This window comes from Plectropomus leopardus, chromosome 2 (genome assembly GCF_026936395.1).
Source record: "Plectropomus leopardus strain MGB_pleo_1.0 chromosome 2, ASM2693639v1, whole genome shotgun sequence".
NCBI lineage: Eukaryota > Metazoa > Chordata > Actinopteri > Perciformes > Serranidae > Plectropomus > Plectropomus leopardus.
In genome coordinates, this window is record NC_142177.1 from 16,438,400 (window position 1) to 16,682,192 (window position 243,793).

At 39.8% G+C, this 243,793-nt stretch overlaps 3 protein-coding genes across 3 annotated transcripts; 2 read left to right on the forward strand and 1 right to left on the reverse strand.

Moving 5' to 3' along the window:
- The first annotated feature begins 39,632 nt into the window (after positions 1 to 39,632).
- Positions 39,633 to 47,487, forward strand: kbtbd8 (kelch repeat and BTB (POZ) domain containing 8). Its single transcript, XM_042496830.2, has 5 exons — positions 39,633 to 39,765; positions 42,132 to 42,339; positions 42,571 to 42,877; positions 43,298 to 44,117; positions 44,274 to 47,487. Exons 1-5 carry the CDS (start codon positions 39,750 to 39,752, stop codon positions 44,735 to 44,737), a joined length of 1,815 nt encoding a protein of 604 aa, XP_042352764.1. The 5' UTR covers positions 39,633 to 39,749; the 3' UTR covers positions 44,738 to 47,487.
- A 1,829-nt stretch (positions 47,488 to 49,316) lies between these two features.
- On the forward strand, positions 49,317 to 68,161 carry LOC121949727 (monocarboxylate transporter 2-like). Its single transcript, XM_042495467.2, has 5 exons — positions 49,317 to 49,421; positions 51,553 to 51,773; positions 57,486 to 57,629; positions 60,105 to 60,920; positions 65,343 to 68,161. The coding sequence occupies exons 2-5, from the start codon at positions 51,557 to 51,559 to the stop codon at positions 65,645 to 65,647; spliced, it is 1,482 nt and encodes a 493-aa protein (XP_042351401.2). The 5' UTR covers positions 49,317 to 49,421; positions 51,553 to 51,556; the 3' UTR covers positions 65,648 to 68,161.
- Positions 68,162 to 128,528: 60,367 nt separating this feature from the next.
- suclg2 (succinate-CoA ligase GDP-forming subunit beta) lies at positions 128,529 to 240,849 on the reverse strand. The gene is made up of 11 exons (XM_042495608.2): positions 240,692 to 240,849; positions 216,382 to 216,523; positions 194,625 to 194,724; positions 193,474 to 193,564; positions 191,650 to 191,802; positions 190,043 to 190,132; positions 188,494 to 188,590; positions 181,418 to 181,579; positions 179,412 to 179,554; positions 138,282 to 138,402; positions 128,529 to 129,582 (listed from the first exon to the last, which is right to left on the reverse strand). Exons 1-11 carry the CDS (start codon positions 240,839 to 240,841, stop codon positions 129,470 to 129,472), a joined length of 1,362 nt encoding a protein of 453 aa, XP_042351542.2. The 5' UTR covers positions 240,842 to 240,849; the 3' UTR covers positions 128,529 to 129,469.
- Between the last annotated feature and the right edge of the window lie 2,944 nt (positions 240,850 to 243,793).

The following is a 243,793-nucleotide window of genomic DNA, read 5'->3' on the forward strand; positions in this document are numbered from 1 at the left end:
ACAATGTCTAACTCCTGATAAATCAGTAATTTCTCTGTTCCAAAGGCCCTCTTAAGGTCTATTTCCTATCAGGATAGTCATGAGAATACCAGAGACTTGCAGTAGACGAATCCAAGGAACATACTTCATCTTGTATTTCCGTGGGAGGCTCTAAGAGAGAGAAACAGAGACTAGGAGAGAGAGAGAGAGTGAAAAGAGTTTGACGGCTATGATGGTGAACTTTTCCCCAGTTCCACCTGGCTGCAGTGGAGGGCTTTTCGGCCATGATGGGCCCCTGGGATCTGGTGCTCAGCGGAGCGGACCATGCATATGTGCTGTGATCCTGAGTGTGTGTGTTTGTATGTGTGTCTGGAGAGACAGCTGTCCAGCTCATCTTCCCCCCTTGCGGCCTACTACATTTATAATTAACCCAGATGACCAGGTGGCTATGTCCCTCTGTCCCTGCCAAGGCATGCTTCGTTCTGACCTCTGAACTTCTATCAGACATTCCTCGGCTCATGTTTACTGCTCATGTACTGCTTGGTTGACCAGACATCTCCAGCCTGGTTTTGGAACAGTACGCAGTGGATGCATAATGAAAAATTATATAAGATAGAGTAAGGGCATTAGTTTGCCTCAGCTTGTTGGGTTGTCAAACAGTGTCTGAAACCCTGTCCCTCCACAATAAGACAATCGCTGCCACTTAATGCAGCAAGCAACTTCTAGGGTACCCAAAGTCACGGAAGAACTGGAAAAGTTATGAAATTAGAAAAAAATGTCTTCCAGGCCTGAAAATGGTTTGGAATTAACGTAACGTGTTTTAACCTGTTTTGGCTGTTGTTTAATATTTTTATAAATATCTCCCAAAATGGCTAACATTACCCAAAATCTGATCTTTTTATTGCTAATTCAAAATCTAATGCTGGATTGTGTGACTGTTAAAGTGTCACCAGTATAATGTGAGATGAACAAACCAGACTGACATCACTTCGTTGCCACGGCCGTGCCCCCTTTTGGGGAAAATAAACGTGTTGTCACATCAGGAAAAAAACAAGAAAATGTCAAGAAGTTGTTGTTGATTTTTCATTGTCAGTGTGGTAAATCACTAAGCAATAGTGGTGACAGTTACTGCTGATGGATAGGTAATATTAGCTTGAGCGGGGGCTGTTGCAGTAATGTTACAGTCACACAGTAAAGCAGCATCAGACTGTTGTCTCCAACTAAATCTTCGCCCGGATCAAACAGTGGGCTATTAACAGGTTGGTTATTTACAGACAACACTTAGCCTATCATGATCAGAATATCTATAATATCCAGCCCGTATATTAGGTCATTAATCCATTTAGAAAAAGGAGAACTGATGGAACATGCCGGTGATCAACACGGTATGCTCAGGTTCAGGCAAGGTTGCAAAGCTATTATTAGACATGACCATAATGCAAATTAAATGCAAAATAGATGCATGCAAACATGCCAAATTTGTAAAACAAACACACGTCAATTTGCATTGACAGCTAACCCCCCAAGGAAGGGGTGCTTTTTTGATGTTTTGCAAAGTCCAGTCTGGTTGGTTGGTTTATGAAGCGGGAATGTCTAATAAGCAAATAAGCAAGTAAAGTTAGCAAATGATAGTCTGCTTACCCACAATTGCTAGGGAAGTGGGGGTTAAATAATGTATGGCTGTATTGCTAAGCTTAATTATTTTAAGCTCCTTAGATAAAGTCATGGAAACAGGGAAAATTATTATGGAAACGTTTTTTCATTTTTCGCAGTTACATCACTCACTTTGCATGAATGACTGCAATACAATGAACGCCTTTAAGAAATGACTGGCTGCCATCTCTCCCCTTTCTATGACAGCAGGCAGGTAAAAAAGAAGTTTTACTGGACAAGGAGGCTCCTTGAGATCCATGGTCAGGTCAAGGCAACAGGAAGTTATATTGCCACCTGCTACTCTCATTCCCCCCGTAATGACTGCCCTTCCAATGGTGATCAACCAGAGGAGAATGCTTTGTATTTTGCACTGTTGTGAATGGGTTATTTCCTCAGTCCATTTAGGGTTCAATGCCGAGATTTGGTTATTGTCAGGAGTCCAGATCAGACAAACAGAGTCTGTATAGGCACCCTATATTTGCCTGATCAAAATCACAGCTTGAAGGCTAACCTTTGGCTTCTCTTGTGCTCTTGCGCTCATCCATAACTCAACGCCATGTCCCTTTTTCATGTCATTGCCATGGTAATATAAAATACTTTTCCAGATGTGTCCAGGACTTTTGGCTAACAATGCTAACACTGCACAGCCTCCATGAAACCTTTCATCCATTTGTCCTCACAGTAAATGGAGCTGCCCACCAGTGTTCGGTCCAGAATAGGTTGAAGCTCACACATTCTCTGTGCCCTTCTTTCATCACCCTCATAATGGTACAAGGGGGGACTGAGGGCAGGACAGGGACCCAAGGTTAGCGAACAAGGCATATCCAGTTTCTGTTGTGTAACAGCAATACCTCCAGGCTTCCTGTGCACATGTTCTGTGTAATGCTCATGTCCTGGTGATTGGGTGGGCCATTAGAGGACATGAGGCAAGTGAAACTCTACCTGATTCATACTTCCTCCCACTGCTGCTGCTGCTGCAAGTTGGAGCTGGACTTCAAAGTTGTCTTAAAAGTGCAAGTGTATGAAGAGTTGATCGGCTTCCAAACACTGCCTCCTTGTTTGGCTGAGAAATGAACGCTGACTTGGACATTTCTCGTTTTCTGTCCTGCATTATTTCACCATGAACTCTATTCTGAGGTCATTCATTCAGCACCTTGCTTGAAAACACACAGGCATGATGCAGCAGAATGTGACCCTGTGTCCTGACACCTCTCTTTTTCACTGCCCACACCTCCCCTGCACACCTCCCCTCCTCCTCTCTCTAAAGGGCAGGGCCATGGCACACTAATCTCCTCATACCAGCTTTACCCTTCTGAGTGCCCCACCCTGACCCCACCTCGCCTCCCTGTGTTTGCTTTGGCACTTCACAGGACATCCGTCACAGCACCTGCCACTGCGGCCCGCGGCCTGCCTTCAGCCATACTCCCTCAAGCGTGCTAAAGGGTGAGCCACGTGTCCCTGGCACCCTCTAAATGGGTGACAATACCACTGTCCTCGCCTGTCTGGATTAAGCACCGGTACAATCCACGCTGCGTGCCCCTGTGGCTGCTCCAAGGGGAGGGAGTGGGGAAAGCGTTAAAAGGGGGGAAACAGGTGTGTGTTGTTTTTTTCTTAGCTATACCCCCCACACACACACACACACACACACACAGGCATAGACACGTACACAAAAATATTTCTCTCTATCCCAGCAAAGTAACACTGGTGTTACTGGGAAGGGGACAAACTAAGGCCACATTCACACTAACACATTTTTGTTATGCCTAGTGTCAGCACTACTCTGGCACTTTAAATGCCCCAGAATGGCAACTATTAAAAAATGACCCAGTTTCAGTCTGAAAACTAAAGAGATTGCATTTTACTTTGGACTGGTGGAAACTCACAAAAACAATGATGCAGACACCCAAGCCGTAGCTGTATTTACTTGGTAATGACTCCTAATTTATGTTTTCCACTGCCTTAACCAACACATTTTCACTCCCAACTACTCAAATATCGACTCTGGGTCAACCCTCAGTGTCAGTTTTGGACATTCAGGGACGGCATGTCAGTTTACACTTACATGCATTTTGCATCTTCAAAATAAACTTCCAGTTTCATGTACAGTTTCCGCTTGTTTAATACATACGGTATCGTTCCAAAACAAATTTAGGAAAAAAAAAATCAACAGCTTTTCTTCCGTACGAAAAAAAATCACATAACCTTGTGATTTAGAAAAAACATAATGGTTTGGCTTAAAATAAGTACATTTGTTACAAATTACAAAATAGACTGTGCTACACATACTAGAACACTATGTTCTTATTAAAACAATGTGTTTATCTATTGGTTTCACACAGGAAATGAACAGCACTGTCCTGTGTGTAAGTCCAGAGTTTTTTGGACCCACTCCCCTCAGCCCAGTGCATCTTATACCACCACTAAAGGATACATAAATGCGTTGATATCTGATGCCGATGGCCACTGACCAAGTGTCAATTTGACGAGTTGGGACTGAGCCCAGGCTGCCTTAACTGCCTTACACACATGTATTACTTTCAGTGACAGTTCCACCTTGTTGTGGGTCCAAGCAAAGAAATCCCTGATATAATCTTTCGCTTCTTGCTGTTCTTCCTCTGTAGTATTTTCTGCAACTAAGCAACCAACCACATAGTGGAAAATTTGCTGCCTTTTTAAACCAACAGGTGCATGCCCAGTGTATATAAACAGTCAGGTGATTCGTTTTTTTCAGGTGTTTAAGCGTGGAGGGAGATCATTTCTGAAATGGTGCCAAAAAGTTTGTGTGTATGGAAGTCATTTCCATTTTAAAATGCAGATTAACATATCTTTGTGGCTATTACACATGCCTTGCTGTGGCTTCAACAAATGCCTAATGTCACAAGATTTCAATCCAAACAATATCTAAATTCCATTACACCGTCCACCTTACATGCAGGGTGGTCTCCTTAAAAATGGTCTTTCTTTTGAATGGCCAATGTAAAAGAAGGCCTGGCCTTTTGGGGCCTCTGTTGCTTTGTCCCTTAGTAGAAAGTAACCAAAAACAAGGGTTGAACTCAGCACACAGACCAGTCAAAATGACTGGCACCTCTTGACACCTGCATCAAGGCCTCTTTGTGTAGGTACCCATATGTGGAGCGTAGTGGCCCTTGCATTGGCCACAACTAGGCCAAACTGAAAAGGAGAGAAGCTGCTTTTGTCCTCGGGGGTCTGTAATGGACTGATAGCATCGTGCTGACCTCCCTCCTTCCCCACCTGCTTCTTTCCCTCTCTTTAGTCTGCTGGCTGTTAAAGGCCCCATTTAGGGCTGCTGATACTCTCAACCTTTGGCTATCAGCAAGTGAGGGCCAGTGAGAGGTGCAGATTGTGTGCTGTGATAGATGAGGTAAGGGAATGAGGGAGAATACACAGTAAACTCTTGTTCACTGAACACTGTCTTTAACTAGTATTACACGTTCTGTAACATTATATGGTATGCATTCACCCTCACTGATACCAGCTCATAAATAAAGCTTTAAGGGGACATAGATGAAGTGACACTCTGGAGGTGGTATCTGAAGGCTAGGCTCAACTGAAGCTCCTTTTCAATTTGTTGATGCATATCAGCGCTGATGGATTTGCAATCCTTGTGGACTTTATAACATCACCACCTTCGAAGCTTCCACCTCTTAGCCCATCATTGAAGGGGATGACAGAGGCCAGGATCACCCTGATGTTACACCTCCCGTGGGGCTGATTACTGGTCAGGGGACCGACCAGTTCGACAGCCAACATCATATCGTGATTCTTTCAGTGTGTGAGAAGACCTCTGTTGTAGCAACCCAGAATGAAAGAGACCATTTTCTCTCCCCACACTGGGCCATCTGACAATCCAATCTACTAGGCCAGCAGTAACATAATATCCCTCTTCTGATAGGGGCTCTCTCCCACTCTCTTCGTCCTCACTTGCTTTTCTCTCTGCCCCTTTTCTTCTGTCTTTTTCTCCTTGTTGTTGTGGCAGTGATCTGCAGAGAGGGGCGAAGGTTGGCAGGGCAGGTGTCTGATTTTCATTAGAATTGCAAATAGGAGTGAGTGGATGCCCGATCAGATAAGAAGGAGAGGCGAGAACAATGAGGGGGAGAGAAGAGGAGATGGGAGGGAGAGGAGAGGATGATGTTTAGGTCTGACTGTGCTGCCTTTGATCCCTGTGGGGTTACAGCCAAGGCTCATCTAACTCCCCACCACACCCAAGGGACAGGGCTACTTACCCTCACTTATCCTTCCTCCTTCCCTCCATCTGTCCACTGGAGTCCCATAGATCAGTCTTCCAAATCTTACTGGGTAAATTAAATATTCATAGTTACATGTTCACTGATTTTTATATCTCCATCTCACTAATATTTCACACCTCATCACAGTTCTTTCCAGCATCTCTCAATCTTGCACATACGGCATAATTAATTGGTGAACATCATACTTTATTACATCAGCTATTAACAATTCAGCTAAATTAGTGTGAATGTGGTTCATGGATATGAGCCACTGCATAAGTAATGCACACTTGTATGTGCACATCAGTCACACACATACACACACACATACACACACACACACACACACACACACACACACACACACACGAACAGACCGAGACCAGCTGTGCCCTAAAGCTGTCAAACCCAACAGCTGGACTTTACAATTCTTCCCTCTCAGTGAAATATCACACCACATTTCTGGCACCAAAACCCAAATTAACAAAACAGATTTGCACAGCATGTCTAAATACTGAGTTTTAGAGGAACAAGCAATTGTCAGGGTTGTGTGAAAATCACAATCTTTGGGGGACATTTTGCCTGATTCAAGAAAATTCCATAATAACCCTGTTATTTTTGTGTATAAGAGTCTTTTCTCTGCGGTAGACACACCTTGCAGTCCCCATCGTCAGCTCTCCACACACTCATTGAGGTGAAGTGTTGAAAATCATCAATTCCTTTGAGCTTGTTGCTGTGGTGAAGGCTTGCAGCGACAAGGCTGGCTGGGTGTGTTTGTCAAAGGACAGGACAGGCCGGAACGAAGGAACAGCTATGTCAATACCGCCAAAATGGGTAAAACAAACATTTCTTGGTGAAGTATTGTTTCAGTTATGTTTTCCCTTGAACAGTTTTCCCTCTGTAAATTTCCCCCTATGCAGACAATGTAACCAGACAAAACCATTTTTCTGCAAATATTTCAGTATTTTTCATCTGCATGTTTCCTACATAAACTGTAAATACTTTTTTGCTTGCTTTGCAGCAACAGTGTTTGTTGTGAGTGTTATGCCCGGCCTACAAGGATATGAAGGAGTTGGAATAAGGTTGGCAAATAACCCATCTCGTATCCCTGCAGAGCCTTGTGAGGCAATGTTGGCCTGCGTGGGCGAGCTGGCCCTGTGTTAAACTCTGCTCTGTCCTGGATCAAGTTTACAGTTCTGCTTGGTTTAATAAAGCGGATTCCCCCCGCAGATGAACATGGCTCTGGAGCACCTGGCCTTGCCCCACTCCCAGCGGGCTCTGTGTTCTCACGACACTGTGCCGCTCTGCAGCACCTGTTGGTCGGACCTCGGGCAGCAGATGTTCCAGCTACATTCCAATCTGAAAAAGCGTGACTATTGATTTGGCGGAAATCCCTGTCAGAATTCATCATGTTGTTTGCTTTGAATTGTAAAAGTGCCCGCGCTCTGATTTGCTCTGCTGGCGGGAGCGGGAGCGGGTGTACTTTTTGCGAGGCGCTGGAAGTTGCTTCCAATTTGTCAATAGACATAAGGAGACAGGTTAACACAGACACCCAGAAAGTTGTGCATTTAAACACACACGCAGCCACAAACACCCTCTTTTTTTTTTGCCTGGCTCTATAATCTGTGTGTCTCTTTAATACAAATCAACAATTTACTGCCATCTGATATCTGTCTTAGGACATAAATCAAACTCTCTTGTCTCTAATGGTCACAATACCAGCATTTACCATGAAAAGGTGATGTTTTTCCTGCCATTGCGCTGACACAAAATGAGCTCAGCCTGGCGCAGGAGATATGGATCGCGGAGCTTGTTTGCTGACGGATAGGAGTGTCCAAACGAAGCAGAGCCGACAGCCTAACAAGTAGCTGACTTATGGAGTATATCAGCTATATGGTGCACAGTTATCTCATCACATGCGGCGGTACCTGACAGAGAGTGGGGGAGTGAGAGAAACACAAGGGGAGTGAATGACAGAATGAGTGAAAAGAGTAAAGAGGGCATGTGACAGAGCTGCTGACAACGTTGGGATGAGGTGGGAAAGTGAGTGAGTGGCAGAAACAAACTGTAGAAATGAGAGAGAGGGTGCAGAGAAATAAGACGCAAAGGAGGGAAAAGCTTGATACTTGTGAAAGACAGAAAAAGTGTGAGGCCCCAGTTTCACAATCCACCCCCCGCCCCCCAACTACCTTTCCTTGCCATTATCACCAATGGCAAAAACAGGCAAAGAGGAGCCCGTGCAGCTGCAAGATCTGAAGTACTAAGTGACAATTACAGGCTCTGGTTGCCTTGGCAATATTTTGCTTTCTTCTAAGCCATGCCACTTGACACAATGTTCAATAATGAGAACAAAGCCAAGGAAAGGCCAAACAATAGACCTTTGGCCATTGCCTTTCTCTCTCCCCCTTTTCCCCAAAATGATGCATTCTCCCTCAATGACTTCAAACGTCCCAGTTACAAAAACATTATTGAATGTTCTGTGCGTTCAGACCCGGGGATTCAGGGGTGCAAGGCCTCCTTTGCAGGGGCCGAGGGCTCCTCAAGATCCTTCTCTTGTTATTGTGCTGCTTTTTTTTATTAATGGAGCATGAGAAGGGTCTGGCATGGGTGTGTGACATGTCCCGTGGACCGACACACTGTGTGTGGATGTTTGTGGGCAGTGTGTGTGTGTGTCCTCTGCATACAGACCCCATCTGTTTGGTGGCCGGACACAGTCTGGGAAAGTGTGTGCTGGCGAAGAATTCACACACAGCACAAAGGTCCAATTATGAGCCCCCACTCAGGGAAGGAGAAGGGGGGGTGGACGAGGGGATAATAGGGGCTTGTCCATCTCGGAAGGGGGTATGATGGTTTCCTTGCCTCTCACCTCGCCCTTCTCTCTCCTCCCTGCCCCACCACAAACAAATATGTGTCAACAAGAGTTGAGCGCAGAGGAAATTCCTTTGGAGAAAAACAGGCCTGCTATTTTAACAGTTGTTAGAAAAGACACCTTTTGAGTTCAAAAACAAGGTTGTATAAGCACCAATGTAAAGCTGATCTGCCATCTGTACCTTGGTATTTAACTCATTAATTATGAAAGTAATGAAGGGTCACATATTCTGACAACTGCTACTCATCAGAAAATGTGACCTCTGAGGTACAGGCTCTGTGATGACCCTAAATAAGAGAAAAATGTGTCTAGATTAATGAGAAATGACAAAACCCCTGAAAAACAGTATTTGTTTCAGTCATTAATCAGTCCTGCAACACCCCCCACACACATGCACACAAATTTGGGGAACAATTGCTGACCCCCCCAAAAAAAACGTCACTATTTTTCTGACCTATTTTTTCCTCTGGATTGTGCAAATTCATAAATTTTCATAAATTCAGAGAATATCCAACTTTTTATCTCTAAAATTTATGACATTAATTTCTTGGAATACACCCCTCCTTTTTTTTTTTTTTTATCTACAGTGGTCCTAATATGCTGTTGTAGTTATGTACTACTACTGTAAGTCATGTAGGTTAGTTTCAGTAAAAGAAACATAGTTGGGCATTGTCCTGCTATGTTCTTAAAGTAATGTTTTTAGGTTAGGTTTAGGTAAATAAAGTTAAGTAGGTCAGGTTTAGGAAAAGAAACATAGTTAGGTGTTGTTCTACTGTGCACTTAAAGTAAAGTTACATACTTAATGTAAAGTGATGTAGGTTTAGGAAAATAAAGCTACGTAGGTTAGGTTTGGGCAAGTTATGTAGGTTTAGGAACAAAAACATGGTGAAGACACATTAAAATAACACCAAACTCACTTGGTTTCACATGCAACACAAACAACAATCTTGTGGGGGAAAGTCCTATGTTTGTTTGACCCTTCCACCACCCCAATCTGCATGCCTACATGGACTTTCACACTTTATACTACCTCCTTCTTTACACTGCCAGTGCATTTTTCAAATGATTGCAGTCTTCCCAGTTATTTGGATTATACATGAATTACTGGTAATGTAATGATCACATTGGTTATATATGAATACTTGTACATTACCTTTGGTAGGTGTAAGTATAAACAGTGCATGAGAACAGCCTGATCTTCTGTAAATAGTTTTAATCTCTCATGTGCGTGCAGTGAAAGTGCCACTTTCTCTTGATAGTCCTTCCTATAGACTGTCTCCAGTCTCGTCTGATGTGAGTTTAATCTCTGGAGTGTTGGGCTTCTGGCGTCTATACTGCTTCACCTCCAGTCTGTCTTTACTGTAATACAACTGATTAGATTAGTCTGTATTGGGAGAAAGTGATAGTAGCTCTGCTAGCGTCACCTTTCAAGCCCCAACAGTGGCTCAACTGGTGCCAGCTCAACTTTGATTCCTTATCTCCAACTTCAGCCACACACTTTTGGCAAATTGCTGTTTGATTCAGGATCATGACGCGCCTGTTTTATCTCGACAAAACGTCAGGCGACTCCACGCTTTACTTTGACAGCACGGCCCGGCTGTAGTTATGAGTCTAGACAGTCTTTGATCTTACATGTCTTGTTTGAAGCGGTCAGGACAATGTGTGAGGCCCTTGACGTGCTATCAGTGGAAAGCTGTGTGCATGGGTACAAACCTCAGCACTTGTGGCTTGGATCTTGGCGGGGACAAAGTAAACAGCCAGAGGAACATGACCAAGTTAAGAATTACGAGGGCTGAGCTGTGGATAATTCACAATGTCAAAGGCACTGTTAAAGTGTACCTACTGTTTACTGAGTCAGAGAATGAAATAATTCCACACTGGGCTTATTAATCGTTTACACCCTGAATTCATTTTTGGAGTCAAGAGGTGCTGTACATTTTCTGAGAGGGGATTAGTCCACAGAGCACATTAACATCTAATGAAAACATTTTTTAATTGAAATATAGGACGGACAGATCAGATCAGACTGGGATGCCTCCCAAATGGAAAGGCTTTTTGATTTGCATATTATCACTTCAATAAAATTGACACCACAAGGGATATTTGCAGAAAACCACATTTTGTTAGCAGTGGTTCAAGATTTTGGGAATATGTTTACTTGCTTCTTTGCTAAGAGTTAGATGAGAAGATCGACGCCACTTTCACATTTAAAAGTTCAGTGTGTAGGATTTAGGGGTATATATTGGCAGAAATTAAATATATTTTAATAAGTGTGTTTTCTTTAGTTTATAATCACTGGAAAATGAGCATTGTTGTGTTTTTGTTACCTCAGAATCAGCTGCTTATATCTACATAGGGAGCGAGTCCACATCCATGGAGTCCACCATGTTACAGTGCTATGTTTCTACAGTAGCCCAGAGGAGACAAACCAAACACAGACTCTAGACAGGGCCATTCAGATTTTTGTGTTTTCACATATGCCACTGTAGTTCATAACCCCTCCACAATGTGACAAACAGTATTGGAAAAACACAGCTTAATCTAACACTGATTTTTTTCAGTGTTTTTACCAGTTTAACTCACTGGGAATGTTGTTGTTGTTGTTTTTTTTGAGAGAAAGAGACATTTACGGATAATTTGGCTGCTGGCAAAAAACTCCTGAACAATGAATACCAAAGGAATCCTAACTATGCTTGGCATAAGAAAGAAGTTTCAGCTGGTTCAAATCTGCAATCCTCACCACTAGATACCACTAAATCCTACACACTGCTCCTTTAAGAGTGGTATCATTCTTCTCAGCCAACTCTCAGCAAGAAAGTGAGTAACAATAATAATACTATAATATTGTACCATTTCCCCCAAAAGTCAAACTGCTAATTCAAAGGTGATTATATTTTCAGTATTTCGGTTTTATCATAAAGTGTGGATACTGATGTGAGAAATACAATCAGTATTTGTGTGTATTTGTATACTGTACATTACAGCAAAGCATCTAACAAATTTTCCAATGAGTGAAGTTCTCCTTAAATAAAGACTGTATAGATAAAATGTTTTAAATGTGTTATAGAACAACCTGTCACAGGGTGCATTCTGGTTTATTGCATACCAGGAGGAACTGCATTCAATATATCATTGCAGTGCGTGTCATTCTTTGTTGCACTTGTGAACGTAGAAATATGCATTCATGCATTATATGCTATGCGTGACACGAAGGAGCATATGTGAATGCAAGCACACATGTGTAAGGAATGGAATGAACAAATATACAGTTGTGTGTATACAGTATGAGTGTGTGTGTGTGTGTGTGCGTGTGTGTGTGTGTGTGTGTGTGCATGTATGCATCTGACACTCAAGCATCAGCAGCTGGTGAACTGCTCTCACACACCAGGTGTGACTTGTAGCTCTAGGCGCTGTGTCAGCACATAGCGTGGCAATATGACACTCTAAAGCACAAACACACACACACACACACACACACACACACACACACACACGCACGCACAGACACACACAAATATTTACTGCAGGTACACACACAGCATATGTGCACGCGGATATAGACAGAAAAATACAGAAGAAATAATTCCACACAGATATTCACGCAGAATGCATCAGGTTTAAATATGAAGGGCATAAATCACTGATTGTATCACAGCAGTCATTTTGATCTGATAGGCTGACAGCCTGCGGAGCTTTGTAGATTGAGAGAGAGCTTCGTGTCATGTAGTCCCTGCAGTGTTCATGACTGATGTGATCGGGACACACAAGTGGTAAAGGCAGGCAATAAATGGCATTTGGTTGCCATCTGTCTCTGTGGCCTCAGTGTCAAACAGTTGGCTGTCAGGCTCATGCCATAGACACACAACTAGGATAACCATTAGTCCATAAACAGGCGCCCTTCTATAGACAAATGGTTAGGGATTTCTATGGTCATGTCTGTGGTGACATAATGGCCATAAAGCTATGACATACAGCTGTTCACGTAAAATACAGACTAAGTGGAACTGGAATCATGAAAAATATGCCTTTAAGGAGGGTTTGTTTATGTGTCAAAGAATAACTGGGTGACTTATTGAGGATCATGCAGGATAATGTGATGTGGCTTACTCTTTCAACACAAGGACAAGTCATGCAGAGACTTTTCTCTCATCAGAAATGACCCAAATATATTCTGACTGTCCTGTTTATCAGATCGTTACTTGCTTACTCTAATTTGTTCTCAACAGTCCTGCAATAGTCCTGAAGCAGGGTTGCCCTTCTCACCTTCTATCTTCCTTCTACCTTCTTCTACCTTCACAGTGGGGCCTCTGGGCCAAAGTTGGCTTGCCATATGGTTTGAGTTGGCCCCACAGATGTTTCTTCATAAAAACAATCTAATTAATTAATTAAAAAAAAATCAGTGTCTGTGATTTATTATTATTTTTTAAATAAAAATGCTCTTCAACTATGTAGGATTTGGGGTTTTTTTTGTCATTACCTGAACCTGGTGGGTAGAGTGGCACTTTGCACAGGAAGTCAGTTTGAGTGAGGACAGAAAAAAATGGAGAGGCACAGAAGTAGCACATAGGAAAGGCATTTCAAGGGAATATGTACCATTTTGCATTTGAACAATACAATACAATACAGTATGTGTTTATATAAGCATTTGTTTTTGGCCTGTAGTCCACCAATGAGTTTCAGTTTTGGTCCTTCAAGGGAAAAACTTTATTGGCAAAATGTTGCCGTTATATGTAGTATGGCATAGCAAAATATCAATATTATATTAATATCATGATATGAGACTTGATGTCATCGTACATTTTGGATACCCTATTATCCTAAGCATTGCCTTGTCCTGGCTTTAGGGGCTGTGTTACAGTAAATTGATGTAATGTTCTGAATTTACCAGACTGTTCTGGCTTATCCATAATCTCCCTTTACCCACTTAGTCATTCTATCCACACCACTGATGATTATTTTTAAATTAGACTCTACACTATAGCTGCAATATTTATATTGAGGTATATGGTCATAAATACCGTGACATTTCTCTCCTTCTTTCTTTTCTTTTTCATGTTAAAAGCAACTTTATGGCCAACAACATTCAAATATAAATAGGTATGGCATTTTACCAAGCACACAGGCAATAGTACTTGGTGCAATTCATTTCTATATATATATATATACATTTGTATATGCATCTTCACTTATTCATGTATTCGTATTTTAGAAAGAGTTTTCTTATCTTCAGAAAAATGCAACAAACTATAAATTACATGACTGCACTGAAGAAAAATATACTTATTTGGCCATGATCCCACATTGTGCCACTTGCAGCTATTTCAGAATTTTGCTGAACTTGAAATTTGGATGTTTTCCTTCCCTGGTTTGATGGTCATTTCATTTGCTTCATGGCTTTATACATAACATCTGTCTGTCTTTTTCCCTTCTCATTCTGAAAAACTTGATGTGGTTGTGTCCACAGGTGTAGCAGAGCACGTTGTGCGGGTTTATTAAAGGTGTATATGTGTCTACTGTGTCCTTTACCTCTGTTTGACCGCTCATTGTGCACGCCTGGACAAGGCATCAACTTCTCCCAACTACTTGGTTAACAGTAAGTACTTTATTGAAGCTTGATAATCTGCAGAATTAATCTTTTTCTTATGAGGAAAACAGAGTGGGCGATAGGAGCAGTGTTGACAGACACGCTGCGGACACAGACACCGCCGGCTCCCACATCTATCCCTCTCAACGGCAGACTTCCCAATCGTCTCCGGCTTCACATAAGCCAGTCATTGGGATTTAGAGGTTATTACTTTGTGTTCCCATCTTTGTCTGAGGGGTCATCTTTCTGAGTCGAGGTGAGATTGGGGTGAACACAAAAGAAACACAGTGTAACCGGGCAATGCAGTATAGATGCTAAACACACAATCTTGAACGCTTGTCGACTCTGATGGGAATAATCTTTGATGACAAACGTGGGAGTGTGGAGTTACCTAATATTTGTCAGTGAGAAAGAAAACAATAAGAGGTGAAATGGTAAAGTAGCTTGTGAGGAGACGTCATCACTCCACCCAACTTGGAGCGCCCCTGATTGTGAGGCCTGTAGTGTTTGAGCACTGAAGGTCATGGGTGACACCTGTTTCCCGTCTCATCCCCCAACATCAAGTTGAGCTGCTGGGAGGGGTGGGGGGTCTCAACTCCACCACGGCGCAGCACAAAACCTCCTGTGTTCGTTTCCTGCCTCAAGCAAGAAAAAAGATCACTGCAGAAGGGATGAAACGGCCAAGTTTGTATATCAGGGTGGGAAATTAATTTCCGAGGTGAAAGGAAAGGCATGCATGCCTTTGAAGAAAAAAAAAGGTTTCATTCTGCTTTTAAGCCTTGTTTGAACAACAGACTCAAACTGCAGGCCAGGCTCAAACTGGAATACTGGAGCCAAACATTTATGCCACTTTTGTCATACTTACAAGACAGATCTGTTATTTGAGTAACTGCAGCACACTGTATTCATGACTCCAGTTCACATGGGCCTACATGCAAATATTGGAGGGAGTTTGCCCTCTTGTGGAGGAAGATAGCACCTCTGTGTCTGTTGAGTGAGCCAAGCCAGAATGTCTGCAAAATCAGACAGAATAACAATCACTTGTGCAATGTAAAATCTATTTAATATGACATGAATTTCCTCAGATAATCTCCAAAAAGTCACAACAGGCAGGGTTTGCCAAAGGCTGTCTGGTTTTATTGGACCTCTCAGGTTGGGAGAGTCATACCTGTTTGTGCTTTGCTGCGGGACGACAGAGAGCCATCTGTTTTCTGTTGTCATGGTCAGGATCAAGCCCTTGTCTTTTACCATATGGTGTTGTAAAAAAAAGGAGAAAAGGAATAGAATATGCTCAGACACATCCACAGATTCATACAGTACATACAGATGGAGTTCAGCACCTTTAAAACAGAGTTGTGTTGAGGCTCTGAAAAAGCAGAAAATCATCTGCTCCCAGCCTCTTTATTAGCCCCCTGTTTCCCAGTTGACTTCTCTGCAGCTGAGGCATGAAACTGCTCCATGTTTAGGCCTGGCCTGGCCTAAGCCTCCATACATGCCACTGTGCTGTACTCTGACTCAAGGTACAACCCCAGCTGGTTCTCCTCTTCCTAACCCCCCTCCTCCTTTTTCTCCTCCTCCACTTTTTCCTCTTCTCCCCGTTTCTTCTTCGCCCCTCCCTCCATCCACATGCCAAACCACTTATATTTCAATTTAAAAGCCTTTCTCTCACTTGCCCTCTCCACCGCCAAACGATTATATGGTTTTCAGAATGCATCCATGTGAATGCAACGCTTACTGAGGAAACAATTTGATCAATGCTTCCAATGACTTAAAAGCATTGCTTATTACCTCCGCCAAGGAGGTTATGTTTTGAGTTCAGTTTGTTTGTTTGTCTGCAGGACTACAGAAAAACTACTGACACGATTTTTATGAAACTTAGTGGAAGGGTGTAGCATGGGCCAAGGAAGAACCCGTTCGGTTTTGGAGTGGTTCAGAATCACGGGTCAGATACAATAATTATTTTTTCACATTTGTTAACGTTGCAAGATAGGGCATTTGGCCTTTGTCTTACAGTTTTCATGAAAACAAAACTTTAAACTTTAAAGGAACAGTTCACCCCAAAATCAAAATTTTATATGTTTTCCCTCTTACCTGGAGTGCTATTTATCAATCCAGATCCTTTGATATTAGTTGCAGAGGGTTGGTGATATCAACCAAAGAGATGTCTGCTGTCTCTTGAATATAATGGAAATAGATGGCATTCTACTTGTGGTGCTCAAATCACCAAAAAAATACATTTGATAAACTCAACAGCTAGCTAATGTTAAAGCTCACCTGTGGAGAATGCCATTAATGTTTACATCTCACACCGTCAGGAGCACAAACCTCTCATCCATGAGTAGATGCACATTTTCTTTCTGCACTGTGTTGGCGGGTGCAGTGTGATCGAAAGAAAATAGTTCCTACATAAAACTGCTCACAACAAGGTCTGTCGATTATCTTGTGTTACCGGGTCATGATTTCTCAAACTGCTATTAATTTTTCAAATGTATTTTTTTGGTACTTTGACCATCACAAGCACAGTGCCATCTAATTACATGATGTTCAAGAGAAGGCAGAAATCTCTACAACCGATACCCCCAACACTCAGCAACTCACACTAAAGAAAGTTGGATTGATAAATAGCACTACAGGGAAGATGGAAACAGGTATTTATGATTTTGATTAGGAACTGACCCTTTGAAACTTATCCCATTATTTAGTGTGTTATATTTACATGCCGTTTATGACAACCGGTTATGATTATATTTAGGATATGGTGTTTACATTAGCACAGAGAAATCAGGTTATCATATTCCCTGTATACATGATAAATACTAGTATCCTGGGTACTGATTACTGCATTCTGTGCAATGATGTTTATAAAACAAACTGTCAGCTTTAAAAATTTGAATCATATGTAACTAACAAAAGGCAGTTTTAGCATGTTACATATATGTGGGCAAGCAACACTGTTAATCAACATGTTTAAAAAGATCCACCAAGGCCCTGAAACAGAAGAGGACTTTCTGGTCATATCTCATCAAAATCCAGTTTTGGGGGGAACAGACAGCAAATGGCATCAGTGTGCCAGACTTCTCATTGTGCTTTCTCTGACCAATTGATGCTTTGCTCAGGTTGCTGAGAGGAGGACATTAGGAGCTGAATGTATAACTAACACTGACCTCTGCCTGCCCCCTGGTGGATTCACACCTAATCGCTAACCATAATAATATGATAATTAGCATGAGACAAGTGAGTCAGAGCAGTGTCAGCGAAAAAATAATATTTTGGGGCTGACACTGCAATCTTACCTCCAGATAGTATGTATCCCATAGTGCTCTCCACAGAGGCAAACAGTCCTAAGGGAAGGGAGTCACATGCAGTTACTATTCTTACTCATACATTAACAACACTAATCAAAACTTATCACAGCACAAGCACCATAATCTGATTTATCTAATCTTGTCATGAGAGTGTCAGCTTCTTCACTTCTCCACCCACTTTATCCAGGTGTTGTTATGGGAACCTGCTATACATGGGTGCTGACAGCTGTTTGGTTCTAGTGAAATTATTCAGTCAGTCTGGCAACCCCCACCTCTTGGACAGATGGAGAGGTTGGCAAGGTAGTGATCACATTTAGCAATGTCACACATCACTCTGGATTTGATAGCAGCCAAACTCATTCCATCATTTTTCCCCCCACGAAAAGGTAGGACTGACATAGTTTTTTTTCTGTAATTCTAGAGAATAGGAAAGTGTAGAGATGATGAATGAATGAAGATTGGATTATGTTGAGGGCCACTGAGGGAACACAAATGGACAGACTACCGTGCTTTGCTTCCTTCTGGTTCAGAAAGTGGCAATCATAGATGTAGTTTGACATGTAGTTTTATAAGTGACTTTAAAGTCTATTGCCATGCTACTGGCTCTGTGAGGCCCGTAATGTTGTTGTTGTTGTTTTAACGATAGATTTCTTTATGTAATTTTCCATGTCAAAGGCAAACATGAAATAAATGAATTGAACAACAGACAGAACAACAGAATTTACTTCCCCCATCCTCAACCTCTGGCTGATAAACTAAAAAAAAAAGTTTTAAAAAAATTAATAAAGTAAGTTAACAGACCAACAAACAATTAAACAATATATGAAAAAAGAACCCCCCAAAAAAGGAGAAAAGGGGCAACCCAAACAGTTCAAAGGCATATTTACATTAAGAGGAAAATACAAAGAGATTATGAAGAGAAAAAAAAACCACCATTAGGTTATCTTCAGTTTCAAGCAACTTTATTAATCCCATGTGCGTAGTCAGCCATTGATCAGCCGTCTGTTGCACTATTTGCACTGAGTCCTGCTCCATGGGCACAGGTCGGCCCTTGTCAGCCATTGTTGTCCTTTTTTCTAGCCTTCTTTTGCCTTTGACACACAATGTGACGTGAGGTGAGCAATAGTCAAAATTAGGTGCAAAAGCACTTACAGTGGGTAGAAATTACTAAGAACTTCATCTTCACTAGTTCTTTGATGTCAGTTTACAGAAATTAGGGGTATTGAGGGAAGGTTGTAATGTTGACATGTTAATGTTTAGCTGGTATAATATTTACCCTAGCTTAATTTAGCGTGTAAGCATGCTAACATTTGTAATTAGTACAAGTGCATCTCAGGCTGATGGAAGGGGAAGTCATCGGTTTTGTAGGTATTTGGTCATACACCCAAGTATTAGACAAATTAAAGTATTGATCTGAAGATGGCACTAGATAAAAAGTCATGGAGTCATCAATGTTATTACAATTCATCCTGAGTGGGACATTAATATCTGCACCAAATTTCATAGCAATACAGACAAAGATTGTTGAGATACTCCTTCAAAACCACAAATGTAAACCTCATGGTGGTGCGGGAGTAAAAGTCAAGGGGTCACCAAAGCCATCAGTCATTGTCAATGCCAATATACCAAACAGATGCTGAGAGTAACTTTACAGTGGGCACTGATGTAAGTGAGCTCTCTCCAAATACCTCAATACAAATAAGTTATTTATCTTTCAAAAAACGCTACCCAGGAAGTTCTCTGGAAAAGTCTTACACTGTGTTGTTAGTAGATTACTTCAAAGCAGAAGCAGCACTCTCTAAATTTGGCTCATCAGAGGAACTTATCGATTTGGCCGCCAAAGACCTCGTTTGTCTCCCACTTGGTGAAGTCTCAGATGACAGAGTGCTTGCATTTTACCCCCTGCGAGTGGCAGCCAACCTCAGACAGAGAGACTGAGTATTAATCAGGGCCTCGCTCTCTCCTCCGCCAGCCCTCCTCCGCCACCCCTCCTCTCACCCTCACCTCTTTGGATGCTCCCACAGAATGGGCATCTGTGGCCAACACTGGAAATGAGCCTTGAAAGTGTAATTAATGAGTGCAATGGTGAGATAATTAGAGAGAACAAAATTATTGATCAGGCCAGCAAAACTCCTGAGTCTTGAAAATGTCTGACCTGAAAAGTCTTACCTCACAGTGGTGTCAGGAAATATGGCGAGTGAGGTAATGCAATACAGCGAACCATATTTGGGCTTTTTTCATCTCTCCTGGGAGATTATTAGCACTCATAGAAAATGTCTGGAAGTGAGAAAGGGTCTTGATCTCTGACCTGATATGATTCATCAGGAGTGCATATTGTCTTTGGTGGAATGATTGCTGACTTTCACTGAGATATTATTACATTATTACAGCAAGAAAATACCAAAGGTTATCTAGGAAGTATTTGTGGTGCCAGTGTAGCTCAGTAATAACTCATAAGTTAAGTGCTTGATACATTTTCCTTGAGTAAAGTATACATTAAGATTAAATCATTAAGCAGTGTCTAAAATATGTGCTGGGTGTTACTGATGATGAGCAATGAATTGCTATGAACTGTTAATATACAAACATAATGTCTGTATAACATATATTTAAAGGGATACTTCACCCGCATAACGACCATTTGTATATCAATTACTAACCATGTGCTATGTTGAATTTGTAAAGAAAACGTTGTTTTTCTTGTAAGCCTCAACGGTGAACGAAAAAATCCAAAAAAGGCGAACATTCTAAATGAATTGCAAAAAATGTGTTTGTGAAGTCCTGAGAATACAACCAGATAAATGAGACTTGGATTTTACTGCACAAGTTACGTGAGATTTTGTTAAGATGCTTTGATATAGTTTGGCTGTTGTTAAATGCAGACCTGATTACTTCCATTCATGAGAAATAATCACCTTTTTGGAATCTTTGTTCACCATGGAGGCATGCCAGACAAAGAAGATGGTCATTTTGTGAGTGAAATAGTGTAATCTCTGAGGGTCTTATCTTAAAAATACTTAAAGGAGGTATAAGGTGTGTATGTATGTTGTAATTTCACTTGCATCTACATAATTGAGAGTGAAATCTGTTGGTACAACATCAGAAAGTTATTTGTGGCATTGCTTCAAGGGACAATTAAACCTACTGATTGTGGCGATACCCTAATTCTTTCTCTAAAGCCGCCAAGGAGTTGATAGTTATGGTTTTGAGCGAAAAGTATCAACAAAAATTGGATGGATATGAATGTGGTGGGCTACAGGTATTAATTCTCCCCTCGGGATTAATTGTAATGACTTTGTCAAAATTTCATCAAGCGCTATCCTGTTTGTACAATAGTTAGTTTTTTGACAAAATACAAAACATTATACCTGCTGCACATCAGCATGTCAGCATTGTTATTGTGAACATGTTAGCATGCTGATGTTAGCATTTAGCTCAAAGAAATGCTGTGCCTTTACAGTTATTTTGTAATAAAATGTGCTAATGTTGTCTCATTGTTTCAAATTTTGGAGAAATGAAATAAAACAAAATGCATTACGATAGAGATTCTGTAGAAATGAGGATGAATGGGTAATTAAGTTATCGTACCTTTCTGAAGATAGTTTTAAGCTGTTTGGGTCTAGCAGATTCATTTTTCAGTGTGTTTTCTTCAAAGTGTTTTATTTCACTTCATCTTTCAGTAACCTTTATCACTTAATATCACTAAATATTGCTAATTATTTGTCTTAAATATCGCCACCTTATTTAATTAACCTGAGCACTTCACTCCAAAAATCATCCTTGAGGTGTAAAGCCGGGCTGAACTTTAACCTGTTAAGTTACCATAATGTAATCTGTGCAACGTTAGATATGAAAATATGAATGCTGTTAATTGGCAGAATATATTCATGCATCAGGAAAGCATGCATACTAAGTAGTTTGGCTCGTAGCCTGTACTTTTACAGACTTTAAATGCAGGTTAAGCTGTCTCAGTCTCACAGCACAATAACTTAAAAGACCTATTTGAGATTTTTATTTGACAAAGTGGGCTGTGATATCTCAGTGGCTTATGATCACACAGATAAAGGACTGCTAGCATTTTACAGTAATGACTGGGAGAACCTGTGACTCACTAATGACACACACTTCAAGAATGTACATCCAATTTGTCAAAGAGTAACCATCAAAAATTAACTGAACAAACCACTATCTTCACCATATTGCAAAACCCTTGGCAATGTATCACGACTGCACTTTGAAAGTGGGACCGAAAATGTAACTGAAATATTGATTACAGGACAGAGCAAAGATGATGATATTGCCTGAAATGAGATCAAATGATTGTCTGACATGGTGCTGCAGACCTGTTAAGTAGTGTGTGTGTGTGTGTGTGTGTGTGTGTGTGTGTGTGTGTGTGTGTGTGTGTGTGTGTGTGTGTGTGTGTGTGTGTATAAAAGCGCAAGCGAGTGAGATAGAAAGTATGTGCGTGTAAATGTGTGTTCTCGCCTCTCTCCTCCGTCCTTTCCTTCCTTGCCTCCCCTCACCTGTCCTGTGCAGGTAATGAGGCAACAAGCTGATGGGCAGATGAGAGATGGACAATGGGAGTGACAGGTTTATTTTTGGTCTTCCATAACAGCACCAAGCATGAAAAATGACATACCAGCTTGAATAATCAAAGGGCTTCAGAGCTCCGCTGATCCACCTATCCGCAGATCAATAAAAAACATTCAGATGGAGCGTGCCATATGTTCTAAAGTGGCCCACACCACCACAAACCTGAGAGAGGATGTCCATTTGATTTCTGGCAAGGAGCTGCTTGGCAGTTGTGAAACAGACAGTTTAACAAATTGGGGCATTAAATGAGCAGATTTTTCTTTCAGCAAGAGGCCTGCTATAATATCATCTTGTTTGACCAGCAGGGGTTGTGAATGTCTTGGTCTAAACACAATATCATATCTAATAATAATTCCATAATGCCCTTTCTTTCCTGTGCACTCATGGGCTAATACCTAATGAATACTCTTACTGTCATTGCTCTGTTCTCAGGGCTCAATTTTCTATTCTATTTCTGTGTATTGGACATCAAATGCTGTGCAGGGCCCTTGTGTGGGATTAGAGGGCTTGTTCCTTCCTAATAGGCCCTTGACCTTCGCAGCTCCCTGACAGGGCTCTGGCATTAGCCCTTTGCGGTTGCGTCCGCTGCCTGGGCTCCCATGATGCAAATTTCATGTCACAACATCAAACGGCGTGCTGATCAAAGGTCAGCCCTCCTTTGTGTAGGTGTTTGATATCAAAATTTCTATTTCATCTCCAGCTGTCAAGGGCTGTTAGAGCTGAAGAGCAAAGGATGGAGGGAGGGAAAGGAGAGCAGGAGAGGCAGTCTGATTAAAATATCTATTCTGCAGATTTATAGCACAGCAGAAATGATAGCGAGTAGCGAGTTGCACACAGTGGTGTAATCAAATGCTACATCTGAGATAGCCATAGTCTGTACTCTTTTTCTTGGGAGTTTCTCTGCTTTGATTGTGTTTCTGTTTCCTCATGCATTCCTCATAAGCCCTTGAAAATTGCGGAGGAAAGGGAAGAAGGAAGTTGGAATCGATGCATCATTCCGATTAATTAGGGGTATGATTCGCAGAGGCGTCTCCGAAATAAACCAATCTGAATGTGGAATTAGGATTCAGGGGAGAACAGTCGGGCTGCACCGCGTTCAGATCTGTGACATTATGCATGAAATTATGGTTAAGAAAGAAGCCATCTCTCTCAATCATAACGACACACTCTTGTGGCATCCGCTGAGCGTGTCTCTGTGCTTGCACTTTACATGTTTGCATGTGTGCTAATAAAAAAGAAAGGTCATGCATCACAGGCTGTGATGTCACCGCCTCCATCCTCAGCAACAGAGCATACACGCTGCCACATCAGCCACATGTTTAATCAGCCGCACCACCTTCACTTGTAATCTCTCACACAGACAGACGGGCCACTCAATAAACTACACTCTTCACTAAATTAGCCGGGAGAAATTAAATCACATCCACGCAAGGCACCGATGGGACTTTGGGGACCGGCAGCAAAGCAGAATTATCATTTGACAATGTGGCAGCATCACTGCATCCCATGCAAATACCATAGCTGAGCGCGAGCTTTAAGAATAAATCTCAGGCTGAAGGTGGAGAATTCCCATCTAAGGCCACACTGGCGGCATTATATGCATGAGGAATGTCAGTCAGTAGACCATCAGCATGTCAGTCAGGGCTGAGTGATAGGAGGGAGGGATTATGTTTGGCTTGCTTAGGATCTGTTTTTGTCTCTTCAAAACCAATTTTGGTGGGATTATGTATCACTTTTAACCTGCTTGGTTTTTCACTGCATCTTACACATGTGCTCCTGTTGACTATATTTTAATTTTAAACTTTTAAGCCTTTGTAGCAGAAAAACAAGACATCAGAGGTATGCTTTAAGCAGCATTGAAAGATTCTGTCAAAAAAGTGTGATGTGTTTTATGACTTATCTTCAGTAGACGTGTAAAACATTTGATTTCAGCAACTCAGTGTCAGTCTTTGCACCTGCATTTCTGCTTCTTACTGATAGATGGCAATGTTGCTCTTCCATAGAATACCGCTGAGCTCCCCTAGATGGTTTGGGTATTTTCAAATAGCTGCTTCTTGCAAACATTTTTACTCAGTAATTGTTCAATTTGAACCCATCAGAACACATTTTTGGCAAATATACTGTCACAGGGAAACACAAATGAAGGAAACAGTTGAAGTTATGAAGGTAGGGAACATGTATTATGAGGATTGTAGGATCCAATAACTCTCAGTTGCCACTATAACTCCAAATATGTTTTAATTTGATACTTGAGCAGCCACTTGTGAAACAAAAACAAAAATATTTAAAAGAATGCAAAACCTATTCAGTTGCATTTTGTGAAATGTTGCCGCAGGGTTCTTTCAGTTAAAATGTTTTTTCTTGTATCTTTGAATTACAATTTGCAACTTTTTGTCTTTAAAACATTTGATTTTTCTTCAGGCAACCACTTGTATTCATAATTTACTGTCATGTTAATCATGTTTTAGTGAAATATGAAATATTTATGGAACCTTTAACTACATGTATGAATGCATCCCTGCCCATACAGTTCACTAATAATAAGTGATGTGGCTACGAGTAGAGGCCCGGCTTCTGTTGCATAGAAATATGAATTAAAGAATGACAAAAATGGGGGGGGTGGGGGGTGGGCATCTCCTCGAAAAGGGTGCCACACAGAAGATGAATCAGTGGCAGCAGAGACAGATTAGTTGCATGGGGGGTAATTACTCTCCCCCTGATACAAATGACGGCACGGGGGTTATCTTCCAGCTCATGAATAGGCTTTGTTTATAATGGAGAGGCTCCTCATAGCCACTAGGAGCTACATTAATTGCCTGACAAGCTTAACCCCCACCATGTTAGGCATGAGACACAGAAAAGGGGGATCATTCCCTTACTTTTATTTCTTTCTGTTGTTTTTTTCTTCTTCTCTGGCCTCACCACCTGTGCAGAGATGGGGAGAGAGGGAGAGAGAGGGAGGTGGAACAGAATTGAAATGAAGTTGGAAAAGTTGGGAGAGTGAGAGACAATAGGCGGAGAAAATGGGAGATACGGGCTGACAGGAACATAATCAGCGGCAAAATGAAACAAAAACCAAGTGGGAAGAGGGCAGGTGAGGGGATAGATGAGCCGAGACGGAGTGAAGTGGAGAGAAAGAGAGACATTGCTTCCAGAGGTTGTTCAAAATCCTCCTTCTCCACCAATGCTCATTCCTGATGTGGAGGGGGTGGGGGGGGAGGGGGGGTCCTTTTGGCATTGAACACCTAATTATAGAGCGCTTACACGCACATATTTACACATAGTGGTGGAGTTGTGTCAGTGTGACATGTAATATGTCCCTTAGAAACTATATGTTTCTCAAGGAGTTAAAAATGTGTCCAGTAGGTGAGATATAATTGAAAACATTGCACTCTTACTATAGAGACTGTACTGTAACAAAACTTTGCTTCTATTCACTGTCCCCAAAAATCCCCATAATAGGACAAATGAGGCATGAGTGTAGTTTGCTCTCAGTCTCGACCGACTCAGGCCAAGTCAGGCCAGAGGTAATAAACTCTGACATTTCCAGTCTTATTGTGGCAGACGGTGTCTGGCTGCACTCAACCCCACCACTCCTTCGTCTGCGCTGTATCCCGACACCTCAGGTCAGTAACTTTGACTCGCTAACCACCCTCATTAGTATTCTAGAAAGCTCCGTGGCAGACATCCAGTTTCTGTGTGTTGGGGAAAACAAAGGCTGGTGGTGTAGTTGTACTGTAGGATTCTGCTTATTCCAAATTGCTGTGATATGACTGTGGTGGAGCCGAGAATGGAGTGAGAGGCCTGAGGAGAATGAAGAATTGTTTGTGAAATACAAGTTTTGGTCTACAGGAAAATCCTGTAGAAAAGTATATCAAAATCTTGTGATGTTTGTGCTTACATTGAAGGGTGATGGTTTAGGCCGGTGCCTCAGAGGGTGTTATAACCACTGGTGGAAGGCAACTATTTACTCAAGTTCTGTTGCTTATTTTCAAGTGCTTGTAGTTTATACTTGCTTCTCTTTTTACCCCCTTTTCCACCAAAATAGCATGTATATGCAGTTTTTAAATGCAGGAAAACCTGCTGAAAAAATAGGCAAAAGACTAATTTCCCATTGCCAGAAGACAACAGTGCCTTTAGTTTTTTTTTCCTAGTGGGTCATGTTGAACATCACAGATGTGCTGGAAAGCAGTCCTTTTGGAGGAAGTTTGCCTAGAGGGCTTTCTGCCAGAAAGGGATTTGGTCAAGATTGGGAAAGAGTTGTGGTTAGGGTTAAAATGAAGAGATTTCTGCCAGACAAAGCTAGCAAACTTCTCTGGCACAATACTCTTTTTTTAAAGTAGTGATTGCAAAGGGGGTTACAAAAACAACAAAAGCAGGGTATAAACAGGTAATGCACACATAGGGGTAGATGGACACGAGAATATAGACAAGACTACAAGACAGGACAAAACTAAAGAAAAAGAAGACAAACAAACAAACAACAACAACAAACATACTAAAGGTAAGCAGACATGATAGTATTCTTTCTGTTGTTGATATGCAGACCTGCAGTTTCGCTATGCTTTGGGTGTTTTTTTTAGGTGATTTGTGTATATGTGTTTAGATGCATCCCTGTTTACAGCTGAATGCATCAGTAACTTCTGCGATTCTTTATCATCTCTGCCACAAATTTAGCCCATCTCCATCCAAACATTGCTCAATCATCATTCTAAATTAACCAGCATCAAGTTTGAAAGAAAGGCCAAATAAGTGACAGATATATATACTTTTAAGATTTTATAAATAAAATACTGACCTTTGAATGTAGGACTTTTACTGCCCCTTTTCAATGTTTCTTGTTGTGAACAGGTTGGTGGTAAGAAGCATCTTTCATGCTCTTTAAACTATGTCTGTTGCTTTGACATCTAAGAATGACCAAATGGGTTTACATTAGAGTTATTGGAAAGCATGGTGCATCTCATATGGCTGCAGCGTCCCCACTGTGATGCTGAGAACAGAGTCCAAATGGCGTATTTTGATGCTCTTCGAGTGAGACCAGGCTGTGCAAACAGACACATAAACATATGCACAAGTCAACTCAATGGCATTTGGCAAAATTAATAAATCAAATAACAACAACACAGTCAGAATAATCAGTTTCTAGTTTCTAGTTTCTAGTCACAATAGACGCCAAAAACATCCCGCTTCTAAAGACTCTACAGTGTGGAGGTTTTTATAGACGTGAATAAAAGAAATTCAATAAATACAAATCACTGACAGAACTGTTGCTTGTGATTTACTCATTAGCATATTGCCATAGCATTTGTTTTGATGGTGCAGTTTCAAAATACAACCATCCAGTAGCTCTAATGCTTCTCTTTCATATTGTACATCAAATGCTGCTGGGAGAAGAAATTAATGAATGTGGATGTGTTTCCAGTAAATATACAGTGTACAGTCATTACTGCAATTCATCTTTAGCATAAATCCTACATGTGTTCCTTTTAAATATGTCCTAAAAACACTGTCGGCCAACATCGCCAGGCTTATTTATCAAACAAATAGCTTTTGGATAAATCTCCTGGTTAAACAACCTTGTCCCTGCAGTGTAAGCTGCACTGTTATGTGTTGCCCACTAATTCAGTAACTTGGCCTGCGGTCATAGGATTAAAAGAGATAAGCACTGGTGAATATTCTACTGCTTCTGGAATGGAGGTCTCCCATTTATCACCCAGTGAGACCAGTGAATAATACATGGGCTTGTCCAGTCCACACACAGTTAAGCAAGGGCACTTGTAGTAAAAAAAGGATCGCCCTTGTCTAACCAGTTAGGCCTCCCTGAGGCTGATTCTGACAGGTCTATTTGGAACAGTCTTGTTTGACCTCTCTCTATGTCTTCCCTTGGAGCCATACGTGCAGCCAATCAATCACTTGATAATACACACACCTCCCTGTTCATTTCTATGCATGTGCACACACACTCCTTCTTTTTTTCTGTGTCTTGCGTTCGTTGGACAACCACATTAGGGCTTTACTGTATCTGTTTCCTATCAAATGTGAACTCTGTGGCCTTGAAACATGAAACAATAATGTCTGGTATGCATGTAAGCCAATATCAATAAAGACCCACATCACTCTGCTCTGGCATGCATGGTCTTCCTCAGCGGCGCGGCATTGATCACACTAGAATGACTCTGATTGCCGTGCACTCCTCAGCGAGTTGATGGGATTCATGAATCCAAATGTTCAGCAGGTGTCGGCAGGTAACATCGCACCCAGCTGAGGTCTTTTTCCGCATGGGCTGAACGGACATATAAGCACAGGTCTGAGGCGGAGAATTTGCTGATCTTCAAATGGGAAGGGAGGATATGAAGCGCTGAAAGTCCCCGACCATGGGGGATGCACAACAGCATGCCCACCATGAGGGATCTGGTTTCATATTGTGTGGAAACCCTTCCCATATACTGGTGCAGCAGCTATGGGTGAGATGATTAAGTGCTAAAGTTGCATTTTATCCTCCGAGCAGGCAGCCCCGAGGCCAGAGAGGCTGCATGATTGCCTCTGTGTGCTACATTACATTGACATGATGGAGAATACTCTCCTGGGGGCTGAAATAATGTAAAAGGAAAGTGGGAGAAGGGGGAAAAAAGCCCATCCCAGGCTTTTCTGCCGGGACCTCAGAATTCTCTGCGTGCAATCGGATTTGCTGATAGATCTCCCCGCGCCACCGCCTCTATATTGATGACAGGCAGAGCATTCACACTCGGGTGCATGGCAGCACACACCAGGGGAGTCCCCTAATCCGATTCTGCTATTAGAGCCCCAGACCTCCCCGCTGGGTGTCTTGAGCCCCCCGGCCACTCTGGCTCACCCTGACACAGAGAGCTCAACCATGCTGTGGACGCACAAGTCTGTGAAGAAGACCACAGGAGGACGATTTAGAAGGATTGTCAAATTGGAAAAAAATGTGTGCATGGCGAGTTTTTTTTCCTCCCTTAACTAATTAGCGGGAAGCTAAAAAAAGCCAAATTTTATAAAACCAAATCCATCAGCCGGACAAGTGGAACAAATGAGCTGACCTCACAGTGGGAGGCAGCGCAGCCTTATTTGTTTGCTTTTACAACTTGAAGGGCAGACGATGCACGGTCACCCAGCAGCAGCCTACTGAAATTTTCCCCAAAGTTAGAGCCATTGTGCAGCTCGGCTTCCGACCAGTCACTGTGGTTTTTGGCAGATAGATCAAAACACATGAGCTTTGATCCAGCGTTATCAGTGCGGTTACATTTCCAGCACAGTTTCAACACAAGAAAAGAGAACATTTCCTTTATGGGCTCATCTCTGCTAACCCGAGAGTTTGCCTTCCATCTGATAGCTTTGAAAGCATGAATGGTTATTATCACCACATAATAGAGCCACCCACGATGATTGCAACAGACCGGATAATACTCAGGCAGCTTCCAACAGACTGATATTTGTACAGTCTTATCTTTCCAAAAATGAACTCAATCTAGAGGAATTCTTGGTAGTCTCTAGGTAGTTGTATTAAATTGTAGATAAAAGTGCTCATCTCACATCTTTCAATTAGGCTACTTGGTGCGATTGAGGTTGAATTGACACAATTTTGCCAAACCATTTAAAGGAATACTTTGACATTTTAGCAAATATCTTAGTTTTATTGTCAAGAGTGAAATAAAAGATTGACATCACTCTCATATTTGTCTGTTACATATGAAGCTGTAGCCAGCAGTCAGTTTGCTTAGTTTAAAAACAAAGAAACAACTACAGCTTGCCTGGGGTCTGTCCAAAGGTAAAAGTCCACCTATGAGCACCTCTATAGGCTGGAGTGTGGGACTTTTGTCTCCCTGCTCAGGCAGTGAGGGTAATTACATAAACACTGTTGATGTGTGCTCATGGCAGGTGCCTGCAGGTAAGATCACCACATCTCCCCCGTCCCCAGGAGCGCACTGTTTTGATCTTTATCTTTCCCCTGCAAGTTTTTTTCTTGAAATTTCTTGGATGCTTCTTGGGATTTCCTGCTGTAGCTTCAGCCAAACTCCTATGCTAGCTTTTGACAATGCCGGGCTAGCTGGGCCCAACATGCACCAGGCTTTGAAGACATAGTGGCCAGACTGTGGAATTACAACTTCTACATCCATCGCGTGATGCCATTGAGTGCCTCAGGGATGACCAACCCAGGAGCTAACGTTTCCCTGGTTCAGCCTATGGGATTTTAAATTGGATTTTGGATGATTGTGGAAAATAAACTAAGGTAAAAAAATGTTTATGATACTTACACATTTTGTTCAGACCTAAAATCTTCACCAATGAACACCCCTTGCAGGATTTTTGAAGCCTAAATGCAATTGCCAGAAGTAAAAAGCTATTTCTAGACTAAAACAAACTACACCACGGTTGCGTCGCTACTGCTGTGAGGCTGTAAAGCTGTGTTCAGCATGGTTGGACATGTTGATGTTCTGGAGTCTGATTTAGCTATTTGTTAACAACCACATATTTTAGGATGCATAAAAGTTTCAGGGTTCGCGAATGACGTATTTACTAACATATTTTATGTCCTAAAACAAGACATGAAGGTCTCTTCATCTTGTTAAAAAACACAAAACTTATTTAAGGCTCCTAACCAAACACCCATTCAAAAAACCCATTGACTTTGACACAAAGGAACTGGAGGTGCTGAAATACTAATTCATTTCCAGATTTTAGGACTCATTCCTGAGGTTCTTTTTCAAGCCCAAAAAGACTTTCCCATCCAGTTACATTGTGAAAGAGACGTCTGTAAATCAGAGGATACTTTTGTTTTAACAACCCAATACATGCAAAATGACTCATGTCACTGTCAGAATTGAATCCATGTGGTCAGAAAATATTTCGAAAGTCTAGAAGAGCTGCATGATTAATTCATTTAATCACCATCCAAAAAACCAGAAGTTAGCTGTTCAGCCAGTGAAAGTCTCTTGTGTGTGTGTTTTCTAGGGGCCAAACAATGTGGAGATCTTAGCAATTTCAGACCTGTGAAGTTTAAGTTTTTTGGCTTTATGCACCACTGAGCAACTTTCCAGCCCGTTCTCATTCCAAAGTCATCAAATACCGTCGCATTGACAGTGCTTTTGGCATACGATCCTGATGTTAAAAGCCACCTTTTGTGTCGATCCTGGGTGGCATCAGCCTTATAATGCGGCTAAACGGACTGCTGGATGGCCGGATGTGACGACCTGGGATGAGAACGAGTTGAACTTTCATGAGAATGAACGGGGCACTGTATCCAACACTGTATCTATTTGTCTTTATACATTAATGTTTTTTTCCTATTCTCAGTCTAAATGCTAAGCTAGGCTAACCTCTGATGGCTTTAGCCTTATATTTAGCATATAGACACAAAAGTAGTATACATTTTCTCAATTCTCAGTAAGACAGCAAGTATATTCCCCAAAATGACAAACTATTTCTTAAAGCTAAGTATTTAAGAAAAACTTACTTCATGGTTTATTGACAATTCAAGGCCCTCAACAAAACCAACATCCATATCTGGAGGAATGCAGCTAAACAACTACCATTAGCAAACAACTTTGTCAGCAATTTGAGTTGCTATAGGGTGGGATTGTGTGTGAAATGGGGCTTTTGGGGAGACTCAGACCATCTGCTCATCAGCTCCTCAGGTGGGGCCAGTGAGAAAGAAAGTCAGAGGAAAAGAACAAGAAATTGACTTTTTAAACATGGAGAAGGGCCTCCAGGTCTGTATTTACAACAGCCACCCATAGTGCTCCTATTTGTCTCCTCCTGGGTGGCAGGGTGGGGGAGCCCGTGGCTCTTCACATCATCTGCAGGCATTCTTATACAGGCCCCTGGAAGCATATAATAACCCATTACCTCCATCTCTGACAAAAACACACATTTAAACTACAATTACACCCCCTGCCTCCTCTTCCTCATGCATCCCATTTTGTCTGCTCTTCTTCGTCTGTTCTGCAATTCAAACGTTGCCAACCTGGGACTACATCATTTAACCCCCTGCGCTGCTTCTTTCTCATCTTCCCATGAGATTACAAGAGATGGGCTCACAACAAAGGGTTGGCCTTATAGAGGAAATGAGAGCACTTAGTACAATACAAACCCTTTCTTTGTGTATATACATATTATAGAGAGCACAAACACTCACATATTTTCAGCAGTGATGAAAATACACATTTACTTCACTTGCGTCCTCATAATGACAGTTATTCTCCGAAAAAGAGTTCCCTGATCTGAGTGTAAGCGGCAAAAGATGATGAAATCTATTCCTACATATTTTGTAGAGACACTTCTTATAATTTCATTGGTTACAGCCATTCTTGCAGTTTCTCAGGCATAACCAGCATTGTATTGTTAATCCAAACTATAATAATAAATCTCTTGTTTAGAGTGCTGTGACCAGAAAATTCTGTGCAAGATGGGGACACAGTGAAAAGTGCAGATATCAGGTGATCATTTTCAATGTATCTAAAAGGACATCTGTGGGGTAAACAGAAACCAGAGCTATCATCAAATAACAGTGAATCTAGGAAATCTTTTTCTCATTCAACAGTAGGTAGGCCCAATTTCACAGGCCGCACTGTGGCTGAATGGGGAGAAACTGGAAAAAAAAGTGAAATCGATTCCGTAGATTACAGTTGTACTTTTATTTGTCTCCCCTTCTGTCATTTTACAGTGTTATGCAGTGTTAAGAGTGCATTTCCAGCCTGAACAGCAATGATATTGGCACTGCAGAAAAGGTGCTGCCATCAGGTTTGCAACAGTCTCTTTGTGCATGCATCAAATAATCCCTCAAATAGCCTAAACCAGTTAGGCATGTAGGCCTAATGTTGGCTGCTAGTCTGGTCTCTGACTACATATTTATAAGCAATTTGTCAGCTTTATTGTATTTAAACATATTTAGTTAATCAGAAACAATTTCTTTAAAATGTCATCAAAATCATACAATTCTAATGGATTATGCTTATGATAATCACTATGGAGGGAGCTACTTTGCAAGCTACTGATTGGTTGGAAGAAGTTAAATAATGGTAGAGCTATAGAAAGAAACCTAGTTTGGTTAACAAAACTATGTAGAGAATGTGGTTGAAACTACCTTATACAAAAAAAAAACAACAAAACAAAAACAAAAAATCAAACATGATAATGTACAAAATATAATACAAAAAAGTTGTAGCAGGCAAAAACGCCACTCAGTTTATTCTGTTAGCCAGGTAACTCCGAAAATAGCATGCAACAACTTCTCTTAACATTTGTTAATAAATGGCAAAATGTAATACTTACTTAATATATTCAAAATTAGTTTTATAAATTCAGATTCACAACCTTAAAAACTGCAAATGCAAGTAGTTTGACTATAGTTTATTACATGTCCCCAACACTGATGAAATGGTAACTTTGTTGCTGCTGGTACTATTCTGTTGTTTCATTATTGGTACAAATTTCTACTATGTACTGAAGCACACTGGCTTTGAAATGTATTTGAAAAAAAAAAACCCCAACAACAAACGGTGTCTGAACTGCTGACTTTTTGCCTTTGAGTTTTCAGTTATCTTGTATGGTACATTTTTGAATACCCCAACCAGTGTCGTAGTTGATGAGGTGGATGTACTATTGGACTGATTAGTAGGTTACATAAAAGGAAGTGGTTATATTCTCCTATATTACCTTTTGGCTCACTGTGGATTCACTGTAAACAGCTAGAAAAAGAAAAGGGTATGCCCTGTACACCTGTGTATACCCTCCACTACAACACTTTTCCTGACTCATGCACAACTTGCAGACAGCCTGTAACTCGAGCACCTCTAGCCTTGAATATGTTTGTTTTTGGGCCTAAATAAAATGTAAACGGGGGAGTTATTAAAAAATTCAACCTCGTAGAATTAGCTATAGAGGCCAAAGCCATGCTTTGTGCCAGGCTGTAAATATGTTTATTTCTGCTGTAAAGTTGGGCATTTTGACGTAAGAGTTGAACAGGGATTAACTTGCTTTTGGAGCCAGCCTCAAGTGGCCAGTCAACGAACTGCAGTTTCAGCACTACCACATTTTGTGACCTCTGAGGTTGCCGCTTGAGGTGAAGGCACTGAAAGGAGCTGAAGTTGACAGTGTGTAAGTGATATAAGAAGAGATATATCAGGAAGTCCTGAAAAAAACTGGTGCCAGTTCAAGTGTATGGACTGAAAAACAATGTTATCTGAAGTGTAAACACTACAACAGTATTCTTACAAATCCACAAATAAATGAATTTTAATTAAAAGCAACAGACATTACATAACAGCATGATTTAAAACATAAAAATTACACACTAATCAGTTCAATAAACAGCAATTAGTGCATTTCTGCTGACAGCATGAGGTTGCAGGTGCTTCCACACGCTGGAAATGTCAGAAGAGCCACTTGAGCCAAACGCCCAACTCGACTTTGATAGAGTGCTCAAATTGCAATAAATTATCAACTGCCATCGCTACGAAGGGCATTGCCTCATTATTGTTGACAGTTTGTGTGAAGAGCCTGAAATATGCAATCAACATAATAATAGAGAATTTAAATGAAACATTCGAATTTGACTTAATTGGTGTATAAAAAATGCATGTTTCCCGCAGAAGCGATTAATATTTAATCTTAAATTTTCCCCTTGGATAGAGAGATTTAATAACACTCACATATTTCTATTAAAAACAAAACAATTCCTGTACATCTACCTAAGTGAGCAATGTTGTGGTATATTGTTGAACTGTTGACCACAATATGTAACAGCATGAACTTGACTCACATTATGCTGGCCTAAAACTTCATATGTCATTACCACTCTGGCTGGTAGAGTCACATATATGCTTAATGTCGTTATCATGGTGGCGGTCTGAGAATATATGAAGGTTTCTGTGCGGGCTGATATTTTGTCAGTTTCCTTATCTCCCATCATCAAGCCTCTTATTTTTAACTGCAAAAACAGAAGAAAAAAAAGGTCCAGTGCTTAACATTTAGGGGGTTATAAAGGCAGATACTGAATATAATAAGTATGTTTTCTTTTCACCTGAAATAAGAATCACTGTGTTTTAGTTACCTTAGATTAAGCTGTGTATATCTACATAGGGAGCATGTCTGTCCACCATGTTGCACTGCCATGTTTCTACAGTAGCCCAAAACAGAAAACCCAACACTGGCTCTAGATAGGGCCATATGATTAGCATAGGAAAAAACACATTTTTTATGTGGAACTGCTTTGTTCAGTGTTTTTTATTTATTTATTTATTATTAAGATGATTTAAAAAAACCAACTGGAAAAACAACAACAGGAAATGCATACATGGGGGTAGATGAAGACAGAAATATAGACAAGACAAGAGAAGACAAGACAAAAAAAAAACCTACAGTAGATAATCAGGCATAATAAAATTTGCTTTTACTGATATGCAAACTAGTTGTACGGGGGGGTGTACTTGTGTGCATACATAAGAATGTATATAATAATAATATTATAAAAATAATTAGATTAAAAAATAAATAAAATTAAAAAGTAAACTGAATAAATAATAAAAGAGAAAAGAAGAAGAACAATAAGAAAAAAGGTGTTTTTTACCAAGATATCTAAATGGATAATTCGGCTCCCTGTAAAAACCTCCTGAATGCAGGGATCTTAAGTTATCAGAGGAAAAAGTGAGCACGCATTGGTGGGTGCTGGGCTAATGTTAGTTCTCTGACGATCTGAACTGTGTCAGAGAAACCATAATTTATAACTAATTGCTGTTCTCAGTGTTTTATTGGTGTAAATCACAGGTCTGTTTGCTTTAGAGAGGAAGAGACCTCTGTGGATAATACATCTTCCAGTAAAAACCTCATGAACAGTGAACAGTAAAGGAATTCTAACCAGGAGAGGTTTTAGCTGGTTGTAGTCTATAATACTCCCCGCTAAATGCTACTAAATCTTACTACATCTCCCTAAATCGTACACAATACTCCTTTAAACTGAGATCCTGGATGTTTTTAGGGGAAATGAACTGAAATCAGCCTATGAATGTAACCTGTGACATGTGTGCAACAGTCAGATCTAACAAAGGCACAGCAGAATGGACACAAAATAAATGATAAAGAAAAACTAAGGAAATGAATTGGGTAATTTTCATCCACTGCCACTTTTCCTGCAACTCAAAAATCCAACAGCCTCTCTGAGATAAGGATAGGGATGCCAGGCTGAATAACCCACCGAAAGGCTATTTATTCAACTTTAAAAATATGAAATACAGTATTTTTTATTAAGCCAAGCAAACATAATCCCGTGTGATCTAAAATTCATGGCCTGCAATATGATGAGAGGTGTAATAAGAGATGTTTTATAAATTCCACAAAAATATGAAAACATGCCAGGGATATAACAAGTTCGCCAAAATTTTAATTTCATTTCAGTTTCTAGTTTTATTGCCTTGGGGTATGCCTTGAAAAACTGATTAATCAGGCATTTACCACTTTCATATCAATTTACAAAATTAACAAGACGAAGTTCTTCTGAAAATGTAGACACCTTTGAAAAATGCCTGTAAATCTATTCTTGGCAAAACAGCACTGTTCACTCAGGGAGAAATTAAATTCATTGACCTGTAGCGGATATTGAACTCTGAACTGTAGTGGCCACAATGTGCTTTTGCCAACTGTGCCACACAAACACATTGTGCTAACAAAAAGTTGTAGATTACAATCCCTAAAGCCAAAAAGCAGCAGGTAAGCCAAAAAGGGTTGAAAAAAAAAATCCAAACAGTTATTAACCTATTTTTCAGTATTTTACCTATTATCACTCTGCTTTGACATGCCAGCACACAGTTACTGTGTGGAAAATAAGATCAGATATTATCTTCTCTGAGTTTAAATTCAGACATAAATACTTAATATATTTGTATTGGATTATTTTCCAGATATCTTTAAGAAAAAAATATATATGTCACATCATTACAAATGAATGAGGAGGGACTCAGAGCACACAGGCTGAAACAGAAAGCATGGATTTCCACAACTATGTATGTTGCCTGACTGAGTGATCACAACATGTAAACAACAATTCAAAATCAATATGAAAAATCATCCATAGGAGCATCCCAACAAATGAACGAGTTTTGCCGACAACTTTTCCCAATGTGGTTTTAAAGTCTTAAACTTACTGCCAAGAATTGAGGAGAACATGTGACATATTTGTTACATGCATTCAGAGGATATGTATGTCCATTTAAAGGGGAAAAACACCTAAATTTAGAATTCCTATATCTCATTTCCATGGCCTAGAAGAGTTCAATTAACCTTCGTGAACATGAGCTCCCCTTCTTTAAAGCCAGAAATCAGAGGAGTAGCCTAATGCTGTGTTCACTACAAGCGACACAGCAGCAGTGTGACCTGCTACGTTAACGCCGAGTCACCATTGACATGTCCCTCAAGCCCTCGTTAACGTATAGTCAAGTTGTTTATGTCCACAACTTGCAACAATACACCTCAACTGAGCATCATCTTAAGTTTATATTTGGTCAAAAAAAACTATACTTTTGATCAATGTCTTAGTCCCATTTTAACATCACATTTCACTGCTCTATTATATCCCTGTATTTAAATGTAAAGTGTAATGTAAACCTATGTTATTTGTATGCCATTATGTGAGACTGGGTTTCCCTGTGTGCACCACAATATGCACAGAGAGCTAGTAATCTAAATAAGCTGAATAACACAATATCACAGCTAGAAACTAAAACTAAAAACTGGTTGATGCTCCACCACTTAATTTGAGGGCTGAAAAAAATTAAAGCCAGCTCAACTGTGATTTGTAGTGAATCCCACCTGTCTGCAGCGGGGTGCCCGTTTGTGGCTTCATGTCACTGGCCTCCACTGAAAATGACTTGTAGCCTGTTTCAGCATGATGACACCAAGTATAAAATCTGGAGCTGCTCCACAGACAATGAATGGGAGTTTGATTTTTGGGAACCATGAAATGTTTGTTTCCTTTTTCCCATGAGCTGTATTATACTGTGTTGTTCTCATTAAATATGTTAATATACTCAGACCATCCCCCTGGGAGCTCAAGTCATTTATGGTACATAAAGACTTCCCAAACAAAGAGATATTTGATAGAGTTATTGTCTATATGTTTTGTTTTGATTGTTTCTTTCATTTTTGATTTATACACCTAAAGAGAAAATTTACAAAACTATTAGTGTAAAACAAGGTAGGTACAATGAGCTTACAGCTTTTCGGTCAGCAAAACTTGCTTTTGTTTGTCACTGCTTCAAAAGTAATGGCTTATCACAGCTATTTTTCTCTTGTTTATATTTGAGTAGTATAAGTTGGAAAATGACTGAAATAAACTAAACTAAAAATATCTAGGTAACCAAAGGTGATGTAAAAATGCAGGCTATAGATCTTAATAATTACCAAATAACTAATAGTATAATAATTTTAAAAAGTATTCCTTTCAAGCAAAGTGTTTTCTTTTTTATAGGTATACACTTTCACAAGAAATGCGTGCTTGACTTTATGCTTTTAATTAAAAGTGGAAATGGCTTATTTCTGTCCCAGAGGCCAATTTAATTCACTGTATAACAAAGTTTTGTTTTTAAGACAGTCTGCATTTGATTTGATTTTGTTGCTGACTTTATTATTTAACTTATACTCTAATGTTAATGCTAGTGGTGTAATGTCACAAAGTAATAATACTGCATTACATTACTTAAGTATTTTTGGGAGTATCTGTACTTTAACTGAGTTTGTATATTTCTGTCAACTTTCACTTTTACTCCACTACATTTCCTAAATAAAATGTATTGTCTACTTTTTCTCAAACACATTTCCCTCAAGCATTTTAGTCACTTAATACAAAATATGGAAGGAGGAATGAATGTGAGGGAAGAAAAAAATAGATATTGCTCTTTAAATTGTGAAAAAAGTGCTTTTTTTTAAAAAAAAAAAAAAAGCAGAATTTACTTGTAATTTTACTTTGAATCTTTAAATACATTGAATATCATAAACTTACTTTTACTCAAGTAATTTTCTTATAGGCCAGGTGACTTAATCTTATACCAAAGTCATTTTCTAGTAAGAAATATGTACTTTTATTAAAGTATGGTTTTCAGGTACTTCATTTACCACTGATTAATGCCATTTTTATTTCCCATCTCGTACATATGACCAGGACAGACAGAACAATTATTCCTATATATACGTTTGCCTTCGATGCTCTAACATGTTTATGATAGGAAACAGTCACACAGAGTGCTCCCTCTCTGCTTTGGACCACATTGTATCCACCTGTTCAGATGGGCTGCATTGACTCTCTGGGTGATTATATTGAGTGCAGTGCGTGATTCCGTTGCTGTGTATAATTTGCTCATACGGCGATCAACTTTTTCCTTTTTCAGACGAAAGGAATATGATTGGCTGTGAGATCCGTGCTCCTCTTGTGATTGGTTGTTCCTTGTTTCCGGGGCCCCGCTGTGCCCTCACTGACGTTTCTCGGTCTGCCCCGAGATAGACTGGAGAGAATGGCTGCCAGTGGAGGTTAGCAAAATCTTCATTGTTTTGTGTGGTAATCAGATTGAAATAGCGCCTTTTAAAGTTATAATTCGTGTGTTTATATGTTCGTGGGGTGTAGTCTTAAAGACTACTAGAAAGAGTCGTGACATGCTGCATTGTCGTTAAAGGAGGTCAGGCTCTAAACGACTCCTCAAAAGTGTTGGTTATCGTTAGCCTCGCTGTGCGGCTAACGTTAGCTGTCTGGCTAACTTTCGGCCGGTTAGCTCCACAGCTGATTGTGTAAACACTTGTTTATGACAAGAGATAAAGGTTAGACAAACGGCGGTTATGGTTACTGTTATCAGTACAAATGTACCGAAAATTGCGACAGATGATGTTATGTTCCTCTAAGACAGAAACGTTGGAAGCATTTGAGTTTTCGTCGCCCTTTAAATCTTGCAATGTTATGTCAAAGAAAGCTTGCTAAGATTAGCTCGGTACCTAGCTGTCTGCTAAAAGTTAAGCTCGCTTGTCAACTAGCTAACGTAACCGCTGCACTGCTTTTTTCGTGATTACCAACTATACCGACGAACCGTTATAAACTATTAAAGTGTTTGTTTTCGCTCAGTTGCCTTTAAGTCCGGCTAGCCACCCACATAGTTAACTGCAGTCACCGGGCAATGATGTGAGATGTTAGCAAGCTAGCTACCACCTGGCGAGTCAGTAGTTTTCTATTCACTCATCGCGAGCCTTTGTCCTGTCAAGGATTTAGCGTCGTAAAACACGAGGTATTCGTTGGAGAAGTTTTTGTTCCTTAGCAGCAGATAATATAAGACGATAGTGAAGCAAAACAGAAGGCACAACGACAGGCTGCCAATTGTGTAACTTGCCATTAAGCGTTTGATAAGAAACGTGTTTACGTTGCTGACATCCACGAGTTTATAGGCCCATGTGTTTATCCGTGTGTTGACTCGGTCAGATAAAACATGAATAACTTAAGCCCAAAGTTAGAACGAATCAAATGTGGAAAAAACGAGTAAAGATGATAAGAAGTTTTTGCTATTGCTACAGTCATTAATATAACTTTGCCAAATATACTTTTGGCTAATGCACACGGTAAATCACAACACCTTAACGAACACTGATTTTGTAATCTATTTTAAGACTGGGACATGTTCTGTACCTTTCTCAGTTAAATCACTCTCAGTAATACTTGCAGTATTAATATACAACAAATCTTTTGGACAAACATGAATAACATTTTTGATTTATGTTAAAAATGATATACAGTACTGTGCAAAAGTCTTAGGCCACCATTGATTTGTTGTTTTAGCAAAGTTTCGAAGAAATTTACATTTATTTCTCAGTCTCTTTTTTAAGATACATAGAATATAAAGAATGCGTACAATGCATGAAAACAACAAAAAAGTCAGAACAAAATGGCTTCTTCAGACTGAAGACAATATTTAGTGTGTCCTTCCTATACACATAACACTTTTGGTTAGACTATCTTGAAGTTAAATAATAAATAATGATTAAACAACCTTCTGGTATACCTGAAGATTAGCAGTGTAAATCTCAAATTGTCTGCCCAAGAGAGTTCAAGATGTGCCATGTCTTAAAGGAGGTCATATGAAATACTTGTAACTTTAGCCTGTTGAAGTGGTTTTATTCTAAAATATTTGGGTTTTTAATACAGTATACATATTTTATTTATGTTCTGGTTTTATTTTAGTAAGAGACTGTTGAGAAATAATTATTTTTGATCATTATAACCTTGCTAAAATAACAATTTAAGATGGCTTTTATGGTTTAAGACTATTTTACAGTACTGAACATTTATAATCACTATTGTCAATATTTGGTCATCTTCAATTCTGTGATTTGTCTAATCTTATATTTTGTCATAATGTATACTGCAGTACAGGTGATATCAATCAAACTTTGTGTATTTTTCTGTTTTCATTAGACTGCACCACTATACGAAGGCGATTATATCAAGGGTCTAAAAAATGCTAACAAAAATTACTAAGTATGATGTGAATAATTTGATTTTGAGGCTTATCGCGATCATGATCATATTTGGGATATAGTGTTTACATGAGCACAGATAAACTGGGTTATGCATATTTCCATTATACATCCCAGTTTCTTTAAGAGTACTCCAGCTAGCCTGTTCTTGTTTCTCATAAATGGAATATGGTGTTTACATGCTCAAAAACATAAACTGAAGACTCCGTAACCAGATTATAAACAGGTTATTCATGTCCAGTTACAATTTTATGACTCTTATCATTTTCTTTTTAAAGGACTCTGGTAAATTATGTCAGTGTTTTGTGTGTTGTTCACATTGATTTTAAAGGTTCTGTACTGGTGATGTTTATGTTGTTTCTTTTCACTGTGTTGTTCAGAGGTAGGGAAGCTGTTACAAGTACAAAATGGGACACCTCCAAGCACCAACTACAACGGGGTAGATGCTGTACATGCCTGTAACATCCTTCAGCAGCTCAAAGCCTTGTATGATGAAGCACAGCTCACAGACATTGTCGTAGAAGTGGACCATGGCAAGACCTTTTCGTGTCACCGAAATGTCCTTGCAGCAATCAGCCCGTATTTTAGGTGGGAAACATTGCATGTATACAAATGTTTTTTTGTTTTTTTTTTAATTAAATGCCGAAAACCATTCATTTGTTCTATGGTCAGCTTAGCTGCATGCTAACTGATAAATGTTAGAATATTCAGATCAAACCTTCTTGTTGAGTTTTAGTGTGTTTGAATCATATGCAGTTTTTGTGTGAGAAGTGATTAATATATTCATAGCATTTGCGTTTTCTCCACCATCACCACCAGGTCCATGTTCACCAGTGGCCTTACAGAGAGCAGCCAGCGCGAGGTCAGAATTGTTGGGGTGGAATCTGAATCCATGCACCTTGTCCTAGACTATGCCTACACATCCAGGGTCACGCTCTCGGAGTCCAATGTCCAGGCCCTGTTCACTGCAGCCAGCATTTTTCAGATTCCTGCCCTGCAGGACCAGTGTGCCCAGTTCATGATCAGCAGACTTGACCCCCAGAACTGTATTGGGGTCTTCATGTTTGCTGATGCTTATGGACATCAGGAGCTGAGGGAACGCTCACAGGATTATATCCGCAAGAAGGTCAGTTTAACATGAGCACAGGATTCAGTTCTCAACAGACAGACAGGCAGACTTTATTATTCAAGTAGGAAATTTGTCTTGGACTTCATTGCCTGCAGTGAAAAAAAAAAGTAAAATCATCAATACATACACAGTAAAATACAGCAATAAAAAACAACATATGAATCCATCCATTAATTACACATGCCCGTCATGAAAAATGCAAACATATTAGAGCAATACTGTGCTGAGCATGGCAATAAGAACCACATACATTCAAGCCCAAGTTTTTTGCATTGTGATTCAATACTTACATGTGCTGCCACCATACTCTACTTTTCATTCAGTTTCCTTCATAAACATTGTTCTTGTAACAGTGCTTTCTTTGTGACCACTGTGTTTGGCGGCTCAAAACTGAAACATTTTATGTTTTTGTGGCAGTTCTTGTGTGTGTCGTGGGAGCAAGAGTTCCTCCAGATGACCAAGGAGCAGTTGGTCAGCATTTTGAACAATGATGACCTCAACGTGGAGAAAGAGGAGCACGTCTATGAGAGCATTGTGCGCTGGCTGGAGCATGATCTTTCTGGCCGTGAGGCACACCTACCTGAGGTTTTTTCCCAATGCATCCGTCTGCCCTTGCTGGATGAGGCCTTCCTCAGTCGGATACCTGCCCCCTTCGCTTGTGCCCTCTCCCTGTCTAAAGACCCTGCTGAGGCCAAAGCCCGGCTCACTGGCACCAATGGTTGCCCACAGCGCCTGGGTATGACTGCCTCTGAGATGGTCATCTGCTTTGACGCCGCTCACAAACACTCAGGGAAGAAGCAGACGGTGCCTTGCCTGGACACAGCCACAGGAAGGGTGTTCAAGCTTTGCAAACCACCGAATGATCTCCGGGAGGTCGGTATCTTGGTGTCCTCCGAGAATGACATCTACATTGCTGGAGGTTACAGGCCGAGCAACAGTGAAGTGTCCATAGACCATCGGGCAGAGAGCGACTTCTGGCAGTACGAACACGCAGGCAACAGGTGGCTTCCGCGTGCACCTCTGCTGAGAGCGAGGATAGGCTGCAGGCTTGTGCACTGCTGTGGGAAGCTTTATGCACTTGGAGGCCGAGTTTACGAAGGTGACGGGCGAAATGCATTGAAGTCGGTAGAGTGCTATGATGCCAGGGACAACTGTTGGACAGCAGTTAGTCCTATGCCTGTTGCCATGGAGTTTCACAGTGCTGTGGAGTACAGGGACCGTATCTATGTCCTCCAAGGTGAGTTAATGCTGCTAATGTCGAACTGTGCGATCTACAGTGGATGTCATATTTCTCATTCATTCAAAGTATTCTAAAAATATGTACAGTATTTGACATTTTTAATGACATATAAATGGCAAAGCTCTAAATAACTCTCCTTTTTGTTGTCTTCAGGTGAATATTTCTTCTGCTTTGATCCCCGTAAGGACTACTGGAGTCATCTTGCCCCGATGAGTGTCCCTCGGAGTCAGGGTCTGGCTGCCTTGCATAAAAACTGCATCTACTACATTGCCGGCATCTGCAGGAACCACCAGCGCACCTTCACTGTGGAGGTCTACGACATTGAGAAGAACACATGGAGCCGCAAGAGAGATCTGCCGTTTGACCAAGCCACAAGCCCGTATATAAAGGCCATGCTGCTGCAAGGCAGGCTACACCTGTTCGTACGAGCCACACAGGTCATGGTGGAGGAGCACGTGTTTCGCACCAGCCGTAAGAACTCCCTTTACCAGTACGACGACGAGGCAGACCTATGGACCAAAGTCTACGAGACACCTGACCGCCTCTGGGATTTGGGTCGCCATTTTGAATGTGTGGTGGCCAAACTTTACCCACAATGTCTCCAGAAAGTGCTTTGAGGTAGCTGGTTTTTGTAAACCCAATCTATGAGGCAGAGGGAGTAGTGTGGTCCTGCCTGCCTTGTGCCTGGTGTTACCTTGGGTTTGCACCACAAGGACCATTTTTGGTTAAGTCTTAAGTCGTTCAAACTTTGGTTTAACATGATCAAAATGGGGGTGCTTTTAAAGATTGCAGTATTTTTTTTCCAGACAGCACCAACTACCCACACTGATGCTTGTTTAACAAAACAGTACAATGAATCATAAGTGCAATTATCCTATTTTTTGCTTGTTGTTGAGACATGTTGTTCTATTTTTGTTTTAGATACATATAAGTAAGGATTTTTACAAATGGTAAGCATGCGAATGGGGGGTTATAAGCAAGATAAAAGTGCCCTCTGGAGATGTGGATGCTACGTGTCAGCGTTAAGTGAAAATCTATATATATATATCTATATATAAATAACTATATAAACTATATATTCATACGGGTAAGATGAGTACCATAGCTCATTAGTAGGTTGCTGGCTCTGAGGTTTGTGTGTGTGTGTGTGTGTGTGTGTGTGTGTGTGTGTGTGTGTGTGTGTGTGTGTGTGTGTGTGTGTGTGTGCGCGTGTGCGTGTTTTTTTTTCCTATTCTGTTCTCAAGTCTCTTATTTTATAGACAAGTTTTAATTTGAAGTGTGCTTGTGATTTACATTACTTTAGTGTTTTTGAAGCTTATGTGATACTTTTAAAGCCCCCTCTTCCTTCACATGCGTCAGTGTGTCAAACAAAGTATGGCTTCCGAGCTATTTTTAAGTTTTGTTTGAGATTCCAGTTGCATGGGGGCTCATACCTCCCACTCTTTGAGTTTGGCATCCATTTTGTGTCATTTTGTGTGCGAAAGACAACTTAAGTGAAATGTTCAAATACTCACTCTCCACATTGGAGAAATAAGGACGGAGTCAAATTTGTGGCAACACTAAGTGGAACGTTCAGACCAACTAACAGGCTTACCTCAGAAACTTCAGATGTATTTGATTAGGAGAAAAGGGACATTTCAGGCCATAGTGTTGATTAAGCAACTGTGTGAAAAGCTCAGTAAATCAGTGAGCTCTGTTGAGGTTGTTTTTCAACATCAGATTATAATCATATGAAAAAGGTTGAAAGAGCCTTCCTCTTAAATGCCAAAAAAAAAAAAAGCATTTGAGGTCTTGTTATAGTTGATCTGGACATTGAAAAGAATTTTGTTGTAGCAATAAGTCATGGAACTGTGATTAGGCTATTCCGTTATATTACCTTAGTAAAAGTGCATTTATTGTTTTGTGTGCTTGTCTCTGCTTATGAAAATCACGGTAGTTCCAATGATTGTGTGGCTGTTGCATGGGTGCAAGCTTGAAGTGATGCGTAATTTAGTGCAGATCATTTGGGATGCCAATGTGCCTGTGGCTTGATTAAAAAAAAAAAAGGGGCATCAGAATCAAAAACTCTTCCTCCTGATGAAGAATATCTGAAAAGTCTTACTCAGCGTTGCACTGAATCACTCTCCACTTCAGCAGTCCTTAACTGCAAACTTTACAGAGCACCCTCCCCAACAAGCAGACTATATGAACATGTGAGGGTTGCTCGAGTCGTGTGCTAATTCATCTTAACAGCCATGAATCCGTCTTTACACGCCATCACACAGAGGACACAAATTGTTGGTGCTGCTTTTCGTTTTTTTTTCTTTTTTTTTTTGGACAATCTTGTATAGAAGAATTAATACCACCACTGAGTGGCGTTCCCTGTGAAAGTGTGACATTTTCAGTGCCGTCAATTTCCTCATGCAGGTTCCTGTGTCATCTTTGCACTACACATTTCTCTTGTATTTTATCTTAACAGAAGTACCCCTCTATTACGAGAAAAGGTTTTAGTAACCACATAGCAATCATCTAAGAGATTTACATGGCAAATAATACCACAAGAGTCACATTCAGTGAGGACGTGAGGATATGATGTAACTTCTCTAAGAGAAGATCCACTGTTGACTGACTTGGAGCTGATTTGTAATCGACCTGGCTTGAACCGTGCCCTCAGAACAGCGCTCATTGAGTGCGAGGAAAGGTTTGAGCTTCATCCACATGTCTACAGACGGCCATTTGAGAACCAGGAACGGAGAACTCTCAGGATTTCTACTGATACACAGTACTGTATTTAAATGTTTTTGTTATGTGTAATATACTGTACTATAGGTTTGCTGTACTTGCACAGTTTTTTTAAACTTTATCTTCAGTTTCTTTTATAACTTGAAAAAAATAGATGTGATTTTCTTTTTCTTGTCTCCAGTGGCTGTTTTTGTTTTCTTTATGTAATTACCTATTTAGTTTTGGTAGAGTTATCCTGCTCTGTTGAGAGAAAAAAAAAAAAAAAAGATTACCCGCACGAGTGATACATTTGATTTATTTTTCTTCCCCTCAGTAGTACAGTAGTATTTCTTTGTAACATCTCACCGAAACTAAGCATTACAGATCGAGTAACTACACTGTTACGTCATATTTCAAACACCAGTCATGTAATACAACAAGCTAAAAAAAACTGCTTTCTATATGTTCAAGAGCTGGTGGCCTTGGGCTGCAATTACACAGCTCATTCTGGTCATACATGCATCACCTATGGGTGCTATTCCATCGTGTTCATGCTTTTCTTTCGCTGGTTTTGTCTGTTTTTGGGTTTTGGGTTATAGTGGTGGTTGAGCTCAACTGTGAAATTCACATTGCACATAATTTGGAAATAAAACAATTAAAATTAAAATGTGTGAATTTATTCTCTATCGTATGCCATTATAGCTTTTCACGATTGCTAGGACATGATAAATGAAACTGGGATCCCCTTGATCTTCGTCACCTTCTTAGCACAGCTTAATCTTCTCTTATAAAAATATTGACACTTTTTCACACGCTCTCACACCCTTTTACACAACAGTTACCACAGATGTACCCTACATCCATTATGTGATCTGCAAAAAAAGGGCAATAAGGATAGTTAATAATGTCTATGAACACACTAACTCTGTTTTTAAGAAATAATTTGCTGGCAATACACAAAAAATGTTCTTTGACAGGGTGGGTGGCTTTAATTTCAGAGGGAAGCTTCATTTAAAGAAACGTAATGCTTGTACAACCATGAAGAGTACGTGTATTTCGATCTGCGGGGTAAAATTGTGGAGTGAGTTGGATGAGGAACTCAAGCGATGCACAGACATTACTGGTTTTAAGAGGATGTACAAACACATCATTTTACAGAGGCAAAAGAATGACGAAAGCCTTTGATGACAGTCATGTCTGTCTATGACAGTATGACATACCTGTTGCATGCACAACTTGAATTACTGTTTGTACAGTGCACATTGTGTGTTTAGTTGTGTGTATATATATATATATATATATATATATATATATATATATATATATATATATATATATATATATATATATATATATATATATATGTATATTATGTTTCATATATGTGAATATGCCTGTATGTGTAGGCTGTACGGGTAGATTGGTGGGATGTATACATGCACACGTACACATATATGTGTATGCATACATGTAAGTATATGAATATGTGTGTTTGTATGTGAGTCTGTGTGTAAATATGTGAGTGTATGTTGGAGATGAAGAAATTCGTTCACTGATTGGCTGAGACGGGATAGGAAATAGGTTAATACTTCCTCCTACTCCTTTTTGAACATGTAAGATGCTGTTTATTTTTGCTACTGGGTACAGGTTATCAGTTTTTGTTATTGCCATTTTTTTGTTTTCTGTTTGTTTCACATGTTAGAACTATCCATCTATCTATCAGATCTCATAGAAAGACCCGATGAAAACATTTGTTGAAAGCTGATAGAAATCACTTGTATAATTGTAAATCTCTCAGGCATCCGTGTCAAACTTCTTTAAAATCAGCAATCAGTCCATGACCATCAATAAAAGATACCACTGCTGTGTTGCTAGCTGCAAGCACAGATCAAAGAGGTCAAAGGCACATACAAATGAATATGAATGAAATGCAGAAAAGGATTTTTTTTTTTTTTTTACAGTATTTCAACAGGGCATCTCAAAAAGAGCGTAAAGCGCAGGATTTATTATCTCTAGTAAATAATCTTTGGAGAAGAGAATACACTTCAAGAATAAACAAATGGCACAGACACAAAGCCCAAACAAGTGTTGAACCGGCTCATATTGATAGCTGTATTTTGCGGTCGATTATGTAATGAATGAAAGAATGTATTTATTTGAACACAAGTTGTGTTGTTTGATGAACGTATTTGCTTTTGTTGCGTGTACATGTGTTTTGGGAATGTGACAACATTTTGCAAACAGATTGTGTCATTTTGGCCGGAGACTTAAAGTTGAGGTCTGTGTGAACTGTTTTGAGTATGTAACTTCTGAATGGGCAAATGTGAATGGGCAATTAGATGAAAAAAAAAGTACTTTTGTGACAGGTAGTACTCTGTCAAAGTACAGTTAACCCACAGTAAACAGACTGGTAGTTTCATGGGATGTTGTCATACTGAGAGCAGCTCTTGCTTTAATGATCTCGTGAAACTAGTCAAAACTGCAGACACCCCTAGGCCGTGCGCGTGCGTATCACGTGACCAGACGTCAAATACAGCAGCAGGCTGAAACTTCAGTTAGTAACTGTAGAAACAAGCGGGCTGAAGAGGCGCTCAATGAAAGGTAGTGTACTCAGACTTCATACAATGTTTGCTAGCTCGCCTGTCTTCAGTGCTTTGAAAGTTACAGGTTTCAGACAGCAAAGACGTCGCATCATTGATTCCGGGCTTTGCCCACGTGTGGAGTTTCTCTTCCCGTTTGTGTTGTTAGAGTTAAGACAGCCACGAGCTTTTCCCCTCATTGAAAACGGTTTTAGTTATGTTTGACTTGAACGCATCTAACAGCTGAAGTTGTGACCGGGTGAGGCAGAAAGAGGAAAACGAGGAAACGTTGAGCAGAATCCCGTGGCGTTATTTGTTTCAAATGAACGCGTGAATGAAATTAAATTTATGACGGGATGCTAACGTTATCTGCCCCGGCACGCTGCTCAACAAACACAACCGAAACTAAAACCGAAGCTGTTTTTTTTTTTTTTTACCGCTTTTATGGGACACATGTTACACTTTTCTCCTAAACTACACACACATTGTCGCATGCTAGCTGTCGCTGTCGAGGCTAAACAATACTGAAGTATATAATTTAAAGGCGCAGGGAGTGCGTTGTTACCGTATGTATTAGTTTATTCAAATTTAGAAGCTTGGAGAAACCGAAGAGCTTGATTTAATGATGGGACAACAGCATTTTGTGTTTCTCATCTCCATCATGTACTTTCAGTTAAAGTCTACCCATGTGTTTACACACTATGTTAAAAAAAAACACCCAAACCCTCAAAGCATCACTTTTTCAGATAGCCTAGTATTAGTCCGCATAAATACCTACTATTTACATCGGAAGTGCTATGTTCAGTCCCTTATTTTGAAATGTGGCTGCTAATATCAACTCATTTTCATAAATGAAGGCCAGTATTACAAAAAACAATTTGCCTGATATGGCTTAACAACATAAGACATCCTTCTGTCCTCAGACCTTCCTCCGAAATTAACAAGAAATCAGTAAAACGTTACAGGAGAATTAACCTGAAAATAAGCACCAAAAATAACTACAAATATAGTATTCTGGATAATTTTCCTTTTTGAATAATATCTAATATTATACACAGCAAACTTTTAAGTCATTTTCTCATCACTGTTTACATTTTTAAATTTTTTTCTTTAGGACATTTCTTGCCAAGTTGCTCGTTGCATTTTTCTCATGTTTTCAAAAAAAAATCAAACAAATTTTCTCAGGTTTCAGAGGTTTAAATGTCAGTTAAAGCCTACCCATGTTTACACACTATGTTAAAAAAAAACCCAAACCCTCAAAGATCACTTTTTCAGATAGCCTAGTATTGTGAAAGGTGTCTGAATGCAGCAGAACAGAACAGATGTCCATCCAGGTTCTAAAGGTTTAAATATGACTGTCTGTGGGACATAATTAGGCTTTTTTTTGCTGGAACTGTCACTGACACATGAGACAGATCATCTGTGAAAACATCATGTCCCTCCTTCTTTTCCCACCGCTTCTAATGGCATTAGCTTAAGTCTGCCATGGTGCACAGAAAACACCCAATCAGAGCAGCAGAGTCTCAAACGCAGCTGTCACTCATGTCAATCACTTCATGAACTGCGGTCAAACTAGGCAGCACTGGCCAAATATGAGTCAAGATTCTGTCACTGCTTTGCCCTTTTCTTCACCTTAAACGTTTTCAGAAACATATTTTAGTGTACTGTTTAGCTCTAAAATGAGAACGGTTTTGACCCGGCCACCATGTTGGAAATGGTTGACCAAAGTATCAAGCATTGCTCACTAGCCAGACCAACTTTCTCATTTTACAGTTAAACATTACACTAAAATATGTTTCTGGAAACATTTGAGGTGAGAAATGGGCAATACAGCAACAGAATCGTGATTCATATTTGAACAGTGCTGCCTAGTTTTGTTCACAATGTGTTAAGGTCATTGGAAGTGCTACAAGACAATAGAGTAGGCAGGAGAGCATGAGTTGTTTTCACAGATTATCTGTCTCCTTCAGTGTTGTGCGAATATAACAGTTTCAACAAATACTGAATACGTTTTTCATGTATTTATCTTGATAAAAATGATCAAGTTCAGCTTTAATATGCACTAATAGGTCATCTCAGCTTTTCAAGTCACAACATATGTTTTGTTGTAGGTAAATAATAATACAGTGTTTGTTTTTCTACTCTCTGAACAGAAACATGTCCTCAGCTCCAGCAGATGAGTTGGGCTACAAACCCCTGGATGGTGGTTGGGGCTGGGTGGTGGTGGTTGGGGCCCACATTTCCATAGGATTTGCATACTCCACATCCAAAGCCCTCTCCATTTTCTTCAGAGACATCCAAGAGGATTTAGGGGCCAGCTACAGTCAAATAGCATGGATCTCCTCTATCATGCTAGCTGCCATGTATGCAGGCGGTGAGTTGATCAGTATTTTTTCATCCATATGGTAAAATTATCTGTTTTATGTGTAGCATGTGACCATATTAGCACCAACTCCTTGGGTCTCAGCCAGTGTGCTTATTTAGGATCCCTCTGACCCGAGGGTAGAAACTCCACGAGCCTCTTAGTGCTGGCAGGGCAAAAAAATGTATGCTGAACTGAACAGATGTGCTGGTGGCAACGCTTTATTAAGGGATTAAGGGGGACAGAGTCCTTCCCAGCCTCTTTCCAAAGTCCACTTCAGGAGTAGGTTGTTGTCCTGACACCACTGGGTCAGGTACTCTACGTCTTTCAGGCAGACCTTTTCATTGTTATCTGTCATCAGGCTCACCACATCTGTGTTGTTGGCAAACTTAATAATAGTGCCGGAGTCTGAAGTGGCTAAACAGTCTTTTATGTACAGTGAGTACAGCAGGAGGCTTAAAACACAGCTCTGGGGGGGTGCCTCCAGTGTTCAGGATGCGGGTGGAAGAGGTGTTGTCCACCCACTCTGAGCACCTGGGTCTGCCCACTGGGAAGTCGAAGAGTCACATGCTCAGGGAGTTGTTTAATCTCAAGTCCTTGTGCTTTGTGAAGAGCCTCGAGGGAACTATGGTGTTTAAACAATGAACTGTTGTCAATAAAAGGCTATCTTATTTTGTCCAGATGGGATAGGGTGGTGTGGAGGATGTTATGGCATCTCTGGGTCAGAGTCACGTTGTCTTTCATGCTACAGCATTTGTATTGATCAGTGATTGAACTTTTTCAAATTAGTGCACTGTAATATATCCCTAATTTGTCTTCTTACATTTTTGGCTGCTGCTTTATAATCTTCTAGGTTGTCCTGATGATTCTGGTAATCAATGATTTTCTGCTTGTGGAATGATTTAACTGTTGATACATCTGAAATCTGTTGCGTTCCCTGACACAGCAGTTCACTGTTCGCTTCATAGTGAAAGGGGCCCCCTTCTGTGAGGATCATAGTTCAAAATGTGCTTTACATAATGGAAAAAAATGTTGTTTTTAGGTTAAAGGTTGATATAGCACATGTATCAGGAGAATTGTTTCCTTCGCTGAGTATGTGCAATTCATAGAAATGTTATGACTTTCAGATTTTGGTTTTTTTTTTTTTTTAATTTTTGGTATGTTTATGTGATGATTGATGGTGATGATGATAATGATATTGACAGTGATGTTGATTATGAAAAGGTTGATGGTTGTTGCTGTTGACAACATTTTATAGATGATACCTAGGGTGTTATGTTGTTTCTTGTCTGTTATGTTTTATGGCTTTTATGTGCTTTTTCTTGTTATTCAAGCAATTTCCCTAGAGGGACAAAAAAAAAGTTGGGAAGCAAAGAGGAGAAAAAGTCACCAAAAATAATGGGAATTTGGAAACAATATATAATGTGCAACTTATATTCATAAAAAAATGTGATCAAGATATGTATTGAATGGGACATTTTTCAGCTTAAAACACTTACCTCTAGTAGGCAAACAATGAAGTGGTAACACTGTTTTTAAGTTACCTCAAACATATCTTTGGCATTGCTGTGATGTATATTTCTTGTTTTTCTTCAGGCCTCATATATGCTTATATATGCACCTGTGATCCGCTAATATCAGCAGATACAGTTTATGCTATAAACCACGTGGGTACTATGAATGCTGTCATTTCAAATTTAGGGTAGCAGAACTGTAACTCTAGATTTGAGTGTAGTGTGAGTGTGTTATACCTTCAAGCTATTAAACGTTTGGTGGTCAACACCTCTAAATCAATACCCTTTATATAACTAGAGAATGCCTTTGCATTAGCCTGCAAATAATTGCCTGCAGGCCAAGCTATTTCTTTTCTCTTGGTCTTTTTGTATTATATTGTGTTATGTTCCCTTAGGGCTCCCATACACCAAGTAAACCTTCAAGAACTAGCCCTGATAATGGTGTACTGATCAAACACAGCTTCAGTCACCTCACATCTTCTCTTGAAAGTTGTACTTTAACACATCACAAAGATTAAAGCTAATGGCCAGCTGACTGCAGACATGCCTCTCCACAAAGCACCCCACTGTTGTGCTACGTATATGGTTTTTTGGACCCCATAGATAACCGAGAAATTGACATCACATGAGTTACTGCAACGACCGTTAGGCTGCTGATTAAGAGTAATGATGTTAGCATGTGTTACTCATCTGACTTAAATTTAGACAGTGTCACAGTGACACAGTTTACTTTAAAGCGTTGGTGTCCAGCCATAGAAAAACCAGGAACAAGTCGCACGTGGGGCATTTTGAGTTATTTACAGATTCTGAAAGTGTAGTTTCTAAGCTATCTAACGATGTCTTAAACATGGAAATCTGAAAATATTTGAAGAAGATGTGGCCATTTGAATGTCGGCACTCTTCAGACTAGTTTTGTGAGAAATCCAGTCTCAAAGTTTCTGAAAGAGTATCACCTACCTAGGGAGCCAGGTAACAGCGGCTGCTCATTTGCATCACATTTACATAAATCCCTACCGGTCTAGCTATCAGTGACATCTGTTAAGGACAGTCGAAACTTTATGCATGTACCCATGGGTGTGTTATTCACACATTATCACTTTTCGTCGCAGGCTTCTTGGTGGATGTAGTCATCTCAGAAGTAACTACTGTACGCATGTTTGCCACGCTATCTAAAATCTGATACTGGAGAGGAATGATGCTGCTGTTGTTTGGTTCTGTGTAAAAATGCAAAGGTTGCATATAGAAGAGACGTCGTAGCGGCCCCATAGTGCAATCTCTGTGTAAAAGGGGCTTTTGTTTTAATCATGAAGTAGCATTAGTAGGTTAATGACAGAATTTCCTTTGACCGTGAAGGAGGCAGTAGAACTTAAAATGTCTACCAAAACAAGCACCACAGTAAAAGAACAACATGCAACAAAATTTTCAACTGCAAATTTAGCAAAATAAAAGGTTTGTGAGATCTGTAACCAAAAACAAACAAACAAAAATAAACCTGGATCCATGTCACAAAGGATGCACATGCACATCACTGCTTTTACAGGCAACACAGTTAGAGAAATCTAAAATTTCTTTTCCACAGTGGACTTTGGAAAACTCATTAGATGACACAAGTTATGAATAAAAGTGTTATAGGGGCTTTATGTGAATGTATCAGTGGGAGCTTTCAAGGTTGCAGGACATTAGGGTGTGTGACTCACCTGCGCTCAACTCAAGAGAGGCCTAACTGGTGAAATATTCCCCTCCACTGTGGCTCAGGCACAGGGCTTTATCATATTGTCCTTGGCAAGGCTTCAGCAATGTCACCCAGTGGAGGAGAGAGACAGGGGGAATATATCAGAGGAAGGTTCAGCACACTTGGGTCTGACACTAGGGCCCCATGGGAGAGACATGACAGCCTTTTCAGAGAACCTCTGACTCAAGGAGTCCGAATGATGAAGTTATAATGGAAGTAGAAATGGTGGTAGTGTGGGAGATGCCCTATTGTGACACAGCTACAGTGAGAGAGATGATCCATCTTTGACCCCTGCAGGCACCTGGTTAACTGTATAAACAGCAGGAAAGATATTTTTATTTCATGTACTGTAGTTAAAGTAGTACAGCGGGTATGGCTGAGGACCATTTTTTAAAGCTCAGCCTGAAGCCAGAAAGATAAAAAATGAAAAGAAAATTGATCGTCATGACTCAGTTAAAATTAATTTGCACACACGCCTATGAATATAAGCTTTAATATATATGTTAATAGCAAAAGAGCACACAGGAACATTTTATGGTGAAATTTCAGATCTTGCTTGTGATATTGTGAATGGACATCAGTGAGTACTTTACTTGGAGATCTCCCAGCAAGTTGGCAGCTTGTCAGTCAGAAGTAAAAGGCAGAAAAAAATAGTTGCCAAGGTGCCACTTTATCCTCCTCTCAGATCTTTTAATACTCTTAAGCTGAAACAATCAGTTAATTTATTGATTGGTGGACTTTAGAGTGGAGATGAATCACTGAACAATATAGTTTGATTGGTTTTTGCCTTAGGCAGGATATAACACTACAGTCCAAAATTGGGTTTTCACCTAGACTTGCCAGAAAATGAGGAAGTGTTTTACTTTTTTGCCAGTGCGGTGCGGTCTACTAAGCGAGTAGTTGTAGTTACAAGATTGGCTGTTTACCAGGAGGGCTGAGTACAACACTGTACTTCAGACTAGTTAAGTGTTGATACAATACGATCTGAGAGTTTTGATGAGATACAAATTCACAATCCAACAATGCTTTTTTAGCCAATAAGACTGAATGTACTGGTAAGAACTGTTCTCATGGAGCTGGACCCTAGGGATGACTGCCTACTGCCTACCTCTGCAACTTTTGCTGGCAAACATCAGAAAAGGAGACAAACCCTTCCTGTGACTTTGACAACTAGCCTGTCAAGATTCTGTTACTGAGTTGCATATTTACCGCATCATACATCTTCAGAAACATGTATCAAGTCACTGTTAAGTTGTAATGTCAAATCTTTTGTTACCAGCCATCCACCATTTTGTCAAACAATCAAGTTTACATTACGTCACCTACCAGTGGGAGCATTTTTTGGTCCATTGCAGCAGTGCAGTCTGGTAGTTGTAGGTTTTCTTCCTCTTGAGCAATAGCAAATGCCACAGTCCTACAAAGACCTGAGGGAAAAAACAATCGTAAGAAATGCTTTCACAATGTTATATTCTGTTGTTCGTGATCAAAAGTGTTTAATGTGGTGTAAAATGTTTGTTAGTTTGGAGTCGTCCTGCTTTTGTTTGACAAACTGCTGCCTGCGGGCTTGCTGCTAAATCCTTAATACATGGATTTATTTAAGTATGACAGCTTAGGTATTGTGCTGGAAAAGAACTATACTTTTATCAGCAGTGTGATCTACATTTAGAAATTCATATATGAGATAAAAAATGTAGTCATGCTAATCCGTAATGGCTGGTCATAATAATCTTGGATATATCCACTTTTGGTGGAATTCAGAATATGCTTTTGTCGACACAGATTCAGTTAAAGACAACACATTGTCCGTCTTAGTATAAATCTGTTTCCTCATGCACTGAGAAATTAATCATCAGCCATGGTAAACATGCTCTTGAAGACAGTAGGTGTTTGCCAAACGGGTAATCCTCTTACGGTTCACTGGACTGTTTTCAATTATCACCATCCATACAGAAGCACTTCCCAACATTTACTTGAAAAGCTGCTGCATGTTTAGGTTTTCAATAATCATGGCAACCCACATATTAATTTGATTGATGCTCATTCCATTTTCTATATGAACTGAGTAAAATAAATTGTGAAGCTTTTGGTCTTTCAAACAGGGAGAAGAAATAAGTTTTCATTATGTGGAAGGGCTGGTGGTGCAATGTCACTCTTCCAGGCAAGGTTATGAATGAAGGGAAGACTGACAGCATATAAAAGGCTGTTTAATTGCTGATTGATTACTGAGTGTAGCATTTTACATCATATGGAGAGAGTATAATGAGTCGCCAAGTTGTGTGGCTGTGGACACAAAGTGCGGAGGTGTTCCATCATCCGATGCGATGTCCTGTTGCCCTTGGTTTAGACCTAGAATCAGAACTGGTGCTGCTGTCTGAACCCTTGATCACTGACAATAGGTAAGTTCATTAGTAAGTAACTGTTTATTATGAGATACACCATGTGATAATTCTGAACTCTGTCTTTCTCTTTGTCTTGCAGGACCTGTGAGCAGTGTGTTGGTCAATCGCTTTGGAAGCCGGCCAATAGTCATACTGGGTGGACTAATGTGTGGGGTCTCTATGGCAATTTCTTCTTTTGGGAACTCCATCGTTTACCTCTACCTCTTCATTGGTGTCATTGGAGGTACAGTGCTTAGATCTTTTTTTATCATATATGGTGTAGGGTAGGGTATCAATTAAAAAATTACGAAACTAGTACCTCTAAAGTGATACCAGTAGACCACATTATTTGTTACCCATAATGTGTAATGACTTTCATGTAGTATACTCATACTGTCAAACATTTTGATAACATCTAGGCACACTGAACTCCCCACTCAAGTAATACAAAGCACTCGGCCTCACTGCACCAAATGTATGGGTCGCAGCAGCTGCTGCTGCTTGAGTGTGAGCACCGTGCCAGGAACGGTTGTGACAATCACACACACAGGGACATATAGCTGTTATTAGCGGGTATAAGGTCAGAGTTGAGCTGTTTTGGTGTCAGTGTGAGGTTGTTGGGACCGTTTAACGGCTTGGTGTTGAATATTAGCCATTGCTGTTGTGTTAGCTCATGCTAATCAGGCAAACATTGAACTGACAGTATGTTGAGCGGCTTCAGAGATAGTAACCGAAAGTATGCTGATTCAGCAAGGAGTCGGGATGAATTAGAATCCGCGTGTAAAAAGGATCAAATGCAGGTATCATTTGACTGAAGACGTTTCAAAACTACTTAGTACCGGGTTACTTCGATCGATACCTTAGAGGTACGGCGTACCAATACACAGCCTTTTTCTGATTACAGCTTTGTCCAAAAAGCTTTAGCCAGGTTGATAGATTTTACGACTTACATACTGGCCTTTATGGACAATAATCTGATCACAGCCTGATACTACAACAAAGTACCGATGTGTTTGCAAGTGAGTAAGCCAACTACTTTCATGATACAGATGCCAGAAGCATTTATCTCTTTACTAACCATTCTTGTCAGCCCTGGTTAAGACCCTCTGAGGTAGAGAGAGTCTGCATCTTTTCATATCCTTTGAAAATCTCTTGGTTGCCGGATCTGCTTCCCTTGATTGGGCTGCAGCACTGATTGTCGGGGCCCAAGGCGTCTGCCACGGCTCCTGGGGTGCTGTTAGAGCACCAACGGGACCAGGGCCAGGACGGTAATTAAGACAGAACCGTCCCTGATCCCAGAGAGCATGGTCTTCTGTGGCCCCCTGTACTCTCTCGTTGGCTCTGATCATGGTCCTCACATGGGAGCTCCCTGCCACCCTGCGAGGCTAATTTACCTTGCCAAGGACTGCTGTGAAGGATTAATATGCCCAGCAAGTGGCTGGGCCATGTGTGGTGCCCGGGGCTATATGTGTGCCCTGCTCTGCTCCCCCGTGCCCTTGCGCACCTAACATGCAGACATATGGTTACACACATGCATACACAAATACACGCACACAGGCAAAAAGATTTAGTTGAAAAACAGATTTAGTGCATGGCTTTAAGTAAGTACTTATCCTTGTATCCTTATACAGCTGCTCGCAGAGATTTCACATTTGACTGATTTTCTGTCTTTGTTGTTCTCCTGCACCTTTTGTTAGATGCTGTCATTTTGAAATAAACATGAACAATGCAGGTCAGCTTTTTTGCCATTGCACAAGGTTGTAGAAAAGCAGTTGTGGATTCATATGTGGCATTGAGGTCAGTGTACTGGATGTTCAAGATTTAAAAGGTTCACATTTTTGATGATGTGTGACAGGAAAGGACACCGAAGTGATGAATTGGTTAATGTATAGGCTATGTAGAGCAAAAAAGTTGGAATAGTGACAGTAGCCATTGAAATAGTGAAAACTTGTGCAGTGCAGAAACGACAGTGTGCAGGGATAGGGCATCGCTTTGTAAAGTCCTTGCATATGGTTCATGTGAGAGTTTTGTTTGTTACTGTAGAACGCAGGGGTTCAAATCCCAGGTGGCCGTATGTTAGACTTGGATAGTATTTGGTAGTAGGAAGCTGGTGAAGGATTATGTCCTTATCGCTGCACTAGTGAGTCCTACTGGCTGGTAAGGGCAGCTGTCTTGAGGAGGGTGGATTACGACTTAATGCACTTGTTTTCTATAAATCTTCATTTTTATAAATCTACTTATCAGACCCACTTTCCACTTTGAGATATTCTCACACACGCACACACACACATACACTTACACACACAAAACTTTTTCCTTGAGCTTCATCATGGAAGCAGAGAAGACGATTAAATTGACATTGGAAAGGGAGCATATAGCACCCTAACCACCTACCTGTAGCTGTTCATCTTCATGGAAAATAAGGTGCTATTAAATTGATTTTTTTTGGGTGAAAAGGCAAGCGAGTGAACATATTACCTTGGCCCTCTAATTTATTTCTACTTAAATGGAGAAATTATTTCTGAAATAATTCCAGCATTCTGTAATGAGATTTTAGCCAGCAGAAGTGAAATGAGATGAAACCTTAATGAGCACCAAGCAGAATCAGCCTTGATTTAATTTAGCGAGTACCCTTTGGAGTTTAGATTCAAGAAGGCTTTCTTACTGAGGGTTTTTGAAATGTGACTTTTTTTTAAAAAACAAATCTGTCTTCACACAGGTTGTGGACTCTCCTTAAACCTCAATGCATCTCTCACCATCATCAGCAAGTATTTCCTGGCCAGACGTCCTTTAGCTAACGGACTAGCCATGGCTGGGAGTCCAGTGTTTCTATGTATTCTGGCGCCTGTCAGCCAATATTTACAGCTCAAGTTTGGCTGGAGAGGAAGTCTCCTTATCCTTGGGGGTCTGATACTTAATTGTTGTGTAGCTGGGGCCCTGATGAGGCCTGTCATTCCATCTCGTAAGCCATCCTCATGCGCACCACAGAAGAAAGTGGAGGAACAGCCAATTATGCACAAAACCAAGCTAAAAGAAAGCTGTATGAACAATGCAAAGAAGTTCTTGGATTTGACCTTCTTCAGGGATAGAGGCTTCGTCATTTACCTCATTGGGAACGTGCTGTTCATCTTCGGTGCCTATGCGCCCATTGTGTTTCTGCCAGCCTATGCTGTTACCAAAGGCATAGAGGAATACAATGCAGCCTATCTGCTCTCTATTATGGGCTTTGTGGACATGTTTGTGCGACCTGGCACCGGCCTGATCGCCAACAGCAAGTGGATCAGGCCCAGGATCCAGTACTTCTTCAGCTTTGCCATAGTTTTCAACGGCACGTGCCACTTACTGTGCCCGCTGATCGAGAGCTACGCCTTCCTGGTGACCTATGCGGTGTTTTTTGGCATGAGTTTTGGTATGGTTTTCGCACTGATATTTGAATGTCTGATGGACCTGATGGGAAGTGAACGCTTCCCCAGTGCTGTTGGACTGGTCACCATCATCGAGTGCTTCCCCATGCTACTGGGACCACCTGTCGCAGGTAAGTGTGCACACTGACTACTGACTATCCCATTCACACACACGACAGAATCATTCTGATAGTCATCTGATAGTCCCTGAGTCCCTGATAAAACAAAACCTCTCAGAAAAACACTTTTCCGTGTTTGTCAAGATTTCTGAATTTGATCAGCCAGGCGCATGTATTTACTTTCTGCTCACTTTAGATTGCCTTACACTTCTCTGCAACGTAAGGGCCAAGAGGAAGTGAATAATGTACACACATATACAAACACACACTTGAACTTCATTGCTACAGCAGGAATAAATATCCTGGTTGGCATACAGTCCCTTGTAAACAATGCAGCACACTGAATAACAGCAAAGAGGATTTTTTTCTATTTCCCTTCGTGAGTTTATCTCAGTGTTACTCACAGGTTGCATTGTGTTGCAGTAGAGTATAGTTGCCTGCGAGGGTGTCTTTACAGTAAGACAGACCTGGATTATCACTGAGTGAGTAGAGCTGTTTTGGGATGTGGAAAATAATATCAGTTGGTCATTGTTATTTACTGCTATAAAGAAGATGAAAAGGTACTCATTGCTCAGGCTTGTATGAAGTCTTCGGCTGAATTTGGCCTGAAAACTTAAAAAATACAACTATGTTAAGAATGTTTTATGTTTTTGACAGTGAACCGAAGGACTTGAAAGGTATGTGCACCAGAGGTCACCTTACTTTGATGAAATCACTGGCTGTCACAGACATCTCTCATTAAATCTTTAGTATTTAATGGGCCACATGAATTGGAAATATTACGTTATAAATTAAGTGACTTCCTATAATGCATGTTGTTAGTGGGTATAATGGGTCAGACTTACTTATTTAAAGTGCTCAGCATCAGCCTACGAGCTGAAGTCTTTCGCTAACCAGCCGATGGAAAAACAGGAAAAGCCCCCTTATTTTTTTTTATCTGACGACTTATCCCCAGCCTTCTTCTGTTTTTGATGGGGCTTTAGATTGTTGGACAGCTACCTTCATGGTCTAAATAACTGTGTAATCAGAGGGATGTTGTTTACCCTCTCTGCTTTCTTGCCGTTTTCTAGATTAGTGCACTTTTGAGAAACACGCTATAAAGTATTTTCTTGTTTCAGTAAAAATGAAACAATGGAACTTAATGACAGAAAAAGGAGCCATCAGAGAAAATTGTTTTATAGTGACAATTTGTCATTAGTAGGACAAGACCACTTTGAACTGAGCTCATCAGAGTCTGTAACAGCTGCCAAAGTGGCAGGTAGGAAATCACTGCCTCTAGCATGTAAATGTATCAATTCTTTCTGCTGAGGTACATTGTTGACCATTGTTGTGGTCTTCTAAAAAAATAAAAATATTCACTGCACTGTATTGGCATTGTGTAACAAACTGCACAAAAAGCAGAGGTACCACACCTGCGGTGTCATTATGTCATGTTACATGTGTGTAGAGTAACTTTCTCAAGTGTGATGCTAGTAATGTAACTGATGTGTTTTTAAAACCATCAAACACATAAATAAACAAACTATTAAAATGGCCAAAGCTCTGCTTGTGCACTGACCAATATGCTAGGCCTGTTTATGTCCTATATAAATACACTGAGGACGTACTGCAGCTGCCCGTGACTTTGTCAGCTGTACATATTGGCCAGCTTATGAACGTTTCCTTTGCCTCCAACCTGAGTTTTAATGAGGTGAAAATGTATAAGCCCCCCAGTTTGTCTGGTGCGACCCCATTCTGAGGCGCTCATTTAGTAGTGTAAATATGTGCCTCCCTGCACGTCTACCATTCTCCTCCAGAGGGCACAATCGTCGTGTCTCCCCTAACTAGTCTGCTTGTTACTGCTCCCCCAAACCTTCGGGTCAATCCAATTAGGAGGAAGTGAGGTAAGTGGGTGTAATTAGCCTTTTGCTTTGGGTGTTTAATGACGCTCAGTTCAAACTCTCATTGAAGTCCTGTACCTGGGCCATAATTAAGCTGTGAATACATTAAAAAAGAAAGAGGTGACTATGCCAGATGGACTTAATTACCACTCAGCCAATCAAGGGCTGTCTTAATGAGGGTGATGGTCATTGTCGTACGCGCACCAGATGAGTGCTATCAATCAGATCATGCAGACAGCATCGAGATCCAAATACAAAGTGACCCTTCCTGGCGTAGCACGGCACAGCACATGCACGCACACAAACATTAGTATCATTGTCGTAAAGATGGTAATTGGCACACTTAAGGAGACCTACCAAGGACAATGAAGACCCATTGGGCCACCCAATCATAAAGCTGTAATTTTGATAAGATACTGCATATTGCTTCACAATAAATGTGCTTTCCAAGCTGTTAAGCAAAGTGGTTACGTCATGTCATAGGATTTGGACTCAAGTCAGACGCTAGTCACAAATTTGAATATTTTACCAGTGATTCGTAACTTCATTTGGACTTGAGTCTTGGAATGAAAAATACTTAGTAGGCCTACCTTCACCAAAGCCCGAAGATTAAAAATATGTCTTAAGTGTGCCACAATTAATTCATTTCCCTTCCCTTCCTGTTAATTCTTTTTATTTCCTTTAAACATAAAACATGTTAAAAAACAAAAAGAATCACTTAAAGGAAGAATAGTCTTCCAGAAAATGTCTTACAAATTGGGAGGAGAAAGTTGTGGACATTTTTTCCAATATGAGATGAGATAAATATGAGATGGGACAGGAACTCAAAAAGTTCATTCTGTTATTGTTTAAATTGCAATATGATATGAAAGTGCGCTGTCTACCTCTTTTTTTAATGATTAAATTCAGTCGCATTTATTTTAACAAATAAATACAAATCTTAAAAAGCATTCGTGATTTTGTATATTATAGATAAAATTGCATTACATTTGGTGAAGAGTGCATCATGACTTTTTAAGAACTCAAAAGTTTAGGACCAGAGACTTGACTCGGAACTGGCCTGTCTTGACTTAGGACTTGAGTGCAAGGACTTGAGACTTGTGACTTGCAAAATGATGACTTGGTCTGGACTCCTCTGTTAAGTAAGCGTTCATTTATGCTCAACGTTGGATATGCATACAGAAGTGGATGGAGCCTTTTATTGTTACTCTGTTCATTTTGTCGATTATTTGTGTATCATGTTTTCCTAAAGTTTCCAGAAAGAGACAAAACAAGTGTTTTATGGAACGGAGTGGTTCCACCAGAAATTGCGAAGGCAGTGTAGTATAATTCAATAGGAATATGACTGCTTGAGACGACGAAACGTTTGAAAAATGTGGAACAAAACGAATCTGTAATATAGTGAGAAGAATACTCTATCCACATGTCGCAATATATTTAATGGCCCAGCAGTCCTCCGCCGTTAAAGGTGCATTATTACGACATCCTCCACCATCGTCTATGAAAAACACTTTTGACTCTGCCTTCTATGGGCTGCATCTATGCAAACGTAAAAGATGCATGAAAGTGTGGGGATGTTTACAATGTCTAAAATTGACTTATCTTTTTTTGTACATAAAGTGAGCTTAAATGAGCCTCACTGGAACCTGCCAGTCATTAAAAGTTTATAAAAACTGAACCAGGTTTTAAGAAACACTCCTGATTTTGATGATATTGAACAAAAGGTTGAACCATTTCTACATAGTATGTCGTTTTTTTTTGTTAAGTGGATGATGCTGATGCTGAGAAAAAAAGAGAAAACAAATGCCTTCCCTTTACTGAATTTGTAATTTTTTTGATGATGCATGTGACTTTAAGCACCATTTAGAGAATATATTCTTTCTAAAAATGATTCAGATATTGTATTTCTTCTTAAAATGTTTTAGATATTGAATACTCTTCCATTGCTTTATTAAGGCTCTAAAACAGTGTAAAGAGTAGATTGTAATATAGTGACATGAACAGACCGTCATACATGCTGAGACAGAACTATAGCAACACTCTCCCATCGATCCATATCTGGAGTCAGGGGGGTCGGGATGCGGGTAAGACTCTGAAAACCTGGAGGCTTAAATCTGATCTAAACTGCATTTGTCACTTTTCTGCAGACTTGGGCTTGATATTTATGGCTCTGAGAATAGGCCTCTCTTCTGATTCGTTTTGGTAGCGGCTGTTCAAATTGCCTTCCCAGAGATGCAGGGAGAGCCAGGCAGGGTGTAATGGCCCTCTGTCATTTCCGACATGGCTCTTCTCAAATTGGCCTGCGCTCACCCTCACTCCCTCGCGCACACACACAGAAGCCAAATCTGAGTTTGGTCTCGCTCTTCAGCATCAAACTTGTAACGTGGTTGGATGAAGATGCTATTCAGTGATATATTGAGTTTTGCTTGTCATGGTGTACAACATTTACAAGTGTGTTTTTGTTTAGACAAAGTGTGGCATAAAATGGGTACAACTGACACTCGCTTTGTTCGTAATATAATTTCTTTGCACCCGTCTTCACTTGTCCACGCAGGGTTGCTGGTGGACATCTTTGGTGACTACAAGTATCTTTTCCTCATGTGTGGCTCAGTGATCACGACTGGTGGACTCTTTCTCTTCGTCATGAACATCTACAACTACCACGTGCTTGATAAAGCGAACTCGACAAAGGACAGAGAGAAGAACCAAAAAGCCATAGAGAAACAGGACCAGGTGAGTGTCTCAGAGATGAAACCGATCCCTGAGGCAGCCACAGCACAAACTGAACCTGAGTCAAAAGAGAACAGAGCCCAGAAAGATCCATGCCAGGTGAGTGCAGAAACACCAAATAAAATGTGAATTAAATGTTACTCTACAGTTAGTTGCTATTAATCACTGCAGAAGAAGAGGGTGCAACAAGATGGCACAATTAAAGGAGTGCATCCCATCTAAGTGGTGGAAAACTTTGTGAAAAATGTGGAAAAAAATAGGGCGTTTCTGTTTGTTTCATGTTGTTCGGGAAGGTTAATGTCTCCTTATCGCTGTGATGTTTTTATCTGCCTCTATTTTTAATGTCCTCAGTGGAAGTTTGAATGACATAAGTCCCATGTCTCATGTGTGCCCCTTATTTTCCATGTCTGCTTCCATTTCAATTTGTCGCATTTTGCTTCGATACGCCAACTTTTTCCACCTGAACCAAATGTTAATATCTTAATTTTGTCAAACAAAAATCATATTTGTTTAACTGTTCAAGCCAAATTTGCCAAGCAAAAAGACCAACAGCACAAAGTCACGCTAGGAGCTATGTAAGGCTGTAGGCTTAGGTCCGGCAGTGCACTGAGCCAAATACTCACGTTGGTATACTAACACTCTCACAGTGATGATGCTAAACATGCTAATAATAAGCAGGTATAATATTTACCATGCTCCCCATGTAGTGTGTTTACATGCATTAGCTAATTAGCACAAACTGCAAAGTATTGTTTAGAACCAAGGATATGTCACTAATTTTTCCAGTATTTTGTCAACAAAATACTTATAATAACAGAATAAGTGACGTCTTAACCATAATTGTACAAAATCAAGTCACAGGTTATGCTGAAATGCACACACACTCTATATACTAGAGCAAATGTTTACAGTAACGGTTAACTTCTTTCTCTCACAGGATCATGAACGAACACTTCGTTTTGTGATTCCTAGCTGTTCATTGTACCAGTTTTAATTGTTCTTGTTGTAATGTGCATAACCTCAGGAGATGTTTGCACTTGCAGTGTTAACATCATAAAAGTGGTTTTACACATGAAATACTGTAGCTGCCTATCCTCCAGACAAATTCAAATTAGGCTGGAGTCTCTCAATTCATTTTTATTTTCTAAGGGGTGTTAGACCAAAATGCCTCTGGACACGATTTTGTAGACCTATAACCAAACAGAGCATGAAAATATCATGTAGTGCTAAAAAACGTAAACGGACTACAGCGTGCAGAGATGAGCTATGATGGTGTTACGTTAATATGTCTGTGAACGGTTGATGCCATTTTTGAATTTACAAGTGGTACTTTAGCAGAAAGTTCCACATAAGCTGCAGCAATCTTGGTTATTTTTCAAAATGCCTCAGTAGCAGTCCTCTTTGTTCAGCAGGCTTTATGTCCGCTGGCATGTCCCCGGAATGACTTTTTCTGAGCCAGAAAGTACGTCATCACATATTTTGCTTTGAGCGCGAAGCCTCTGCAAGCTGTCAGTTATTGTGTCAAACCTCGCCCAAATTAAATAAACAGTTTTGATTGGCCTGAAGTGAGTAAGGTGGGCTGAAAATCTGTTTGCATTGAAGGCCAGTTTTTTTATTCTTAGGGTGACAAAGGCATGACCTGCTTTAGCTGGTACTCTTTACCTTTGTTGGTTTGATTGGTTAGATTTAAGCTTGCGGAGAAGATTTGTAAGGGTAAAAATATCAGGGTTAGCCAGTCAGATGCAGAGTAGGGTGGGTCATGCCCTCGACATCCTAGGAAGAAAAAAAAGGGAAGGGTATAAGGCACATCTGTCCAAAGAAATTTAAACATGGGCTTGCAAATTTGTCTGGGTCATGTTCAATCTGAAGAGGGGGGCACTATTTTTCTACGGTTTCCAGGCTGAAAGACTTGTTTCTTTGTAACGGATGCAATGAACTTTATCTTATGTGTGGTGGATGCATCAGAGGTTTTTATCCAATCAATGACATGTATATCATCCCTCCTGAATTAAAAAGGCAGTGCCCTTATGTAACACAACACATGCAATAAAGTGCTCAGCGCACCACCGTTTCTGTTTAAATAGGCTACATTTTATTGGGCTAAACGTGCCTCTGGTTTGCAGGCTAGCAGCGGCCGGCAAAGTCATTGAAGTATTAAAAGTGCAAAAACCTGTTACTGAAGTGTGATATTAACTTTTGATCAGGCACTAAAGCAAATACTGTCTTTTTAAATTGTTGTCAGTATTTATTTAATTTGAATTTTTATGCTGAAATACATTATAATCTCTGGTGTGTCCTTCACAATAATGTAAAAAATTTGTGTTGACATTTAGCAGTGACATTTGTTATTTGGGTGAGAATGGATTTGCATGCACTGCCAAATGATTTGATGCTGTGTGTATTTACGCATGTGAGTGAATGTGTTTGAGTGAGTGACAAAAGCAGAAAGTTCATTACAAATAATCCTGTATGTAGATATTATAGGGTTATGTTTTAAGGTGATGGCAGCTTCTTGGACTCTGAATTTAATCTATGCTGTATTTTCCTAGTTAGATTATTAGAGCTGTATTTCAACTGGCATTCGCACATGTGGTATACAATGTACCATTGACTTTGGATAAAATTGTAAGCCTTTTTAAAATCCCCATGTTTTTCTGTCTTCTATTTAATTATATTCCGATTTTTGTCATATAGTAAATCAGAAATTTGATCTGCACCAGTAAAGTCAGACCTATTTGGTACGGGTGATGATTTTGTTCAGCAAATGAGGAGAATGAATAGTCCACTCTCATTTCCTTCATCACTTACTGTAGAGTTTTTGCATTCCACATCCAAGCAATGAGGTAAATGACACTCCGACACAAGAGAAATGCCATCAAATCAAGATCTACCACGCAGCTTCTCAATGTTGGTGGCCGTGTCCAATTTTTCACGACAATTAGAAGACTGGGGAACAAGTTTGGAAATGTCAGCTGCTTAAGGGCGTGAGCACCTAATGAAGCAAGGCCCGGATGTTCCAGGCTAGCGCTCCGAGCTGCATGCAGCCCCACACACATCAGCAAATCAGTGGCCCAATAAATTAGAAATGCACGTGCAAACACACATACACACACATCAGTGCTATCTCCCGTCCCTTCGCTGAGAATTAGGCAAGGTCTTTGGACATGACAAGGTGGAAAGGTACCCCAGAGACTAGGCGATGGGCGCTGTGACCGGAAATCTGTTTATCATTATTATATTTCCTCTCACCTCCTGTTCCCCTCTGGCCTGCTGACCCTCCTCTACAGCCTGCCCTCCCTACAGTGTGTGTTCTCTCTGAACTTCATGACCGTTGTCCTCCATGTTCAGTGGTAAAAAAAAGACTCTGCATCTCCAGAGGATCTAGTTGATCAGGTGACAAGGCGATGCTAGTTGAAAAATAACTATAGGAACAAAAAAAAAAAAGGGGGGGGGGGCGGATTATGAATAACACGCCTTAGGGCAGTTTGATATTTTGCTCCATTGTGTATTTCATAGTTGCTGCAAGGTTATGTTGTTTGCTGTTAGTAAGACAAGTCACATGAGACTAATTTGAAGATCCTCAGTAGAGAAATTCCCCTTTTGACGTTCACAGCCCTTGCACTTTCAGTGCCTTCCTAAAGACACCTCAGAGGGATGAGTCCTGGCGTTGTTACAAAATTGAATTTAATTGCAAAATAGCTTGAACACATTATGTGGCACCCATGTCTGCAAATTTTCAAAAGTGAGCTCATAAACAAGAAGAGAAGTTGTAATTGTATTTTCTAATCATATTTAACTCCCAAAATGAACATTTGTATATCAGTTACTAATGTCACCCTACATCGTAACTTTCTTTCCTGCCTCCACAGTGAATCATGAATCCAGAAATGAAAAAAGAGACATTCTAGTCATTTAGAGCTGAATTTATTAACAGCAAAACTTTATCAAACTAGAAACCATGTTGTGATATGATCACTGCAGCTACATTACAGCAATCCACAACATAAAATGAATGTAGTCCAGGGGCGTAAAGTAGGTGCACCAATGGTCTCTGCTCTATTTCCTATCCCCCTATTCCAGGCTCCCTTGCTCAGACTTCAGGAACCCAAAGTTTCGTGACGCCGTCTTGCACGGTTGTAATGCTGTGGCATTCACAAGATCTGTCCACACACATATATACACCTGACAAAATACTCAACACTACTTCTGTAGTAGCTCCTGCTACAATTGGCGTCATCTTGACCACATTTCACCATGGCAACAACAGGTGTGGGTGAGAAACAGCAGAGCTTTAACTGGAATGCAGGACCAAGAGTTCAAACATACGCACTCGCTACTTGTCTGTGCCTGAGATTGTTTATGCAAAAGTGTTTTAGAAAGGTTTTATCAAAAATGCACGTTTAGGAAGTACTGAGAATACGACTGGATAATTGAGACTTGGATTATACTGTAACAGTTGTGTGACAGGTTGAATTAGTTTAACAACAGGAAAAGTAAGTCAAAACATCTGTTTACAAACTAACACAGGTTGAGTAATTGATATACAGCGTATCATTTTGGGGGCTAAGTATTCCTTTAATGAGGACATCAGTTAGAATCTATCACTCTTAACTGACAGGTCTCAGTAAATTGTCAGCGCTTGTTAAACTAGTTACCAAATTAGATGTGCATGATTGTAGTTGCTTATCACTTATCATATAAAACATCCTATCTGTGTGCGCCAAACATTTTGTCATCAGCATCTACCAACAAAAATGCAGTGAGTGTGGACAAGAGAGTTGCATGTGGATGTTGATCATCAGCCCTTCTCCTGACCTTTGGATCTCTGTGAATCAGATCTCAGTTGTTTACAAAAGGTGGCTGACCTGATGAATCTGGAGTGGTCTTACACAAGCGAGGAGTCGGAGACAAGCAGGAAGGAAAAAATATGCTCCCAGAGGGCTCAAAGAGCACTGGCATCTATCAGCAGAAGAAATTGAATGGGATGTTTCAGAGCAGCAGAGATTAGATAGGCCCAGGGTGTTGAGCAAGCACAGGCTACCAATGTAATGCTTCCCTCGCTGGAGTGAGATCAAACTTACAGAACACAGCGAAGCAAGGACAAGTGCGCACACACACACACACACGCACACAGACACACACACACACACACAGACACACACACACACACACACACACTCTGCATCCTACAGTGGCCTTTAGGTTTGAAGTACAGATGTGATGCTTTGTTATTTGCTCAGGGAATACACTGAGGGATACCGCTAGATAACACGAGAGATGTGCTATTTCCACATTTTCCATGTCTTCATTAGAACTTGTCTGCTATCATGTGATTTCCCCCTGGAGTTTCAGCATTAACATCTGAGCAAAAGTTCATCAAAAAGGGCTTACATAGTATGTTTAATCAAGCACCATCCAAAATGTCACAACATGCACCTATAAAGAATGTGATATTTGTTTTCCTACAAATAAATTTAATTCACAAGACTTAAGACCAAATTCCAAGGATGAAGTTAATTCAGTTGCTTGGTCACACAGCCTTCCTCATTCACTATCAGCCCTTCTGCAATATTATATCTTAAGTGTGTATGGCTGCCACATTTCTATGCTGATGATTCATATATTAAGTTGTAGCCTTACTCACAGGTTTTGGAAGATTTTGCCCAATGTCGCCAAAATGAAACTGCCTACAGGAGCTTTAATAAGAGAGCTTTACAGGTCTGTTGGGTGTGTATTTTTTACCTTTAGAAAGATCAAGCTAGCTGTTTCCCTCCAATACCAGTCTTTGTGCCAACTATTCAGCTGGAGGCTATTGCTTCACATTTACAGATAGATGTGACAGTGGTAAGCCTACTAATCTTCTTATCTAACATTTAGCAACAAACCAAAGCATTTTTTTTTCACAAAATGTTGAGCCATTTCTTCAAAGGGATACTTCACAACAAATCCATCTATTGAGTGGCCTATTAAAAAGGCTGCTACACTGTAAGAGTAATTAAGCCCCCCACCTTTAAGATTGAGTGCCTCTGCCCCAGAATGTGAAAACATTTTTTTTTTCAATGGGCAGGGCTGGGAAGGGGCTAAGATACAACCAGTCAACCAATCATGCCGCCTCTTGATCCACAGATGCTCCCTGCCTCCCCCCCACACAAAGCAGTCGGTTGGTTAGAGAGGAGCAACGGGGCAGCGACAGGGGGGTTGGTTTGTGATGAATGCAGGCCCCTTCCACCAGGATCAGTCAATGGCAAAATCAGTTGCAATAGGCAAGTTTCAACCTTCAGAATGAAGTCACTCTGCATATTTATTCACAATATATAAAATTTAATAAATTGCACTCAAATGTCAAGAGCTGAACCTGAATCAATCAACAACACTACTAAAGACCCATATATATTGCTCTTCAGCTTAAAAAAGTGTTTTGGGATTTTCTACTGTTCAGTGCTCTCTGGCAGAAAAACATAATGGAGACACTGTTCCTGAATTCCTGAAAACCAAGTTTGACATTTCTGTATTCAATTTCTTGTTACTTGTTGGCTGACGTACACAGCAATTCCAATTAATCTGCAACAAACTAATATCAGCTTTTATTAGCCTGGCCTTTTGTATCAGTCTTTCTTAGTAGACTAGTAGTTCTACTTCTCAAAACTTGCCTGCACCACAATCCACTTCTCTGCTATTCAATCTTATGTTCAGTTGAAGCCTTACTTACAGATTTTCAGTGGAGTATTCCTTTCACAACCTCAGCCAGCCAGAAAGGGATTGTTTCATGGCCTTGTACTCTTCTGCCCACTTTTCTCCCATTTTCTAGTCCTTGTCACAGTAGGGGAAAATGGTAACTTGTTTGTGAGACAAACGGCGAAAGAAACCTCAAAATGTGGAGGAAATGGTGCAAAATAAAGAATGAAAGGGCGGGAAAAGGGTTAGAAAAAATAAAAGAGGGGACGTTTACTACTTGGGGAGGTACGGCAAACCCTTTTCCATCCATCATCCCTGTCTCTGTCCCGTCCACAGAGCAGGGGAGGTAATGAAAGTAATTTAACGTACATCTATAATTAATATGCTCTCTTTGGGCGGTGTGGTTGGGCCAAATGGGTGATGGAGTGTGTTTATTATGTGTGTGTGAGGGAGCCGGCATGACGGGGCACTGGGCCACTGACATGGTAATTCACAAGCCATCACTCCAGCCGCGCCGAGGTCAGATCGGTGCATCTATATGGGGCACCGCCGGCTTCAGCACTCCCATAGGTACGGGTGGAAAGTGGGTTTTTGTTCTTTCTCGTCTCCTCTCTTTTTTCTTTCCTCCTCTCTGAGTCTCCTGAAGAAAGGGGAGAAAGGAGGCGCAGCACGTAGCAGCGCCCCGGGCCAATGTTCTCCCTCTATGTGTCCTGCTCTTTCTCTGTCTTTCTCTTCCTGACTTTCTTCCTCTTGCCTTCCAGTCCATGACTCCCTCCTCTTTCTTACTCCTCTCTGGTCGGTTAGTAAACTCCCTTTCTCCTTGTCTGTCTGGCTCCACCACTTTCTCTTTATTTCTCCTAAATTTCTCTCCTCCTCCAAGAAAACTCAGTGAATGTACTTCAGGAATTCCTTTTTTTCTTTTTAAAGGCGGACTGCTTTGCACAAACACAGTTCAAACCAGACTGCCCTCAGTGCTGTCTCCTTTTGAAACTCCCTGCTCTTTGAATACCATCCGTTTGAAGAGAATGCCCTCCGCATTTCTTTTACAGTCACTCAAGTGCTCTCGCACACTCCCTTGCATTTACACACACACACACACACACACACACACACACACACACACACACACACACACACACACACACACACACACAAACAGGCATATCACGCTTACAATTGCACATGCACACATGCACCTAGATACATATGCATGCGGGCACACCTATAACAAATTTTAACAGTGTCATTGGTATAGAGAGAGAATTTCTCCTCCACTTTGAACTCACATTGCCTCATTTCATCTCTCTCTCTCTCCCTCCCTCAGGCTACACTTATATGCACGGCCTTACTTTGGCTACTGGCCATTCTCCAGTAAAGGTCTTATTTGTGTTAAAATGCTTACATGCATCTTTTATACTCTACAACTGAGAATTATTGCTGTTGTCTTGTATAAAGCAGTTAAAGGGCACACTCACTCATACATTTTTTTTTGTAGATCTTAATGGCTAATTCTAAGGTAACAAAACATTTCAGGAGATAATACACTAGAGAAAACATACTTATTATTTTATATTCCATTTTTGGCAATGTATCCCCCTAATTTTGTTTATATAAGGAGTGGGTCCTCTTCCTCAGAGTCCACCATGTTTTTCTACAGTAGCCCAAAATAGATAAATCAAACACCGGCTCCAGATGGGGCCATTTGTGTTTTTGCATTCTTGCATCAAACACTGTAGTTCTCCTACACGCTTGGCACTCAGGAGAAAGTTTCAGTACTGAAACCTCACAGAGATGCCACTAAATTTGACACACTGGACTATCATACTTTGCTATCTTGACAGTAAACTATTGAACAATAATGTTGTGAGTGTGAATTCAGATAGGGAAAACCAACTGTTGAATTATTAGGTTTTGCATTGCAGAATGAGGTAACTGAATGATGAGTCTGAGAGCCCGTTTAATTTATTGTCCAGGAAAGTCTATTCTCATTGCATGTAAATGTAGCTGCTGTTTCGTTTTGCTTTCCTTCCCCCTGTCGACTGTCCTTTCCCCCTTCTCCGTGCTGCATGTGTTTAAGGCTTTGTCAACAGATGTGGAGAGAGTCACTAGGTGTGTGGACTTTGCCAGCCGAGTGCCCACATGTCTCATTTTAATGGGCAGCATATGGAGGTGGTGACTGATGAGTACGACTTGGCTGGTGACAGGTGCTGAGTCGTCTGTCATGCTGACCCCTGCCCCACAGTGGACCAAATCAGAGGACACCTTCATTCAGCAGGTCAGACCCTAAAGCACACACACTACACACACACTGTTCTCTCTCACTCAGTGTTTCCTTTACATTTATTTGCTACCTCAACGCCGGTAGGGAAGAATGCTTACTCCCAGGCTTGCAATTATTGTAACATATGGAGGACATTCAGTTGTTGCTGCACATGCATTCTTGTTTTTCTTTGGTTTCTGTATAGTTATAAAATATTAATTATACATCTGATATTGTATTATATTACTTTTATAGATGTGCATGCCACCCAGAATTTAAGAAAACACTCATTTCAAATTGTTGATGCATTATAAACCTTGAAACAACTTGCTTTTATGTGCACCACATATGACTCTGTATGTAGATTGGGTCAACACCCTACATTAACATTGATCAAATATATTCAAAACCAGCAGTTTCAGAGCTGACCTGAGGCACATATCTTTGCATTATATGGAAAAACAGAATCATGAGAAGAATATGGCACACAGAGGCCCCGGGGTCCAAAACCAGGACATGTTGTGCTGCTCATACACTCTGCTACAGTCTACATTACAGGGGTGTCGTAGTGGGGGGAAAAGTGAGACTGATACTCACAGCCTCAATAGAAGGGCGGTTCTCAAAAAGCCTGAAATCAAAAGTTTGCCTTTTTTGTTTTTAATAATTAGTGCCCTGTAACTAAAATAGAATTGGATAAATACATCAGTTGGAAAAAAATGCAGCTTTGTATCATAAAAATAGTGGAAGCTCTCTGACGCCTCTCTCATGCCTTAAAGTAAAAAAATAGTCTCATCTGCCCCTTCACAAGGATCTGTCTCTAAACTCAGCTAGAGCCGTGTGACTGGCTACTTATGCTGCTTGTATCTTTCTCCAAGAAATGGAATTTGTGGTTCCAAAAAAGAAAGAAAGAAAAAATAAATGAAAGGGAAAAAAAGTGATTTTACTTTGTTAAAATAAAAAATTCAAAAGGAGCGTGAGAGAGACATGAGCCCTTTTTACACAGATTGGGCTGTTGGGACCCTACTAAGTCCCCTCTTTATGCATCCTTTGTATTTTTACACAGAACCAAATGATGACGGCGTCAATGCTTTATAAACAGTAACAGTGGCATAACATGGCAATAACAATCATTTACCTTCTCTGTTATGTGGCAGCTAATGTCATCCTCTTGCTGGGAGGGCAAGGAGCTCCTGAATTTCATAGTTTTCCCAGTATGAGTTACTGCTGCTGGTCTTCTTCTTTGAGTTAGACGCTAACTGCTACTAGCCACACAGAGTTTTTCTGCTCATGAGATTAAGAAAAGAACTTGAACCCTGCCATCTGAATGTTAAAGCAATTATGTGGACCAATCATGAGCATATCATTCCTGAAACAGTCAGATGAAATGTTCTATAGAGCTATGGAAACAAGTCTACCAAGTGAATACCTCCATTCCACGTGTACAATATACAGCAATTAGGTTTTCTGACCTTGCAGTTTATCATCCCTCCGTTCCCTTTTCTTCTCTTTCCTGTGATTCAGAGATGGGAGATGCAGTTTGACGCAGGGCCCAGAAGATGTTGTCGGGTTCTATGGCAACTGGCATCCGCAATAAGGTCGCATAGGAGGTGTTTAATTAGTGGGCCACAGCCGTCCCTGCAGAGGAGCTTTTTATTACCTCAATATGTCATACAGTGCATCAGCTAGCAGCCACACAAACACACACTTATGGACAAAGGCAGGCATGTGCATGCACACACCAGTGCTGCCAGGCGAGAGGATTGCAGAGACAAAAAACCACTAGATGAGTGTTTTGTCTGATAGAAAATGAGATGAAGAGAATGGCAGAATGAAAAAGTGGAAATGAGAAAAGAGAAGCAGGTCAGAGACAGAGTGAGGGTCAGTGAAATATCAGCTAAGTAAGGCTCAGCCTTAAACCTGGCAAGAGCAGGAAAAGGACAAACAGAAAGTAGGGGAGAGAGAAATGCAGCCACCGTGGCCAGGCTCCACGCTGCGCTGTCACCCAGTAGAGCATCCATTCCTATCATTACTGGCTTGCTGAGATTTTTTAGGTGTTTAGCCAACTGATTGCTGGGTCACTTTGGCCAGCCGAAATGAGTGGCATCTGTTCAGACCTGACTGTGTGCGCGCCGCTAAGCCAGTTGGATGTATCACTTTACCGTGGTCGTGGGGTGCCAGGGCCATTAACTCATGCCAGCCCTGTGAATGGCTACGCAGCTACATCGTGCATGCCAGTACATCATTAGCTGAAGCAGCGGATGACTGTGAGACAGGAACACACACACACACACGGAGACACACAGAGTGTACGGTTTGGTAATGGTCTCTGATAGCTGTTTGCTCATGAGTTGGATCTTTTTTTCGTGTGTGTGTGTGTGGAACAAACAGACAGTATGTAGACAGTCAAATTAAAGAGAGTGGGAGACAGAAAGTGTTTGAGTTTGTGTGGATCTGTCACATGTAAGCATTCACATGAGTCATGTGTTCAGCATGAAATCAAACAGTGGCCTCGTGCTTTGAGTGCCTTTACATCAATGTGTGTTTTTTTTCCACTTTTTTTGGCACCTCCTGCACTCGCTCTGTGTTGTCCCTGGCACCCTCACATAGCTGGAGATGTTAATGAGCACGTCTGGGCCTTCAAGGACCCCTGGGGGCAACCCCGTCTCTCCTCCCCAACACACTCCAACTGCTACCAGCGTGAGGTGGCATCCTCCGTGCCCGTCTGAAAATCAACTGAAGCCTTTAGAGGAGAATGGAGTCGTGCCAGGGGGTCCTGAAGGGAAAGATGAATGCTTTTTTTTATGGATATGGATGAGAGTGAAACCCTGCCTGTCATCTTGTGTGCTCTCCTCTCTGTAGCTCTCATTTCCAAGTTCACTAAAAGGTGTAGCCACGTTATTAACAGGAGCACGCTGTTACCTCTACCCCGGTGACCTTTTTTCCTGTAGCTGCGGCAGCGGGGTGTTAAACTGTGGACTTCAGTGTGGGTGGCCCTCATTGGAGCAGGTGATTGATTGCATTTTTGTAAGTGCAATGTAGAACCTGAGCCAGTAATTGGCATAGTGTTTCGTATTTTTTTCTTATTATTCCTTCTTCTCAGCGTGTTTGATCTATGTTCCCTCTCACTCACATGGCTGGATGATTTAAGCAAGCAATTTTAAAAGCCGCTGGTGGGGAGTTTAAGTGTGGAACTAACACTGATAAGAGGGGTGCCAGCAGAGGTCAGTGTTGCTCCATTGATGAAGTTAAAGGCCAGCTACCTCTCTTTATCCACCATCCCTCTTTCATTCTCTGTCCATCTTCAGTGCCTCATTCTGTTTCCCCACTCTTTCCATTCATCTCACTCCCTGGATCTTTCTTTGGCAGTGCTGGGAACAGTATGTGGTAATCCCAGCATAGCATCTTCTCTCCCCATTCCTCCCTCAAACAGAGCAGATACATGCTCTGACTAAACAACCATGAGCTGTAATTGCATTTGACTCCACTTAATCTAATGGCTTTACAAACAATGGAACATAAAAGACACACTTTAAATGAGGAAATCCAATGAGCAGCGTCGGAGAGAAATTAATAGAGTTGCGCATGAGAGATGCTAACAGGATATTGACACAGATTAAGACACACACATGAGAGAGTAGGGATTAAAATTCCACCATCAAAGGATCCCTCCCATCCTATATTGATTGGTGAATGTGTTGTTGTCAACATTTAGATTTGATTACCGCTGACACGCAGGGCTGAGGCTGAAACACGAGGCTGGTAATGGCCGCGATGCCTCGTGCATATCAAATATAGCACGAATCCTACCGGAGTAATTAATATCGCACTGTGGTTATGAATTTCCTGGCATAAACGGCCAATCGGATTTGCATGGCTTGCACGGCGGTAATTAAGATGAAGCATCAGGGAAAATGTTACACGAATGTTTCAGCTAATTCCCCCTCTCTCTGTGTTTCTTTCTCGCTCCTGGAGGACCTCTCCTTCAGTCACAGTTTTCTTAAACATTTGCGGGGAAAACTAGGTGTTGACATTTTGCCTTTTCATCGTCACGCAGCTCCAAGGAGACACATTGGGGTAATTTCACAGCCGTGCCGGGTAATGGCGAGAAGTAACACAGACCATGGCAAGTTATTTCTAGCATTACTTATTCCTCATCAGAAAAAATAGGCCTTATGGTGGGTTGTCACAAAATGCTTTCCACAGCTCTTGATTTTCACATGTTTCAGCTCCCTTTCGACGGCTTGGAGTGCTATGTGTCCCTCTTGGGGGATTTGGTCTTTTTTTTTTTTTTTTTTTAAAACCTCCTCTGTCCCATTTTACACTGGATTGTATTTCCAGTGTGCTATTGGCCTAAACCTCCGGGGCTTTAACGGCGGTTTCTCAAAAATCACCCCATCAAAAAGCTGTCAGTGTAGTTTGAGATCAGTCGGCTGTTATCAGGTGGGGGCAGATATTGACCTTGTGGTAGGTAAGCTACACCACACACTACTATTTTCAGCCCACCATGAGCAGATGTGGTGGTTACTGGGTTATGTTAATCATTGATTTTGCCGCAATCTTCCTGTGAGGAGGCAGAGCGTGGTGGTGACTTAAAGATTCAATCCTTAAACTTGATTAACAAGTTTTATTTTTTTTAAAAAAGTAATTCCATTCATTTCAAAGTTCAATCAAATATCACACGTTTTGGACCGGATACTTCAATATTGATATTGTGATGATATCATCAGTAACGTGGCTATAATGACCAAGTGGGTAAAAGCAAATAATACAACACCTAGAACAGTGTGATAAGTTCAGAAAATGACATAACTTTAATGTAATGCAGCCCTTAAAGCCAGGAAAAGACAACACTGATGGTATTTCAATATCCAAATTCTGAGCTGATGTCTAGTGCCATTTCACGCTATCAATGCAATATTTCTACATTGTCGTGCCCTACTTCAGTTGTATTGGGATAGAGGCAGAAATCCACTCCGAAATCTCAAAACCTGGACACATAATAAGCATGTACACAGTTATGTTGTGCTTTTTCTGAAGGGGTCAGGGAATATGCTTTCGAATTTTTATCCGCGTTCAGGGGCAGAGCCAGACTTTAACATTTAAGGCCAAACCGAGAGATGTTTGGGGTTTCCCCCAGGGAGATATTTTCTTTTTTGGGATTTATGGCAGCTATATGCACTTTTTGTAGATAATAGAATGGTAATAGAATAATAGAATTTGATACAATCTAAATTTAATATTAGGCCATCAGACCTCAGATGTTAGATTTCTTTAGGGAACAGTATAGATTCTGTGCTTTTTGGAAGCATTCAGGGGTAGCACTCCTCCCGCTTCATCCCCTGGTTGGCTTCATATATACTTTTACAAGTATTTGCAAGTGTGGTATTTATTAAGTGCATTTTAAAAAAAACAAACATTTTTTCTTGAACATTTCTTGAATCCAAGACAATTTTCTTATTCATGAAACAATGATGGCAACCTTGACCATTAAACTCTGAACTATCTGCCACCAGAGGTTAAGTTTGAAAGGAAAGAAAAACAGCCTGTATAGGTTTTTGTAATTTGGGCGAACCCTTTAAAAGCTAAAAAAAATTGACGTTTTTTTTTTTTCTGCAAACCTGTGCACAGGACAAATGAATACACTCGTGCTGGGTACCTCTTAAGAGATTAAATGCCCCTAATGTCCTGACACCATAATCGTCCCGTATCATCCCCAGCATAATTCTTTTTTTAAAACCATATTTAAAAATCACACATGAAATATTATATTCCGCAGTATGGGTTTCTGTGTGTGTGTGTGACAGTGAGAGAGAGATACAGAGAGAGAGCATGCATACATTTCCCATGGTGAGTGTGTGCGTGTGCCCGGCGGTGTGGCGATGCGTCTTTGTCCTTCCTCCTCTCCCCCTGCAGATGAGATGACTAATTCTGGGGTATGGGGGCTCTTTCCTCACTCTGTGTCATTTCCAGGCCAGGGCCCCCCAGGGACCCTCCACGATGTTCCCTACCCAGCAGCCCCTGGAGCCCCCCGGGCCTGGGACACACATAACACATTGGCTCTGTCACCACCACAGCTTATTTTAGAGCGGCCTTCTTGGCTGCCGGGAGAACTTTAACTTTATGTAAATCATATTAATAAATTTGCGAGAGTTAGGAGAAGGGAGGGAGGGGGAAGTTGCTCTGAGGATTTCAGCACACATGCCAGCGCCAGAAGGTGAGCGGGACAGTGACAGTAAGTTGACAGATGAAGGAAGAGGAGGAGGAGGAGAGATGGCATACAGTACAGTCCAGTAAGTACTGGAGGTGGTGCGAGAGATTCAGAGCAAAAAGGGGGTCAGGATAAAAATGATTTACAGTAGCCAGGTGGGGATTGTTATGGCCGATGATTTTACTGGTGAAAAAAATGAAATTGAATCCAAGTGATGGATAACAGAACAGATACAAAACATTGGCTTTAAAATCTGAAAGACAAAGTAATTATGACAGGATATTTTCTAATATATTTGAGTGAAAGAAACCAAAGAAATTGTTCGTACACAATAAAAATAATGCGTTAAAATGCATAACTCTGATTCTTTGATTCCTGAAACTGAGCCAGACTAATCTACAGATCACATCCCCATACCTGCACGTGTGCACATGTGCTTGCATGTTCCTGTTTATCCTTTGATACGATTGCGTTTGGTTGGCTATGGGAAAGCAAGACGACACAGTGTTTCTATTTGTTCAATTGAGCCCCTGCTGCTGGCTTCTAATGGGTCTCTCCATTAAGCTCATCTTCTCTATTTCATCCAACACCTGCCTCCCTCTCACAGACATGAAGAGAACATGAAAGAATCATTTCTCAGTTGAGGGTCAAATTATGGCAGAAATTCCTGATCCTCATGTTCTTTCCCTCTTCCCCGAATAATGAGAATATGTAAAATATGTAATATGGATATGTATTTTTTTCTAAAAAGGGGGAAAAATGTAATGTATATATGACATATTTATATTTTTACAATCAAAACAATTACTCATCTGATACAGGTTATCGTATATCAGTGTGGGATACATGGTGACAAAACAACAGATTAAAAACCAGAAAGATGCGATGTGAAATCCTGCAAGTTGAGCACAAGTCAGGCTGCAGCACAGAGAGTCATTGATTGGTCAGAAGGAGACACTAATGTGATCGATGCAACACACTGATGAGGGTGTTTGCAGGAAGCAAAGCCCATCATCTTCCTCGCTTACCTCATCTGACACTCATATCAGGGAAGCAGAGTTAAGATACAAGGAAGGGAAATGTGAACAGAGGATGTCTGAATGAGTCACTGAGCTCACCTCTGACAGACAGTTAACCGTTACGTACCCTGACTAATATATGGTGAACATGCGCTCTCAGTGTGCTGTTCCAGAAAAAAATGAAGTCAATGCTTTAGTCTGACTATAAATACTTTCCAGCTATTCCTGACTAAATAGTGATAAAAAATTGAAATGTTCTAAATGTGAAGTTTAATTTTTTCCTCTTTATTGACAGGACAGTATAGACTGAAAGGAAATGGCGGAGGAGAGAGAAGGGGGGAACGACTTGCAGCAAAGGGCCAAAGGCTGGACTCGAACCCGGGCTGCTGCAGAAGCCTCAGCCATGTGGGGCGCACACTCTACTGGGTGAGCAAGAGATTACTCTTAATTGTACATTTGTTTGACAATATCCTCAGTCATGGATTAATACATATTTGTACTGCTGAGTATATACAGGACAGGCAACTCTATGGCTACACAGAACATTGATGTTCGATGAACCCGAAACAAACAAACAAAAAAATAACGTTGAATGACAAATCCTTTTCTGCGTCTTTCTTTTTGATTTATTTGTTTTTTAGAATATGTGTTCAAATTAGGGTTCCAGTTTAGCCAAGCAAAATACTTTGTTATGGTAAAAGAAAGATGGTGTGAGTGCCAAAAACAGTCAAACTCACTACAGACCCTTCCACCACCCGAAGCTCCACACACTTCCTGTGCAATTTGCTGCATGAAGGGCAAACTACTTCCTACTCAGTAACTAGCACACAGAGTGGCGCCATCACTTGGCTCTCACAGTACACAAAGAAAAACAAGAGAGACTTAAAAACCTACGTATAGAGTCAGGAGGAGTATGGCTGTGCAGGAAGCGCCACAGTGCAAACATTTCGATGGGTTAGAATATTAAGTCCTTTGCTTTACCAACCCTGTTTAGAGAGATGGGCCTCCAGACCCATCTTTCTGCTTTACACAAAATATGTGATGACATCTTTTTTTTTCTTTTTTTTTTTACTGGCACACTCTCGTGCCATGGATACAATAGCGAGCATAAACCTTGCTCAGTTTAAAGATGACTGCAGCTGATGTGGATCTTTCTGTTGAGTTTAAATTCTGATGGCAAAAGGACGACACTCATTCATAGACATACTGATGCTACACCATAACAGCTCATCTCTGCACGCTGTAGTCTGTTTATGTGTGTCTGTCGCTCAGCCTTATGTAATTTATATATATATATATATATATATATATATATATATATATATATATATATGTTATTTCATTGCTATGACTGATTGTGGGTCTATCAAATTATGTCCAGAGGCATTTTGGTCGTAACTTGTCCGAAAATGAACTGAGCGGTTCCAGACTAACTTTGCCTGATGATGTCATGATAGCTCTCTGTAACCTAATGGGGTAAATTGTAAATGGTTAGGGAGGAGGTATGAGGGATGTCGTGTACTGATACACCACATTGTGGTAGTGTATGTATGTGGAATTGATTCAAAATAAACTACTCCATCTTCATCATGAAGAAGAATCAGGTCACCCGCTTCAATGGTTTAACTTTGAGGTGGTTGTTGTGGTTTCTGACAACAATGGAGTTTGCGCTACAGACAGTTGGCTTCCATTTTTTTAGATAATATTTGACCATAATGAGAAATATCTAAATTATTGCAGCTTCACTCTAAGATAACCATATTTCAAAAAACATAAAGCAAATAGATTTCTCATTTTATTTTCAGGCTTAATCTGTCCGTGTCTTGCTTTATTACCTCCATGGATAATAGTACTACTATTGTGTTCTTGTGTGTGTGTACACATGCACACACACACACGCCATACCTCCTTCAGCGTGTGGCTCTTAATTACAGACAGCCTTTGGCGGGATGGGAGTGACGGCAGGCAGAGTGAAAAGGCAGTGGGGTCTGTGTACACCCAGAGGGTCACTGTCACACCGCTCTCTCAGTTTACTGACAACCACAGATGAATACTGATTGTGTCTTACACACTAGAGGCTTAACACAAGGAGAGAGAGAGAGAGAAAATGTGTCTGCCAATGAAATTAATTAGCCTCCGTCAGCTTCATAATGCTGTTTAGGTCAGTGTAATTCAAACGACAACAGTTTGGATTTGATTTTATGCGAGTGTCTCTGTGTGTTTGTGTGTGTGGCTCTAAAAACGGAGTGGATAATCTTGTCTCTTAACACACTGTAAATCTTATTTTGTTTACCTAACTCAATGCAAAAGGAGCCATAAACTTTGCTTTTATTGTTTCTTGGCTTCTACTTTTGAGCATGTTTGCACGTGTGTGTCGTTTGGATACACTTGTGTTTTGGCTTACCTTTTCCCTTGAACTACAGAGAAGAAGTGCTTCTTTCCCTGGCATGTAGCAGGAGCCTTGCAGCCCATGTGTTGATTACAAGGCCCGGCGCACATACATATGTTCCCTGTCTGTCTGGCTCAAAAAGATACAGGCTGGTTACATGCTTTGCTAATCATTCCAACAGCACAGACTCTCCAGGGACACAAGCTTACTCCATATTTCAGCACACTCTTGTCAACATGATGGTATCAACAGCCTTAGAAATATGACTTTATGGGAGAGGAGGACAAACAGTGCAGTCTGCTGCCCGCCACCATCTCCTGCTTTTACAAAGATTGAGGGAAATGTCGGGCTTAAAACTACTTTTGGTTTAGAAAAATCAATTTTTGTCATATTTGCTGAAACTGTCTCTATACTCACAAAGTATTACAAGAGACGGATCGTCTCTTCCTCCTCCTTTTGCCAACTACAGTGGTGCACAGAATACAACCAATCAAGGAGTCAAGGAGTATGTAACGCGGTTGTCAGTCGTGTCAATCACAGCTTGTGAACTGCTGTCTAACTGCCAAACTAGGCGACACTGATCAAATGACTCAAGATTCTGTTAATGCATTGTGTATTTCTAGCATCAAATGTTTTCAGAAACATATTTCATGAGCATGAGTAAATGAGTTCACTATTATCAGAAAAAAAGCAGATTCATTTTCTGTCACTCCATTAATTCTCAACACTCAATAATAGGTCTAGATCTATGTACTAGCCTTTATTATAGAAAAATCTCTGAGTTTTCCTTGACTACATTGTTAGTGCCATGATAATAAAAAAGGCAAACACATGAGGAGATGTATGGAACAAAAGATTTTTTTAAAACCTTGTTATTAATCATAATTAAGACATTAGGACATTCCAGGACTTTGGGGACTCTGATCTAGTGCAAAAATGTTAAACAATTAACTAAAAATGATCCATACTATACTATGACTTTTATACTCGATTCCAGATGACATAATACACGATGACTTTTTGATACAGTGTTGAAGGAAATAGTATTCTATGACATTTTTGACACAGCGATTTTTGAAGCCATACTGTCATTTTTTGTGTGATTTGGATGACATGACAGTATGACTTTTTGACACAATTTTGGACAGCACAATATAGTATGACTTTTTAGCAAAATGTTGCATGACATACTATACTATGACTTTTTGATGTGATTTTGCACAACATACTATACTATCACTTTTTGATGTGATTTTGGACGACATATTATACAATGACTATTTGAGGTGATTTTGGATGAAATACTATACTAGGATTTTTGGACAATTTTTAACAATATATAATACTATGACTTTTGATGCAATTTTGAACAACATACTGTACTATGACTTTTTGATGAGATTTTGTACGACATACTATGCTGTGACTTTTCAAGGTGATTTTGAATGATATGCTATACTATGATTCTTTGATACGATTTTGGATGACATACTATACTATGACTTTTTGACACGATTTTGGACGTCATAATATGTTATGAATTTTTGTGCTATTTTGGACAACATACTATACTATGACTTATTGACCTGGTTAATGACATACTATACCATGACTATTTGACGCAATTTTGAAAGTCATACCATAGAATGGCTTTATTGCATGATTTTGCACGACATACTATGTTATGACTTTGTGACATGATTTTGGACAAAATACTATACTATGAGTTTTTGACGCCATATTGGACGGCATACTATGCTATGACTTTTTGATGTGATTTTGGACGACATACAATATCTTGACTTCTTTTTTGGACAGCATGCTATGGTATGACTTGTTTATGTTATTTTGCATGACATGCTATAGTATGACTTTTTCATGTAAATTTGTAGGACATGCTATAGTATGACTTTTTCACGCAGTTTTGGACAACATACTATAATTTGACTTTTTTATGCTATTTTAGATGACATGCTATAGTATGACTTTTTAAAGTAATTTTCGACTCAATGCTATAATATAACTTTTTAATGCAATTAGGGACGACATGCTATTGCAAGACTTTTTCACACTATATTGGAAGACATACTATATGTTGGGAGATCAGCCAGGTATGGAAATGCGCATCTAGATCCTAAACCAAAGTAGCTCATTCCCCACAAGGGAGATGAACCTCTTTATTAACTTGCAAGAGGCTGCACCCTGGCTCATGAGCATGTTTAGCATATTCATGAATCAGCAGCAGCAGCCGTTTGAGCAACCACTAAGAGGAAACCACATGCAGAGGAGTGGAAATTCTCCAGCGGGAGGAGGAAGTTTCTTCTGCCTCCCAAAGGGCAGCCAATGAGCAGAGATGGAGAGTGCAGAGAGTGATGATGTAACACCTCCATATAAAAGTGAAACAACAAATCACTGTGTGTGCTTTTTGCCTTATCTTGCCTGGAGACTCTGTTAGACGGTATATGTAGCTTTTGACATTTTCATCTTTGAATAAAGCCTGCCTTGAGCAGTTTTAACCTTTTTTACCATCCTTTGGTGTTCGCTTTTCATCCCTCTGAGATTCTGGTGAGTGGCTTTAAGACAAAACAAGACAAAAAAGATACATGTTTCTGTATAAAGCGAACTTTCTGTTCACTGCCTGGTTTTTACAGCAAGTGAATAAACTCACAAAAATAAAAAGAGGGTAGTATGGTACATACTCCCAGACCTGCCCTGGATCCCCCAAGAGGGGGCATACCAGAGACACTCCCCCAGACCAAGCGGTAGAACGTTTTTCTCTTAATATCCATCACTAAAAAAGACATCTCAAAAATTGGCTGAAAACCACATATTATAGCTTGTGGAGACACTTCACAGTATCCTGTTGAAAAAAGGCCCAAAACGTCATAATATAGCATGCTGAAAAAATGGCCAAAAACACAAGAGTATACCATAAAGGAAAAAGAGTCAAACTTTGAAACGTCATGAAAATGCTTGAAAACCACATATAGTATCTTGTGGAGATATGTCATAATATACAAAGTGGAAACAAAGGCCAAAAAAGGCCCAAAATGTCATAATTTAGCATGTCAAAAAAAATGGCCAAAAAAGGCATTCTAAAGTATGTTGAAAAAATCAGATTTTGACATGTCATAAAACTGGCTGAACATGGCATATTATACCTTGTAGAGATGTGTGCAAAGTGAAAACAAAGACCAAACAAAGCCCAAAAGATTAGAATGTAGCATGTCAAAAAATGGCCAAAAACGCAATAGTACAGTATGTCGAAAAATGTCAAATTTTGACATGTCATAAAATGGCTGAAAACTACATATAAAAGCTTGTAGAAATGCATCATATTGTACAAAGTGGAAATAAAGGCCAGAAAAAGGCCAAAAACCTCATAAATTAGCATGTCAAAAAAATGGCCTTGAAGGCAATAGTATAGTATGTCGAAAAAAGTCAAATTTCGACCCCTCCTAAAAATGGCTTAAAACGACATAGAATGACTTGTAGAGATGCAAAATAGTATACAAAGTGGGAATAAAGGCCAGAAAAGGCCAAAAACCTCATAAATTAGCATGTCAAAAAAATGGCCTTGAAGGCAATAGTATAGTATGTCGAAAAAATTCACATTTCGGCCCCTCCGAAAAATGGCTTAAAACGACATAGAATAGCTTGTAGAGATGCAAAATAGCACACAAAGTGGGAATAAAGGCCAGAAAAGCCAAAAACCTCATAAATTAGCACGTCAAAAAAATGGCCTTGAAGGCAATAGTATAGTATGTCGAAAAAAGTCAAATTTCGGCCCCTCCTAAAAATGGTTTAAAACGACATAGAATAACTTGTAGAGATGTAAAATAGCATACAAAGTGGGAATAAAGGCCAGAAAAAGCCAAAAACCTCATAAATTAGCATGTCAAAAAAATGGCCTTGAAGGCAATAGTATAGTATGTCGAAAAAAGTCAAATTTCGGCCCCTCCTAAAAATGGCTTAAAACGACATAGAATAGCTTGTAGAGATGCAAAATAGCACACAAAGTGGGAATAAAGGCCAAAAAAGGCCAGAAAACTCATAAATTAGCATGTCAAAAAATGGCCATGAAGGCAATAGTATAGTATGTCGAAAAAAGTCAAATTTTGACCCCTCCTAAAAATGGCTTAAAACGACAAAGAATACCTTGTAGAGATGTAAAATAGCATACAAAGTGTGAATAAAGGCCAGAAAAGGCCAAAAACCTCATAAATTAGCATGTCAAAAAAATGGCCTTGAAGGCAATAGTATAGTATGTCGAAAAAAGTCAAATTTCGGCCCCTCCTAAAAATGGCTTAAAACGACATAGAATAGCTTGTAGAGATGCAAAATTGCATACAAAGTGGGAATAAAGGCCAGAAAAAGCCAAAAACCTCATAAATTAGCATGTCAAAAAAATGGCCTTGAAGGCAATAGTATAGTATGTCGAAAAAGTCAAATTTCGGCCCCTCCTAAAAATGGTTTAAAACGACATAGAATAACTTGTAGAGATGTAAAATAGCATACAAAGTGGGAATAAAGGCCAGAAAAGGCCAAAAACCTCATAAATTAGCATGTCAAAAAAATGGCCTTGAAGGCAATAGTATAGTATGTCGAAAAAAGTCAAATTTCGGCCCCTCCTAAAAATGGCTTAAAACGACATAGAATAGCTTGTAGAGACGCGATATAGTATACAAAGTGGAAATAAAGGCCAGAAAAGGCCAAAAACCTCATAAATTAGCATGTCAAAAAAATGGCCTTGAAGGCAATAGTATAGTATGTCGAAAAAAGTCAAATTTCGGCCCCTCCTAAAAATGGCTTAAAACGACATAGAATAGCTTGTAGAGATGCAAAATTGCATACAAAGTGGGAATAAAGGCCAGAAAAAGCCAAAAACCTCATAAATTAGCATGTCAAAAAACGGCCTTGAAGGCAATAGTATAGTATGTCGAAAAAAGTCAAATTTCGGCCCCTCCTAAAAATGGTTTAAAACGACACAGAATAGCTTGTAGAGATGCAAAATAGCATACAAAGTGGGAATAAAGGCCAGAAAAGCCAAAAACCTCATAAATTAGCATGTCAAAAAATGGCCTTGAAGGCAATAGTATAGTATGTCGAAAAAAGTCAAATTTCGGCCCCTCCTAAAAATGGCTTAAAACGACATAGAATAGCTTGTAGAGATGCAAAACAGTATACAAAGTGGGAATAAAGGCCAGAAAAGGCCAAAAACCTCATAAATTAGCATGTCAAAAAAATGGCCTTGAAGGCAATAGTATAGTATGTCGAAAAAAGTCAAATTTTGACCCCTCCTAAAAATGGCTTAAAACGACATAGAATAGCTTGTAGAGATGCAAAACAGTATACAAAGTGGGAATAAAGGCCAGAAAAAGCCAAAAACCTCATAAATTAGCATGTCAAAAAAATGGCCTTGAAGGCAATAGTATAGTATGTCGAAAAAAGTCAAATTTCGGCCCCTCCTAAAAATGGCTTAAAACGACATAGAATAGCTTGTAGAGACGCGATATAGTATACAAAGTGGAAATAAAGGCCAGAAAAAGCAAAAAAACCTCATAAATTAGCATGTCAAAAAAATGGCCTTGAAGGCAATAGTATAGTATGTCGAAAAAAGTCAAATTTTGACCCCTCCTAAAAATGGCTTAAAACGACATAGAATAGCGTGTAGAGATGCAAAGCAGTATACAAAGTGTAAATAAAGGCCAGAAAAGGCCAAAAACCTCATAAATTAGCATGTCAAAAAAATGGCCTTGAAGGCAATAGTATAGTATGTCGAAAAAAGTCAAATTTCGGCCCCTCCTAAAAATGGCTTAAAACGACATAGAATAGCTTGTAGAGACGCAATATAGTATACAAAGTGGAAATAAAGGCCAGAAAAGGCCAAAAACCTCATAAATTAGCATGTCAAAAAAATGGCCTTGAAGGCAATAGTATAGTATGTCGAAAAAAGTCAAATTTCGGCCCCTCCTAAAAATGGCTTAAAACGACATAGAATAGCTTGTAGAGATGCAAAATAGCACACAAAGTGGGAATAAAGGCCAGAAAAAGCCAAAAACCTCATAAATTAGCATGTCAAAAAAATGGCCTTGAAGGCAATAGTATAGTATGTCGAAAAAAGTCAAATTTTGACCCCAACTAATAATGGCTTAAAGTGACATAGAATAGCTAGTAGAGACGCGATATAGTATACAAAGTGGAAATAAAGGCCAGAAAAGGCCAAAAACCTCATAAATTAGCATGTCAAAAAAATGGCCTTGAAGGCAATAGTATAGTATGTCGAAAAAAGTCAAATTTCGGCCCCTCCTAAAAATGGCTTAAAACGACATAGAATAGCTTGTAGAGATGCAAAATAGCATACAAAGTGGAAATAAAGGCCAGAAAAGGCCAAAAACCTCATAAATTAGCATGTCAAAAAAATGGCCTTGAAGGCAATAGTATAGTATGTCGAAAAAAGTCAAATTTCGCCCCTCCTAAAATGGCTTAAACGACATAGAATAGCTTGTAGAGACGCGATATAGTATACAAAGTGGGAATAAAGGCCAGAAAAAGCCAAAAACCTCATAAATTAGCATGTCAAAAAAATGGCCTTGAAGGCAATAGTATAGTATGTCGAAAAAAGTCAAATTTTGACCCCTCCTAAAAATGGCTTAAAACGACATAGAATAGCTTGTAGAGACGCGATATAGTATACAAAGTGGAAATAAAGGCCAGAAAAAGCCAAAAACCTCATAAATTAGCATGTCAAAAAATGGCCTTGAAGGCAATAGTATAGTATGTCGAAAAAAGTCAAATTTGACCCCTCCTAAAAATGGCTTAAAACGACATAGAATAGCTTGTAGAGACACAATATAGCATGCAAAGTGGAAATAAAGGCCAGAAAAGGCCAAAAACCTCATAAATTAGCATGTCAAAAAAATGGCCTTGAAGGCAATAGTATAGTATGTCGAAAAAAGTCAAATTTCGGCCCCTCCTAAAAATGGCTTAAAACGACATAGAATAGCTTGTAGAGACACAAAATAGCATACAAAGTGGAAATAAAGGCCAGAAAAAGCCAAAAACCTCATAAATTAGCATGTCAAAAAATGGCCTTGAAGGCAATAGTATAGTATGTCGAAAAAAGTCAAATTTCGGCCCCTCCTAAAAATGGCTTAAAACGACATAGAATAGCTTGTAGAGACGCGATATAGTATACAAAGTGGAAATAAAGGCCAGAAAAGGCCAAAAACCTCATAAATTAGCATGTCAAAAAAATGGCCTTGAAGGCAATAGTATAGTATGTCGAAAAAAGTCAAATTTCGGCCCCTCCTAAAAATGGCTTAAAACGACATAGAATAGCTTGTAGAGATGTAAAATAGCATACAAAGTGGAAATAAAGGCCAGAAAAGGCCAAAAACCTCATAAATTAGCATGTCAAAAAATGGCCTTGAAGGCAATAGTATAGTATGTCGAAAAAAGTCAAATTTCGGCCCCTCCTAAAAATGGCTTAAAATGACATAGAATAGCTGGTAGAGACGCGATATAGTATACAAAGTGGAAATAAAGGCCAGAAAAGGCCAAAAACCTCATAAATTAGCATGTCAAAAAATGGCCTTGAAGGCAATAGTATAGTATGTCGAAAAAAGTCAAATTTGACCCTCCTAAAAATGGCTTAAAACGACATAGAATAGCTTGTAGAGATGCAAAATTGCACACAAAGTGGGAATAAAGGACAGAAAAAGCCAAAAACCTCATAAATTAGCATGTCAAAAAAATGGCCTTGAAGGCAATAGTATAGTATGTCGAAAAAAGTCAAATTTCGGCCCCTCCTAAAAATGGCTTAATACGACATAGAATAGCTTGTAGAGACGCGATATAGTATACAAAGTGGAAACAAAGGCCAAAAAAGGCCAAAAACCTCATAAATTACCATGTCAAAAAAATGGCCTTGAAGGCAATAGTATAGTATGTCGAAAAAGTCAAATTTGACCCCTCCTAAAAATGGCTTAAAACGACATAGAATAGCTTGTAGAGATGTAAAATAGCATACAAAGTGGAAATAAAGGCCAGAAAAGCCCAAAACCTCATAAATTAGCATGTCAAAAAAATGGCCTTGAAGGCAATAGTATAGTATGTCGAAAAAAGTCAAATTTTGACCCCTCCTAAAATGGCTTAAAACGACATAGAATAGCTTGTAGAGATGCAAAATAGTACACAAAGTGGTAATAAAGGCCAGAAAAAGCCAAAAACCTCATAAATTAGCATGTCAAAAAAATGGCCTTGAAGGCAATAGTATAGTATGTCGAAAAAAGTCAAATTTCGGCCCCTCCTAAAAATGGCTTAAAACGACATAGAATAGCTTGTAGAGATGCAAAACAGTATACAAAGTGGGAATAAAGGCCAGAAAAAGCCAAAAAATCATAAATTAGCATGTCAAAAAAATGGCCTTGAAGGCAATAGTATAGTATGTCGAAAAAAGTCAAATTTTGACCCCTCCTAAAAATGGCTTAAAACGACATAGAATAGCTGGTAGAGACGCGATATAGTATACAAAGTGGAAATAAAGGCCAGAAAAGGCCAAAAACCTCATAAATTAGCATGTCAAAAAAAACGGCCTTGAAGGCAATAGTATAGTATGTCACTAAAAGTCAAATTTCGACCCCTCCTAAAAATGGCTTAAAACGACATAGAATAGCTTGTAGAGATGCAAAATAGCACACAAAGTGGGAATAAAGGCCAGAAAAAGCCAAAAACCTCATAAATTAGCATGTCAAAAAACGGCCTTGAAGGCAATAGTATAGTATGTCGAAAAAAGTCAAATTTCGGCCCCTCCTAAAAATGGTTTAAAACGACACAGAATAGCTTGTAGAGACGCGATATAGTATACAAAGTGGAGATAAAGGCCAAAAAAGGCCAAAAACTTCATAAATTAGCATGTCAAAAAAAACGGCCTTGAAGGCAATAGTATAGTATGTCGAAAAAAGTCAAATTTCGGCCCCTCCTAAAAATGGTTTAAAACCACATAGAATAACTTGTAGAGATGTAAAATAGCATACAAAGTGGGAATAAAGGCCAGAAAAAGCCAAAAACCTCATAAATTAGCACGTCAAAAAAATGGCCTTGAAGGCAATAGTATAGTATGTCGAAAAAAGTCAAATTTCGGCCCCTCCTAAAAATGGCTTAAAACGACATAGAATAGCTTGTAGAGATGCAAAACAGTATACAAAGTGGAAATAAAGGCCAGAAAAGGCCCAAAACCTCATAAATTAGCATGTCAAAAAAATGGCCTTGAAGGCAATAGTATAGTATGTCGAAAAAAGTCAAATTTCGGCCCCTCCTAAAAATGGCTTAAAACGACATAGAATAGCTTGTAGAGATGCAATATAGTATACAAAGTGTAAATAAAGGCCAGAAAAGGCCAAAAACCTCATAAATTAGCATGTCAAAAAAATGGCCTTGAAGGCAATAGTATAGTATGTCGAAAAAAGTCAAATTTCGGCCCCTCCTAAAAATGGCTTAAAACGACATAGGATAGCTTGTAGAGATGCAAAACAGTATACAAAGTGGGAATAAAGGCCAGAAAAAGCCCAAAACCTCATAAATTAGCATGTCAAAAAAATGGCCTTGAAGGCAATAGTATAGTATGTCGAAAAAGTCAAATTTCGCCCCTCCTAAAAATGGCTTAAAACGACATAGAATAGCTTGTAGAGACGCATATAGTATACAAAGTGGGAATAAAGGCCAGAAAAGGCCAAAAACCTCATAAATTAGCATGTCAAAAAATGGCCTTGAAGGCAATAGTATAGTATGTCGAAAAAAGTCAAATTTGACCCCTCCTAAAAATGGCTTAAAACGACATAGAATAGCTTGTAGAGATGCAAAATAGTATACAAAGTGGAAACAAAGGCCAAAAAAGGCCAAAAACCTCATAAATTACCATGTCAAAAAAATGGCCTTGAAGGCAATAGTATAGTATGTCGAAAAAAGTCAAATTTCGGCCCCTCCTAAAAATGGCTTAAAACGACATAGAATAGCTTGTAGAGACGCAATATAGCATGCAAAGTGGAAATAAAGGCCAGAAAAGGCCAAAAACCTCATAAATTAGCATGTCAAAAAAATGGCCTTGAAGGCAATAGTATAGTATGTCGAAAAAAGTCAAATTTCGGCCCCTCCTAAAAATGGCTTAAAACGACATAGAATAGCTTGTAGAGATGCAAAATAGTATACAAAGTGGAAATAAAGGCCAGAAAAGGCCAAAACCTCATAAATTAGCATGTCAAAAAATGGCCTTGAAGGCAATAGTATAGTATGTCGAAAAAGTCAAATTTCGCCCCTCCTAAAAATGGCTTAAAAGCGACATAGAATAGCTTGTAGAGATGATATAGTATACAAAGTGGAAATAAAGGCCAGAAAAGGCCAAAAACCTCATAAATTAGCATGTCAAAAATGGCCTTGAAGGCAATAGTATAGTATGTCGAAAAAAGTCAAATTTCGGCCCCTCCTAAAAATGGCTTAAAACGACATAGAATAGCTTGTAGAGATGCAAAACAGTATACAAAGTGGGAATAAAGGCCAGAAAAAGCCAAAAACATCATAAATTAGCATGTCAAAAAACGGCCTTGAAGGCAATAGTATAGTATGTCGAAAAAAGTCAAATTTCGGCCCCTCCTAAAAATGGCTTAAAACGACATAGAATAGCTTGTAGAGATGCAAAATTGCATACAAAGTGGGAATAAAGGACAGAAAAAGCCAAAAACCTCATAAATTAGCATGTCAAAAAAATGGCCTTGAAGGCAATAGTATAGTATGTCGAAAAAGTCAAATTTGACCCTCCTAAAAATGGTTTAAAACGACATAGAATAACTTGTAGAGATGTAAAATAGCATACAAAGTGGGAATAAAGGCCAGAAAAGCCAAAAACCTCATAAATTAGCATGTCAAAAAATGGCCTTGAAGGCAATAGTATAGTATGTCGAAAAAAGTCAAATTTGACCCCTCCTAAAAATGGCTTAAAACGACATAGAATAACTTGTAGAGATGTAAAATATTATACAAAGTGGAAATAAAGGCCAGAAAAGGCCAAAAACCTCATAAATTAGCATGTCAAAAAAATGGCCTTGAAGGCAATAGTATAGTATGTCGAAAAAAGTCAAATTTCGGCCCCTCCTAAAAATGGCTTAAAACGACATAGAATAGCTTGTAGAGACGCGATATAGTATACAAAGTGGAAATAAAGGCCAGAAAAGGCCAAAAACCTCATAAATTAGCATGTCAAAAAAATGGCCTTGAAGGCAATAGTATAGTATGTCGAAAAAAGTCAAATTTCGGCCCCTCCTAAAAATGGTTTAAAACGACATAGAATAACTTGTAGAGATGTAAAATAGCATACAAAGTGGGAATAAAGGCCAGAAAAAGCCAAAAACCTCATAAATTAGCATGTCAAAAAATGGCCTTGAAGGCAATAGTATAGTATGTCGAAAAAAGTCAAATTTCGGCCCCTCCTAAAAATGGCTTAAAACGACATAGAATAGCTTGTAGAGATGCAAAACAGTATACAAAGTGGGAATAAAGGCCAGAAAAAGCCAAAAACCTCATAAATTAGCATGTCAAAAAATGGCCTTGAAGGGAATAGGATAGTATGTCGAAAAAAGTCAAATTTCGCCCTCCTAAAAATGGTTTAAAACGACATAGAATAACTTGTAGAGATGTAAAATAGCATACAAAGTGGGAATAAAGGCCAGAAAAAGCCAAAAACCTCATAAATTAGCATGTCAAAAAAATGGCCTTGAAGGCAATAGTATAGTATGTCGAAAAAAGTCAAATTTCGGCCCCTCCTAAAAATGGCTTAAAACGACATAGAATAGCTTGTAGAGACGCGATATAGTATACAAAGTGGAAATAAAGGCCAGAAAAGGCCAAAAACCTCATAAATTAGCATGTCAAAAAAATGGCCTTGAAGGCAATAGTATAGTATGTCGAAAAAAGTCAAATTTGACCCCTCCTAAAAATGGCTTAAAACGACATAGAATAGCTTGTAGAGACGATATAATATACAAAGTGGAAACAAAGGCCAAAAAAGGCCAAAAACCTCATAAATTAGCATGTCAAAAAAATGGCCTTGAAGGCAATAGTATAGTATGTCGAAAAAAGTCAAATTTCGGCCCCTCCTAAAAATGGTTTAAAACGACATAGAATAACTTGTAGAGATGTAAAATAGCATACAAAGTGGGAATAAAGGCCAGAAAAAGCCAAAAACCTCATAAATTAGCATGTCAAAAAAATGGCCTTGAAGGCAATAGTATAGTATGTCGAAAAAAGTCAAATTTTGACCCCTCCTAAAAATGGCTTAAAACGACATAGAATAGCTTGTAGAGACGCGATATACTATACAAAGTGGAAATAAAGGCCAGAAAAAGCCAAAACCTCATAAATTAGCATGTCAAAAAATGGCCTTGAAGGCAATAGTATAGTATGTCGAAAAAGTCAAATTTTGACCCCTCCTAAAAATGGCTTAAAACGACATAGAATGACTTGTAGAGATGCAAAATAGCATACAAAGTGGGAATAAAGGCCAGAAAAGGCCCAAAACCTCATAAATTAGCATGTCAAAAAAATGGCCTTGAAGGCAATAGTATAGTATGTCGAAAAAAGTCAAATTTCGGCCCCTCCTAAAAATGGCTTAAAACGACATAGAATAGCTTGTAGAGAGATGCAAAATAGTATACAAAGTGGAAATAAAGGCCAGAAAAGGCCAAAAACCTCATAAATTAGCATGTCAAAAAAATGGCCTTGAAGGCAATAGTATAGTATGTCGAAAAAAGTCAAATTTCGGCCCCTCCTAAAAATGGCTTAAAACGACATAGAATAGCTTGTAGAGACGCGATATAGTATACAAAGTGGAAATAAAGGCCAGAAAAGGCCAAAAACCTCATAAATTAGCATGTCAAAAAAATGGCCTTGAAGGCAATAGTATAGTATGTCGAAAAAAGTCAAATTTCGGCCCCTCCTAAAAATGGCTTAAAACGACATAGAATAACTTGTAGAGATGTAAAATAGCATACAAAGTGGGAATAAAGGCCAGAAAAAGCCCAAAACATCAGAAATTAGCATGTCAAAAAAATGGCCTTGAAGGCAATAGTATAGTATGTCGAAAAAGTCAAATTCGACCCCTCCTAAAAATGTCTTAAAACGACAAAGAATAGCTTTTAGAGACGCGTTATAGTATACAAAGTGGAAATAAAGGCCAGAAAAGGCCAAAAACCTCATAAATTAGCATGTCAAAAAAATGGCCTTGAAGGCAATAGTATAGTATGTCGAAAAAAGTCAAATTTCGGCCCCTCCTAAAAATGGTTTAAAACGACATAGAATAACTTGTAGAGATGCAAAATAGCATACAAAGTGGGAATAAAGGCCAGAAAAGCCAAAAACCTCATAAATTAGCACGTCAAAAAAATGGCCTTGAAGGCAATAGTATAGTATGTCGAAAAAAGTCAAATTTCGGCCCCTCCTAAAAATGGTTTAAAACGACATAGAATAACTTGTAGAGATGCAAAATAGCATACAAAGTGGGAATAAAGGCCAGAAAAAGCCAAAAACATCATAAATTAGCACGTCAAAAAAATGGCCTTGAAGGCAATAGTATAGTATGTCGAAAAAAGTCAAATTTCGGCCCCTCCTAAAAATGGTTTAAAACCACATAGAATAACTTGTAGAGATGTAAAATAGCATACAAAGTGGGAATAAAGGCCAGAAAAAGCCAAAAACCTCATAAATTAGCACGTCAAAAAAATGGCCTTGAAGGCAATAGTATAGTATGTCGAAAAAAGTCAAATTTCGCCCTCCTAAAAATGGTTTTAAATCACATAGAATAACTTGTAGAGATGCAAAATAGCATACAAAGTGGGAATAAAGGCCAGAAAAAGCCAAAAACCTCATAAATTAGCATGTCAAAAAAATGGCCTTGAAGGCAATAGTATAGTATGTCGAAAAAAGTCAAATTTCGGCCCCTCCTAAAAATGGCTTAAAACGACATAGAATAGCTTGTAGAGACGCGATATAGTATACAAAGTGGAAATAAAGGCCAGAAAAGGCCAAAAACCTCATAAATTAGCATGTCAAAAAAATGGCCTTGAAGGCAATAGTATAGTATGTCGAAAAAAGTCAAATTTCGGCCCCTCCTAAAAATGGTTTAAAACGACATAGAATAACTTGTAGAGATATAAAATAGCATACAAAGTGGAAATAAAGGCCAGAAAAGGCCAAAAACCTCATAAATTAGCATGTCAAAAAAATGGCCTTGAAGGCAATAGTCGAAAAAAGTCAAATTTTGGCCCCTCCTAAAAATGGTTTAAAACGACATAGAATAACTTGTAGAGATGCAAAATAGCATACAAAGTGGGAATAAAGGCCAGAAAAAGCCAAAAACATCATAAATTAGCAGGACAAAAAATGGCCTTGAAGGCAATAGTACAGTATATCGAAAAAAGTCAAATTTCGGCCCCTCCTAAAAATGGTTTAAAACGACATAGAATAACTTGTAGAGATGTAAAATAGCATACAAAGTGGGAATAAAGGCCAGAAAAAGCCAAAAACCTCATAAATTAGCATGTCAAAAAAATGGCCTTGAAGGCAATAGTATAGTATGTCGAAAAAAGTCAAATTTCGGCCCCTCCTAAAAATGGCTTAAAACGACATAGAATAGCTTGTAGAGACGCGATATAGTATACAAAGTGGAAACAAAGGCCAAAAAAGGCCAAAAACCTCATAAATTACCATGTCAAAAAAATGGCCTTGAAGGCAATAGTATAGTATGTCGAAAAAAGTCAAATTTCGGCCCCTCCTAAAAATGGTTTAAAACGACATAGAATAACTTGTAGAGATGTAAAATAGCATACAAAGTGGGAATAAAGGCCAGAAAAAGCCAAAAACATCATAAATTAGCATGTCAAAAAAATGGCCTTGAAGGCAATAGTATAGTATGTCGAAAAAAGTCAAATTTCGGCCCCTCCTAAAAATGGCTTAAAATGACATAGAATAGCTGGTAGAGACGCGATATAGTATACAAAGTGGAAATAAAGGCCAGAAAAGGCCAAAAACCTCATAAATTAGCATGTCAAAAAAATGGCCTTGAAGGCAATAGTATAGTATGTCGAAAAAAGTCAAATTTCGGCCCCTCCTAAAAATGGTTTAAAACGACATAGAATAACTTGTAGAGATGCAAAATAGCATACAAAGTGGGAATAAAGGCCAGAAAAAGCCAAAAACCTCATAAATTAGCATGTCAAAAAAATGGCCTTGAAGGCAATAGTATAGTATGTCGAAAAAAGTCAAATTTCGGCCCCTCCTAAAAATGGCTTAAAACGACATAGAATAGCTTGTAGAGATGCAAAACAGTATACAAAGTGGGAATAAAGGCCAGAAAAAGCCAAAAACCTCATAAATTAGCATGTCAAAAAAATGGCCTTGAAGGCAATAGTATAGTATGTCGAAAAAAGTCAAATTTTGACCCCTCCTAAAAATGGCTAAAAACGACATAGAATAGCTTGTAGAGATGAGATATAGTATACAAAGTGGAAATAAAGGCCAGAAAAGGCCAAAAACCTCATAAATTAGCATGTCAAAAAAATGGCCTTGAAGGCAATAGTATAGTATGTCGAAAAAAGTCAAATTTCGGCCCCTCCTAAAAATGGTTTAAAACGACATAGAATAACTTGTAGAGATGTAAAATAGCATACAAAGTGGGAATAAAGGCCAGAAAAAGCCAAAAACCTCATAAATTAGCATGTCAAAAAAATGGCCTTGAAGGCAATAGTATAGTATGTCGAAAAAAGTCAAATTTCGGCCCCTCCTAAAAATGGCTTAAAACGACATAGAATAGCTTGTAGAGACGCGATATAGTATACAAAGTGGAAATAAAGGCCAGAAAAGGCCAAAAACCTCATAAATTAGCATGTCAAAAAAATGGCCTTGAAGGCAATAGTATAGTATGTCGAAAAAAGTCAAATTTTGACTCCTCCTAAAAATGGCTTAAAACGACATAGGATAGCTTGTAGAGATGCAAAATAGCATACAAAGTGGGAATAAAGGCCAGAAAAGGCCAAAAACCTCATAAATTAGCATGTCAAAAAAATGGCCTTGAAGGCAATAGTATAGTATGTCGAAAAAAGTCAAATTTCGGCCCCTCCTAAAAATGGCTTAAAACGACATAGAATAGCTTGTAGAGATGATATAATAGTATACAAAGTGGAAATAAAGGCCAGAAAAGGCCAAAAACCTCATAAATTAGCATGTCAAAAAAATGGCCTTGAAGGCAATAGTATAGTATGTCGAAAAAAGTCAAATTTTGACCCCACCTAAAAATGGCTTAAACTGACATAGAATAGCTGGTAGAGACGCGATATAGTATACAAAGTGGAAATAAAGGCCAGAAAAGGCCAAAAACCTCATAAATTAGCATGTCAAAAAAATGGCCTTGAAGGCAATAGTATAGTATGTCGAAAAAAGTCAAATTTCGGCCCCTCCTAAAAATGGTTTAAAACGACATAGAATAACTTGTAGAGATGTAAAATAGCATACAAAGTGGGAATAAAGGCCAGAAAAAGCCAAAAACCTCATAAATTAGCATGTCAAAAAAATGGCCTTGAAGGCAATAGTATAGTATGTCGAAAAAGTCAAATTTCGGCCCCTCCTAAAAATGGCTTAAAACGACATAGAATAGCTTGTAGAGACGCGATATAGTATACAAAGTGGAAATAAAGGCCAGAAAAGGCCAAAAACCTCATAAATTAGCATGTCAAAAAAATGGCCTTGAAGGCAATAGTATAGTATGTCGAAACAGTCAAATTTTGGCCCCTCCTAAAAATGGCTTAAACGACATAGAATAACTTGTAGAGATGCAAAATAGCATACAAAGTGGGAATAAAGGCCAGAAAAAGCCAAAAACCTCATAAATTAGCATGTCAAAAAAATGGCCTTGAAGGCAATAGTATAGTATGTCGAAAAAAGTCAAATTTCGGCCCCTCCTAAAAATGGTTTAAAACGACATAGAATAACTTGTAGAGATGCAAAATAGCATACAAAGTGGGAATAAAGGCCAGAAAAAGCCAAAAACATCATAAATTAGCATGTCAAAAAAATGGCCTTGAAGGCAATAGTATAGTATGTCGAAAAAAGTCAAATTTCGGCCCCTCCTAAAAATGGTTTAAAACGACACAGAATAGCTTGTAGAGACGCGATATAGTATACAAAGTGGAGATAAAGGCCAAAAAAGGCCAAAAACTTCATAAATTAGCATGTCAAAAAAAACGGCCTTGAAGGCAATAGTATAGTATGTCGAAAAAAGTCAAATTTCGGCCCCTCCTAAAAATGGCTTAAAACGACATAGGATAACTTGTAGAGATGCAAAATAGTATACAAAGTGGAAATAAAGGCCAGAAAAGGCCAAAAACCTCATAAATTAGCATGTCAAAAAATGGCCTTGAAGGCAATAGTATAGTATGTCGAAAAAAGTCAAATTTTGGCCCCTCCTAAAAATGGCTTAAAACGACATAGAATAGCTTGTAGAGATGCAAAACAGTATACAAAGTGGGAATAAAGGCCAGAAAAAGCCAAAAACCTCATAAATTAGCATGTCAAAAAAATGGCCTTGAAGGCAATAGTATAGTATGTCGAAAAAAGTCAAATTTCGGCCCCTCCTAAAAATGGCTTAAAACGACATAGAATAACTTGTAGAGATGCAAAATTGCATACAAAGTGGGAATAAAGGCCAGAAAAAGCCAAAAACCTCATAAATTAGCATGTCAAAAAAATGGCCTTGAAGGCAATAGTATAGTATGTCGAAAAAAGTCAAATTTCGGCCCCTCCTAAAAATGGCTTAAAACGACATAGAATAGCTTGTAGAGATGCAATAGTATACAAAGTGGAAATAAAGGCCAGAAAAGGCCAAAAACCTCATAAATTAGCATGTCAAAAAAATGGCCTTGAAGGCAATAGTATAGTATGTCGAAAAAAGTCAAATTTCGGCCCCTCCTAAAAATGGCTTAAAACGACACAGAATAGCTGGTAGAGATGCAAAATAGTATACAAAGTGGGAATAAAGGCCAAAAAAGGCAAAAAAACTCATAATTTAGCATGTCAAAAAAAGGTATTGAAGGCAATAGTATAGTATGTCGAAAAAAGTCAAATTTTTACTCCTCCTAAAAATGGCTTAAAACGACATAAAGTGGCTTGTACAGACGTGTTATTATATACAAAGTGGGAATAAACACCAAAAAGGGCCAAAAACCTCATAATTGTATGTCAAAAAATGGCCAAAAATGCAAAAGTATAGTATGTCAAAAGTCAAATTTTGACATGTCATACAAATTGCAGAAAACAATGTATTATATCTTGTAGAGACCGGTCATACCATACAAAGTGGAAACAAAGGTCAAAAAAGGTCAAAAACGTCATAATTTTGCATGTCCACAAAATGGCTAAAAATGCCATAGTATAGTATGTCGAAAAAGTCAAATTTGGACATCTCACAGAAATGGCTGACAAAGACATTATAATAGGTTGTGTCATTGTATACAAAGTGGAAACAAAGGCCGTAAAAGGCCAAAAAGGTTACAATTTAGCTTTTTAAAAAAATGGCCAAAACAGCCATAGTATGTCGGAAAAGTAAAATTTTGAATTGTCATAAAAATGACTGAAAATGATATATTATAGCTTTTAGAGATGAGTTATAGTATACGAAGTGGAAACAAAGGCCAAAAAAGGCCCAAAACATCAAATTTTGGGACGACATGCTATAGTATGACATCATCTATATCATTTTGGATGACATGTTATAGTATGACTTTAGTACGACTTGCTGTACAGTATGACTTTTTCTTTGCAATTTTGAGTTCGTACTGTTGGTTTTTTCTAGCTAAAGCACCCAAATGCAGACACAGAAGTAGTTATGAAAAAAGTAAACAAAAAGCGAGCTTTAATTCAGCTGATGGTGAAAGTTATCAAGAAGAAGTACAAATAACTTCAGAGAAGCCAACTTAGGTCCAAAATCACTTAAAGCTTCAAAATGCAAAAACCCAAAGCAACCGATAAACTCAGAAATTAAAAGCAAAAAGAAACACCATGACCAAGAGGAATCCACGTGAGAACAGGGAAAACACAGACGGAGAAACAGAACGGACACGGACACAAGAGGAAACACTTCAGATACAACAGGACCTTTCAAAATAAAACAGGAAATACAAACTATAGATTTAAACAAAACTAAGGCAGATTCATGACACACACACACACCCTCAAGGGACAGATCCCAGACGTCCCAAAACAACCCTTTCAAAAGTGTCACAAACAAGCCAGGTGGCCGGACGGGGTCCGGAGGTGTGTCCCCTCTAGAGGCTGAGCAGGAGGGCAACGGTGCAGGTGCGTGCCCTCTGGTGGCAAGGAACGACGGCGACGGCTTGTCCCCTCTGGAAGCAGGGCTAGAGGGTGACGGCAAGTCTCCTCCGGAGGCAGGGCTGGAGGGCGACGGCGGGTCCAGGCTGGAGGGTGAAGGCACGTCCCCTCCAGAGACGGGGCTGGAGAGCGAAGGTGCGTCCCCTCCAGAGACGGGGCTGGAGAGCGAAGGTGCGTCCCCTCCAGAGACGGGGCTGGAGAGCGAAGGTGCGTCCCCTCCAGAGGCAGGGCTGCTGTTCCAGCAGTGTCGTTGGACAACCCAGAAGCAGCAGCGGCGGCATTGGTCGATCAAGAAGCTGCGGCGGCATTGGACAACCCTGAAACAGGAGCATTGGGAGCTCCGGCCGAGCTAACAACAGACCCAGAAGCTGCGGAGCTGGGCGGCGTGAAGACCCCTGTGGAGATGGATGTCATGCTATACTATGACTTTTTGACGCAATTTCGGACAACATCCGCGATTTAGGACAACATATTATGAAATTTTGCCTGGATTTTGGATGACATACTATATACTAGGGTGTTTTGACACGATTTTTGACGACTACTATACTATGACTTTTTGACAGGATTTTGGATGACATGTTATAGTATGACTTTTTGATGCCATTTTGAAAAACATACTATACTATGACTTTTTGACGCGATTTTGGACGACATACTATACTATGACTTTTTGATGTGATTGTGGACAACATACTATACCATGACTTTTTGACATATTTTTGATTGACATACTAAACTATGGCATTTTGAGGGGATTTTGGACGACATACTATACCATTACTATTGATGTGAAAACTATATAACATTATTTTTATATGCTATTTTGATGACATACCTTGTTTTAACTTCACTAGGCAATTTGTTATGACATACAATGCTACGACATTAATATGATATTTTGTATTACATAATATGCTATGAAATTTTAACACTATTTTTTCAAAATAATACACATTTTTCAATGCAGTTTTGGACAAAAGACTATACTTTGGTGTTTTTACAGTTCTTTGGACCACATACTATAATATATCAATATACTTTACCACTTAAAAATACTTCATTCAGGAGAGACTCATATTTATAATAATTCGTATTATGATTTTTTTCATACAACATTTTTATGCAATGTTGGACATTTTAATATAATATTACTTTTTAATGGTATTTTGAAAGACATACTATAGTGAGATATTTTTACGCTTTTTTTGGATTTTATATTATAGTTTGACTCATTCATGCTATTTTTGATAACATTTTAGGGTATGACTTTCTTGGGCCATTTGGATGACATATCATAGTATGGCTTTTTTAAAATGTTTTTTTTTTTTTGGACAATACAGTTCAGTATAGCTTTTTTTCTGTTTTGGGCGACATACTCTAGTATGACATTTGTATGCTATTTTTAACTGCATATTATAGTATGACTTGTTTGGGACATTTTGGATGATATAGCATGCCTTTTTTCATCCGTTATGGGTCACATACTATAGTTTTATTTTTTTAATGCTATTTTTGATTGCATATTATATTATTGTTTTTTAATGATTTTTTTTGGATGACATAGTACAGTGTATTATTTTTGAGGCCATTAATGATGACATGACTTTAGTATGACTTTATGCTATTTGCGATGACATACTGTATGACATTTTAATGCCATTTTGGACAACATAATGTAGTATGACTTTTTTGTGCTATTTTGGATGAGGACACTACCATGACATCTTTATGCTGTCTTACACCAAATTTTCCATGACTTTATTAATTTTTTTTTAAATACAAATTTTACCTTGACCTTTTATGCCATTTTGGACGACATGCTATAGTATGACTTTTAGATACTGCTATTATGATACTTTTTATAGACATACTATACGATGACTTATGCTGTTTTTGAAACATACTATACTACAACCTTTTCATACCATTTCATGCTTTTTCAATCAAGATATACATTTTTAATGCAATTTTGGGCAACATGCTATTGTTTAACTTTGGGCAACATACTAAAGTATGTTGCTTTTCTATGCTACTTTAGCCAACACACATTAGTGAGACTTTTTTATGTTTTTTAGATAACATGCTATAATATGCTTTTTTTTTTTTTTTTTGTCATTTTGGATGGCATAATATAGAATGATTTTTTTATGGCATTTTGGATAACAAATAAAACTTCTTCATACTATTTGGAACAACATACTGTTCTATGACTTTTATAAATCAGTCATGATGACATTGTGCTCTTTTAGATTACATACTATACATACTACTATACTATGACCTTTTTGTGCTATTTTGGACGACAAACTATAGTATGACTTTTTTATGCAGTTTTTGATTACATACTGTACTGTGACAGTTTCATGTAATTTTGGATGACATAGTATAGTATGGCTTTCTATTTCGTTTTAGATGACATATTGTATTACTACATATTCATGCAGTTTTGAATGTCATGCTATTCAATACGTTTTTATTCATCTATAAAGCTTTGAAAGAGACGCTTCCTCCCTATACTTCATCTCTCTTAACTCTGAAGTCACATAATCTGGGTACTTGGTCACAAAATAGCTTATTAATTGGCGTTCCCCAAATCAGAACTGAACTAGGGAAAATGACATTCTCTCACAGTGCACCTTATACATGGAATAATCTCCAAAGAAACTTAAATTTGGACACTCTTCCATCATTGCGGCTATTCAAATGCCTATTTCAGATCTCATTTAAATCATGTGCAATTGTTTTTAATTAGGATTTCTACACCTTAACATGTTGTTTTCCTGCTTTTCTATTCTTGGATATTTCCATTGCTATTATTGTTTGTTGCTTTGTATGATTCGGTCTTGTTTCTTTTGATTGCTTTATGTTTTGAATGTGTTGTTCACACTCTGCATCATTGAAAATGAGGGTCTCCCTCAATGTTTTCCTAAATCTTAAATAAAGGTTTGAATGGATGAATGAATGTAGTGAAAAATTAATTTCATGATATAGAATAAAAAGTCACAGTATAATAATGATAAAGAACTGAGTGGGAGTACTTTTCCTGTAAAGCTCTGAATCACGCAGTGGCTCCTTAAAAAGACACACAGTCATCAAAACTTTTAGAACCCTTAGAAGATTTTTGATCCAAAGTGTTCTAAAGTGGTCAGTTTAGCTACTAAGTTTATAAAGGTTTCTCCCATGTTAGAGCAGAAGTTGATATAATTTGAATTTTTGAGAGGTCTAGCTGATTAATAAAAGTGTGATCCCATAGGGCTTAGAGTATCACTCACCCAGATAGAAACCAGTGCTAGATTTCTATTTTTGCATGGGAATTTTACACAATTGGCCAAATATCTTTTGAACATTTTTCCTCTTGAATAACATTTGAGAATACATGTAAGTGCTGATGAGCAGAAACAGAGCCAGGTTCCACAAATGTGTGTGAAGTTCTTGGTCTCTGTGGCGTAAAACTGGAAGAGCAGAGCATTCAATCATCTTCACCCTGTCAGCACAAAGACAAAGAGCTGCCTTCGAGCAAGCAGAGCTGGTCATAGGTGAGTCAGTCACTCACACACACACAAAGACCCATGTGCAGAGAGAGAGAGAAACACGCACGCACGCACGCACGCGCACACCCACACCCACACCCACACCCACACACACACACACACACACACACACACACACACACACACACACACACACACACAGGGAGCCTCTAGAGACAAGGTTGGCTAAAGTGCCCTTGGCTTGATCTTCAGGCCTGGTCACTGTTAATGGAGACAGTGAATACACACCACTCTCTTTCCACACACACACAGGCTTTCATTATGCCCCACCATCCACTAACCTTTGTTGTCCCCCTGACCCCCCACCTTGGGGCCTCTGCTGTTCTGTCACACTGCTGTGAGATCACCCCCAGTCTCCTGCTGGGTCCTCAGGAGGTGGTTATCAGAGTTGTGGGCATGGTGTGTGAGTGTGTTGAAGCAAAACAAAAACAGGCATGGGAGCATGTCACATCTCTGTGGACCTCCGTTGTGGAAAACCAGCTGATATCCTGTCCACTATCTGTCTATCAGTCCACTTCTCCTTTCATTCATCATTTGATTCCCTCATCTGTCCAGACCTTCTTTTTCCAAAGGTGGAAAAGTGTTTTCCTCAAGTGACCTGGTGGCTTGTATGTTTGTTCAGGCTGCATAATTCATAAAGCTGCTGGGCAGGTCATGTGATGACCTACTACCCACTGGCAGCAGCTAAAATGAGCAGCACAGTGTGGTGAAGGGGAGGAGAGGGAGAGATGCGGTATGGCGGTGGAGGTGTTTGGTCCAGAGGTGAGAAAGGCTGCCGCAACCCACACTCCCTGTGTCCAAATTCCCTGACACGTTTTCTTCTTTCTTATCCAATCACAAACTGCCAATTGGATTCTCACTCTCCTTCCTGTCTTCAGGGAAATGTTACATGTGACCATTTACAACAAGCAGTTTTTTTCCTTGAAGTGTTAAAACCAAATTCTGTCTCTTTGAACCATAGACCCCTTGAAGGATGTAGTATTATCCAGTATTATTATTTGGGATTCTATGTTTATGTTTTAAGTTCAGTGCCTTGGATTGCAAATATAAAATGTTACTTTAAAATTTAAAGGGACATGTGCACATTTATGAAGTCTGCCTTAAAATAATACTGACAAGCTCATACAGTATGTACATGTGCACAGGAAACAGATCTTTGCTGAGGGATGCTGCACAGTATGAAGTACTGAACAGGAACTTCAATTAACAGGAAAAATACTTAAATGCACTTGCATCAGTGGTTCCATCAGTCCAAAGAATGTGCACTCCCTCACCTCTGACACATTTTGAACAGTGTTGGACGTCCAGTTGTGTTTTTGCTAAAGCCACTAATGTTGCCTGGGCAAATCATATGTCCACAGTGAAAGTTAATTACATGTTGAGATTACCGTGCAGTTATGATAAAATAGTAAATTATTTACACTGGAATTTTTGAAACAGCACCCACATTCCTGCACTCATGCATATGTAGATTTAAATAGTTCAATGGTTTGCTGATTAACTTATTTTGAAGATGAGCACTCTGTTTCTTTATTACTGCTGACTTTTACCTGAATTTTAAATTATTGCTGCTGTTATGCTATTATGGCTGTGTTGCCTGTAATACACATATTAAAAACATACAAGCTAAATTTATAGATAACACTTAATTGTGTGATATCAGTAGCTTAAATGTTTATTCAGTGTAAGAAATGGATGCCAAATATAAATTTGATATGTGACTTTGTCAACAGCTGATCAAAACACTGCATGCCTTCTATAAGTGCTTCTTGAGCAAGTCTGTATTGAGCTAAAATATCTAAAAATAAAATTTAAGTACCTCGCCTGCTAATGCCAGATTTCCAAATTCTCTCTCCTTCTGCAGTGAACGACACCACTGATTTTATTGAATGTGCAGCCAAAATCTGGGCAGCGGCGCCTCTAAGCCGGGACCACAACGCGGACCAACTGTATTACAGAGATATGAGTTGAGGCCTTAGGATGTGTCTCCTGAAGGGGTATTTTTTGGGGGGGAAGATTACAGAGTGCTCAGTAAACCCCGCTCAGAGGGAGGCAGTGGGCAGCCTGTGCAGGACGGATTAATTGGTGAAAGTCCTCACTGGGTGTCCTCGCCAGTCTTTCCAGCTTTTTAAAGTGTTTTTTTTCTCACGTCTTGGCATCAGTATTTTCTTACTTTTCATTTTTGCAGTGTTTATTTTTCTGACCTCGACGTTTGCACCAGTTTTGTTCTCTTGTTATTTCTCTGTCTCTTCTGCTGTTTGATTCCTCAACTTGAAGACGCCTAACTGCTGAACCTGGGACTGCGCTTCTGAATGTTTTGTGCCCGCTGTGAATTTGCAGGAAGTCTCATGGGCCTGGCTCATGTTTGAAAAATGCGCTGGTTTGTATTTCCACTCCTGAATGCATAAGATTCCCACATATGTATGGACACATGTACGTTCACCTCTCTCTACTCCTTCCTTCCATAGAGCGGTAATTCTGGGCCAAAGAGGAGCCTATGCGGAGCCGGGGGACCTGCCCTCTGCACCCTCCTCCTGTTCCTGCTTTGATTTCCAATATGTCCTCCCATCACCACAGATGGTTGCAGAGGAAACATTTCCTCGGCCGCCGGTGCTAGCGAGGCCCTTGGGCCCCTGAGGCTGATAGGGGGCAGAAATTGGAGAATAATGTAATAGAATATTTGATTGGGCTCTGATGGGCAGGACACTGGGAAGACTGCCATAGTAATGTGTCTGGGCTTGGCTGGAAGGGTGCATTTCTTCCCTCCACCCCTTTCCCTCCTCCTTCTATTTCTCATCTTTGTCTAGCTGCAGGTTGTGATTTAATAATATTTGCTACCCGGTGCTGCAGCCCAGGGGTCCGGGGACCCGGAAACAGGAGCCCCACGCTTCCTGTGGGCTGTCAGAAAGATGCTAACAACGTGACAAATGTTTGGCCGGGCTGTATGAAAAGCTGAAGGTGAATAAGGGGAGGTGTCAGCTGAGGAATTAATGGCTTCAGCTGGGCCAGATAGGGTTCATGGAAGAGATGAGATAATCCACATGCTTAGGGACACATGCCCTGACCTCTGTTGTTGTAATGTCATGTTTGTCGGTGCAGAAATGGATTCAGCTAGTTTACTTCCCATTAAAAGTTGTAAATCTGTGAAAATGACTGGTTGCAGTCTGTAGTACAGGAGTAGCTGTAAGTATAGCAACTCTTTGCCCACTGTTCTGTAAGCCATCACAGTTTAGGAAAATATAGTATCTCCAGTAAAAAAAAAAATAAAAAAAAAAAAAAAAATATATATATATATATATATATATATATATATATTATATTAATTATTATTTGAATAAAATAGCATTGCATCATATATAGAAATTATGTGGGGTTTTTTTAATGTGAAAAATAACTTGTAGTGACTGCAGTGGACAAAAAAATTCAATATTTGTCTCCAAATTGTAGTGGACTAGAAGTATCAAGAAGCATTAAATGGAAATACTCAAGTATAGTACACTAGCTCAAAAAAACTACTTCTCTATATTACTTGCGTAAATGTATTTAGTTACATTGCACAACTTAAATATCTGAATGTACAGCTTTAACTTGAAGTTTAGTCTTTTATTTATGACCATTTCATATGGTTCTAATTGCAAAATGGATCAGCTGGAACTTTACAAAGTCACACGGACACAGTGCTTTACAATAACAGATATAGTTTAGTCAGCCAGCTGGATATATAGTTCATAAAATCTGCTAGTGACAGAACCGACTGCCACTGGCTAAAATTACAAGCCTGCTTTTGTTTTAACCTGTGTGAAGTCAAGACACCAGTGCTAGAAGTCTTACTAGGAAGTTTAAATGATAAATCTTGGCTAAAATGCATACACAAAATTTAAATGCTTTACAGGTGTGGCAATTACTGTCAGGGTGGAATATTAGATTACCTTGTTCTTGTTAAATGAGCTCTAAACTTTAATGGCTCTTTTCTGTGCTGTGTTCATCCTCCGGCGTCAAAGCCCAGCAGATCTGAGGAATGAAAACAAGAAACCAGTTAGTAACAGTAGCCCCACCTTTGAATAAAAGACAAAAATGTCTCTATGAAAAACTGCCCAAAAAAGAGCCCATCCCTACCTGCCATCATCTGCTACCTCTTCCACTGAGACAGGTGCCCAAAAAGCCATCCATCAGCGGGGACAGGCGCAGCCAATCACGCCTTCTCAAACCAGCCAGACGTTTACCCTCGCTCCCAGGTGGGTGGGCGGTAATTGTCAGGCACAACTTTGCCCACCTGGCAAGCTGCCATGGGACGCAAAGAGGTAGTCTGACAGGAGGAGAGGGTGGAGGGGAATGAGGGATATTTTCATGGAACAAACAGACGGTTAGGACTGGCACAGAGAAGTGTGGCTGAGCAAACCTGATGACTCATCCGAGATACGCAGTACGACACTTCTAATTCCATTGTTAAGTCACTGTCTTTTCTTCGCTCCTTGCTGAGTTTGGCTTACGGTGCTTCCCCCCGTAAACACCCCTGCTTTGTAGCTCTGCCATCCCGGGCCACTTTGGTGATTGTCGTTATGCTGCCTCAGCAGCACGGTGCCCCGAGGAGAAGAGCAATCACGCTGGTGGAGGATTTTAAATTTCACACCCGTACTGTGGGAGGGAATGGGACATGGGGGGCTATGGACAAGGTGCTAATTGAGGAGGCGATACACCACCTGTGCGTGTTCCAAGGCGAGCATTCATCCAAATAGCTGATGCAGGGGCTTCAAACTAGGCTGTGAAGTGAGGCATTGGCTCACTGCTTTCTTCGCCCGTAAGGATGCTGAGAGAAGCTATTCTGAATGGGACCCCAGATATACTACAAAATCCGTCTTAATTGCTCTTGAATGTGGAAAACAGCCAGCTTATTGTTATTTCATGTCTACGTGGGTGTAATACACCACAGCCTTGCAAAAACCCAATTGTTCATCACACAGGCATTTCTAGCTTAGATTTTCCACTGTTTCAGAACAGAGCGGTGCAGGCATTGTAAGCTACGAGATGTGCCAGTGTTTATGGCGTTGGATGGCGGAGGGCCCGATTCAGATGTCCGCCAGGCGATTGGGGCTGTCACATAGGCTGGTCGGGGGAAATCAGAGCAAAGCTGAAGACTACTCTTCCAGTCATCAATCACCTGCCTGTAGCTGGCGAGCGAGCCAATCCGCCCAGGCCTCGGGCCCCAGGATTCATCAGAGGGGACAAGGCCTGACATCCAGAAAAATGAGTTCAACCCTCCACATGTCAAGACAGATCGGTGCCCAATGTCACCGATTCGCTAAGCACGAGAGCTCTCTATTTAAAGGGGATAAAAGAGATAGAAAATGTGTATCCATACAGTATCCTCTTCTAGTTTTCTTCAAATTCTGGCAGTTGGTCCCAAGTGATCAGCTGTCTAGGCATTCCTATAGCAAGGAGTTATAGTAGTAGTGCTCATGTGTCTCTCAGTCATTCTGCCCTACCTCTCTCTCTCTCTCTCTCTCTCACACACACACACACACACACACACACACACACACACTCACACTCACACTCACACTCACACTCACACTCATCCGGGCTGAGGAGATGAAGGGGAGAGTCATCAGGCTGAAAATGATTAATGCCCCTTTTTGTCCATCCTGGCATCTGCAGCACATCTGCCCTGCTGGGACCAGGACAGATATGGTACCCGCTTCAAGGATTAGGCTGCCCTTCGCCCTCTCTCCTGAGGCTGCAGGTAAAGGATCCTTCTTTGCAGCCGGCTCCTCCCACTCTTCAAACACCCCCCTGGGTAGCACAGTCTGGGCCCACCAAGGAGCTCAGCACATTAAGCGAGGATGATATTTATGATGTGAAATGGCCTGCTATTTATTCAGTGTACAGAGGCAGCGTAGTCCCTCTGACTTCTTTCTCCCGCTCTCTCTCTCTCCACCCTTTTTCCACAAATCTGTCTCTACTGAACTCTTGGACTCTACTCTGGATTTAATTCTCCTGTCTTTCTTTTTCCATCTCTCCATCTGTCAGGATTTTCATTTTGCACATTTTGAAATATTTCCTGTGCACTTAAAATTCTCAGTTTAATTTTATTTTTGATGCACAGATTTAAAAACCATCTGAAGGCCCTAAAATGCACCAGTGGGTCATGTTTTTTTGACTACACAGATACAAATATTATTGATGGATCTTTGGTGCAAAAGTAATGTGTAGCAGCCTGCTGAAAGAGAAATAAAGGTGCAGATTTCCACATAAGAAAGACTATTTCAGTTAGGGCAGTTGGCAATCATATCCATCTGACATAAAAGCTGACAGGAGCTATTAAGTAAGCATATAAAATATTTTTATCAACCTGCATAAACAGTGTCATTCAAAATGTTCTGTTCTATAAAACCGTGAAGAGACAGGTCTTTTTATCCACTGAAATGGTTGGAAAATCATTAAAACTTTCTCCAAACTTTATACACTCAAGATTTTTATTGCTCCAGTATTTTATTCAGACCAGTCTGAAAAAACTTAAGATTAATTTTTGTGGTGTGTCCTGTTTTATGGGACTGGGATGAGCAATTTGCATCTACATACACAGTGGATCAGATATGTTTTAATGTATTTCAAACTTAAAAAGATAAGAGGAACCATACTCTAGTTTGACAAACTTACAAAAACTGCTCTTAAGGTAGCCCAGATGATATTTCAGTGACAGTTTATATTCTCCTAAATCATTAATAATTTTCTAGAAGGCGATCCAATGAAGTTTGGCACAAATTATACGTGAAATTGAGACGTTGTTCAATAATTCCTCTAACAATTAACGGATTCCAATTCACTGCTCACGTCACGTGAGGAGTCTTTCAGTCAGCGTACAGCAGGTCAGCTGAACAAGCAAAAACTGAAGTTTGTCTGCCTGCAAGCATATATTACAACATGTGAAAAAAAAAACAAGTTCAAAAAAGTTACCATTGAAAAAATTAGACTCAGTGAAATTCGATTTGGCTTTATGAGGAACTGTTTTTTTTCATGGATATTCTTATAAAAATCAACTACTAAGCGCACCACAACTAACCACAATAATTACAATCACTGATCATAGTAACTGGACCAATAAAATAAAATGTTACCAACAATTTTTCAACATGCTCAGGGCAAAAGTCATGTATTATGACTTCTTCTCAGAATGAATATTCCATTTCGACTTTGATTACAAGGAACACAGGTTTTAAAATACAAAAAAACATAACATTTTGGAAAAAAGTTTTTTTAGTGTGTGTTATCTTTTACTTCTTCACTAAAATTTGGCATTGACACTGATGTTGGGATATAGCGTCAGATAAGGCAATTGTACATTAATGGGATGTCAGTCACAGAGAATAAGGAAGAAAAAAAAGGAATAAATAAACAAATAAACCGATATCCAGTCATCCAGCATGAGGTCACTATAAACAATTCACTGTTTGCCAGGAAGTTAAACTCCTCATATAACGGAGTCTCAATGATCAAAGTTCATATGTGGAACACACTCATGGATGGCTATAAATACAGAAAAAAATAGATGCAAATAAATAGAAATATAATGCAAAAGCCAAAGCCGACAGGATACACAGGACGCCAATAACACATCAATACCCCCAATACCACATCATGGGATCTGTGAACACGCTGGAGAGTCATTTTTAGCCCGGGTGGAAACACACAGACACACACACACACACACACACACACGCACACACACAAGCCAGGCAGCTAAGAGAAAAGAGAAAAGCCGAGGGGAGGAGTGTATGAGAGTATGACAGTGGATCAATAGTTGTGTTTGTGGCGGTGCTCCCACAGGAGTGCAGCAGTATATGAAAAGCGGCTGCTGATGGCTGAAGGTCCTCTCAGAACATTCCCTGTGTGTTTAGCCCAGAGCCAAGGTTAAACCCAGCACAAAGACGCCACAAAACCTCAGCCTGCCTCCCCGGGGCTACATACACTCACACAGGCCAGGCCCACAAGAGCCCTTTCTTCTTTCCCTGTGTGTGTGTGACACTGTGTGTGTGCCTTGTGGCGACAAAATGGTGAATCCTCAAATATAGTGACACAGCCACAGGCCTGCACAGAAGCTTAACTCTTTCATTTGTTTTGCCTCATCATTAGGGTGTTTTATCACAGTAACTAGCTGTAATTAAATTAAGGATGATACTGGATCAGACTTGTTGCAGCGAACTCATTATTTAAGAATTAGACGACAGCCACGTTTCCATATAGGGTTAATATTTTGTAAATAAAGTAATGTATTTCATTGAAGGCAGATTGTAATTGTGAGCCAAAGCAGAGTTAACCTCAGTGATTTATCCAGACTTAATTTCCATCTTAAGACCTCTTTATTGCTTTTACTAGCATTAAACAGCCCCTCTGAGAGAGAGGCAATAACTGCAGGGCCATAACACTGCTAAATCATGCATTTAAAGCAGCATAATGTGTATATAGAAGTTTCACTGCACCCAGGGTGACTAGAAACTACACAGGCTCAGACAAATAAATGTAACATTGCTTTTCTCTGGTTGAAATTAGATGTAAGAGGGGAAAAAAAGTAACTCTCCCTGGGCTCATTTCCCCCCAAATTGTATCTTATTCTCCAGATTCTCCCCAGGCTGAGGATTCATGTTGTTGTTGATTACAGAGACGGAGAAAAATAGGAAGCTTGTCATGCTCTCTACAGTAATGATAGGATACTCTGTCAAACAGCTCTCAAGGTGTCGACATTCCTTCACTTCAGCCATCCTCCTCGTGTACAGGCCGTAACTAGCTGCGATGTGCCTCGACAGGCCGTCATCGCCACAGAGGACTGATGGAATACTAATTAGCATGCCACCACTTGAATTATTCATGCATCTTAATTAGGGGAGAGATTTCCCATTAGGCTTTTAGATGTGGCTTAAGAGTTTGACTCCTGTTTTGTGCTAGTGTGTAAACTGAACGCACACACAAACATAGGCAGCTACCTAAAGTGTGGCGGCGGATACTTGTGCACAAACGCACCCCTTTCTTAAATATACAGACAAAACTGTTGGCATAAACACATCACACAAGTTTTTTCCCGCTAAAAAGTACATGAATAATAAATAACAGCTGCTTCTCTGCAAGGCTGCACAGAAAACATACACGTCCTGCTGCCCAGCTATAGAGTTCACTAATTAACTAATGTGCTACAGTTCAGACAGCAGTCAGTAGCTACCAGTGCATAATATTCCTCTCCATCTCCGTGCTTTTCTTTTATGCTGAGGTACAGAGCGCTAGCTGGCTCGAGCCAAAGCCACATCCATCTGCTGCAGTTTAGCAGGGAAATTAGGCACTCAATGTAGCATATTTGTTTAAGTAATTGGAAAGTAATTAATAACCTGAAAATATAATAATGTGCTCAGCAGCAGCAGCTCCTCTTCTGCAAACCATTCAGGGGGAAATATAATGGCTGGTGCCAAGTGTGTGTGTGTGTGTGTGTGTGTGTGTGCATGTGTGTGCATGCATGTGTGTGTGTGTGTCTTGTCAGCATATTACAGTGCAGCTGTTTTATGCATATCTAGGAGGGAGATAAATAGGAATGACAGTAGAAAGGTAAGAGGGGGGAGAAATCAAATGGTTGATTCATAGGTGAGGCACCGATGAGGTGCTGTACATGACACCACTCAACAGGGTGCTCATTGGCCGCCGCGTTTGGCTGTAAACACTGTGGCACTGGCTCTCATAACTGCACAGTGAAGATGGCGGCGAAATAGGAGCCCAAGGATTAGGCGGACATTAAATACGGCCTCTAATTACGCTGTTCGGAGATTGTTTTTTTATAAATATTTGATGAAATGTCATCTGCGGCTCTGAGGTGCTGGGAGAGGGGGTGTGAAGAGGGCTGGTGGAGTCTCAGTTTTAACACTCACACATACAGTACATGTTGACAGTCTCAGTGCCCTTTACACATTCTTTCTCTCATAGTCATACTGAGAAGGTTTTTTTAAACAGTACAGCAAACTTGACTTAGAATTGCCATATAATAAACCAGCTGATGAGCTGATCAACTATTCATGAATTTTATAAGTACATTTTCTACCACCAGAGTTTGCCTACAGAAGGTCCGCAAGTGTCTTATTCTTGCTGTAATAAAGCAGAACGTGGCAAACTGTAAATGTTCTGTATACTTATTTCCCAAAATCTGACAAAGTGCACCAAGGTTTTCTCTTTGTGCCATATTCTGCCAAAACATAACCTTGAGTTTTTTCAGACCAGGACTGGCAGCTTATGGAAACTGGAACTTCCTTTGAAGATCAAAAACTAGCAATATATTTGACAAAATATTTAAAGTCAATGAGGATTTCAAAAGTTTATGAGGATAACAAAAGCTATCAACATATTTGACAAAGTATTTAAAGTTATGTGCTCTACCATTCTTATATTTCCCATTAATGTTACTGATTCAGTTAACTGCTTATGTGGGCATGACAGTTTTAAGTCAACTCAACTAAAATCAACAAATTTTAGAACAATGTTGTATGAGATGTTACTGTATGGAGTGGAAAACTCAAGGATGGGCTTAAGAGCTTTATTTTGAACTAAAAAGTGCTAATAGAACCTTATGTATAAAGAGAGATGATCTGTTGATGTTTGATACAAACCAACATTACCAACATATTGTCTTATGAAAAACCACAGTGTAAAGCCTTGTGTTAAGAAAAAATGACATGTCAAATATGTGTGCACAATTCAGGCTTTTTCCTATAAATCCTTTTTTCCTACAGCAAGTTTATGTGGACTGGGGACATGTAAGTGCATGCTACAATAAATGACTAACTGAAAGACCTGCAGCTAAACAGGTGGCATGGTACAGGTTTTATTGCTGTATCAGATGTGAAAATAATCTACTAGTATAACAGGTACTTAATATAGTATGGCTTATGGTGAGTTCTTATTTTGCTTCACAGAGGGTGTTTTGGCTCTGTGTCGTTTTCATGAGCCCCGATGGCTTGTTTATTTACACACACCTGCACCTCCTGGGAACCTCTCATTTACAAAAAAGAACTGCATACAACCTGTTATTAGATCACTCGATAAATCTACATAAACATTGCGTCTTTCAGATGGATGTTCCTTTCTCATCCCTGTCTGTCTGTCTGTCTGTCTCACTCTCTCTCTCTCTCACGCACGCACGCACGCACGCACGCACGCACGCACGCACGCACGCACGCACGCACGCACGCACGCACGCACACACACACACACACACATACACACACACACATGTCTCGCTCCCTGAGCGGATGCCTAAGCAGCTGTTGCACAGAGCTCTTTGGGATCGTTGCCTACATGATCGAACTCCACAGTGGAGTTTGCCGAGTGTCCTTGAAAGTGTGCGTCAAGGACAATGGATCCAGGTGGAAGGAGACAGGAGGGATCTCCCAGCTTGCTGCTGCTGCTGCTTTGTAGCTCCACTAAGACGGTAAATTGACAGCTGTTTCACTGCTTGACAGAGCTGTTTTTAAATTCCTATTTTTCTACTTTGCTGAACGACAGTGAAACGACTCATGAAGAACAGCAGGTGATGCAGACGCATAGATTTTATGATATGAGAGGTAAATCAGGGTCATTTTGCTGTGTGGTCTAGATGTCTACATATATTTTAACATGGGCCTTTGTGTATATTTTAGTGGACTTTTGCCTTCATAATCTGCTTTTTAATTTCAGTGGCTTGTATGCCATGTATCCTAAGATTCAATATTTTGTGTTTTTATCAGATAATAACATGCAATATGTTCTGTATACTAGAGTTTGACTTTCCAGTTGACATAGTTCATAATTTGGTTGTGCACTTTCTGGGTAACAACACTACTAAGCAAAGAGACAGACAATTCTCTGCAGTCTCTTCACATACCCATAAGAAATAACCAAGCCGGGGGGTGCTAGCGAATAGTAAGTTGCTGAGATCTGAAGACGTGGCAACAACGCTATGATTGAAAAACACAACCTGTCTGGTGATTGTACCATCTAGCTTTGCAAAAATATTTGGAAAAGTAAACTTCGGCTAACGGTTACCTTTTTTTGTTGGTCATGAACATCCATCACAGTTTACAGACCAACGTTTTGGTTCAACATCATCAGGGAGAGATTACTAGACATTTTGCAAGTGCTAACTTTGGATTTAACCCAATTGAGACAGAGTAAATTTCCATAGACCCTCATGTTTAAATGCCCGCCTTAAAAGAAAAAAACATGTTTACACCCTGGTACAAATCCTTACAGCTCTTTATAGCCTGGTCTTCATAGCTATTTTTAACATTCATGACAACTGTGTGAGGAGTAATTTTTTTTTATTTTTATAACTCACCCGTTTATATTTAATGAAGGCTCAAAGTTAATACAGGGCCTGAATGACAGCCTGACAGCAAGGCATCACGACAGTCTGTGAGTCATATCCACCAACCACTTCTCCACACTCGTACAAATATGCTGACTTCTGACTCCCAACACCCAAGATGCTGACAGCCAAAATGCCAAACTCTAGGCTCCACAATCCACAAAGCAATGACTGATGACACTGTAGCTAAATTAATTATTTATACACTCTATGGTGTTACTCAAAAAAAAGTAGTTTAGATCTTTCTGACTATTCACTTCCTGCCTTGACAGACTTTATTGTAGCAATATTGCTACTACTATGTTCTTAGGTTGCAGTAGTTTCTTTGGAGACTACAATGTTATCTTCCATGTTAATCTAATGTCGGAAAACACTAAACAGAACACATGCACACAATCCTTTTAAAAAAATGTTCACTGCGCAGGCCTCAGGGTGCCATCTGATTTGGTGTGAAATACTAATCCTCTCATCAATCCAGATAGGATCATCGATGGCTGCAGCCATGATAAATATGTATACTTCATCATGAAGTCGTACCCTGAGGCTGCAGTGGAGCCTCAACCTGATATCAGCAAGCACAGGTAACTGAAGTCTCAGGGACAGGGAGCGCGGTTACACAGAGAAAGGTGTGTGTGTGCATGAGTTCCTGCTTATACCAACATTGGTGGCAGATTTTTTGGCTTATTGTGCTTCAACGTACGCAAACACATAAGCACACTTGTCTAAAGATGGAGAAATGAGCCTGTCCAAACACACGCAGTATGCAGAAACAAAAGGAAAGTATATATCCATGTTGCTGTGCCATACGACCTTGTCGGCTCACCAGAGCTCATTACAGAGGAAAGCAGCAGTGGAATTGGTAGCAATGAAAAGTAGACATGACCCCCAGACTGTAGGAGGCAACATGAAAGCGCTCAGCTATCAGGAGGAGAGAGAGAGAGAGAGGGGGGTGGTACTGTAAGAACGGAGCTGTCCACAAACTCGAATGTGAACTGTAGTAGTTTGCATAATTTAAGGTTAATGAGGAAACAACGGCAGATAAAATCTCCCTCGTTTTATCCTGGCTGGCTCGGCTCTACCGGGGCGCTTTTCATTAAAAAGGCATCAGAAGCAGTGCGTTAATGACCTGTGAATTTATCAAAGTCTCAACTCATTTCATATTACATCACGCACACAGATGGGGGAGCGTATTTCCTTTTCAAAGAGACGCCCGGTCGTATTTAGCTGTGGTAGATCAGTGAAGCAAACATGCAGTAACTTCTCCACCTCTTTCCAACCCATATTCTAATGTTACCAACCACTAATGCTCACAAACTGTAAGATGCATACAAATTCACAGAGGTAGCTTCCCACTGATGGGTTGATGCCAGTACATAAATATTAAAGCTCTTAACTGTCTTTGAAGGAAATGTTAAAGGTTAAAAAGAATGTCATTAGTCATTAATTCAGCTTAAAAGCACCGCAAAAAATGAACAAGTCATGCAGAATATCCAGCACAGTGTGCAAAACATCATATTACTGCATTAAAAAAATAAGCATACTGATTGTGTGTATATGCTGTTGCATCAAACATACACGAAACTTTAACTCTTAATGAGTGTTTCAGAGGCAGAGGCAGTCTTTGGCCCTCTCCTTCTCACTTATCCGTACAGAGAAAATTGGACAGGGGGACACGCCGTTCTCCTTTCCAACAGCCATGTCTCCTCTGTACACCCCCCTACACCACCCCCATGTGCCTAATCACACCTCCATTTGCATGGAGAGCCCTGAGAATCAGCCTCAATAACGCTGCACTGCTTTGAAAGATGGGTTTTTAATCTGCGAGAGGAGATGAGTTTCTGACCCGCACCTGTTTGTTTCCATAGTTTCTTTTTCCTGTCATACAAAAGTGACCGGTGGGTAAATTTGCAGAGGCAGGATAGCTGCTCGGCTCCCTAAGTACTGTCATTGTGCATTCATTAATATCCCCCATATCTGACATGGCGGGGAAAATGGTTCTTGGCGAAAAAGGGTACTTGTCGTGGTGGGTGAGACTCCCTAACAGGCAATCAGATGGGCTGACAGCGAGTGTCAGCTGGTGTGTGTGTGTCTATGGGTGTATGTGTGCAGGCAAAAAGAGGGCTGCAGTCTTTGAGAGAGGTGTGGGTATTTATTCTTCTCCCATTGCCCTCTATTGACCCATGTAATGGGGAATTTTACAAGGGGAAGTGTTTGAAATATCCTTTGGATGTCCGTAATGTGTTCATCTGTGAGAGTGTGCCCTGCTTTCTTCCTACTATCTGCCTCTCTCTTTCTCTCACACATAGACACACTGGTGTAGCCTGTGCATGTATAACATAATACTGCAATGTGTGATATGGTATATGGCTCTTTACAGTTTTATTTGAGATTTTGATCATACTGTATTCCAATAAATGTAGCGATACAAACATAAAAACACTGAACCCCTTTATTTAGCTCACTTATGGAGTCTAGAGCACACCATCGTTTTTTCAAGAAAAATGTGAATTTCACAGCCTCTGCATTATTCAACACAAAAGAAAGCTGTATCCCTGCAATAAATATTTACAAATTTCTGGCATTAGCATCTCAACACAGTTGCTAGGACACAGTCCCACACTGGCTTCCCACCAATGAACGCTAAGGCAGTGCAGTTTTTCTACTGAAGGTGAAGGATTTTCAGATCTGAAAGCCTGTTTGCCCGTGATGAGCCAAGTCTGTGCAATAATTCAAGCCAACCGACATTAACACTGCATTGACCAACTACCATCAAAATGTCCATAAATAAGGCATTTAATTCCCACCATGGCTTCTCAACAGCATAAAAAAGAAGAGAAAGGATGGGCTCGACAGTACGTGGAAGCACCCACCAATGAAGGTACTGTATGCTACAATGTAAACACACAGAGTTTTTGTGTTCAGCAAAACTACAGCAGGTAAATAAAGGTAAGACAAAGTTTACAATTAGCCGTCTTGCTGTTTAATGTATTCAGCTCATGCAAATCGCTGCCATACAATTTAAATATTCCAGGCCGAGATGCGTTAAGCTGCCATGAGTTTACCTTTTTGTAAAAAGCAATTCACTTGCAACCGTGAATACAAACAAACCTTCAAGCATATTTCACTACACAAACAGCTCATCTCATCTTCCCACAGAGAATAAACAGATGCACACACACACACACACAGGCACAAATATGTACAGATTTGAGGTTCAGGTGGATTTTGACACACATCCACGGTACACAAGTAAAAATAAACACAAACACACCTACTCTGATTACCCACAGCTCCCGCATCAAAAAAGATCCTAAACAAGGCACATCTTAGCACACATGCTAAACTTCATCACCTTGTTTACAGTGTCTGTTTATAGCTGGATGTGTGAGGGTGCTTTAGTGCGGCAGCAGCCTTCATCTTGCCATTACCACTCCGCTTTATATTGTTGCCAAAATCACAGGTGACAGGCCACTTTTCCTGGGCGCTCTGCACAAACCCTCCTCCTTAGCACGCGCTGTGGGCAGAGGCACTTGACGGCGATAGCACCCGACACACACAGGTTTCATATATTCAGCCCGAGTATGAGACGGCAGAGGGAAAAAAGGAGGCAGTGAAAGGCTACCATTATCGCTATTAACTGTCAAAGTCACCTTCACCTCGAGCACGGCCCTTTCTAAACACAAAAAAACACACATACACACATATTCGCGTGCGGCAACTGGCATGATTCAGGATGTTGATGGATCAAGTCGTGAAGGAGTGAATGCATGTTATTTAAAGAAAAAAAAGACAGACATAACAGAAGCAAACAACTCGCAAACAACAAAAACGTCTCCCTGAATTTCTGTTGTCATCACCGTGCCATACCGGCAGCCCCTCAGGATTGCGTCTCACCTTTACTTTTACTCAGCAGACAGCATTAAAGCGTGGCACTGTGGTACAACGGAGTGTCTGAGCATGTCAGCTGAACACCTGCTGAGCGCCCCACCAGGATAACTCGGGAGCCTAATTATCAAGCAATTTGAAACAGCATTCTGTTGCCTCTGCCTCTGTTTTAATTAGGGGGCGTTGGCTTCCAGAGGTCACACCAAATGAGCTTTTAACTACTGTCATTCCAGGAGAGGATATCTTTCCATACTGAAGGCAGCTCTCCTGATGCTACTTTGTAGATGACAGGATCGCGGGCAACTCGCCAAAAACAACAACATAGCATGGAGAGAGTTTACCTTGCAAATGGAAACTAAGGAATATTTAAAACATGTAGGACTTGCTTTTTTCTCTTTCTTTTCATCACCTATTGGCATCTTCAAAGGGTAATGGGCAGTTACTAATAAAGGAGGCAGGTAGGAGTATGTAAGGAATAAATCAAATGAGAAAAGAATATGGATAAATTAAAGGAAGTAGGTACAGAGGAGGGTGACCTGAAAGTATGAAAGGAAGGGCATACAGAAGGATCGAAGTAAGCAAGGAAAGAAGGTCGCATGACAGCAAGAGAATAAAAACCACATGAAGGCAGGATAGAAATTAGAGGAAGGAAGAGAAAAAAAGGAAACATAATGGTGGGACGAGCTGAATGAAAAAAAGATAAAGAAAAAAAGGGATGTCTGAATGACGGGCAGAGAGGGCAGAGGTATGGTGGGAAGGAAGAAGCAAAGTCTGGTGGAGGGATGAGATGGATAGGTGCAGGATGACAACTAAGACACTACATCCGACAAGACAAGTGTTGCATCCAGACTTGATTGGCTTATCCTTTTCTGTATTTCTGTTGCCTCTGCTAAAAAAAATTAAACCTGCTTATGCCAAGAAGTTAAAAAAAAGTACTAAAGTAACTGAATATGAGGCAACAAGCAGGAGGGAAGGCAGTTAGAGGTGAGAAAATATGCAGAAAAGTAATAGCTGTCAAAACATTCAAAAAGTGGCACTCCAGGAAACCAAAGTCATGAGGACGCATCATCTGGGGACCATGAATGTCTCCATCCAATATCCTGGCAATTCATCCTGTAGTTCTTAGGATTTATCAGTCGAGACCAAGGTGGTAAACCAACCAACCCTCTTACAAACATCGCCTTCCCTCTAGCCTTGACACTAGCATGGCTACAAAAGTTAAACGGACCAATAAACTGATGTTTGAATGATGAAAGAAGCCAAGGGTGGAAGATGAAAGATGGAAGAATTGAGGCAGTGTGAGGTTTCAAAGAAGAAACAGTGAGCAAAATCAGGAAATTAAGAAAAGATGGATGGATGAAAGTAAGGGAAAAAGGAATGTAGAGAAAGGGTAGAATAGAGAAAAGAATAAAAAAATGAAAGAGAAAGGAAGGAAAGAGAAGAGGGAAAATGCAATATTAGGGTGATATGTGGATCGTGCTAGGACAAAAAAAAGAGGCTACATATTAAGGTTTGATTGATGGAAGGAAAGCAAAGCATGATGAGAATGCTGACAGCACAGCGAAATGGCTGTACTGAAAACGTCCCAAAAATTAATGTAGACCAAACTTCTGCGTCCAAACTTTGCACTTGAAACTAAAGGAGACCCTCAAATTTTATTGATTGTGAGAGACGCTCAGAGACAGTTCTGAAAACAAGACATTGTCATGGAAAAAGGAAGATTCAGGAGGTATGTTGCTTATTGCAACTTTTTAAATCTGCCTCCTCTTCGCTCAATTTCTCGAGACAGCCAAGGTAATTTAAATCGATTCCAAGTCCTTCAATTACAGACACACTGACAACAGTTTGGAGAGAGGGAAATGGATTTTTCTGCTCATCTGCGAGCCAAGGCCAAATCTGAGGACCTCAACGGCAGCACGCTGTCGACCGCCTCGACTCCTCCTTCACTCTTGACGTTTTTACTCTCTCCCACACTGTGTTGCTTTTCCCCCATAAAACCTGTCAGCAACTATTTTTTATGATTTCAGGCTGGTGGTAAGACAATAACGGCTGCAGAGAGGTGAGGCCGGACCTGCTCTCTCATTTTATATTTCTGTGAATAAGAAGAGAGAAACAAACAAACAAGCAACGTTTCTGTGTTCGAATGATCCCATGGGGAAGAAAATGTTCTCCGTCTTTATACAAAGCTCTCAAGAACTTACACATAAACACGTTCACGCTGCACACAGGGGTGGAAACATCAATATGCTGACACACACAGAGGACAGAATCGACCACACACACACACACACACACACACACACACACACACACACACACACACACACACACACACACACACACACACACACACACACACACACACACACACACACACACACACACACACACACACACACACACGGGCTCAGGCCCCTTATCTGTTCACTGCTTGGTCGACAGATGCGCAGGCAGAAAATTGTAAATATTGAGCAACCCCTTGTCCCTGAAAGATGAAGTACAATAGCCGGAGGCAATTCATAGCGCTATTGCTTTATTATGAACTAATATGTTCATAGTTGTTGCTTCCAAATGACTCAATAAATATCCAATACTTCCTGAGAGACGGCCTTGACCCAGTTGTCTGAAAGAACGCTTTTCACGAGCACCAGCTCTCCCAACACGCTTAAACACTGAAGACAGCTTCATAAAGTGGCAATTACCGTTTTGACATCAATACAGAAACACATGAAAAAAAATGCTGGGTTTTGAGAAAGCAAAATGGACAATTACAGAAGACAAATAAAGTGAGCCACCAAGGGTGAAAAATAAAACTCCCCAGGCATAATAATTCAGCTTAATTAAAGGAGCAGCCCGCCCCAAAGGGTCGTTTAAAACAACACCCCCTTTCTCTCACCTCCAGAGGTATTAGCTGAGTTAAAAGCCGCCGGCTACATGATAGAAGTCTTCAGGCTGACCTCCAAAGCTTCTTTCCCCCCTCATCTATATTTATATGAAGGAGCGGCACTAATTTTGCCAAGTAAATCAGTGTGCAGATTTCGTCGTGACCTCCAGCTTGACACTGAATTAAACAATATCAGGGCCCGAGAAGCCAGCTTTAACAAGCCTTAAATTCCTCCGTCCAATCCATCAGCGGGGATATTTCTGACACACGGAGGGAAGAGCATGAAATAAGGCAATTATTGAACCCTTCAGCCCATTTCTACGGCTTGGCTGGCTGGCACGGTGCAGCTCAGAGCCACAGACTTCTGGATTTGTGTCTTGAGATGACTCTTGGTGATAGGGATGCTTAAAATTAAATAACAAATAAATTATAGTAGTTAGCCAACAATTTCTCATAACTCGCTGCACTTTGTGCTACGCCTGGCAGTTAATACACAGCAGCACGTCACTTATACCTATATGGAAAACAGAGATGTGTAGCAACTACTGCAATTACCAGAGGGCCCCCATCTGGAGTCCTCTTGACTTTGCCTGATAAAGAAAAAAAACGAGTTAGTGTTTAAGAGGCGAGCTGCAGTTTGAGACAGACACTCAGTTTTCTCTGAGTGTTCCTGTCAGAGAGACACTCAGAGAAAACCTCCTGATGCATACAGGAGGAGGGGAAAAAAAGTGCTTTGTGTGTGTGTCTTTCATGGAGGTGGCAGTCGATCCTGTGTGTCTGGGCGTCCTCTCAGATTGCCTGACAGATAATCCATCACACAGTCAGTGTGTCTGACAGGAATAGGTCTCAGTCAACTCTCTGTCTCTCTGTTGTGCTCACACAGGGCCTATGAAGGACAGTCGCTCCTCTCAAGTCTCTCTTGGGACGGCTTACACTTGAGTTTCATTAGAGGACTGAAGGTGTGTGATTCAAGGAGTTTAGGTGTGTGTGTGTGTGTGTATGTGTGTACAAATTCGCGGATGAAAAACCAGGTAAAACACACAATAGTGAAAAATATGTACACAGTTAATTGTTTCTAGGATTTCACAGGATGTAATGGTAATATTTCACAATAAATTGCATTATTAACACCTTTCAGACTTTTACTGTGATATAATACCATATCTGAACATTACTGTGAGAGGTGAGGCCGTTACGAGGGAAACTACAGTAAATGCTAGTTTTCTTGTGCTGTTTAATTTAGTGCTCTCATACCGACTGACTCAGTCACAGTCACAAAATCTTGAAATGTCAAATTTCATCAATTAAATGACTCTGTTGTAATAATGCATGTCAGTGCTCATTTAACCTAATAGCATTACCTGTTGGTCCTCTCATAATTTGTATGTTTTTGTAGCTAGAAAGAAGCGTACAGAGATACAGTAACTCACGAGTATGCTGTATGGCATACTTTTGCACAATTGTTCTCAACCAGGAGTCTGAATGCCCAGGAGCCCTTTTAGGAGTTTGTATAGGTCTGCAGAAAAATGGTGAATTGTTTGTTTTCACTGTTTAATGCACTATAGAAGTGAGTCTTATGTGATTAAGAGACATAATAGTGAGTTTTCTGATCATGGTTCCTCTGCTGTTGTCTTCTCAATTGTTGAGGATAGGGCTTCAAGTACAGATCGTTTGCATTATTTATCTGTACTTCACTCTCAGTAAGAGCACAAAGCACTCATATCACTCGAGAGGAGAGTATATGTGTATATATATGTACGTATATGTAATTATAATTATAAATATAAAGATATAAATATAAATCATAATTCACTGCAGCCCTATGAACAAGCTCATCCACAAATGGCTGCATGCTGTATTTCTTACATTTTCTTTCTGGTTCTTAATATAAACTATCCTTTTTACGAACTAAATTGTGTTGCTGATCTGAATATTATCCGAGTTTGAAACTGAACATATTAGACTATGTGACACTCAGACTTAACATACAGTAAATTGATCTAAAGTGAAAACTTTTAATGCAGTAGCGATGTTGGCAAAGAGAACCTAAATAATTTGGAACAAGCACCTGATGTTTATTCAGAGGTTATCTCAAGGCTGGACTGTGTGTTTTGTTGCTCGGGTGAGTCAGGTTGTGAGCTCCAAGGCATCGTAACTGCAGAAACTGCTGAGTTTCTGCTTTCCCCTTCTGACATTACATTTATTCTGCTAATTTGTTCTCTCCTGAAAAAGCCGGTAGAAGTATTAGAGTTTTCATTTTTCACTATCCATCTGTTTCCATTTTTCCCCTGTCAGGATACACTCATGTGAAGTGAACTAATAACCGCAACAGTAGTCTTGAAATATTTGTTTTTAATCTCTCAAATTATATACACAGTTTTGACACTGTATTTAAGATATCATGGTAATATACATTCATGATTATAAAAACATCTAAGTACAACTGTATTTTTGATTTTCTCATCACCTCAGTATGAAACTACTGGTACTGAAAGAGTCTGCAGGACAGTTTATAAAACCCTTCGGCCTTCATGTAAAGGCACAGATTAAAGCAGTTAACACACTGTTTGCCATAGAGCACTTAAAAATTAAGACATGATGTACAAAATTCACAGCGTGGGTACTTCTTTGTATGATATACAGAAAAGTCATTGGATGGATTAAGGATAAATAATCGACGATGAAGTCACCAAGAAAAGAGATTCATTAAAAGTTAACTGCGCTCTGTAATGCCACCTTTTATTTTAGCTAAGTTCCACTGAATAATTTTCTAAGAATGGGCTGTTCTTTTTAGTCATATTGTACCTTTAAAGATACCTCAAGCCAAAATTAGAAGTGAATATCTCTCTCACACAATGCCACAATATGCAGAGAGAAAGCCGCGTCTTTCACCTCAGAAACATGGAATGCACAAAATGTTGTCTCTCCATCAAATTTCTGACAATTCTGTTGACAATCCTGAGAGTGAAAGACTTATTCCAATTAAAAGACATTTTTTAAAGAGGGTAAAAGTTCCTAATTTACACAGCATAAGTAATGTGAGTGTAAAATTTAAATTCAGTATGGCGTTTCAATAATAACACACTTCGTAACCTGTGATATTGACACTGGAATGGCAAAGTATTATTGGGAAGCTAGTGTTGAAACAAAAAAAGGCCAATGGGTGCAAAGGCTTAAAGTCCTGGAGGTCTGAATGTGTAAGAAAAGGCTGACTGTGATGATCTCTAACTGCATGAATGTTGGTGGACAGAGTGTGGTGAGGTTACTTCGAGTTTTCTATTTCTTGATGGCAGCCACTGCTTTCTTAGCAGCATCATCCAGGTTCTCTGCTGCTGTGATGGGCAGGCCGCTCTCAGTCAGAATCCTCTTGGCCTCATGGACGTTGGTGCCTGGAAAAAACACACGAAAACACTGTCACCACCATGCAACAACAAATATAACAAAAAATGGCTCAACAAGGTTGAACCTGATCTGCCATCTGCACTGATGTAAAAACCAAACTGTGTGAAAGACAAAGAGTTCCTTTGGAGAAATAAATCCACACGATGACAGATGGATGGAGTTATGGGTGAACGGTGGCAGCTTTGTCTGTGATCAATGTCAGTGATTCTTGTAATTTGTGCGTGTGTGTGCTCCCCTGGCTGCAGCGAGGTCAGGGGTAGCAGGTGCAGGATGATACAATGGCGTCTATGCCCCGGTGGACCCCCAACCAACCAGAGACAGAGGGAGAAAAATATATAGAAAGACACCCTGTGACGCTCTCCGAAGCCCAGAGGCTCTACACACTGAACTGGCTGCCTCCCAGCGATGCACACTGCGCTGCCAAACACAAGTCTGACAAGCCTGTCACAACACAGGGCAGGGGACACCGCAGTGGACGGAAGGACACAGAGGGAGAGGATGGATGGTGGAGAGAGGCAGTGAATTAGAGGGAGAGAAAGAGACAGAGCAAAAGGTCAAATGAAGCAGAATTGCCCACGCTGCTAAAACAACGAAAGCCAGCTGTTTATGTGGCATTTGCTGATTTCACACATGAAGACATGATGGCAAAGAAAAGGTCATTTACAGAATATGTCTGATCTGGTGTCATCACTTCTCTACTGTCTGGTCTTTTTTCAAAATTTGATTGTATTAATTTGATTTTATTTTATTCTATCTTATTTTCCTTTATTCATCTGTAGTTACTTGTGTCTTTTAAGTTGCAGCTTTTCACATGTTTACTTTAAGTGTGTATTATGAATGTGAACAATTACCACATGTGTGCAGTGCATCAGTGACTCTCTGCTCTCACTCAGGCCAAATATGTGATGTGGGGCTCTGTGTGTGTATGTGTGTTTGTGTGTGTGCATGCTCAGATGCTCAGACACTTACAGGTTGACCTTAGCTCTCCTGGCTGGCGTGTAATTAAGACTGCATGATATGTGAATTCTCCGGAGGCCTGGACACCCTGATCAATAGAGCTTTCATGAGGAATTCTATTACCAGCTCCACTTAACGCCTAATATTTCATCTCTTTTGTCCAGCCAGATAATAAGTCATTCCAAACACATTTTTTTTGCAGGCTCACACTCCAAACAATCAATTCTGCAATGTAATTAATTAGAATAAGAGCAGGAAGAGACCTTACTCTGGCACATAAACAGGGGATCGGGTGTCCCAAGTCATTTTCTCATCAAATACTGGTGCATGGAATATTCTCTCGCTCTCTCTCGTGTGCGTCCACAGACAAATCTATAGTCTCAGTGCTGTCGCTCATAATGAGGGACTGGCAGTACTGTACGCTTTAACCTGTGAACTCTATTGGAATTGACGGATCCATATTATCATACTGGTGGGCTTATCTGTCAGATGATTAAAACAAAGTTGCAGCACAACAAAAATTGAAGAAAAAAAAAAAACAGGAGATAAAACTGAAGAGATAGCAGCCATATGTGCCCACGGCAAATACATAATGCAAGAGATATTGTGAAAAGAGAAATCTGCCTATGGAAAGTGTATATAGCACTGAAAGAAAGTAAACAACACATGCATTCTGCTATATTTTCACCCCATAAATATTCATGAGAAGCTATAGTGTGCTGCATCGTTAAAACACTGAATCTGTGCTATCTGTTTTATCCACATAAGGTGTGAGAGGGAATCACATATTTGTGGGAGTGAGAAAGAAGAGACATGTATTTACGCAGGTCTTTTTCTGCATGCGTGTGTTTGTGTGTGTGTGTGAGAGAGAGTGACTGCAGTTCCACTGTGAGCAGTAGGGAGCACTGATAGCTCACAGCAGCAAAGGCAAGGACAGAGCCTAGCTGGATACAGCACCGCTAGGTGTGTGTGAAAGTGTGGATGTGTGTGTGTGTAGAGTATGCTTAATATATAAATGTGTGTGTTCACCTGCAGCCACTAGGTGCTGCCAGAGACCTACTCACAGCCTGGATCCAGACACATATGGTATAATGCATTCACATCACAAGACTTTCATATTAAAGTGACACTCCATGAGATTAACTGTAAAAAATGACCTTAAAAGGGGGCAAAAAAAGATTTTTACTGTCCCAGAGCAGAACATGATCACAATATACACTATCTCCCGGGTTTTTGAGGTCATTCATCTCTACCAATGACTGTTAATTACAAGAGATTTCTGGCGTTAACGTCACGTACCGGTCAAAACTTTCAAACAAGCATCTACTAGAAAACGAATTCAATCCAAACCTACACCACCACCACTTCCTACAACTGTTAGTTCAACATCCCAAACTATGAGATGATGAATCAGCTGAGGAGCCTTACAATACAGCTCAGCTATGATTCCTTAAACACACTGTTCAACACAGAGCAGCGCTACATATTTTGCTATGTGATATACTGCCACTTCACAACACATTTCTGTTGCATCTTGGCACTAATGAGCAAGCTTACTTGTGACTATTGTGAAAGTGTCACGTTAATGTGCGAGTCAATTACAGGCCACTGTATTTCAACAAGATAATAGGGCTTCAGGCTGTGCCAAAGGCTCTCGCCACAGAAGTTCTGTCGATGCTGCAGTTCCTTAAATTTATGACTAATTCTGTCTTAACAAGCTGAGTTTAGTGACGCCACGATCTGATGAGAGGAGATGACTCTGCTACAGTCTCTGACCTACAGAGTAGCTGTGTACTTCTCATGGTTCATTACGTACCATCGGGAGGACAGCTTGTTCTTGTGTAAGGTGAAGATAAAAGAAATAATATAAAGCTTGATAATAACTGATCCTAATCTGTTTTTGTGACTGTAAAGTTAGCTCAACACATTTGCTCTTTCAATAAAGTGAGACTGTAAGTTTTTGTAGAAGAGATAACAGCATCTTTTACAAATGAGTAGAGGATTTTATGAGTAATAAAACACACCCCTCGATTCGGTACACTGAGTGGATTTGTTGCCACAGCCCTAGGCCCTGTCTACATTTTTACAGATATTTTTGAGAAATTATATTTTCCTCTATGTTTTGGCCTCTTGTTCACACACAAGTTTGGAGTTTCAGGTAACTAAAACAGATTTTTCTTTTAAAAATGCCTTCTAAGGGGCACATTTTTACAACTCATTTAAATACATGTGGAGGTGTAAAATGAAGCATTTGGTAACCAGTGACATCATCTCCTCAATTTGTGCTTGTCCACTGCTTGAACTAATGACTGTCTCATACTTAAACTTAGTATTGCTGCAGCACTTCATGGACAAATTCATGACTCGTAGATTTAGTAGATGGTGGGACAATTTTAGAGATGGTTTGCTGGAGTGGAAACAAATCTTCACCTATATCTTTAAGTGAGCTCCTTCATCCTTATATCAAAGGGGAGTCAACAGTGTGTCAAAATATCTGTATATGTGTCGAGAGGGCCTTACTTGGGCTCGTATGACTAGTAGTGGCTGATGTTACCAAACTGTAGCTACATATTGTAATATTAGGGAGTCAGTTTGCTGACTTTATGACTCGTCCTGCATTTACGACATTTTGACTTGTCAAACCAGGAAAAGCACAGGTGCAATCTATAACATTAGCACAAAGACATGTGTAACAAAGTTTTTTTTTTTTTTTTGCTTTAGGTTTATGACCACACAAACAGTAGCAATGTTTCTTGCACCTAATTTCCCTGATGTTTAAACAGAAATTTAAACTTAGACTAGCACAATTTAATGTGTGAGGTTTAACACTGTCTGAAAAAAACACATTGAGCTTATTACTGCAAGACATTTGAAATCATTAAATACATTTTTAATAGTAAAATTTTGCACCGTGCAATGTGAACATTGCACTTTATCCTAAAAAACATCACAACTATATGAAAAAAAAAATAGGAAATGTACCTGATTTTTACAATGCAATTTTCATTGGGTGAACACAATCACATATGATTGTACTTTTTATGAGTTTGATCGACTAGTCTTTTCTGGTTCCAACAAGCGAGGATAGCAACATTTAACTGACTACTACTGCAGATCCCTACCAGAGAGGTAAGCACTTTTCAAAAAAATTCAGTATTGTCAAATTTTTGATTGCTTTAATATTTGGATGGATGTCATCCAAATATTTTTTGGAAAATTTAAATTAGCGTATTTTAAATTGTGTTTTTGGATGTGATCAAACAGTTGGTGAAGCTAGTTTGAAACAGATAAAGGAGAATCCACGTGTCTGATCTTGGCAGGACCACTGTATCCGGTCTTACACCATACAGAGCTGTTGATGCAACTGGATCAAAGGGCACCTGATAACGTTTCAAAAATATTGGACTATTAGTTATGAAGAGATGGGCAAGACCAAAACTTTTGACTCAATGAGGCAGGAGCAGGATTAATATGAGGATAAATTTGAGGAAGTCTGAGTTAATATTATAAACATTTAACTTTTTTTAAATAACTTAAATCACAGCAAGCATGACAGAAAATACCAGTGGCTTGGCGTCCTGCCCCAGTTACCTTGAATACCTGGCATAAAAAATGTTTCTTTCATCACTGAATGTCATCACACTTGTTCTGACTTTGATTGTTAATCCTCATAATAATCAGTACCGAACAGTGAGAGTTTTCCTCTTCACAGCTAAAAATGGATGAGGCCTGCTCCTCCTTCCTTCGTCCTGTGTGTCAAACATCAAATGCTTCTCATTTGAACGCAGAGCGAGATACTCCTGAACGGTGCAGACGCTTTTCCTTTGATGTGCTGGCCAGCCATTGATTAAAGTTTCCATGTTTCTAATGTTGTCTAGACAGCTGTTTCAGAGATGCTCACATTAAACCAAAGTATATAAGATTTAAAGAGCACCTATGACATTGACAGATTACAAAATCCATCAAGTCATTCAGGTTTTCGTTCATGTTGACTGATAGAGAGCCTCATTGTATTAATAAATAACATCATTGTGTTAAGTTTTTGTGTAAAGCACTTACTCTGAGGACCTTTTAATATTCTGTCAGGTGCCTTTTGGAAGCAGAAAAATAGAAAAAGATACGTGATGTACGAAAGTCAAGCAGTAAGGAATGCAAAATTGGATATACTTGCAACTAAACCATTAGCAAATGTATAGATTTAAAAAGCGAAAAAATGCCAGTGTGTGTGCATATTTTTATACATATGTCTTTGTGAGTATGTGCATGCATATCTGTTTATGTGTGTACGGCTGCAGCAGATGGCTATTTAAGCTATAATGACACTGTCGGGACTGAAAGGGCCATCTCAACCGTACTATTGGGCCTCGCGTCTCTTTTTAATTAAATGGGAGAAAAATGGCCAGATCTCCTTTTAGGGAGAAAACAGCCTCCACTGTTTGACAGACAGTTGGGGAACGGCTCGGTAAATCAATAGGCTGGGGAACAGAGTTAAGCGAATGCAGTCACCTTTTTTTTTCCCCTGGACCCTGAGGGCTATTCAAGGGGATTTTTTTTCCATAGTGGCAGACAGCAACCACGTAGAGCAATATGTTCATGTTCACACTGTGGCCAAAGGGGGCAGTACAGTACTTCCTCATGTATCTCCTCCTATCAGTACCTTTAATATTTGTGTGTACAAGTGTGTCTGTATTCTGCTGAATCTGTTGCATAAATTTGCAATGCATGAATATAAGTGGTAATACTGTGGCCCACAGTTTAGTTGGACTCTCTATCAGCCCACACTTCAAGCAGCCCTATCAACTAATTCAACCCTATCAGCATCTAGACAACATGGCCCTTCTCCTCCACATATGGGAATACATAACTCTCCACCAATGTAATCAACTTAGGCCTTTTAAAAGAGCCTTCCCAATTAAAAGTGTGCCAGTTAATCCATTCTGATCCTGTTGAAGAGCGCTGGGCCGTTCTCACTGCCCTGCGGTCAGCCTTGCAAGCTGAGCTGATTGATTCTGAACCAATCTTCTCCACAAGACTGCGGCCCAGGATGTAATGACCCACAGCTAAAGCTTGGATTAGGCCCGGGCCAGGGAAAAACGTGGTTGGACCGTACGCCAGCAGTGACCTTCTGGACTCAGCCTGTTTCTGAGTCAGGTTGAATCGCATGGCCTGGTATGAGAAATGTGTTGTGACTAATTAAGGGTCTGATTTGATTGCCAATCCGGTCACTTCTGTGGCGACACACGTCAGCGGTGTACTCACTCTTCAGCTGCGTGGTCAGTCAGTACATGAAGACAGACAGTGGGTATAAATAGCACATATACATGCTTGCACCTTGGGTATTTGAACTGGCAGTGTGTTGTTTCAGTATTATGTTTTGTGCAGTGGTAATTTGTGAGATTTGGGTTTATAGCTGAGGTAGGCAAAAGTCTGAAAAAGGGAAGGAAAAAAAGGCAGAATTTGAAGATACACCTTTCTGCTGCCTAAGCCCCTTCCACCAGGCAAACGGGGGCATATGCACGCACTTCATAGAGTAACCCTGCGTTTCCTATACATTTATTTATTTACTTCAGTTTTATTGTAGAGTTACTCTTAGCGCATTTGCCCAGTCCCCCTCATTTCCCTGCTCTCTTGGTCTCTGGTTACTGAGACCAGAGTTAGCTAGCCACCCCATGGGCACTCCCTCTTGCTCCCTGCCTCTTCCCCAGAAGGAGAGTGTGCAACAACTTGGGAGACGGACTTTTGATCAGTGACTAGCTGCTCAATTTTGGCCAGTGCCAGGTGTCACAGCAGGTTGGTGACCAGCAGCAGAGCCAGGTCTAACCTGTGTAACGGCAGCCATCAAAGGTTTGTGGATCTGGCCAGAAGTTGGAACTGTCCACTTCCCAGGAGTTGGGGGTTAGTGCAGGCTGGATTCATGTTGCTGCAGCTGCTGTCTGCAGTCCATCTCTGAAGCTGCTGACCACTCTCCTTGCAGTGAGGTGGTCTGTAGTGGCAGCCCATGAGGCGCAGGACACAATGTGATTCGAGGCTGTCGCGTGAACTTAAAGCTGCAACCATGAGCCTTTTGCTCTAGTTATCGAAAGGCTAAACTATTAGCATAATTTTCTCTCCATCTCTGAAAGCCTTCACACATACTGACACATTTTATTGTGTGCTGTCAGACTCTCTTAAGACTATTTTTTAATAAGTCTGTCTTCCTTTTTATGGGTTACTTTACAGTGTAAACTGTTATGCCAATGCTAGCAGAGCATCTATCTGCAGGATTCTTCAATATTGAATCAGGCTTTTGCCATCTGGGATGTGCACGCGCATCTGCATTTGAAAAACTGCCAGTAAATACGCCTTATTTAAAAAGGCCTGTGATTGGCCAAAGTCTCCTGTCACGGCCTTGATTTTCAAAAGCCTGAAAATAGAGTCAAGAGGAACCTGTCCTTGTTAAAGCTCCAATAATATAATAATATACAGCATATATAATACAACAGATAAACTTTCTGCAGTCTTTTGTGCTCTAAACAGCCACGCCTGTATTGCACTGTAGTGCCTCGGTGCACAGTGGGTTCTAGAAACAGCTTACGCACCCTGACCTACAAACCATATTAGCAGAGTGTGTGAGGACATACAGTATGATGTGCTGAAGGCTAACACACACACACACACACACACACACACACACACACACACACACACACACACACACACCCCTGCTCTCTGCTCTGGACACACCACTCAGCAGGATCTTGACAATTAAGCTAACCACCAACTGGCCCCACGCCCCCAGGAGTCACCACTGCCATGCCACCCACACACACACACACACACACACACACAGACACACATACACACACACACACACACACACACAACTGCACAGGTTTCATTAGCATATACAGGTGAAAGGTGAGGCAATCAGTGCCATCTCTACTGTTATTCTGGTTGGCGCTAATGACGGGTGCAGCAAAATGTGACACGTGTGAGAAATGCACTGCTGTTCTTACAGGGACACAATGAAGATGGATAGGCCCCAGAGAGTACAGCAGCAATACTACAATGGCTCCACAGTTTACAACAAGGTAGGAAAAAGGTGATTAAAATCCTGCTGCACTTGTGCTCTTTACCAAGTATAGTAACATTATTATATATAGATTTGTCACTTTAAAAATGGTAAAGAGATATATTTAAAAATTAAATGTAACTGGCTACATTATCAGACATTAGTAGCTTGGGTTTGTCTGCTTTATTTCATGCAAGCTTCATAGTAGCCTTTTGGCTTTTGACTATAAGGAAAAGAAGGTCCCAGTGATAACAAAAGCTACAGCAAAAGACAAGTTTGAAGACATGATGAATAAAAGGACTGTTTTTTTTTTGTTTTTTTTAATTCAATTAGAGATTGGCTGAGCCACAGTCTAAACCACAGTCTGTTTGAATTATGCCCATGTTGGTGTCAGAGATGCTGGTTACCTCTGCCTCAAGGTGTATGTCATGCAAACAGCTCATCAAGATGAGTGACAAGTGCTAGAAGTGTGAACTTGGTTTTAAATTGTAGCCTTGAGGCCAGCATCATTATCCAGCATCATCAGATCCTCATTAGGTCAAGCACTTTCAATCAGGTTACATGGAGATCAATGGTCTACACTTCTGAGTGGGGTGACGCACCACATTGTGTTTTGTGTGAGTGCAGTAGGGAGCTGGATATCTTTGTGTATTTGTGTGTGTGTGCGTGAATTCCAACCTTCAAGCCTAACCACCAGCGGCACTTTCAGCTCCAGCTCTCGACAGGCCTTGGTGATGCCGTTGGCGATGATGGCACAGTTGACAATCCCACCAAAAATGTTGACCAGGATGGCCTCAACCTGCGAAAGAAGAGAATGATTAAATCTAGAGGTGCAGACAAGGCCCCCAGAAACACAGCTCAGCCTTGTTTCCAATTTTTGGTGACCACTCACAGTACTGCATCAAAAAAATCCCCTGTTGGCCCACAAAGCATTTTCCCCATAGATCACCGTTACAACAGAGATATTTGTGAAACTGTTGACAGGACACCATGAACAAGATCAATTATGTCTCTTTATATTGAGACTTTTTGATTCACTGAAAAATCCCTGACATCATCATGATAAAGTAAAACCCCTACAGTACAGACAAAACTGTGAACAATGGGAAAGCGGTATCATGCAAAACATTTACATTTGCAGTGTTCAACATTCATTATTATGGGTGAACAGAGTTGGTGCAAAATTAAGCACAAAACCAACGAATAATCCTCTGCAATTTCTCATAGTGACACTCTTATATGTCCAGTACAGCTGGAAACACGCTTTTCCACATCAGTGCAAAACTAATTGTTTCAAAATCTCACCACAAAGGAAACATTTAGTAGAGAAGCCCCACCACCAACATTGTGTACAACAGGTCGTGCACCCAGAGGCTATGCACCCCGAGGCTATACAACACTGTCAAACCGAAGGCAGAATAAAGTAATGTATTGTTGAAGTTAAGAGGGCAGCAGCCAGTGAAAGAAGCAACACTGGAGCTGAACAATAAAGCAATATTTCAATGGGAAGTGGTGACCTGACAAACAAAAGAAGCCACACACCTGGCTGGTTTTTAAACCATCTAATGTGGCTGAGCCATGCATCATATTTAGCCTTTAAAACTGTGTGGTAAAAAAATCTGTCTGGATTGTAAAAGACGAGACCAGAATAAAGAACACACACAGTGGTCAGCAAATCAGTCAGTTCCCCGTCTGCTAATGACTACATTCATATTCAGTAGCTGTAGTTCGCATATGTTAAGATGTGTTTTGCTTTCATGGTTCTGCATTTTCCAACAGCTATCAAGAACAAACCTTTGAGTTTTGAACACGCCAAGTTGTGCCAAACAATCTCACTGTCTGTACAATTTTCACTTCAGCTGTCTCAGTTACTTTGCAACTTTCTTACAAAAAAAGCATGAAACTGATATCACTAAGTAGCGATCCAAGGCGGCTAGTGTGTGTGCATGTTTGTGTGAGTGTGTGTGCGCGATTACACTAACAGTCTAGCACTTGGTAATTACCCTGGCTAGCTCAGTGGAAAAGTAGACTGAGAGCACACAGGATTAATCCTCCATGTTTGTTTATAATCACTGCTAATCTGTTAGCGCCGATTTGGATGAGCAGCTTGTGTGTGTGTGTGTGCCTGTGTGTGTCTGTTGTGAATGTGTATGTTTTCAGTGTGGGGTAATGATGTTTATAGGGAGAGGAGATCAAGGACTTGGATAGCTATCAGAGCGACAGCCACGGTGTTGTCCTCTACGTGCTATCCAAATGAGCATCTCCTTATAAACAGCAAAGAATGACACAAGACCAGGAGAGAGCTCCAAAACAAACACAGATGTAGGCAGCAGTATAAAGACGAAGATGTCATGCAAAGAAACTGAGCAAGCTGAAACAGAGAGCTGTTTCATGCTGATGAAGTATATCGCAAAGGCAAAAAAGGAGAAAAGGCAGGAGAACATTAGCCCCAAACTGCAAATGAAAACGACTCAGATTTAAAGCATAATGAATCCTAACCTCCAAATTACTCATACAATAATACATGATGAGGTATAATAATATATTAAGGAAATGAATGAAGTGGATGAAAAGAATTACAGTCAATTTTTTTCTACAGAATGACGCATGAGATTGCATTTTTCCTCATATATGATGGTTAAATTATTAGTTGTCAAAAGAAGAAATTAAGTTATTATCCCTTTTTCTTTTCCTTTTTTTTTTTTTTTTTTTTAGCTTTAGTTGAAATCAATTTAAACTCAGCTAGGGTGATTTCATAAGGGAGATAGCATTGTCCCTATGGTTACTTGCACTTAGATATAAGTCCTGTGCCCATTTAGGCTAATAACTAAAACCCTTGAACACTGTGAGGTTTGAAGTGCACTATTATTGAGAGTCATTATTGAGAGTCAATATTGAGAGTCATTATTTAGAAAATGCATTCTATTTATAAAAACATTTTTCATTGGTGCATAGGTGTGTCTATTATATTTCAGCTCTGTTGAAGGACCCTTCTGGAGTTCTAAAGTTTTACTTTCATGAAGTTGTGGAAATAAAAAAAATAAATAAATAAAAGAATGGTCAAATTCAAAACAGCAGACCCCAAGATATCCTGGCTTTTACTAAAAACCACATAACTAATTTAAATATTCTTGAAGTTGCAACATGCTACATTATATGTAATATCCAAATGACAGGAGCAGCAAGTTTTTATAAAATGTGTCTCAACATATAATTTCATAAGAAGCATGTGGTGCTACAGAGATGCCCCAGCCTACAAAGAATGTTTCAACGGTACCTGCTTGTTTGGTGCAGACTACTGTTGTCATGATACTGGAATTTCTAACTTTAGTACAATACTTTGAAAAATATCAATATTCTATACTATTTTTTAAAACCACAGGGAAAAATAGATATTGACAGCATAAAATGTAAATCAAGGCTTTAGAATTACAATAACAACTTTTGTTTTCTTAGTAACAGGAAACAGCAGACTGAAAGAAACTTTAAAGTACATTTAAAAACAATTCTTCTTGCAACAGTGCACATGTTCAAAATAATCACACATTCAAAAGGCAACAAAGTGCAAGTAAAAATCAAAGCAAACCAGCATACAACCAAAGTGAATGAGACGACTGCTGAGAAAACAGCACTGTGAGTGAGTGACAGGAGGTGAGGCTATGCAGCGGTGTAGTTTTGATAGTATTAATACTGCGGAAAATGACTATTAAAACCATTTCAAATATTCAGAGTCAATATATATCAATCTAATTTTTTGACAACCCCAGTACAGACCCAGTTAAAAATCACATCAGCTTTTTATAACATTTTATGCAAATATTCCCCATTTCACTATAATTGCTACTTGTATCACAATTTTTGGGGTGTTTTTGCATCCCGTGCAGCCTTACTTAAATTCCCTTGTATTCGTCAAGCTATAAAAAACACTTGTTCATGCATTTTCCACAACTTAACAGCGGTCCCTGCCTGGTAAATGCTTATACCTTTCAAACTGAATGTCCTGGGTTTGTTACATGGGCTTTGTGTTAAATGTTTGAAGTCACGAACCCAATCTAAGATAACCATCGAGAGGGTTTTCTTAGCCTTTAGAAAGCTTTAGAGCAAGTCACTGATGACATTATACAACTGTTTCCTCAGGATGTGCAGCACTCCTCGTGACAAGTAAACTCATCTTCATGCGTAAAATTGGTCGAGTGCCCTTTTAATGTACAGTGGCTATCATCTATCATGTGTAAAGGACAAGTCAAGCCTCAAGGTATCCATATTGTTCATTTCTGTATCTGGGGCTGATACTGCTCCGATGATGAGGATCTGCTTCCGTGACACATTCACCATACCTTGCTTTGCACGAGTTGACTGGCAAACCCAACATGCATGAACGTGGGTGAGCATAGCTTTAGATGCATAGCCAGATGTACTTATACACGTTAAATTGTTCACTTCTACTGCAGATGAATGTGTAGCCAAAGAAAGCGATATTAACTTTTAAAGTAAAACTACAATATTAGTGATAAAACCTGTCTAAATGGCTGGTGAGGACACGTGTGTGAAGAGGGGCAGACAGTGAGAGCTCAGCAGGGGGAAGAAAAGCAGACAGAAAGAAAAAGGTGTGAAATGATACTGGCTCGTGGGTTCTTGAACCTCAGCCCTGTATCAAACAATTCGTCTGACAGCCTGTTAGGTGAGTTCTGCAGTTCACAGAGTGTATGTCTATCTATATTCTCCGCTGCCTTAGGGCACATATGTAAGTGTGTGTGCTCCACTGCCCTGTGCAGGTGTGGCCCACAGCAGGGGCACAAGATCAACATTGCCACTGCCACAATGAATTTGTAAACAGCCAATTTAATTAGACATGAAAGAGAGATTAATATTATTGAAAAAATCTGTCGTCTTGGGTCTGTATGTTTATTTTACATCTTTCAGCCTGACCACCAGTGACCTGCAATAGATTTTAACTGTGGTACATACTGTATACGTTTTAAACAAAGATTCTGTTAAAAAATATACTGAAATCATTGCAGGTATAGGGAGATTTTCGTTCCGTTACTAGCACTATGTGCAATGCATTAACAATGGTATGCACTGTATCTAATATGACATGTCTCCTCATGTTATTCAGTAAACACTGAGCCACCATAAAATGGTAGTGACGATAAAATATAAGGTTTTAGGTGGATAAGACTTCACATACTGTATCGCAGGGCTTGATTCATGGTCTCACATACACACACACATTCACACACATACACACACACACCTTATCCGGTCCCCACTGGGGGGCAGCAGAGATTTAGATGCCTTTTTGCAGCCTCACTAGAGAAGACTCTATTGTTGCCCTATTTGCAGCCCATTTTTCAACTCTGTCTCTATTGGGAAGAACCATTTTTCTTCCATTCATGCGTCTCCTATTGACACCCATGTATATTAATGATACATAAGACATGATTTATGTCGCTTGGCAAAGAAGTAAATGCTGTTTATAGAAATATGGATGTGGTGAGGACTGAGTTGCACTTTGCTCAAAGTTTTTCGTTTTTTTTTTTTTTTCTTATATTTTCTCCAATTTAGGTTTAGAAGCAAATATACAGCCAAGGGAACATTATTTTCCCTGTACAATTCAACAACCAAAAATAAGTGGACATTTCATGTAAAGTTCTTCCGCATCTGCCTATTCCAAACAAGGATTGCAAATCCAGAGCTACCATCCCTGCGGTTTGAAGTGAGATAATGTGGTTAAATACTGCGTGCCTGGAGGGAACACAGCCTAAATTGAAAATATGCAGAGACACTGGAGATAAAAGAGCAGAAAAGGCAAAAGTGTGAGCTTCTTCGTCTCTAATCATGTTCTCTCCTAGAACAGCTCATTCTGTTCTTAAATGCAATATATACTTTGGTCAAGCACATTGGCCCTTTTGTGGTTGACTGCACAGCGCATATTAGTTATAAATATATTGCTTCTTCCTTGCAAGGTGCTGGTCTGTATGGTGTCAAAATGCTACAATGATGAGCTGGCCAGAAAGAATCAGAGAAAAATTTAGGGTCAATTTCTTTGGTGTGATGCCCTCTCCAATCACAAGTCTAACATTGCTCTGCTCCATTCAGCTCACAGTGGCTCAGAAATCTAGCCTTAAAGCTACAGTAAGTAACTTATTAAAAATAACTTTTTGTTATATTTTCTGAAAGTCTAACTAAAGCCTGGCGGTAGTATATGCAACAGATAATCTGAAAAAAAAAAATCATATTCCTCTGAATCCTCTTGGTGTTCCTGTTGGCATTTACAAGAATGGAGTCTCTAACCGAGTGTCAGTTACTGCTCATGTACATGCTGCACAGCCCCCTCACATGCGCTCACTCAGTAGAGCTAAATATCTTAAGCATGCTGCATCAGGATGAGCTTTGCAAACACAGTGGCTGAGAAACAATCACCAGCAATGAAAGAAACGCCCATCCCTCGTTTGGAAACAACAGTGTACATGAAGAACAACAACAAAAGGAAGCTTAAAATAAAGTTAAACCAAGCCTGGGCCAGCATCAGTTTTGAATCCTTTCAGGTCATGTAGCTCTCTCCGCCTCAGAAAAGCTGCCCCGATATTTACTTTACTTCGGGCTTGGCTCAACTCTTTCTTTTTAGCTTGCTTTCCATTGTTGTTCTTCTTATGATTACTTGTCTCTGCTGTGTGCACTGGGTATGTAGTGCGTGCAACAACAGTGACTGACACTGCGTTAGAGACTCCACCCAGCTGATTGGTAGTTTTCATTGCACAATGGATTCTTGCTTATGAAGCACCAGCAGGAGCCATTTGGACGTGATTTTCTTAACAGATTATCTGCCTTGTGTACTACTGTCGGGATATAGTGACAGTTTCGGCAAATATGACAAAAACTTATTTTTTAAAAGTTACCTGCTGCAGCTTTAAGGTATGAAATAGCATTGCACACTTCACTCCATCTAAAATCTCCAACATCACAGTCGGTAGCATTTTATCTCCTGTCACAGAACTGAGTACTGCCTCTTTCCTTAAAGGCATTCATTTCAGGTGAGCTAACTTGGCAGCAGGGCGGATTTCTTTCATCACAGCTCAGCATAAGGCATTGGGTATAATGCGCCAACTCGCTCTTTTTAGAGGATCTTTGTATGTTCTTTCAGGCAGTGTTACGGCGTGAGCTGGTGCCTTCTACCTGGGTGCTGGTGAAATGATTCAAATTTTACAAAATAGGATCATTGCTGCCGGCATTCCGATACCCTGCCAAGGCTTTTTTGCGTCAAAGTCAAAAAAGGGCCTTCACAGGAGAAACAGGCTTTTCTGCCTGCTATTATACGCCCCACTAAGTGCGTTCAGGACAAGTAAGAAATGTAACCCAGACAATTTGACATGCTCACGTGGTACTGTATTGTACTCCCTCTGTGTGTGTTTTCATGAAATGTGTCTTGGATGCTTGTTTGACAAAATGTGCATCCTTATTGTGAACACAGCCACATCTAATTATAAAATGATCAAATTATACATCAGTGGTCATCTGTATGGACTGAGGTGTGACGACAATACTGGAAAACAACAACACATGTTCAGAAAGTCTTCATATTCCTTTCGTAGACCGATAAATAGCAAACAAACATGATGTACTCCTCTCCTCCAAGTTTCAACCCAGGGGGGAATAAAAGCATTGTGTTGCCTCTCATTCTGCACGGCTCCTTGTCACGAGTTGCGCGTGCTCTGCTGAATTATCACTCAAATACACATTTTCATGCCCATACCCCTGTTAAGCACTGCTAATCTCTCTGCAGGAAAGAAAGAAAAGGGAAAGCATCTTGTTTCCTTTGTTACCAGCAAGCAGATAGGAGTGGAAAGAGGCAGGGCTGGAGATGGGTGTGTGTCTCTCTGTGGCCTATTAAGGACAATTGTTCTGTCTTATCTACTGGAGACAGCCTGTACTGTCGCCGCCTCCTTTGGCAGGCCTTGTTTATTTGTTTTCGATCTGCTGGGAGCCCGGCGCTCGGCCCTGGGGCCACAGGTTAACATGCACAGCCTCCAAATCAAGGCATGGCCTGCTGGCTCCAATCACACATCTTGGAGAGACAGGATGGCTGTTGGTGAGAAACGATTATTCTGTTTCTGTCCTAGTTTGAAGTAAGATAGGGGTAAATTGCCTTACAATGTGTTGTTGAGGATATCTTAGCATATATTTTGTTATGACTTGATGTCACAGCGTCTATCTGTCATACTGTATTTGAGCCACAAAGTACTGCCCACCATTTACTTTAAATGATGGTACAGCCAAAAGGGACATGAGAACTAGATACATCTGTACCTATGACATGATGTACTGAATACACAACATTTTCCTCCACACAAAGAAAAAACTGTGGTGGTATCGAATTATCACTGCAGAGCATTGTTGATACATGTTTGAATATAGATGACAAAAATGAAAAAAATAAACCCTTGTCTACACAAATAAGCAATACCCCGCCTTGTTACAAGAGATAAAGGGAAGCACTGTCACAACACAGCATTCATATTTCACACAGCCAACAGTTTCCTCGAATCCTCTAATTCCTTGAAATTACTCACTGTGTAATTGCGCTTCATGTCACAACAGAAAGATAAGGGCTGCATGGATGAAAGTAAGAGCAAGATTTTATATGTTCTTTGTCATATGGGTAGGGAGCATCAAATGATTAAAACAACCCATGTCAAGAAAAGATGTTCATATAGCAATCTTTTATGCTACGTTTACTACTTTGAGCATCAATTCTGTCAAACTGGGGAGGTATTTCGCTTGTGCATATCTATTCTTAGAGAGGATACAGAACAAGAAAGGGAGAATGACAAAGACAGACTGAGGGAAAAGAGGGTCTTGAAGTCGGAGAGTGAGGTGAAGTGAAACAGATGGAAGAAGAGAGATGGAGAAGAAAAGAGACGGAGAGAGGTGATGGGAAGTGGTGCGGTCCCTGGCTTCTATTGAAGGCTAGGATTGGCCCTGGCAAGGAAGGATAAGAGGGAAATAATTATCCGGCCTGCTGAAGCATGACAGCCCCTTCTTGGGACTGCGGAGAGACAGACTGAGCATTATGTCAAAGATTGGCCATGTCACCGGTAGAGACACCTCTTGACAGACAGCGGCATCTGAAGCTTCACTTGAAAGTAAAAAAACCCCATCGCAACAAGCAGCCAGATACCGGCCTGATCGATGCCAGGTGGAGACTAGGTTTCATCTGGGGGACGTAAAGGTGTAATCACTGAATTAGGCCTACCATTAACATTATCTTATGTTAGTTTCTGTTTATGTGTACGATTGACAGGCCAGGCCTTTGGCCTGATTTCATGTCATGAAAAGGACTGAAAAATTCATTCAAGCTTTAAGTGTACACACATCAGCTAAATCATGAAAACGACTGGCAGGTCAAGTGAATAAAATTGATCATCTTGTTGCAATGCAATGTTCTTCTGAGAAACATTTGGTTCTGGCATTCATGTGGATGCCACTTGATGTGCTCCACCCACCCAAAGAGACAGACTTTGCACTATGCCACACTGCAAAAACTGCCCAGGAATGTCCCTAGGAGCATGACAAAGAGCTCAAGGCGTCGACCCGACCTCCAAATTTCCCACATCCAAATGTGATTTAGCTTTCATGGGACATTCCAGTATCTCAGAGGGGCCCCTGAGGGCCTGCTTGGATTGGACTTGGGTCTGACCTATTGAGGCATGGACACAGGACTTCTGGGGGGTGTCCTGTGGTGTATTGCACCAGGGCATTGGTGGCAGACCCTTTGAGTGCTCTGGGTTTTGAGGTGGGGGACCAGCATGTCCCACAGATGCTTGATCAGTTTAGGATCTGGGGTATTTGGAGGTCAGGTCAACACCTTGAGCTCTCTGTCATGTTCTCAGAGCCATTCCTGAGCAGGTTTTGTAGTGTGGCATGGTGCATTATCCTGCTGGGAGGGGATACCGCAATTAGGGAGTGCCATTGGCATAAGAGGGCATACTTGGTCTCCAAAGTAGTTTAATGGGGTGAGTGGTGTCACATGACTTCCACATGAATGCCAAGACCAAAGGTTTTCCAGCAGAACAATGCATTTTGACAAAAATATTTATGTTATTCACTTCACCCAACAGTTGTTTTAATGATTGGCTTATTGGTGTATATCCACAGAATACTGGATTTGCTGTGGGCCAGTTAAGCTATTGCCTTTTTTAGAAAACAAATAATCATCTAAGTGATTATCTTTTAAACCATGACTAAAATTAAACTACATTTGAGTCCTTATGTCCTGAAAGAAGAATAGTTCCATTTTACTGCCTGCATCCTACTCTAGCCCTGGCCAAAAGTATGGCTGGGGGATAGAAATAAGAAAAGGTGAGATCTGACAGAACCCATGTGACCAAAGAATGGATCCTGAAGTTGGCCCTAACATCCTTTGTGAGTGAGCAGGGGGTCATGGGCCATGACAGCAGCCTTGCGACTGTGTGTAATCAACCATTCTGCTCCTATCTTCTGACATTGATATACGGCACGGTATTTTTTGCTCTGCTTTTCAATCAATCAATCAGTAATTGCACTGTTGGATTTTGTGCAAGTAAGGTCAAGTGTAATTGTATAGCCCAAGATCATATGCAATGACTTGTAGGGCTTTATAGGTTCACAAAAGCTATGGTTCTTCACATTTACAGACAAGGCCAAGATGTCAGGTAGCTTGGGAGGAAGTGCTATGGTGCTATAGATGAGGTCAGAATGGGCAGCTTGATGAAGTGGGCTCCGGGTGTCTTATTGCCCCCCAGTGAGAAGATGCTTCTGTTTGCAGCCAGAGATTTAATTACTTCCAAACTAGATCTCTGGCAGCAAATTAAAAAACAAAACAAAAACTTTATGGGGCAAACACACCATTGCAATTTTTAGACTACTAATATTTATGATTTGGGTATAATGACTGATCAAATGGGATCAGCTCCATTCCAGTCTGGGCCAGTTGGTGTTGACAGTCGGGAGATAAAATAATACAGCATGTGGTGTTTAATGATTGTAATCGTTTGCCTTCTGATCAAATCACTGCCAGACATTCCCATTAAGATTATCTAAAACATGTTTGACAGGTGTGAGCCGCACAAATAATACTAATTAAACAAAAAACTGTCTAAAATGCGGAGCGAATATGAAAAAAGTGCAGTATGTCATGACTGAGAGTATTACTATATAATTCCCCTTCATTTCACCCAAACAAGCATTTTCTCTCCTTTGAAATCTTTTTTTTTTTTTTTTAAATGCAGCATAACAAGGGAAGCTGTGTATGATGGATCGCCATGTTTGCTGCAGTCATGCAATGATTTTTCTTCCCATGGGATTTAGAGGTTGCTGAGTGACTCATATTGATCATTGTCTACTTGCAGTTAAAGTGTGTTGACATATTTATTTTGTTGTTCAATATGTACTTCTCTCTGACTGTTGAGACAAAAAAAAATCTGTGATTGTTGGTGGAAATAAGTTATGTGTGAGGTAACTTGTATTCATAGGACTCAAAAAGGACTGCTCCTAGTTTTATGTGTGAAATGCATACAATACTATGACTGATAACAGATGACTGCAGATATCTTTCTAAATTGTGACAGGCAGCCCGTTATTTTAGCTATTCTACACCAGTGGTCGGCAACATCCGCCTCACAGGCCAACATTATACTTTTATCCATGTTGAGAGTGAATGACAGAGACAGACACAACAGGCTGTACTGTAGCGGACAGCACCTGGAGCTAAAATAGCAACATGCGATGTGTGGTATGAAAAAAATAGCACCAGTTCAGTAAATCATTCGTTATTATACTTATGTGACTGTGGGCCACGGTGCCACATGTGTGAACAGGAACAAAGGTAATTAATTTTAATTTTATGAAAAACACTGACACCGAAATCCGTGCAAAAAAAGCAGAATCTGACGTAAATGACACAGTGATGTAACTATCTGACGAATAGCCCATTACTGTTAAAATACACACCACATAGATTACCCTGAGTTATGCTCTAGCTAGGGAAAAGTAATTGGCCTGACTGAGACCACTGATAACAACTCCATGCACAGCATTCAACAGCGCTTCTATGCAGGGAGTAGCAGACCTCGCAGAAAGGGGCACCTGTTTCATGGAGGCAATGATACTATCCATTGACTTGTCGTCTAATATTATATTTTTTGCAAGTAGCAACACCTGCACTGCAGATAAGACACACTGGCTTAGCATTCACGAGACCAGGTAGGATGAAGGCATACTGGTCTTTCCATTCTTCAATGAAGAGCTAACTTTACTCTGCACACAACATTATATCGTACCTCCACCACGCAAACAATTTTAAAAAATGCTACGTTGTACGTGAGGAGCGGGGTCAGCGATACCAAGGAATAAAGCGCATAAAGAGTATTTCATGACTCAATTCTATATATGAAATTCATAATTTAATTTCCTAATGATCCTTTCCATGTCCTCTGTTATTTCTTGAGTTATTTTTATCCATTTTCTGCATATCCCACACATGCGTGTCCTATAATGTGGCCTATTGCAAATTTCAGGTTGTTTTTTGTTATCAATCAGTTTCCTAAATTAGCCTTTGATTATGTTCTGGCCCACCATCTAATTGCTTAGACCCCTGTTCTACATGATTCCAGGGAATTATTTTGGCAGAAAGCTGTTGTGGTAAACATACTTTTCTGTCTAATTCCAAAAGTGCTCTCGTAGATTGATATTTGGAGAATGGAAAAACACCAAATATGACCTTTTTACACAGGCCCAGCATAACATTTACTCAGAAACCATGGCTTGCCAATCCATGTGACAGTCCCCTCTTGTAACCTTGCTGTCTTGTGGTAACTTAATGGGTCACTGTGTAAAGGAGGCTGAAAAGAAAGCACCATCCCTATGTTTGAAATTGCTGCACTTTCTAGGTCCCGCATGAACTAATGCCAGCTTTTAGCCAAATGGCTTTTCGTGCAATTTCACTGTTGCAGACAAATTTCAGAATAATTTTATAGATAGGTGATCACGACACACAAAGCAGTGTCTCTTAAGTTGATCTTTTGCTAGTCTTGACGTCCTGACAAAACCAAATATGTTTAATATTATTGTATGTTTTTAGTCTTAGCCCAAACATGGAGGGGACTTCATGAAGGGTGCCAGAACAGGAATAAGTCTCTGTTCTCTTGGATGGAGGAAAAAGAGGAGAAACTGTTGGAGTTGTGGAGTGAAAAAGAGTCAGTGTTTAATTCAGCACATATCTGATCCACCAACCAGCACTTTTTTTAGTAAGAAATCTTAATTTTTGAAATTGTTCACCTCCCATTTCCACAGTATCTAACAGCGCAGAAACACAACAGAGGCTGGTTTCAAGTCAAGGTGAGAGTATCCAAAATATTACATTTGTACTGAAATACAGTTTTTCTTAAGGGATTGTATTGATGCCGAATTGACAGTAATACTGTTGACAGATGATGCCTTTTTTATTTTAGGTTTCTAGAATTATGTGTATTTGCAGGCACATAAGGAATTGTATATGTGTCATATTTCTTAAAGGGAGTTTGGTATTATATTTTGTGACAGAAGAAGTATGGGAAAAAGTCTCAAAAGAAATCTAGTTGTAGTTTTGCAGATAGTGAACCTGCAAAAACTCCAGTCTGTTGAAAATCTTGTAGTGTGTGACTAAAAACTCACATTGTTTTTGGATGTGAGATGATGACAGTGTTTGGCCTTTAAAACATTTTCAAAATCCTCTAGTATATGGTAGGCATATTAACCTCTGTGTTTAAAGATTTGTTCCACTTCAACTTTCCTGTACTTATTTTCATCTAATAGGCAGCACCCTAACTGTTAGGTGGAAGGAAGGCTTTCATTGCAGAGCAGTTACAGGAAATTCATTGGCATTTACCACTTTGGTAAAAACAACCAAAATAAATAAATATAAGAACTACGAGCTGTAGGCACTTTGCAGTTAGTGTGACAAGTCATAGATAACACCTTTCACTGTCGCATCCTGCCATGTGTAAAAATCATGCTGTGAGCACATAACAAGCTCTGATTGCAGTTGCTCACTGCATGCATAGCTTGGCATGAGTATTCCTAACTGGAGAAATGCCAATAGTTAACAGAAATCAAGGAAGTTTGACTTTGACTGTTGAAGCAATCTGTGCTTTATAAAATGGATAATCTGACCAAAAAGTGACCATGGAACGATGCACCAAGTCAGTGTTTGCTGTTGTCTTAAAATATGCACCGCTGACACCAAGCACAATTTTTTCATTGAATTCATTATAATATACCTGATATCAACATGTCAACGAACCAGGACTTATTCAAGTGGCATTTCCACTCTCATGTGCCCATGAGAGAATATTAATAAAAACTGTCATGGTGTTCGCGTTCTATATTCTCAACCCTTTCCTTCACCAAGTTCACACATTGCTTGCGGCAGCCCTTAAATTTGTGATGTACAATTCATTTTAGTGCCGTTTTGGGCATCTATCACATAGCGTAAAATGCCACATTCAAGTCGGAGTCAAGCAACTAATCAGACATGACATGACAAGGGGTTCAAAAACAGCGCAATCTTCATGAACAGATTTCCAAAAACATACTGTGCAGACATCCAGTCATCATTGACATTATCATGATTCACATATAAAAACAAGCTTTCATCTTGACACAGTTTGAATTTGATACCAACTGTTTGTTGCCTCAGGGCAAAATGAATATGTCTGTGAATATGCGTTTGGTAATGTAGTTCATCTTGCCTCTACTGCTGCCTTACAATTTCAGCTCTAGCATTTTATCATAATACTTTGGTCAAATAGAGCGGTGAAAGTTATGAAAAACTTAATAGCCATTACTTTAATATTGCCATTCCGCTAATATACATATTTCACCAATATGCAACTTCACATTTTTCTTAGCACCATTGACAGTATGTACGTATACAGTATGTCACTTTTACCTCTAAAAATATATGTGATGTTACACCTTAAGTCTCCCTTTGTCATGGGCTTGGATGTACAATAGTGGATCAACTTGTTGTTGTAGGGTTTGGAGGACTTGTTTAAACACTGGGTCAGCAGTGGATAGTGCAAATCCAGTAGGTGTTAAGCATCCCATATATCAAATACAATAAACATCAATAACAAAGATGAAAATTAGGGAGGGTATTGCCCCTGCCTCTTGCTCAGAACTTGACCACTGCCTTATAAAGGTAACAACCTTAAAAGGTAGAGTTGCCAAAAACGTATAGATCATCATCCTATGAAGCACCTGATACCAGTAAAAATGGAAAGCATGACAGCTCTCCAAAAGCGATGCCTTGTGGTGGAGAACAGGACATTACATTAGCTGATAGGACAAACTAAAATCTTAAAGTACATTCCAAACTTTTTTTCATTACCAAATATGGTTTCTGTCTTTTCACATAGTTCTTAACACACTAATGAATGTTCAGGTGTTATTTTTTGGATACATTTTGTTATATTTAGCTTTTTGATGCTATGACAAGGGTGTGACCTTGTGATTGACAGCTGTGTGTGTCAAACTGTGTGCTCGTGATTAATGGGGCTGCTAGTGGTTGGGCCAGGTGGGTGTACGGCCAGGAACTTGATATCGTGGCTCCACTCTTTACAGCTCAGATTCTGGCTCCAAATGACATCACCAGGGCATGATGCCAATGCTCATATCTGGTATATTTCGGCTTCATTTTTGTATGGGACATATTGTCCGGCCTTACATACATTCTTTGCCTAATACTTAATGCGCCGTCCAGCTTGCATTGGAAAAGGATTTGCACACCTCCTTAAAGAGTACAGACAGGGAAACAATTTGAAAATAGAAGATGAAGTCCTCTAAATGTGTACGATATAAGGTAATTCGGTATAAAATGTTGTGCAGCGCTTGTGTTACTCCCATCAGACTTAGCAAAACTGAGGACAATTATCCTGACCAATGTTGGCATGCTTGTGGGAGCAGGGGTTCTTTGTTTCATTACTGTGGGAGGGGAGTGCCCAGAAGAGCAAATTTTCTTGTTCAAGTTAGTTTCCTTTTGTTCTGTATTTAACTCAACTCCCCCCGTCTTTAGTATGTCCTTGCATTGCTGTCTGTAATATTTTGTCTTGCATGTAAATGAATAAAATCTCAATAGTGATACTTTGAAAGTGCTACTTGCTGCTCTGGTACACATACTTTTCTGTCACCAACTAATAGCTTTAACCAACTGGGAGAGCTGGGAGTGGCGCTGCCTGAATTCCCACAGCACCTTAGGGGTAGTTCTGAAGAAATAAACACAGCTATACATAACACACAAACACTGTTTACTGTGTAACTGGCCCATTTAAAGTAGGCAGTAAAATGGTAAAGCAGTGAAATTTGCCATCAAATGAAATCTTAATATCAAGGAAAGCCTAGTTTATTGTCATACAACATGAAAAGTATAAATATTTGAATGTGATGAAATGCATTTACGATGGCTCTCTTAGCCTGTAAAACTTTTAATGAATAAGAGTAAATTAAAGACAATAATAATAAGAAATCCTACAGAAATTTAAAAAAATTTTAAATGCTTGCAGTATGTCATATTTATTTCATTTAAGTGCTGGCTGGTCATAGATTGATTGTAGATGTAATATGTACAAGAAATCTGACAATTAATGCCAAAAGTAACACAAGGGAGACGAATGTCATAGCATGATGCCATCAGTCGGTGCTGTCTTGTACTGTCCATATCGCATCTTATAATATCATAACAACTCAAAGGTGTAGGCTTGGTTTTAGAAGTCTGAGGTCTGAGACCTTTAAATATACATTAGTATGAAACCGATTTTTGATTGATGTTGTGCTTTCCATAATAATAATAATAATAATAATAATAATAATAATAATAATAATAATAATAATAATAATAATAATAATAATAATAATAATAATGGTTGTCGAAAAAATTCAGAATTAATTTTTTAAGTTTTATTGGTAGATGATATTGTATTTTCATCTGTGTTGAAACAAAACTGTCCTATTATTGACTTATCACTGAATAAAGGTCCAGTGTGTAGGATTATGGGGATATATTGTTAGAAATGGAATACAATATCCATAACTATCTTTTACTTCAGTGTATAATCACCTGAAACCAATAACTGTTGTGATTTTGTTACCCTTGAAGGAGCTGTTTATATCGACATACAGAGTGGGTTCTTATCTAAAGAGTCTGCCATTTTGTTTCTACAGTAGCCAAGAAAGGACATACCAAACACTGGCACTAGATAGAGCCATTTGTGGTTTTGCATCAGCGACTGTAGTAGTATACTCCTACACGGCTAACACACAGGAGAAGTTTCAGTTGGTTGCAATGTGGAAGCTCACCACTAGATGCCAATAAATCTTTCTCACTGGAACTTTAATGATCAGTTCTAGAAAGTTTAAGTCAACTGTAGATCGAAATATAAATTACATTATTTAAAACATTCAACTTAAATTAGTACTTTTTTCAGTCCTTGGTGGCATCTACAGCTCTTCCTTCCATGGCCCCATAATTTCTACCTATCAGAAGTTAGGGCTGCCTGCATGTAGCCAGAGAGATTGAAAAAGAAAGTCTACAGTGCTCCTAAATCTTATTGCTTACTGTGAGCACATGGTTATAAGTAATGGCGACCCAGACTAAAATATGAGTTCCCAGAGGATGCCACTTGATAAAAGTGATAAAACTCAGCAATTAACAAGGCTCAGATACCCATGTAGGCTAAGTACACAACAACCGCAATGCCTGATGAATTCAGAAACCAGCCCACAACAATTACACTGTACTCGGATCTCATGTATGACGCAGAGTGAGGTGGAAAGACACCGACCACTGCGGTGAGCGGGAGGTTTGTCAGATGTCAGTGAAGGATGTAGAACTCGTCTCCTGCTGCTCACCTCAGGGTATCAGGATGCCCCTGAACCCACACACAGCTTACTGTACACACACACTGCCTATCAGTGAGCACACACATGCCAACCACTTTGCTGTGAATTGGACTCAACAATTGAAGCCAGTGTAGGGCAGGCATATTATTCATCCCCAGAGGGTGTCGTGTCACTGCTGACAGGCAGACATAAATATTCCTCAACCTCTTCACCAAGGGTTAATGGCTGTCCATCAGGCAGCAATGAGACACACAGGGCCTGGTGTAGACACACACAGTACGGGCACTTTCACTGGAATAGCAAGGTCACTTAAGGAGATGGGGAAAAACCAGGGAGGACAAGACGCAACATGAGACAGGGACAGGGAATATTCTCCCTCAGCACATTTATATGAGACAGATACACAGATTTATGTACAAATTCTCACCCACCCACCTGAAATGTGCATACAAATTTACAACCGAGTCCACCCACGCAAATTTGTGTGGATAGTTTTTTTGCTAAGTCAGACTGAGGCTTTACCTAAAAAGTTGGTTCTGTGTCTTGCTGTGTTTTGCTCTACTCTGCTCAAAGGAAGGATTATTTTATTTAACTGAGGAAATGCATAATAGTTGGGGAATGGCATACATAATCACCTCGGAGACTGGCTACAACAAACCAGCAGCTGAATATAAAAGAGCCAACATTTCCCGCTTTGTTCCTAATGCTGCACGGCCAATCAAAATTAATTTATTCTAATGTATGCACACAGAAGGTCAATTATCCAAATGATTCCAGTTCAGATTGCACCTGATCTTGGGAGCCAATGAGCCGTCGAAAGGGCAGATGGGTGTGCTTTGCAAGGCAAATCGTCGCCCCGGCCCTCTTTTTTTTTTGTCACCTCCTCACCATTTGCATGTCTAAATGTGCAGGCCATCCGTTTACCTTTAGTGAAGTGCATTCCACTAATGGATAAACAACTTAGCATTTAACTTGTATAGGAGAAGGCCGGCCAAAAAACAAGATTCTGTACACAGTAGGTGTAGTCATGATAAACTGCTATAAACACAGCCAGCTAAAGCTAGTTTGACCAGAAGTATTCAAAACATAATAAAGGTTTATCTGTGAGCCTTTTAAAGGAAGCACAAAGTCATCTCATTGTTTGAAAGTTCGAATAAACAAGTCAACTAGAGAGAATTTATAATGATTACTTAATTTTTGCTTCAGGTTAAATCTGGTCCAAAGCAATAACAGTATCCATATAAGACTAAGCTCTATTCACAGTGCAGGCATGAGAATACCATTTAGTTATCTTTGTGAAGGCACACTAATTGCACTTTGACAAGTTGATATGGAATAAAATGTGTGTTTTTGACTTCACTCCCCTCCTCTCAAAATAGGTAGCTGCTATTTTCACAATTAACACATTTTTCAATCATATGGAATCTAGGCTCTGTTCCTCATATTCCCTCTGTCCCTGCAGAAACCCCTATGGTTATGTGGCGGTGTTAGTGCCTCCTCTGTTCTCATTTATTTATTTTATTCCCTTTACAACATTCACACACCATTCTCACCACCGATACACAACCTACACTACTGATACCACAGATGAACAAACCCCATGCCCCTTTCATGTTCTGCTATATGCATAATTAAGTTACTTTTGTTAAATAAATTATAATCTTTGAAAGGATGTCTTTCACTTTGGTGTGGCCTCAAGAGCCAGGTTGAGACAACAATGCAACAGTTTGCTAAGAATACATGTGAACATATAGCACCAGAGGGTCTCTTCCAAGCTTCCAATTAAGTAAAAACAAGCAGATGATAATTATCTAGTGTGAGATTTCACCACATGAAATCAGCCACACATACATAAAGCAGCAATGACAGTCATTACATATTTTATGGCCAACAAAAAAGAAAAGAAAACAAACACAGTAGGGTGGAATTTGAAGACACATCGAAGAACTTTGCCAACGGCACTTTTATAAAGGAGGTAGAAAGCTAGGGTTGAGTCAGTCACATTAGCAGATATGGACTGGGAAACAACGGTACGTTTTTTTGGAGTACTGTACCATTCTGTTGTGTTGTTGTTTTTGTTTGTGTTTTTTCAATTTCTTTTCAACATGTTTTTTTTGTAAATTGAATGACTGAAAGATGGTTGTTAAAAGAGATGGTGTCTTAAAATCCCATTTAGGATGGGCCAAAGAAATGACACAAATAAATAAAAATAAATAACAGAGCTAAGTCTTTGTCTGTCTATCTGCTTATGTTTATATTGGATCGGCTCTTTCACTCACTGTTTAAACACTGCCATAGACTGTGTCAATCATTGCTGTTGCTACCATGATGTCACCAATTGGTTTGTGAACGCCTCACAGAAAGTTTGTCTCTCAAGTGGCTCCGCCTTTGAATATGTAGAACTTTGGGCCTCAAGGTTGTTTATTTCTGCTGTAAAGTTTCTTTAAACATGGGGGTCTACAGGGTTTTACTCTGTTTTGAAGACAGCCTCAAGTGGCCGTTTGATGAAGTGCAGGTTTTGGCATTTAGACTTTGGCTTCAGCGTCAGAGGTTGCCACTTGGACACCACTGACAAACATGTGGAATAAGTATAATTTAAAGAACACAATCACAAACAGCCTTCATATAAGGATATTTCTACAACAAAATAAAAAAGAAAATAGACCAGATGCTGCAACTATAGCTGCTACCATGATAGCGTTTGAAAGCCCTAAAAGCCCTGTTGCAAACTCCATTGTTGGCCCTGGAGCTCCGTGGCTGGCTCCCCTGGCTTCGGGCACTTCGCGGTGGGTCCTCTACTGATTTTGTGGAGCTCAGCTATCGTCCACAAAACCTTTGGCTAGGCAATTTTCTGATGCAAGCGTTCTCACACTTATGTGCTCTTAGGCACGAAAATGTTTTAGAAATACAGTTAGAGTAAACTGGTACTTTGTTGTACAGACATGATTCAATTTGTGCCTTCTAAGTACAGAGTCTGGTACCCAACCCTAGAAACAGAGTAATGAAACAAAAAGAACGGATAAAGGGAGGAGAAGAGGACATACTATTTTGTTAAGCAATGAATGTTTAGCTTGAGAGACAAGTAAGGAAGGCTGGAATAACCTCAAAGAGCTGTAACGCTGAATGGGAGGTTATCCTCATATGGCATTCTCAATCTTTGCTGCCCCCTCCAAGCTTCTACACAGATTAGCCCTGATTTGTTTTTCATCTTTTTAATAAACAAATCAAGACAGTTTTTGAAAGGAAATTACTTGTTTGTTGACGCCACCCTAATAAAAATAAAATAGAAGTAATTTAAAATGGTATGAAATAGAGATATTTGCTCTCCACTCTAAGCCTCTCTCCTGCCCCTTGATCACCACCTGTGGGTTCTCTGAGGTCAGGGTAAGTGGGTGCTAAATTGCCAGAAACATGCAAACCATGTCGAAACAGATGGGCACAATTAGGGTTTGATTCTCAAAAAGCCAGACATGGGTACATACACTGATTGGGCATGTTAGCACCATACGTTCTTGAAGCGGAAGCTGTTTCATGAAATTTTCTCATGTCCTCACGTCTCATCAAATGGAGAGGTGGTCTGCTCTAAAATGCAAATGTGAAGGATTTTTAGCTGTCTTCCAAGGGGAGGGGGGGGGGACCAATGGCTCCAAGGCTGACATTTGGCCCTGCAGACTTTTGATGGAGCTCTGGAGAACAGAGCAGCATATCAATTAGCCATTAAGGGTTTGCTCAGGTATTAGAGGGATCAGAGAAACCAATAAAAGCCTCTAGAGGAAAAGGAAGAGGCTGAGTACATTCCCAATCGATGGAAGTTTCATCTAGGGGCTTGCTTCATGTCAGGAAGGGCATATAAGGTGGACAAATAATGAGACCCTTGAACTGCAGGTACAGGTTTAGGCTATTATCCTAATGAAAACCTCAGACTTTCAGTGATTTAGTTCCTCCTGATTTCTTGTGGATGTTCAAGAGCTATACACTCCACCTCCTAACAATGGACCTAACATAACCCAATCTGCACCAGGTTAAATTCAAGTCAGAAAAATAATCCATCCTTTCAATAGAAGCTTAAATCCTCAAAAAAACAAAGCAAAGAAACACATCCCAACACAGCATGTCTCACTATAACTTCAAAACTCAGGAGACACAAGGTTTTTCAGCACAGAACGACTAAAAAAGGAAATGTAGCATTTGTTTGCACAAGAAGTGCTCCATTAGGTCTTCTTACTTCTTATGACAATGATAGTTTAAACATGTTTTGTCAAATATGTTTAAAGCAGATCCTATATACAGGTTTTTAACTGTTTCATTGTCATCGGGTTCAGTTATATCTTTTTCTCCAAACATCCTTCGACATCTAAATGTCTGTAGTCTATTTGTACACATCACTGCGGCATGGAACAATACTTTTTTGATTTGTTTTATCATGTAACAGTTCCATTTTACAATGCTGTGTGTATATATATACATTAGGGGTGTAAATCACTGGTTTCATCACGATACAATATTATATTGATACTTTGGACAGCGATACGATATATGCGGATATTACAAAGTCTAACAGGATAAGATTTCGATTCGATTTAGGGGCCTGGGATCAATATCAGCCAATATTATATGCTCATTTAACACAGTCGGTTACAGGAGAACCTGCCCCCCCTTCTTTGCTTTTGGCCAAAAAAGATTTAAAAAAAAAAACATGTATGAAATTGGAAATAATTACAACTTGTTCATTCGATTTGAAAACATTTTCTGGAAAAAAACGTTTTCATTTGAGGTCAAACAATGATCTTTTTCCTTTCACTTCACAGCTGTCTGACTTGAAGATTAACTTCTCCCAACATCCTAAAAACGTGGATTAACAACAAGGTCTTGGAATCAACTTGCCAAAAAGTGACTGCAGCTGTTATCTTGTTACTGAAGGTTGTTTCTGAATGGAAATCAATTGAATTCATTTATAGAGATTATATTTGACAGACTGTAGTTCACCGGTCCTTTTTACCTGTGTAAATACCTTTAAAAGACCACAAAACAAATAAAATGGAAGTTTCAACTAGCCAAAAAGTGATTGCAGCTGCTATCTTGTCAATGAAAGGTTGTTTCTACCTGAAAATCACTTGATTTAATTCTTGGGGGTTGTATTTGACTAACTGTAATAAGTCAGTCCTCCGGTCATTTTTACCTGTGTAAATACTTTTAAAAGACAAACGCAATGTGTAAAATGTACTTTCTTACTTCCCAAAAACTGACTGCACTCATATTGTACAGTATTTTACAATCATTTACAAGACCTTATAATTGATAAATGATCACAACAAATTTGACATATTGAAGTGCATTTGGATTTTATATATATTACAATATATTTGAGTATAACTGTTCAAAACTTATGAACTTTGTCACTTTTTTTATAGATTCATAAACCTAGAACTTGCAGTAAAAACAGGTTTGTCAACTACTGCTTCAAAGGTCAAGTATTAACATTTTTTAAGCCAACTTGGAGAACAAACAATTTAGAAATTTTAACAGCTTTACTTCCACGGCAGCTGAGCAACCATATTTGCTTAGGAATTTTTTTTTTGATATGACTGAAAACTCCAGAGGTCCACAGCTATGACATGAACTGTGTGTTGTCAACTACTATTTCCACAAGGTCAAGAATGAACTTTCAATCTCAATGCTCAAAACTTATTTCCCATGCCTCCTAAGAAAATCTGCCAAAATAGCAGTAAATACTGTAAGTTTCAGTGGATATACCCGTGCCGCAACTGTGTCAAAACTGAATTGTGAAATGTGTGTGATGGACAATAGGGGTTATTCACTGCTGCAGGGGAGCGTTCACTGTTCAGAATATTGGCTGCATGGATCCTATGTGGTTTAACATTTTCACTATGACTTTGACTTGCATTCCAAGCAAGTACATCTATACAAGCCTCTCACTCCTCCAGCACACACCGAATGAGTCAACTTAGGGTCAGTAGGGGTCTTCAGTCCCACATCTCATTCGTTCTGCCACCTGCTGTAGTAAAACTCCACTTAATTCATTTTTTTCCAGTCCATAAACCCTACCTCCAGCACCTTTAAAATCACCAGCGTGTTCTCCACTCCTGCCTTCAGTGATCCAGTGAGTGAGGTGCCACACTCGCCTCCAATCCCCACCTCTGCAGATAAACTCTTTCAGTTCCTTAAGAATAAACAGGAACACCCCCATCTTACCACTCTATCAACCCACTGTCCCATATACCAGTCAACCACGAATGGCTCCGACTAGCCTGTTCGTGTGTGTGTGTGTGTGTGTGTGTGTGTGTGTGTGTGTGTGTGTGTGGATGTATGTGTGGCAGAAAGCGAATGGAAGTCTTCTCCGGCAAGATGAGCTCCAGTGATTACAGGCTGAGACAGTTTTCTAATTATTCTGTCAAACATCAATCCTGTGGGCTGATGCAGGCCATCCTGTGGCCTGATGGACAATGTAATCACCGCTAGAACCTCCTCCAACTCCCCACTCCTCCACCCATTTTACCACTCTCTACACCCGTTTCCCCCTTCTCTCCTCACCCTCTGCACTCTCTCATTTTCCTTTCTTTATCGCTCTTTTCAACACTACTCTCTCACTCACTCCCTCCCTGTCAGCACCCTTCTACTCATCTCTTTTCTCAACAAACTATTTCAGCCATCCCCACACTTGCTACAAGTAAGAAAAAAACACTGGATCTGAAAGAAAAAACAAACAAACAATGAATGTCATAGTGCAGTTAAAAATGATACAGCTGGCTGCAGGAATGAGGAAACACTCAAACACAGTACAAAAGGTAAGCTGCTGCAGTCTACAGACGGATTTTTACAACTATTTGGATAACATTTATGGCAACTAAATAAAAAACAAGATCACTTAGAAAACACTGACTTGACTTCTTAGCTAATTTTTAAGCACTGGTTGCAACTATCAAACAGTGCTAACAATGGCACTCGAGTGCTGACAGAGCTGACAGTGTTAACTGTCACTTCACTTTCACAATTCATGATATGATGACTGTATCAGCGATCTGAGTGTAGTGAATAGCAGTAATGATTAACTCGCAAGTGGAATACACACACGACCCTAAAATGCACTAATGTACATGCTCAGCCGAACCATCTATCAAACTAGTTCTTAAACTTTGGTACATGTACCACTGGTGGTGCGCTAGCTCCCTCTACTGGTAAACGGAGGAATCTCTGAAGTATTTTTAAGAAATTAAATACATTTATTTAATATATATCAGTGCTGTACATCATTTTGAAAATATTTAAACTATGAGATCCCTAAAACATTACTTTAAATAGGTGTTGCCTTTCCTGTGACATTTTGGCTAAGCACTTGTGTTCATGAATGTAGCGCGCATATGTCCCTAACTGTTTATGAGCTAAACTGTGATGGCAAGATAGTAAGCAAAGGTAAAATGAGTGGCTTTAAAATTCTGCAACCATGGCTTTAAACTGGTACTTGAGAAGTGTGGATCAGTGGGTAAATATTGCAAGCAGGGCTGCTGAAAATGAGGATGATGACACTCAACAGAGTGTGAGTGCTAGTGGCTATTTAAGCAGCGCCATTGTCTCCACAAAACCTGACGAGGGACTGGACTTCCTGGTGTATGAGAGTTGTGTGCCACAGTTTAAGTCCTGGATCTATTTCTACAATTTTGTGCCGTGTGCCTGTGGCTGAGAACAGTCAATAATAAATAATCTTCTGATTAGGAATAAACCTGCCTCCTGAATGCACAAGTTGAGAAGGGTAGGCCTACGCTATTTATACGTATTTTAACATTGGCCATCATGGTGGTACTTCAAGAGCTTAATATTTTCTGAGGCGGTACGTGCTGTAAAACGTTTTGAGCATAACTATTCCACCAGAACAACCAACAGAGAAGCTCAGATTATAACACACAGAGGAACTGTGACTTAATTCTCTGTTCAAGACATCATTACTCCACTATATGTTTACATAACAAATAGTGATTTGTCCCACATCTTGCAGACTAACCAAATTTTCAAATGAGGGACATTACCGTTCTCTTTAGTCTCAGCAAAATGTCAAGGACTCAATTTGTACAAGAACGCCTCACTTTGTTTCACTCCATTTGCAGACATATCCCATCCTGTTGTCCCACTTCTTTGCATAAAATACTTACATATCGAAGCACTGCCGTTTATCAGTTACTTGCCTCTCTCCATCAAATCTGATATTTCTCCAATCCATTATATATTCCATAAGCATGGGGAATGATTCCCCTGCGGCAGCTCTTTTAAACACACAGACTCACCTGGTGACATATTAAAGTTTAGCAAAAAAAAACTTTGCTAGTGTGGCATTATAAGGTTACAATGAAGTCTACCGTTTTCATACTGAAGCTACCCTGCTCTCGGGTGAAAGTTTACTGTTCCCTCTGACTTAAATCAAACTGTTTCAAAAGGGACAGCAAGCGGTAAACCAAAAAATAAGTCTGAAGTGGCAAATCAAAGCTAATACTTGAACTTATTTAACAAAAGTATCAACCAGAATCAATTAAGAATCCATTCAGTTTGCAGGACTTTTCTAGTGTGTGTACAGTTTGATCTGACGAGTCTCCGGAAGCTTTTTACCTTTATAAAGAATTTACGGATGATTCAGAGAACTGATATTGTGTTATAGTGCTTAAATAAATCTGAGAGTAAAAGGACTCAGAGGTTGTTGTCTTGGCAACCAAACCTCGACAAGTCTAATGACTTATCACCCATAACCACATAAATGGCAATGAATAAGATAACCAAGATGAAAATAATAGGGACATTCTGGGGGAAAAAATGTAAGGCAAGCATTAGGGAGGTGTGACTTCAAAACCTGGGCCAAAAAAGAAATGAAATGAAAGAAAGATCAAGCTTTATCTGTAACCTCAAGCGGATGGCATCATTTTTTATCTGCAAATTTCTAGCACTAAATAAAACCTGTAAGTTTTTATGTTGACAAATTTTGTAAATATGCAACATGTCTCTAAAAAAGACTAACTCTACAAAGCACTGCTGCTGCATATCAATCTTCTCTTTTTACAGTACTTCTCCATTTTCCCACTGCAAATCTCTTCTCCATCTGTATCCTCTGCTGGCAGTAGCTGATATTGACTGAGATAACAGTGCAGGAGAGCTGTGTTCTACATTGCCTCAGCTGCTTGGTGAACAACACAGACTGCTGCGGCAGCAGACAGACATGTCAGCTTGGACAGCGTACGAGGGACTGAACTGGATCATACAATCTGATACCACTTCTTCCCATCGACTGTCAGTTATCAGGAACGCAGCAACAATAAGATCTGGATAAGGGAAATGTGAGGTGGTACATAATGCGAAAGTATTAACTCTTGCTAAATCCTTGCCTTGACTGTTAAAATGCATAGCCTGTTTACCTGTATACAGACAGGTAATATAACATATATTGTGTTTGTTTTCAAATTCAAGGCTATTCTCCTTCCTTTATCTGTCTTTATATGTGTAATGCTAATATGTGCCTGTTTCTGCGTATGTGGGTATGCCGAGTTCCCACCCTGACCCTGAGCATAGAGACCAAATGAAAGAGACGATTTCTTTGGAGATGTGATGAGGTGAGCGTTTCATGTGAGCCTACGCGTCTTTCCATTACGCTCGATAATAAAGAAGTGTGTGGATCAGACAAGAGGATCGTATCAAATCAGGCCTGGAAAAGCCAATTACACTGACAATAATCTCTCGCTGTACTGCTGCCGGCATGTCTCGCCATACAAAGCAACAAATACCTGAAACACGGCGAGTGGAGAGGAGGGGCACTGAGGAGGGACAGGACTTTTAAACAGACAGATTATATTTGTGAACGCCTGCTGACTAGGCTACATGGTTCAAAGCCACATTTTAGGAACTAGAGTCTTTCGTATTTTTGTTGACTGTCTATAAAATATTTTGCAAAATTCTGCAAATTTAAGTGAGAAAATCTTAATCTCACCATTTTTTAAGAGAGGATAAAACAAAATGTTAAAACACTGGATGAAGCCAAACACAACTACTGTCCTCGCAAGTGTCATGCTGAGGGTGTGATGGAGGTGGATAGCAAATAGGAGCTGGTGGAGAGAAGCCTGTGTCTCAACCCATGACCCTGCCCCAAAAACCCAGGGGGCTGCAAAAAGAGAGAGGGCAGCAGGGTGGTTGGATTTCAGAGGTCAGAAGGTTAATGTGAGTTGATGTCGCCCAAGGTCCCTGTTGGAACAAATGCAAGCTTCAGGAATGTGGGCACAAGCACATAATGTACACACAGGAATAATCAAACAACAGGATGCATGCACACAAATCCTATGTGGTACAGATTAAATATGTATAAATAGCCCATTCAGATAAACACGTGCAACATAAAAAGGATAGAAACTAATCTTTAAATGACCAATCCATCTATGGCAGCATCAGTGCTCACTTTACACTCAAGTAATTGTGACATTATGTAATATTTGAATCAATTGGAGCTTTACACTCCAATTTTTAGTAAAATAGCAGGGATATCTGCAATCGTGTGATGAAAGAGGTCTTCCAACTGTCCTAACAATCTCATTTTTCATTAGGGCTGGGATGATATGCTTATCTCCTGATTCAGATCTATCACAGTTCTTGGGTGCCGATTCAATACGTTTTGTGATTTTTAACTATTGCGATTCTACAAGATTTTTGTGCTAACTCAAGACCATGGGGAAAAGTTAAACCATACACTTCCGTTAACTGTATATAATGAGCCATATCTTTCTGACATTAATTTAAGCATCATCATTTACTCCATAGAAATGTGGTCAACTAATAACTGTTTCTATAGTCTAATTCTCAAGTTTATTCCTGTAAAGCACTTTGTGACTTTGCTCTCTGAATTGTGCTTACAACTTAAATGCACATACATACTCAACAGAATGACTTAAAGATATATACTTTTTGAAGTAAATTTAAACTGCTACATTTAGTTCTCACTGCTGATCAAGCTAGTTCAGTGTTTCCCATACACTGATTTTTATGTGGAGTCTGCCAGAATGCCAATACCACAATTGAGTGCTACATATTGACTTTCAATAAAAAAAAAGTTAAAAATTAAAATCGAGCTATGTCAAACCAGCGTAACAACAGCGACTGAAGGTCAGCCGATCCAGTGGGTAGTTTGTGCTGGCTAAAACTGAGTTGCTACAGCTGCTGAAGGTCCGTGCCAAGGACTGTCTGTCTTTCACATCAGCTTAGTTTTTCTTGAAATGGATTTTACGTCACATTACTTATACAATACCACAATGTCAGCAGCATCCTTTTTGTCCCCTTGTATTTAAATTATATATTAATTTAATATTTTAAAAATCTATTTAACAACAGAAAATGTGCAGATTTACTTGGGGTCTGCCATTGTGAGACAATCAGCATGACAGCAGCACTTAGAACTGGTTTCACACATGAAGGTTAGTTAACTCGTCTATTCAGACTATGAAAACAATTGCACAATGTCTTCTGTGGTTCTGGGGAAGCTTTTGAAAACTTAAAAATTACCCTGTCCAGGGAAAGATGCCATTAAGTTACATTATCAAAATTGTATGAGCCAACTTTTTTGGAGTGCTACCCCATACTGGGGACCAAAATGCAGGAAATGTCAAACTGTGATGCTTTGTGAGTCACCAGAATTTATGGAAATACAATACTAAAACTGTCAGAGCAGCCCTTTACAAGGAAGTCAACACAGCAATCAGTTAATAATCAGCCTTTCAATTCTCAACAGCAGATTGATACAAGAGTACATCTGAGCTCTGGTTTAACACCATAATGCTCTGTTTTCCAAGCTTTCCTGTTGTGTAATGCAACAAATTCCCAGTCTTAACAGAAACTTATAACATGTGAGCCTCTTCAAGTGAAAACGTCGTAACGGGTTGTTAATTTCAGAGTGTATGCAACTCAGTATCTGCTAATATATGCTGATGTTGCTGCGCCATGTGTGCAGTGACTAATACTGCAGTCAATGATGTGAGGTGGACTTTGACCACCTCCAGTCAACGAGCGAAGGAAAAAAAAAACACATTTTCAAGGCTCTGATGTGTTGTTAGATCATTGTTTTCATTTTGACACTGCTAATTGCTTTACAGCAACATTCAACAGCCATCACTGTAATTAACCCACGCTTCAATGACACATGCTTAACCTTGACAAGCAACTTTAAAACCATCACCCGCTTTGATAGCTAGCGAGGACAGGAAAAGGGCACAGTGTTTGTGGTGTCAGTACATGGCTCAGAGAGCACAAATGATCTCATCAACTGGGTGTTTGAGTGGCCTCACATAATCCCAGCATGTGCACACATAAGCACCGGGGGAGCATGAAATGAGGGAGGTCTAACAGTCACACTTCTGCTGCAGTATTTCTCAGCGCTGGACATGGCTGTCTGTGATGGTGATACTACCTCAAGTCTTGGAACATGGACAGATGGAGGGATGGAGAACTGGAATGATGGCAAAAGGGTGGAGCAATGACAGCAGATGGTTCGGATGGAAGGAATCTCCATTTATAATACGGAGAAGAGTAGAAAAGCCGTTTGTAAGGATAACACTGGCTAGCAACAGCATGCCACATTTAGTATGAGGCATTACTGCAGGCTACTGATCCATGACTACGTTGAAACCATGTGTGAAGTGTAAACACGGCAGAACTGCCACTCTCATGGCATGATATTTATAGCTAGGGAGAATCGTGGGTTAGTGATACTGCCAAGAACAGTTGTGCAAGTTAATTTTAATTTATTCTCTGGATGTCTCTTGGTTAGCAGCGAGATGTGAAATACATGCAAATGGATGCAATGACTATTATGCAGGATTTTACCAAGGACCTGAGCTGCAGCTAGTGAAAAAGTTAAGGAGAGTTGCATGAAACCCAGGATGATAATCACTACTGTAATGACTGTCACTTTCAAAATGGTGCAACAGAAGCAACATTTCTATTTTCTCCACCATGAGGTGAAGAGCAAGAATCATCACGCAGCTCTTATAGAGGCGCATGAGAATAAATGAAGCCCTTTCTTTGCTATGCCCTTCCACTGAGTGCTCAACTTCACAAGGTCGCTCAATCACATGCAGCTCCCCTCCCTGTGGCATCCAAAGGCCCTATCTGATCGCTGGCTAGCTCCCCCTGGCCCCTTGGTGTGAACCAGGTGCTGCGATGACAAATCGCTCCTGGCAGCAATAAGAGAACAGAGAGAGCAGAGCTCAATTAGCTCGAGCTCCAATCCCAGATCCTCTATTGATTTCCCACGGATGAGGAATGGCAGACAGGAGAAAGCTCAATCAGACATGCCCATGGGACCTGTCTGTGTGTGCGTGTGCATGCATGTGTGCGTGGGAATCATCAGGGGACGAATTGGTGCCAAGACAAGGTGCTAGGAAGGGGTGAACACATTAGCGATCCATAGTCTTTATGCATACATGATGCTTAAGTAATAGCGTTGTCAACTGATCATGACATGAGTCTTTAAAAGCATGCTGTGCTGTCCTAGCCCAGATCAAATGGAGATGGAGACGGACAAGCCATCAGTTCCCCGAAGGGCAAATCAATCTGACAAGTCATCGGCCTCATGGTGCATCTCTGGACAATTCCTTCACTTCCTCAAATTAACCTTCACAAGAGGAATGAGGGGGGTTGGTAATGTATGGAGTCTGACAACCACATTTATTCTTTGCTTATTATGAGCTTGAACCTTCCTCCTTAGGTGCAACGTCTACATTTTTGCTCAAATTCATAACCTGTGCATAGATTTGTTATTTGGTCCATGACAGGGTGTGGATTTGTTAGGACGATGTATTGCAGGAGTTTGGGTTCAAGAGTTGAGGGAATAAGTGTATACATGTCAGCCGGTGCGGCTGTGGTGTATGTGTGAAAGATAGTGAGCGAGTGCTGTTGCCCCTTCAAGTGTAATTGCCCCATCTCACTAGACAACAATTCAAGTTAGATGTCTGCAACTCTGCCGAAGGGGCTGTGAAATTGAAAAAATAACTGGATTAAAATGCAAACCCCTAATTTTGCCTCAATTCATCTCATACACATGCACGACTCTGCAGCAGTTATTCTTGCTCACCCACTTGTTCGCTCTGTGTATCTCTTGCATGCATCTCCCTATCTGAAACTTCTCTATTCCCTCCTCTATTCCTACTAGAGACACCTGTTCAACAAGCCAGCTGGAGTCCAGCCCACACTGAGCCCTGGTCAGGAGCAGCATCGGCCTGACCCATTTAAATCAGCTGAAGCATTTGCTTTTGAAGGGACAATTTATCTCCCAGAAGACAATGAACTTGTCTATGACAAATTATTATATTTATGTAATACAATATGTGTAGGGCTAAAATAAAAACTACTTGTCAATGTAATAATTGCTATACAGCAGTGTAACTTTGCATGCTTATGTGTTACTGAAATACGTACAGTGCAGTCATATTTGGTAAAGCATAAATGAAACACTTTTTCTTTGAAAAATCAGTCAATATAGTGAAAACAAAAGCATATAACAATATACAAATCAAAAGAATCAAAGAACACTTACTATGATTGGCTGTGAGCAAAACCATACAAATACTAGCATTTTATCTGGATGGGTACAAAAAGGATTGAATGTACTGGTATGATTGACTGGAGAAGAGTTGATACTACCTGGTGCTGGGTTATTTCAGATGATACTTTGGAGGTGTCAACCGCCAATACCCAGCCTAAGTCGAGGAACTGAAATGCTCAGTTGGCAAAAATCATAGTGGCATAGCGTGCTAATGAGATATCCCTTCAAAGAACACTGAATAAAAGTTTTTTATTATTTAATGTTACATTTCTGACTGCGACCCTATCTTATTTGCATGGATACATGCATCTAGAATAGCGCAACAGTTGGTCAGAGTGCAGATATGTTCATGGATGTACCTTAATCGAGTTGTTTTGAGACTGCCATGACCCTGGTTAAGATCATAAACTCTCTTACAGTAAATCTAACAAATTTTGATTAACATATAGCAGTAAGGAACACTGAAAGACAGCAAGTGTCCAAGAGTTCCAAGGAAAGAGTGGATGGTGTGATTACACAGAGAAAGTCAAGAGAAATCAATTAATTTTGCATTTGTATGCCATGCTGTATTAATTAAACCAAACTGAACTGCCAACTGATAATGTGGAAAGTAAAAAGACTAGAGTGCAAGGCAATTAAATTAAAGTGAGCTGCTAGGAAACGTCTATATATATATACACTGTACATTGCATCTATTTTACACAGTAAGACCAAATGTCAGATAACATCTACATTATGATTACCCCATATTGCAATTTCTAATTTCAGTAAAGAAACAAAACAGCTAGAGGACAGCAGCACTCACACTTGCTGTCACATGAAAAAGAAGTCTGTCAACTCCAATGTTACATTTGTACAATATTTTATCTTCTTTTATGCCATAAACACATGCTAGATATGCAACATGCTTCATGTAGCATTCACACTGTGGATATTTTTTATTGCCTGCTGTTATTTGTATACATATACAGCAGTTAAAAAAAAAAAAAAAAAAATTAAATTTTCTTCAGGCACTATGCTCTAAGCCGCTCTGTGAATAAACACTTTAACACTACAGACACGCACCTGCTGTCACTGAAAGTGTAATCACTTAGCTCTGCAGCCCCTGTAGACTTGTTAACACAAATATATGGAAAATCAGAAGAAATGTGGTGAACAAAAACATCAAACACCTAAATCTAAAACTGTTGCTCCTTCAACAGACGTCACGTATGAAAAATACACAGCGACACAGGCAGAGCTGAAGTCAGATTTATCAAAGTTGTACCTTGCTAAGAAATAGTCCAGAGCTGTGTATCTGATATATCCATCTGATCTACGGGTTTCTGAGTTCACAGAGCAAAGCCCATCTCATTAAGCAAGTCCACCCACTCTGCACCGGCCTATAGATGTATGCCTCACTGAGGCTGCACGACAGAGTTTTGAACTTTTGCCCGATATCTTGGAGACTTTGAATGGACAGCCTTGAACACACACATGCATGTGCGCACACGCAAGTTATATGCTCAAACAGAAAATTGAATACATAAAAGCTGACTGTGTCCACAAGTATGTCCACACAGACCAGTTAGATTGCATCTGGCTCATGATGAATGCATTTCAAGGACTAACACAGGGTCAGTACATTCTGGGTTTAGACAACAGCTTCCCACATTGTTGCAGTGCTTTTAAATGTACTAGAGCAAAAACGGCCCCATGGTAGACCAAAACCCAACCCTATATCTGTCACTAACGCAGGCTTTTAATGCATTGTAAGCAAATCTACAGAGAAACCATTATATGAGGTAGTGCCTTTCTCGTATAATGGCAAACCAATATAATGACCTACACAGCATATAAGTGAAAAAAAAAAAGAAATTCATCACCCACAGAGCCACTTTTCCCTTAAAGCACACAGACCCACTAACCCCCAACGCTATCTGCCAGTTACAAGCAATGTTCACTCTTTCTGTGGCCTGGCCTCAATATGGCAGCCCCAGTGTGTTGGCTGGACTAAGTACTCGTCCCTCCATGGCTGGCCCCCTATTTAGTACTTGTGTAATATTCTGCGCTCTGGGAATGAACTCCATTACCGCTGTAGCCTGTTTTTGCCTTTCCCTCCTTTTCTCAACGGCTTTGCATTGCTTGTGTTTATAACACAGGGACCCAGCATCTCCCACGGGCCCTCGGCTTCGCACAGAAAGGTGATTTCTTTCCCTCTAAAACAACACACCATGGAGGCTCTCGCATCACAGGTGACTCTTGTGATTAAAAGTTGTTGCCGTCCCCGGGGGGCTGTATGTGTGTGCAGATGTGTTTGTGATGGGTGCGACAATACAAGTATGTATTTAGACCTATTTGCTTTTCTGCACAATGACTGAATGAGCTGTTTTATTTCCATCACAGTCGTGTGCTGTAACACCCTTAGGACACAGCCCTGTAAAATAAAACTCCTTTCCTTCTTTTCCTTTGCAGTGTGAAGACTTAATGGTGCACTTTTCATAACACATTTTTGTGGCTCACCTGGCTTGGACCAAAGCAACTGCCTTTCTGTGACTCCATACATGTTGAGGCACATTAGACATGGACTCAGACGTCTCCATATGGGGATGAAAAAAGCAGTGGCTGGGCTCCTGTGGGATTTAGCCAGCAGGCATGAAACTGAGGGGAGCTCCTCACATTGACTTTAACAGGATTTAGCAAGATGAAAGGCTACAGAGAGGAAAAGAGCGATACAGAGAAGCAAAGAGAGTGAGAGAAAGGACAAGAAGACATGGAAAGGAGAGGAAGGAACCAAGAAAGGAAATAGTGAGATAACAGACTGGCAGGAAGACACACTGGGGGCACTGCTATAAATGTGTAGGTGTGCATCACTACTAAAGTGAATAATACTGAATAATACTAATGAAGACATTTTCGTAGTTAACAGAAAACAGTGTTAGAAAGGTAGTAATAGTTGTGTGTCCCCTGTAGAGCGAGAGCTGGGACTCGGGGCTGGCTGGGCTCAAGAGTGTCACTGCCACAAGGAGGAAAAAGATAAAAGTGGGGCCAAAAGGTGAGTTAAAGCAGAGTCACTGAGCTGGAAAGAAAGAAAATAGCATGTAGTTTTGCTAGAGGGGCAAAGGGGGCTGAAGCACTAGGGGGCATACATAATAATTCCATAAACGGGATGTGAATATGCTGCAGTAATTCAGAAGGAAAAACTACACACACACACAGGTGAGCCTCAGCATCCAAATTGAGATCACACATGCCAGTTGGAGCTGAAAAGTTGTTTCATGATCAACAGCGTGATTATGCAACTAAATTAACACATGCACATGAACACACCTCCGTATCTGCCTGGGAGGTGGGTCACCCACCTGAACTAATGCTAATGTGTCAATCTGTGCCTCTTTCACCTCAGAGTGGAGCCTCCTCATTTTGCACGCCTGCTTTCGCGTTAAACAACGCAGCGGCACGGCAAACTACAGCAGCATGCAACAAGCCTGAAGGTAACAACCGAGAAAGCAGACGCACAGCCGTACATGGAAACTTTCTCACAGAATCACACCCTGTATTGTATGTGTGCTCACATTTTGTGATTATCTAACTGTGAAAATATCATCAGGAAATGGTAAACAGATTCCCAGGTGCCACATGAGCTTTAAAAACTCATCTATTTTTATTTTCCCTTTTTTTCTTCAAACATGTTATTCTTCTTCCTCCATCTGATTTTACCTTTTGCACTCAGACGCACAAAAGAACTGAGCGGAAGGCAGAACATTCACAACCCACAACGACGGATATGTGGGCTTGCTGCCAACAGCATCTGTAGAACAAAATGTTATTCTGAGAGGGGAAGACTTTATCTGCACTCAAAAATAGTTGACCCAGTGTAGTTAGAATACTGTGGAGTCTCTAAAAGATGGTGATTTTGTTGATTGTGGATAGAAACACAAATATGATAACCAGCACACACAACTGACCACACAAATGATCTCCATTGTCACCCACTCACTCTGCAATAAAGCAAAATTACATTGCAGCACTTTGACTTTAGTAGGCTTGGGTGATATCACTGAATTATGGTATACCCCGGTATTCAGAAATCCCAACTGCATGATTATTAATACCATCGAAAATGAAGATGCTCTTCTTTCTTTTGAACTCATACAGAGATGCTGTATTGAGGATGTGTTATATGTACTGCACATCCTGCACCACCAGAGGTCAGTCCACTGTTGGAACAGATAACTGAGCTCAGAAGCATTGTGACTCAGGGCGAGTGGTGGGAATAACAGACATGAGCGAATTATCCTTTGGGGACAAAATATACTCTTGACAAAGATTTTAAAAAATCGGAATGTATGTTGCAGAAAAGCAACCAAAAGAAGCAAAAGAAATCAAGAAAATGTGATCAGCTATCAAGAGGTTATAAATAAAGTAGTTGTGAAATTCTCAAAATGTGTTCTGCATTTCTATATGTTGTCACATGTTCACAAAACGTTTAAAATCGTGAAAATATATTGTATTGCGACTTAAGTATCGTGATATTATTGTATTGTGGAGCATCTGGTAATTCCCACCCCTACAGGAGTGTAAACAGCCACCCAGATATGGCAGAGAAAGAATGCCGGAAAACTGCACATTTTTATTTCTAACTAGGTTTATTAAGGATGGCGGGAGGAGAGGGGGCTTGCACAGCACACAAATATTGTCATCTACCAGATACTCTGGTGACATTTCAGTAAAGTATGGGGATATGAAAAAAACAGATACCACCAAAGCCTAGACTAGTTTATACTACATTCAGCTGATCAAAATCTAAGCCTGCAACACCAGCGATATAGTTGATGTGAAGTTAACCAGGCTGTAAACACACAGACATGCACACACAAGTCGGCGCAGGTGAAAGAATTCATACAGTAGACTGTCTAACCAGTCCCAATCTCCCATGTAAATTTACCCACAAACTGCTGTATGTGGTTAATAATTGCATGCATAGTTTAAAGATGTTATCTGCACAGGTTTGGACTGAAATATCTGTGTGATGATGGTGTATCACAAAGTGTGATAACCATTTTAAAAATACAGAACAGGTATGTCATTATTCATTTGCACCAAAGACAGGTGGTGCTTTTGAATAAAAAAAAAAGTTATTTAATAATATCCTTGCCATGATAACTGAATGTTTGATATAGTGGTGGCCCTAATACAGACACACCAATAACAAGAGTGTGTTTTAGAAAAAATGTCATCATTTACTCTGGCCCATAAAAATTACAGAAAACTGCCTTAAGCCCTGAGAACAAAATGGATGTTGAGTTGGACAAAACATCCATCTGCCACTTTCTTTATGGTACAGGCACAAGGCAATAACGAGGTTATTTGGCTGTTGGTATTTGCTGCCTGCTTCTGCTTCGTGCCTACAGGTGATGTGAGGGAAACCTCAATAAATTCAGCCATTCTGTCAACAGACTGTTCTATACGTGGATATGAAGAAAGTGGGGCTATTTATTTTAGCATGAAAAATAAATATGTCCTCGCTTAAAAAGCCGGGGGGCAAAATTCAAACAAAGCTGAATACTCTAGTACACCCAGCTGAGCTACATAACATCTCACATACAGTATTTAAAACACACACTGGGCTACCCACTGCTTCATGACCCCCCCTCCCCAATCATTTCATTTTGCCTTTTATTCCCCCCATGTTGTTTTCACTTCACATACAGTATCCTCATTTCATCTGTTTTCTCTTCCCTTTTCTTACAAAGAATAATAATGTTTAAGGTAATGAATGCTGTAAGGGTAGATACTGGAGAAGTGAGCAAACAAGAAAAAAGGAGGCTTTGTCATCTCAGACTCACGTCCCTGCTATTCAGTGCTGGCAGTACACTCGCATCACTTCTACTTCTCGCAGCACAATGAGCCTGAGACATCAAAGCGGAGACTGAGAGGGAGAGAGCGGGAAAGACGGAGGGAGGGAGACAAAAGCGTAAAAGAGACTGAGGGGAGAAAGAGTGAAAGGAAAGACAGACACCAAAATACCTGTTTTTGTGGAAATGTATGCCGTCATTACAGCGGGATATTTCCTTCTATACCTCCTGCCTGGCCGCTGAATGCACTTTCTTTTCCACAGAGTATAAACCATTCTAATCTCCCCACTCAAAAGTCACAGACCACAACATATATTCATGTATGCAGCAGAACATTAATGGCCTTCCCTGCAGCCGTTATCAAACTCAATTTATGCAGTACCTGTGGAAATAAGAATCCCCATAACATATGCTGTCAAAACTGTAAGCTGAGAGAAGAAGAAATGTTTTTAAGGTAGAACAATAACACTGAAATACAAGTAAACCAGTGCATCGCAGACTTTAAATGGTGAACATATTGCCAACAAAGGGTGGCATAGTTGAAGGCCATAACTGGCGATTGCTTTGATATTTAAGGCAAACAAGCAGAACAATGCTCTCTTCATAACTTATTGAGACACAGAATCAATACTTTTCCCTTGTCTTATTCACTTATCATAGGGCATGCTTTTTAATTTGAATTTCAGCTCATATTTTTGAGTTTGGGAATAGTAATTTGTGGAGAAAAAAAAGAAAAAAAAATGCAAATGAGCAGCTCTCTTGCACGCTCTTACTGTGAAATGATTAACATTCCCTCCACAGATCAGAGCAGGTTTCTCAGCTCCCCTGGTTGAAATGCTAATGGTGCTTCCAACCCAGTTTAATGTCAATCCTATTCTACTTTTTTCCCTGTTAGGGAGGAGCTCCCTGTCTCTATTTCCATACACAGCAGCAGGAGGGACAGACAGCAGGCTTACTCCCCCATCTGGATCTAGGGAACCAGCCCAAGACAGAAAGAGAAGGAGAAACAGGAGGAGGGTGGAGGAGGATCCTCTTGTCCATGCGGGTTTTTTGGGAGCACAATGAATGCAGACTTAAAAACCTGAATTTGCTTCTGCAGATTTCCAACTTTTAAAAGGCTTCAATAACAATAGATGATCCCATACTAGGAGAGAGTGACATGTCTTTGTAGTTTTCTCTCCCCAATTGAACACAGTTCTTTTTCATCCACCATATTCATTTTTTATTTTCCCCTACAGACCATTGGGTTGCATTCAGGTGAGAACAAACAGAATCAACACACAGAGGAAATCTGAGTGAGGAAATGTATCACCTGCTGGGTGTTAAGGTTGGTAGTTTTTTAACATTCATCTATAAAGGTGTGCAACACCGGTCCATGCACTGCTGTGCTGTAAATATGAGGCAGAATGCTTAAACAAACGCTACCATTTCTAGACCCACACCACTAACACTGAGTTGTATGAAAAATTCTAGAACTGAGCATTATGCTAGGGTGAAATTGAGTTTTCTGGTGGTGTAATATTGACACAATATCTATTTTTAGAGCCAACTGTATTATAGTCGATTTATCTATATTCCCAGCCTCTTCATGGTTTCTGGATGTTTAAATTAAGAAAGCCAGTGCTATTCTAGTGAGGTCAGAAAAGCAGACAGAGGTGTAAAATTAATTTGAAGAGTGAGACATAACTAGTCAACTACATGTGTAAACAGTCAAAAATATTCTCTCCAGTTACCGGGGACATGACCACTTGGTGTTCACAACTTGAGAGTTGACTGAGACTTGAGACTGATGACTCAAAAGGATTTGACTTTTTTATCAAATTTCTGCATTTTTGTAATGGAGAAGTTGCGTTTTGTTTTTGAACACGTGATTTTGTGCAATGCACCCAACCTGTCAACCTACTGTACTACAACGCAACAGACCAGCAGAGGCCAACGCACAAATCTATCATGAAAGGGAGCTAGTCCAAAAATAATACAACTTGGAATAAAGGATTATGGTGTCGATGTCAGCAGTAAAAAGAGAACAGTAGTATGTAAAGTCTGCTGCTGAAAAATCTGTGGCTTGGCCGACAACATCCATCTTCATCCCTCATTTAAAAAAAAAACAAAAAACATGAAGAAAAGTACTTTTATGTGTCGTTTTAGCTCACTTTTTAGTTTATTGGCTGGTCAAACAGTAACTAGGAAACTTTCAGATGTGTTAGACTTATCATCTTTTTTAATTATGATTTCAGAGCCCCACTCACAATTGCTGTTCAATTAGGAGGCTTTTGTTAATTACTAAAATATGTTGAATATCAGTAAGATTTATAAAGTGAAAGCAGGCTGCAACAGTTTTCTTAACACTTTTTGTTTTTAAACTGATTTAAATTTGAAACTGCAAAACATCAGAATTTAGTATGACTTGACTTGTCTTGCTTGAATCATAGCCAGGCCTCGGCTTGACTTGTTTTGATCCTCACAGTAACTTGGGACTTGCTTGCAACTTGACAGTTAAGACTTTAGACTTGCTTATGACTTGTTCGTGTGACTTACTCCCATGTATGGACTGGAAAGCTGTGGTTGAACAAGACAACTCCCAGGTGTACATATATATCTTTTAAATTTAGTGTGAAACACATCTTCAAAAGAATTTTCCTGCCAAATCAAGTCAGCATGTGTAAACACAGGTTTAAAAAAAGAGGGCAGAGGACTGAATAGGTAGCAAATCCTACTCTGCATGACAACCACACCTTGCCAGAGTTGCTAACACAGAGGCAACCGGAGATCAGTCCAGGGATGTGGGAGTGACAGCAGCGGGGGAATTAGCGGTGTGATGACTGTCAACACACAATCTGCACTGTGGTATCGTTACAGGGCTCATATTGTTTAGTTTGGAGTTATTAGCTTTCTGAACATAGAGCTGAATCACTTATAAAACACCCAAAGCTGCCACTCATCCTGAGCTGCGAGACTTTCAGAGACATGCTTTGAGTTGAATTTGCAGTATTTTTTTTTTGAGGTGCATATGAGCCTGTGCTGTTTGTTAATTTGCATGTGTATATGTGCATGGATGCACATGTAATGACAAGTTCTTTAAAGCAGAGTTTTATTGTAGAATACGGAGCAGCGATTTATCATGACACTGCAACTGGAAATGATGGCATATAATCACACAGCCTCCCAGACTCTGGTTCCCTCAGTGAAACATGGACATATGCCAAAGTCCCGAGTCTAATGAGCGCCGTTGTCTCAGTGACAAAGCGCTAACCAGACAGACAGGGCTGTATGAGCGTGCTATGACAAGATACATGACTGCAATATCAAAGGCAATTCAACAGGAGGTTTAAAAAACATTTTTTGATTCAGATTTTTTCTTTGAAGTTGTTCTATAAAATAAAGGACCGATTTGGATCATGTACTCAATTGTTAACAATCAAGCTACACAAGAAAAAAAAAAGCACATAAACCACTTGTTCAACACTTTGTTCCTACCTTAGGGTCAGCAGTCAGCAGCTTGAAGGCCTCGTAAACCTGCCTCTCTTTGACTCCTCCCCCCAGGTCCAGGAAGTTAGCTGGCTTTCCTCCATGCAGGTCGATGATGTCACATGTGGCCATGGCCAAACCAGCTCCATTCACTGTAAAATTATATTCAGGTCAGTGTTTCCCACAGAAGTAAAGAGTATGTGTGGCTGTAACTGACAAGGGAGGGAGGCAACTTTTTTTTCTTTTAAATGCACGTGTGTCCTTTTTTTTTTATTATTCTGTATTCTTTTGTGGATCTGTGAATGATGCAGCTCAGGCAGAACTCTTCGTGAGTTTTTTTTCCCTCAGCAGCAGTTGTGAATTGCAGGTGTATAATTGATCAGTTGATACATTTCATAGTTGATAAGTTCAACTAGATAAAGGGAAGCACCTGCTGCAGAGGTGAGTGAAAGCAAAGACCCGACACAACGGTTTAGTTTCACTTTCAATGCACCTGATGTTCTGCTGCTCCGTATGTGCACAGAATACACTCTATGCTATGAGAGAGTGGTGCAATGAATAACTAAATGGTATACATATCTCAACCGCACTCCTAATGAATGATCCAGCTCCAAAAATAAAAATCTTTACGTGGCGGCAGATGTTTTAATCATAGTGGGCCGCCACAAATAAATGAAGGTGTCAGAAACCCTGCTGTGCAGTTAATATTTTAAATAGTGTACTATATACTTTAATGATTTATAGAGGCTTGATAAAAAGGTGCCTTTTCAGGAGTGGGACTTATGATGTAAGCTTGCATCCATTTTATACTGTAAGTAAGCATTGGTGGAACAATAACCTAATAATGACCCAATGTATTTATGTGTATTTAAGTTTAAGTGTAATGAAATTAAATCTGACCATTAAGTCTAGGCTGGAGTCCAGAAATTGAAACAAAAGTCCCTGCAAGGAAAGTGTGATGCCAGCGGCCATGAGTTAATTAAAATAACATTACCGTCGCGGAAGGAAAGATGACATGTACTGTGCGAACACCCACAAAGGAATCCAGCAGTAAATTATCACCCAAAGAAGAGCAAACAGCTGAAAAAAATGTCACACTTAAAAAAGTGAATCGTTGGAAATCTTCTAATCAGGAATATTCAATGCTTCAAGTCGAGCAACACAGAGAAAATTTGATTAGGACCCGACTCCCAACTTCAGAAAAAGGAGCGTTGATTAAAAGAGGCTCTGCTGCGCTTTTTTGCGGCCTGTGTCATCATTTAGCCAACTGCCAGCGTCGCTACCCTGCTGGGTTGTGCGGGAGCCAAGTGCACAAAAAAACCCCGTCTTACTTCATTTGGTTTAGCAAAGCTGAACTTGTGTCCTGGCAAGCTCCCCGACCGAGGTCTCAATAAAAGGGAAATTCGCTTTAACAGCTGTCACTTTGGTGGCTTACAGAGCTCTCGAGGAAGCTGCAGGGCCTTAAAAGCTGTTGTTACTTTAAGAGAGACTGGGAGCTGGGGATGCAGAATGTGTGTGTGCATGGGGGGTAGGGGGGGATAGTGCTAACAGACATCTAATGTGTTTATGAGGCTACGGGGTAAGACGAGAGAGCACCTGTTAGTGCTGCTGTACACTGTAAAAGCTTTGATTTATGACAAGAGAGGGGGCCTTTAATGAGAGTGCTAACAATCTGGCTCACTGGAGACTTTCTGGGCGGATTATAGCTAATTAGAACGCATTGGTTACGGCAGCATTCCTTCTGGAGTCCTCAGAAAGCTGCTTGTAATGTGGACTGGTGGAGAGCCCAGGCTGCTTTTACTTTGACTAAGTTTTAACTGTGTCCGAGCTTTTCACTTATGTGACTTAAGAGACACATTAAAGCGTTATGCCAGGAGGGGCTCGCTTATGGGAGAAATCATTTAATGGTCTGCATGTGTGTATGTGTGTGTGTGTGCGTGCGTGCGTGCGTGTGTGTGTGTGTGTGTGCGCGCACGCGAAGGAATAAGCTCCATTACAGGGTTTTGTTTCCATACCAAAGCATGCAATATTTCCGTCCAGTCCAATATATTTGAGGTCCCACTTGGCTGCCTCTGTCTCTGTGGGGTCGCTTTCAGTCATGTCGTCCATGGCGAACACGGCTTTCTGACGGAACTCGGCGTTGTCGTCAAAGTTGATCTTAGCATCAAAGCAAACCACTGGAGGGATGAAGAGATGACAAAGACAGAGTTAGGAATAAAGACAGCAACAGAGGAAGCACAACAGTGAGAGAGAGGGAGATGGCAGGCAAGGGGGGAAGGGAAGAGAAGGAGGACTTCAGACATAAAAAGCCAGCTAATTATCATTTCTAAAACCTGAAATTAATGAACTGAGGGGTGTCCCCTCGGCCTACTGGTCTTAATTATTTCAAAGGTTGGCTCACTAAGGCTTGTTTCTCTGACACTGCCTCTGAGGGATAGACCGTTATAGTAAATGGACATTTCCTACACACTTCAAAGAGACTGCATTTCAAAGAGACTGCATTCACGAAGCTACCTGGAAAAATAGCAGGCAAGATATGTATTAAATTAGTCACAGGGCTTTTTGTATACACAGCAACACTTAAATAGTGACCGTAACTTAAAGGTCCAGTGTGTAGGATTTAGGGGTATCTACTGGCAGAAACTGAAAATAATATTTATAATTATGTTTTCATTAGTGTATAATCACCTGAAAACAGGAATCGTTTTCGCCATTTATATCGACATACAGAGTTGGTTCTCTTCCATGAAGTCCACCATGTTGTTTCTACAGTAGCTCAGAACCATCCAATAAAACACTGGTGTTAAAAGGGCCACTTGCGTTTACATGTTTTTGCATTTTCTCTCCTACACACATGGCACTCGTGCACATGGGGGAAATTTTCGGTGGTTACAATCAGCAATCCTTACCTAAATGCCACTCATTTTTACACACTAGACCTTTAAAGTAAAGGGTAAAGAATTTTATTATCCTTTTCTTTTGCTGCGACTATAAGTCTTCACACACAATAACGAATAAACAACAACAAAAATTACACTTGCCTGAGATTGTTTTGGATCAAATCTATTCATAGCCGGCAGCGATTTCATTTTCCAGCAGTCACAAGACTTGTTCAATAAAAAGTTTTGATACGAATAGATTTACTGGCGGCAATGCAAATTTGCAAAAACTAACGGGATTGAGGCAGAGCATCATCTGCCTAAGGTAAGTTGTTGTATAGTCTAAGCTACTGTAAGCAAGTTTAACTTGAGCTGAATGTTTTTATCGACTTACCTCTGGTACACAATTACATAGTGTATATGTTGGGGGCTTTTAATGTGAAAAGTAAAAACTAGACGAGTAGATTTTGTATGCGCTGTTATTGCCATATTTAAAATGGGTAATAAAGTTTTACTTCTTGGTTTAGACAAGTCTTAATGTTGGTAAAGTATGGTAAAGTATAAGCGCAAGGTGATTAGTTGATGCCTTTATTTGCTGTACAAAAGTTTAACAAAAAAAAAAAAAATGATCTTGTTACAAAAACAATCTTGCTTTTTCGCTGCGTAATATTCAAGTTCTGTATGGAAATAGTTCAAAAATATATTGACATGCAAATTAACTACACAGAGTGTATGCCCCTGATGTAGATGAGAAGACTGGTACCAATTTCATCAGTCAACGTTGTCTGTACATTAAATATGTAGAGGGAGCCAACAATCAATAAGCTTAACTTGCATAAAGATTGGAAATGGGTGAACACCTACATAAGCCCTGTCCAGAGGTAATAAAATCAGCCTACCAGCAAATCTAAAGCTCACAATTTAGCGTCATATCTCATTTTTTTACAAGTGAAACAGTCAAATTCCAGTTTTACGGGGCCTTGTCTTGCCGACTGGCCAGTAACTCCAAGACTTCAGGGAATCACTCTGCCCGGCCTTAAACAGAACGTTACACCCCGCAAAAATGCTACCGTTCCCGTCAATTTCTTTGTGCTGAGCTAAGCTAACCAGCAGCTGGTGCTTGTTTCCAAGTTACTATAGAGAAATGAGAGTGGTATCAATCTTTTCATCTAACTTAGAGCAGCTTTTCTGTGTTTTTCCCCAAGATGTCAAGCCATTAATTTAAAAAATGAAATTCCAGCTAGTATTTACTTAGCTGGGTATGGCATCATGTCTATTGCTATTTATGTCTATAAAACCTTCAACTTCCCTAATTAAAAGCACATTGCAGGTAAACAAACAGCCAGATTTGCAAGAGTGAGAAAAGGTAATAAAACATAGAAACATGGGAATTGGCTTTTGGAGTGTCAAACACGAAGAGAAACACAAACCAACAACGTAAAAAGATACAAGGAACATGCAGCCGCCACACTCTCCTGGGACTGGAGAGTCAACATGCTGTGTGCTCCAGGTAAAGTTGCACTCCCACTACACAAATCCTTATGTTTTTGTTTTGACACATCCATTATTGCAGTCCATCTACAAAATAAATTCAACTATTACCAAATGAGACAAAAAATACAAATTTTCTACCCTTGAGATATTTCCCTTTCCTATACACGTCTGTTGAATGCCTCCAAGAAAATAGCAGAGCTCCCTTGTGACATGTGAACAAATCGAACCAGAGAACGGGCTGATTTTAATGTGAAGCTTGTCTACAAAGCCTGCCTCAATCACAGCCATTGCTTCTTCCTGCTGGTAGAAAAGGAAACTCATACCTCTCTGTGAAAATCCACCGTTTGAAAGGAGTCATTTTATTCATTAATATTCATAAGAAATCATGAAACAACAAACTTCTCTTGTCAATCTTTGATAAAGCATACTTTGAACAAGAATCTGTTGTCGAGAAGACTAAATAACATCAAAGAAGTGATGCATCTTCAGCGTGTTGTAATATGTCTCGATAGGACACATCACAGTCAATCTGTGTTCGGTGCCACAGACAAGACAATCACTCTTATATCTTTGAGAGAAAAACAAAGTTCAGTACAAGTTCAACGAAAGCTGTATCACAACAGCTTGAATATGCTACGTGACTATGTATAATGTCTTTCTAATCTCAATGATGGGCACCTGAAATGTTTACCTGCTAACCTTCACTTGCGTCATGTTGTGCAATTTATTGTGTTAAGTGACACCGAGGGGCTGACATGTATAAATTTCTGTTTTTCTTTGGAAATTCAAGTGTTTTCATTTACTGGGGACAACTCACAACAGGGAGAGAGAGAAACACATCCAAAGACTATAAAAAGTAGACTGAGGCAGGCTTTGAGCCCATGAATTAAAGCTGGACCCATAGCTATGGTAAATCATAATCCAAAGAGTGGTGCAGGAATGAGTCCTAAACCCAGGAACTTGCGTTAAATTTTTGCACCACCAGGTGCCTCGTCTTGAAGTCAACAGGTTTTTTGAATGGGTTTTACTTAGATGCGTGAAATAAGGTCTGTGGTTAACACTAGCTTAAAAGCCTTTTTTTCTTCTATGACATAAAATATATCAGTAAATACCCCACTTGTAAATTTTGAGTCATGCAATTGCACTCCAAAAATCATAAAAGTGGTGCTCATTTGTGTACCATTTATTCTCTTGATGAGCACAATGTGTAAGTATCATAAATGTTTGTTTGCCACAGAACTTCTTTTCTGAAATAAACCAAAATCCCATTGGCTCTCTCAAGTGGGAGCCAGGGCAAAGCTAATTTCCACATCGGTCTACAAGACAACGTTGACCCTGCAGCACTCTATCTCTATGCAGACTATTAAGACTCAGCTCCAAAAAGCAGTGTGGTGTGGTGCCCGTTACTTTGTGTGGGCTGGTGGGCTGGTGTTTTTGTGTGCTGGGTGGTTTTGTCTGCGTCTCTCCCTGTGTTGCAGGGGCAGGCCGTGGCTTCCGGACGCTGGAGCTCTTGGCACACTTCCTCACCTGCGCCTCATCACCAATCATCTCTACCTGCAGTATGACGCCTGCTTCACTCCTCTCCAGCGCCAGATTGTTTTCAACCTTCCATGTGGTAGATCGGCCGTCTCTTTGAAAACGTTTTGCTCGCGTCTCATACCTCTTGTGCTTTTGGATTTTTTGCTCACTCGCTGTCTCTGTGCTTCCTCCAGAGCATCTCCTCTCCGAGCTCCAGTGCCTCGCCGCCCAGCCCCTCCCCTTTGGACTCAGCCACCTTCAGCTCTGTTCCCCTCGGACAACTCTCGCTCCCTTGCAACCACCAGGCTCACGCTCTTCCTCGCGATGGACAATCCTCACTCCCAGCCACCACCAGCCTCACGTTCCCTCTCGCCACAGACAATCCTCGCACTCTGCCATCCTCAGCGATACGCTCTTTCCCGCCACCCAACAGCCACCATTCCCTCCAGCCTCACCTGTTTCTCCCCACCTTCACGCTCCCCTGCATCCTATTTCCCCTTACCCTCATTATTACTATTATAATTAAAAGATCTCTGTTAATTCTTTGCTCTACGTCTGTGTGTTTGCTCTTGGGTCCTCCACTCTCACTCTGGTTGCACAGGGCGTCACATGTGGTTCAGCTTAGTTCAGTTTGTTACACATAACGGTTATTTTTGTGTTGCCATTGTCCAAAGTTGCAGATATTACATATAAATATATATACATATATATATTTTTTTATTTATTTATTTTTTGTCATTACCCCTCTGTTGGGGTACCACCTGTTGCAAACTAATCAGATACTAAAAGTTGAGCGAGAGACACTGATGGGTAAAGAGAGAAATTTGCTTGAGAGAATCTTGAACTCTTGCTCAACAGCCTCAATGCACAAACCTTCCACTTCTTAATATTCCATTGATTGCAAAAAAAAAAAAACTCTAAACAATCAAGTCTGTTAATTTTTTTTTTCTGAATACGTCAGTGTGCAAACACAGTCTGGACGATCAGTGAGGTGCAGACTTCTCTGCAGCGTGAGTAAAGAGGAAATAAAGCAAGAGCTGGACAGAGCAGGGAATAACAACCCCACCTACATGTGAAAGAACTGTCAAAGGTGGAAATGCAAAATAGAGCTAGGGTTTAGGTAAGGTAGGGTTCTAAGGGTACAATAGCGACAGTGTTTGGTGGAAACATGGCTTTATTTGACACAAAAGGAGCCCGGCAACAGGTACAATTGCAGAATTGCCCCTAAAAAGAAAACTGTTTAGGATGGTCTCTTACAGCTGTTCTTGAAAAAGCCGTCCTTGAAACTTGCAAATAAATATCCATTGTATAGGATTTAAGGGGATATCATAATAACAAAATCTGCACTTCAGAAATTAGAATTGTGTGGTGGGTAAGGTGTCCATGATTGTATATAGCAGCATTAGCATCTCAAAGGTCCAGTGTGTAGGATTAAGAGGACATGTTGGCAGAAATTTAATTACCTGAAAATAAGAATAATAGTGTTTCATTACCTTAGAATGAGCCGTTATATCTACATAGTGAGCAAGCACTCGTCCACAGAGTACACCGTATTGCACTGCCATGTTTCTACAGTAGTCCAGAGTGGACAAAACAAGCACTGGTCTTAGAAAGGGCCAGAGTTTTGACGTTGACATCACAGTTAGCAGATCCTCCATGACGAGGCGATTAGCATTAGAAAAAGACTGATTTGTAACCTGATACTGCTTTATTCAGTGGTTTTACCAGTTTAATCATTTGATCCATTCAATTTGTAGAGGAAAAGACATAATTTGGCTTCAGGTAAAAAAAACTGCTCTTTTTAATACAAACAAGACCAAATACAATAAAAATCTAATAGCATGTTTATGACAAATCGTGTGGGACGGTTTAAAGTGACAATTGTGGAATTGTTTTTAAAGTGATACAACCGAGAGACTGTCACTTGTTAAGAAAGGCCAACAGCCAATTTAGACCTCGATTAATATTGCATTTACGACCACTGTTTAACGCAGCCTTCACAGCATAATAATGATGAGCTGAAGGTCTGTATATAGACTTCAGTCTCATTCAGGCAATAACTATTTGTATAAACTACTGACAAACAAGACATACTGTCATCCTGACTGCAAAATAAATGTATCCTGAATCTAACTACTTGTTAATATCAATAGACTGAACAAGTACTAGGCTAGGCTGTGCTACTATAAGAAAATGAATTGAGGATGATGATTTCCTAACCTTTTAAATTATTTTCCACTTAAAGATAACGTCCTCTATCCTCACAGAAGAACTCCACATTAGTGTACCCAAGTATTTTTGGTTCAGCTCATTGTTAAATATCAGAATAAGGTGGATTTACAAGTGGAGGATTCAAGAGAAAACAGTTCCTTTAGGACAGATTACAACAATTATTGAATTTCTAATCGAGCGGTACTCAGATTTATAAGTTCTTTTTATTTTACGTTGCAAGGGCAGTTGAGTTTATCTGGATTGGCTCATTTTTACTACAGAGGTAAAGCAATAAAGCTTTTTTTTTTTAAAAAAAAAATTCTGCTCAAGAGTTTGATTAATTCTAATAAAAAAACCAAACAAACAAATGAAGAGCATTTCAGATTTCAGGGCCTTATACAGATCATGCATACAGTATGTAAGCATTCAGAATAGCAGATTTCTTTAATTTTTTTTTTCAAGATATTCATAGACTATCCCTGAGTGGTTACTCTTTGACGGCCTCGGAGTAAATGAAGGATGTTGCTGCTGCTGTAATTGCTCATTGGAGTTCCTCATTACTAGTTGATGATAGACTGTACGCCTTTAGTTAATCATCAGCAACTAGGACTCATCAACAAACATCAACATGCTATGAATATGGAAATCTCTGCTCCCTGAAGCCATTTGGAATTTGATCCAAACAAAGTCATGCTGACAAGAAACTGACGACAATGTGTTGCAATTACCCTTCACATTCTAAAATGCATTCAGACCCGAGGATATAGTGTGCCACAGTCGGTGATTAATAGATGGCTGTATGCTCGTGCAAAAATGCTCTTTATGTTTAAGTGTTAAAATTATTCTTAACATAACTTGAGGACCCTTAATTACACACATGCAGAGACATGCACAGATAATGCACACATAAAGACAAAGGCCAAGTCCCCCCCCCCCCCACACATACATACATACACACAAAGACAGACATATTCCACGAAGCACTGTACCTTGTCCTTCGGGAGTCTCTCCGAGAGGATTGACTTCGACTTGAGTGGCGTCGACTTTCAGGAACAGATCATAGAGCCTCTTAATCTGATCTGCTGCCTGTGAAGTCCACATAGAACAGTAATTACCTCATGGTTCGTCTCTGAGCAGCCGGCCCCGCCAAGGCCACTCAGCCTCCCACACAGGCTACATAAAACACAGCAAATCACCTTCAACATCACGCTGTCTGAGTTTGTTTTGCATGAATGTGTGTGTCTCTGTGCTGAAAGGGAAAATGCATCTATTTTTTTCCCAAAAGATGACAACTGGCAAATAGGACATGGATGGCAGCACATACTAATGTGGTTGCATACGTACTGTATATATAATTCACTTTTCAGGAGACTCCCCCTGCCGTAGGTTTTTTTCATACAAGACTGATATTCAGAAACAGTCTATGGGCAACAGATAAATACAGCCAGTGAATATAGCAACAAAGAAATGCCACAACACTTATATCATCACTGTCAAAATCCCCATTTAAAAGCATTTCAATTGATCTCTGTATTGGCGCTGCTGTTCTTTAGTAATGAAGATAGCTTGACATAGCATTGAAAGACTTTTGAACACATAGTTGCAGACAGTCCACCAATCTCACTTTTTTCCCTGTCACACATAAACACACAGTCAGTATAGGCACAACACTTGCATCTACACAAAGATTCTGTCATCCCATAGCTCATTCACAGCGGTAAAGGTGATTTAGAAGAAGAGCTGTAATTATCTCTGAATTAAATAGTCTGGCAGCTGACTCGCAAAAGCTTACTGACAATGAAGATACTTCACCAGTCACTTTCCATTTCTCCCCTTGCCTGTTTTAAATCAATGCCCAATCAGTGTCCTACAAAAAAACAAACAGAATCGCATCCAATTCAATGCAACTAAAGCTTAAAACATCCTTGACTCTTCCGTTTGCTTCTCAGCAGATTCACTTGGCTGATTTATACGTATTCCATGTGCTAAGATTCTGAGCTAATCTGATTTCTCATGCCACGCTGCCTGTGGAAAAGAAACCAAATTAGTGATCTGATGCCAAGAGACAAATGGCGTTGAAATGAACTCTATATCAAAGCACACACACACACTTGGTTGTAACTTGAGGTGTATATCTTTGGCCTCATTTTACAAACTAACTGTGTTCACTGTCCTCAAAATTATGGACTGCCCACAAAATTATGGACTGCCCACTGTGATGAGTTTTGCATTTCACTGGATGATTCATTTACAAAATCAATAAGAGGCATGCTCTAAGAGATGATGGTAATATTTCTGGCCTGGCCAATGCTGTGCTCTGCTGTGCGTCACTGCCATACACATGACAATAGACCACCTGGCAAGGAAGTCTACTGTGATGACACTTCATAACTTGCCTCCGGAAAACTAATAATAGCCAAACTTTGGTCTGTTTGTCAATGAGAATACATCTGTTTGTGCATATGAGTGTGTGTGCACTGTAGATTTTTCTGCCTCTTCTTTGCATTGTTACTTTAAAGCCTTCAGTGTGCCTATTACCTGTCTCTGCAGAGGTCCTTTGAAACCCAAATTAGCTGCCATGCGAAGTGCCTGGTCGTCTCGCACGCCTTCAAATATATCTATGACTTCCTATAAGATTTTGCAGTGAAGGAGGAAGAAAGACAAAACATATGGAAAAAGTGAGTGAGAAAGAACAAGAGGCTCAAATGCTGGAATATAATTTGGCATAAAGCGGATGTTCATATTTAACTGCAGACATGATAATTAAGTAGTGGCGAGCTGCCAGACATGGAGAAAAGGAAGACTTGGGGCTGAGACATTGGGTTTGTAATCATCAGACCCTTGTATCTTTGACTTTCAGATAGAGAGAAACTTGTTTAGCTACTCTTTTTTCAGGATTTCAGGATGCACAGTGGTGAAAAAACTGTGGCTGTTGTTAGCCAGGATAAACAAATTCTGTATAAACAAGGTCTGGACCATATAGATTTTAATGAGATGTGTGAAGGGCCATCGTGTGTGTTAGATAAGCACCACCACAGCTGTGTATCGCACATAACAATCTGAAATCTTCGGTGGAAATAATGAATGACATAAATCTCAGCTGGATCTTGGCAATCTGCTCTAACATCTGTAGACAATAGCAAAAGGAAGATATACAACAACAGGAAATGGAGGCAAACTCCATCTGTAATGCGTAAATTGTACATCTGTTAACAATGACAAAGACCTGTTGCCAAGTAGCCAAGTGACTATGGTAGATTCAAGTTCTGTAAATGGAATCTAATTAACGGCAATATAAAACACAGAAGACTGTGTATTTGTCCATGTTAAGCATCATTGTATTGCTGTATGTGTGTGTCAAGTTCAGGCTGCTGCAGTGTGCATGCAGGCAGGACCATAATTTTAATTTAATTAGCAGAAAACACAAACAAATGAAGCACAGCCTCCATCTGTAAGGACCACTGAACAATCCAGCCCTGACTTGATTTCATATAAGACTTTTAAGCAACACCTGCAAGGGGCTTTATATTTTTTTTAAGAATTTCAGTTAATATTGTCAGGACACTGGAAATTCAAACTGCAATACAATATCTTGACTTGAAAAATAGTGATGTCAACACCATTTTCGATGCCAAAACAAAAACTGACATTGAACAACAAATTGACATTAGCTCAAGAGGGTAGCCAATGACTGGGTGGGCATTAAGAGGTTTTATACATCCAAAGAACCAGAAATAACAAGACTCAGTGTCTTATTGAGACGTGCATTTGTTTGTCAAAACGTGTAGCCACACCCGGCTGGTAAAAGAGACTTGGTGTTAAACAAAAGCTCTGCTTTTAATTTAAGTTTTAAAGTATAACAGGGCAATAGAATAACAATGAACAACTTTCTTTTCTTGGTTAGAAGCAGAGAAAAGCATAATGACTGCAATAAATATAAACAATAACAGATCAGGCCCTGGTACTGGTGTATAGATACTGTGGAAATGGTTTCAAATATTCAGAAACAATATTTTTGACATCACTAGTTCCAAAAGTCTCAGACGAGATCAATCAATTTCAACTTCTGCACAGTTTTAAGTCAGATCCATTTTATTTTCTTTTTCTTCTTATTTGGTATTGGGAATAAGCCACAAATCATTTACCTTAAAGATGAGTTCTGGGGAGTTGGCAGCAACCTCTTCAATATCCATACCTCCCTGGGGGCTTCCTACCATGACAGGACCATTACAAGCGCGGTCCATTAGAATGGCAAAGTAGGTCTCCCTGCTAATATCCAGGGCCTCAGCAACCATCACCTGGACATGGCACAGCAAAAGAAAGAGAGGCTGTTGGACGAATGCGGCCACCTTGAATTCATGGTCACATAGGGGTACCTACTGCAGCTCTAATATAAAAAAAAAACCATTTGATTTTTCTTGACTTTCCCATTACAACATTACATTAATACATTACAATGCATCTTTAAACATTTCTAAAATATTCAACACTAGACTGAACCCAGTGACACACGCAAATAAGCGGGGTCGATTGATTGGCAGAATCTATGAAGCATAGCTCTGTGGAAATCTCTTGTGCTGTGAATGAGACAAGGATAACAGAGAGCAAGGAGAGTCCAGCAGATAAGCAGAAAAAGGGAAGCAAGCAAGAGGCTCATTTGGAAAAGAGAGAAAAAAATCCTGATAGGAAACTATCAGTTGCGTGGTGGTTAATGGGCTGCAGGTTTTTGGAGGAAGTGTTTGTTTGAACATGCACAGCCCTTATGTTCTGCTTCCACCCTGTCGCCCTGCAAATGAGGATGGATTGTCTTCTTTACCCTCCATGTTCACAGACAGCACCCCTATCTCCTTGTCCAAATGTTGTCTTGTCCAGTCGCTCAAACGTTGGGCTTGCGGCCTGCTTCTTCATTCAGACGAAGCATATTCTATTCCAACTGTCTCGTTCTTTCCTTTTCCCTTAAAATGCCTATTTTAGCCTCCTACGTTCTCCTTCCACAGCCATCTTTTACACCCCCTGTCTCATCTGCCCTTATCTTCTCCCTTCATCCTTCTATCAGTGCCATGACAGTAAATCCATGAAGATGCTGAAGTGCTGTCCCCTTTTCCTGTGGTGTGCTCTGCTCTGCAGTGCAGCATGGGTTTAGGGTTGACACAAGCTCCATTGGCTGGCTGACAGCTTAGCTCTGGCTGTCATCTGACAGACCAGGTTGTTACTACACCGTTACTGTATTTGAGTCTTCAGGTCAGTCAACACCTGCCCTTGCCTGGTCCGATTTCAGTGCCCAAGTCTGAATAAGATGTTTTTGATAAGACTTTTAGAGGTCACATCTCTTGCTCACATCTAATTCAACCTCGATTTATGTTTGTTTACCTTTTCGTCTGCCTCTGAGACATAGAGTTAATTCTGAGCTTGTGGACCTCCTGGTCCGCAGGTGCTTTCCATAAAAATGACAAGTGTGACACTCATTTGATTCCACCTAAACTCTGCAGCAGGAGTAGGAGCAAAAGTGAGGTGGAAAGGGGAGAGGTAGCAGGGGTAAACAGAGATGGGAAGAGATGAACAAGAGCGGGACCAACACACAAGCTGCAGACTGAGAAGTCTTCATCACCTGGCAATGACTGTTTTGAGAAAGTACCGCATGCAGCATGCAAGTAGAGAAAATGATATTCCTGCTTGTTAGTGGTACAGAGAAACAGTTGTTTATCAAACACTTTAAATTCACAGTGGGCCCGGTTCAATTTATGCAATGAGCCATAACACCAGCCAGCGCGAACCCACAGTAAACAACAGTGGACGGCTACTGTTTAAACTTAGTGGAGAAAAAAACAAAACATAGAGCCAGACTGCCTTCACAGTCATTAATTTTACAGAACTGCATTACTGGACTCAAAATGCCTTGAAATGAGGTCAGAAAAAAGAAAAAAAAAACCAAGTATATCTTTTTCCTTTCAGTCTGCGCAGCAGCTCACCGTTTTCACTTTCACTCCATCTTTCGGTGTCTGTTTCGTAGTCAGGTTGAAACCCAGCATCTTATTGGCCAGTTCACCGACCACAGCAGGGCTGATGGAGAAAGATATAAGTCAAAAAGTGTTCTTTTTTTAAACAACAGTCTTAATAGTTTTTTTTTAAATCACTGAAAAAGCATACACTTAGAAGATGAAAGATGAGAGAAGCAGGTGAAGCTGACAGATGAATAACTATTTCTTTATCTCTCCAGAGTTTTGTTCAGCTGAAGAGAGATATGCCTCAGCACTTTCTGGGCATTAATGTAACACATTCTGACAAAAGCGCAGTTTTTGGATACACTTTGGTACATCTACACATCGCTGTGAATGAACTTCTTCTTGTACTGCATGCCAGGGCTGCTTCTGTAAGCCTGCTTTGGTTTTGTTAGTGAATAAAAATGAAGCCGGGGTTGTACTCATCCTTTGATGGATGAGAGGAAGGTGAACTGTGCACTCATGTCACTGTCTGGGGACGCTGAACTTCAGCATATCTCACTCTGAAAAAGTTTCCGGCCATTCCGAACCCTGAAGTAGGGTGACGATGATACATATCTGGGACAATTGTCATAAATCACCTTTTTTGCCTTTCAGGCGGCAGGGAGTGGTGGGAACCTTCGCTAAAACGACAGCACTGTGTTTGTGCTAGAAACTTGGCAGAGGGAAATGCAGTGCCTGAGCAAAGAAAAATTCTTTCAAACTGCTGTTTAGCCTTTTGAAAAAATGCACACGGTTCTGGAGTGAGCCTTCATTGGAGGAATACACTCATCACGCTTTGTAACTCTAAGCTAGAACAAAATAAACCTTAGCAGCAGCACAGAACTCAATCAACACGAGAGAAGAAAACTCAGTATGGGGTGCAAAACGCTTCTGCCGACCTTAAAATCACTTTTTCAACATTTAATTGAGGGTAGTTGTTGGAAAACAAGACACTGGAAGAAAGAAAAACTGTTTATTTGCAGCTCAAGTAATCCTGACGGTGTCTTTGTGCCTAGGGAGCATCTTCAGAGAGCTCTTTGAGCCTCCTCACTCTCAAAGTCGCTGTCGCGGGAGAAATAATATGAATTTATCTCCTACAGTCACTCAGCGATGTGAAATGTAGATAGGGACATACTTACTCCTTAGTTAAGTGCACTCCACCTTTAAGGCCACTGTCAAACACACCCTTTCCTCTGCCACCGGCCAGAATCTGAGCTTTCAACACGATCTCCTTGGCATCTGAAAGATAGAGAGAGAGAAGGATAGAGAGAGTGACAAAAGGAAGAGAAAGAGAGACAGAGAGATATAGAGCACTTAAGATATAGTCTCAGCACCCTGAATGCCCCCTTGGGTCTGCCACTTATCTGTCCATCTGATTGAAGTAAGCAGGGAAGGAAGAATAGAGAGGGGTGAGTGTGCGGTATGTGAAAAGATCAGGGATTATGTCGGGAGGGAGAAAATCTTTACACTCTAGAATCAGCACCCATCCACATAGAAAATAGCGTGATTCACTACTAATTTCAATGTAGTGAAGGAATCAGTGTACCCATATTAAAATGGATATACAAGACCTTGTAAACAAGCGTTTATAAGAGAGCTAAGATGCTCCCCGTGACAATGATAAAATGCTGATGCTAAGCAGCCATAATTTCTTTAATGTCCACAATCTTAGTTTTGAGTGTAAGAACGTCAAACACAGAGACAGCGGGGCCATTGTTCCCATGACTCATAATTCCCAAGTCCCAACTGTCTGAAAAATGTCCTCTTGGATCAAAAGGCAAATGCCTGGTTGTTCAGCAACATGGTATTTTTTAAAAAAAACTCCTATTTAGCAGAGGGGCCATTTCTACTAAAATTCTACACACTCTCCCAAACAGAAGCACATGGCTAATTATTATGCAAAATGACGTCATCTGACCTTCTGACTAAAGCAAAGGCATGACCCGACGTACTCTGCATCTTACTGGCTTACACTGATATTTTGACCATTATTCACTCCTCATGCCTAAATCTAACCAACACAGCAAGCTGGACGAGTATGAGCCAGTCAGAGGCAGAGCAGGTTGGTCATGTCTTTGCTATAGTCATTTTGCATAATAACCCATGTGCTTCTCTTTGAGTGCTGTTGAGAAACAGCCCTTCTTTTTGTTTTCCAGATAATGGGCTTTCATACAAATGGGCTTTCAGTCATTTTTTTACAATTTGGTCTTTGGAAATATGGACCCTCAAAAGGATATTAAGTACCCAACAAAAAGAACATCTCAGGCTGCCAGGAATGTCATTAGTTTTGCAGATATTTGGTCATAAACCAAAATATTGGACAAATTAAAATTTTGACCTGATGATGGTGCTAGAGGAAATGTAACTGAACCAACTTTAACGACAATCCGTCCAATAGTTGTTAAGGTATTTCACTTAAATCCAAAACTTACTTCTCACGGAGGAATTAGCTGAAAAGCTGAAGGGTCACCAAAGCCACTAGGCTACATCCTCTCTGGAGTACGAATGTTTTTACAAAATTTTACTGTAATTGTCTGAATAGTTGTAGAGATATTTCTGTCTGGACCATAGTGACGGACCTAACCACAGGCCAACATTGCAATCCCTGGAACCATGGCTAAGAATACCATCCACATAAAATACACATTTGAGCTGTTTCACCTGTGCACTTCCTTACAACTGTCATCTGGTTACAGTCTCAGTGCATGTAGGGAAATAAACAACTGGACAACTGTTGAAAACTTTCACATGACCTTGCTCTAATTATATAACCACGTGCATCTCCTTTGCTGTCACTGCCACCTTGCAAGTAGTCGCACATCAGAAGGAGGCTCCTCAGCTGTCTTTTCAGCATCCTACCCACAATCTCCCTCTATTCAAATGGAGCAAGGACACTTGATGAAAGATGCTCTCTGGCTAGGTTATTATTATCTAGGTGGGGGAGTTCAGCTATTGACAGGTGGCTGCCATCAGGGTGGGAAGTGGGTGTTAGGGAGAATGGAAGGGGATGATCTGCCATGCAATGGCGAGAAAGACACCTTGACCTTGAGGACTGGAGACAGGCTCCTCCCTTGACTGCTTAAAAAAAAAAATCTTTAGGCAGGGTGGAGAACATCTAGACAGGAGCCGGTGAGCAGAGCGAGCCTGAAAACTCTGGGCCGTGCTCACTGCTGCTGCAGTAAGAAAAGGACCCAGAGAAAATAGCCCCTGACACGGTGGCAGGGATTAAACTAACACTGCATTAGTGAGGCCCGTTCTCTGTGGTGACTCCAGAGCTGAGGCGGGACAAAGAAAGAGGGGAAAATGAGAGAATAAAGGTGTGCTCATATGCAGAGGGATCTGAGAGGAGTCATAAATGAATAAATATGTTAATAAAAAACCGCTGCTGCGCAAAATTAAAAAGAGTTCAAAGCAAGATGAAATAGAGTGTCCTGTGGGCATGTGCAGTGGAGAGGGATGGCATAGAGGAAATGACTTTTGCTTTAAAAGAGAAAAAAAGAAACATGGGAAAGAACAAAGATGTAACCCAATAGGGAAATGGCATTCCCTATTGGAACAAAAGGTGTGGAGAAAGGTAAGAGTATTGACACATTGATTAGGACCTTCAAAAAAAAAAAAGGCAAGACATGGTTTTAAAGCGAATATATATTAAATATATTAAAAGGCATGTAATGTGCCAGCGAAGGTAATGGAGTGAGAACAAGGCAGGTGTTCGTTCCTGCTGCACTAGTAATTGATAGCAAATCTGCTTATTATGCGGCACACAACAAGATATTATAGCAATATCAGCAATTATGAATGAGCACTGATAAAGCAATGTGCTGATAATATGAGGAAAGTTTTTTTTTATCAGAAGAGACAAACTGAGAAGAACATACTACATAATGTGATCAAATGAATTAACACTGCATATTAAAGACTGTATGATGAAAATGTATGCACCATTCTCACAGAAAAAACGAAAAAAATTCTGTAAGATCATACCAAATTCTATGGTTAAAGCTGAGACGCCACACTCTGTTGAAACACATGGAGAGGATAATGATGTCCTCAAAGATCACAGTGAACATGGTGCATGGTAAAGAGCAGGGCGGCCATTATCTGGTAGTTTGACAGACATGAGATGGCCTCTAACACTCAGACAAAGGTTGGTCCCTAATGAGGGCACAGTACAATGGGGAGTGGGTGGAAAAGAAGTAGTAGTATGTTAAATCAGAGACAAGCCATGCCTCTATGTTCAACCCAGACACTGTGATGAACAAGGGGAATGAAGGGCAGATGCCTGAAGTTAATAAGAAAAGACACCAGCAAGCACTGTACTGTGAGAGAGTCAGCGCTTTGGGTGTTAATACAGTGAAACAATTTCAAATTCATAAAAACTGCTGCTTGACCACTTACTGGTACCAGAAAAAGAGACAGCATCACACCTGTACTGGCATCCCTGCATTGGCTACAGGTCAAGTGTAGGACTAAGTTTAAGGTTCTATTAAAATCTTAAACCCCAATCTATACGATCAGCACAGTTTCAAGGTGGTCATCCAAGCTTAGTGTCACCAGTTCAGTATCTGACCAAATGTCATCCACTCTGTTCCTGAGATATGTCACTGAGTAATGGCCAGAAAAGTGTCTTTGCAGAACATTACAATGTCACATTGAAGTTGACCTTTGGCGTTTTGGATATAAAATGTCATCACTACATATACAAAAGTCATTTGTGTAAAATTTGATCATAGTAAGAAAAAATAGTGTTACGGCCAAAAACATGTTTTGTGAGATCACAGTGACCTTTGACCACCAAAATCTAATCGGTTCATTGTTGTTGCCAAAGAAATTCCCTCACGGTGTTCATGAGATATTGCATTCACAAGAATGGGACATACGAGATTTGAGTGACCTTGACCTTTAATCTATGACCACCTGAATGTAATCAGTTCATCGTTGAGTCCAAGTGGATATTTATGCCAAATTTCAAGAATTTCCCTCAAAGCATTCTTTATTTATTTTATTGTGTTCACATGAATGGAACGTATGGAAGGACAGATGGGAAACCCCAAAACCTAATAAAAAGAAAAAAAAGGATGACGGTGGACAAATTATGAACAAAACTCATGAAAACATTTGACACAGGACTAAGACTAAAAAGATAGCTAACAAAATGAAGACTACTTGTTGCAGCCACAGTAATAAGACATATCTTCTGCATAAAGTGGTTTGTTTATTACATCGTTGGGTGAATGAAAACTCTTTTCATGGGAGGAGGGGACCATGGTTGCATAATCAGCCTTATCATGCATGGCCCACTGCTGCGATGCGGAATTGAGAGTTAGATTTTCATCTCCATTTATTTTCCATATCTTGGGGACATGGGAGGAGATTAACATTGCACAACATCTCCAATCACATCACATGCAATCGGAGTAATGCGGTCATCATCTTCAGGCCTTACTCATTTCCCAGTAATGAGTGCAAATCAACTCCCAGTCCACTTGCCAGTGACAGCAGCTGGCAAAGAGGATGTTACTTCCACAATCACTGTCTTTTTCACCCTCTCTCTTGTGCACTTTTGAAAAGCCTATGCTCTGCCACCCCCTCCTCCCTTTCCGTGTAGCCCATGGGTGGCCAGCAGCATAGTTAGCTTTGGTCTGATATTTAATTAAGCCTTCGAGGGCTGTGCCATGAGGGGGATGTTGGCTGGTAAGGGACAGATGTAGGCTGTGCGCCAATCCAGAGAGAATAAGATGTGGCTACCATCTGCATGGAGAGAGAAAAAGATCAAGACGGCCCTCCCCAGCGTGCAAGTGTGCTGTAATGAAAGTAATGTGGCGGCTAAATGGAGACGCCTAATCAAACTCTTGGGAGAGAGGAGAAAACAAACACAAGCAGCCACAATCAAACAACGCAGAGAGCCCGAACCTTCCTACGGATAGATGCCATGAACACCAGAGGGGAGAAATAAAAAACGAAAGACCTCTCAACCTTCAGCATCTGTGCTCATCATGACAGTGCACCTCCTAATGCTGGAGATTGTTGATTGCTGCAATACTGAGTCTTCAAAAAAAAAACCAAAGGTCTGAAATGTCAGTCTACAAGACATAATTATCCTTTTCCAGTATTTTTTTGGAACTACTTCTAAGCAGCTGAAATATAATTCACAATTCAGGGATATTCCAGCACTATAAGTAGAAAGAACAACAGTCTGTGCTTCCATTTGCTTCCATCTAGCGGCACATGGCGTGTCTTTAAATAACTTCAATTATGTTGTCAACTGCATATTGATAGCTACAGAAGGCTATTGGAGCCGCTCTGGCTTCTGAGTCACTTTGCCACAGGGCTTTTTGTTGTGTCATATCCATGGCTCACTGATATTGGAAACAATGAACTCACAACCTACTATAGCACTAAGTACCATAGGCAATGCAGGATATTAATGGCATAAAACAGGGCAACTATCTGATTAGCTTTATTAATTACACAAGCAGCAAACTGAATATTTGCATGCTGTTTTTTTTTCTTTCATGTGTATCAAACAAGTCAAGTTAGGCCAACACTCACTTTTGTATGATGTTCAATGTAATAGTCATACTGACAAATTATGTTTTAAAGGTCAAGTGCATAGGATTTGTTGTATTATCGGAAATGGAACACAATATAATAAGCATATTTTCTTTAGTGTATAATCACCTGAAAATAAGAATTGTTTTCATTACTTTAGAATAAGCCCTTTATATCCAGATAGGGAGCTAGTCCATGTTTACGGAGATCGTCATTTTGCACTGCCATTATTCTTCAGTGTTTGGTCTAACGTGTTTGGTTTTTCCCAGAATGGAAAAACCAAACACGTTTTTGTGTCAATCACCGTAGTTAGCTGCCCATCGTTTTCACCAGTTTTATTCACGCTGAGAAAAAAAGAAAAAAGGGCACTTTTGCTCAAGACGTAGAAAACCTATAAGTACCAGAATGCACTGCACCATACTAATAATGTGAACTTTTTTGTGTAGAACAATGACGGCCGGCAAGAAATGATCTCATATTACAGTTAGTCCGTAAGCGAAAACATGTTTCTCAAAACATTTGAGGTGAGAAATAGGTAACGCAATAACAGCATCTTGATTCACATTTGATCAGCACTGCTTGGTTTTACGGTTTGATCTACTATTTTTTCAGCCTTTGTTTTCACTGTGCAGGAAGCAGTGTGGCACCCACTTCCTTTTCACAAACTCTAGCTATTGCAGCTGAACTCAGCACGAAAATGTGTTCAAAAAAGCATTTTAAGCAAATAAAAGGCAGTGCAGTAACAGCATTTTGATCTATATTTGATCAGCGCTGCTTGGTTTTACTGTTTGATTGCATTTTGGTCAAGTTTGCAAGGGGGGTGGGGATGTTAATGAAAGTTTACCATAATTGATTTCACATATACTACTTACATTGATTTGATACAAAGCTGGTTGAAAACTGGCAAAGTATCTCTTTAGTTACACTGTGGCACGTGTGGTTGATGGAATAGGTCATGTTTAACATTTAGACTCCTTGTGTGATGATTTCTTTTAACCACAAAGGTAATTCTGGTATCATCTTGGACTGACTCAGCTTTCAATAAACTTTTACCATTTCCAGTCCTGGAAATGTCATACACAGAATGGCTCTGTGTTCATGCAGTGATGGCAGGTGAACCAAAAAGAAAGATATATATATAAAAAAAAATAAATAAATAAAAAATGAAACCTTCAGTTTTTCATCTACTTTGACATAGAATGGCCTTGGAATTCTTCCACCTAAATATGTTTCCCTGTTCCGTTGAGGTTAAAAGTCAACGAACATTGATAAATCCTAAACATGCTCTACAAAGTCATCCTGCTACTGGCGCGTCTGTAAGACCAAATGTTGGGACTTGTATAACAAGGGGACAAACAAAGACTTTGGCAAAAAAAACGTCAAAGATAACAACAATTTGACTTCTTTGTTCACGACAACTAAATATATCATTACCATCTCTCTGTCTTGTCTGGTTAAGCCCACCGTCCCTGTGTCCGTCTCTGCCTCTAATGATGCCATTCTCAGCGCTGCTCAGTGGAGGAGAATATCAGCGTCCCGGACCGACAGTGGCACCTCTGTGTGACACCTCCTCCACTCACCGCTTGCATGACGGCCGAGTCCTCATTAGAGGACAAGTCCACCTGGCTTTCAGACACAGACAGCACTTCTAATGACATGCTGAGATGGCCCTGGTCTCCTCTCAGTGACAGAGAGGTGCAGTTCAAATCCCTGGCTGAGAGTTTTTCACTGCCATCCAACCAGAGGGGGTGACGGTAATGATAATGGTGTTGTGGAACGATGGGTGCTAAATGACCATGGGGGCTATCAGTAGGGAGAATCATTTGTTTGACAACGAAGCTTCTGCAAAGACATTTACTTGAATCAAGCCGCATCATGAGATAGTTAACTAAGAAAATACTAACTCCGGGGTTGCAGACAACAGCGTGTTCCAAAACATCTCCATAAAGATATTTTTTAAAAAAGTGACCAAGAGTCTGCACAAACATGAGCTGCTCACTTCTCATTATTGACTCAATATATTTCGTTAGTTCAGCATGAACAATAGCAGATAAAACCATTCTAAAAGCTACCAACATCTGCTGCTAATGCACTGGTGGGCAAGCACACCACTTGCAATGCCATTTCCACTGACAAGTAATGAAGCTTGCCTAATGATTGGAGGTCTCTACAACAAAGTACAATAATGTTTTGTACATTTCATCCCACTAGTACAATTTTTATTTCTGAACCTGCCTTAACTCTGAACTCCAATACCAACATGACTAGGTAGCTTGCATTTATGAAAAGTGCTCTGACAACAAATAACAGGCTACATGTTCACTTCGACTGGTACATTAGTATCATCCTAATACGATAGAGGGGATGTGTGAGAAATAATTCCACGTCTCACCCACAACATGAATAGGTTAGGGTGCGTAATGAGGAGGTGGAAACACTAAGCTGCTTACAGAAATCAGCTCTTTGAGAGACAGGCCGCTTTACCCTGCAAAGCCTATTTACAGCTGTTAAAACAATTTCAGATGCATGGCTTTTTCTTACCAAACAAGAGACCTAAGAGCCAGCTAATGTATGGGATGACAACAGGTCCTTGGAGAGGCCAGCATGATGTTTATCTCTGTTAGAGCTTGAGTGCAGAATCTCAAAATGTCATTGAATGCGACTGTTTGCAGTTATCGCACGACCTACAGTGTGTTTTGAATGAAGCTGGTCTGTCAGAAGGCCGCTGTGCCCGTGTTAATAACCTTATGTTTCAAACCAGCCCATCCCAGTCCTCTCTCCCCATCGGACGTGTGTTATCTTGGCAGGTACTGGAGACAGGAAAACTGCAGACTAACATCTGTCTTCCTGTGTGACAGGCCAGCCCTCTGAAGGGACGAGAGCTGTTCCGTCCATCAGCGGGAGCCCTGCAGGGAGAGGGGTGGTGAGGCACAGATACCTGCAGCTCACTCCAGCTAACTCCCTGCACTCATTTAGTTCCCCTACAATGTGATCAAAGTGGCAAACGAGGACACTGAGGTACTGCTATAGCAATACGTTTTTTACAGAAGGGTGGGGAATAAACTGAGGGGTGTTAGGCAGTTCAGACAGAGACAGAGCGACACAGCGGATAAGTACAAAAGAGCAACTACGAACTAAAGTAAAGTGAGAATGGAAGAGAAAAAGTGAGTGGACAAATAGGAGAGAGCAAAAAAAGATGAGAGACGAGATGGCTGAAAGGGAGGGACTAAAGCAAAGGAGAATATAAAGGTCAGACTGTGTGGGTAAAATGCAGAAGAAAGAGCAATGTTGTTTTGACTTGACATTACCAGTTAATAGCTATGTAAATGGACCACAACCCATTTACGTAGAAGTTATTAACATAATACTCGTTTCAAACTCTGGCCACGTAAACAGCAGCAGCATGGTTAATGGCTGCAAATTTGTGTTTGTGATTTTCTTTTATTAGTGTGCACAGACCAAATCAGTCTCATAAGTATATATAAGTAGTATAATTGACAAATATTCCACACAAATGAGCAAGGAACACCAATACAAATTTTAACAATCTATTATTCTATAATTATGTAACTCTGGTCTTTTGCAGACTGCACATTTACATGGTACAGTTGTACAAAAGGGCTGGACACAACATAACCAAATGTCAATAGTGTAAAAGTAGAAGTGAAAGGCTCCAGGCATGAACCAATCAAATCAAAACACGAGCCTCTTTCACGACAGACGCAATGTTGTCACGTGTTGTTAAGAGATTTTAAGTTTTAAATTCACCAAAAACGACACCATTAGACCAGAGATAACATGTTGAATCTAATGACTCGTTTTAAAATGCATTTTAATTTGCATTGTTGATATGTGTCTGTAAACACAGATGCAGCAATATAATGATATTATAGCGATATTGTGATATGAGTCTTCATATTGTCTTACATTTTGTATATTGTTATATACATTTACTTTCCTTTGTTTTCCTGATATTTAAATGCTGCATTACAGGAAGGTGATGAAATTTTCTGAACTTACAAGACTGTTCTAGCTGTTCTGTTATTCGTCTTCACCCACTAAGTCATTATATCCACATTACTCATGTTTATTTATCAAACATCTCCTTTTGTAAATATTTGGTGAAAAAAACAATCGTCACCCTCACAATACTGAAATTGAGATATTTGGTCAGAAATATTTTTATCTTTTCTCCATATCGCCCAGCTCCACTCATGAGTTCATCAATTTGAAACAGACATCAATAAACAGACCCTCTGTCTTTTTATCACTGCTGTGATTACAGGCGAGCTACCGCCATGTTTACACTGCAGGCAGCGGAGGCTGCAATGGTAACCGCTCACTGATGGACCTGATATGGCAAGTGACATGAAGATTGCAATATATTCAAGAGCAATATCCTATAAGACTGAGGCTGCATATTCTTTTGAAGTTCAAGAACCCAATGTAAGATCAATAGATGAGCAGCTGCCTCAGTGGCCTCTGTCCAGCAGACCAACGAGGAGAGGACACGACATGGGCTCCAGCTGGTGTACAGACGCACACAAACGCACAAAGCTCTAAGAGGATCTTCTTATCCCACACTACTTCAGACAAAGACAGAAGTGAAAGGGCCATGGTTGAGCCAACTCTACACAGCACTAACTGCTACTGTCAGCGCTTTTCACCAGAGACTCTGCCTCATTTTCTGAAGGGGGAAGATGAAAGTGGTCTTAAAAGGCGCTTGAAGTGTTGAAGTGCACGAGGCGGCTCTAGTGGGGACTGCGAATGAGAAGGGAGGGGATGTGCAGCGACAAGAGGTCTGACCATGTCCCATGTTTTTACCATGTTTGACAGTGAGATACACAGTATTTGTCTGTCCCCAGTTAAAATGGAAGCGGGTCCCATGTGTCCATAAGATAAATAGCACATCTGTGATTTTTTCTTTCAAAGCCATTATTACATAAAATGTTAGGTTTTTCCAAACATTTTCGTAGTCATTTGTGAGCTATGAATAGTATATCGCACACAGAGAGCTGAGTATAATAGAATTTGATGACGAAGGACCCCGGCCTTATACAACACTGTCATACAAATCCAGGTAGGCAAAAATTGGAAGGGGACTGGGGTGAATACAAAGAAAAGGCACACAGAGGGAAAGCAATAGGAGAAAAGAACATTACCGCATTGCTTCTCACGAATTCACTGCTCAATGAAGCATGGAATAGCCTTAATAAAACATGCAATTTCGAGCCAGTATTATCCAGATAATGGTTCTATCACTGAGCAAGTGTTGGGACAAAATGACATAAAAGTTGAACATGAGCATGAGTGATGCTAATGTGCCAAACTAACATATCACCCACAGCAGGGCTTCAAAATCTATGTTTGATTTGTGCAGTCCTTCTGCAATGCACATCTTAAACCAAAGATTACTTGTATAAAGGCATTTCACATCATTTTATCTTGGGCAAAATTCAATCAACTGTATAGCACTGAATACTTTTGGTCAAATAAAGTTGAAAATTTTGGGAACGGGGTTGTCACAGAATTCATCATAGAAATCTGTTACGTACATTTTGTCATTGGGATGGTAGCTGTCTAAATCTATGTGCTTTCAGGAATTCAATGAGTGAGACCTGCATTTTCAAGTGGTATTATTATTGATACCACTGTTGCAAAGACAACCTGATAGCTTTCCGTTTTCCTGTGAGCCAAGCAACTACCAGTTTTCAGTTACATGGGTTGTTCCTCTGCCTGCTTTTTCTGCTAGTGATGGGCAAAAATGAAAAGACAAATATTTTTGAACAACTCTTTTTAGTGGCCCGTATGAACCTGGTCAGCCTGTCAAAAGTCTGAGTGCTAATGAATCGCAGACTCACTGTAGTGTACTGCTCACACTGCATGCTACAGCGAATGAACAAGCTAAGACTTACTGAATCGGACTCAAGTCCACACCTCTGCCAGCCAAGGCCAATGGTGGAATCATTTTATCCTTATCCCACAGTCGTTACATTATGCAATCAATGTTTACTCCATAATAATAACTTAAAGCAAAATACACAAGTTCAATGGGATCATAATCCTATAGCACATTAGAGCCAACAATTAAATCACATTTGAATGAATGAGAACACAATTTATTTTCAAATTAAACGCAGCCTGAGCAGGCTACTCCTACACTTTGCGTTTTTTTTGTTCATTTCCTTGGTGTTCAATACCTTCCCTAATTAACAAGCTAGCGGGTTAAATTTGTTCCCCATGTTTGAATGGAATTTACAGTTTCGAATGAAAAGCGATGGTTCATTAAAACAATATGTCTACCCTAGGGTCGTCAGGAATTTCTAACTTGATACTGATAGCCAAAAAAAATACTGGGTATTTGATAACATCTTTGATACCACGGGGGGAAATGTAAAAAAAAAAAAAATAAAAAATAAAAAAATAAGACGCATAAGGAAAATCATAAAATATCAATAATGCATATAATAAGATTTATGAGCATCATGTCAAAAACTATTTTTTAGTATTAATTAGTAGTTTTTTGACAGTCCTGGTCTACCCTGAAATACTGGTACACATCAGGGTTTAAAAATGTCTGAACCCATTAATGGCCAAAGACCTTTTAACCCTCTTATATGAAAACAGCACATTAAAGAAAAGCACATCTGCCTAAATAAACTGAGAAAGCACAGCTCAGCATCTCCACTGACACAGACACCAGTCAGTTTGGGTATGAGGGAGGACTCGGGTGAGAGGCAAACGTCATGCATGAATAAGGAACCTCAGAGCGGCTTGTGGTGATGCCCATGTGGGGGAGGAGTGTTTCCATGACAGATGGTACAGGCTAGACAGTGTGTTGGGTTAGTGAAGAAGCATATGGTTCTCCCTAGATGATCTCATAAACCAGAGCCAGGCCCAGTTGGAGGTGTAAATGCTTCTCTGCACCCTGCCAGAGAAAGCAGAACCGTTGATATCACCAGCAAAACAAATGTGGAAGCAGACCAAGTGTGAGCATGCATGTTATGCAACATCTTATGAGACTTGGGCATTTTCATTTCACACCCTAACTAATAAACCAACGTATTACCACTACTGAGAACTAAAACGTATAGAATTTGGAGCAAATTCCAAATATAACAGTTATTCATCACATAGAGAACAAGAAGTCAAAAGTACGTTTTTTTTTAAAGTCACATTCACCATAATGTGTTATTCCATGCAAACAATTTGGTTATATCTACCTTTTTCTCCCTCATATTTTCACAACGGCAAAAGGCACTGATGTAATACATTGGCTTAATGTATTGCAATAAAACAGTTTGACCAGATATTTCTGGTCCGTGGAGTATATATATGTCTTGTTAAAAGAGAAATAAAACTGCAAGTGTGCATACATTACTAGCCATGAACATCATCTCTTTTCCTTTAGTAAGGAGAGTATTAGAAAAAGGTTCTAACTTTCCCCTACATACCATAGCACAAAGATGCAGGACTTCATGGCAGGGAACTTCCTGTCTGTCCTCCCTGTTGCTGTCACAGTTACAGCTGCTCTGGACCTCTACACCACTAAGTCCTTCCAACATGCCCTTGGCTTTGTGTCTGGTATATCCCATGTCTCTCCACACGGTTAGTGACAGGGAAACGCAGTGGATGTGTCTGGGAGTCCATCCCGCAGCCGTGCAGGGAGTCTTCTCTGCACCTCACTGCACAATGGGAAACCCATAACCACTGGATTTCATGAAGGGCGAGATCAAATTATCTCACCAAACCCTAGGTCTGCTGGTGCATGCCTCCATTCCTGTGCCATTTTGCTGCAGGTTGTTGCAATCTCCGTACCCTTTCACTTTCAGCAGATATGGTTTACCATGCAGCCTCTGACTCAAAGCTGGATGCTACAGCACATACTGATAATTTATTTATATGCAAAGATCCAATCTAAAATGTGTATTGATATCATTATTAGGGATGGGCATTTGAAGTTATTTTAATTTTCAAGTAATTCAAGTAATAAAGTTTGTTTTGTTTTTGTTTTTTTAAAGGAGCTTTTTGCACATTAAACCAGCTTAGACTGAGGAGTGTTGGAAAGTATAACTTAAGTACTGTGAAAAGAAGATCCTGTATACTGTGCTTGCTTACTCTCACAATTTATTGGTTATAGGAAAGTTTCAGTCGCTCTGGACTTCTGAAACTCTGGATTGTCATCAAGAGTAAAAATACTCTTGACCTAGAAACGTAAAATATTAGCATAACCAAAAAACCATGGTGCTGAGCATGAGCAGTGTGTGGAATCATCTTTTGTCAAGACTCATATTTGAGTACTTGCATGAAATTATAGAACTTAAGAACTTGCAAAAAAAGGAGGGGGGCCAAGGAGGCACCAAGCAAAACAATACATTTTTACCCATTTTAAATAGAAATGAAAAAAACAGAAAAGTTATGCTCGCATGTGAGGTTAAGGCGATTACTGTTTATACATTGAACAAATACTGACATGCATATTAAGTACTTGAGTAATAATGCCCATTCCTAATTACCATACACATGTGACTTGAAATGTATCATTAGCAAACGCTGAAACCTGACACACACGAGGATGGTTGCAATGAGGCTGGTGATGATGTCTTGCAAGCTATTTTTGAATGTTAAATAATCTAAATTGGCATTTACTCTACATTTGATTTGTGCATGGCATCTGGCATGTACCCAACATGCTCAGGTCACCCTGAGAAGAGTGGCACTAACACTATCAGTAGTCATGGCAAAATACAATTTAAGCCTGTATTTTCTGGAAAAGATACAATAAGATTTGTCTCACTTTGCAGATCACAGGCCGGAGGCATAGAGGGGGTCTGAGCTGCCACAGAGAGCAGAAGACTAAATGAGCAGACTGAAAACAATCACTTTCAGAAACACACAACAACAGTGTCCTTGGCTTTGAGCTACTTTTATTTACACATCATCTGAAGCACAGTGTAAGCCTCATTGACTTGATTTTAAGGGCTCCTGAAAATCATCAGTAACCAAAAACAGAGCCTCTCACCTTTCTAAACTGTTATATATATATATATATATATATATATATATATATATATATATATATATATATATAACGTAACAGCATGGCCAACTAAATGGTGTATGTTTCCAAAGCTGGTTCTAATGTTTACCTCAGCCAGTAACATTTTGAGAGCTTTCAAGCATGTCAACTTAAAATAGCAAAGCATGGCAGATTGAAACTGATGGAGACGCATTTGTCAGATGAGTAGGTCTCTTTCTCTCATACACCATCACAAAAAGCACAAGCAAAACCAAATCCGCATGCCTGCATGAACAAACACACACATCTACCTCATCAATGAGTTGGCTTATGTCAAGGTAGCTCGCTATTATTCAGTGACCCAACATATCAAGTTAACTACCCCTCTAATAAGCACACATGAGATTTGACAGCCATGCATAAAAACTGCACTGTTTACACTGAATATTCATAGCAAAGGGAAATAAATTAAAATGCTTCCCACCTCTGTTAATCGTCATTCTGGCAGTGAGGCTGTGCTTAGCACAAAGTGGGAAGAGAAGCAGAGGTAGAATGAGGTGAATGAGGAATGAGAGAAACTGAGGTAACTTTAAAAACTGAACACAAGACAGTGTGAGAAGAGAAACAGAAAGATACAGCGAATGTAATCGCAACACAATCTATCAAAGCCAAGTCAGGAGGATGACAACGCTTAAGAAAGACAACATATTCCAAACTCATCCCATATGAGGTGTACACATAAGCAAGTATATGTTGCTCCCATTCATCACACAGACTCAACATGCGGCACAGATAAGAATCCAAAGCAATGTTTTCTTCCATTGCTGCTTTGTCAATGAATGATTGCTGGAGGAGGCAGGAGGCATGACAGACATGAAGGGCTTTCACAGCAAGGAAGGGGAGGGAAAATGTGGTTTTGATTTAAAATTCAGACTGAAAATCCATCAAGATTTGCTCAACAGATGCATCTGTCAAGCGGGTGGCGCCACACAAAGTGGACTGCATAATCACATTCTCTTTGGCTGTAGCAGGGCACAGGTATGTGTATGTTTGTGTGCATGTGCATGGCCGTGCATATGTGCTTCAGAAGAAAAGACAGAATCTATATTCATTACTGGACTTGCTTTGATATCTCAAACCAGTAGATAGCAACCAGGTCTGTGTAAAAAAAAAAACCTGCATGTATATCGATATATATATATAGTGTATATCTGTGTATATGAGTGTGTTCACATCACTGCAAAGAAAGGGAATTCAGTCTTGCATTGACTGAAGCCATGTGCTGTTTTAGATAACATATTAAGGCACTTCTGCCAGAGAAAAAAAATGTACAAATACCCATACCCACAAGTTTTCAAAGATGGGGTTATTTGAATATTGTCACCAATTACTCATGATGCCTGAGGTGTCACAAAGCTCTATTAGCTGATTTACTAGAAGACGTTCTTACTCCATTTCCCAACTAGTATTATCCTCATGCACAACTCAAGGTAGGTATGCATCATGGGATGTGTAGGTATTGCTCGCCAAAGGGCTTAACATCTATTTTCTCATTGGCATTGATTCCTTATGTGCCTTTGATCAAACTGTCACTGTTTTTCACTTGTCCATATGATCACATTATGCCTTTTTTTTAACTAATGGGTACTATTTATAAAAAAGCATTGAGAACTGAGGTATTTTTTTTAATTAAAAGAGCAGTGGCTAAAATTTAATCGCATCAAGCAGCGAGGATTGCAGATTGCAACTAGCTGAAACTATCAAGCCTGAATTCCTGGTTAGAATTCCCAAAGTGTTCATGGTTCAGGTGTTTTTCACCAGGAGCTGAATTATCTCCAGAGGTCTCCTCCTCTCCAAGACAAACAGATCTGTTGATCTTAAGTGGTAAAAACAATGAATAAAGCAGTTTCACTTTAAATTTCGGTGTTTTTCTGGTGGGTGATGTGAAAACACACATGGCCCTATCTAGAGTAAGTGTTTGGTTTGTCCTTTAAGGGCTCCTGTAGAAACATGGGGGTGAAACATGGTGGACTCTGTGGATGAGGTCTTGCTCACTATGTAGATATAAACGGCTCATTCAACGGCAACAAAAATACGACTATTATCATTTAGATGATTATACATGAAAGAAAAAAAAAAAATTATATTATTAAATTATTATATTATATTCAATTTCTGCCAATAGGCTATATCCCACTAAATTCTACACATTGGACCTTTAACTGTTCTTTGGTTGTTTCATGAGCCTAATGAAGCACTGAGCAAAACCTGTTCATAAAAGATTCTTGATCATACACTATATATTTTTAATAGGCTGAGTGTTGGGTTGCCACAAACATTTGTAGCTTCCCTTTTCTGAATTCTTTAAGGTCACATTTTAGGAAGCATGGAAATAGAAAGTGCTTCTGAAAGTTCACTGCAGCATGCCAGAGTAGTATCACATTACAAACATCAATTATTGATTCTGCAAGGGAGTCATGTACTTTTACTTTCCCCTATTTACTGCGGAAGAGCAGATCACATTTTTGGAAGCACAAATGACTATTATCTTAGCTCTATAAACAGAAAAAAGACCAGATATCTGAATGCCTAAAAATCTGTGGGGAGATAGTAAATATCCAAAAGTGTGATAAATTAAGATATTAAGTATGTAAAACACTTTTAAATCAAAGCATTTCGATATTAAAGTAATGATGTCACTTCAAGGTCCAAAAGTTTACTTGTCAAAAGTACAGCTAGGTCCTTGGACTTGGACACACACGCACACACACACACAAAACACAAAAATTAAAAACTTGGGTATGAGACCAGTGGATGTGGGTCATTGGTTTTAGAAAGACAACAGTGCCATTCTCTCCCAGTGGAGCACGTATTACAAAAACTTTGGACTTTCTGATAACTCCCCGCACAGCTCACCCAGTATGGGGCCCTACTTTCCATGAGCCATTAGCTGGTTGTGAGTTACCCATCTGCCACAATGTAAACTCTCCCCTGAGTTGTCATTCAAGTGAAAGGGAATCAATGGTCCATGTCGGATTTTTTTTTTTTTTTCATGTTTTGATAGAGAGGGAGAAGGATTTTAAGCTATTTGTCCTCAGCGATAATAGAACAAATCAATCTGTGGCCACTTTGGGAGAGTTGGACCACTCTACAGTACACCAGAGGAGTGAGAAGAGTTTCTATATAGCATAGCCGCAATTGAACTGTCAACTTAACCACTTCATGGTTAAGTGAGTGTAGCCGAGAGGAGAACACTGGTCTGTGTGCATGTGTGTGTGTGTGCGTGTGCGTGTGCGTGTGCGTGCGTGCGTGCGTGCGTGTGTGTGTGTGTGTGCTCTGCGTGTTTCATATGGGCTAGCTTAACCTACGCATGTCATTCATCTGTGTCTCTGCTTCTATGCTTGACTGGTTCACTCTATTACGTATGCAGGGAACCAGGGGCTCACAGCAGGATATCAGCACCACACAGAAATCCATTTCAGTCGCTCCTGGTCAGCTAAGATACACCATCCATATCCCCTGTAGAGAGCCATATTCTGTGTAGGGAATGGATTTGAGAACCGGTTCCAGTTGAGAACCGGTTCCAAATTGTCCAAATCATCTGAATTAAATGCCTTCAAGCTGAGGCTGCTTAATCAATTGAAATGTTATCGAAATTGCAATATGGCCAAGCGCAATAACAAATTCCAAGAGCTGCAGTTTAATGATGTATGTAAAATGTGTCCCGACATGCCATTATAAGTGAGGCATTGTGGTGCTACATAGATGCCCTGACCTAAAAATCCTATTCCAGACGTAAGGGAACATGCTTCTTTTGTACAGGCCCCAGTAAAATCAAATCATCATTTTTCTATATGCATTTTTTTTAAGTGACAATAAAATGCAAAAACAATATCATTCCAAAACCATCAATTACTTTTATAGATGCCAACAAGAAGGAATCTTGGTGGAGAGGAAGAAATGTTCCAAAGTGTAGCTTTAGTTTACAAAGAAAGATGACAGTGATGCTCGTCTGTAAAATGAAAATGTCAAAAAGGGTGAAAATACCAACAATGTGCTGCAACATCTTTTGACACGAATGAAATTCCAGTAACGCTTTGACAGTCTAGACAGGAATACCACTGATTCCAAACCGAGCAGCATGTCTGCAACCAAGGTTAAATATTATGTTATAAGGACATTAGTGCCATGTAGGCTCAGCACATTTTTCTCTGACTAAAAAACCTTCAATGAAAACAAATGCTGTACAAATATTCTCTAATTTCATCTTCACTGTGACTCAGAGATCATAAAACAGTTGATGCTGATGTTTTTTTTTTTCCACAGAGAAGGTATCAGTATCAGGTATCAGTAAGGCAATTGATAAAGAATTGGACCACAAGCAGAATTGATAACAGCATTGTGAACAATAAAATGTTATCAATTCCCATCCCTAACGCTGTGTCCTCTTGAGCCATAAAACTGCGCTCCATCCAGGGCTGGATTCACCCACAGCCCCTCTCTCGCCCCCTTGTTATCAGGGCTTAACAGTCTCAGTTTGCATTTCAGCCCAACAGATCACAACTACAGAGGTTACTGATCTCCCACATTCTCTCATTCTCTGTTACATTCATGTATGACCTAACGTGGCCCAAGAGTGAGCCGTACACATTCACGTCAGAAACGCTTTGAGTATCTGAAGAAATGAAGCATCAGTAGATGCTCACATGCGCGCTTTAATAGTGAGCCAGCAATAGTCACAGGAAACAAAAAGTGTGAGGAATACACACACATGTACTCGGACACTGACCAAAGCTGTGTGCATAAATGGAGTTCAGAAGCAGCTTGGAAGCACTGTGGGAATAGAGGAGTTGATTTACCAAGCCAACTGCAAATTACTGCCAGAGCTGCAAAAATTTGCGTTGGCACATGTTTTCAATTTAGCTGGGAATTTACTTACACTCAGTCAAGTTCATTTCAATGCACTACTGCTAATTAAGACCTGATGCTGGGCTATTTAACACGTGTCTTGTCCATTTCAGGAAAGCAATGGAGCGCGAAAGAAAGTGTAACTTCTCTGCTACTGAGCTTGAAATATTGGTTGAAAAAGCCAATGAATACATTTCTGCACTGCAGTCATGCAATTACCTCTATTACAGTGAACAATCCACAATGATAAATCACTTCCAGCCAACATTTGTATGAAGTTCCTTTTTCTTCTGTTCACATAATATTTTGCAGTTCAACATAGAAATGTCCCAAGATATTCTTTAACAATAACCCCAGCATGCTTCTTTTTTTTAACTGAAACAGCCCAAATGACTATACCATAACTATAGACAAATGTAATCTGACTTTGTTAGCATCTAATAAAGCACCATAAATCCTGAGTGATAAGTAAATCAATCCTTGACACTGGCCCGGGTTTTATTAAGCTGTCCGTTCCATTGTAACTCCTTTGTCCCAGGTTTTCTTTCTCTCCTTTTACGTCCCAAGCAATATAGATACTGCCATTAAAATACATGTCCTCTTCCTCCTATTCAGTTTATCTTTGTCTGCATCGTAACCAGGGCCCCTGAAAGCAGCGCCCCAGGCGCTGGAGCCCAAAGGCAGCGAGAGTGGCACCTCGCTGGCTGACAACCAACCTGGCTGCACTATCAGAAAGCCACCGCTGTAGTTGGAGAGGACACTGAATAAAATATAAAGCTGAGGGTGGAAATTATACACGCTATGTGTTGCAAGTTGGGCAATTTAGTGTGGGAAGAAAGTGAAGCAGGGAAGGTAGGGGATTGGAGAGAAAGCCATGTGTGGGTGCATACAAATGTGTGTTAAACACATGCTGTTTCACTGTTCATGCGAGTATGAGGTATTTGTTAAGATTTGTTTAAGAGAATAAAATTAGAGTTTCAGTCACTTCCTTGCATGGCTTTGTGTGAGTGTGTGGAGGCAATAATCCAAATTGTAACCAAGGATTAAAAATAAATACATTCAAATAATAAAAAAAGGAAAAACAAAACAAAAGAGCATGCAAAACGTGAGATACTGAACACGAGAGGTTGTGAAACAAATTAGTGCGGATGAGTGTGTGATGAAAAACCAAGCAGGCACAACCACTAAGCTCAAAAAAAGCAGGCTTCCGCACATAAGCAAACAGCATAAAGACGAGATTAAACGTGATAAAACTTCAACCCTGATTAACCACAGCCATTTGCACGTCCTGTACCAGGTCTGCAGAGCCATGCAGCACAAATAGGACTGTTAAGGTTTCACAGTGTACAGCAGTAAAATGACAAAGTCATTAAAAGCCAAAAACAAACTTATTATCACCACTAAATAAAGAATGATCTTATCTTCTTCTGCTGTGAAGCAATGCCGTGGCCACGTGCTTCAGGGGTGAACCATTTCATGAATATTTCAACAGGCTTCATGTGTTGCTGGAGCAAGGTGCATTTTTCTTTTCTGTACTTTGTCAGATCTCATTACCATATCATCAAGAGACTGAGATCAAAGACATGACAATTCAAAATTATTTGAAATTAAAGTCATGCCAATGTTCAAGAAACAAAAACAATCAGAAGCACGCAGACTTTTCAGTTTATTTATCACATAGCAAATGTCAAATAAGCCCGGCTGAAATATGGCTGAAAAATGAACCTCAATATCAACCTGTCCACAGAGTTGAATGTTGAAAACTGTGAAGTACTCAAAATTAGCACTGAATGCTTTCCCAGATCTTTTTTGTTTAGTTATCTAATCAAATATTTCTCTTGATTTGAAACACAACTTTGCCAATTCTACAATATTTTGGTCCTTATTGGGCATGACTGCCTGTGTTCATACAGCATTTAACAGTGCTGTTCAAAATTAGGCTTGTTAAATAAACATAAAGGATTCAAATAAAAGGTGTTTTTTGAAGCTGCAGTGTAGAAGATTGTGATGTTTATTACAGCCTCAGTAATATTTACTGCCTTCATTTGACTCACCACTCTGCTCACCCGTCAGAGCAGGTCTAGTCTGTGTCTGTCTTTGCCCATAAGAGACACACAATCCCTCAGTGTTGCTTTTTATTATTCATGATGTGTAACCAATCAGATAGTGCTGTGGGCGGGACACTGAGTGTGGCTGCGTAAGGTTGATTGCAAACAGAGACAGGCGGTGGTATCAGAGCCAAAGTAGCACATTTTTTAAAATTAACCTATTCAGAGGCTATTAGATAAAACAAATAACAATTTAAATAATAATATTAACAAAAAAGAGGTCGCGACCGAATCGTGTGCTGGTGCGACAAAATGAGAAAGTTGATAGCACAAGTGCTACCTGTGGAAAAGTTATTCTGCTCTACTCACTGAGTCTCTTCGCAGCCTCCAGGGCCTCAGAAGCTGTGTCGGCCACATAGAAGCGTTGGACGGCCACGCCACTCTCTTGCATCAGCTTCTTGCTCTGGTACTCTTGCAGATTCAGCCATCTCCTGGGACTCAACCAGGTGCACTGGAGGGGAAAAAGGAAAGCAGGGAGGCAGAATGAGCAAGTGTGACTTGTAAGTGAAAGATAGTTAAAACAGGGCTGTAAAAGCTACTGATCTCGAGCATGCCTGATATTAACAATATTTCCCCTTCAGGAAATATCTCTCCAACAACACAAAAACATGTGTAACACCTGCCTCTGAGTATACAGGCTACATCCTTTCTTCTCTCCTCTCCTCCCTCCTACAGTCTCACTCTCTATTTTTCTGTAATGAGGCAGGCACCCGGGCCTAAGCTGCAGGACAGCTCCGAAGCTGTTTGCCCCATCAGCAGACACAGGCCGTGTCAGCTCCAGCTGTTGTTGCTATTAAAAGGAAATTGGCTTTTTAATGTGACAGAGACACAGGCTGTATTAGAGTTAGAATCCCTCCACAACAGCACACACTACTATGTGCATGTGTGTGTGTATGAGTGCAACGTGTGGGCATATGTGTGTGTGTGTGTGTGCATGTAAATGTTTTTACAGGTGAATCTTCAGGGAGTCGTTAAGGAGAGAAAGGCCATTAAAGCAAAGGGAAAACAAGGATTGCAAGGTAAATTATGGTTCAGCGTGTTTATTTCCTCACCCAGTGAAGATCAAACTAACATGATAATAACATTGCACTACATTATGTTGCTGACTGCATCAAGTTAAACTGACCTTACCTGTTCTCTGCTGTAACTCTGTTTGAGCTAAAGTAGTTATTTGAGGACACCTGCATGAATATACGAAGCATGTGGACAAATTATTATGTGCAACACAACGACATCCTGTGATGCTGGTAAAATGTTATTGTACTGTATGTTGTTCTACTACCAGAGTACTGTTTGTAAGACATTGTCAATATTACATCAATACAGCAAAATCAAAAGCTTCATTACACCAACTGTGCTTCAGTCTGCATGGTCGATATTTTGCTTTTAACCACAATCATTAGTTTTTATAAAAAAGTAGCCAACTGCCCCAGCTGGGTCTCGTGCTTAACAGTGGGAAAAATACATTTCTGTGGGGACAAAAACACAACCTTAAATATGGCGATAGCATCAAGCAGCGCACCACACCTTGAAATTGAATCTGTGTGCTTCGAAACTGACTTGAGAAAATTATGGCAGTAGGGTGAAATTACTCTGAAAATGTCGACAGAGATGCAAACCGACCAACAAGACCAACGTGAAAATAGTGATACGGTTGAATTTAAATAACGATAGCTTTACAATCTAAGAATATGGCATTGTGAAATAAAATCAATTAATAGCAGATTGAAAAAATAATCAAGAACGTTAACACTCAAGCAAACACAGTGTCTGAAGTGGGACAGTTGGAGAACATCATGTGTTTTTTGACACAAAGCTGAAAGCAACGCTCATTTTTGCTATTAGCAAATTAATAATATGAAAGAGTGAAAGATATCAGGTGTGGCTAAATAAATACTCTTCATTATGTTAACTCATAGCAGTGAATTTTACACTTGCATTAAGTTGCACATATATCAGCACTTATCAAACAACTTTGTGAAGTTTAGTTGAAAACGACAACCATAAACCTGCAGCATTCAGTGTCGGGCTTACCATTTATATTATGTTTCTCAAGGTCTCAGGATAGATTATGTTTCATGAATGTTCAAAAGCCAACAGGTTTTATGCAAAGCAATTTGCCTGCTATCAGCTTCATTTATACGGGAGAAAAAATTAAATCTTCTGGACGCTTGGTTAACTATGCCTGATGATTTTTTCAGTGTCAGTTTTGGTGGTCTATAATATTTGTAAGGGCTGTCAGTGACAGCAACTGCAAGGTTTAAGACCAGAGAGGATGGAGGGCATTTGCCGATGTCCTATGTTCCTTGGGGAATGTAAAACCTAAGTGAATAAGAATTTTTCTTTTTGTTTTTTTTCTTACAAAGTCAAAAGAAAATGACAAAATTGCATTGTCAGGCACAGTAATTCATTCAATACTTAGATAACCCCAATTACCTTGAAAATGTCTGCATGTGTGCATAAAAACACAATGTATACATGCCTGCAAAAAAGCATGCATCCCTTAAAACCACTGCATATTAAATAAAAAAAATCCAGAAGGATGGGTTCAAGAGCAACAAAGATACAGGAGCTCATCAAGCAAATCATATATCATACAACAGGAAGTGTGACAACCACTGTGTGTTTGTGGATGTGTGTGTGCATATACATGCAATGCATGTGCATTTTGAGGCTGATTTGATTCACTTAAACATGAGGCATGACTGGCTAACTCTGTGCCTTTTAAAGTCATCTGTCACTCCATCACCCATGAGGGAGAAATAACAGGATCACAGGATAGGGGGAATTGGGTGTATTTGTTCAGCATCTCTCAACCGTTAAATGATGGAGGAAGTGAAATGTAACCTAGAATAACATTTATTAGTGATTAAAGGCTAATGAGCTTGACATGGTCACTCTGATAGGGCATAGCTAAATCAGACCATTTTTCAATCTAGACCTGAGCCAAATGATCAATTGGCCTCGACTGAACACAAAACTGCATGACTGGTAATCCACAATTCATGCCAAACCAATGCTCTCTGTGCTACAGCACACTGTATTAGCATGCTTTCTCCATTCCGAGTCTCGGGAGAGCCTAACAGGAGACTTCATTAGAGCCAAAATGGGTTGTTTTTTAGAAGAACAGTACATGCTGATCCATACTGGCTTCTTCTCTTGCATAACTGAACACAGTAAAGAGGGGCATCTGCGGGTCACCTCTGCAGTCTCGTCTGCAATTCCATACTATTCCTACATTTCAGTTATTGCAAATTGTATGTGTGCATGAGGGGCCATGCTTTAAAGTCTATTACCCATAGCTCTCCACAGCAGCCAGTAGTGATCATGTGACTCTCTCGCATAATTCTAAAGAGGTTCAAAGGCAGGCAAGAAATAAACTGCAGGAGTGCAATAAGATCTGCAACACAATATAAATAAAAAAATACATTAGAGGAAAAAAAGTAAAATAATTAGATAATTTAGAAAAACTTAAATAGATGTGGACAAAATGGGTTTGTCTGTTGTCAAGCAAAACCCTGAGTGTGTTTGACTTTAAGAGTTCACTATTTTTCTGCCTGTCGTTCATTCCTGCAGGTCCACTTTAGCGGAACATATCCCACAGCCTTAACAAGCCAAGCCACAGAGCAAGTTTTCTCTGTTTTATGGACTCATTTGACTGCTGTCAGGTACCTGCAGGGCCTCCTCTCTTAAAACATCCACTTCCCTTGCCATTCAAACTGTTCGCCTTGGGAGGATCCATTTGGCTGCGTGGGTGCATGTCTAAATCTGTCAGTCTATCTTTTGGTCTACATTTCTGACGAAAGAAAATGGCTGATGAGAGCTTGTCATAGGACCAGGTTACACCTATATTCAAAAGAAAGCAATGTTGGATCACACAGAGGCATATTAACTGACAGGTATAACTATCAGGATTACATTTTTGTACTTAGTGACATAAAAAAAAATAAAATGTGTTCAGATTGCATTGGGATCAGATGCAAGATGTGGACAACACGCTAGGCTCGATGCAGACAGACTGGTGATTACATAAGCAATGCTGGTCCAACCTACTGCATGTGAAACTCAAACCAAAGTAGTGCTGGAGACAACAATCCATTAGTGACGACACATTTCCATCACTTTTGGCTTCGCTCTGTGAGAAACAGAGCGGTTCAAGATAACATTAGCAGCATAAATTCCCCTGTCGGCTCCAGGCTCCAGCACCACCAGATCATGCATTCCTAATTTTATCAAAGACTTATTTAAAACGTCTCTTGGAAATATTATTGCAATCTAAACACAGAGTTAAAATTAAATAAGTACGACAGTTTGGTAATTTTGGCACATTTGTTCACCCTCCATTGCAAACAGAAGTGAAACCATCTCAGTTAATACAGAAAACTCCAAGATTCAGAATACAGAAAACATTCACTGCTTCTTAGATAGAGGAACAACTTTGGAGTACACATACTCAAAAACATGGGAGAATTTCCTAAAACCACCAGTGAATGACAATAATGTGACCCAAAAGCCACTGCCAAAGACTAAAAGGACAAGAAAAGGCTTAAGTCCTAATTCCTGCTAAAATTAGGGCACATTTAGAAAAAGATACATCAATCATGTCATCTGCTATTAGCATTCCCAAACCAGCCAACTAGGACAAACCAATGCATATCAATTAAAATGGTTTTCTGTCACCCAGAAAAGGGAGGAGTGAGAAGAATAGAGAGGAAAAAGCGCAGCGCACATTTCTTAAAATAACAGCTGCTGCTTACTGGAGAAGTCAAGTGGGGCCGGAGGTGTCCCTGCAGGCACTGACAGTTACCGTGGGCAAATCACCAGAGAATGGAAAGGAACCTAAGGCACTTTTTAGCATGTACCAGACCTGCAGACAATTTGTATCAAAGATGGCGCTCTAACAACATATACCTTCATGCAGCCTTGTGGCATAATGCTGAAATGATGATGCTGCATCATAATCAGCACGGTCCACCAGGAAAGGCGCTACCAAAACTGCCAAAGAGGAGGAAATGAGCTGTCTTGTTTTGGCCAGACCACAGCAAAGGGGTGCAACAGTGTTTCTGCTGGTAATGTCTTTGCCACCAAAGCAGAAATATCATAGCAAAATATCCCGTAAAAATATCACACAAAAAAACCCAACAACAATAAATCTGAGAAGATACTAATACTAATAAAAGCAAATAGTTTAAATTAGAAAGAAACAAACCATAGAAAAAAAGGGCAGACTGTCCTTTAAAAGTGTATTGGTAAATTGTGTGACAGGTGATAACATAAACGTCATTTTGATTTTCAATTTTTTTTTCAATGCTACAAACATAGGAGAAAATCTACACTTGTGTTATTTTTTTTGCCAAAAATCAAATTGTTTTACAAGATATTCAGTGCATCAGTATTTGTGGTCATGTCCTCGGGCTTAATCATAGCTTAACCATGTTGACTGAGACTTTTACACAGAAAATTGCAGAAGAACATTTAATATCTAGGGATTCACTTTATAGACACCAATGGCTATGCATGTAATTAAGACACAATTTATATATTGTTTTTTTTTTAAATCATAAAGTCTAATTGTGGGAAATTCTAAAATACTTTTCGGCTACATGTTTGCTTGGCACTGAACAAATGCACGTGTGTGCACATAATATCTCCACCTCACTTGAGAAAGAAAGAACTGTGGTGATTAATCATTTTGATCCTCATTTAAATCACACTGCTCTAAACACAGCTGTAGTCAAGTTTGAGTTATTTACTTGATATAGACACACCACTTTTGTTTGTTGCCTTCATCAATACTCTGTCACTTTAAGTTTAACATTAGAGCATAATCACATAAATATAGAGAAGCCATTAGCAGCTAAGCGAGTTAGACCTATTACATACAATATTGCTGAAATGAGAATTTTCATTCAGATACGCAGCTAAAAGCATGCATGAGACTCTGTGCCAAATTCAATTAGTAAAAGCAATGGCATAGAAATAAACTATTTCTTATCCCCTATGTATTACAGTTATTTAATGCTGTATCATTTACAATATTTCAAAGGTTCTTGGCTGAAGACAATTTTCCACGTTATGGACAACTGACAAACTAAAGCAAACCATATTGCCACACTAGGCTAGCAGCTGCAATATGAATGCATTGAGGGATTTAGGAGAACAATCTATTGAGTAACAAACTGCAATCTTGCTGCAACTGCAAATACTTACTTGAAGATTGTAATATGCAATAAGAACTCCAAAATTAAAATATTTTAATCAGAATATCTAAGGCACATATTTGTTGTTTTTTTTAGTATATTCAAACTACATAAAATAGCACTTGGCTGACACATTGACACATTTACTTCCTTTGTTTATGAGACTGTAGGTTATATTTATTTTATTTATTCAACCTTCATTCAAACAGGTGGTCTCATTCTCAAAATAGAGTTGGTCAAGTCAGAACAACATATTTTTGACTTACTTGTCTTAAATGTGTTCTTATTGAGACTATTTTGGTGTTTCATAAAAGTGCCACTTTTTATATGTGAATTTTTTATGTGTTATATATCTAATGGATTTTGATGTGCTGTGATGTTTAGTTTTTCAGTGACTTTCACTTGTCTTGAATGCATTCTTATTAAGAGTTTTGATACGTATAATGTGTCTTGCTTTGTTTTTTTTTTCTGTGTGTGGACCCCAGGAAGAGTGGGTGCTACTTCGGTGGCAGCTAATGGGGAACCAAATAAAGATTAGAGATCATACGACACAAAGTTACAGGCAACAGGAAATTCATACAAAGAATAAACGGATACGTTAAAGTGCCAAACTGGTAATTTTAAACTGTACACAAGAACAACCACTCAAGATGCTTTTTCAAAGTTTCTTTAAAAAGGTTTGAAATCCCCTGAGAGAATTGTGCTGAACACAGTTTGTGCTGTAGCGTGATCCAGGGTGAGGGGGCAGCGTAGGAGAAGGCCTTCTTACCAAACTCTGTATGGACTGATAAATAAGTGGGCAGCAGTCCAATGATATCACTGGACGGAAAGCAAAAACAAATATGTTAAATGATAATACACAAGTGATACTGATAAATGAGTGATATTCATAAATGATGAAATATCAGATGATTCTATTTAATTATAATATGTAATTCTGTGAACTTAATTGTAAGTACTGACTGTTTTAACCGGCTGCTACTATTGATGAGCAGACAGATGACACATGACTGGTGACTAGTCGTGCTAATTAACTTTTTAACCTCACATGCGTGGGAATCACTGAGTGAATGTGTCATTCTTCACCATGCTCTGACAATGGCCTGAAGCCAAAATCGCAGTCATTAACGAGCAGTGAATTGCAACAGCAAGTCTGTCTTTTTATTGTTTACTACTTTCCTGTTATACTTTGACTTTTTGACATGTGCAGCTATTCTTGATTGCTTGAATTTATAATTAAAAAGATGAAGTGAGGCTTGGTATTACTACATCTGTTTGTGAAATCTGTCATGGCAAAGTTGAGCAAGGCTCTAATATAACCTGCATGCAGGCACATCTGGCTCAACACCATCCAGAGGTAAACACCGAGCAAGAAAACAGGAGGCAACAGTTGCTTACCTGCCAACACATTCTGTAAAAGATGTTCTCATTATTTATAAAAATAGATCTTAGTCGGCAGAATAACAAAACATGCAACTTCTCTAATTAAAAGGAATCTTCCTTAAAATATAATTGAAAGTACAGAAATGTTATAGATTTACTAAGAACTTGCAAGGAACGAGGAAGTATTTCAGGCTTCCGGGGTGTCGGAGGGAGAAGTCCCTTTCATGCAGCTGAAGTGAATTCATCAGTAAAAAGATGCACAACTGTGTTTGAAAAACTCTTTTTCTGAGGTGTAGTTAAAGGTAAGTCTTTCCTAGTTTTGCAAAGGGTTGAAAAATCTTGGGTCAATTTACAAGGCAAGTTAAGTTCAGAAATTTGGGAAATTTTGTGCAGTTTCATTTATAAAATTATACATTTTATAGAAGTGAACCAGTAGTAGCGAATGGTGAACTTACATGGAAGAGGGGGTATACAGTTTATAACTTATGAACACCTTTTGCATTGCTAGCTAGTTGTTACCATGCGGGGTGTAGCTTGATGAAGCATGCTAATCGAGGAGTTTTAAATAATGTATTTATATTACTTCTTGGAAGTAAAATATTTCTTTTATAAATCAATTTTTCATTTTCAACTCTTTGCACATAGCCCACATCGTCAGCTCAAATTTTCAGTGTACCATTTCCAATTAGTTTACTTGTTGGCAGATTTCATATTGAATGTTTTGACAAATTCAAAGATTTGTTTGGAAAATTAATAGATTATGTCTGCTTATGATATAGTAGACAGGTTTCACAGCCAGAGTCAATAATGTCTATATTTCCATTTTACTCCACTTTTCTCCTGTTTATCCAATAATTTACCATAAATTTCTGTTCATTTGAAATGAGAAGTTCCCACTCTGGAATATTCCCAGAATTTGTTTTCAACCTTAACCTTGCTTCATACTCAGCCACCCCTTGACTTTTTACTTTCAAATGAAGGCATTAAATGCCCCAAAACTTCTTTAAAAAATGTGTGGTTCTGTGATAAAAAGTCAACACTAAGTTTACGAACATATGTAAGGACAGAATCATAATAGGGACCATTTTTTCTCCTTGGTATTCGATATATCATATAAACAGATCCAGCCTAAGTCTCTATTGTAGAATACACTATTCCAAAATTGCATTCAAAGTAATCAAGACCACATTCACAGTTTTATTCACTTCCAGTCAAGCTTAATGCTGTTAGATAGGCAGGTTGTGATACTGCTGAGGTCTTGACAAGAAAGGAATAATCAGAGTGTTTCATGTCTGCCCTAAAAGAAAACAGTACAGTAAGAAGTGAATGGCAGTATGGCAGCAAGGCAGGCAGACAAGCAAGCAGCTGGTCTGCAGTCCCCTGAGATACTCTCTCTACAGTAATTATCATCAGCAGCACTCTAGAGACAACCCTACCCAGTCCTTCTACCTAACTACTGTTCTACTTATTCTTAAAACACACACAAAAATGCAACAATAGACACACATGGGATGTGCTGTACACAATGATGAAGACACTCTATGGCACAAACAAAGCTGTATGCTCTGACATGGGCCCTAGATGGCATAAATATTCACAGCAAATTCCTCTACACACAAAAGCACTCAAGATCTTTCTCAAGAGTGCATCCAATTGATGTGACGTGGCAAGAGTGAGTCGGAGTCGTGACAAAGATAAACAGCTATATTCTCTTTTAATATAAGAAAGAAACAGTGCAAAAATGCCACTGAAGGAACGGGTCTCATTCACTCTGCAAATCCAAATAGGCAGCATTTCTTTAGAAGCACTAATGCCACAGACTGCCTCCCAAATTACCCTAGAGATTAAAAAATGTATTTACCAGTTTAGGGGCTATGTCTATTTCTCACATTAAGCCATCATTTTATTTTCATTCAGTTGATTTAACTTTGTTTAAAGCTGTTAAAATTTGTTAAAAAACTTCCTTTTCTGCCTAATACACACTCAAGTAAACAGGGCTGTTGCTCAGACTCACACAGACACCTGGCAGAGGCCACGTAATCCTGCACCTGCCAACCCAAATCCTGGGCCGTCACTAATTCCACCCTCAGTAAATAAGACAGAAAAGAAAGTTGACACTTCCGCCGCTGAAAAATGGAAAATAGACTGGCTTGGTGTTGAAGTGGTGAATAAGACGAATCTGCTCTTCCATAAGGCATGCTGGCCTTACCCGCCCAAACAGCCTGGGACAGCTAGAAGCTAATCATGACTGTCAAATGAAGAAAACAAGTGAAAAAGTATCGAGCTCACCATCATCAAACAAGCAAGCATCACCGATTTGGGCATGATAAGTTACGTTAGCGCTTATGCTAGAGTGTTATGTCACAGCATGTGTGTCCACTGGTGGCTGGATGGGTGATCAGTGTCACTGAATGATGTTACTGAGCTCAATGCATCAAATAAAGTAGTCCCAAACCTATAATACAGAATATTTGTTTCAGTCTACTAATCAATGATTGAGTGCTTGAAAGCTGAGTTTATGATTCCATTTCACCAGTGCTTAAAATGTGGGGATGAAATCAAGCATGCTAAAATTTCCAACTGAAGTTTTTTTCCAGAATTGCATCAATAAAGAGCGAATATTACACTCATTTTGGCTTTTTTTTTGATGGTGCCTGTAACTAGTCTCAACACTTAAGACCCTTGCAATGCACTGCCTTTTATTTTCTAAAATATTTTCAGTTGACCTTCAACAGTTTCTAAGGCGGATGTTTAAAAAAAAAAAAAAAAAATTATTAGAAAGACTGAAATTAAGTCTTCAGTTTATCTAAAAACTAACACATTATAGATTTATTAAGGCTATTCAGAGTTAGATAAAAGCCTATACAGTTACTGGAACTGTCGCCTGCTTTAATTCATACAGAGATGGTATTCTATACACACATTAAGAGTGCTGATGTATACATTTTAACCTGTCTTCATTTCACAAACCCAGCAAATTAATGTACTGATTATTATTTTTTAAAAAATGCACCCTGAATTTTTGAAAAATTACATTTTTTTAAAAAAAAATGCAGGCAACAATTGACCAGCAAATGTTCTTTTAAAATTTCCTAGGCCATAAAACATACATAAAAAACACTGCAAGACAGAATGTGGAAATGAAAGCATTCACACTGGTAATAAAAATTAGCAATACTCTCAGTTTTGTTAAAATGCGTCATTTTGACAAAGGAGGTTCCAACTAAAAGAGTTCCTGGCTTTCTATCTAGAGCAGGGAGACATACATTTCTAAGTGGTAAAAACATGCCATCACTAAACCTATAAAGACATAAGTGTTAATGTGACATCACTCCAATAATAGCCGTTATTGTCTCCATTACACCCTTGCAGCTGCATTGTGCTTTGCTTTTGATGCAAGAGCACAGTAAAAAGCTTTACTGCTAAATTCAAATTAGGCAGAGGAGAAAGAAGCTGGAGTCATATTGAGGAAAAGCACTTATTCCCTGAAAGAATTTTGCTTTCAGCAGGCTTGCAGCAAAAGTCTTGACATTCAGCGAGTGATCACAATATGTCACGGAAATAAACTGCTGAGGTGGATACAAACTTTATTTTTCTTTCTTAGAAAATGACTGTTAGTTAAAAGCCCAAAACAAATGTCCTACTTTCTGTCAGATCTTAACGGTGACCGGTTATGATTCATGTTTTGATCAAAGTGTCTAATTCTGAGTCCACTCACACAGTGAGGTGCAGCCCAGTGAAAATATAAACATAAAAATCCTAAAAATATTACATTTACTTATAAATCATATACTATAGTTTTTTAGTCAATTATAATCCATGCACCCTTTGAATTTAAAAGTCTGATCCACACTAAGAAAAGCCGTGCTCATGTTGTCTCTGTAAATTTAGAACTATGCTGAGGTGACCTTGACCTTTGACCTTCAACCACCAGATTCTAATCAGTTCATTCTTGAGCATAAGTGGTGATTTATGCCATATTTGAGAAAAAATCTCTCAAGGCATTCTTGAGATATCATGTTTATGCAAACGAGATGGATGAAAGGTCACAGTGACCTTGAACCTTCAACCACCAAATTCTCATCACTTATTAAGAACAAGTGGACTTTGGTGCCAAATTTGAACATAAAAATCCCTCAAGGCATTCTTGAGATATTGTTTTCACAAGAATGGGACAGACGGCAAACCGAAAATATAATGCCGCCAGCCACGGCTTTTGCCGGTGCGGATGCATATAAAGGAAAAAACTGAGTCCCTTCTGCAGTATTCTTCTGTAGAAATGTTACACACAAAACAGCATTAAAAAATAATGCAGCACATTAACAAAATTTGACCACAAAGTATGTGATGGAAAAAAAAATTGAGAGAAAAGTATCAAAACAAACTTAAAGACAACAACTCACAAAGGCAATTCTTAAATCTAAATTGTGTTGACACGAGTTAAAATAAAAGAACAAATGGAATCTTTGGAACACTGAAAAGTGCTGAATAAACTATGCCACCATACGGCCGCTCTCTTCACAGAGCGACTGTGCCCTCACGCAAAGACACAGAGAGGACAGACATTGCTATGGCAGCAGCTGCATCACATTACAAAGTCCTTGTCGCAGCTGTACTGATCCACCATTGGCATTGAAGGACAAACTCCTGGTATAGTCAAAGCTATTCCCAAAACACTTCTTTGGCTAGTCCATACGGTATTCAGCACAGCATCATGCAACATCAGGACTTCTCCTAAGAGGCACAAAATTGTGCAGTCTCATGTTTGGTTGAGAGCAGCATGAACAATGTCAAACCGCACTTGTTGTGAGAAGTGTCATCACAGTGAGGGGATGTCTGATCTTGGCACTTTCCAAAGTCATTTCAAGACATGCCACTACTTTGTCATTTGCCCTTCTGTTAGACTTAAGGAGTCAATATCCTAGGGCTAATTTAAAGCAGTTGTCTTTATCACTATGAGAGAGTGGAACAATGTCAAAAAGTCACCATCTGACAGACTAGTTCTGGCTCCCTTGGAAATTTATTAGAGCCATAAGCCTTAATTTACAGGGGAAGGTTACAAAGCAGGCAATCACCTTTGATCAGGCCCATAAACAGCAGCCAGTCAATGCTGCACTGCTCGTTAATCTGTCACTCAAAAATTCAAAGGGTTGACATCGCAGGTCAAAAAACGCATTTGTTTCTTGAATGGAAGTGAAGCCAGACAGGATCCAGCCAATAGTGAGTGAAGATGTGATTCTGCCCTGGCAGTTGGTAACACTAAGGGAACATTATCTCTGAACACAGGTTATTTATCTATCTGAGGACTTCGGCACTGTGTGTTCAACAATCCAGACCACACAATTAGCATATTAAGGTTCTGGAAATCTAAATGAGTAGTAGAATAACCAATTGACTAAATATTAATTAGCAATTTTTTTTTCTTCTTTAAAAGTAAAGTCAATATTTTGAGGGGGTTTGAACTGTTAGTTTGACAACACAAGACATCTAAATAAGTCACCATAGGCTCAGAGTCAACAGAAATCATTTGATTGGCAAAAAATAATCACATTTATCTATGATGAACATAATCATTTGGCGCAGCCCTACTGACATGTATGCAAACAAATACAAAAGCCATGTAAAAACTAGAAAAGATTACCTATGTGACCCTTACTGTTTGTTTTTATACGCAGACAAGTACTGAATTAACTCTGTGTTAGTATGTGGTATACCATTGTAATGTAGAGTGTACTAGATACTTTGAACTCTCAAATTACTGCATTAAAGCATTTTCTTTTCTTTTTACATGACATTAGTATGGGTACCTGCGGTATTCTCTACTTTGCTGGTTGAAGTACAGCAGTGGACGGACATGTTGGAGAGACTGCTCTGATTGATGATGTGGAGGACACATGCAAAAGTGGTTGCTGCTGCATGAGCCAATCAATACCTTATTGGACACCTGAACAACAGCCGTCATCACCCACTACCCTTCAGAAGTCAATAAAAAAAAGTTACAAATTACTTTATGGAGTTTTTTTTCTAACTGTTTATAAATTATAAATATAGATAAAGCATCCATTTATGAACAGCTGCATTAAGGCAGTATAGCACCGTTGGGATTCAAAATATACCTTGAGCATAAGACACACATTCCACTATCATCATCTTAATGGCTGGACGAAGTGCAGATCCATTAGGGGAACATCTCAATACATCAAACCAGGATCTATTCTTCAGAGAGCCCATACAAAAATAAAAAAAAGGCTGATGCTTTCATAGGTACTGAGGCTAAGGCACACTTTCAGGCAGGCATATTATGGAGAAATTGCAAACCTGTATTCATGTGGCTCACATGAATCTCCTTTAAGAACAGGAATGGAACCTTACAGGACTCCAATCATGGAGGGGTTAAAAGAGACCTTTGAGATCATTTTATGACTCTGAATGTCCTCCTAGTAACTGTCCTTTAACGACCACAGGGTTTTCCTCTCCAATCAACATCAGAGATGGCCTGCGTTGGTGGATTTTTTTTTTTTCAATTGCCGGGAAAAGAAAACTGAGAAAAAAAGCCTAAGCACCACAGAAAAATTGTGAAGCAGAAAAATGAGAGTGAGAGCAAGACACAGTAGACCTTTCAGCAAGCTTAAAACCCAATATGAGTCCTTTTCATTATAAAAGTCAATCAGTGAAGACATTTAAGTCTATTCTTGGTCAAACTACTGCCTTGGCTCTGAGGATAGCAATTTTGATCTGTAAGTGCATCTGCAAGTGCACTACTTTGTTCCAAACTGAAATATCTCATTGGATAGATTGTTATTAAGTTTTTATTTTAATTTTGAACAGACTAAGACAATAAATCCTAATGAAATTGGAGATCCCCTGACTTCTATCTAGCACCACCATGAGGTTGAAATGGGGGGCTTTAAGTAGACTATACCAACAACTTTTGGATGAATTGCTATGAAATTTGGTACACACTAAGGGTAACAATAATGGATTATTTGCCAATATCAGATATGCCAGCATATAACAACTCTTTTTGCCAATAACCAATACCCATTTTGATGTATCCACTTTTTCCCCCACCTTATTTTAGTGATCATCAAGTCTCCTCTGTAGTGGAATTAACAGCATGTATACTCTTACTGTGATGGCCCACCAGCAGATGGAGATATGAAATACAATGCTTTTCAGTGTATGTAATATTGATTCATTTAGGGATTGATGCTTTGTACATGTTCACTTTGTTAAAAAAAAAAGAAATATATAGGTTTGTGATATCCTTCTGAAATCAGCATGTTGGCTGATTCCGATATTTCATTGTAAAGCCAATACCTGCTGATACGGATGACGTGCCGATATTATCGTGCATCCCAAGTACACAATTTTATGTTCCCCTCAGGATAAATGGTAATACCTTTAGTGATTTCTTGACTTTTCATCTTTGCTATCACCAGGTCAAATGTTTTATCTGTCCAATACTTTCTGACCAAATACCTTTAAAAACTACAAAACTATTTACCATCTGCCTCAGCTGTACTTTGTGTTTAGTGATTACCAAATATTAGCATAATAACAGGTAAGGGTGAGGGAAAATATCAATACACCATAGAATCACAATATTGTTTTGTGACAACATAGTATTGTTACACGGATACCACGTATCTACGTTTTGTTATATAGACCATTGATATTACAAATACAAATGAAACTTGTGGTGGCCTAATCGAATAATATAATCAACTGCCTCTCCACTCCGCTAGATACATTTTGATGAACAAGTTAGATGAACAGACTATAAAACTTAATCTTATTAGATAAAACAAATGTTAAAGTTTTCCTTTGTGGACATAATTTGCAGCTTTAAAAAGGTAAGAAATTGCAATATATTGCAATATCACGATACATACTGCAACACATTTGAAATCACAGTAATATCGTATTGTGACTTAAGTGCTGTGATAATGTATCATGGGGTCTCCTCTCTGCAAATTCATACCCCAACAAGCTCAATTAGGACAGTGAACATATACCTGCTTCCATAAACAACTGCATGTTAGCATCGTCACTGTGAGCATGTTTGCATGTATTTGTTAGCATCTAACTCAAAGCACTGGTGTGCACAGGTGCAGTCTCACAGAATTGTTAGCATGGCTGAGGACTGAAGTGTAAAACTACATTTGGGCATTTTATCTGGTGCTCACTGTTGTGTTGCAGTAACTTCTTTTTAGCAAACATTAAACCATGAAAACTACACTATAACTGGGTTTTTTTGTGTTTGTGTATACAAATGGATGTACTTGTTTTGTTAATGGAGTTGACACACGACAGTGCATTTCATTCTAAACTGCTAAACCACAGCAAGTGGACCACTGGAGCTTTCAGAGGCACTGGGTAACTTGTATAATACAGTGGTATCCCCAGATGTCTGCTGAGTTAAAATCCTCATTACTTGTCATGGCCAGAACCTAAGCCCTTTGAAATGACATTGCCTTATTAGTGACGACAAATGACTGCAGAGTTAATTAAGCAGAATGCTCCTTAAGGGGCATTATCAAATGTTTAAGAAATTAACAGATTGCCAGTTCACCAATTCTATGTAATTGATTTGTTCCCATTCAGGTTATGAACTCATCTCTTTTCCCAATCCATTTAGCTAACCATCCGGGAAGAATTTAAAGGGGAACTTTATAGTGTCCACTTCCATGAGCACAGGCTGAATCAGAAAGCGCAGTACTCAGAGCGACTATCAAAATCATTGCCATGCAGTAGAATGTTTTTCTGCTAATGAGGTGGCAGTTTGCGACTTAGCTGCAACTCATAAATACGAGCTGTCTTGCAATTAGACAAGCACTATGTAGTAAGTCGTGAGAGAGGTGACACACAGTAAAGGAAATGGAGAAGGCAAAGAAGCAGAGTTGATGTGGATTTTCTGCATAAACTGGCCAGAGTAAATTACAGGCACATTTCCACTTAAAGCCAGCCATGTAACAAGAGCATGCCTCATGAAGCATTAGCGGGCTAATTCAGAAAGCCATCTAGCCTGGTCTCCTTCAATTACCAAAGTACTTGAGTAGTGATGGCAGAAGTTTTCTCTGTCCTCAGCTTTGTTACGGCCTACGAAGATTTGGATGGCAAAGACAGTGGGGATGGAATACTGATAAAACCTAAGGCCACTTTGCCATTTAGTTTAACAAAAGCATAATGACTCATTCCTCAAACGTTACACTGCTTGCATTTACACGGTACATCTAAGCATTAACAATCATTAGACTTTGCCTTCCCTTTAAAGGAATACTTCACCAACAAATCGATCACTTGTATATCAATTACTCACCCCATCTTACCTTGAACTTGTGAAGATAACTTTGTTTTTCTCACATGCCACCACGGTGAATAAAAAAACAAAAACTGGAGAAAATTCTTGATGAATTTAAGAAAATGGGGGCCACATTAAACAACAGCAAAACTATATCAAAACGTACATTTACAAACTCTCACACAACTCATGTTGTATTCATTCATATGCTCAGCACTTCCCGAACACATGTATTTTCACTAGAACCTTGCTTGCAAGTAGTGCACCTGGGCAATCACATATGTTTGAACTCTATTCAATGGAATATATGAGCAGTCTTGGGATACATGCACTTACCCAGATGGGCTGCTTGTATGTAGATGTGTTTAATACAGTTTTAGCAACAATCGATGTGTTTGGGAAGTACTGAGTATACAACTGGATAAACAGGAGTTGGATTATACCGCATGAGTTTACTGAGAAAAACAGATGGTTTCATATAGTTCTCCTGTTGTTAACTGCCACCCGCATATACATCAGTTGACAATGTTTGCCATTTTTGGATTCTGCTTTCACCGTAGAGGCATACAAGAAAACAAAGCTTTCTTTGCCTTTTTGTAAACCTTATAATGTCAATATGTTGGCTTTTCAGGAAGAGAAAAGGTAAATTATTTAAGGTTGTGTGTATGGCACAAAAGATGAACTTTTTGCTCTCGTTAATGCTACCACCCACTTTTAGCTTTCAGTGTCCTTGCATCTTGAAAGCTAAGGTCGTGCCCGGGCCCAAGACAATTAGAGTATGGAGAGAAAAATGACATCTGTCTGTTACAGAGCCGGGAATAGAACAGTAGAGTGCAGACAGAGGCGGGAGCAGTAGAGCATGGCTCCAGGATTTAGATCAGTGAGATTTGCATCATTGGCAGGTCTTTAGGCAGGGCAGGTCTAATCTCCGGCAGACAGGCTTAAGAAAGGAAAACCTGACTGTTGTGTCTCTACAGATAGGGATTTCAGTAATTAGCATAGTTAATAGGAGAGCGAGTAAGGAGTCATATTCAAAGGTGTCGAGTCAAAAGGGGAAGATAAGGCAGTTATGAGGAGAAGGCAATACAAGGATGTGCACCTATGTCAAAGTTCAACAGCAGGTACATCTTAGTCCACATGTGCGAACTTGGTTGCAGGAATAAACCCGAGACCCATATTTATGAATTGGAACACTAATGGCAATTGATGGCATTACAAGAGAGACTTTCTGATGTTGTCATGTGCCTTTACTGGTTCATGTTAGATGAACCAAGATAGCATATTAAGTCCAACGCAATATGGTTGCACCGCTTTGATGATTATTATGGCAACCATGTCTAGGACAAACATCTGGTGCAGGGTTTTTCATCCTGCCTACAGCTCTCAAAAAACTCTGTCTCTTTCATTCGTAACTGCAATTATCGTAATACACAACTGTGTTCGCACTATATTTTAAATCACCACAGTGCACCGGTAAAGGTGCTGCCAAAACGGCAAAGAGGAAGCAAAGTGGGTATCAGCCCTATAAATGCAAAAGAAAGCCAATGAGGCCACTATTAGTCTTCTTTTCCCTGCCATTTGATGCTTTATAGTAGTTTATATCGCCTATATCGCCAGCTGGCATTTACAAACACAGCTGCAAATAGCATTCAGTATTGTGAACGCAGATCCATTTGACTCAGTAAAGTCTGAAAGATTCACAAATTTGAACTTCCTGGATCGATAAGGCAAAACATTGCTTAAACACAAACCATGTCTAATTTTAACCATGGTTTGTGAAGGGAGGGCACACACACCATCTACAAAGTGCCGCACCAAAAAGAGATGGCCTACTACAAAAATATTCAATAACTTCATTCTTATACATAGCGTAAAAAACTTCATGCATCACTGGTCTCCTTTTGGTTATACTAAAACACCTAATTAGGAAAAATGCACCATATATAGAATTTTTGGGGGAAAAAAGATTCAACAACTTCACCAAAACAAATTTTTTTTAAAAAAATGTGATTACCAGAACTACTAAGTAAGTTGCTTTTAAAAGTGGCCATTGAGCCAGTTGCAGCTACAGTACACATGCATGTGTGTGCACATGATCAGGATGGCACCACCTCTGCCTCTTTTCCAGCCAGGAAAAAACCTTTTGGTCAAATTTTGACATCTGGCCAAAGCGTCTGGGGCTGTATCAGTAGAGCACAACTGCCAGCTGTGTGGAGACAATTTACTACTTTAGGGTAGCTTCTTTATTGTTGTCTTTATTGCCACTGGCAGCAGCAACGTTGCTCTGTAACACAGTGTGTTCACTTAAACCTGCACACTGCCATCACTGCTTTTACAACACAAAAACCATTCAATCATGCTACACCGATGAGGGCAACTCAGGTCTTCGTGTTTATATATAAAAAAAAAAAAAAAAAACTTCATAGGGAGTGGCCCCAGGCAAACTCAATTATGAAGCCCAAATCACACTTATGATATGTTTGAAGGTCTCATTTCAAAGATGATGGATAAGCTAGTATGGCAGCTGAACATAATCTTCAACATACTGAACTTTTAATGAATTACAGCTGTCAGCAATCACTGACATTGTTTTCTCAACTAATTTTCAGCATCACTCCCACTTCTCCCTCATTATCTACACTGGAACAACAGCAGAAGTTAAGCTAATAGGAGTGCATTCAGTCATTGCATTCCCCATTTCAGAGGCTGCCAACATTTCCTAATGACTGCCGCCCTTCTAAATTATTGAAAAAGCCTAAGCACCTCACCAGCTACAGAAATGGCTATTAACCTTGGTGAAGCGATATTCAAATCCAGTTAGAGCTAACTTCGTCCTCCAGTATTCCTTGCGGGGAGGAAATGTAAATGTGTTCTTGCTGAGACAGATGGGGAAGCCGCCCGTCGTTTGAAGTTCCAGCAAAAGAAGTCGTTGCAAGCAGAGGGCTCTCCACCCCCCTCCGTAAAATATTCAGGACCGAGTCTCATTGAGCCACCTCTCTTCCCAGTGTTCCCTTCAAACCATGCTGGGCTTCGACACTGTTGGGTTATTGCTAAGCAGGAACACCTTACAAAAAATAAAAACTTAGCAAACGTTTACAAATTCACCACTGTGCAGCGACAGTGAAAAACAGCCTGAGGATTATCTCGCTGTGCAGACAAGAATTCAGGAGATTTGATTTATGGGAGAGGGAGAGTGAAAGAGAGAGCAAGAGAAAAAAAAACCTACAACATCCCACTCCCCCTTTAAGAGCACCCTGGAGCCAAACCAGCTGAATATTGTAATGTCCTTTGCATTGTTGTCAACAAATCATCGCAAATTGAATTCCTCAGCTTAGCTGACATACTGTCAAAGCTGATTCTATTGTAGAGATACCTGGCTGTCAATCAGTTCAGGCTCTGATACTGTGCTGCAGACCAGAGAGAATCCCTGATCATTACTCTTATCACCTGACCAAAGAGACGACGAGAGAAAAAGAGAGAGAGACAGAGAGAGTGAGAGGAAGGAGAGAGAGAAAGAGAGAAACATAATAGAGAGAGAGAGGAACAAGTCATGGAGTAGAAGCAGGTACGACAGTCAGTAAATGTAAGATTAGAAGTTATGCAAGGGTTTCCCTTTTAAGGCCATTGCCAATACATACACCACTCATTAAAACAATACATTTTGGTAACACCACACTCCCAGATTGTTGCATATTTCATGCAGTAGCTAATAAACACAGTACAGAGTAGCCTAGGTAGGGAAAGCAATGATGGGAAATACATCTTAGACACCCAAGAGGCGAATTAAACAAAAATAGCCAATACAAAAACTGTGCTGTATAATCACATAACTTTGATATATGTATGTGTATAAGTATTTGTTATTGTTTACTTTTGCTATAATACATGATTTCTGTTTCAATTAAGCTATATATATATATATATATAAGCACTATCATAAAGTGGGAATACCTAAAAAGTGGAGAGTCATTGGTACCCATACAACCCATTTCCATTAAGATATCTTGGGGTCAGAGGTCAGGGGCCCCTGTGAAATGACCATTATTTTTTTCAATGGCCAAAATTTAGCCCAACTTCAGAGCACTATTTATCTCCTTTCCTAGTATATATAACTAGTATGGCATTATTGGCACCACTGGATTTCTTAGGTCCTCTACTTCCGTAGTAATTTACAGGTAATCAATAACATTTAATAAGTAACATTATTTTGATAACTATTTATCTTATTTGTACTATAACTATTTAAAACAGTTATATTACTTACTACATTTTTTACAGGGTAACAAGTAATATGTAACCTATCACATTTCAAAAGTTACCTTGCCATCTCTGGACAATCTTATATAAAGGCCTATAATGTCATTATATTAATCACATCCCTAATTAATCACTGTCAGAGCAGCTTTCACTGTCATACATATTCTGAACAGTACTTTGGAGGATTCAGTATCGGGTCATTCTTCAGGAGGATATCTGCTCAGCTGTTTGAAGAGTGACCTAGAGAAAAATTTGCTACGCACTCTGTTAGGGTTGTACATTTTTATGAAATGCAAAGTGCCAAAACCGAGGTAAAATATGTCCTTGGTGATCAAATCAGTACAAATTCAATACTAGTCTGGCCAGTACCTTTTGGAAACATTTGGACAGCCTTAAGCCCTGTTCTTTTATGAAATCTTGGAGTAAGGATCTCAACTCTAAAATCTCAAATCTCTCATAATAAACCAACTGTATCTGAACCATGTGTTTTGCCATTAAAATAAATAGTGCAATGTGTCTATTAATGATTTAAAAAAGAAGAGGGTGTGTTATTGCTGGAGTGTTTCTCTGATTATCTCATTACTTGTTCCATAACATGTGTCTCTAATCCCTGGATGTTAATGTCGTCATGCACTGCGCTTTATTGTCTGATGTTGGCTCAGGTGATTGAATTAGTTTGTGATGTGTCCTCTACTACTGAAGAAATCATCAATCTGTTTTCTTTTGGACTTTGAGGAGCCTGTCTCTGTTAGAGACTGCCTCAACCACTTAAGGTAAGCTAAGTTAAGTTTCATTATATCTTTGCCATCATGTCTGTGAATCTCTTTAGGTACTTGTAACTGTTCTGTCGAAAACATAAGTGACTGGAATTTGACAACTGGGGTTCTGGGACGCTTCTATAAGCATTTGTCTTTTTTTTTTTTTAATTTGATAAATTAATGGGCAGAATCACTGCTAAATTAATAACTAATAATAAAAATAATCATAGGAGCTCTAGACTGCATCCTGATGACCCTGTTTTGTCTTATTGCTTCGGGATATTCCCTCCGGATCTGTAGAATCAGGATGAAGAAATGTTATTAGTATTCTTTATCTGAAATTCTGGGTGTAAAAATGGATTGCTCTCCAGCATGTATGCTGCTTCATGATGATTCAAAGCAGAGCTTTAACCGTACTCAAAGACTGCTATGGCTATCAGCATGCACTGTTGCTAAAAAAGATGTTTGCGGTCAGGCGGCAACCACCACTCACTGTTCCTATTCAACAGTGGATTTTTCCTTTAATTGAGATTTTATCTACGGAGCTCTCTTGCTAGGATGAATGGTGCAGGGCATGTTATGCTTGAGGCAAGGGACTAGCACTCAGCTAGAAATATAATATAAAAAATGTATTCTTATTTTTTTATTAATAAATGTATTCATTTATTTTATAATCCACATGTAAGAAACTTTATATATGAGTAATAGAAGTTGGAGAAAGACCCATGGGGAAGGGTCAGGTTACAGTAAAGGAACACTGAAAAGATGCAGTTGGATTTTCTTTTTTTGTTACTTCTCTGTATCTGTTACTGTAGGGCTATGTCATATAATGCATGAATGTATTATTTTTTTTTGTTAAGGGAATCTCAAATATGTATTTCATTTGTTATTACTCACATTGATGTCTTTGTCACATTGACTGCAGTTATTGGTTGATTTATATCTGTAAGTTGTGTCGAAAATAAATAAAAAGAATTGGTCACAAAAAAAGTATTCTCAATATTTCTCAATATACAATAATAGCACAATACATTTTAAATCCTGGCCTCAGTGTAAACCATGTGTGTTTAAAAAAACACCCCATTTCAAACAATTCAAAACTTGTTCAAGACTCTTTCAGAGACTAACAAAATCTATCAAAGCAAGACAGCAAAACCAGACATGGAAAAATAAATATGACATAAGATTGAACTCTGCAGCTTACAATGTGCCAAACACAATGTGCCGACTTGACTGGACAAATGTTTACTGTATCAACAGGTTTCTGCTTTGACTTTCAGTAAGGACATCTGCACGAGTGTTACAAAGGTTTATACAGACACACTTCCAATAACACCAGCTTTCTGATGCAGACTGAGAGGAAAAATATAAAACTGAGGCACTGCTTGTGGCAGAACATGCTGATATATTTATTTGCTTCTCCTGAAGTTATGAAATGTTTTTTCAAAAAAACAAGTCTGCCTTCTTCTTTGTCAGAGTGCAGTTTTTTTTTGTCAGTCAATACTTGACAGGGGCAGCATTTTGCTTCGCTTTGTTTTTAATCATGAGACTTAACGCTTTGTTTGGGAAACAGATGACGATAACTGTAATCATTTACCATGATGTACATAAATGAATCTAATCAAATAAACTCTGCAAGTTGTTGTTCACAGCTTGCAAACAGACACAAGAGGATCAAAGTGCAAAGGTTAACCTTTTTACTGCAGTCTTATCTGAAATGTGGCTGCAGCCAGAAACTTTGAGCCATGTCATTTATAAGTAAGCTGTGAGCATATATGTGCTGTTAGTATTTAACACCTATGAAGGCATTATTATAGCAATGACAGAGTCCTCGTTATTCTTGCACTGTTTCTATATTTAAAGTTTATCACCTTTACTACCATGTATTCTAGCAACAGACCTCTGTCACTATTAACCTGGTGGCTAACAGGGGTGGGAATCACCACAGGCTTTACAGTACAATATCATCATGTTTGTTAAGTCATGACATAATATTATTATGGCTAAACTATCATTTCACTGCTGTGTGTGTTTTGATTTTTGTATGTTTGTTTGTTTTTATATTTTATTCTTTAATCCTGTCTGTATCAGCGTTTTTGTCTTGATTTTGTTTTGTATGTGTTGTATAAGCTAATGAATGCCAAAATTCCCTTTGTGATTATTAAGGCAGCCATCTATCTATCTATCTATCATTTATACTGTATAAGTCACAAAACTTGACTAAGACTGAAAGAAAAGAGTGGAGGAAAAAATGCCTTACAAGTACCAAAATCTAAAAATGCGACCATTGGTATATATGTATATATAAAAGCTTTTTTTCCCCCCCTTTTTTTAAGTTACATATCAGCTACACACACAGAGACACACGCGCACAAAAACACCTGCTGTAACTATCTTCTTAACATCTTGCAGCAGTTATTTGTGAAGAGTTTACTACAGTTTTCTCAGAAAACCTGTTGAATAACTGTGATTTTGAAGACGTGCATGAATACAGTCGCCACGACGCTGTGGGTCGCAGTAAAGGCAGTGTCCTCACAGCAGCCGAGGACTGTCTCACTGTCCAACTTTGATGTCAAATCTCTGCTCAGACATGCTAACATGTTAGCCACGTAGCTCCACAAACAGCTCCCTGAGACGATGACAACGACCCCGCAGCAGCACAACAAACCCGCGCGACGAGGAAACCGCGTCCTGGGTAATGCGAGCTGTAATAGTACCTTGAGTTTGTCCAGAAGTATGTGCTTTGAGGTTGCTGTCCTCAGTCCTCTTGCTGCAGCCTGGGATGCCATGGATGCCGCCATGTTGACACGGAAGACCACAGAGAGACGACGTCGGGAGCATGTGCGAGTTATCACAGAGCCGTTCATAGGTCGACCGGCTGACATGGGCGGGGCTTGTAGAGGAGGCACACGCATGCTCCAAAGTTCAATGTGCAACATCAGGTTGTGCATGTACATTCATGATTAACTTTGCACAGCACGGTGATAGTGTGCAGTTGTTCATATGTTTAAAATCCAGGCTGCAATATAGTGATGAAGAACCCTACAAATGTCTCTCAGATTTGAAAATGTTTACACAATATGGGAAACGTGTTTTTATTTGCAACAACAAAATGTCTATTTGAATGCAAAATTTTCTATTTGTTTACTTTATCAGAATGTCCAAATTTTTAAATTGGTCTGTTTTAGAAAAAATGCACAAATTCATACCAAGGCATTTTTTTTATTCCACCAGTAATATATTCCTGGCATTGTGGAGAAGGCTTTGAAACAGGCTGATAGAATTAGCTGAAAGTGTAGTTTATTTTAGTAGTTAAATTAATGAAGAAAATGTGTGTGAAGACATTTTGTAGCTTAAAAAAAGAATTTGAAAACCTGACAGCATTGTCTTCTTATCAATAGAGATAATGGTTACAATGAGCCTAGATATTTTTATTTTCATCTGAAGGTCAAAAAATAAAATAAAGAAAAAGATGAAAATTGCTCTGAAGTTTAAAACCGGATGATTAACTAAATTGCGGCTAATAAGAGAGTTATGATTAAAGTGGATTAGAAAATTACCTGTGAATGACAAAAATATGCTTAAAATGTGCCAACTGAGATTAATAGGTGAAAAAAGGCTTTGCTTTTTGTATGCTTTGGTTAGGTTTGTTTGCATTCATGTCAGGATGTGTGTATTTGTGAAAACCAAAGTTGGAGATCTTTTGGCATTTTATATAAATAGGTTTTCTGCATGTGTTAAAACATTTATGAGACCAATATGGGGTTTTTTTTCTAAGTAGTGCTGCGAGATGTTGTGAATAAATATAATAACTTAATATAATTCCTTAACCAAATAATTCCATTAGGGATGTGTGTATTATGCAGACATTTATATTTATCTGTTCATATTTATGGCAGTATATTATACACTTAAATAAATAAAGTTCACTCTGTCCAATGAAAATTTCTAATTTTCTAAGCTAACTTCTAGCTGTTAGTAGTTAATGGAATTTCTGTGTTTTGCTGATAATATAATTTTGTCCTAATAACCCCACTTGTAAAAAAAATTGAGGCCTGCACAGGTTGGAAAAATATGTTTGCTTCTTATTTGAGGTATTTGTATGACTGCAAAATCAACGCTTTAATTTGTCTTTGTAGCCATTTAACTCTACAAAACACTCCCACTTAATCTTTATACATGTCAGGGGAATAGAGTTGAATAATCAAGTTGCTCATTTTGAGCATGTCCTAGACATGAACTATGCACACAATAAAAGGCCCATCATTGATTTTGGATGTCTGAGCCGCTCCAGCTCCATCCAGTGTGTGACCTTGTGAACAGGACAAACAATCACTGTGCTCAGCTGAGAGGTATTGGTAGGGAGTCGAGTTAGAGAGCGTGGGATGTGTGAGCTGATCTTGTCTGAATGGCTAAATAGCCCACTCACACAGCCCTCCAGAGCCCTCATTACATGCCGCATCTTGAAAGGGCAGAGAGGGCAAACCGATCATAAAGAGCAGTGATTATGACAGAGGGAGAGAGAGAGGGATGAGATACTCACTTAGAAACCATCAGTGTCAGCAGGCTACGGAGGACAAGACGGAGGGGAGGAGATGATGACGAACAGCTACAACTAACAGACATTTTTCTATGGTCAAAAAAAAAAAAAAAAGAATCTACAATGTAAAACCTTAAAAAAAAATTTAAAAATGTGCAAATGTGAATCACTTGTCAGCTGGGAGGAGATTCCTCATGTTTATTTGATGTTTTGCTCTTAACCCCCTTCTTTTGGGTGAGAGCCTTCAATAGTCAGTGATCCATATTCCACACAGTGTGAGATATTCTTTGACGGTTAAGAGCACAAATGAAATGAAAAGTGCTGCACTGGCATGATATTTCAGTATGTCAACAAATCCTACCGAATGCATAAAACGCCCAGCCTGTCTCTTTGTGTCAGTGAAGAGTGGCGCTCAACTTAAGTCTAAAAATTCACTAAGAGCCAAAGACAAGCAGAATGACTAAAAGATGATTCACTTGAACATTTTCAGGCTTATGTTTCTTTTCTTTTTTTTCATCTTCTTTGTCTCACTAGAGACATTTTCTTGTATCAAGGGAACTGATATTCAGACAGGGCTGTCAGAATATCAATGGCCCTTACTAATGCAATTCAACTTTTCTCATTTGAGATGTTGTCCTGTCTCGCAGAACAAAAACTGTGTTTTTGTCTGCAGTGATAGCAATCATGTCATTATTCTCCTAGAATACAAAGCAACTGGTGCTGCTATTTCTTGTTTACAAACCATCTGAAATGTGTGACACGTTTTGGGATTTCAATGGGGACTTTACAAAGAAGCTAATATTTCCTATATCTTTATCTCATCCACAAAGTCATAATTACTGCTTCAGATTAAGTTAGAAAACAAAACACTACCAAGATCATATTACTTAGCAAAACACACCACTAGAAAAGCAGGGTGTTTGTACTCGCTTTAAGGGTTTAATTAAAACAGAAATCAAATTAAAGAATAAAAGCCAACACACTGAACAGCAGACTTCTATCTAAAAGATGTTGGCCAAGTAGGTATTACATCACTGCCATAAATCAGCTGTGATACAATTAAGTTTAAATTCAGATGATGGATTAGGGGTTTTAGTGTAAGCGACATTTTTATGACATTGAATAAGACTTAATTCATATAATGCCTAATATGTTCTAATTGCCATATCGTAGATAACTTGCTTCAGGACTGAACAGAGGCCTCTCTTATACATAGCACCTGTAATTACTATGACCTTGATGACTGAGAATCTTCACCAACAAATCTTAGTATGTTTTG

What these genes read in the sequence shown, in the direction of transcription:
- suclg2 (XM_042495608.2), bottom strand. Translation starts at nt 240,841, where the DNA reads ATGAACGGCTCTGTGATAACTCGCACATGCTCCCGACGTCGTCTCTCT. An exon ending in GGAGGCTGCGAAGAGACTCA is followed by an intron (nt 194,725 to 216,381) that starts GTGAGTAGAGCA and finishes TCTATCTTTCAG; the next exon opens with ATGCCAAGGAGATCGTGTTG. An exon ending in AAGGACCTCTGCAGAGACAG is followed by an intron (nt 188,591 to 190,042) that starts GTAATAGGCACA and finishes TGGACTTCACAG; the next exon opens with GCAGCAGATCAGATTAAGAG.
- LOC121949727 (XM_042495467.2), top strand. Translation starts at nt 51,557, where the DNA reads ATGTCCTCAGCTCCAGCAGATGAGTTGGGCTACAAACCCCTGGATGGT. An exon ending in CTTCATTGGTGTCATTGGAG is followed by an intron (nt 57,630 to 60,104) that starts GTACAGTGCTTA and finishes GTCTTCACACAG; the next exon opens with GTTGTGGACTCTCCTTAAAC. An exon ending in ACTGGGACCACCTGTCGCAG is followed by an intron (nt 60,921 to 65,342) that starts GTAAGTGTGCAC and finishes TTGTCCACGCAG; the next exon opens with GGTTGCTGGTGGACATCTTT.
- kbtbd8 (XM_042496830.2), top strand. An exon ending in GCAATCAGCCCGTATTTTAG is followed by an intron (nt 42,340 to 42,570) that starts GTGGGAAACATT and finishes CATCACCACCAG; the next exon opens with GTCCATGTTCACCAGTGGCC. An exon ending in AGGATTATATCCGCAAGAAG is followed by an intron (nt 42,878 to 43,297) that starts GTCAGTTTAACA and finishes TTTTTGTGGCAG; the next exon opens with TTCTTGTGTGTGTCGTGGGA.